Source organism: Bactrocera tryoni, chromosome 4 (assembly GCF_016617805.1).
Source record: "Bactrocera tryoni isolate S06 chromosome 4, CSIRO_BtryS06_freeze2, whole genome shotgun sequence".
Classification (NCBI taxonomy): domain Eukaryota; kingdom Metazoa; phylum Arthropoda; class Insecta; order Diptera; family Tephritidae; genus Bactrocera; species Bactrocera tryoni.
The window spans coordinates 36,718,010-37,006,367 of NC_052502.1; the positions used below are offsets into that span (position 1 = coordinate 36,718,010).

A 288,358-nucleotide genomic window follows, 5' to 3' on the forward strand; every position below is an offset into this window, starting at 1 on the left:
CAATTCCTACTCCATGAGACACCCGGTTTATGCACGTATTTCCCGCACGTTTTAGCTAATTAATAACATAAACTTGTTAAAACCTATAGTCCGCTTTTAATCGACAATCTCCTCACGCCACATTTAGCCAGAAGAGAAGTTGTACAATTGCAATTGCGAAATTTAAATTCTACCAACATGATTGGATCTTCTAGCGTGCACTAATTTTGGAGTTCAATAAAATGTTGTTAAACAAAACACGTTCTAATCATTTTAGCGCATAAAAAGCGTTTAATACGCCAAGATCTAGAGATCGGCGCTGGTTGGTTGTTCACTGCATTTTTTTGTTCGACAATAAATTTTAGCAAAAATTCGCAAAAAAATGTTATTGCGTCATCAGACTGTCTGCCAAGTGTGTAAACACGATACTTGTCGCCGTTTATTGAATGTTTTTAAATTAATTATTTGGGAAATACTAATAAATCGTGTTTGCAGGGCCGTGCGAATGAACCTTCATTTACACTTTCTCCTTGAATTATCGTTCTACGAAGAGCACGTGCCAGCGCATCACACTTATTCTGGTCTAATGATTGAATCTAATTTCCTTGAAAACATTTCACATATTTGTTAATACTTTCGTTTTGTTCTATCGCTGTTCATTAACACCAAAATAAACAGAGTAGTTATTTTATAAATACTCTTGTTTGAAAGTTGGTTTCAGAAATAAATAGAATTAAACATGTAAGGATGGGCTAAGTTCGCGTGCAACCGAACAATTTAACCAACGAGGGGATCGAAATCCAAGCAATTTCGTATATACATACATATACTATGTATTAGATTGTCAAATATCTCCCTTCCGCCTTTTTGTCTTTTGAATTTCGCGGCTATGTATAAAGCGCTACAGAGTTCGTATCTGACAATACTATACATCTTTAAAAGGTCTTGACATAACCTACAAAACGACGCTATGCATGATTAGTTTGGATATTGCGTCAACAGTTATAGACGTGTAAACATGGAGTTCACTAACGCTATTTTCGCGCTATTTTAAAGTTTTCCTACGTTAAAGGCAAATCTGCTAGAGAAACGTTCCGTGAGATTAATGGTGTTTTGGGGGATGCTACTCTATCACTTCGAATTGCGAAGGAATGGTCTCGACGATTCAGAGCGGGTGAAAATGACATCATGGATAAGCCAGCCGGCGATAGACCTGTGACGACGTATACCGATCAAATCATGGAAAACATCGAGTTAGACTGGCATGTGGCATCTCGTGACATTGCCCAGAAGATGAGAGTTAGTCATCAAACCATTTTAAACCATCTGCAGAAGGCTGGATAAACAAAAACGGCTTGATGTTTGGGTGCCGCATGATTTGACGCAAAAAAACCTTCTGGACCGAATCAACGCCTGCAATATGCTGCTGAAATGGAACGAACTAGACCCATTTTTAAAGCGGATGGTGACTGGCGACGACAAAAATTGATCACATACGATAATATCAAGCGAAAACGGTCGTGGTCGAAGGCCGGTGAATCGTCCCAAACAGTGGCCAAGCCGGGATTGACGGCCAGGAAGGTTAGCTGTGTGTTTGGTGGGATTGGAAGGGAATCATCCACTATGAACTGCTCACATATGGCCAGGCGCTTAATTCTACCATCTACTGAGCAACAACTGGACCGCTTGAAGCAGGCGATCGACCAGAAGCGTCCAGAATTCGCCAACGGGAAGGGTGTAGTGTTCCACCAGGATAATGCCAGACCACACACTTCTTTGATGACTCGTCAGAAGCTACGGGGGCTCTGATGGGAGGTTTAATCGCATCCATCATATAGCCCGGATATAGCGCCAAGTGATTACCACCTGTTCCTGTCCATGGCGAACGCCGTTGTTGGTGTAAAGTTGAACTCAAAAAAGGTTTGTGAAAAGTGGCTGTCCGAGTTCTTCGCAAATAAGAAGGCGGACTTTTACGAGGGGGGTATTATGAAGTTGCCGTCTAGATGGAAACAGATTATCGAACGAAAAGGCGCATTTGAACTAAATCCGATCCCTGTAACACTTTTTATAAAGCATTGAATAAAGAGCAAAAAAGCGGAAGGGGGTATTTGATAACCTTATATAACCCATACACTGACCGACATATTCGGCATTAGATTTGTTAGAAAACCGATAATGTTCTACAAGGTGTGTTCCAAAGTAAACTGGACTTTTTAAAGAAAATTAGAACAAATGGCTTTTTTGGCAAAATGAATTTATTTTATTAAAAATAGTCTCCTTCTGCTTCAATACAGCTTTTTTGCACGGTCCAAAAGCATGTTGAAGGAGTGTTTTAGCTCGTTGGCCGGTATGGCCGCCAGTATGCCGGTGCAAGTCTATTGAATGGCCTCTACGTCTGCATAACGCTTTCCTTTCATGGGCAAATGCATTTTTCCGAAAAGGAAGAAGTCGCACGCTGCCATATCAGGTGAGTACGGGGAGTGGTTAATGGTTAATATGTGAATTTTGGTCAAATCATCGTCCTTCGAATGTTGGATTGAGCAATTTTTGATCGTCAGTCAATTTGTGCGGAACAAACCGTGCACGCACTTTTCGTAAGCCCAAATGTTCGGTCAAAATGCGATAAATCGATGTTTTGGAGATGTTCAATTTCATTTTAATGAATTTCAATGATGATTTCGCGTGATTTTTTATGAATTCGCGCACAGTTTCGATGAAATTTCCGGTGATCACGGATTTTGATTGGCCCACATGTCCTCACGATCACTTTGAAAACGTTGAAACCACTCGTGTACTCTGCTACGGAATAGGCAATCATCGCCATAAACTTGTCTCATCAATTGAAACCTTTCGGTAAAAGTTTTACCAATTTTAAAACAAAATTTAATGTTGGCTCTTTTTCGAAGCTCACTTTCGCACCGATAACACAAACATACTGACACTTAAAACGCAATAACTTCACTTCCAATCAATGAAATGTCATGAAATTCTGACTGGATAATTGATAAAGATAAAGATAGCAGATTCTAACGCACCAGTCGACATATAGATGGCGCCACCAGGGGGCGCTAGATTCAAAAAGTCCTGTTTACTTTGGAAAGCACCTTGTATGTGAGCTAGGTCAAAATTGCACCCAATTTAATCTATTTTAGGCACAAAGATACTCTGTTATGAGCAAAACACTCTCTCTCATTTTCATTGAGATAACTCACATTTTGGCCGATATATGCGGTACAAAGTCACCCGGAAGTTCGATTATCTTTATACTAGGTACATGGTATATGAATTACAATTATATGTATATCTCACACATTGACCGATATTTTCGATCAAAAGTCAACCATAGGTACTGGGGTCCAAATACTCGGTACCTAACCTAGGGGCTTGAACAGTTTTTATTGGTTTTTGTATTGGTAAACAATTTTTGTTCATAAGGTGGCATACTTTAAAGGAATTATTAGTGAAAAGTGTTATTCGGTTGTATTAATTGCTTCTTGTTTTGTGTACTGAAAGAATCAATAAGAGTTTAAACAAGTAAGGAAGGGCTAAGTTCGGGTGTCACCGAACATTTTATACTCTCGCATGATAAAGTGATAATAATTTACATATTTTTTTATTTTGCTGTAAAATTAATTAGATTAGATCAATTTGTGTACTTTTAGTATTGAATTGTATTTTAATTTCCTAATGTATGTATATATTATACAGAGAAGGCATCAGATGGAATTCAAAATAGCGTTATATTGGGAGAAGGAGTGGTTCTGAACCGATTTCACCCATATTTCGTACATGTCATCAGGGTGTTAAGAAAATATTATATACCGAATTTCATGGTTTTTGGTCCATAAGTGGGCGGCGCCACGCCCATTTTCAATTTAAAAAAAAAAAATGGGTGCAGCTTCCTTTTGCCACTTCTTCCGTAAAATTTAGTGTTTCTGACGTTTTTTGTTAGTCGGTTAACGCACTTTTAGTGATTTTCAACATAACCTTTGTATGGGAGGTGGGCGTGGTTATTATCCGATTCTTCCATTTTTGAACTGTATATGGAAATGCTTGAAGGAAACGACTCTATAGAGTTTGGTTGACACAGCTATAGTAGTTTCCGAGATATGTACAAAAAACTTAGTAGGGGGAGGGGCCACGCCCACTTTTCCAAAAAAATTGCGTCCAAATATATCCCTCCCTAATGCGATCCTTTGTGCCATATTTCACTATAATATCTTTATTTATGGCTTAGTTATGACAGTTTACAGGTTTTCGGTTTCCGCCATTTTGTGGGCGTGGCAGTAGGCCGATTTTGCCCATCTTCGAACTTAACCTTCTTATGGAGCCAAGAAATACGTGTACCAAGTTTCATCATGATATCTAAATTTTTACTCAAGTTACAGCTTGCACGGACGGACGGACGGACAGACAGACATCCGGATTTCAACTCTACTCGTCACCCTGATCACTTTGGTACCAATATATATAACCCTATATCTGACTCTTTTAGTTTTAGGACTTACAAACAACCGTTATGTGAACAAAACTATAATACTCTCCTTAGCAACTTTGTTGCGAGAATATAAAAAGAAGAATGCTACGTACTTACTTTTGTCGAAAGATATGAGATTTCACAAAAAAACTGAGCGCTGCCATTTCCATCGTTCAATTTTCGCACCTTCTCCCACAAGGCTCGGTGGTAAAATTTAATATTTTTGTCATATTTAGTTATTGATTTATTCGGCTTTTAGTAGTTTTTAACAGGACCTTTATATGGGGAGTTAGCGGTATTATCTTCCGATTTCATCCATTTTCACACTGTCGATAGAAGTTCTTATGATATTTGCGCTCAGCGCTCTTATTAGAGCTAAGACTCGACTTTATAGCTTTTCGGTTATGGAGTTTTATGAGCATGGCAGTGGTCCGATTATGCCCATCTACGAACTCGTAATTTACTTTGTACTGAGAACCCCGCATACCAATTTTCATCATAATATCTCAATTTTTACTCAAGTTACAGTTTGCACGACGGACAGACAGACAGACAGTCATCCAAATTTCAAATATCTATCTTGCTTAGTTTTAGGTGATACGTACAACCGTTAGGTGAACAAAACTATAATACTCTGTAGCAACAGTTTTCAAGAGTATAAAAAAACTTTTAAACACTCGTGGCCACGCAAAGCTTACCACTATACTTTCTTAAATTTTGTTTAGGTCTTTTTGGTTCGTTCGGGAGTTTCTTCAATATTGTTTTTTGTGAAGTTTTTAGTAAGCAGAAGTAAACTAAATTATATTATCTAAATATAATTATAGTTTTTAGTTTATTACGTTTAATGAGAAAAACACAAACTAGCTTTTCTGTGCTTACACAAAAGCGGCCGATTTTATTGTTTTTAAAGTAATACCGCTATTAAACTTCTTGTTTCAACTAAAAAAAAATAAAATAAAACATTAATTTCAGTTATAGTGTAAATGAAATTAAATTAAAAAAAATAAAAAATATCACTTTTTCATCGCATGTCAAACCCTTACATTTCGAGCTCATTTTGTAAAGCTCACTAACTTTCAAATGATTTTGTCTATAGCTGAATGTGTTTTGTTCTTAATTTTTAATATTTATGTTAAAAACATGTCTTTAACTTACATATTTATAAATTTAATTCTAATTCTAATTTAATTCTAATTCTAATTTAATTCTAAGTGCTGTCAAATATGCACAGCACTTGGAAATTTTGAGTGTTAAGCTTTGCGCGGCCACGAATGTAAATACAGTGTATAGATGTACTAATATATATTCCGTATTGTTTGAGCACGCGCCAAAGATGAACACCAGCAAAGGGACAATACGCCATATATGTAGTTTAGATAGATTTAACAAACAATTATCCACAAAACCGGTCTCGTCGATTCCGTTCTGGTAATTTTGATGTCAAAGATGCACCAAGCTTTGGAAGGGCAATTCGGGCGTCCGATCGTCAGATAAGCACAGTTTGTCCAGGAGCTAAACATAGTCTCACAATAAAAAATAAAATAAAAAAATATCTTCGCCCGTTTACTTCTGTTTCTTCCCGGGTTATGTACGGTTTATGTTTGTATGTAGTTATGTAAACAGATTGAAGACTGCTCACTTTAAGCTACAATAACCACATTCGCCCAGCACAAATATTATAAGAATTTCTATGACGGTGTGAAAATGGATAAAATCGGTAGATAACCCTCCTCACTAACCAAATAACGGTACGTTTAAAAATTAATAAAAACGCAACAAATCATCAACTAAATATACCAGAGACATTAAATTTTATCTCCGAGATACTATGACAATTTTAAATTCCACTTGATTCTTTCACTTTTCAGTACACAAATCCAGAAGTTATTATTACAACGATATACAATTTTGCACTAATAATTCCTTTAAAGGGGGGAGATACCTCCAGAATTTTGAAAAAAATAAATTTTTTTTCGCTGTAATCAATTGAAAAACTATTTAAAAATATAGTCCCGAAGTTTCGTTGGTTTACTCCGAATTTTTATACCCTGAACAGGGTATATTAAGTTTGTCACGATGTTTGTAACACCCAGAAAGAAGCGTCAGAGACCCTATAAAGTATATATATAAATGATCAGTATGTTGAGCTGAGTCGATTTAACCATGTCCGTCTGTCTGTCTGTCCGTCCGTCCGTCTGTATATATACGAACTAGTCCCTCACTTTTTAAGGTATCGTTTTGAAATTTTGCAAACGTCATTTTCTCTTCAAGAAGCTGCTCATTTGTCGGAACGGCTGATACCCGAACACTATAACATATAGCTGCCATATAAACTGAACGATCGGAATCAAGTTCTTATATGGAAAACTTTCACATTTGACAATGTAGCTTCACCAAATTTGGTACAGATTATTTTCTAAGGCAACAATATAATCTCCGAAGAAATTGTTCAGATCGGATTACTATGGCATATAGCTTCCATACAAACTGAACACATAGTTACTAAAAGAAATGCACCTGTGAAGGGTATATTAGCTTCGGTGCAGCCGAAGTTGATGTTTTGCCTTGTTTTTTTGAAGAAATAGGCCCTAGAACCATTGCACTTCATGCTGCGATCTACTCGTATACAATCGGAAAACTTTGAGGCTCGCTTCCTCGAAAGTAACTTTTTTTATCCAGCCGTCAAAATTGAGAGCGAATTATTTAACCGATTTACTTGAACTAAAGCGTATTTTATAGACAATTTTATACTCAAGTGCGTGATAGAACGCTTTTCCTAGAAAAATGGCATTTTGACAGTTGTTTAGATAAGAAGCCTAGCCAGGAAGTTGACGGCCGCAAAAAAATATCCATCATTGGGGTCGTCGACATTTCCGCCATTTTGTGTTTTTTTTTTTTGTACATAAAATAATTTTTATTTTGTAGTTCAATAATATCTTAATATATGTGCACAAAAAGCGGATGTGATCGTTTTTATTCTTCCATAAAAAAATTGGAAAAAATTACCTTTTCCGACGGTAGGAGAGGTATCCCCTTACTTAAAGTATACCACCTTATGACCAAAAATTACTCAAATCCAATCAAAACTGTTCAAGCCTCTACATAGGTACCGAATATGTATATATAGTTGAATTTTGACCGAAAATATGGGTCAATGTATGGGATATACAATTGAAATCCAGAGAGAATCTTTTCCTGACAATGGCAACTCTGTGTATCAAAAATGGGTTGAATCGGGCCAATTCCTTCCTTAGCCCCCATTTATCTAAAATAAAGATTTTCGAACTTCCGGGTGACTTTATACTGCATATATCGGCCAATATGTTAGTAAAGTTAATAAAATTCAGAGAGTGTGGGTATCTTTGAGGCTCAAATAGATTAAATTGGGTGAAATCTTGACCTAGCTCACATATAACAAATATCAGGATTATTTAGCGCAGTTTATGTTTATGTAAAGAAAATTTGGTATAGTTATATGTTACATACATGAAATTTGTAATTACTAAAGGTTTGTGTTGCAAACTTATAGTCTGTAGTTTAACTATAAAATTATTGAAGTATTTAGAAAAATGGCAAAGAGGAGAGGATTGGCAGAAATGGAAATTCGCGCAGCTATATCAAATAGTGATGATGAGAGTAGTGATAATAAGGCAGAATGTGCAGTTGATTGTTGATGACTTGGAAGATGTAGTATCTTCTGATAGCGAAGAGGACTGCTGTGAAACTGTTTCTGAAGTGGACGATGAAATGTGTGTATTAGATACTGAAGTAGTGGAATCTCTTGTAAATGTTTTTGTTGGTAAAGACGGGACTGAGTGGAGTGAACTTCCAAATATTACCGGGAAGACACCTTCTCACAACATAGTGACAGGAAGCGTAAACAAAGGAATGTTGCCGCCAGGCAAACACATTCAATCTCCACGTTCTGAAAAATATTGTTGATTGCACAAATATAAATGCTACTGAACAGCTGCAACAAAAATGGAAGCAAACTGATGAAATTGAGATGCGCGACTACATAGGCTTACTGACTGATGCAGGAGTCCGAAAAAATGGAATAAGTGACTACAAAGAGTTTTGGGATCTCTGACTTATCGCGCTACTTACGATTTGATGAAAAAGCAACGAGAAATTCTCGTAGAGCGGGGGATAAATTTGCTGCTATACGAGATATTTGGGACATCATTATAAAAAACTTCAGAAAATATTATATGCCTGGTTTTAATTTGACAATCGATGAACAGCTCGTTCCCTTTCGAGGTCGTGTTTCATTTCGACAATATATGCCTGCAAAGCCAGACAAGTATGGAATGAAAATTTGGTGGATATGTGACAGTGAGACGAGTTATCTATTGCATGGAATACCTTGTTTGGGTAAGGAAGGCGCTAATAGACAGACAAATTTGGCGCAGAATGTTGTCAAACAGCTTTGTGAATTCTATGAGGGTACAAATCGAAACATTACTTTTGACAATTTCTTTACCAGTTTTGATTTATCGCTCGATCTTTTATCAAAGCGTCTAACATGTGTTGGAACTCTTCGAAAGAACAAAACATGTATTCCTTCAAATTTTCTGCCTTCCCGGCAACGAGAAGCAGGAAGCAACCTTTTTGGCTTTCGAAAGATCATGACTCTAGTAAGCTTTGTCCCAAAAAAACAAATAAAGCTGTTCTCTTGCTCTCGTCGATGTACCACACTGCCGATATTGACGCAGAGACAAAAAAATCGGAAATAAATTTGTATTATAATGCCACAAAAGGCGGCGTAGATACGTTTGATCAATTGTGCCATGCTTTTACAAGCAAAAGAAAAACTCGCAGATGGCCTGTAGCTCATTTTTACTATTTGATAGACGCCGCTGGTATAGCAACCAAAGTAATTTGGTTGTCCTTATATCCAAAATGGAATGATTCAAAAAAAGGCACTCGCCGCAAATTATTTTTCAAAGATTTGTTCCGGGAATTAATTATGCCAAACATCAAAAGAAGAAGTTTAAGCCGATTATCAAATGCTAATAAAGCAATTATCACTGACACTACATCAACATCATTATCCCCCAATAAGTGTTTACCGACTCCATCCAAAACAGTTCGCCGCCGATGTCACTTATGCCCCTACAAAAAATGCAGGGTTTCTATGCAATGTTGCCAAATTTGCACCAAAAATGTTTGCAATGAACACTAGCAAAAGGCTATAATATGCGTGAGTTGTGTGCAAAATAATTAGTAGTTTAATATTAATTATGAATTCGTTTCTTTTATATATGTAACGGCCAATTTATTCACTCTCCATTACAACTTAATGCTCCATTAGAGAGAGTGAATAAATTGGCCCTAAATATCTTTGCATTTTATGTTTGTTGTAATGAATTACTTTAACCATTGAAATAAAACCAATTGAATAATACTTAAGCCGCTTTATTTATGTATACGAGTGACTCTAAGTCACTACGTGGTACTCTACGTCCGCACAAGCACGTGGTACGAATAGGGTTAAAGTACAAAATGTGTGAAAATAATCATAAATTAAGGACCAATTCACTTTTGCTCGATATGACCACCTTTTGCCTTAATTATGGCCTTGAGACGGTCAAAAAACGATCGCAAGCTGCCCGAATGTGACTTGCCGGTATTTTGGCCCACTCACGGACAATGGCTTTCTTCAGCATCTCGAGACTGGTGTATTTTTTACTTCGGACTTTGCTCTCCAAAATGGCCCAGAGAGAATAATCCATTGGATTCGCATCTCGTGAATTCGAGAGCCATTGTGTGGTCGTAATGAAGTTCAGAACATTGTTTTTCAGCCATTTTTTGGTTCACTCGCGCTTTGTGTGACGGTGCTGAGTCTTGTTGAAACGTCCATGGTTTGCGACCGAAATGTTTGTTTGCCCACGGCTTCAAAGCAGCCTCCAGAACACTTTCCGGGTAATATGTCGCATTTACTTTGACGCCAGGCTCGATGAAAACAATTGGAGAGCGCCCATCTGCGGTGACAGCGGCCCAAACCATTATTTGTGGCGAGTGCTGCCTCCTGTGGCCAACCGATGACTTAAATTCTCGTATGAACGGTCGGTGAAGTAAACCTTATCGTTTTGAGAGTTTACGAATTGCTCAATTGGAGAAATTTTTTCGTCAGGAAACACAATGTTCGGAATTTGACCGCTTTCGGCCAAGCGAAGCAACTGCTCTCTCGCTCTCTCAAGTCTTACTTGTTGCTGCTTCGGTGTGAGATCATGGGCCTTTTGAAATTTGTAAGGCTTGACATTGAGCTCTTTTTTCAATATATGGATGCTGCGGTCGGATGTTTTCAGTTCTTTAGCCATTTGATTGGCACGTCGTCGTGGATTGTGCTCAAGTCGCTTCTTCACTTTCCGAACCATCTCACGTGATGTTGCAGTCTTTTGATGACCACCTCCATAGCGTTTTGCGATGCTACCAGTATCATTGTAACGAGTGATGGTGCGATAAACAAAAACACACAACAAACCTAATCCGAATATGTCGGTCAGTGTATGAGTTATATATAGTATATGTATAAATAAAATTGCTTGGATTTCGATCCTCTGGTTGAAGTTTTACACCTTAAAGTATTTCCCTGGCTGAGATTCCTGCAAGTTGTAAGAGTATAAAATGTTCGGTTGCACCCGAACTTAGCGCTTCCTTACTAGTTCTTGTTTTTGGTTCATTCTAAAATAGAGCTTGCATCATCGAAGCTATTGTCTAACTGCTGAATAATAGCTGCTACTTTAAAATATTTTATTAATACTTTTGTAATGTGAATAATTGCGCAGTTTAAATTTTCATAGAAAGATTTTTTAGATTATTTGCATTTGCAAGTGATTATATTTCTTTTTTATAAACTTTCCAATTAATAAATGCTTAAGGAAATAATATTTCGTGTTCACATTAAGCTGTTAATAAACTTTCATTTACAACTTCTTAAGCAATTATCATCCTTCAATTCAATTAACAATCCACTCGTTCTTTCCTTTTGCCATTAATGTGGATAGTTTTGTTGTTTTTTAATTAGCACCAATGAATGGAAAAAATAAATTAAAATAAGCCAAAAAACTTGCTTTTAGCCAATATTATATACATCTACAAGCAGGGTTGCGCAGTACTTCAATTCAAAACTTTTGTATTTAAAATTAGAATTTCAATATTTAATCCCAATATGAGAAGTAAAAATTGAAATTTTAAGTTTTACTCTGAGATGTTGAGCTAAAAAATATAATTTTAAAAATTGAAAACCTAATTTTTACAAAAGAAACTTATTTTTATATTCTTTATCCCATTTTATATATATATTTGAATATATATATTTTTTTCAATCCAATAATTGGATTTAAAAAGTTATAATTTTTTTTAATTAAGATTTACCGGATTACAAATGATTTTTTTTATTCATATGGTAATTGAATTTGATTTTCTCAATGCATTCTTTGCAACATTGCTTCAAAGTAATTGTGCATACATACCCTGTTGGAAATTGTACTTCTTCTTAACTGGAGCATTTATTAAAAATCAATATTAGCATCATTCCTCATATTGTGTAGTCGAAAAGGTCGTTTCGTGTTTTTACGCAAACTTCAACTTATTTTATTATATTTATACTAATAAATAGCGTTGTCTTCATAAATTTTATTGGTAGTTTGCGAGGCATTCTTCCCTTTTTTATACAAAAATTTCACAATTTAGCGAATTTCTTCATTATTTTGACTGATTTTTGAACAGCTGTAACTTTTTTTTTTCAAGTTCCCCGAATTAAATATTTTTGGTTAAAAGAAGCTTAATATCTCACCTTTCCAACACTATATGACACAATGTGATTGGTAGCACCGGAGATATACGCCTGCAACTATATTTATTGACAAAATACGAAAAGATTTTTTCGACTACCCAATATAAGAGAAATAGACCAGCAAGTCATTATATCATTTTGATTACAGCATTTTGTTATTCGCTTATTTGTTGAATTAGGCAGAGAAAGAATTATAAGTAGAAATTTAAACAAATAAATTTGGTTCTAGTTGCGGTTATTATTGCACAGCTAATATAACCATAAATTAGCACCTTCTCTAATCAATATCGGACCAACCACGGTCAAAACATACGTTTGTGTTCCGCCTGTTTTCCCTGCAGGGTATGCATGCTCCGAAATTTCTCTAACTGCGCATTTTATCTTATGAGTTGGCTAAGTGTGAAAATCGTTGCAGAAAGATCGGCTATAAAAACGCATATAATACGGCCACAGGTGCTAAAGTTACCCAATTCATTCATTGAGATAAGCGGAAGTGCGCATTCTGTGAATTAAAAAGCGTTTAGTGTGATATTTATAGTCTGACAGTATTCTAATTTTTTAATAAGAGTAAATTTGTGTAATGAAAAAGATCATGTAAGTTCTGGTGGAAAATTAATAAATTTACACACATATATTGTTTACACAAAATGGATTAAAACAAAAAACATTTCAAAAAATGCTATTAAAAAGAACTTAGAATGAAAAGGTTTATGAGTTATTGTGAGTAACGCACTTCAAATGAAGCCGTATTTGAGTCGCAAATTATTTTTCTATAAGAAACTCTTTCATATCTGAAAAACACTCGGATATTTGACCTTGCTTGCCACGGAAACGTGATTAGAAAAATTGTCATCAATTTTAATATGATCTTCGGCGAATAATAGAACTCAAGTTGCACAACAGGATAGTTAGAACTCAAGCGAAACCGCTGCCACCCGCTACTTTAGTTCTATACAAAGCCTAAAAGCTATCAATTGTTGATCTTGGGGCTAAAAATTTAAAATCTGATTTTATTTAAAATACATTTTGGGATACATTGCTTTTTTTAAGTTCAAACTTTGGATTAGAAATTTAAAAAATCAATGTAAATATCTGCGAAATCACTTCAGACACATTAACAAATTCGCTCAGGACAAATCCACCACTACCGACAGTGTGAAAATGGATGAAATCAGTTTATATCTCCGCTTACTCCCCAAAAAACTACTAAAATTGCCATAAATCAATAAATAAAGCCAGAGACCCGAGATTGTAAGGAAGGTTTTTATATGAGCCGGTGTCAAAATAAGAGAAAAAGCGTTGCATCGCCCACATTTAGGTAAAAAGTCATATCTCGGGATTGGGTAGATGACGTTATCCTAACATTCCTTCATTATAGTGCGGAAATGGGAGAAATCTGACAAAAACCACAAATATGTACTTCCCGTATTACAAAATTTTAAATTCCTTCTGATTCCTTCACTTTTCAGTAAAAAAAAGCATGCAATATATGGATAAAACTTTGCACACATAGTGCGCTACAACCTTGTGTCCAAAAATTGTCTAATTGCTGATACTGAATATGTGGACCGCAGTTCCAGGAGAGAATACTTTTCTGATAATAGTATGTCTGTATGTAAAAATTGAATCAATAGTTACCTAATAGAAAGGTTTCCGAACTTCTGGCTGTTGTGTTGAGCGTGTTTGTTTGATAACAATATATTTTTTGTGCCTAACGTGGAAAAAATTGTGTAAAAACTTTCTCTAGACTCCACGTACTTATGCCGAATATGTCGGTTCGTATATGAGTTGTACCAAATATTTATAAAATTGTTTGAAATACAATCCTCTGGTGTCTGGTGTTTTACTTCTTAAAGTATGTTCTTGGTTTTCGGCCTGGCAAGTTGCAACCGCATAAAATGTTCGGTTACACCCAAACTTAGCCCTTCCTTTCTGTTTCCCTGGTAACCAATGCAGACCCATTAATTTTGATTCGAAACTTTTCCCATAACGCCACTTAAAAATGTATATGCATACTTACATATGTATATGTAATTTAAATTAAATGTAGATCTGTTGTTCTTTTTCAACAGGTTCTTCGTGTGCCATTTTAAGGCAACTTTTTTTTTAACTTAAAACAGGATTAAAACTTTCAAGAATAATAACACTAGTTTACAGTATTGAACTTTTTATCCGTTGCCGCGAATTATGCGGTTGATATTGTTCACTTATTACTTGTTTTTGTCAAATCTACCGTCAAAAATTCTTGAGCAGCTCGAGTTACTTTGCTTTTGATTTTTATCATTTAAGCATATACATATATTAATCGAAAACAGGCGTATTTTACTGTGTTAACATTAGTTTCTCAAGTTTTTGCATCATGAGTAGTTCAGGAAGACGTTGTTTAAATAACCCGATCATTTTTGCTACATATGCGGAGAATATGTGTTTAAAAATTGTGGAAAAGTTATATCAGAGTTGGTGAAAAATACCTATTTTGAGTATTTTGGGGTGCTCTTGGATAAAAATAAGAATTCTTGGGCTCCCAATTGTGTTTGTAAATCTTGTGTGGAATATTTGAGATTATGGAAAAGTGGTAAAAGAAGTGCCTTTAAATTTGGAACACCGACTATTTGGTGAGAACCACGAAATAATCTCATAAACTGTTATTTTTGTAGTGTAAACATAAACGGTTTAAACACTAAAAATCGAGCTAAATAGCAGTACCCAAGTACTAGCTGTTTTCAACTTTCAGTGCTGCGTTCACCTAACTCTTCAGAGCCTAAAAAAATATATCTAAACCATTAGAGCAAGACATTGAAGGACCAAGCTCATCACAAAATGATGCTGATTTTGAAGGTATGTCTAATGAGCCAAAACGCTTTTCCCAAAATGAGTTGATTGATCTTGTAAGAGATTTAAATCTTTCTAAACAAGCTTCAGAATTGTTAGCATCAAGACTAAAAGAAAAAACTTGCTATCCTCGGATACTAAAATAAGTTTTTATCGTGAAAGAGATGCAGATATTTTTCCAAAGAAAACGGCATTACCTTTTGTTCAGATATCAAAAAATTGTTGATAAAAATGGGCTTGAGGCGATACGAACCAAACGACTGGCGTTTATTCATTGACAGCTCAAAACGTAGCCTTAAATGTATTCTATTACATAATGGAAATAAATGCGCTGGGGTACCTATTGCCCACAGTACAAAGATAAAGGAGGAATGTTGTAACATTTCGCTAGTCTTGAACAAAATAAAATACAATGACCTTGAGAGGCAAATATCTGCCGATTTAAAAATGGTCAAAATTCTTCTCGGTCAACAAAGTGGTTATACCAAGTTTCCCTGGTTTATATGTCTTTGGGACAGTAGAGCTAAACAAGAGCATTGGGTGAGAAAACTTGTTCCTTGGGAGAAAAAAATGGAGCCTGGAAAGCGCAATACAGTCCACAATTTATTAGTAGCTTGTAACAAAATTATCCTTCCACCATTACATATAAAACTGGGCATCATGAAGCAGTTTGTAAAATCACTAGAACACTAGAATCACTGGGAACTGCTTTTCTTACATTTGCCAAAAATTTCCTCAGCTCCCTATGGAAAAGTTTAAAGCCGGAGTTTTTGATGGACCGCAAACCACCACCACCTTACGAAAGATACTCAATTCTGAAATTCTATGGCTGTGTCAGAACTAAAGGCTTGGACAGCATTCGTATCTGTGATGCAGAATTTTCTCGGAAATAAAAAATCTAAAAATTATATTGAACTTGTAGAAGACCTTCTGCTATAATTAAAAATATGGGATGCAATATGAGTATAAAACTCCACTTCCTCCATAGTCACCTAGAGAGGTTTCCGGAAAATTTAGGAGATATGAGCGAAGAGCAGGGAGAGCGTATGCATCAAGACTTACGCGCCATGGAAGAGCTCTATCAAGGTTTCTGGGATACAATTATGATTGGTCTCTAATACGTCATTTTCCAAAGTCTACACAACGGAGAAGAGCTTTCAAACGAAGTTTTTTAGAACTAATGATTAACTATTTTTGTTAATAAATATATGTTTTTTTCTGTGTAATACCTGCATAGCTGAAACTCTGAAACTAGAGCTGATAAAAATATTTAAATTATATTTTTGGAAATAACATATTATATGTAGCCAGCACCAGCTAAAATTTCTTCGGCAACAAATGTACTGTAAACTAGTGTAATCAGAGGTGGCTGTTCCGTGCTTTGAGAAACATTTTTTTTTTTGGTTGGAGATTTAGTTCAGTGAAGAAGCCTTTGCAAACGATAAAAACTTTAACAAATTCATAGTAGATTAAAACTCATTGGAAGCTTAAGATAATAACAAGAATTAACTCTTAAAACTTCAATCACACTTCTTTCTTTCTTCTTCCCAACTTCATATCGCCTGTAAATTAGTTTTCCTTTAATTTTTGTTTTTCTCTATATTTTGCTTTCAATGGGTTTCAACCTAATATGATTTATTTTTTGTTTTCAAAAGTTATCTACCCTGGTCTACCTCCTTCTTAAAAGTTACCAGTAAACCAATGAAACTTCGGGACTATATTTTTTAATACTTTTTCAATTGGTTAGAGCGAAAACATTGTTTAGTTTGTTGAAAATTCTAAAGGTATCTCCCCCCTTAAGTCGGTACACCTCAGTAGAGCGTAGCGATTTTTACAATGGATACAAATATCAAACAAAGAATTCGTCTCAAATTTTGTATTTCTAACCAAATTCTTTTGCGTAATTGTTGCAAATGTTAGAAAACGCTTACTGTGATTCAGTTTTATCAAAAACAGGAGCCAACGAGTGGTACAAGGCCTTCAAAGACGGTCGAAAGATCGTTAAAGACATGCCTCGTACTGGGCGACCTTCGACCTCTTCAACTGATCAAAATATTAAAAAATGTGAAGGATATGGTGCTTGAAAGTCTTCAGGCAAATGTTAGAGAGATGACAAGAGAGCTCGACATCTCTCGCGAGTCTATTCGAATGATTTTACTGAATATTTTGTGTATGAAACGCGTTCTTGCTCGACTCGTCACGATAAAGCTGAATTTTTTTTCAAAAAGAGTACCGTAAACAGGTCTCTTTGGTCCAAAAACGATATGAATACCAGCGTTCAACCACCGTATTCTTCAGATTTGAATTCGTGTGTTTTTTTCTTGTTCCCCAAACTAAAATTGCCGCTCCGTGGATTCTGTTTTTGGTCGATCGAAGAGATAAAACAAAATTCGCTAAAGGAGCTGAAGGCGATTCCTAAAAGTGCTTATGTAAAGTGTTTCGAGGAATGGAAAAATCGTTGGCTTAAGTGTACTCGTATTACATCTGGTGGGAACTACTTTGAAGGCGACAAAATAAATGTTGATGAATAATAATTTTTTTTTGTTTTTTTTTACAATTTCCGGGTTCTTTTTTGTCTCAATCTATAGTGAAAATTCTGTTTTGTAAATTCCTTAAAAATATTCTTTAAAATCTTTTGATCCAATAAGAGGTTTTAGCTTTTGGTCGTTATAAGGTATTTTTTTTTTCTTTTTTTAATTCTAAAAAATTCATTAAAGTCATTGTATGTACTGGACACGCACGTAAAATTCTGCAATAGAATTTCCTTAATCGTACCACTGTAACTACAGTGCTGGTCTAATAAAACGAATTGCCGGCTACAAATTTCTACAACGTCACTGGACTCTCAAAACACTCACGAGCGGCTAAATAAAAATTCGCAATTTTCACAACATTCGCCCGCTTTTGTTTGCTGACGCTCTCGATTCTCGTGCTCTATAGTCGCAACACATCGACCAACAACAACCAAATGCAAAAACAATTATCAAACCGCTTGTTGTTGTAAACGTTTTAGTGCTTAAAACGAATGTCCATTGTTGTTTTTATTGCCACCACTATTCTAACTACAAACTACCTAATACATGCCTAATCTAAATAGTATACAAATGTTGTTCCTGTTGTTGTTGGGTTTTGAAGTGTGTTTTGATATTGTTTTTTGCATTTGCTCAATTTGTCTTTGCACGTGAATAAAACAAAGTGAAATGTAAAAACAAAACAAAAATCACAAATACATAACAGATCGTGTAGGTGTGTGTGAGTGTGTGTGTGTGCTTATACACTCGCAGCTTTTGTGTTGCGCAGCGTCGCCTTGTGTACACATATACTGTTAAATTAATTTAGCTTATTTGTTGTTATTATAAATTGACTTGAAACAGCGTTTTTGTGTTTAGTTGCATTCCAGCAACGTTTGCGCTCATTTCTCGAAACAGAAGAGTTCTGAAACAAAGAACGCAAACGGTTAATTCTCGTGTCCGCCGCCTACATACATACATATATTTCAAAAGTATCCTACAAGTGTATCCTGCGCCTTTATTTTATCGTCGCTTTCCGGTTATCGTAGCTGATCGTCGTACGCTGATCTCGCGGTTCATTCCAAAAGAAAATACATATATTTTTTCCGAATTTTTAGACTTGTGAATTTATACAAAAACTCAGCAGGTTGGTGTGTTTGAAAACTGATGTGGCTTTTGATTTACAAATGATTGCAGTTTTTTATTATGTGTTAATAAGAATCGAAAGACTAGCTATAGAAATCTTGTTCTGGCATAACCTGTGTTGGAATAGCAACTGAGAAAAATATTGAAGTATTAAAAAATAAAACTTAAAGTTTTTAAATGCACAGCTGTATGGAAACTATTATTCCTTGGCAATATACAAAAATGCATCGAGGAAAATATTTTTTAATTATATATTTTTTTAATTATATATTTTTTTAATTCATTAAAGTGAACTAAAAATATAGATCCTCATAATAAAATAGTTCTTTATGATGTAAAAAAATCGAAGCAGATAATTTTGAAGTATTTTTTTAAGCAATGTTCAGTTCTCATTTCTCTTGTTGTTTCATGTAAAATTATATATGTACATATATGTATGTAGTATAACTCACAAGTGAGCTGTTTTTCCGGTCTGTCTGACAGCTTTATTTACATACGAAATAAAACTTGTAAGATAAAATTAATAAAATTTTGGTAGTCGAAAAAGTCCTTTCGTATTTCTAATAAAATTTTTACTTACTTAAACAAATATGTGCCATTTTGGTCGACCACTTTTTACCATTTTTCCGCTAGAGACATTATTCCTTCAGTGTAAATCGAAATTTCCAGAACGGATACGAAAAGTGTTTTTCGGTTGCCTGATATGTGCATATTAATTAATCAAATATGGACCGCATTTATATTCGATATTACTTCTATTTGTCTGGCTCGTGATTTGAGTTCAAATCTAGTCAAAATCTCAAATTATAAGAAAGTTTATTTTTTTTTTTTATAAATTTTTCCGTTTTCGACAGGCAATCTTATCTCATTAATCCTGTGTATATTTCTAATATGAAAATTGTTATTATAAAAACTTTCCTGTCTGTTAGTCTGTTGCGGCTTAAAACTTATAGATAAAGAAATATTTTTGATAAAAAATAATTAGATCAACGAATTTTGCTAAAATTATTGAAAAACCAAAAATATAACATCAAAATGGGCGGGAAATTATTTTAATGCCTGGATTATTGAGTTTTGGTGTGCTTTGGTAGATTAGTGAGTTTCGCTGTTAGGCTATATAACTCCATATATGTATGCACACTTCAGTTGTTACATAACATTAAAACGCAGAAACGAAGAGAAAGGAAAGAGAAGAAAAAACGTTAAGTTCAGTTGCACCGAAGCTATAATACCATTCACAAATAAAGTCTTTTCTATACAATAATTTCGTTTTGATTGATCAGTTTGTATGGAAGCTAAGTTAATGCTACTGTGGCCTGATCTGAACAAATTTGACATTGCCTCAGACAATAATCCATTAAAAATGTCGTTAAGATATCTTCATAAGTAAAAAGGTTGACCTTGTTTCGGCCAATCAATTTGTATGACAACTATATGCTGCGGTTCGATATAGGCGGCTCCGACAAATGAGCAGCCTCTTGGCGCGAAAAAAACGACTCAGATTAGATTAGATTAGTTAAATAAATGAGGATCTAAGGTCTATTGTGCTCTCTCTCAAGTCACAACGACTCACTTAACCCCAGCATATTGATAAATTCGAAATCCTGCTAGATGCTATTGAAGCAATGTGAGTCCTTTTTGTAGACATGGATCCAAAGACGTTTTATCTACGCCTACAGACTACTATAAAGTCAATTAGCAGGTGTTCTGGAGTTTTAGGGTCCATGTTGCAGAACCGGCAATTCGCACAAGAAGCTAGGCCCATGTTATATGTATAAGTGCTACTTGTGCTTACAATGGTCAGTGTAAACGGCGACAAGTAGCCTGAGTTTGTCCCTTGAGAGGAATCAACTTGTCACGCTGATTATTTATATTATATGTACATATGTTAAATATACGCTTTTCAGGATATAATGAGATTTTTCCGACTACTTTTATTGTTGCTTTCATTTTGGTGATGTTCATAAAAATGAATCTAAATTTAATAGATTTAATATTTTAAGGGATTTGAGATTATTACGAAATGAATAAAATCGATATTTCGACAACGATTGTTCGGGGCCAGCCGCTATTTTATAAGCTTTAAGGGGTTAAGCGGGTACAATAATAAGGTATTTTTACGATTTTTTTTTATGTCAACAATCATATATTTGACCAATATAAATCTCGGTTTTGAACGAAGGAAATAAAAAAAATAAAATTTTCATTTTTTCTCAGACTTTCAACAAAAAATCTAATTTTTTTCTAAAATTTTGGCCATTTATTGGATTAAAAAATAAGATGTAATGAAAAAAAAATTCGTCGTTCAATAACATGATAATGTTATTTTTAAGATGTATACACAATTCGAACTAAATCCATAGCGTTTCAAGAAATCGTGTCCACCGACTTCAAAAATGTAGTTTTGAGAAAAACTCATTATACCAGCGGTGCGCTACACCGATGTAGCCTTCTGAAGGGTTTATCTCTTAGAATTTTGGGAGAATATTTTAAAAATATTGTACTATTTAATAAGACAAAAAAATAAAAATTGTTATTTTTGAAAATTTCAAACCCACCTCACCCATTAAAACAACAACGCCTTAGAGAAGTTATTTTATATGATGAGCCGCAAAAAAATATTGCTAATCAAGACACTTCACTATTGGGTATAAATAACGAACGGTGCGTAATATGTGTTCTCGAAACGTCACCACAATAACAATAAATCAGCAAGAACAACCCACAAACATAAGATGATTGACGAAAGCTATCTAGATGCTGCAAACTTCTGTGTTTCTTTAGAATGATTTAATTACTTCGGTTCTTATTTATATAGTATTGAGATCTCTTAAGCTTGTGGCGATACCAAGAAACCCTGTTTCTTTATTTAACTTTTTGTGAGTTTGACATAAATGAACCGAGCAGTAGGAAACTTCTTAAAGACTTGCCGTAGAGAGCTTTGTATAGTGAATTTATTCATTGAGTTGGGGTCTATATCTCTCACTAAAGTATTAAATATGGACGAGTGCTCATTTCCACCTGATATTTTAGCAATCCATTATTATTAATTCGAAGCGATTTTTATATTAGTTTAACAAATCTGAGATATATTCTTGAATACTTAAGTTTCAGTGTATTGCTAGGATATTGTTAGAAGAGTAAAATTTTTGTGTAGAAACTTTTAGTTTTTTTTTTGCTCCATTATTTCAACTTCAATTATGCTAGATATTAATATCTTGTTGCCTATATTATGTAATTATATTAATATTTATTTATATATATGTATATCTTTTCTTCAATTACAGGATGTCGTCTCGCGTTTTAGAAGATTCACCAAATGCCCAACTCGATAAGACAATTTTGGAGCGTTATCGCAACCTACCATTGAAGGAGAATATTGTGCAAGCCACCTACGTCTGGATCGATGGTACTGGTCAAGATTTGCGTTGCAAGGATCGTACACTAGATTTTATACCCAAAGATCCCAAAGGTAAGTCAATAAAGCAATTTTTCTATGGTTAACACAAAAAAAAATAATAAAAGTGTTATTTTATACAAAAAGCCCGCCTAAATATGGCTTGGGTGTGTGGAAAAATACAGCAAAGTGAAGTTCTAATGCGAAAATACCAAATAGTGAATAGTGTAACAAAAGTGCTTTAAAGATTAACGCTAAAAGTCTGGTTGATTTCATTATATGTATATTTTATGAACTGTGAACAAAACTTAAGTGACTCAATTGCATTTGAATATTTGTGCCTTCAGTGCCTCGATTTGATTTTGCTGAATAATCCAATAGCAGATAAAAGTCCTTAAAAAGTCAAAAGCGCTTACGTTCCATTCGTTTTTGTGTGAAGTATCTCAAATTGAATGGTTCTTGAAAATAAGCATCCGTTAGCCACACAAGTAGAAGTTCGTTCAGGCAGGTTGTGTGTTTCCTTTATGAACTCGTCTTTTCCTCTTACAATCCATAATTAAGCTTTTCTAGTCCAGCGTCACTTCAGATGGCTTATTCAATTCACCTACTGGGTCAGTTGATTGGGTAATCGAATAGCAATCTATTAAATTTTTCAGTTCTTGACTTTCTTAAACGAGTTTTTTCTTAAAATAAAGCAGTACGAAACTTTCTAATGTAGTAGAACCACTTCCAAACAGGTTCATAATAATTATTTTCGTTATATAATTGTCTGTGGCTATAAATTATCAGTAATTTTTCTCAATCGACAGTTTTTTTTATTAAAAATCTATGCGTATGTGGTTGGCTACTTAGCATTTTTTGTTGTTACTCAACATTGGAAGAAAATAATTACATTGCACCGTGCAATTATATTAGGTACACACATCCTACAACCATGCACGAGGCGAAAATCCCCCAAGTATTTGCGGTTGAATTGTATAAATACAAAGTGCTTATGCGAGCTTTCCTCAGTGCTTTTGTTTTATTTTATTTTTTTTTTATAGATTGATAGGAATATAATTGATTAGTCTAGTGAAAACGATATCAGCGACTTCAATAGTTATTTCTATTAGTAATTATATATATACATATTGTATGTGTTTCAGTGCATGTACATAGTTCTATATATATACAAAATATTTACTCCTATAGCTGTCTTACATTTTAATAGCATTTTAATCGTGTAAGAAATATATGGCGTAACACTGCTGTATTCGATCAGATCACTATCTTTAACATAAGTGCATGCTAAGTAGACTGTAGATAGAAAAATATAACGATTTCTTGACGCAGAATTTTTGTTATTATTTACTTTACTTAATGTTTCCAACATAAGTTTATTAACTGAATTTTTCTTACTTTGTATGTTGTTATCTACACAGGCTGTCTTACGAATTGTTTAGAAGCAAAGGTTAGCTTTTAGAAAAAGTTTTTTTTAGAAATGTGATTATATATTAAATAAGCCTGAATCTCTGCTTCCAGACTTAAAAGAAAAAGAAAAAAGTTCTTAAACTTCTTATGAATGTGCTGAAAATCTGATTGGATATTTATGTCCGCAAAGAATTTTGAAACTGTTTACCAATATAACTTTATATAATCAATCATATTTGTTTTTTGATGCTTAGCTTAGTGTCTTCTAAGTAAGAAAAACCTAAAAATTATAGCATTATAAAGACGTTGGCATTGCCTGCTGAAAGATGATCGTCATTAAAAAAAACACTAGATATAGTTTCAGATTCTTCAGATTAGATTTGAAGCCACTATCTAACTACTGATAATTTGACATCCATATAGGTTAGACTTATCTTTCGCCTTATCTGACTAAAATAAATAGTTTGCCTGAAAAAAAGATAACCATAGAAAAAAAAAATACCAGCAGTTTTCAGAGATTCTTTACAGAATCCTCGCATTTCTGGTAATTTTTCTTGCCTTCAGTTTATAAGTTCGGTAGCCGTCATTTAATATCCTCAATTCGATTTACTTTGTGGTACTAACCATTTGTTTAATGATACCATTTCGATTATATAGAGTTTTAGGAAAGACTAACGGAAACACTAAAGCATTCTGTAATTTTAAAAGCTGAGCTCTTATCGCCGTATGCTCTAAAAATTGTTTATTAGCTGCATTCATTAATTTGTTTCGAAAAAGCGTTGGAGAGGTAGGGAAAACGACAGTATGTAATATAGTATGTTCAATAGACTCTTATCTGTGATGTTTCAGAAGCGAGTTCAAAGGCAAGACATTGAACGATTCATTTTACATATCGCGTGATTATTTTATTTATTACAATTTTTAGCATGTTACGTTTCAAACGATATGCTTAATAACTCACTGAAAAGGGATTTGAAATTATTTGTAGCGTAGAGAGTGTTCTACTCAAATGAAGGGGAGAACTACGGCTTGCAAGTTCAACGCTCGCTTAATATGCTTCAGTGAGAAATTTCAAATATTCCACATAAAGCACGTAGCGTATTTGTTAGTAATCATTAAAGTCAACTTATCGTTTATATTTGCCCATAAATGTTTATATTTGATTTGTCAGCAGTGAAAATAAGAATAAATTTCGAAGTAAGTTACTTACTCCAAGAGCATTTATTCGAACATTCAAGTTGCTGAAAATTCTCGAAATATTGTAATAATAGGATGCTTCAGTGGCAGCACTAGTTTACAGCCATTTTGCGTCTGTAATTTTGGGGGCTGTTTCTTTGTAGCTTTGGGTTGCTAAAACCGAAAATGATAGTAAAAATTTCCAAACACGTAGGTTTTTTTATGTTGTAGTCAAGGAGGGTAAGGGTCAAATCGCCACCATTTACAAAAATTACAAAAATAACTATGTGATGGGAATTCGTTTTACTCAAATTCATGATCAAGACACCTCAAATACAACATAGGCATCTCAACACATCAGTAGCAAAATTTTACTTCAGCTTTGTTGAGTAGTGTATGTGAATTCTATCAAATTATCTTATAATCGATTTGAAATTTGGCACACGCCTTTTTTACTCCAAGAAACCAAGGACAGTATGGAAAAATTTTACAATTTGTCTGCATATAGGGTAGTCAATCACTTTGTGTCATTTAACCACAAAATAATTTAATTCGGCGAAGTTGAAAAAAAGTTGTTCAAAAATGAGTGAAAATAATGAAGAAATTCGCTATATTTTGAAATTTTTGTAGTATTTTGAAAAATGCCAGGCAAGCCACCAATGAAATTTGTGAAGTTTACGGAGACGGATGCTATTTCGGTTCGTGTACCACAACAATGGTTCGCTCGCTTCCGTTTTGGTAATCTCGAAATTTCGATTTACACTGTTGTAATAATGTCTCTAGCGGAAAAATGGCAAAAAGTGGTCGACCAAAATGGTACATATTTGTTTATTTATTTATTAATATGTATAAAAAAATTAGATAAAGTTTGACTAGAAATGCGCAAAGACTTTTTCGACTACCAATATTTATATCCTATATACACTCATGGCCACGCAAACCTTTTTCTTAAATTTTTTTTTTGGACTTTTTCGTTCGTTCGGGGTTTTCTTCAATTTTGTTTTTTTATGTTTTTAGTAATCATAAGTAAACTAAATTATATTATCTAATTATAATTATAGTTTTTAATTTATTACGTTTAATTAGTAAAACACAAATTAGTTTTTCTGTTCTTATACAAAAGTGGCCGATTTTATTATTTTTAAAGTGATGCACCTACTAAATTTCGTGTTTCAATAAAAAAAAACAAAAATTAATTTCAAATAAAGTGTAAATGAAATTAAATTAAAAAAATAAAAAATATCATTTTTTCATCGCATGCCAGTCTCTTACAATTCAAGCTCATTTTGTAAAGTTCACTATCTTTCAATTGATTTATCTATAGCTGAATGTGTTTTGTTTTTAATTTATAATATTTTTGATTAATAACATGCCGTTAACTTATTTCTAAATAAAAAAATTATATACCACAAAAAGTACAGCTATAAAATGTGGTCAAATATTCACAATACTTGAAAATTTTGAGTGGTAAGGTTTGCGTGGCCACGAGTGTACATTCTCGAAATTTGAAATGAATCATTGCACAAGGCAACATTACAATCTTCGAACAAATTGGGGGCTATATGGCATATTTTGTATTTGTGAAAGGTATTTAACCGTTTTTTTTTTTCTTTTTTTATTTATCGAATACAAAAAAGCTTTTGTTTTATCCAGCTTGCTCTGCCTTATTATTGACAATTTTTCTGCATATTATCTACTCATTCCTTTACTATTCGTATTCTTGCTTCAGCCTATAAAGACGCCTAACGCTTTTTTAACTATTTATTTTTTTTTGTATTATTCCATATGATCATTCGGATATGTTTATAATATAATTTACACATTTTTATAATGCCTGCAACTTGCGGTTACCGATAAAGCCCCCTTAAAGTACTTTTGCTTTGCATTAACTTGCGTCGCACTATCTTTAGATAAATATCAAATGTATATTATGTTAAGTGTATATAAATATAAATATATTTATGCGAACATATGTAGACACTTAGCGGAAGACAGAAATCTTGAGCACGCTTCGCCAAGTGTCCGCTTAACTGTGAAAAAAAACGTTATCAGCTTCATACTAATTAACAAATTAAACTAAAACTCGTTCACGTCAGCTTTTATGGCCGTAATTCCTAGTCAAGTTAAATGTAGTAGATATTTTAGCGCCTTTACACAGTTCAGTTTTAATTCAGTAATCGCTCAGATTAGCTACGTACAATGTTCAATATTTGCTTTCATGTGTGAACGCGGTTTATTTGTGTTACTTATTAAAGAATTTAACACGTCTAGCGATGAAGTTTTAATTAGTTTTGTATGCACAGAGCATGCGCGTTTATAAAAAATTCGCATGTCTGACCAAAAGCAGCAGAGTTCCTTTGCTTTACTTTGCTATGCTACAATTCGTTTGGGGGGAAGTGATATTATAAAATTCAAATTGTATTTGTTTTCAAGGTTAATCAGGCACTTAAATACAATATGATCGCTTAAAATGCAAAACAGCGTATCATCAAACAATACGAAATTGTGTTGTTCATTGATTACAATACACTAGAGCATATTCTATAGACGCACAAAATTTTCAGTTATAACCAATTTAGCGCCAAAATTCACATTTGGCTTGAATATGAGCAGTATCTGTTTTAGTTCGTTTCTTTGCTTCAACTGTACACTTATGCAAAGTGATGTTATGTTATTTTGCATTTTAAGCGACGACATAAGTTCATTGGAATGCGACTGGTTCATCTCTACCAGTTTTACGTAGTTTAAAACGAACTTAAGCATTTAGGAAAACTGATACTCTATTCCGTATTAAAAACTACCTAAAGATGTAAATTTTAGATCGCAACTGTCACTAATACATCAATGAAAAAGTTGCTTTAGCAGTCGTTTCTTCGCAGGCAATAGCGCACATACACTGTGCGTATTTCTCACACTTTCTTGCTCTGTAAAACCTGACCTTTCTCTCAAAACACTTCAACCGATTAGAGTTCACTTAAAATTGTAGGATACTTCATCTATCGGAAAACATCTGCTGGAGTACTTCAAAAAGTGTGGTTAGCACAGCCAAGCATACAAAAAAATCACACTTTTTTTTATTTTTTGTCATTTGCGTGTTAATTATTCAGTCACATCGCTTTTGTGACGTCAAAACGTGAAATATTTTACTAAATCCAAATCGCATTTTCCAACTAGTTTCCATTGTATTCTTTGTTATTATTTTATTTGCTTTATTTTCGACCTCATTAAACACTAAACGGGGTATATTGAGTTTGCCTCGAAGGTTTTAACACCTAGAAAGCAAGGTCCAGCAAATCCAGAGCAAGTTATTGTGTGGGAAGCTTTTTTATTTTACAAGATATCTTCACAAAATTTGGCATAGAGTATTTTCCAAGGCAACGCTACAATCTCGAAACACATTGTTCAAATCGGATCACTATAGCATATAGCTGCTGTACAAACTGACCGATCAAAATCAAGTTCTTGAACAGAAAACTTTTTTATTTTACAAGATATCTTCGTGAAATTTAGCATAGTGTATTGTCTGAGGCAAGGCTACAATCTCGGAATCTAGTGTTCCGATCGGACCACTATAGCATATAGCTGGCATACAAACTGACCAATCAAAATTAACTCTTTGTATTAAAAACTTTTTAATTTGCCAAGATATCTTCACGAAATTTAGCATAGAATATTGTCTAAAGCAAGGCTACAGTCACGGAAAATATTGTTCAGATCGGCCCCCTATAGCATATAGCTGCCATACAAACTGACTGATCATAATAAAGCCTTTGTGGGCATAATTTTTTTATATGACAACTTAGCTTCACAATATTTAGCATAGATTAATGCCCAATTCACGGTTACAATCTAAGAAAATATTGTTCAGATCGGAAAGAAAAAGAATTTTTTTTAATGTCATTCACCATCATTTTTTAATCCTATCGATTCTACTCTTCCTGCCTGTTGAAAGCGAAATTCCAAAAGTGCATGCTGGTAGCTGGTCTCTTTCGTAGTAATAGTTACTATTAATTGCCCCTATTGCTGCTTGGCTAGCTAACGTTGTTCACTGCTGTTGTTGTCAATTAAATATGCTTCACCTTGTTTTGAAAAAATGCTGTCCACTTGATAGTCCTTTGGTCGATAAAAATCGGGGTCTGTTACGGTTACGTCGACCTGACTCGAGTCAATGACAATTAGAGTTTTCGAAATTGCCGGTGAAAAATTATAAATAATACATTAAAAAATATTAAATTATTAATTTAAATAAATATTTTTCACTTTGTAATTTTGAAAATCTCAATTAAAAATAATTTTCAAATTTCTAAACACAAAAACCGGTTTGAAAAATAAACGGCACGGCGTTATAGCTATCCACTGCATGTATATGAACAACGAGTCTCAAGCATTTTGATCAGATTCGCTTCTAACTAGTATAAATTTCACCGCTAGCTTCTTGGTTAACAGTACCTTTGCTATAGTACACCCTACTGTATTTTTCTTGTGGGTCACCTGTCTACCTTAATAATCCGCTTGCTCCCACTTTATTGTAAAACTTAGTTGCAAAAACATTCTTTTAATATTCCACGTAACAAAAAGTCACCCCTCTGCCATTTTTACAGCGAGTGCCTATAATCATTAGCAGAGACTTTGCTGAGCATATCACCCTAAGCTTAGCGCAAATATTTATGTCTGTGTATGCGCTATATAAGCGCTTGCATTTATCGCTTATAGCAATTTTTTGCACATTTCAAGAGTGCATACAATATTTAGTCACACAATTATGGCAGCAGATGTGATGCGTTAGACAAAAGTCAAACAAGCGCTGCGCCTTTGAATGCACTGCAAATCAGCGTGTTTGTAAAAATTTCTAAGTGCCCTGCCGAATGATTGTCCATGAAAACCGTTATGTGCTAATATGCCAAATCATCTCCATAAATATGCATACAAATGAGTGGGAATGCGCTGGCATGTGTATACGAGTATGTTTATGTGTGTGCATGACAGAACATTCTTAAATGCGCGCAGCTTATGCACCCGTTATATCATTCACAATGTAACCACAAACTAGCAAAACAGCTAATTTTAATTTTGTTTATTTTATACGAAGCGTGATAGTAGTTTATGGGAAGCGTCGTTGCAGTTCTCACTTGTGTCTATGCACAATACTAGAGTATATAGTACATAAATATCGTCGGCTAAAATGCAAAACGACGTATCATAAAAAAAAATCGAAAATCGCTGTCAGATATAATAACCAATATATAACCATTTTATAACCTAAACTCTGATTTTGTGTCAATATGAGTGTAGGATAACCAAAATATAATCATTTTATAACCAAAATTCAAATTTTGTTTCAATATAAGTGGTTTTTATATTAAGGTTTTCCGTCGCCTGTAAACTTATGAAAAGTGATGTTACCTTATTTTACATTTTAGGTGACAATATACATATGTAAGTATGTATTAGACACACCCATAGAGCTACATATACTTAGTTAATAATTCATAGTTGGTGAATTACATTTTTATTTTAGGTTTCTTTATAGTTGTTGAGACATTAGTCTGTTTGATTTTATGCACATAAATTTATTTTATTTTTATAGAATTAATTTGCCGCTTATTACAAAAAAAAATATTTTTCTAGGAAAGTACTAAATAATTATTCATTAATATTTATGAGTTATCTCCCAGTTAGACACATGTACTATATACATACATACATATGTATATACATACTTATATACCCATTTTTTCATACATCTGTGCATTTCAGCATCGTGAATTTGAAGTCTATATTAAAATCATCTTTTTTATTGACGTCACAACGACCTTTGTCTATTAATATTACTACCCGACGATGATTATGCTGATTCTAAAATGTCTAGGCTTTGAAAAAAAAGTGAATTTAATCAGCGGCCCTCGAATTTGTGCACATATCATTTGCTACACGCAATTAACGTGCCGTATGCGTGATCCGTTATCTTCAACAAGATTATTTCGATTATTTGTCAAGCAAGTTTTTGAACTGCTTATAAAACGAGCAATACTAAAGAGGTTTTGAGATTAGCTTCGAAAAATTTGGCGTCGGTTTAAAAGTTAATTTTTATTGCCTTCTTATGTTCGCTTTTAATCTTTTGTGCTATTTTAAGTTTCTTTTCGGCCGCCTGTTATGCCCTTCTGCGTTCACTGAAACTGAATATTGATTTAACTTTAGCAACCTAAATCAATATTTTGACAAGCTAAATATATTTTTGAATAAAGTTAATATTGCTAAACCAGAACTATAAATTTGACCCGGACTGACAACAAAAAAAAAAACAAAATTTGCACGTATTTCCATACAAATCTTTATTAGTGCCTTCAAGATATGCTGCTCAGTCAATACAAACATGCCTACAATTAATCTAATTTCCATACATTTGTTATAAGCTTCGACTAGGATGGCCTTCAGTGCTTTCTGTGAATGTTAGTTTTTTCGATTTCGACTCATTTTTTGAAGCGCTTTTCGCTAAATTATTGTACCGTTTCGACGTCATATTCATAAACCGAAGTTTCAACATCAATAATAATGCATTTGATAAATGTAAGCTCCTCAGCTATGTTGTCAAGCATCACTATTCTTACCGCTAAAAGATTGCTATATTTTGCTATGACAGTAGCATTAATACGCTTCAGACCAAAAACATTAACCAAAAATTTGTTGAGCGCTTCCATAAAAGTTGTTGATATCCTCTACTATCTCTCTGCTGTCAATACTACTATTTTCAAACCCTTTTTCTTTAACTTTGCGCTATAATTCTCATTAACAGAGATGGCTGTGACGCGCTTGAGGCAAGTTTTCGACAACTTCATGAGTTCCACTGAATGTTTCATTTCACTGCACTCAAATACTTGTTTTCCTAACTCCCTAAAATACTTCTGCAACATTTTCAATTATTTCGTAGCCATGATGTATCAGAAACACAAAATTTAAGGCAATTTTGTTGTTAAATTTTTTCTCAATGAAATTTTGCTCATAAATCGCCAGGCAAAGCTTTCGGATTGTCAATAAATACACACGAATTGACACATGGCGATCAAACTTCCTACAAACATAAAAAAAAGTTGTACAAAAAATTAAAGTCCACCAGTCCGAAAATTTGTTTTCACATAAGGCACACTGCGTATGAGTAATTTATTTACTGAAATATATGAATGCCAGCATTTCGTAGCTAAATAACCATATTTATCTGTATGCTTTTGTTTAATGGTTTTTGGTTTTTACTTTATTTTTACTTTTACCACTTTGCAATTTTATCGTCAGAGAAAATATTTTTGTTAAATATTCAAGAAATTGGACTGCTCCCCCTCCTGTATAATCTGTCAACACTGCTCTTCAAAGAGTTACATATTATTAAAACATTCAAAGTACTCTGTTTCATCGGAAAAATTTTGTAATTTTGTCTGTTAAACGTTTTTTATTAGTGTTTCAAAGAGACCGCAAAACAGACAGCGGCTATGGATAAGTGAAGAATATTTTGTGTGGGCAGGGCGTATGAGTGATTTTTCGTCACATTTTTCTTGTCATCATCTTTTCTTTTTTTCAGTGCTAATAAATACAATATTCCATTAATACATTTATACATACATAAGTATAGCCATACCATCAGTAGTGTAATACTTGTTTCACATTGATATGATTTAATATCGGAATATTTATTGTGAGTGCCGTATAATCACACTATCCATACAATTATAAATGTAAATTAGTTCCATTTGATTTTAATCATTTGCCCACATTTATGTATGAATTAATTTGATACTCGTATTTGTTTGTTTTTGCTTAGATAATTTTTCCTCGCTTGTTACAAAGTGATACGAGTATTTACATATATAACTCACGAGCTTCAAAGCTTTACCACATAGACGAACTGAAATATTATAATTTATTAATTATTTTTCGTAATTTCGTAGAACTATACTATATTCACAATGACTTAGCTTAGAGCTGTTTTAATTTATGCACAACTAGACAGGTACTAAGCAATTTCGCCTGATACAAGTTTAACAGATAATGTTCGGAAAATTTCTTATCCTTCAAATGACATTGTATTATAAGCAAATGCTTCACCTCAAATTTGAATTGAAAAAAAAAGAAAAATCCTCATCTTCGGTTCAAGGCTTTGATACACTTTACAAGTGCATTTCCTATAGCATAAACGATTTTTACTTAATTTTGAACGGTCAGTTTGCATGGCAGTTATATGCTATAGTGGTTCGTTCTTAACAAGATGTTTAGAACTTGAGACGTTTCCTTGGACCATAATCGATCAGATAAAAATGTTTTTCTTTCAAGAATTTGATTTTGATCGGTCAGTTTGTATGGCAGCTACAAATACTATGCTATAATGGTTCCGCCAAATGAGGTATTGCTTGGTGGGAAAAGTACGTGTGCGAAATTTCATTTCGCCATCTCAAAAACTGGCTTAGAAACGCTGCGTTGAAAGTAGAAATAGTAAATTAGTTAGTCATTGTAATATGGAAATCCATGGAATATTTCTCCAATGTAAGCCTCATAGGTGTGGTAGATTTTACTTTAAAAGAAATACAAAAATAAATAAAATCAATATACCCCGAATTTCGGGGTATTTACTTTAATAATCGGTGATTGGTTCGAAAAAATCCTCAGTGGGCCTCCGAAAAAAGTGTCTGGGGATGAGACAGTTTTTTTACTTCAAGCTATTTCAAAACCCAAAAATAGTAATATTGTCATAGATGAATTCAGGTAATAATTGAATAATTAGTCATATTTTTGATGCTTGACGAAATGTTGGCTTTTCAAAAAAGTCTAATTTTTGAAAATTTGCAAATTTAAACCGAAATTATTATCAAAAATATTATTGCTTTGATAATTACAAAGAAGATCGGGTTAAATATTTAAGTCGATTGAGCCAGCCGTTTCCAAAAAATTTTCTCATCGACTCTGAAAACAGCGTTTTGAGAAAAAGTTGCTTAAAGGTTTCGGTGTGCCGATTACATTAAGTTACACATTTTTACAATTACGCTCATACCTTCAAAACTATATGCCGTTTCAACTTCTAATTTCCGGAAAATATTATCAAATATATGAACATTCATTATACACATACTTATGTATGTATGCATGTCAAACAAAAAATCGATTTTTTTCAAATTTACAAGTAAATATGTACTTTCAAATTAGCAAATTAATTGTTGAAGTGGAAGGGTTTAATATTCTTAAATTTTTTTAAATAAGTCGTTATTGACGCTAATTAAAAAATAATGAGCTATTTTTTTCTTTATTTATTTCGACTTCATTCGCCAAAATAGTCTCCAAATTATGGCAAACCGACGACACAGCATTAATTTGTGCCACAAATTTTATTATTATTGCCATAAACGAGCGTCCTCAAGTGTTTTTTTTTGTGCGAATGGTGTCATGGAAATTATTCACGAGACAATTGGATACTTGAAATTGATATCGCCGCTATTATTGAAGTAGTTTTTAGTTAAGTAACACAATTCACGCGATAAAAGCCCATTGAAAGCATACTTTATAAACAAGAATGGAATTTTTGATAATTACAACTACAACATATTATATAAATAACTAATTATATATTTATATTAGGGTGGGTCAAAAATAGCGACAATTTTTATTTTCGGTTGGTACTCAGAAAAATAGAACCTATTAATAACTAACTCTTACTGCTCTATAAAAATAGTCTCTTTTTTTATTTTTTTTTTATTATTACATATTATTATTATTTTTTTTATTACAACATATTATTATTTTTATAATGATGTTGCACGCTAAATATCTCGCAAACGATTTATATCACAGGAATGGAATTTTTGATTATTACAGCTATAACATTACATATATAAATAATTATTTATTTATGTTTGTATATTAGGGTGGGTCAAAAATTACGCATATTTTTCGCTTGGTACTCAGAAAAATGAGGTTCTTATAATGCTCTACAAAAATATTTTATTTTTTATATTTTTTTTAAATTTTGTTTATTATATTTATTTTTATTTTTTTTTTATTATTACGTATTATGATTTTTTATTGATGTTGGACGCCAAATATCTCGTAAACGCTTAACTTATTCGAAAAATTATAAGCAATCATTTTTGTGGAGCAGTAAATTTCCTACAAATTTATGAGTTTTCCAATTATAATAGTTTTTTTCGTTTTTTTATACGAAAAAAATGCCGTTAAAATAATTTTCAACCATTAATAACTTTTAAATGGTTAGATTTATGAAAAAATCGTGACAGACCTCTTTCGTAGACCATTAAATTTCTTACAAAATCTAAGAAATGGTTTATTTTTCAAGTAGTTGTAAACGAGATATAAATTTTTCAACTAATAATAAGAAAACTAGAAAACTCGCATCCGGAGGACCTCCCTATTACTATAAAGAGCTGCTATTTGGAGAGATTTTGGCAACGGTGTCTAAGAACCTATTTATCATTGTTCTAAGCAAACAAAAAATTATTTTTTTTTGTACACATCCTAATGTATTAAAAATATATTAAAATTCTATACATCAACACCCTGCCATTAATGGAGAAACGCAAATATTTCATAGCAAATTGACGCACATTTCAAATTGTCCTTATTAATTATGAAAATAGTCAACTAATTGCAATGTCTTTAACGTCATTAATTCCAAGACTCTTTCGCATTTTGTGTTGTTTTGCAAAACACTCTTCCAAAAAGTCAATCGCACATGTACGAGTATTTTCCACTAACGGTTTATAAACGCACTTAATCACAAATTATTTCATGAGAGCCACTCAATTCAGTCGCAATTTACTTAAACGGAAACGAAGGCTTACGAACGCTTCACGCGCCTGCATGGTTGTGTGCATGACAGACGGACGCACGGCCAATCTGACAGGCGATCATTTGCATTGTCAATGAAATATAATTTAACATGAAAGTGCCCAGATAATTTGGAACACTTAAATAAGGTGCTTGCATTCATACACAGCGTGTGTATGTACATAAGTATATAATCAATCAGACGCGTGCAGCTCCATGCCATAGAAAAGGAGCGAGTATAGTAAGCAAATAGCAAAGACATTGATAGTTTGCGATTATTTCCACTTTTATTTAATTTTTCATTATTCTTATTATTTTTTGCATGTAAAACATGTAAGGTAATTGCTACAATTGCGCTATTAAATTACATTTAGGCGCAAATGGCGAATAAAATAATAAAGTTATTCATACGTACTCGTATCTGTGTGTGTGTGTGTGTGTGTGCGTGTTCGTAACTAGACACGCTGTGCATTTTCGCACTGTGGGACGCCACTTTGCTATGAAATTGAATACTATTTAATATTTTAATTAAATACAACACAACAACAAACCGCAAGAACTGTAACCGCCAGAGCACAGCACCGCGCAGTGCAGTAGCTGCTCGATTTCAGTGGCAGTTTTAGACGGCCAATTGACAGCTCACAGCTTAGCCAGGCAGATAGAAAGTTAAGCAGCTAGAAAATGCATTAAATATTCCATATATATGTATGTTTATATATACATTTGTTTGGCATACTAAAGTGTTGTTGTGGGCAGTGCCGAGACTAATTGGAGGCAACCGAGTATAAGCATGAGTGAACCGCATGTTTCTTAGACAAAACTCGGGACTCAAACCATATATAACAGTCAATTTTGTGATATGATTGATGGTGAACCTTAAAATATACAAATGTCAAAGCCTAAGCTGGGCGTATACTAATATACATATGTATGTAAACATGTTCATATAATATGCGATGAACGTACGCCAGCAAAGTCCGCATATGAATTTTTGATTTCATTATCTTTCGCCTTATACTTCGTCTACGCTTTACTGTGCGCCTAGCCTAAGTATTTGAGTATGTATAACGCATATAGTGAGCAGCGTGTAGTAGCTGATAATAAAGTTGCGCATCTCTGCACCTGTTGCAATTAATCAATTCGCCCCGTTTCGCATTATCATTGTCGTCATGTAATGCTTGCGTTAATTGCGTAATCAAGCGATTGCTCGCATTTTAATTAATTAGAATGAGATTCGATTTAATATTGAGTAGGAATTAATAATTTTAAGCGCATTAAGTGAAATAAGGTTTTCTCGAGTTACGCGCGATCTCCGACCGAGTTAAAAAAGTCCTTCCCTGCTGTAATAATTCCGGCTTTCTACCTGGAGAATAAAAACTCTCTCTCTCTCTGGAAGATATTATCCGTAGAATGACATACGGGTGAAAGGAATATCAAAAATTGACAAAATAGCGGCATTTACTAAAAATGCAAAAGCGGAATTTGACCCAAAATGTATGTTGCTCCTTTTCGAGCCGCCGAAATTCGATTTTTGATCAGACGAAAAAACTGGTAGAGCATTGTATGGTAAACTAACTATAACAGTGAAAAAATTTGGCAATGATCGGAAATTCGTAAAATTTTGTTTTTAGAAAAACGCGTTTGTAAATAAAGTTATAGAGCTGACTCAACTGAGCAGCTACACTTTAGAAGGCTCTAACTCAAAAAATATTGCAAATATACTTGTAGATTAAAAATTTTAGTACGTGTATGTTACTTTTGAAGGTATTTATTATTATTTTTAAAGGTATATATTATCAAAATATGAAAAAAACTGTGTTTTTTCATTTTTCAGTCTAGAAGTGCCACCTAAAACGTTTTAAAGTGTTAAAAAAGTTCATTTATCAATACATAGGGAATCTTTTGACGCATAAACTTTAATGAAGTGTTCATAGAAAATTAGCAATTAAGTATCTCATTATCACATTTCCGTACTAATTATTGGTTTATTGACAATGATTTTGCTGCTAATTTAGAGACTTTATTCGGTCCCAATTAGGATTTGTTGTTTGGCTTTGCTTGCTTTGCATATTTGACATCCATCATTATTTTTGTTTTTTGTTTTTTTTTTTTTGCCATCGCTTATACAGATTTTTCCATGTAAAACAATCTCCCTTTTGTTGCGGCAATTAAGGTGCTTGCAGACATAGCATTGAAAAGTACTTTTCCAAATAATTCTGCTTTAAGAAATTGCAGCCCGAAAAGCAAGTCAGAAAGTAGATTTTAATTTGTCAGTCCTAAATATCAAAAGTAAGCAAGCATACTGTTACTACCTTATCTATAAGTATCCAATTGAAAATCAGTTTGCTGATATGGCTCTAGCAAGTATACATTTTCTGCCGCAAAAATTAAACTATTATTGTTTAATATTTTATAATTTGCTATTTTAGGAGATTTTTCCAGGTTTTTAAAGCGTTTGCAAAAAGTTACTTTCACATCCACAGCAGTGCATGTGGCGCCCAATTCTATGCGAGAAAATTTAGGAACTCAAAAGTAAAAAATTTACTTTCTGAAAGCGCTTTAAAAATCTAGGTAATGGGCTGTGGCGCTTTGTAACAAGCAATCATTTTTTTCTTCTTTATTTTACACTTTCTGTTATAGTGTTATTCTGACATTTTGCATTTTGGATAAACGCTGACGATAAGCGGCGGAGATATCTGCAAGTGAATACTGAAAAGTACTTTCGCTAAATGGCAATGCAAGCAACTTTTCGAAAGTGAAGATATACTTTTAGTGTTACTCTTCTGTAATATATGTTCATATATGTTCAATAGGCAAATGACTGCCCATTGCATTTTCTGTAATTTTCGCAATTTTATCAATTTATTGGTTGCATTTTAACACCGCGAGATAAATGCACTTAAGTGATATTATTGACGGAACTGATATGGATACTAGTGTGTGTGTATGTGTGTGTGAACATGCCTTTTACACGCATGCGATCGTGAATTTCAAAATACATACATTGAAACGGCTATCGAATAGATAATACTTTTACTAAGTGTATTTCGTAAGTCATTGTGACTAATGAAGGAAATTGTTATATTGTAACATTTTTAATTTCATTGTGTAATTAATTGATTCTTGAATAGGGCACTTCTATTCTGAAGTGTTTAGTAGTGGTTTAAGTCATGTGATACTTTGTTGCCATAATCTATGTTGCACTTTCATATATACTTATTACAGCAAACCTTGCCAGAGATATGAACACATACTATTAACATGCCACATACTAAGACCCCAATCATAAAGTTAGCTGGATCTTCGAAATTCCTGATATTAGTTATATACATAGAAGCTAGGTCAAGTTTTCGCTCAAATTTAAGTATATATTTTATGCACAAATGAGTGAAACACGCTCTCTTATTTTCATTGGGATAACTCACATATTGGTCGATATACGCAATACAAAGGCACCTGCAAGTTCGAAAATCGCTAATATTAAGTATATGGGAGCTAAGGGAAGTATTGCCCTGATTCAACCTATTTTTGGCATATAGACATACCATTGTCAGAGAATGATTATCCCTAAATTTCAATTATATATCACACACATTGATCGATATTTTCGATCAAAAGTCAACTATAGGTACTGGGGTCCCTAGGATCTTAAACAATTTTTCTTGGATTTGAAGTTTTTGGTCATAAGGTGGCATACTTTAAAGAACTATCAGTGCAAAATTTTATCCTACTATAATAATTGTAAATAAATCTGGTTATATTCATATTTTATACATATACATATCATACATTGTAAATATTCATATTAGCAGGTCCACCAAGTTCCGAGTTAACAAAGTTTAATATTTGTTTTCATGTAGCTAATACCATTTCAAAAAATACATACAAATATGAGTTTTATTCGGAAAATATCAAGAATTTCAAAATTTTAAATTTGGCGGATTTCGAGTGTTTCAAAAATTTTATTGTGTTGATATAATGCCTCTGAAGGACATTAAAAAAAGTAGTCGCTAAGCTAAGACGTAAGTTGTAGGACATTTCGGCTTATTCGAATAAAAGATAGATGAAAATCGCTGAAAGAGCTAAAGGCTAAACCAAAAATCAAGTTAGAGCAGTGTTTCAATAATTGGAAGAAGCTCTAGCATAAGTGCGTAATATCAAATGAGAACTATTTTGAAGGCGGCAACATTAATGTAGAAAAATGAATAGGTATTTCTTACAAACAAAAAAATTGGGGTTGTTTTTTGAACACACTTTGTATACATAATATGCATCCAACACAATTTCAAAAAAAAAATCATATACTATAACACAAAATTGATATAGCAGACTTGAATGAGACTTCGTTTTAAGACGTTAGTTGGGTTTCAGAGGTAAAAAAAAAATTTTGACGATTTTTTTTAATAAAACAATGATATATTTGAAAATGATAATATGGCATATTTGAAAAATGTCTCCTGAAGTTTTGATATAAAAATGTTGCAAATTCAGCCGTTGAGACTTCTGGGTGTCTCACAAAAAAAGTGCTCTTGCTGTGGACAGCATAAGTTATTATTAGTTTATTTAAAATTAAAAAACCAAACTTATTCCGAGAAAATATATTTAAATCTCGATTTTGAACGAAGGAAATAAAAAAAGTTAAAATTTTAATTTTTTCTCAGACCTTGAACAAAAAATCTCAAATTTTGGTAAAATTTTCGCCATTTATTTGTTAAAAAAAAATAAGTTGTAATGAATCAAAAAAAAAATCCTTCTTTCAACAACTAGATAGTGTTATTTTGAAGATGTGTATACAATTTGAACTAAATCGGTCCATAATTTTTCGAGAAATCGTGTCCACCGTTTTCAAAAACACAGTTTCGAGAAAACGCGTTTAAAGACGGCACACTGAGCCTAGGTAGCCTCGATCGCACAAGTTCTCAAAGCTGTATCAACATGAAAATTTATGACAATATACCAGAGGAATATTGAAATTTTATAAGACAAAGAAAAAAAACATTTTTTTTGAAATTTGCAAACCCACCTAACCCCTTAAGATAGAACAATGTTCGTGTTACTGTTTACTTTTAGTGAACAACCATGAACCATTGTAAGCCGTTTTGAATGTTATCAGTTAAGCTATCAACACAATAGACTACTGAAGCAACAACAATGATGTCGGAAGTAAATAATAAGTAATGCTCTTCATATATAAAAACTCGGGTCTAAATTTGAGAATCTCTACGCTACCCGGTTTAGTTTTGTTGCTTCTGTAGCGGCAGAATTCTGCCGAGTTGACAGTTTCGTTTCGGTTACGTAGACTCGACTGTCATGGGAACGGCTAGTTTAGCTTTTTCGCATATAACGGTGGTTATCTTAAAAAAACTATTTCGCTTAGCAGTATATTGTGGTTTTGTATTAAACAAGTTTATTAACAATCCACATCGTAACCCTGTCTCCGTCTTATTTGCTGAATACTCTCATTTCTCTAATTTCGGATGTCTCTTAAACCGGTTTACCTTAAGTAAAGCTTTTCGAATATAAAGCAAGCTGTAGAACAGCAACTAAGTGAACACGTGACATATAGTATAATTAATATAATATAATTGCGTGTGTATCTAAAGTACGGCTGCGATCAAAGAAAGCAATTATCTGCTCCTTTGTTATATTTTCATTATTGTTGTTGTTTTTTTTTAAGCGGAATCCGCTGACTTTTCCGTTGTGAACTGAAATCTTATAATATTCCACTTGTGCACGCGTATTTGCGCTGTATTTAACAAATGGGTGTAAACCAAATGTCACCTCGATCAGCTGTTGAACGTAAACAAACAAATATATATGCACAAGTATGTGGAAATGACACAAAAGATAGCGCGCAAATGTGTGAATATACTATGCACGTATATATGTATATGTATGTACATATGTAAATTTTTATATGTATACTATATAACTATTTATATATGTATATATGTATGTATGTAGGTGTTTAAGCGAATCGCGTAGCAAAACAAATTATCTTAGGTATAAGATGCAAAGAAAGGCAGGCAAATGTGAATTTCGAGCAAAATAGAAAAGAAAGGAAAAACAAAACAAAGCAACATGCAAATATGTGTGGGTGTTTACATGTGTGTGTGTCACGAAATGATATTAACAAGTCAGCAAAAACTAACATAGCTAGACAGTCAGTGATTCATATATGCATTCACAAATTTATGTGCATATATACAAGTGAATACATGCACACACACATGAATGTACATATACGAGTATACATATGCATATATAAGTACAAGGTGCGTTCCAAAGTAAACAGGGCTTTTTGAATCTAACCCCCTGGTGGCGTCATCTATATGTCGACTGGTGCGTTAGAATCTCGATCGATTCTCCAGTCAGAATTTCATGAGATTTCCTCGATTGGAAGTGAAGTTATTGCATTTTAAGTGCCAGTATGTTTGTGTTATCGGTGCGGAAATGAGCATAAAACAAAGAGCCGACATTAAATTTTGTTTTAAAATTGGTAGAAATTTTACCGAAAGGTTTCAATTGATGAAACAAGTTTATGGCGATGATTGCCTATCGCGTAGCAGAGTGAACGGGTGGTTTCAACGTTTTCAAAGTGGTCGTGAGAACATAAATGACGATCAACATTGAAATGAAATTGAACATCTCCAAAACATCGATTTATCGCGTTTTGACCGAATATTTGGGCTTACGAAAGGTGTGCACGGTTTGTTCCGCACAAACTGACTGACGACCAAAAATTGCTCTCATCGATCAATGCTTGTGACTATTTATTTGACCAAAAATCACATTTAAACCATTAACCACTCCCCGTACTCACCTGATATGGCACCGTGCGACTTCTTCCTTTTCGGAAAAATGCATTTGCCCATGAAAGGAAAGCGTTATGCAGACGTAGAGGCCATTCAAAAAGCTTGTCCGTCATACTGGCGGCCATACCGGCCAACGAGCTAAAACACTCGTTCGACATGCTTTTGGACAGTGCAAAAAGCTATATTGAAGCAGAAGGAGACTATTTTGAATAAAACAAATTATTTTTGCCGAAAAAACCATTTGTTCTGTTTTTTTTTTTTAAAGTCCTGTTTACTCTGAAACGCACCTAGTATAAGTATATTCGAATTGCATTCAACAATGTTGTCGTTATTTTTGTTGTTTCATTCACTGATGCCGGTAGTTGCAGTTGGTAGCAAATGTTAAAAGCGAAACAAACCAAGTATTAAATAGCTGGTGGAAGCAGAATGCCGCTTGCATACAAACAAACAAATATATGAATATATATATGTATAATATATATATTGTTAATGTAAATTTATATACATACATATATGCATGTGTTTAAATGTACATGTGTTGCTTTTCCGCCAAGTTTGGCAACCTCAACGACCTTCAGCCACATGCATCTACACAAGCATTCGGATATTTGCACATATGTATGTATGTATGCGCCAGCCGGATCAGGTGGTCTCTAGACAATTTGATGCGCGCCACACTTTACAATGTGTTACACACCCCCGCTTGGTGTCTTACCTAGCCGCTTTTGATATTAGCTGCAATTTAATTAATTTTTGTTCCGCTTGCCGGTAGTAATAATATGTAAAATATGATGTTAATGTACATATGTATATAAAACAAAAAGCGATTTTTGGCAGAAAAAAATACTCTATCAAATTTTTAGTTATATTTATACACATTCTAAGTATAGACAGTCAATTTATTAAAAAACAAAACATTAAATAGTTTTCGAGTTGATAGCCTATTGCGGCAGTGGTTTCGGACTTTTTCATGGATGAAACACAAAAAAAAACTAAATGAACTGAAGATATTGTCCGCAAAAAATCAAAACTTGACTAAACGCTACATTAAAAAAAACAGACAATTTCAAACCTTTTGAGTTTTTTGTTCTGCCAAAACTTGTATGGAGTACTATGGCGTATACAGAACATAGAGAAAAAACTTGATCGTCATCGGATCATTTCGCTCCAGCAAATTTGAAAAATCTTTGAGCTGATTGCACTGAGCGGCTACACTTTAGAACCCTTTAATTCAAAAAACCTATGTGAGACATTGATTTGAATTTTTTGTTTTTTAAACTATAAAAAAAATTATAATGGTCTGAAATAAAAAAAAAATCTTTGTTATTTATTATTATCTTTATCTTAAGTGTACATGGGTTTCCTTGGGTAAAAAACAGCCTTTTTTCAACAAATTTTTTCTCACACAAAAAATTAAATATTTTATTGGATTTTTTTATTGCTACAAATATACACTTATTCAATTCACAACCTGTCGTAAAGCATCGTAAAATCGTAAAGTTATAAATTTTTACACTTGTTTTTTTATAATTTTACGATTTTACGATGCTTTACGAGAGGTTGTGAATTGCTCAACTATGAACAAAAAAATTCTGAAATTTTTGAAAAAAAAACAATAGACAAAAAACTAGAATAATTTAATTTAAGAATTGTATCTTAAAGACTTATGTAAAATTTCATGAAGATCGGTTGAGTAGTTCTCGAGAAATCTTACCAACCAACTTCAAAAACAGAGATTCGAAAACAAGCGCTTAAAGACGGCGCTCTTAGCCTAGTTAGCATCGAGCGCACAAGTTCTCAAGGCTGTATCGCCGAAACTATTACTCGGATCAACTTGAAAATTTAGGACAATATTGTTATATTATATATACATATAGTATATATATGTTTTAGAACCATAAAAAACCGATTTTTTGAAACCCCTAAACCTATGTAACCCCTTGAAGGTGCAATCTTATGAAATATAAAAAAAAAATACTAAAATGGTCCGAAATTTTTCTAAAAAACTATTTTTTTTAATCTTAAATTATGTAGCACCCTAAGGTTTGTTACGGATCTAAATATATCTTGATGTCGAAGAGGATACTTTTAAATAATTGTGCTGAACCTTAATATGTTAATAGATCTTGTAGTCGGTGGCAAAGCTTTTAAGCGATGTCTGTTAACAATCTCTCGTTGCTTTCTTGGTATACATTGAGATATCTGCGATTTATAGAATAACTGCTTCAGACTAGAAAAACAAAGTTGATTCATTGAAATAATTTATTCGACCTTCGCACTTTGCATGCATTTGGGCCTTTTGATGGCTTTAATGCCGGAATCATTTATACTCGTATGACTTCATTTGAAGACATTTATTGAAGTGGAAGTTTGTCTTTGGTGCATAGAAAATACGAACAGTTAGGCAAATCTGGCACATTAGGTCGCTGTGCGATGATTTTTGTTTGGTTGCCGTTGACCACCATCTTTTTTACCACCACTACCTGACAATTCACAGTCTTTAGTCGATCTGTAAGATATGTTGCGAACTTTACGGCAACTCTCTGAGTTCCAGGCGAAATTTCCTTCACTCATTCGATGTAATTTTTAATCGTTACCTATATTCACCATATTCATCTCTGTATAGATGGCCTCAACCAAAAATATTCAACGTCTCAACATCTTTTATAGATGGTCTAAATACCTACCAAGCTTAGAGTTGCAACTTTTATACAGCAGATTCTCGAAACAATTCCAATTTAACACTGAAACAAACGCTAGGAATCTCAAAATCTGTCGAGCTAAAATAGGACTAAAGCAGAGGAACTACTCTAAAATAGTCTAAACTTTTATTTTATAAACTTTTTTTGCAAATCTTGCTATTGAAGTTCTCGCTAGTAATACCAATGTTTTCTTTTCAGAATTGCCTATTTGGAATTACGATGGCAGTTCCTGCTATCAAGCCGAGGGTTCCAACTCGGACACCTACCTGTATCCAGTCGCAATTTATAAGGATCCCTTCCGACGTGGCAATAATATTTTGGTGATGTGCGATACCTACCGTTTCGACGGCGAACCCACCGCCTCCAATAACCGCAAATCGTGTCAGGAAGTAGTGAATAAGTGCAAGGACGAAGAGCCCTGGTTCGGCATTGAGCAAGAGTATACATTCCTCGATTTTGATGGACATCCATTGGGTTGGCCCAAAAATGGCTTCCCCGGACCACAAGGACCCTACTACTGTGGTGTGGGCGCCAATAAAGTAAGATAAAAATAGATGAGCAGCAAAATATATATACTTAATTTTATTTTATTTTTATTTCTAAAGGTCTATGCCCGCGATGTTGTTGATGCACATTACCGCGCCTGCTTGTATGCCGGCATCAAAGTGTCTGGCACCAATGCTGAGGTGATGCCCGCCCAATGGGAATATCAGGTGGGACCCTGTCTCGGTATTTCAGTTGGTGACGATTTGTGGATGTCACGTTTCCTCTTGCATCGCATATCCGAGGAGTTTGGTGTAAGTACTGGCAGCAGCTTATACTACTGGATGTTGTTAAAAGCTAAAGATTATTTACAGATTGTCGCCACTTTGGACCCCAAACCCATGCCGGGCGATTGGAATGGCGCCGGTGCACACACCAACGTTTCCACCAAGAAAATGCGTGAGGATGGCGGCATCAAGTGAGTACACACACACATTCGTATATACTTCCATTAAGTGAGGTTTTATTTTACACTATTTCATTTATTTTCGTATTCGTAGGGAAATCCTCAATGCCGTTGAGAAACTCTCAAAGCATCACGAGCGTCACATTCGCGCCTACGATCCCAAACAGGGTCAGGACAATGCACGTCGTCTTACCGGTCAGCATGAGACGAGCTCGATCAATGATTTCAGCGCCGGCGTTGCCAATCGTGGCTGCTCCATACGTATACCGCGCGGTGTGAACGATGATGGCAAGGGCTATTTCGAAGATCGTCGCCCGAGCTCCAACTGTGATCCTTACTCAGTGGTGGAGGCCATTCTACGCACTATCTGCTTGGATGAGTAGACGCAGTTGCACCCACCCATCCACACACACACACACACATGCACACAGACGGCAAGCGAAAGTACTAGACGAGAGCGTTCTCTAAAGTGCCAATGAGTCGAGTTACTGGAAAAGTGAAACGAAACCAAAGGGAAGCGAATAAAATTGACAATAAAATATTCTTTTAGTTTTAAGCCACACACCGGAGACACTTTATAATTGGGGACAACGAAAAAAACAAAAAGCCAAAACAGCAACAGTTTAGTCAAGGGAAAGGTAGTGTTATATAAGTATTTTAATTTAAACTTTCAATTTGTCATAAGTGAATTTAGTATATATATGTATATATATATGCTTACAAACATACATATACATACATGTGTACTACAAGTTAGCCAATTGTTGGATGGCCAAATGATGACTACTAATCTGCATATGTGTGTGTCAGCCATTGCTGACTCTAACCTTTGAATATCCACATACGCATACCCCATACACACATATGATTGTTATTCTTACATATACACACATATATATAGAGTTAATCTATGTACCAACATTTATTTACAATGCGAAAATGTAATTACACTTCGGCTAATATTGCGGCAAGACAATGCTACGGACGACAATATGAAAAAGACAATTATTTAAGTTTTAGTCAAATAACATTGCATTAGGAATTAAGATGCATTTGTGCATACATCCAGACATTTGTACGAGTATGTAGGAGGCAACGAGATTTCATTTACACATACATATGTATATCAAGTGCAATATTGTAAACGCCAAATATTATCACCTAATACGCGACATTATGATACTGTTGATTAATAAATTCGTATAAGTACTAACACATATGCACAATTACAAAATTAATGATATTTATTTATAATTACTGAATATTTTGTAACAGCGGAAACCCTTAGGTACAACTACGACGCAGTCAATCTGTATATGAAATATCGTCAAAAGAAACATCGCATGTCTCGGAAACAAGTTGAGGAAATATTTCTTGAAAACTTTTATAGCGCTTGTTATCGCTTGGGCTATCTTTCTGCATCAAAAGATTTTACCTAGCCAACAAAAATTAGACAAAAAATTTTATATTTCTCTCTATTTCGACTATTTTTAGCAGATTTACTGAAATAACTCATCAACCGGAAACGGAAATGCGTTTTTGAAAATGGCATAGTGTGCCCCATCACTTGGGCAATATAATAGTATACATTTTTTTTCACATAACTCCTTCCGGCAGTCCACAAATGTCAATTTTCGTCGCGTTTCCGGCGAATTTTTGAATAAATACGCAACTGCCCAGCAACCGGAAATGGAAATATTTTTCTGAGTAGTAGAATTCATGCCCCCTTTCATATGCAACATTTCTGCATTAAAACATTTCACCCATGCTCACCAAGCGCGTCAGAAACATTGAAAATTTGCAGCTAATTCCAGGATTTGTACTAGGCGCCCAGAAGTGCATAGTAGGTAGCCGCGGAAGGGTTTTTGTCGAATATCTCGGAAACGGCTGGAGGAATTCCTTTTCTGTAAATTGTATGGCCAGTGTTATCGCTTGGGGCATCTTTCTGCATCAAAAATTTTGACCTAGGTAAAATAGGTGGCCCAGAAAAAATAAATTTTGGTGTCACATCGACGGTTTTTTCCGATATGCACCCGGTTTTTGTTGAATATCTCGGAAACCGGAGGTCGGAAATTCGATCTGAAAATGGCACTGTTTAGGGCATCGCTAGGGCTATATTTCTGCATCAAAAATTTTGACCTTACTTGCGAAAATGGTTAAAAATTTTTACCATTCTTTCAAAATTTGAGAATTTTTAGCAGTTTTATTGAAATAGCTCTCCAACCGGAAGCGGAAATGAATTTTTGAAAATGGCATAATGTGCCCCATGACTTGGGCAATACAGTGGTATAAATTTTTTTCGTATAGCCCCCACTGGTACTTCAGAAATGTCGATTTTCGTCGTACTTCCTGCAAATTTTACAATACATACGCAATTGGTCTGTAGCCGGAAAAGAAAATAAATTTCCAAGTAGTCCACATCCTGCCCCCTTTGGTATGCAACATTTCTGCATTAAAACATTTCACCCATACTCACCGAGCGCGTCAGAAACATTGAAAATTTGCAGCTAATTCCAGGATTTGTACTAGGCGCCCAGAAGTGCATAGTAGGTAGCCGCGGAAGGGTTTTTGTCGAATATCTCGGAAACGGCTGGAGGAATTACTTTTCTGTAAATTGTATGGCCAGTGTTATCGCCTGGGGCATCTTTCTGCATCAAAAATTTTGACCTAGGTAAAATAGGTGGCCCAGAAAAAATAAATTTTGGTGTCACATCGACGGTTTTTTCCGATATGCACCCGAGTTTTATTGAATATCTCGGAAACCGGAGGTCGGAAATTCGATCTGAGAATGGCACTGTTTAGGGCATCGCTAGGGCTATATTTCTGCATCAAAAATTTTGACCTAGCTAAAATAGGTGTCTAGAGATATTATATTTTGTTGGTAATTCGACGGTTTTTACCTGTTTTTGTTGAATATCTCGAAAACCGGTGGTCGGAAATTTGTTCTGAAAATGGCACTGTGTAGAGCATCGCTTGCGCTATATTTCTGCATTAAAAAATTTCAGTTGGACAACAAAAACAGGATAGAAATTTTAATAATATTCCGTGATTCGACCATTTTTAGTAGAATTGCTTTGGAATGTTGTTATTGCTATTCAATACTCACTATAACGTATTTTTGTGGAGAATAATACAATACTGCTTAATTGATTTCAAGGGTTTTATTTGCAATTTTTATAATTTATGTATTTGTTTTTGTATTTCGTCATCAAAGTACAGTATATTCATTCACTAAATTGTAAGTGGATGACAAACGTTTTTAAGTATATTTCTTTGCATAATTTATTTAATAACACAATTTCTCTTTGTTGTTGTTATTTCATATTTCTAAAATTAATTAAACATTGATTTCGTTTGCAATTTCAAAGTCTTCGCTTACTGGCAATACACAAATAATTCTTCCATAAAATGTTTAGCTTGTCTTCGGTAATATCTGTTTGCTTCGCGTATGCGCTCGTGTTTGTGTGTTGGTTGTGTCTCGTAATATTATTTATGAGAGTGGCTAATATTATGTCGTTTAAAAACGTTGGCTAAAAACAGTTTACAATAAGGAAACATGCCCTAGCGTTCATGCTTTCACTTGTTTGTATGTATGTATGTGGTACTCGTAACAGCTATTCAGCATCGGTTGTGGTAAGTTAAGTTAACTTAAGTTTAGGTCTACAAGTTTCTTCGTACTATTTTTTGAATGTAAGTATGTATATATTAATTATATTAAGTGCTCGAGTACTTGTAAAGTGGCGATGTCTGTCTGTGTGTCAGTGTGGTCAAAGTGGTGTGGTGAGTTGTTCACTGTAAAAAACTGTGGGATATTTTATTGTTATAGAAATGTTAGTCACAGGAGAGTTATTTTTGGCATTTTCACTATTGCGAAATATTGAACATTTATAACGGTTGATTTTCACTGCGAAATATTGTATATTTATGCATACAACGGTAGTACAAAAAATTGCTTTCAGAAAACTGTTGACGAATTATTTTTACAAAATACTAAACAACACTTAAGAACTTTAAATTTATTAAATTAAAATAAAAAATACAACAATTGCAATACCAACAACATTGTGCATGAAATAACAGTTTTTCAAATGCTTATAATAAAATGTATAATTCTCTGCGCTTTTAAAGTTGAAAATTGAACTTGGAAAAAGCTTTGGAAATTTTGAGAATTTTTGGCTTTTCAAATACTCTTTTTTCTAAATCGCTACTAGGAATGTTTTGTAATTTTTTCAATACAGCTTTGAGGCAATTTCTCACAAAGATCTTGTATGCATTCGTATTTTGTATAAATTTTCGTTAACTTTTTTTTTAATTTTAAGTGGTAAGTATTCAGATATGTTATAGTTTTTCTTTTATTTTCTTGTATATATATTTTTTTTTTTGGAGTGACATTTTTTAATTAGTGTAAGTACAATACAAATGTTGACTGAGTAAGAGTATGCACTTATACAGCTAGGTAGCTATTATATATATATATGGCTAAAATATAATAAAAATTAAAAAGTGGACGTATTTTGGGATGTAAATAACAATATTATAAAAAATAATAATATTAGAAAAAATTAAAAACTAAATCAATATAATAATAACGGTTAAATAATAATGAGCAAGGTAACAAAATGATAATAATAAAATATTATATTTTCAAAAGTAGACAAAAATAAGAGTACAATAATAAAAAATAATAATAATAAAAGTATATTAATAAAAAAAGACAAAAATCAAAATAAAAACAAAAACTTACACAAAATAACGGTAATAAAGCATTTGTTTGCTGTCAAAAGAAGAAAACGAAAATTGGAAACCGTGCAACCATGTAAAATGAGTCGCTTAGTCAGCATTTATTTCGATATATCGTATTCAAGATAGCGCTGGTGAACTAACGACGTTTGCAGATTTTCGGTATTAAGGGGTTATATCGACTAGTAAATATCTAAAATCCGATTTTTTCGAAACATTGTATTCAGAGTCAGTGAAAGAAATTTTTCCGTAAAAGGCTGAACCGGTTCACTTCAAACAATTCTAGATACATATATTTAAGTGGTAATCATCGAAGGAATCAGATTTTTGATAAAAATTTCGATTTATCAAGTAACTCTGAAGTGCAAATTTTTTAAGAAAATAACAAAAAAAAAATTTTTTTGGAAGCCGCCATTTTATCAAAAGTCAAAGTCCTTTCATCATTAGATATTTTTATCTATCTATTGTACTAATATTTATGTTTGGTTTTTGGACTTGAGATAATGTTAAGCAAAAAAAGCCTTTTCCTTTTTTCGGAATTCATCCTGATGATCGGTTAAGGGTTCAAAAATTCAAAATTAAAAAAAAAAAAATTATTTAAGTATATGATCTTAGTTAATGTTTGTTTTTGTATTTAGTTGTCAAATACTTCAAATTTCTCTTAAAAACAAAAATTACAAAAAAACGCGTTATTTTTGTTTTGTAAGTGAATATAGCCCCTTAAACGACCAATTTTACACACCTGTGTTTAAATTAAAAAATATTAAAAATTATTTAAAAAAATTAACCGAAAATTGTTAAGAATAAAAAAGAAAGAAAAAAAGAAGAAAAAAATTAAAATTAAAAAAAATTAAAAGAACATCAACCATAAAAAGATTAAATTAAAAAATTTAAAAAAAATATGATATAATAAAAAAATATGAATAAAAAATTGTAAAAGAATATAAAAAATAAAAAACTCAAACACAATAACATTAAAATTAAAAAAATTTTAAAAATTTATCGAAAATCATATAAAAAAGTAAAAAAAAACAAATTAAAAAAATAAAAAATACGTAAATATTAAAATTAAAAAAAATTGAGAAATATATCGAAAACTGTTAACGATAAAAAGGAAGGAAAAGAAGAAGAAAACAGAAAAAAAGTTAAAAAAAACAAGAAATGTAAAAGAATTTATAAAAATTAAAAAAATAGATTAATTGTTAAAGATAAAGAGGAGGAACAGAAAAAAAATACTTAAGAAATTAAAAAAAAATAAAAATAAAAATAAATAAAAGAACGAAAATAATTCAAAAACTAAAAAAAATACATAAAATTTGAAATTCAATTAAAAATAGAAATCATCTAAATAATATTTTAGTATATACATACATAAAATTGTTAAAGATAAAGAGGAGGAACAGAAAAAAAATACTTAAAAATTAAAAAAAAATAAAAATATAAAATAATAAAGAACGAAAATAACTAAAAAATTTAAAAAAAAAAATTAAAAAATACATAAAATTTGAAATTCAAAAAATAGAAATCATCTAAATAATATTTTAGTATATACATACATAAAATTGTTAAAGATAAAAAGGAGGAACAGAAAAAGAAAATAAAAAAATATATAATACTAAACAATGAAAATAACTAAAAAATGAAAAAAAAAATTTAAAAATGCATAAAATTTTAAATTCAAAAAATAGAAATCATCTAATTAATATTTTAGAATATACATACATACATAATATTTATATGGAGTACTTATACACATGCACGCATGAGTTCGTTTTTTTTTTATCTGAATAAACTTCTTTTTTTATAAAATTGTTAATTATATTAAACATAATTGTGCTTTCTCGTTCGCCCAAAGCGCACAGTTGACCTCGCCGCTTTATGCTTTTCGCAAAAGTTTCGCTTTAGTTAAAATTATTTAAATTCTTATGCTTCAATACGCAAACATAAAATACTACTTTTGCGCTAAAATTATAAATATGTACATCCTAATTTCACTGCTTTTATGCAGGCTTATATGCCTTTCAATACTTTATCGCTGTGGCAGTTACTTGCTTCAACAAGTTTATAAAAAAACTAATACTAATAATTACTTAAAACAACAAGAAACTCAAAAATTCGTTAAACTGTGTTTTTGTCACTGACTGATATTGCACATTACACGTATGTATATGAAGTATGTTTGTATATAAGTAAATACAGTATTTTAAAATAACAATAATTATAATAATAATAATAGTAATTATAGTATTTATAATAATAATAGCAATAATAATAATAAAATCGTACAGCTAAAAAATTGTGGAACTGCGGCTTAATATATATATGTACATATGTTTGTATTAATAATAAACATAGTATATAGCTATTGGGCAGGGATTTCTTAGGCTGTTCTCTCAAACCAATTTTTTGAAATATAATAAAAAATAAATTTGAAGTAAACGCGAATTATTGTGTGAAAACAATTTAATAATATTTTTTATTTTTTCGTTAGCAAATTGTTGTTGCATTTGTAGAATTTTAAAAACACTATAAAACATAACTTTAACCAGCGACTTTCTGTATTTAATTGTGTGCATGTAATGGATTTTCATTAAGCCAAGACTTCTTACGGCCACGACAAACTGTTTAAAACTTTTAGGTTAGTTTTTGTTTCACTTCAAATATAACTAGTTTTTACTACAAATAAACCCGCAAATGTGTTTTATAAAAAATCGAATATTTTGCGTGTTTTTGGTCAGTCACTTAATATCATTTGCATGCATTTTTAACAAAAACAATATCGAATTATATGTGGATAGCCCTTTTATAATTAATTATGTGTATGTATTTATATGTATATTGACTGTTGTCTGCCTTTTTTTGCTTAAACTTTTAATATATTCATAATTTCGCGTCTTCTACCAACTTTGTCAAAGAGTATAATTGCCTTTTTATTTGAATTTGTTTAATTTTGGCCACATGTGTTTCAGAAAATACCTGTAATAGTACATATTTATGATTTATGTCTGTTTGTAAAAGTTAATATGGAACAATATTATATTAAAATTTTAATGGCGGTATTCGCTGCATAGAGTTGTGTACTGAAATGTTGAATTTTTTTTTTGTAAGTGAGTAAGAGGATGTTGAGCTCAATTTGGTTTAATTTTAAATTTTAAATTTAAGATGAGTTTTTTAAAAAAATTAAAAAAAAAAATACTAAAATTAAAAAAAATCAAATTTCTGTCTTTAAAACCTGCGAGCATGTAATTGTTATGCGAAAAAGATATACATTTTAGCTCCACTTTCTTTTTCGCTTTATTTCAATTGGCATTCTAAACTTTTCTGCCATATCAACCACTTATTTCAATGTACCTTCTCACTCAACAGTGAATACCCGCCAAAAATATGTTGATTACTTTACGTATTATAAGTTTATGCCTGTATGTGTATGTGTGGTCAAATATTCGTTATGCGCCACCGACATTTCTACTCGTTCAATGCCGTTAGTTTTTAGCTAAGTTTAAGTTATAATCATAGTTGTTGTTGTAGTCTAGTTTTCACACTCTAGTTTTTCATTGCCATAATTTGTTTTAATAATACATAATGCATATTTGTATAAACTAACGCTACATATGTATGTATGTTTGTATGTATTTATGAAAAAGTCATAAATGTACATATGTATAAAAACATTTTCAGTTTGAGACAAATCTTTTTCGCTGCAATTCAGTTTGCGAAATTCCTTTCAGCTACTATTTTACGACAGCTTAGTTAATCGGCAATTAGTGGTTTATATTTTTTGATATCTTTCATAATTATTTATACGCTTCACTTATAATTTGTATATCAATTTTAATGTAAACACACTTTTTTATCTGTATTGTAAATTTAATGTCTGTGTGTGCGGGTTTAATTTTTTTTTAAATTTTTTAAAAAATTTTAATAAAAAAAAAATTAAAAAACATTTTAATTACATTAATTTTTTAACTAATTTTTTTAAACAAAATATATTAATTAAATTAATTTTGTTTTATTAAAACATATAAAAAATATTTTAATTTTAAAAGATATTTTAATTAAAGTAATTTGTTAATTAAAATTTTTTGATTAAAATATTTTTTTATACTTTTTTAATTAAACATATTTTCAAGTAATATAATATTTTAATAAAAAAAGTTTAATTAAAAAATTAATTTAATTAATATATTTTAATTTAAAAACTTTAATTACAAAAATATTTAATTTAAATTAATTTTTTAATTACATTTTTTTAATTAAAATATATTAATTAAAGTAATTTTTTTAATTAAACTTTTTTTTTAACTAAATTTTTTTTAAATTAAAATATATTAATTAAAAATATTTTTAATTAAAAAATATATATTTTAATCCAAAAACTTTTAATTAAAAAATTTATTTAAATAAAATTTCTTTTGAAATTAAAAAAAAATTTTTAATCTAAAAAGTTTTAATTAAAAATATTAATTTAATTAAAATATCTTTTAAAATTAAAATATTTTTATATGTTTTAATAAAAAAAATAATTTAATTAATATATTTTAATTAAAAAAAATGTTAATTAAAAAAATATTTAATAATTAAAACTTTTTTGTTTTTAAATACGCTAGAAAATGTCTTTAGATTTATAACCACAAAAAAATGTTTAAATAATAATTATGTTTGCATACTTTTAAGCGCGCAGTTAAAACGTTTAGTCTTCTGCACTAGCGTATTGCAGACAAATACACTTATTTATATATTTTGCTCTTCAAATTACAACAATTAAATATATTAATAGTTAATAATCATATAATAATCATCAATTGGTATAGACGCTATAACAAATTACTAATAAATTATTAATACATATTATATACTAGACTATATGAATGTTGGCATGCAAGCAGCAAGCAAATTATTTAGAATATTTCAAATAAAAATTATTGATAATTAATTAATAATAATTATTATAGTAATATGGGTTTCAACATAATCGCCGCAAAAGCATAATATACACATGCATAAACTTACTTACATCTAAAGGCATAATAAGCAATTAAATAAAATAATTTATTTTAATTTAAGTTAATTATTAATTTGGAATTTTCTACTTGCGTAATATAATAGCAGTATGTGTGTGTGTGTGTTGTTTTCCTATTCATTATAAATATGCTCGCAATAACTGTCATACATAATATCCACATGAAAAATTAGAATATCAACGGGACAACCGTGCAATGGTGTCTCGCAATTTGTGTGCTAACTCCTCTCTCCGCAGCCGCATTATGTATTATGTGGTTGACAATTCGGCGCTCTCACGTCGCATATTCAATTCGTTGAAGTCGATCTCGTTGGATTCGATCGACTGTATCGATGAGCTGCGCAGTTTATTAATTGGATATTTGCCACGACTTCGAATGGCGGTTAACTGTAAAGTATGTTGAAATAATTTTTCGAAATTAATGCGTGATAAAGTCGAAAATATTTAAGTTCACTATACAACTGTTTGATATATTTATATACATAAAGTTTATAAATATGTATATATATTTAATGCGCATGCATACACGTGGAAATATTAACAAATATATAATTTGAAATAAATTTCATTAACCAATATTACAGAATTCTAATACGAATACGAACCAATTTGAATAACTCTACTGTATGGCAGTGAGTCATGAGGTATGGGGTGAAGGAGCGAAGTACATGTAAATATGTATATATGTAAATATATTTTATTATTTGAAAGATTTGAACAATACAAAATGAAAACACCGATATAACATTGTAACGGTTTTCAAGTAATGCATATAATAATTAAAAAACTAGTTCAAAACATAAAACTTCAGACTGGAGTAAAAATGGTGGGTAAACACTAGTTTGCAACTAAGATTCCTGAACTTAAAATAAAGTAGTCTAAAAAAGACAAGTACTATTATGAGACAATTTATTAATACATTGTGACAAAAAGGAACTCGGAAATTGTATATAAAACGCATAATACACTTATGGCAACGATACTTTTCATAAGCACTTTTCGGGATGGCCTTCGGCTCTTTCAGCGAATTTGGTTTTATCTTTTTGATCGACTGAAAACGGGTTCCACAGATCGATATTTTTATCCATTTTAAAAATCACAACACACTACTGAGTTGCACTGACTTATGCAGCTGCTGTAAGCAAACTGCTTGACAGATCGTAATTAAGGACAGTCCTACCAACTTAGCAAAATACATTTCCTCGCAATATAATTTACCCGGAAAATTAAATTACAATTTCCAGGTCCTTTTTTGTCCCAATGTATATTCTTTTTTGAGGAATTTCACTTTATTTGGCTTACTTCAAAAAACAATAAAAAATAATTATTGTTTTGAAGATAATTTTGCTACCTCCTCGATTTAAAAAAAAAAACCTATTTTTTGTTGGTTACATGTTAGTTTACGGGGTATCGAGCCCCAAATCTGGTCCCCTCTGAATATAAACGCCGCTAAGTCGGGTTTGAACACATTTTACCAAAAGCAGTGCTTTTTTAAGTTTTGTGATGAAGACATGAAAAAAGATATTCGAAACTTTTAAATATCTTGCTATTTATTCAAATAAATTAATTTGAGTCTAGTCAAAATTGGAGTTATAAACATCAGTTATGTAGGTAAAATCTCTTCCTAAGAATTCGACTATGTCGAATTGGGAATTGTATATTCAACCGCGCCCTAAAAATAAAAAAATACTGTTGTCTTTTTAAAGTCAGTGTGGAAATTTTATCCGAAACGGCAGGACGGACCGACTTATAATTTTCACACGACCTTCTTTGATTACTATAAGACATTGCTAGATTGCCTATAAAATAAAGAGATTCCAATTTTTTTCAAAATTAATCACCGATTATTAAAATACATTAAACTCCGTCAATATGCCTTTTTGTATTTATTTGTTAAATAAAATGCCTCTTCAAAAAAGCGCATTTTTCCGACTTGCAAGTGGATATAACGCCATAAAGGTGAGATATAACAAACAAGTGTGTAATAGTAAGAGTATAATGGACTTGGGGGAACTTTGGTTACAGCAAATTTCGCAGTATGTATGACACATAAGCAGGGCGGATTCAGAGTAGAATTTTGAGGGGGGCGGGAGAGTAATATATAATTTTGTACTTGCAATGCCAAGTCCCTTTCTTCGCGGAGTGTCACTTATGATGGAAATAACGTATAAAATTTAACCCTTGGGGGAGAACTCTCCGCAGTTCCACCCCATGGATCCGCCGCTGCACATAACTACAATCGACCTTTTGACGCCAAGTCGGCCATATCGGTAATTTGTCGGTTATGGGAACATCAAAGAGGAATACTCGTTTGAAGAAAATGAAAATTATAATTTAAATCGATTAATATATATTTAAGTACATATGTACGTCACATGTTGAGATATTAATTAAATATTGGAGTAAACTTGAAACTCTTTTAAGGACAGGATTAGTAAATAAAAAATATAAATTATAAGAACAACTGTGGGCAAAAAATAGAAAGTCTTTTTAATATAAATTTTGCTCGAAAAACCCATTCGTCGAAATATGTTTTTCTTAGGTTGGTATAACTGTCAGTGACATCTATGGCAAATGTCACATCAAAATAGTGTTTAATCTACATTTATCTTTCTGAAGTACATAAAGCGTATTCAGCGATCTTTTACGATAAGTGAAATTATTCAACGAAGAAGTGTGTACGGAATCAAACTTCTGGTGCCGAAAGCTCAAAATGTTGGAAAGGGCCTTCGGTGATAAATGTTTGTCGCGAACAAGTGTTTTTGATTGGTATAAATTATTCGCGTTGACGATGAACCACGTCCACGTGATGGAAGGCCATCAAACCGTCAATAAAATAATGGAATTGGTGCTTGAGAATCGAAAATTAACAGTCAGAGATCTTATCGAATATCTTAAGGATCAATGAAAACCATTTTGAAAAATCATTTGGGCTTAAGAAAAGTGAAAACACGATTTGTTCCAAATCACTTAATTTTTTCGAAAAACAGGGTTGCGTTAACGTCTGTGAAACTGTGCTTTCCGACCATCTGGATGTCATGAAACGTATTACTACTTGCAATGAGTCTTAGATTTATGCTTACGACCCGGAAACAAAGATCAATTAATCGTGGGAAAAGGTGACCCGAAACCGAAAAAGCCACGTCAAAGTAGGTCAAATATCAAGGTTATATTGGCAGTTTTCTTCGATTAACGAAGTGTAGTGCACTCCGAATTCCTTCACATCAGCTAAACTGTCAACAAGGAAAACTATTGGGTGTTATGCGTCATTTGAGCGGAGCTATTCGTAAAAGAAGACCGGAATTATGGGTCGACAACTCTTGTTTTTTGCGCCACGATAATGCACCGTCTCATACTGCATTGACTCTTCGTGAGTTTTCGGCAAATTTTCAATCAATATCGTGTCGCAACCACCGTGTGCGCCTGATTTGCTTCCGCGTGATTTCTGGATATTCAGCAACCTCAAACGATCGCCATTTTGAGAAAACGAAACCGTTTTGAGTCAATTGAAGACATGAAATGTTAACCGCTTCGTACATTGAAGGCTATTCCGGAAATTGACATTAACAACTGTTTTAAAAATTGGAAAAAAAATTGACACAAGTTTATTGGGACCAAGGAAAATTACTTTGAGGGGGACGACATAAATTTTAAAGAATAAATTAAGAATTTTAAAATTATGAACAAAGTCTTACTATTTTTTGCGCACAGTAGTATGCCAAATATTATTTTCATCAAAAAAATCATGCATTCTATAAACCTTAGTTCCAATACTTAAATGTATACTGAGTTGCCAATACAAAATATTTTTCAAGTCATGCAAATGCTATTATTTTAGCAAATTAATTAAAGAAACGGCATGCAACGGAATATATGTATGTAGTTATGTGATTAAATTTGTACTACCAGAGTATAATTTTTCAGATTGTTTTTGTTTTTCGATTATTTTTGCGAGACATGATGTTTTTTGTTGTTGATTTCTAATGCGCTTAATGATTAGTTCTCTACAGTTGTATTGTACACATGAGAGTACATTTTCGTAAAATCAGTAAATATTTGAATTATGTAAATTGATTGGTTGGTTGGTTAGTAATGACCTGATTTTTCATTAATATTTTCATTCTTTGTTTATTAAGCTTATCCACTTCCATGGTTCAGTATCGGGGCTTGTTATTGGCGTGGGATACTAAAAAATACATATACAGTGAATAATTGATATTGAAATGTGAGTTATTCAATTTAAGTTTGTATGTAGAGAAATCAAAAAGAAAATTAACCGAAACAAAAGCAACAAAGAATTATTATGAAAAACATTTATTCCATAAACAAAATATATTATTTTGTTTTATATAAAAGAGGGTTCATCAAGAATTTCCTGTAATATATAATGGAATAACAACAAAATAGCGCATACATACATACGAGGTAGCGGAAGAACATGTCAAAAAATGTATTTTTTGGATTAATTTGCATATATATATGTAAGTATGTATGTTTGTATGCAAGTATGAACGCAAAGCTTTTTAAGTAAACTGAATGAAACTGAACAACTGAAAGCGTACATATGTATGTAGATTAGGGTGTTTTTTTTACAAACTTGTAGGAAATTTTATTTGCTACAAAAAAGATCCGAGGTCAAAACCGCTATCATTAATGCTTCCCGAGATATTCGGCTTTTTAAGTAAGGCTTTATAGAATTTTCATAGATGGTACGTAATAAAAGATCTATGAAAATTCCATACAGCCTTACTTAAAAAGCCGAATATCTCGGGAAGCAACTAAAATTTCCTACAAGTTTGTCATGTACATTTTTTCTATAGCTCTTGTCATTTACGAGATATATACAAAAAAATGTGAATTTCTTGGAAAAGTCAGGTTTAGAGCCTTTGTCGCAATGAGCATTTTTGTAGAGTGTTCAATTCTGAGGAATATGCGTCTAAAGTCAAAGCGATGCCATAAAGTGCCACTGAGCTATTGAAATTTAAAGATATAAATTCACGATTGTCCTGTATTTTCAATCAAAAATTTTTACATGCCTTGGTCCAGTCCTTAATGTTAATATTAAGGGCTAAATTTTTCAGGGAATTTTTTTTAGGGTATTTCCAAGGAAATTTCATGATGGGATTGAAAAAAGTGAATGGTTAAAAAAAAACACCCCAATGTACATATTAGGGTGAGCCGAAAAAAAACAATCATAGGAGGATTATCTCCGGATCGAACAGCCACCAAATAGATCGGTCATGCTGTGATGAACGGAAGACACGTCTCCAGTGTTTTAGACGTGCGTATGTTCCGTAGTCTCGTCATTAACTCGGACCACTATCTTGTTGGAGTCAATATACGCACCCGCTTCTGTGCAGCAAAAAATGCACTTCAACCAACACAAGGAAGGTTCAACAGCGAGAAGCTGCAATCACAACAGACAGCCGAACGATTTTCTGCTCGACTTTCACTCCTACTCTCTGAGAGCACTCGTTAGCAAATCGGTATAAGGGAACTGTGGGAGGGCATTTCAAGCTCCTTACATATGTACATCTGCAACCAAAACCACAACAACATTACAATCGACCACAAAACATACGGGATGGGATAGATACCATGAATTGAAGAAGGAATCGAGACGTATTTGCCCAGAGCACACTAAACTTATAGAGGCAACACTTCTCCAACCTGATGAATGGCAGTGAAAGCTTAACACCTGGAGTTGGTAAACCAAAATCGATAACACTGGAGCAGACGTTCCATTACCATGAAGAAGTTCGAAAAGCAATTACCCGTCTGAAGAACAACAAAGCTGTGGGGGCCTGATGGATTGCAGAGCTATTCGAATACGGCGGCGAAGGAGCATGCATCAGCTTTTTTATAGAATATGGGCGGACGAAAGCATGGCCGATGATTGGAATTTAAGTGTGTTCTGCCTAATCTACAAAAAGGGAGACCCCACAATCTGCGCCAACTTCCGAGGAATAAGCTTCCTCAATATCGCATAAAAGGTTCTATCGAGCGTATTGTGTGAAATATTAAAGTCCACTGTCAACAAACAGATTGGACCTTATCAGTGTAGCTTCAGGCCTGGAAAATCAACATCTGACCAGATATTCACCATACATCAATTCTAGGAACACACATCACCCCTTAGTCGATTTCAAAACCGCTTTTGACGGCACGAAAATTAGCTGCCTTCATGCCCCGATATCTGAATTTGGTATCCCCGCAAAACTAATACGGTTGTGCAAAATGACGTTGAGCAAGACCAAAAGCTCTATCAGGATCGGGAAGGACCTCTCCGAGTCGTTCAATGCCAAGCGAAGTTTCAGACTAGGCGACTCCCTATCGTGCAACTTCTTCAATCTAAAGCTTGTGAAAATGATTCGATCTGAATAGAGTAGGTACAATCTTCTATTAGAGTGTACAGCTGGCTGGCTTACCCCGATGACATCGATATTATTGGTCGTAACAACCGCGCTGTTAAGTCTACTTTCTCCAGGTTGGACAAAAAACCGAAGCAAATGGGTTTGATAATGAAGAAGGGCAAGACGAAATATCTCCTGTCGTCAAACAAACAGTCGTCGCATCCGCGACTTGGCTTCCACGTCACTGTTGACAGTCTTAATTTTCAAGTTGGAGATAATTTCGTCTATCTTGGAACCAGCATCAACACCAACAACGTCAGCCACGAAGTCCAACGCTAAATAACTCTTGCCAACAAGCGTTACTTCAGTGGGCAAATTAGAAGTAAAGTCCTCTCTCGACGAACAAAAACCAAACTCTATAAGTCAGTCATTATACCCGTTCTGATACATACGTATATGGTGCAGAGGCATGGACAATGACAAAATTATTTGATGAGTCGACGTTACGAGTTTTCGAGAGAAAGGTTTTGCGGAAGATTTTTGGTCCTTTACGGCAGTCAATTTTCCAAAAAATCTAATTCAGGGGATTTTTTCAACCCAATTTAAGCTATTAAAAATGAAAAACTAAAAATATTAATTCTTTTGGCTCACCCTAATACATACACATGGGCGTTTGTACGCATATAATGTATAATTGTGTGTGTGGCAAAATGTTCTTATGAGCAGCGCTTTGACTGCTCGATAGCAAAAATTCCAATTATGCAAGTATGTGTGTGTATGAGTGTTACAGGCAATTGTTCTCTCTATAAATGGGCGCACAAAGCCAGACAGCATAGGCATAGACATTTTAGATGCTTTTCCCTTCCAAACACATGAGTGTTAATTCGAATAATAAAAAAAAAACACAAAAACAAAAAACAAAAGAAAAATATTTACTTTCGAAAACAATAACGAAAATCCTCACAGCTCACAAACGATAAATCGCACTTTTAGTAGATTATTAGAACCTACAGGGATTATTTCTAGACATTTTTTTAGCACAGAAAATGTTGTATGTATGTAACCATTCTTTAATATTTATTTTGTCTGCTTCGTCACTCTGTGCGTAGTTATGAGCGCGCGCCAATTATGTAAATGATATTAATGTTTGATGAACTTTTCAACAATTTTGAATATTTACAGCAGATTTTTTTGTTAATAAACAAAAAATTAATTAAGAAAAAATATTTACTGCTTTGTTTGCTTCCAATTGATAAGAATAGCAACTTACCTCTGCTTTGAGATCAGCCAGACGATCCTGCAGATCACGCACCTTGTCTGATTCATCCAAATTGGAACGCAGCTCCCCTTCTGCTAAGATTTCCGAATTCTGTAAAAAAAATTATTTTAGTTAAATACGTTCATAAATTACTAGAATGTAATTAGTGGTGAATAGAGTATATATTACATAGTAAAATTCAAATATTAATACCCTCAACAGGGAATATTAAGTTTTCGACACAAGTTCTAACATCCAGAGGCCGTTGCCACAACAGTCGGGTCTGCGTCACCGAACTGAACCAGGATTATTATTGGACAGACGGACGTAGGTAACCAAGGTCTTTAACCGGGCGCTGACCATTCTTCTAACACCCGATTCGTCGAAATTACTTCAGAAATGTTTCCTGCCGCTACAACAACAACACCCAGAAGGAACAAACGGACGGGTCTTCAACCTGTCGCTGACCACACTTCTAATACCCGATATGTGGAAAGTAGTCGCACTACTGAAACCTGGAAAACCATCCAGCCAAAAAATTATCAACTGATAACACTACCCTCCCCAGTAGTGAATACACTTGAGCAGTTCCGCAGGATGGTGTCCTCTCCTCGTTACTGTCTATACTTCGAAACTCCCTTAACCACCAGAGCGAATTTTCATCACCTCATACACAGATTATTGTACGATATTGACGTCAAGCAATGGAGTCGATCGCGTGTGTTCGAAAGTAAAGAGCTATCTCTCCGTTCTTTCTCGCTCCTTCTCTGCAAGGAAATTTCCACTCTCCTCCATAACATTCGACACCCTATGCTCCTTCACTCCTCATACCACCGCGATAACTGTCAAAGTTCAGAGGTGCAACAAAATCATCAAGTCACTAGCCGACAGCACATTGGCAAAGAATAAAGAAAATCTAGAGCCACCCTTGCACAACTTCGTTCTGGATACTGTAGTAGGTTAAAATCCTACTTATTCAGAAACGCCCACGATATACCAATTATATGGATGCTGGACGCATGTAAGGAGTCGTCGCATGACTCTTAACACCTCTTTGTATGCCCCTCTTTTCTACCACTCCTCTTCCTATGACCTAACCCTGCCGAAACAGCATATTCCCTGGGCCTACTGTTTGATGATTTCGATGACAATCAACCTGAACCTTACCACTTAAGCGGGAACTACATAACCGCTACAAAAAAAAACACCACAGACGGACATAGCTCACTCGTCAGGGCTTGTCATCCCGATCGTTAAATATATGCATATACTTTTTAGGGTCTCAAACGTTTCTTCTGGGTGTGACAAACTTAATTACCCTGCTCTGGGAATAAAGATAAACAAAATTTTAAGTACCTTTGTTTCCAACCGCGATATTTCTTGCTTCAGTTCAGCAACAGTTTGACTTTGTTCAGTAAATTTAATCTTCACATTCATCAATTCATCCTTCATGCGAGACTCCAAATCGGAATATCTGTGTAACATTTAAATAATCGTTAAGATGATGATATTATATAAAATGGTTAAAAATAAAAAAAATACCTGTGTTGTTGCTCACGCGCTTTGTTGGCCATTTCTTTCTCGCGACTTACAGCTTGTTCAAGTTGTTCGCGCAATTTTTTATTCTCCTCATCCTGACGACGCAGCTGATTTGTTGATACTTGCACTTGTGTTTCGAGTTCCATAACCTAAAAAAATATAAAGATGAGTAAATGAATTAAAGAAATGCCTGCAAATTAATAACAATTGTGCGTGTAAGCCAACCTTCAAGCGCAACTCCTTCAGCTCTGTGAGCGTTTCCATTTCACGTATGCGTGTTGTCATCAACTCTTCCTCCAAGCGTTGCGTATGCTCATTCGACTTGGAGGTATCGAAGAAATTCGTAAGCAATTTCTTTGGTGTCGAATCAACAGGCTGTTGGCTGTGATCGTTGCGGTTTTCCTGCAATTGGCGTTGCCACTGTGTGCTCAGCTCTTGCACGCGTTGTTTGAGATCCTTCAGTGAGAGACTAGCCTCGGCTTCACGCAATTTACTGGCAATCAGTTCGTCTTGCAAATGTGCAACCGAATTGTCAGGCGTAGTTTCACGTAGTGTCTTTTTGTCCTCTTCGAGTTCCTCGATTTTCGACTTGAGATTGCGTATTTGATCTTCACTCTCGGCCAAACTTTGACGCACTTTGACTAACTCTTCGAGCAGGCATGATACCATCTCATCGCGTTGCTTAAGCGCCTCTTCCTTCATACACAACTCGTCGATGGATGATTGACGTGAATTGTTCTATGATTTTTTGTTAAAAGGGAGGAAGAAGAGAAGCAAAATGCTTGCATTACAAAAATGTGCTTAATCAAATGTTGGATAAATAAACATGCATTAGTTTTTGTATGAAAAACTTCATTACAGTACTAGCTACGCATGCAAGTGTTAGGATTAGAATTAAATTTATAACATTGTAACTTCTAAAAATGAGATTTGATGCCATTTTTGAGACCATAATATGATTTGTTCGCTGTAATGATATGGCATAATGACTATTTTTTACTTTTGGATTATGAAATTTAAAGGTAATGAATTGGTTAAAAAAATGTTTTAATTGAAATTCAAAAGCTCAACATAAATAACATATACTACAAGTAAGTATAGAAAAAAAAATTTCTTTAAAGAAATTTTTGAGATTTTGTTCTGATTAAATAAAAAAGGTGAATAGCAAAAATAATTATAACAAGTAAATACATCGGTTTGCTTCGAAGCTATCGTTTTTTTGACAAATAAAAGATTTTTCCTACAAGGACATGACTTTCATCGCTCACAGTTTGTTAGGCAGCTATATATATTCTAGTGGTTCGATATCAGACATGCTCCGACAAATGGATAACTTCTTATGGCGAAAAGGATGTGTGGAAAATTTCAGAACGTTAACTTAAAAACTGAGGGACTAGTCTACACAGCTCATCAGGCAGAACATGTATATACAAAACTGGGTTTTCCAATATGGACGCTACAAAAGTAGACCGATAGGGACAGCAAACGACGCCATATTTTTGCCGCTCTTTTGACATTTCCATTCAGTAAGGCTTGCCATTTCATCATGGAAAGATATACGATCCAACAACGAGTCGAAATTACTAAAATTTACTACCAAAATTCGGAGTCAGTGGCCTCAACTTTAAGAGCGCTACGTCCAATTTATGACTGTTATGGTACTGTCAGATCAATAATTGAGCGTCTAGTGGAAAAAATTTTAATCCACAGGCACAGTACAAAATGTTACAATGACAGTGAGACAAAGAAGTGCCCGTAGTATCGAGAATATTGCTGCCGCTAGCGCATCAATTGAGAAGACCCAAATCAGTCTCTCACACGTCGTTCTCAATCGTTGGGCATCTCTGTGAAGTCGTTGTGGCGAATTTTACGAAAAGATCTTGGCCTGCATCCTTACAAGAACTGAAGCCGCTTGACCAACAGAATCATCGTATGTTCGTGAATTGGGTTGAGTAACAATTTGAAAACGAGCAGAATTTTTATCAAAAAAATGGCTTCGTCAATAAGCAAAATTTACTCATGAGTCACCATTGCATTCCGAAAAAATGTCGGTTTGGTACGGTTTATAGGCGGGCGGCGCCATGGGGCCGTACTTCTTCCGTGATGATCAAGACTGGCACGTTACTGTAAATGAAAATCGGTACCAGTACAATGATAACCGAATATTTATGGACTTACATAATATGTGGTTTCAACCAGACGGCGCCACAAGCTACACAGCGAATGTCGCAATCAATTTATTAAAAACCAAGTTTGATGAACGTGTTATTTCACGAAATGGCTCAGTCAATTAGTCGCCTCGGTACGATTTGACGCCGTTAGACTATCTCCTGTGGGGTTAAGTCAAGTCAATGGTCTGTCTATTCCAACAAACCAGCGACGATTGATGAACTTCATTCTTTGATATCCCAAACCGTTTTTTTTATAAAAAAAAAAAACTTTTGTAGCGCTCTTATTGAAAAATCCGTTAAATAGTTTATAGGGTCTAACATATTTCCTTTTGGACGTTATAAATTTCGTGGCAAACTAAATATGCCTTATATAGGGTAAAAAATATAATAGAAGTTAATATTTAACTTATCTTCCTTCTGCTGAAACATATATCTTAAATTAAAAAAAAAAAAATTTAAACCTGTGTTAAAAGTTAATAGACATTATAACAACTTATGTTAGTTCTAAAAGAAAATAATTGTTAATTTTTTGTAATTATTACTAGAAGAGACATGCTATAAATTTGATGTTAGCAAGCAAGAGGGATAGAAAAAACATTAACCTTTATTTCCTTCACCGGCGGCTGCGCATTACTTACACTATCGATGGATACATTCTGTTTAGAGGAGGCAAGAATTTATGTGTGAGTTTTGTTGAGTTTATTTTTTTTTATAATTTTTTTTTGTTGATATTTCAGTGAGTGTTTTATTTGTTCGAAAGAGAGTGTAAATTTCAATTTTTGTTAAACACCAAAAAACCGCAATAAGAAAAAAAAATAATATAAGAAATACTTTTTAATTGACAATTTCAGTTTGATTAGCAACATGTTGCATGATTAGGCACAATATATATGATAAATTGAATCATTAATAAAGTGGCAAAACTTACATTTTCCTGTAAACGTAAACTTAAGCCACGCACTTCCTCGTTGGCATTTTCCAACTGATGTGACACTTCGAGATATGAGCGACGCAGTTGCATCAGTTCTGTTTGAATTGCATAACTGAAAAGTAATTCGATGCGTAAAATTAATAACAAATGCGTTGTAAACATTAAAATAAATTTCCATACTCAGCCACATACCTAGTTTCCTCCTCTTCGGCGCGTGAGACCTGCCCGCGCACCAGACGATCGGCCAATTCGGCACTTTCAGCCTCTAATAAATCATTACGCTGTTTCAACAAACGATTCTCACGTCGTAAACGACGCAATTCTACCATTTCCTCTTGCTCCTTCTTCTTCAAGTCTTGATACTCCTTTTCCATTTTCTTCATGCGTTTCGTGTTGATTTTAATGGAGTAAGCTAAATTGAAAAATGCTTCAGGATCGGCTTCGACGCGACCGGGCAGCTCCTTTTGGAAGAACTACAAGATAAAGCAGAGCAAACAGTTTTGAATTAAGCGCTGTGGGTCAAAAGGAATAATATCAAAATGAAAATATACTGTGTTTAGGTAAAAAGTCAACATTTTGGGTTTCTTTGATCCAGTAGTTCATCTCCAAGCGTTTCGGTGAAATTTTCTTCACCGATATTCTACCCTAAACATGTAATATTACTAATACTAACCTTCAACATCGCCTCCATGTCCAAGCACAATAGCGTCTCCTTGCCCAGCAGAAGTAACGCCAGCGCCACTTTGAATATAAACTCCATGCCTTCGCTAAGGAATACATCCATTATGCGGCAACTTAGATTTAGATTGAGTGTAGTGGTGTAAAGTGTAAGGAACCAGCTGGAAGCGTACATGGTTGTTTGGAAACCCTGTAGAAAGATCGAAAGAGATATGAAAAGAAGAAAAAATTATAGATTGAGATATTTACGAAATGCATAACTGTATATCAAAGTAATCGGTTATTTCTTCGTGCTTACCTGCTGTTGAAAGTGTATGTGCATCTCGGGTATCTGCTCCTGCACCAAACTCTCAAGTTGATACATGCACAGACCCAATTCCGACATGGATGGTTTGAACATGTCGCGCATGCGGTGCTGTTGCATGATTTGTACGAGCACAGCGAAAGCTTCCTCCTCGGGCATCTACACAAAAACAAGGTTATAATTAAATATTATATATCTTAAATATATTATATAACATCTAAGTTGTGTTTATGCCAAAACCTCATTACTCTTTTTCTACACACCTGCATCAACAGCAATCCCACAATGAAACCGGAACCCTGACAGTAGCCCACTTCACGATCGTGCAACGAATATGCTTTAATCACATTGAAGAGCGCCTCCTGACCAGGACCATCCTTCTCTTTGAAGAAATCCACCTCCGGATAAGTGCGGGCAATATCACGTCGAATGACTTTCTCGCAGGCCGAGGTAGCCTTAATGTAGTCAGCATACTGTTTTTTGTCCGTATCAGAGGCACCACATAGCTGTTGCCACACAATAGCTCTGCAGAGAAATTAAATATGTATGGATATTAGTACTGAAAGGTTCTGCGGAAGATTTATGGCCCTTTGCCCATTGGCAATGGTGAATACCGTAGTCGTTGGAAGGAAGAGCTGTACGAGATATATGACATAGTTCGGCGAATTAATAGACAGGCGCGACGCTGGCTAGGTCGTGTCGTCCGAATGAATGAAAACACTCCAGCTGTGAGAGTATTCGACACAGCACCCGTCGGGAGAGCAAAGAAAGAGGAAGACCTCCATTCCTTTAGGAAGACCAGGTGGAGAATAGATGTAATTTAGCTGTCAAAGCTTTACCAGGTTCTGGAAGGCTATGTGCCGAAAATAATCGATGAAATAATGGAAATCGCCGAGTCCAACAGTCATGTAAGCACTGTTTCGAAAGCCCAGGTGCTAAACATTGTACACTCCCCCTTCTTGGAACCATTTAAACATAGCTGGAAACAAAACAAGCTCGATGTTCGGGTTTCGCACGAGTTGACGCAAAAAAAAAACAAGAAAAAACGTTAACTTCGGCTTCACCGAAGCTAATATACCCTTCGCAGGTGCATTTCTTTTAGTAACGTTATGTTCAGTTTGTAAGGAAGCTATATGCTATAGTAATCCGATCTGAACAATTTTTTCGGAGATTATATTATTACCTTAAGCAGTAATCCATGCCAAATTTCGTAAAGATACCACGTCAAATGCGAAAGTTTTCCATACAAGAATTTGATTTCGATCGTTAGGTTTGTATGGCAGCTACATGCTATAATGAGCCGATCTGAACAATTTCTTCGGATATTACATTGTTGCCTTAGAAAATAATCTATACCAAATTTCGTGAATATATCTTGTCAAATGCGAAAGTTTTCCATACAAGAACTTGATTCCGATCGTTCAGTTTGTATGGCAGCTATATATTATAGTGGTCCGATATCGGCAGTTCCGACAAATGAGCAGCTTCTTGAAAAGAAAATGACGTTTGCAAAATTTCAAAACGATATCTTAATAAAAACTGAGGGACTAGTTCGTATATATACAGACAGACGGACATGACTAAATCGACTCAGCTTAACATACTGATCATTTATATATGTATATACTTTATAGGGTCTCCGACGCTTCCTTTTGGGTGTTACAAACTTCGTGGCAAACTTAATATACCCTGTTCAGGGTATAACAAGGGTCATGGACCGAATATTTACTTAGGTTACTTGCGCCAACGTCAATTGAAAACGGTCGTGGTCGAATCGCGGCGTGCCGATGCAAATGGTGGTCAATCCAGGATTGACAAGATCATCTAGAATTGATATTGATCAGGAAGATTTTGCTTCAGCCAAAGTCTTAATTCGGATCTATGCTGTTAGCTATTGTTCGAATCTCGCAGTTTAATGCAAAAATAATTTATTTATTTTTACTAGACCTTTTAAATCATGGAGTAGATTGTTACCCGATTTTTATTTCAAAACATTGAATTTGTGGATTTTCACTCCAAATTATAATGAAAGCTCTCATTCAAAAGAGACTTTCAATCATTCATGCGTGGCTACTATTGTAATTATTATTTCGATGGAAACAGACATTAACATTTTGGCCTTCATGTTAGGAGAATTTGAGCTTACTTATTGCCAATTTCAAACACCTAATATTCATATGCATAAATGTATATATACATATTATATATACATATATGTATGTATATATACATATATATGTGTTTAATGTGTGAATATGATGTTTTCGTATTTACCGGAAGTGATGCGGTATGCCGCGACGCACCAGATCGCGTACACATGGATTTTTACGCTTCAGCGCACCCTCCCAATCGCTCAATATGGTCGCCCATTGCGTCCAAATGTCTTCTTCAGCATTCGAGTTGCCAGCTAACATGAAAAAGTTAATAAATCGTTCAAAATCATATAATTTTTGATTTTCGAAATTTTACTTACACTTACTTGAATTCAAACTGATTTGACTGGTGTCGGAATTCTTACGGCTATGCGTCGAATGCAACGAATTCAAACTTTTCGCATCGCTCTCGATGAGCTTGTTGGCGGCCTCCAATTTGGCCAATAGATCCATTTCTGATGATGGCAAATTCTCCTCAGCCGCACACTTGGCATCCATTTTTTTGCTACTCTCCGGCTGTGTAGCAGTGGTTAGGGTCATTGCCGCCGCCACTCTGTCACTTACCGTTTGAAAACGTTGTCGGTGAAAAGCGAAAAGGTGAAGAGGCAAATATGCGGAAGCGAATTATTGCCACAAATGTTGCCCCGTTTCAGCGACTTCGTCCGCGGGTGGCGAAAGTGAATGTGTATGTATGGATGTAAGTGTATGCGCCCGTCGTGACAACCACTTAAGTTGGGCTAATGGCTTCTTTACGCTTTACCGGATTATAATGATGATTAGCGTATTCGCCGATTAAAGATGCTGTTGTTATGCTTCTTGATGATGATGACAATGACGAAGTTTCTGCTGAAGAAGCCGTGGCGTTGGAAGTGGTGCTCGCACGGTCGAGTTGCTGCTGTCGTTGCCGTTCTAGGCCTTTGACACGAGTTGCTGGGCTCAGGTTGTGCCACAACAAGTACACCCAAGTGAGCAGCTGCTGTAGTTGTACGTCCACCGCCGTTTTGCTGAACTTTCTTTTATGCGAGCATTAACGATGACGAATTATATATTCACTGACATGACATAATGCCATTTGGGACATTAAGCAGCTCTGGAATTATGAAAATAGCACGTGCAAGTGGTCATTACAAAATGTTGTGTTAATTCATGTATGATAAGTTGTAGAATTGGTTTAGAGTTGGTAAAATATGGATATTTGGTTATTTTGGACTAAAATTTAGGTTAGATTAGATGTCTGATCTAGAGAGATCGCACATGGACTGCTGAATGTAGTCCTTTCCCCGCCCATAGAAAAAAAGAACTCCGGTTTGCGCAGGCGTTTAATTTTCACTCCCGTCAGTTCGGTGGGATGTCTGAAGGTATGCTCTCCCAAGTGTCTCCAAAACCCGGGATAGTCAAGAATGAAGTTTTGAGTTGTTTCGCCCTCATTTTCTTCCATACAGCTTCTGCAGATGGCGTCTGGTAAGATTTCCAGCCTTACAGCATTGAGGCCAACAGAGAAATGGCCTGTTAAAGATCCACAAGTAGTCACCCTACTAGTCTTAGTGAGGACAAAGAGATCACTATATCACTTGTGATCGATCTTGGGCCAAAAGGCTTTTGCGACAGCGCCGAGCTTCCGCGAAGCCCAGATATCAAGCAGTAGAACACAAGGGGGACCCGCTCCCATTCTACCGATAGCGTTAATGAGAGCTCCTCCCCTAACCTTCCTCCATGCTTTGACCCATTCATAAAAATGGCCCATCCGCAGCTTTATGCTACAGTGGTTTGATTTTTTGGATATTATAACATTGTCTTAGATAATAATCTACACCAAAATACGCCATATTTTATTGTTTTTCTTCGATAAAGGTGAAAAAGCTGGCCAGACGGCTGAAAATATGTTTATGGTCCTGATATTATAGTTTGGATGATTCCGTACGGGTTATTTTGGGTTAAGTAGTAGTGGACAGTCAGACAACTGCGGTATACTTGATGTCAAAGGTTTGAAAGGTCAATTGTCGAAAATATCGATAAAATAAAGGTAATCGTTGAGTCCGACTGTCATGCAAGCACCGATTCTAACGACTAGGAGCTACGCAACGAAACTTCATGGACCGAATTTTTATCTGAGTCACTCACGATAACGTCAAATGAAAACGGGTCGTGTACACGGTGATCCTGTGGAAACGGTATCAAAGCCATTATTGACAGTCAAAAAGGTTTTCTCGTGTGTTTGGTGGGATTGGCAGGGAATCATCTACTGGTAGCTACTTTCCTACAGTCAAACTCTTAATACGCATCTATACTGTCAATGATTGGACTGGCTGAAGGAAACAGTCGCAGAAGTGGCCAACTTTGGCCAGTAGGAAAGGAACTATGTGCCATAAGGTCAACGCCAGAATCACTCGTGCCAACAGGTGCTACTTTGGAATGAGTACGCATTTGAAAAGCTAAGTCCTCTACCGACGAACAAAGACCAAACACTACAAGTCCCTCCTCATTCCCGTCCTGATATATAGTGCAGAGGCATGGACAATGATATCATTTGATGAGTCGGCTTTAGGAATGTTCGAGATACAATTTTTGCGGAAATTTATGGTCCTTTGCGCATCGGCAACGGCCAGTAGCGCAATCGATGGACCGATGAGCCATACGGGATATACGGCGACTAGTTTAGCGAATCAGGAGACAGCGAGTGCGCGGCTAGGCCATATTGTCCGTATCGAAGGGAACACTCCAGCTTTAAGGTTTTCGATTTAGTACCACCCGGTGGAAGCAGTGAAAAAGGGAGACCTCCACTCCATTGGAGAGATCAGGTAGAGAAGGACCTGGCTGCACTAGGTATATCGAATTGGCGCCAAATAGCGAATAGAATAATCGACTGGCGCGCTTTTGTTAACTCGCCTATAAACGCGTGAGCGGTTAAAGAAGTAAAAGAAGAAGGACAACGACTGTCCCAATTTTTGGTCAATTGCCTTTCATTAAAAATGGTATTATAAAATTACTTTCAAAATGCCCACAATTTATCGGTTATTTTATTCTATAATCATAGTCTTATTTTGAGCATTTTATGTTATTATCTGAAAAATTTACGAATTCAAAAATAATATTTTTCCGAAAACAAGGAAAATTAAGACATTCCGCCACAGATTTTCTTACCTAAACCGCGGCAATGAGAAAAAACATACGGCTATAAATGATTACAAATATTATTTAAAGAAGTGCATTGCAATTGTTTTTTTTTCAAATATTTTTTATGATTATTTTTCAAATCATTGATTAAAATCACAAAATATGCAAAACAATTTCACTTAGATTTAAATGCGGATAAATTTTACTTTTACCAAACTATTTCAACACTTTATTTTGACTCAATCACAAGCACTATCTTCTGCACACCAGGCGCCAGTTGCTGTTATAATGACAGCTTCGACATGTTCGACATTATTGCCCTAATTCTTGAGACTCAAAATAAAAAATGCGCCCGCTTAATTTCCAAAAAAGTACACATAGACATATTCGTGTTCACCATTCATCGCGTTATCAGTAACATTTGACCCAAATCGTTAAACAATTTAGGCAATATTTACTTAAAACGCTCGTTAATGCAGCGAATACCTGATGCACGCCTTCTGTCACTGCCCTGCCTAACAAGCAAAGCGGACTGTCTGGTACGTGTGTGTGTGTGTGTGTGCGTGTAACAAATATAGGAAATGTATTTGTTTTAATAAACAATGAAGCCTTGACCATAAAAATAAATTCTACGAAAGAAAGGCAAAGACATAAAACAAAAAGTCAAAGGAAGAAAAACAGTCAAAAGATTACCGGAACAAAAAGGAAATAAATATGAAAAAAATATAAGAAGTAAACAAATATGAAATAACAAAACAACTTAGAATGTGGAATTTCGCGGAGTAAACAAAAATGGTAGGATGGCTTATTTAGGCGATGACGACAAAAATATATTTGCATTAGCCGGCTTTTTATGGACATATGTACATAGACGTGTTATGGAACCGCCAAAATTCACCGCTAATCAATATAATTATACAGTTAACTGTATTTATTTGATGTAGGTCAGGAACACATAGATAGTTATAAAACACTTTTTGTACATATACAATAGAAAGAATACAAGCAGAAGGTGTTTAACAAAGGTCTTCTAGATATAAATACAATTATGCTCCATTTTCGACATCAAAACTAGATTATTATTTTATTATATTATTATTTCTAAGTTCTTAATGGCCAAACGTTACAATTTTCAGCTGTGAGCAACTGATTTGCATTTCATCCAGCAAAAGATTACTTTTTCGACATTTAAGTTATTTTATATTAGAATTACATAGGTACGAAGCTATGTTAAATAACCTTTGTAAATACAAAATATTCCTTACAAGAACTTGATTCCGATTGTTCAGCTCGTATGGCAGCTAATCCATAGCGATCCCATCAGAACAATTTCTTCCGAGATTAGAATATTACCTTAAAATTATGTTCTTTCTAACACAGGATGTAGAAGATGGAGGATGGAAGCCACGTTCATGTAAGTGAGAAAAGTTTTCTGAGCGTTATTCACTTGGGACTAGCCAAAAGACACCCCCAATGAAAAAAACAGCCTCTTTTGATGACAACCGCAAACATATTAAGGATTATAATTTAAGGGCATGCACCTGAAACGTCCTGCTGCTCCACGCCAGCAGTGCAATGTCATTTCCATAGGTTTTCAGAGTCAATCACTGTTGGGTCAGCTGTGTAAAGAATGGAGATCATTGGTGCAAGAAAGCTGTCCTGAGGTGAACCAGTACTTAGGTCTCAGAACCCTCTCAGCATTTCGGCAACTGACATAAAACGTCCGATTATGCAAGTATGTCTTTATCAGCAAATGGTAAGGCATAGCATTAACTTGTATATATAATTGACATAAAGTCCGGACATCAAGGAAAACTGTAGACTTGCGTTTGTTGTAGCGTTTTCATGTGACAAATTAATTTCCCGAAACTTAGAACAATCTCCGAACAAATTGAAGCACTATAGCATATAGATGTGATACAATCTAACGGATCAAAAACAAGTTCTTGTATGAAAACCTTTTTATTTGACAAGGTATACGTATTTTACCAAATTCGGCATAGATTATTCCCCAAGATAATTGTACAATCTCATAAGAAATTGTTCACATTGGACTAATATAGCATGTAACTGCCATTCAAACCGGCTTACTAATACTTTTTTAATACCCTAATACAACATAAGAAACGCGCCTGTAAAAAGTGGCACAGAAATTATGTTTTTCCTTGTTATTATACTCTTGCAACGTGGTCCTTGACAAAAAAAATTGGATCACAGCCATGTCCACAAAAACACCATTAAACGAAAATCTATAAAGTGTCATAAATAAGCAAGTACTAAAAGAAGATATAAAACTGTTGGCTCAGGGCATGGCAGTAGCGAGGGGCCCCTTTGAACTAAAAGTTTTTATAAAATGAGCGTGGCCTCGCTCTCTAAGAGGTTTAATGTACATATCATTCTAAACCACTTAAGTTACAATAACCAAATTCGCTCAGGACAAATTTCTTAAACAACCCTACCGACACCGTAAATATGGATAATATTGGTTAACGGTTCTGTTAAAAACTGTTACACACGCGATATGTACATAGTATATCTATAAATAATTACGCCAAAAACATTAAATTTTACACCCGAGATGATACGTGGGGGCTTCATAACAGCCGATATCAAAATAAGACGTTGAGCATGGCACCGCCCACATTTATGTAAAAACCCTTATCTCGGAACCTACTGAACCGATTTCAACCAAATTCATTAGGTAATATTATCTTGACATTCCTACATTACAGAGTGAATATGGAGAAAGCACGCCTACTTCCCATATAACATAATCTTAATTTTAATCTTATGCTTTTACTTTCCATTATGCAAATCAAGAACCAATGAATTTGTACGAGTAGTGCCTTTGAGGTGTGCCACTTTATGATAAATTACACAAGTCGGATAAAAACTATTCAAATCCGTATACTTGTATGATCACAATCGTTAAGAAACACAACTTTTTAATGCAAAAAATAGCATAATATAACTAGAATAGTCTCATTTTTGGACGAAAACTTAAGGTAGCAAAGCTAGATACCCTAAATGTGAGCACATATGCCATTAATTAGCTAGCTGGGTTTGAGACAACAGTCGATTCTACGTAACCGGAATTATCCGAATTTTATTATTCCAAGGGGCTATTATTTCGATGATCTAACTCAGTTTGAAACGGAATGTAGGAAAAAAGTCAAAACCAAAAGCCATAAAGAGACTGAACAAATCAAGTTTCTTTAAAATTTCTTGTAAAAATTTATGCTAAAAATTTCTTTCTATTGAGAGATTTGCATCTTGAGATTTAATAAATACCTTCCCTATTGGATGCATTTAAGCCTATTTAAGGTTTTTTCTGACATGTGTGCTTTCAGTACAATATTTAATTGTTGTCCCTAATTATTACCGTTTTTTTCGTATGACAAGTTATGAAATTAATGAACTCGGAGAGCGATGTACTTTTGCTTTCATTAAGCACTGTACCGTAATGTCACTGGGTGAAAGGTTTGTAAGTGATTAATAGTGAGATTAATTGTTGTTGTTTTTTTTTTACTTACACTTGAAAGTAATTATTATTACTTTTACGACTAAATGTAGATATTTTCAGCAATTTTGTGAAATGATTATTGCAATCACTAATGTTTTAAGCCGTAACAGCTGTTGCGAGCATGAATATGGCAATTAATTTTTATAAAACTGGTTTTCATTCATTGTTTACTTTGGGTCAAAGAACTTTTAAGCCATAATTAAAACGCAGCACATATTTTCGACTGTTTTTTCATTACGCTTGCGATTATTTTACAGATTTGATGACTAGTACACTTTCACCGCGCACGACCGGAGCAAAAGCAATGAAAACAAAAGAGGAGACGAAGTAAAATTTAATACAAATTAATTACAAAAACAATTGTACTTGATTTTTTTAATGCACATCGACAATCTTCGCGGCTGGTTAAACACAGTTTCTCAGACAAATATCAAGCCAACCACAAAAGCACACAAAACAAAAATTGTGTCAGTACAAAAACAAAGCGCAAAACAAAACACTTGACTGCAGCATTACCAAAGGCCTAATAAATTCACCATTCACCAAAGAGATAGCTTTTTAATTTCATTTTTAACACTCCAATCTTTGATCGAAAGCTGCCACGCAGCGACAGATCGCTGTATTACACTGTCTCTCGTAGCGGCAATAGACCGATTAGTTTGATTTTGCGGGAAAATGCAAATGAAAATTTTGATAATAACAGTTAATTGCAGCAGCGAATGGACGGACTAACAGCCAAGTAGCCAAATGGCCAACTAAACAACTAAGCCAGCAGTCAGCCGATGGAAATAGGCAAAAAGCAAACGGAAAGTCAGTTAGTCAATCAGCAGTGGCGGAGAAAGAGTGGAGCGTCAAGCGGTGTAGCAGAGACGAGCAGAGAGCTTAGACATGTGCAGGTGTACACATACATATATGTATGAATAGGTTTGAGTATGCGTGTGTGCGCAGCTGACTGCCAAACCAAAGTGAATGCCAACACGGCAAAAAACGCGAAAACTCAAACAACAACAAACTTGATGAACAAAGTTAAAATGAAGCGAAAACAGCAAAGAGAAAAAATAACAAAACAAAAAAATTAATAAATAAATGAATATACACACATAGACATATTTGATACATGACTTTGTTAAGCGGAGAGCAAGCAGCGTTGAGAATTTCAAAATACAACGGAGAGTGGAGAAATACCAGTTCTCAACAATAAAAAAAGAGTAAATAGCGCTGCTTATCATTAACAATTGCTGAAATTGACAAATTCAGACGCTATCAGCTTTAACGCAATACATACATACATATATAAGTACATACATACATATGTATATAGTATAGTATACGATACCCGCATGACTGCAATTACACCCATAAATAGCAACAAATCCCATGCAGGGTCTATTAACAACAAAAGCAGCGAGTAATACTCAATAGCAGAGCTGAGGTACTGATCACTCCAAAGCGATAAAAAAAAACAAAGCAAGGCATTGCAACAAGCGCAACAACAAGAGGGTTTCGAAACTGATCTTGTTGGTGTTGGTGCAGTTGTTTATTTGTTGTTATTTGATAATTGCTGGTTTAGCTTTAGCTACTGGCTGTGACGACGTTACCAACTTCGATTATATACACACCGATGAGTATATGAGTGAGGAAGTGAGTAGTTTTTGCAAATAATATAGTACCGATAGCTTCCCTATAATAGAGAAAAGAAATTGAGTATAATAGGAAATATATTTCAACAAAGAAATATTTATAGGGTGTTTTTGTTAGAGGTACAAAATTTATTAGAGGGAAATAGGCAAATCAGCTGTAAAAAAAAATATTTTGACATTTATATATCAGTTGTTCAAACAAGATGGACGCACTTACGCTGCAACCCTGCGCTAACATGCTTCCGACGCCTGAGCTACTGTGTGGCCCCTCATTATTTAAGTGGTATTATGCACTTGCAAGCCAAAAATAGGAGGAAAAAAAGAAAAAAGATGGTGAGCAAGATTTTTCTGCTCAAAATTCAAAGTCCTCAAGCCCAATAACCAAAAAAGTTCAATATCACTATAGATGAATTTTGAATAATCCAGCGTAAAGTCTTGACCGAATGACTTCTTTTTATTCCCTTTTATTCAAAGAGGCGGTTAAAAAGGCATGTTTTGGAGATATCTCAATCAGAGTGACAAAATTGCTGCAAGAATTGATTCAAACGCATGTAAAAGTATATTGTATATGTTTATTAGGGTGTTTTTTTATATCTCGAGAAGTGTTAAAGATAGCGATTTTTACCTTGGACCTTTTTTGTATAAAATAAAATTTCCTACAAATTTGTGATGAACATTTTTTCTATAGCTCTTGTCATTTACGAGATATATACAAAAAAATTGAGTTTCGTGGAAAAGTCAGGTTTAGAGCCCCGTACTACCGGTGTGAGTTACGACTTTGTTGCAATGGGCACTTTTGTAGAGTGAACAATTCTGAGAAATATGCGTCCAAAGTCAAAGCGATGCCATAAAATACCTCTGATCTGTAGGAATTTAAAGATAAAAAATCACGATTGTAGTGTATTTTCTATGGAAAATTTGTACATGCCTTGGTCCAGTTCTTAATGTTAATATTGGGGGCTAAAAATTTTATGGAGTTTTTTTTAGAATATTTCCAAGGAAATTTCGTGACGGGACTGAAAAAAATTAATAGTTAAAAAAAAAACACCCTAATGTATGTATGTATATCTTATTGGGGAATATTTTGTAATTCAATAAAGCGAGTTTCGGTGGTTAATACTTGTTTTTGTTCTCTAATCCCGAATTATAAAAGGCAATCTACGTATGCATAATGATTGGGAGCTCGATCACTTGGAACGAGGGTTCGCTAATTTTAATGTGGGTGATAGAAAGAGTTCAAGCGTCAAACAAGTGCTCATTTTTTTTCGCGAATACTTAAATAAGAGAATATTAAAAACATTTTGAGTGAAATAAAATATTTCTTTTTGAAGTGAAAAAATACAGTTGAAGCAAAAACTTGGCTTGTTGACGAGTTTCTGGTAATTGTCTCAGGAAAATCAATCAAGCTTAGACGTGGTAAAATGAACAATGAAGACGACAAACACCAGAAGCCAGTCCACAAAATAATTTTGGATGACCGCAAAGCAGGCACTCTAAAGATGTCAACAGAACGTGTTTTTTCACGTATATTTGGGTATAAGTAGCTCACTTTTGATCAAAAACAACGACGAGTTGATGATTCAGTTTTGGAGATGTTTTTGCGTCGATATGTGTTAATGTGCAACATGCCTCCATAATTTCACTCTGAAGTCCAATCAACAGTCATCCGAGTGGACTGCACACGATGAATCCTCTCCATAGCATGGGAAATTGGATGGCAAGGTTATGGCTTCTGTATTTTGGGATGCGCATGAAATAATTTTTATTGACTACCTTGAAAAAATAGGGATCATCAACAGCGACTATTACATAGTGTTATTGTACCATTTAAAGAACGAAATCGCCGAAAAACGGTTGCATTTGAAGAAAAAACTGCTGTTTTACCAAAACAATACACCATATCACAAGTCTGTGAAAATGATGACAAAAATCCATAAATTGGTTTTCGAATTTCTTCCGTATCCACCGTATTCTCTGGGTCCCAGCGACTATTTCTATATTCTCAGATCTCTAAAAAAAAAATGCACGCTGGGCAGAAATTTTAGTCGCATGAAGAGGTGATCGTCGAAACTGAGGCATATTTTGAAGCAAAGGACAAATCGTACTATAAGAATTGTATCGAAAAGTTGGAGGATCGCTATTATTAGTGTATCACCCTTGAACGTAACTCTGTTGTATAGAAAAAAAACTACAAATTTGCCTAAAAATGTGTTTTGCTATGGGAGGCTGGGGACTTTTCAATTGACCTGTTCTCTATTATTCAATACTAAACCAGATGTTACTTGCTAATTTATTGTATGTACTGGTAAACTACACCAGGTGTTCAATTTATGATTAATACGTCATTTCATGATGTATACCAACCAATAAACCAACACAACATTTCAATGGTTGGTTTATGTACAATATATTTCTAAGTATTTGAGTTGGTTAAAATATTATGTTTTTATCAGAAATTTAGGGATATACCACAGCTAACAAGTCAAACTTCATACTTGATAAGTGTTCGACTTCAGAACAAAAATATTAGAAACTGCTTTGTAGACCAAAATATCCTATTGATATGTAACTTTTTAGAAGAAAAAGAAGGACTTTACTTACCTCTAGGTTAGATTGTAAGCAATCATAGAACATACATTAAAATGTATGCAAATACTCCAATTTCAGAACTGTCTGAATCCCAAAACTACTCATTTTCATACTCAGCATTTCCAATGTGTGTCTAGGAAAAAAGATATACATTTCATTTCTGAGTTTCAATTCTTTATCAAAGGATTACTAAGTTGACACTTCACATTTTTTAAGAATACTTTATTCACTGTGATTCCGTAGAGTGGACCCTTTCTATCAGATTTCAGACCACACATTACGTACAATTAATAATAAATCTTATTATTAAAATGTGCTCTCTCAAATACAACCACATTGGAAAATGACAGCTCTAATGTGAAAATGATCTATGGGTTCCGGAAACTGAAAGAACACAAAATGTTAACTATTATAAAACTGAGGATTTCTATCTATGGCATCTTGGACCCGAACAGTGTATGCAAACTAATTGAAAGCTGTAACCATTTGCAGTTTGTAAATGTCTATAAAAAGCACGTTTGACCAGGATAACACCCCAAAACATACGACCAAACTAACTTAGGAGTTGTTTGCATAAGAAAAGATCGACGGAATGTCCTGACTTTGGATTGTGGTCAAGGCCGTAAGGGCTCAAATACCTATGAAGCGTTGTAAAAATGGAATCGACTCCATGCGATGTCGATGTAGGGATGGTTTAATAAATAAAGGCTTTACAAGCAAATATTGTGTGGTCGAAACAATATTTTCGTATTTTGACAAAAGAGTCGTACATCTCCAGTCCAACCAATCACATTGTGTCATACCATAAAGTGTTGGAAAGCTGAGATTTTAAGCTTCATTAAAAAAATAAAAAATTAGATTCGGGGAAGTTGAAAAAAAGTTACAGCTGTTCAAAAATGAGTGGAAGTAATAAAGATATTCCCTTTATTTTGAATTTTTTGTACAAAAATGAGAAAAGAGACAACAATGATTCGCTCGCTTCTGTTCTGGTAATTTCGATGTGAAAGACTTACACTGATGGAATAATGTCTCTAACGGAAAAATGGCAAAAAGTGGTCGACCAAAGTGGTAAATATTTGTTTATTTATTTATAATATAAAAAATAAGTGAAAATTTTATTTTCATGGACACAGCTGTACGTACGTACGTATACTCATACAAACATTGTGACTATTTATTTAATAACAACTTAAGTTTCATTCAGAAAATTGTAGGGATTTACACACATATGTATACCCTCACACTTTTACATAGTTGAATATTTGTATACATGCAATATTTTACTTAATCAGTTAGAAACATTGAACTTGAGTGTGTGATGTAAATTGTATAAACATATACTTTTGTATATTTAAGAAATATTTACCCACATACCACACTTAACAAGTGTTTAAGCAAGAGAATTATTTACTCTTTACATATATTTGTTTGATTTCTTGAAACGCCATTTTTATATGCTGACGAAAAAGCCAATTTCCAATTCTAGCTCAAAGTCTTCGTTCCTCTCAAGGTCGAAAAAAATTGATAACAGTAATTTTTTACATTTTCTATATACCGTTAATATGTTATAATATCTATTACTATATTTTTTTAAACTGTTTAAATATTAATTGAATATCTTTTAAAATAAGACATATCATTGATTATCAAACGATTTAAATTAAAATTATTTGCTCGACTATGAGAGAAATATGGCAACTGTGAATACCATGACAACACAATTTTGTATTTTTATTGAATAATAACTAACACTTATTTCCTTGTGGGTTTGGATGAATTGTGAAGGAAACCCAAATGCAAGCATTCATTACCTCTTCAGAAAAATTGATCATCAGCCATGCATTCCTGATCTTCGGGTGGTTAATAAAGTAACTATGATAATTCTAATTTTTTTCCACAAAAATTTTGTTAATATCTTTTTTGAATTCATTTGTGGAGCTTCATTATTTTGCTAAGTCAAATTGTCATGTGATCAAGCAATTGATTGCATAGAGCACACATATTACCAGGGATCAAGAAGAAAGTGAAATGTCATATTATATAAGCCTCTAGTTTACTATATTCATATATGTAAGTCTCTGGGAAAATATTTGTCCAAAAAAATTTATAATAAAACTAGTATGTAGTACTAACAGTAGTAGGCTTGCCGTCCTGCTCGTTTATATACCTAAGTAGCAGGTGATCCAAGCAAAGGTACTTTTTTCAATAGCCTATTTTTAACAGACCACGGGTAAGTCATGTCAAGCTGTCATGCTATTTTTGTTCACTATTGTTTGGCATTTCATCATGAAAATATTTACACCTGAACAACGTTTACACAAATCGTTCAACTTCATTACTAAAACTGTAAAAAAATGTATTTCGCGCGGATCGCTCAATTTATGGTCAACATGATCGGCCTACTGATCGTGCTATTCGCAAACCCAACACCCATTTCGAGACCCAGCATTCATTATTGACAAGCAGCCGTAGGTGAGGTGTACACGAAGACCCTGGAGAGTCGATTCTGCGCTGTTCGCAGCAACTCATGCTGACGTATGGAAGTACTTGGCGCATTTTTCGTAGGAATCTTAAATGAAAAGCGTACAAAATACAGTTTGTGCAAGAACTGAGGCCGTTCGACCTACGCAAGCGACATCGCCTCAATCTATGTGCTCTTGAAAAGTTCCAAGAATATCCGACGCATTCGAGCAAAATTTTGCTCAGCGATGAAGCACATTTTTGGCTCAACTAGCATGTAAACAAGAGAAATTGCGGCATTTGGGACAAAGACCAATGAAGAGATTCCAGCGAAATTATGCCGGTGAGAACGTAACCGTCAATGAAGGTGCCACTTCCCACACATGGCATCAATCAATGGATGTATTGAGATAACACTTCGGTGAGCAGAATATTTCACGTTTTGAGCCGGTCGATTGGCCACCAAGATCGTATGGTATCACACTGTTGAACTTTTTCCTGTGAGAATATGTAAAGTCTAAATAATCCCACTTCATTCAAGCCTTGGAGCAAAACATCACGCCAGTAATCGAAAAATGGAACGGATCAGACCTAGCCGCGGCCAACATTTGAAAGAGATAATCTTCAAAAAATAAATACCAGAGAATGTTCTTTGGAATGATAATAAATATTTTACATAAAATTTGAAGTTTCCGTGTTTTTTCTTTAAAAAAGTAGGGAACCTCGAAATGGATCACTCTATATATGTATGTATATATATCTTGTTTAGTTTTAGGAGATATAAAACTATTATACTCTTTGTTGCAACATGTTGCGAGAATATAAATATAACAACCAATAGATTATCTATTAGTAAAATGCTGCGAAAACAATGATGTGAAAATCAAACATGAATAATAATGGCAATTTGTTTGGATGACGCAATGTCGTTTTACTAAAAATATAGTACATAATTTGCTTAGCAGTGATTAATGTTTATTAACGTCACGGAATTATTTCAAGCACAAAGGAAAGTCGGTTGGATTTTATAGGCATCTGAGGTTCCCATTTGATGGAATCATGTACATAAAAATGTGTTTGTGTCCGGGTTTTATAAACAATCGTGTCTAAAGTTTGTGAAACGTAATTAAATTGTATTTTTTAAGGGTAAATACAAAAAATAAAGTAAAGAGAGATTCCATTAAAAGTTCATTTTTTTACACAATTTTTTTAATTTTTGATTAAATACATTAAATGAACGTAAATTAAAAAAAAAATTATTTTAGTAAAAACTGAATCATATAAAATTTCATTCCACGATCAATAACTTTCTTCGCTCTTTGTTCTTACAGCGCCGAAGTAGTCTAAACAGAATTTTACTCATAATTACACGGTCGCATACATATTTATATACATACATATGTGAGTATTCGAACAGCTTTGTGTATTTATCGGCGACCTTAACCGACAGAACCCATTTAGCCGCGAGTGCCGTCCAATAAGTACATATGTATGTACATATGAATTTCCACTCCGGCACTCGAATTACTATTCCAGCTTAAAGTCAATAAACACAGTACTCAGTACTTGTTGAAAAGTACTCGCGTTTCAAAATTGCACACACACATAGATGCAGCGGTATCTAAATAGAAAATAAGCGACACAGAGACGATCGAGTCATCAAATGATCGTAAACACCTTAACTCAAACGACGAGTAATAACTCAAGTCGATTTTGATGGAGAAAAGTGCCGACAAGTACACATCGGTATATATGAATAAGATCGACAATTTAAGTAACAAATTAACCTCAAAGTCAGAATATTACTTTTTACAAAACACCCTACAATACCCTCCACTTAACTTATGACCTGAAAAAAAAAAATAAAAAAGCTATATCATGAAAACTAGAGTTGATAGAGACAAACTGATTACAGATTTGAATTCAGCGCGCCCAAATTAACTAGAATCAGTTGATAAATTCATAGAAGCAAAAATTTTATGCGACATATTATCGGGAAAGTGTTCCAGAGGCTGCTTTGAAGCCGTGGGCAAACAAACATTTCGGTCGCAAACCATGGACGTTTCAACAAGACTCAGCACCGTCTCACAAAGCGCGAGTGAACCAAAAATGGCTGCAAACAACGTTCCGAACTTCATTACGACCCCACAATGGCTCTCGAATTCACCAGATGCGAATCCAATGGATTATTCTCTCTGAGCCATTTTGGAGAGCAAGGTCCGAAGTAAAAAATACACCAGTCTCGAGATGCTGAAGAAAGCCATTGTCCGTGAGTGGGCCAAAATATCGGCAAGTCACATTGCTTGCAATTCGTTTTTTGACCGTCTCAAGGCCATAATTAAGGCAAAAGGTGGTCATATCGAGCAAAAGTGAATTGGTCCTTAATTTATGATTATTTTCACACAGTTTGTACTTTAAAATAAATAAAAATAATTCACAAACCGAATTTATGGCTTTTATATATATTAAGATGGTAAAACCCAAAAAGAAACATCGGAGAACCAATAATATAATATATAAGTATATTATTACAATATTTATGTAAATTATCAGTGTGACGTTGTTGGGTCGAATTAGCCATGCTCGTCTTTCCGTCCGTCTGTAAACAAACTATGCCCTGAATTTTTGAGATCGAAAAGTTAACACGCGCCCTTTTTCCCCCAAGGGGCTGCTTCTTTCTCGAAACCGCCGATATCGGACAACTATAGCATATACATACATATGTATGTATGTAGCTGCCACACAAACTTTTTCATTTGACAAGATATCTTCTGGAATATTGGCGTGGGTTATTACCTATGGTAGTGGTGTAATCTTCGAAGAAATTCTTCAGTTCCAACCACTATAGCATATAGGTTAGGTTAGGTTAGGTTATACTGGCCGGCTTTCGCGCCATGCATCGACCTAATGGTCCTCAGTAATGCCAGATGGAGGATCAGTTTAATAGGAGGTGAAGAATTCGTCACACAGGACGACTATAGCATATAACTGCCTTGCAAAATGGCCGATGAAAATCATAAAATCTTTTGTATTTGTGAATCGAAGAAGGCTCGAAGGCCATCACGACGGAGGATATTTCCAAGTGCTATGATGACTGGAAAATTCATAATAATGTATTGCAGTGGGAGGGGATTACTTTGAAGGAGATGAAATGGACAAAATTCACCTTTCAATTTGATTACAGTAGTATACTAGAGTTGAGACGAGCTAATAGACTTATTTGTTGAATTTAACTGTCAAAAAAAATTAAAAGTTCGTTGAGAATGTCGGAAATGATTAAAGTTTTGCTTGGTTGTCTGATTCACAAATATCTTACAGATTATTTATAAACCCGTCTTTCATATTTAGTACTGTAACCAAATTCCATGATTATGCTATTCGAAAATACATAATATAATAGTTAATTGATCATGGATCATGAATCAAGCACAAGTAAGTTAAAGTAACTGATCTATAAAACAAACAACACCCATCAAAAGGTATTCTAAAAAGCTTTGCTGAGTCTTTCGCCGCTTCTACTATTGTTTCTAACCATTTGACATGGAGTGTATAACACAATAGCCAACAACCACATAGTATATAGACACGTATACATATACGAAAACGCTTGCGCTCTCCAGTTATGAGTGAACAACAACAGCAGCACAATAAAACTGCGTTGCGATAAACAAAAAGTTAACAACAAAACTACGAGCTTTATATTAGCGTGAAACATTGAACAAATCACACATTGGAAAAAGCTACGCTCCGTGGGTACCGCATTTCGTCTACTGCCGCATAAGATCAGCAACGCTTCATCAGACGAAGGTAAACTGGCTGGCAGGTTGACTGGCTCACAGATAAACGGGTATCATACGGAAATCAAAGGGGATATATAAATGATAAATATAAATGAGCACAAAGTGAAAGAGTAAAAGTTGAAAGGTAGACGAAGATAATGGTGCAGAAGACAGTGTTAAATAGTAAATCAAAGACTAACTATTACTGGCAGCGCAAAGAGCGCAACGAAGTGTGACACAACCAACATACAATTGTATGTATAACAACGGCAAATAGCGGTGAGGAGACGCTTTAAATTCGAGAAGAGTATGTAGCTGGTTTGGTGGTCAAACAACAAAAGTCGACCAACGAAGCAAACAACGAACAGCGAGCCAACTGCCAACTCTTATCGGACTACAGTGCGCCAAGCTGGCGTTAGATAAAGAATACATACATATCTAACGGTTCTGTTTTATTTGATTAGATTTGGAGGTAAAATATCGGGAGTCGTAAGTAAAAATTAACAAACAACAAAACAAAAGTAAAAGAAAACAAACTGATAAAAATATTTCTATCAGGAAATTGTGAACTTTCAGCACAGGTGTTAGTATGTAAAGTAAATCGGTGAATTACGGTGTTGTGCTGTGCGCGAACCACGCAGGTAATAAAGCAGCGAACAAAGTGCAAAGGGAGTGTTGCGCAAATTCGAAAAGGGCACGAAAACAGCGGCTTAGTATTGTGAATAATTAAATGATTTTCCTCTGTTTAAGAAGCGCAAAAGAATCCTCAAAGAAACTAACTAAACGAACTACTTATAGAACCCATTAAGCTGACCACTACGCTGCATGAGCAGAGGAAAAGTTTTAAAAAATCCGTGCAAATCGTTTTGTACCATTATGGATCCTTGCAATATGTCACTCGACTTGCCCGACACGCACTTCGTGTATGACGATACGGCTGCCAGTGCTGTGAGCAGTCCGTTGACACCCACGTCCAGCGTAACGAAAATCTCGCCCACGGGTGTCATCGAGCTCAGCGAACATTTCTACATCAACAATAAGCAGAAAGCACCCATCCCCGTTGAGTTGAAACTAAATGCCGAGGGCATATATTTGCGCCGCGAAACTGGCGAAGTGGATGAAATCAACGAACAGCGCATACGTATGGACGATATTATAGGTAGTAGTTGTGGGCCGAGTTTGAAGAAGAATCTTCGCGTCTCATTGGCCTCCTGCCGTCGCATAGATGAAGAATCCGAAGTTGAGCAGGCGACAAAAAAGGACATTAGCGCTTATTTACATATATATGCGTATATAAAGAACGAGAAGCACTCGATGCGGCGAGAGCGTACCGTGCGCATATTACGTTTTCGTTCCTTCGATACGTATGAGGAGAACTTGAAGGTGGCCGAACGTTGGCATCATGCAATACGCATTAATAAAGCGGCGCTCAAGAATGAATTGGTCGAGAAACAATTGCTGATTTTTCTAAATCCCAAATCCGGTTCGGGTAAGGGACGTGAAATGTTCCATAAACAAATGGCGCCCGTGCTGAAGGAAGCCGATGTGCCGTATGAATTGCACGTGACCGCACATTATAATTTTGCACGTGAATATGTGCGCAAACATAGCGATCTCTTGCGTAGTTATAGTGGCATTGTGGTCGCATCGGGTGATGGACTTTTCTACGAAGTGCTGAACGGAATAATGGAACGTGAGGATTGGCGCGCAATTACACGTCAGTTGCCGCTTGGCATTGTACCCTGCGGTTCGGGTAATGGCCTGGCGCGCAGTATTGCATATCTTTATAAGGAGCCATACGGACCGAAGCCTATATTGTATGCTACATTGACATGCATTGCTGGCAAGTTGGCGCCGATGGATCTGGTGCGTATCGATATTGGCAAAGAGGGTAAAGCCTCCGAGATGTACTCATTTCTATCGGTCGGTTGGGGTTTAATCGTTGACGTTGATATCGAGAGTGAACATTTGCGTTCGATCGGTGCATCACGCTTCACTTTTTGGGCTATACGACGGCTGATTAGCTTGCGCACTTATAAGGGCAGATTGTCCTATATACGCTGTGACCGTAAGGATGGCCGTAAGGCTTTTGGTACTCGCGTTTCCACGGTGTCGAATGAGGAACGTCGTTTGCCACCCGAAGTACAGGAATTCCATGATATACCAAACACGCCGGCGGGCGCCAAAGAAGATGATTTCTACTCAACAAATACTGGCACCAACCGAGACGATGAATTTAATGATGCCATATCGTTGGATCATATGAGCTTCCATTCCAATGCTGATAGCTGGCATTCGGCTGTTTCGAAACGCACAGCTTACTTCTCGCTCACCGACCAAAGCTTACGTTCGCGTCGCAGCGTACTCAGTCGCCTCGAATCGATCAATTTGGAATACGAAAGTCGTCGGCCACCATCCACAATACCGTCATTGGATCTGCCAGTACCTACAGATACTTGGCACACCGAGGAGGGTGAATACATTATGGTGCATGCAGCCTACACCACACATCTGTCCGCAGATTGCTTCTTTGCGCCCGAGTCTCGTCTCAACGATGGCATCATCTATCTAGTTATAGTACGTAGCGGCGTTGGACGTTCGCAGTTGGCGCACTTCCTACTTGGCATGAGTTCAGGCACACACCTGCCAAAGGAGCCGAATAAGTATATTGAAGTGGTGCCGGTACGCGCTTTTCGCATCGAACCGAGTCCCGATAGAGAGGGCATTATGGCGGTGGATGGCGAACGTGTGGACTATGGTCCGCTGCAAGGTGAAGTATTGCCAGGCATGATCAAAGTCATGGTGCCGAATGGAAATGCCATCGACTAGCACACAAATGGCTCCAGTTGACGCCGAAAACACATATACATGCATATGTGTGCGTATTTGGAGAATATATTCAGCAGGTTTTACATGGCAAGTATTTGTTGTTCCCAAGGCCACAACTAGTTCGGTTTGTTTTTAATCGTAATAAGTTTTTTATTGTTAATTATTCTAATATTATTAAGTATGTACGAATGTTGTATGTGGAATCATACATGTAGACATGGAAACATCAAATAAAATACATGAATGTGCTACAACTAACCTAAATGTGTTCGTATGTGTGTGAACTGTATAACAACCGAATAGCCCGTTGTTCCACTTGCTATCGGAGGGTGATAACAGATGGCTGATCGAATCAGCCGAAGTTTATTATTATTGACAAAGATTAGATTGTAGCGATTGATATTTTCAAGATTTTGTGAAAAATTATGCAATTCTACTGTACTGTACTGTAATTGTGAATGTGCAATTTGCTTATCAGAGAGCAAAGCACAATTTTCCAGTAAAATTTTGTTTTTATAATTAGTTGTGGGACGGTTAATTTGTCAGTTTGATTTATTCATTTATTGATTCATATAGTGTAAAAACGCTCATTGATTGTTCAAACCGCCTGCAAGTATGCAAACTTTTTGATATAATTTAAGCATTTTCATTAGAAAAAAAAAACGTGACAGTTATAGAATTTAAAATAAAATTCAAATTTACACAACTGAAGTGTGGTATACCCGCCGCACTTAGCTTAGGACTCCAAATAAAAAGTTTGGTACATAGAGGCATTAATACCGTCTTGGTACGAGAGCGGTTCAATAAACATTTAGGCTACATAGGAAGAAAGAAAGTTTTGGAAAAATGGCGATTTAGTTCTGAACGTAGATCCATTTTAACTCGATATATTTGACGCAGCGATGCTGCATACGACTTCGTTAACCCGTCTGTAACCGTTCGTATACATTTTATGGAAGTCTACAAAAGGACATACATTAGACCTTCTGCCCGGCAAGTGACTTTTTAGCGTTTGGAAATGAAAATAACTAGAATACGGTAGATGGGGCGGCAATTCAACAAATTTGGCAGTAGCAATGGTGCAGCTGCATTGTCATGGTGGAAGAGAACTTTTGCACTTTTTTCTTCGCCTAATAATTGGGCATAATAGAATGTTGTGACAGTTTTTTGCTTATCAATATATCGGTATAGATCACACCTTGTGAATCTCACAAAACAGTGGCTATTCAATTTCCTGCCGAAAAATAAGTATTTCGGAGCAGGTTCGACGCTGTGGTTCACTCTTCTGAATGTTCCTTAGCTTTTTTCAGAGTTTTTTGCAGCTAGAGCTTAAAATTTGTAGCTTTTGTCGTATAAGATCTTGTTACTGTGAATGGCTAAGCAGAGTCTATATGCCGAGTATATCAATGAGATTAAAGGTGCTAAGTCTAATGACTCTAATATCAGCCGACAGGATTGATTTCAAGATGATTATCTTACAATGAATGGTATAGTCTCGACACTAGAAATAAAATTATTCACTGAAACTCATAATCAAAAACAAAACTAAATTCAATTTATGTCATAACGAATATTTAAATGCGGAATATAGTTTCTCCATAAGATAGACATTAACAACAAGAAACAATAAAATCTACTGACCAAGCTGAAGTCTCGAGACTATATTAACTAATTCCTTTGTGAAAAACTATCTACTACTATCTCTACTATATCATCGCCGCTCTCTGGAAAAGTGAGCACATATGTATGTATATATCGCTGAGAGACGTGTCTCGTTCTAGAAGACCTTCGAACTCATGAAAATATTTAAAAATAAATTAAGGATATGCACATTGAAAATCATCAGACAAGTGTTAGAGAGATAGCAAGAGAGCTCAACATCCCAATGAGTGCTTATGAATAGTGTTTCGAGGACTGAAAAAATCATTGATATAATTGTATTACATATGGTGGAGATTACTTTGAAGGCGACAAAATAAATATTTATGAATAATAAATACAGCTATATATTTCTTGTTGGTCAAATTTTCAGTAGATGCGGACACTAAGGTGTGGTTTCACCTGTCAAAATATATTGTGAATTGGGGTTCTGATTCTGTTTTTACAATAAAATCGGTATTAAAGTGAGCTAAAATTAAAACTGTTGGTATTACCTAAGATTAAGTAATTCACATACCATTGCAACGGGAATAAAAATATTCACTTGAAGCTTGAAAGATTAAGGGGGTATTCTTGTCTAGGATTTTGAAAAAATCGATTTTTTTTTAGTTTAGACTTTCAAAAATATGACCTTGGAAGGGTTTTTCAAAATTCGACTTATTTTCGGAGATACAGCCGATTTTGTGACGTGGCGTCCGTGTTCACTGGAATTGTCTCCTAAACTTTAAACGCGTTTTTCTCAAAACTGACTTCTTCGAAACGATACCCACGATTTCTCAGGTTCTACTGGACCGATTTACTTGAAATTTTTATAGAGTCTTCTTTATAGGCTTGTCTGTGGTTGGAACTAGCCCCATCCCCAAATTTTTATTTTTATTATTTTTAAAAAATTCGAAATAGTCAGAAAAAGTGATCCGAAACAACTTTTTTTTTCAGGCAGTCGCCATTTTGTGAAAAAAATTTTTTCCCACTTTTCCGGAGTTTCGGCCATTTCGACATTATTCTAGATTATTCTTTTTTTTTAGGTTTCAGATAACTAGGAGGGTTGAAATTATGGGTATGGTCACGTGGAAATTTTTAGAGACCCCCTACTTCGTCAGCTCATAATTTTTGAAATTTTTTACTTTTTTTAGTTTTTAATTTTTTTCTGTACTCTTCTAAAATTAACAAATAACTAATAAAAAATGGATAGTAAAAGTATTAATTGCCTTTTTTTACGACACTTTAAAAATTACCTGAAATTCATGCTTCTAGACCAGAATACCCACTTAAGCAAAGGGTATGTACTGAACTATACTACATGGATCATATGGACGTCGAGATCAAATTTAGACCAAATTGTTAAGTCAAAGATATTTCAGCCCAAGTACTATACATAAATACATACTTTACTTAATATCCGTATCTGGTATATTCACGTCATATTATTTACAATATATGAAATTTAAAATAAAACACCTTTATTACAGAATTGGATTGATAGATTCTCTTATCCGGAAATGCCTTGGCAAGTGTTCCATAACTGTCAGTTGCATACCGAGGCATTGAAAACGGAAACCGGGGCACTCCTCTTCTATATATACATATTCATACATACCAAACATGATTAAATTTTATCGCAATAGAGAAGTACGTCAACAGACAGGTATGAATCACGTGGGTAACCTAAGAGCAAACCGTTACACCATGAGGATTGCTAATGAAAATTTATGCTATACTATACATTACCCTACGGGGGCAGTGTAAAAAGTCGGTGACTTTTTTACTCTAAATACTATTTTTTCTTCTTTCTTTAAATAACAAATGGCATGAAATGTTCGTAGGCTGACACATACAAAGACTACTAATATTTAATCCATACGATTTTAAGTCAGCCCCTACCAACACGTGTACAAATTTGACAGCTGTCGAACAATTAGTTTATGATGCATAACATTTTGCTTAAGCAACTTAGTTAGTTTAAAATAAATGCATCAAAAGGAATTTCGTGTGTTAACAAAACATTGCTTTTTGGGACAAAAATACTGTTGAAACCAAGGATTGATTGGCAGTGGACGCCGTAAAATGGCTGTTACTGAGGAAAACATCAAAAAAAATCCCAAAACAATTTCGAATGCCGTAAAGTGAAGTTGTTCGCGAGAACTGAGATTCTAAAGATATGAAAGAAACGTATGTATTAAATATTTGGTATATATTGTGAATGAATATTTGGGTATATAAAAGCTCTGTGTAAAGTAGTTGCCGCGCAAGCTCACTATCCAACAAAATCAACAACGAATTGCTGATTTTGGGAAGTGTTTGAAGCTCTTTAATCGTAATAAAACAAATTTTTGTGTGGATAAGCGACAATAGATGAAACATGGCCCCATCATTTCATACTATAGTTCAATCGACAGTCAGCCGAGAAGACTGCACATGATCAACGGACCACAAAGCGTGGAAAATTGTCTTCAAAAGGGAAAACCCATTAACAGCGACTATTACATTGCATTATTGGAGCATTTGTAGGACAAAATCACGAAAAACGGCTCCATTTGAAGAAGGAGAAGAAAGGACTGTTTCATGAAGACAACGCACCATGTCATAAATCAATGAATGCGATGTCAAAATTTCATGAATTGGGGTTCGAATTGCTTCGGCTTCCACCATATTCTCTGGATCTGTTCATATTCTCAGACCTTAAGCGAAAGAAATTCAGCAACAATGAAGGGGTAATTGCAGAAACTGAGGCAAATATATTATAAAAATGTTATTGATAAATTTTTTGACCACTGTAATCGTTATCTGTCCCTCGATGATATCTTCTATTGAATGAAAAAATCAGATTTTATCAAAAAAAAAATCTAAGTTAGCTTGCAAAATTTTCATCCCACCCACCACCTGTTATGTACATGTGAACAATTGACATCACTAGGTCAGACCAGACCGATGGGCGGATCGAGTGAAAAAGCGCCGCAGAAAAGAATAAATTGTATATGAAATGATACATCGCGTTTAACGAATCAAACTGACTAAATTATTGAAAATAACTAAACAAAACTAACTAACGGAAGAACGAAATGTTCGAAAGAGAGATCGTGTAGAAAAGAATGGCTGCGACAATGTCGGTGCATATTTCCAGTCTGATTCATTCATAAGCAACTAATATGAAACCGTGCTGACTAGCTGACGTTTATAAGGTAGGCATACATACATACATACATGTGGTCATGCATACACAGGGGCGTAGCTAGGAAGGGGTACGCCTAAGATGACTATATGTCCACATCACAATTAAAAGTGGAAAAATATTTATTCAAATTGTCTTCGCTAATACATTTGAACCTAACTAAGAATGTAAGGAAAGTGTAAACGAATTTCTTTGTATTGTTGAAATTTTAACTGATTTTTGGTTGTTCAAAAATATATTTTTGGAAAATTGTACACTTATATACACACATGGTCAAAATGATAAGTACGTACGCCCGTGTAACATTCAATGAGTAATAAATTCTCATTTATTCATGTTTAAAGAGAAATAATATCATATTTCATTTCATAAGTATATAACTTAAATAATAAAAATAATGATATTTGTAATAATAGTTGAAATAGGAACTTAAATTTCTAGCAAATAATAAAAAGACTAAAAAAATGGCTGGACAAAATAATAAGTACATCAGGTATTTTTGAATGAAAAAACGTATTAGTTTGAGTTTTGTGTCTCCTATTTAAATTTTTATTTACTTATTTTATCAGTATCTAGTATATCTGCCATTATTTTCATTTTCTTTAGAATCGTTTTGGCATTCTGGAGATAAGTTTGTGGCACGTATCAATTGGAATCTCATACAGGTTTTTCCAACAAAATTCTCTAACTGATCCTTATTTTGGAACGATTGCTTCCCAATCTGTTGCTTTAGCTCACCCAAAGGTTATCACTTGGATTCAAGTCGAAAGATTGACATGGCCATTTAAGAGAACTCACACCATTATCCTGGAACTAATCTTTTACCAACGTCGAAGTATGATTAGGATCATTATCCTGCTGAAATTTCCATATTAGTAGCATACTTTCCTCAGTATATGGCAGCATCAAGTTTTCCAAGATATCTTTATATTGGAACCTATTCATGGTATCTAAAATACGATGTATTGGTCCTACACCATACCATGAAAAGCAGCTCCAGATTATTATGTTGCCGGCACCGTGTTTAACGGTCGTTTTTGTAGACTGTGAATGCAATTCATTGCCTTTCGGACGACTAACATTCCGTCAGGCATCATTTCTGAACAAATTAATTTTTGTTTCGTCGCTCCACAAGATATTGTGCTCACTTTTTCTTACCACTTGGGCCGGACCAATTTGCATGATTTTTCGCGAATTGTAATCTTATCTTAATTATTTTTTTCGCAATAATGGTATTTTTTTTGACTATCCTGCCAGGTAAATTAGCTCGATGTAGCCTTCACAAGGCCATTTGGGAAGATATTATGCTGCAAATATCGGCTGATATTATTCATGAAGATATAAATGGGACATACGTGTACTTCACCAAACATTCAAAATTCAATCATGACTGCAGCCTAAATGAATGTACGTATTATTTTGACCATATGTGTACGTAGTATTAAGTTTACGTGAGCATATTATAGGTGTAAAGAAAAATACCTGAAATATTTATTCTAATACAGATTCAAAGCTGAAAACTTTACTGCGATTGTGTCGATCAACTGGATTCAACTGTATTTTGATTACTTGTCGTAAAAGCTATGAATTTTCATAATGGTACGATATCTTGAAGAGACGAAAACTTAAAATATTTCCCTATATAGAAAAAGATCTCATTAATGTGTTATATTCAGTGTGAATTTCAAAAAATCTATGACATGTACATACATACCTACATATATCGTATGCAGATATATTTGAGCCGGTAAATCTTTTTGAGAACTGAGCGTATTTCTAAGATTTTTTTTACTTACATTGGGACAAAAAGCACACGGAAATTGTAATTAGTTTGCCCTGGTAAACGATATTTCAAAATATGTCTCGTTCTGGACGACCTTTGAACTCTTCAACTGATGAAAATATTAAAGAAGTGAGCGATATAGGTGTTAGGTATATAAGTGTTAGAGAAATGTCAAGAGAGTCCGTCATCTCTCGAGAGTCCGTTCGAATGATATTTGTTGATAAAGCTGAATTCTTTTCAAAAAGAGTACGATTGTGACCGAATTCAAAGCCAAAAACGCAATGAATACCATCAATCAACCATAATCATTAGTAGGGAAACTTGATAAAAAAAATAAATATCAAATATGATAAATAAACATTCCCTGAGCACTCCCACCTTTAAATTTTGAGAAAAGCAGAAAATGTTGCAATTTTCTGGCTAGAAGGCAATATTTTGAGAAAGGAACGAATGAATCTGAAAAAAATGTAGTGTAATTTAATCCCAAAAATATAAACGCTTTTTCTCGACACGCTATTTTCAAGGTCTGTGAGGGAAATTTTCCCACAACAGTTAACCGATTGATTTAAAAATGTTACACGACTTTCTTACATATATTTGTCAGAGTTGATGGAAGAAATAAGGTTTTTAATGACAATTTCGTTTTTTAAGCCACTCTAAAATTTATTTTGTTTCTGGATTTGCGATAATTTAAGACAGAAAAATCTTTCTCATTGTCAGATATCTTTTTTCGAAGCTCCTAATCGAGATCAAGGGAATTAAAAATTTATTTAATAAAATGCTCTTTCACAAAAAAAAACATTTTTTCTGAATAGCAAGTGGGTATAACTCTTAAATCCAGTAGGCATTCGGAAGCCGCATATAATTTTTAGAAAAATTTGGTCCGTCCTCAGAAATTAAGGAAGTAGCTTGGTCATTTGACCTGTACTGTTATGCAATAGAAAAGTGATGATATGAAATGATTATATTTATTTCGGGTGTATCGAAAAAATAATAACCAAGAAAAACGTATTATTATATAATATATATTTTATTATTTACTCACTTAATGCTATGCCAGATGTCGATTTCATTGATTGAATTAAAGAAGAACCTGGAAAGAGACAAAAAATGTGATGAAAATATTTCAAAAACATACATATACCTATGTATAATAAAAATAATATAATTCCTTCATTACTAAGTTAAACTCTACCCCTCCATAATAATTATCTACTAAGCCACTGCACTAAAATAAATATATCAATACGTACATACTCACGCATAAACTCGTTGAAACGAGTTTGATGGTATTTTAGTAATAGCAAATAATAATGCTCAATGAGTACAATAAAGTATTTATGTCTGTGCACTTGTTGAGTAGCAATATATGTATGTATGTATATCTCGTTGTGCATACATGTGGAAAATAAAAATTGGGATCGCGTGCAGGCTTGTTGAGTCGTTGGCCACAACCCAGCCGAAAAACTGACGAAGCAAGTTAACTGTGGAATGAAAGGAAGTGATTCATAGAATGACTCTATGCTCATATAAGAATTGGCCCCACATATTCCGGTGAATGGAAAGGAAAAACATTCCAGTTCATAATAGTTTCCGTCGGTAAATATCTAATCAAATCTGATTTTGGGAAATACCCGAAAAGAAATCGGCGATCGCCATCTACTTGTAGGCTGATTTTGATGGCTACAAATATTGGCAGTAGAATTGGCAAATATCTCTCAAAATATTTCAGGCAGTGCGATTCGCTGCGATATCTTTCCTATTGAAGACACCGTTCAGTTACAATATTTCCTTCGGTCTTTTTTGGGGTAAGTCATATTTTTAAGAAAAGGATTTAAGAGAGGCTTTAGACCTACATACATATGTGTTGATAACAAAAAAATATCGCACAAAATTATACTGCTAATAAACTATTTAAAACCAAACATTTCCAAGGCTCAATATTATTGAATATTGAATATTTTAAACTACTGTAAACAGTATAAATGGCGCTCGTATGTCAAAATGTAAACATCAGAAATGTCACAATAAAGACGTGAGTTGCCAGATTGCAATACTGTGTTGCCACGTCCCAAAAAATAAAGGTATTATTGAGAAAAACCAAATTTGTGCGACAGTTAAATATCAGAAGGTACATACATAAGCCCAATGCTGCTAAATTATCAATCTAATTAAAGAATCTATGTTTGTAGGCTAATAAGAAAAAAATCTACTTAGCTTTGGAAAATCTGAAAGATTTAGAACTGCCGCATTTGTGAAACAGAAAATCTATTCGAGAAACATGAAACGCCACTGTATGACCAAAAAGTGACTGTTTTCGCCAAGTTCCTCGTTGAATCTTAGCTTTATTAACACAACTAAACAGTTAATAGCATGCTATCAAATCTTATTTCCTATTGCGAAAATGGGCTTGAAAGTTATGGGTTTGAATAAGACGGTGTTCCATTAAAAATGTTCAGTTTCTGCAACATAAATTCGCCAGAGCTCCGATGTCACAAGGAGGTCATATTGACTGACGCCCCATATCTCCATACAAGCCAGGCTTTTTATTGTATAATGCAAACTACAGCAATCTTCGTATCTTGGTAAGCTTAGAGCAAACAAAAAAATTATGAAAAAATGGTAATTTTTTATTGGCAAAAAAAAAACTTTTTCTTCTTTACTGGCGTAGACACTGCTTACGCGGTAATAGTAGAGTTTACAACATAGCGCCAGTCGTTTCTTCTTTTCTCTACTTGTAGTCAATTCGATATACCTACATAGTGCAGCCATGCCCTTCTCTGCCTGAACTCTCTAACGGAGTGGAGGTCTTCCTTTTTCACTGCTTCCACCGTCGGAAACTGAATCAAAAAGTTGGAGTGTTCTCTTCTATCCGGACAACATGACCTAGCCAGCGCAACCGCTGTCTTTTCTCTTGATTCGCTTAGCTATGTCAATGGTGCTATATATCTCGTGCAGCTCATCGTTCCATAGAGTGCGGTACTCGCCATTGCCAATGCGAAAAGGTCCATAAGTCTTCCGCCAAACCTTTCTCTCAAACATTCCTAAGGCCGGCTGGATATTGTCATCGTCCATTATACATATAGCAGGACGGTGATGATGAGTAACTTGTAAAGTTTGGTGTTTGTTCGTCGCTAGATGACTTTACTTCTCAATTGCCTACTCAGTCCGAAGTAGTACATGTTCTGCGTTGTTGGTGTTAATACTAGGAGGCTTATCCCACGGTAATTGACGCAGATTGTGGAGCCCACCTTTTTTATGCATTACACACTTATGTTCCAATCGTCGGGCATTATTTCATCCGACCACATCATGCAAAGAAGCTAATGTATGCGCCTTGTGAGTTCTTCGCCGTATCGGGTTCGCTTTCTCCAGATGTTGTACTTTCACTGCTGTTAAGCAGGATGGAGAAGTTTTCCCTCCATAACTTCAGTATGCTCTGAACATCTGCCACTAGATCACCACTTTGGGTCTTACAAGAGTATGCTCCAGTCTTGAAACCTGCCGTTTGTTACCTCATCTTTTCGTAGAATTTGGAGCATTACCCCTGTCGGGCAGCTTCTCAAGTTCTTCATACTTACGTCTTCGTATTGAATAAACAGTCCAAAAGTAGTGTAAAGTCAATTCAAACTAAATTATCTGATAATTCAGGCAGTCTGGCCGCCAGTATGCTGGTGCAATTCTTTTGTATGGCCTCTACGCCTGCATAACGCTTTCCTTTCATTAGCAAATGCATTTTACAAAGTCGCACGGTGCCATATCAGGTGAATACGGGGAGTGGTTATTGGTTAAAATGTGATTTTTGGTCAAATAATCGGTCACGAGATGTCCTTCGAATGTTGGATTCTGAACAATTTTTGGTCGTCAGTCAAAATGCGATAAATCGATGTTTTGGAGTTGTTCAATTCCATTTCCATGAATTTCAATGATGATTTCGGCTGATTTTTGCTGAATTCACGCACAGTTTCGATGGAATTTCTGGTGATCACGGATTTTGATTGGCCCACATGTTGATCGTCATTTATGTCCTCACGACCTCTTTGAAAACGTTGAAACCACTCGTGCACTCTGCTATGGGATAGGCAATCATCGCCATAAACTTGTTTCATCAATTGAAACCTTTCGGTATATTTCTACCAATTTTAAAACAAAATTTAATGCTGACTCTTTGCTCTATGCTCATTTTCGCACCGATAATGCAAACATACTGACACTTAAACGCAATAACTTCACTTCCAATCGATGAAATGTCATGAAATTCTCACTGGACAATCGTTAAAGATAAAGATAGCAGATTCTAACGCACCAGTCGACATATAGATGGCGCCACCAGTAGGCGCTATGTTAAAAAGTCCTGTTTACTTTAGAAAGCACCTTGTATATAAAAATATTATTATTTTTGTGGTAGACGCGGGAGTTATTGCAAGTCTCAATGCAACTTCTTGCACGTTGCATTTAACCTAATTACCCGAAACATTAACGTTTGCGCAATGTGTTTTGAAAGGAATAAAAGGTGAAAGGTAATAATGAAAGCAAAAAATGGAAATATAATATTATATACGATTTTATTACATATGCATACACACTCTATACATATACCATACGTATGTATATAATATACGCCTATTTGGAATGCAAAATATCATTTCTGTACTTACATACAAGCATATACTATATATAGTATACACACACATATATTACTTTACATCGATTGTGTGTACACATTCAGGTAGTTGTACGTAGAAATCAACAGATATTGATTAGTCATAAACCTGCTGGCTGCCCGTGGCATATTAACTGTTTTTTTTTTTTTTTTTTGATTTTTTGCTGCCACTTTTTTGTTCCATATAACGTTTTTGTTGCTGTTGTCATTGTAGCGTTAAGCAATTTGGGCACGAAATTCAATATTCGAAAAGGCAAACTGAACCAAACCAAATTTAAGCCAAAATACCTGTAGACGAACGAACAGAGACAAGGCAGATAAAGTCGGCACGACACATTCACCGCTGCACCGGCAAAGCAATTGAACTGGGTTGTATTGCGAGTTGGCCGAAAAATTCGGTTAAACTCATATACAAGAGTGTAGGCACACATGAAAAAATTAAATATGTGTATATGTATGTGTGAATGTTCTGCAATTTGGTTTGTACCTGTTTTGGATCGACACCGAAATTCCAACACAGAACAGAGCTTTAATTGCCCTTATATTGGCAAATTTCGAATGTGACTTGTGGCTGAACAGTGGGTTATGACGGAAAAATTAATGATAAAATAAAAAAAAAATATGTATGTATGTATATTCGGCATTAGATTTTCGGAAAATTAAAATTTTTTCAATTTGGATCAATTCAGTATATAAAACTTTAAACTCTAGCTTTTCTCGAGACTATTTTTCAAATCAGGCGGCAATGATACTCGGAGGCACTCATACGAATCCACTTGAAGAATGATTTTTGTAGAATTTTTTTATTTTATTGCAGCTTTTTTACAAATATAATTTTCTGTTAATGTTCCCGGAAAATTTACCCTGTTTCTTTCCGGCATTTTTGAAAATTTGATGTAAAGGTATAAACTATATGTTACTCTCTTATGTAGACTCCGTTCGCATTTTTCATTCTTTCTGAGATGACACGATTTTAACGAATAACCGTCAGAAAATCCATTACCCAACACAAGAATTTGAAAGAAGATATGTAGAACCGATTATATTAGTAAGATAATTCACATACCCGATTATACGGAATGAGCTAAAGCGCGACAAATTATGTTTTCTACTCTCAATGTGGGTGCTAGGCAATTATTTATAGTTTACCTGATGACCGAATCATAACATTTGTAATCTATAATATTACTTTTGGACGTTCCTCCGTTTGTAACACCAATCCTCTTCTAAAGATATTTTCAACCCAAAAGATGGGTGCAATTAAATCAGAAATTGAAGTAAAATAGTTTTAGTTTGAACATCACTTGAACTTTTTGATTGTCAATTACTAGAAAAGAAGATTGTCTTCGGCTTGTATGAAAATGTCTATAACATATACATATGTATATGTTATATGTATATGTTATACATTCGATTAAATGTGTAATAAAGCCTCAAAGAAATAAATTTTATTTATTTTTTCTTACTCCGAGAATAATATATCAAATTAGGGTTCTAGACTGGCCTAACTCTTTAAGTAGGTATTCGTTTGTTATCACCCCAAAGAGGTGACTGATGCCCAGAGCACACTAAAATTATGAAAGGAACACTTCTTTAACCTGCTGAGAGGCAGCGAAAGCATAATCGATGACGATGAAGGAAACGTTCCATTGTTAGACCTTGAAGAAGTTCAACTATATCAGTTTCTTTGTAGAATATAGTCGAACAAAAGCATGCCTAACATGGTCTATTTAATTCACAGAGAGGGATACCCCACAATCTGTGTGATAAGCGTTCCCAACATCGCATATAAGGTACTATCGAGCGTACTGTGTGATGACTGAAAATCTACAATCAACTAGATTTTCATCATGTGCCAAATCTTAGAAAAGACTCGTGAAAGGAAAATCGACACACACCACCTTTTCGTCGATTTAAAGCTGGTTTTGACAGCACGGAAAGGAACTGCTTTTATGCCGCTCTGTCTGAATTTGACAAAAATACGGTTGTCTAAACTGACGTTGAGCAACACCAAAAGCTCCGTCAGGATCGGGAAGGACCTCTCCGAGCCGTTCGATACCAAACGAGGTTTCTGACAAGGCGACTCCCTATCGTGCGATTTCTTCAATTCTGGAGAAAGTAATTCGAGATACAGAGCTTAATTAAGAAGGTGCAATTTTCTATAAGAGTGTACAGCAAAGGTCGTCCATATCAACATTCTCCAATTCAGGCACGAAAAAGTCATTAATCATGGCTCTTTAGTTTTTTCTACTAACTGTAACATTACGACCTAAAACTAGATGAACCAAAATATTCCCTTTGCCCATAGATCACACAAAACATTGACATTAAGTGGATGAAACGGCGTCTCAACGATAGCTTGAGGATGAACATCACTTCAAATGCGACAATTCTTTTTATAAACATACCCATCCAACCAAACGTGACTTCCATAGCTCAATATAATTCGCGAAATCGCGTCGCCGAAACCGAACCGTTATTTTGGTAAGAAATTTTTTAGTAAGTCTGATCATTATGAAATCTCCTAACAAACTGAGTATAAATCAAGTGACAGCTGTCAAAAAGAACAACTCCGAAAAAAGTATTGCTTCATTGAAAACCACTTTTTTTGTGATTGTCAAAACTCCTAGATATGGATCACCAGATCGACGAAGCGTATTTAGCCCACCACAATTTTTTTTGGCGTTTAATGTGTATCCTAGCCACTTCGCTAAGTTCGCTGAAGGTGTTTTTACCGAGACGTTTTACTAAAATCTGAATCGTTGAAAAGAAAGTGTTTAGATCATTTTTCTTCGCCTCCTTCCATACAACTTTGACAATTTGCATCCGACAAATTACTATGTACCTTTACCATGTATCACCAGTGCCGTGTCAGAACACGTAAAATGGCAGCGGGTTCAACCTTTCAAACAGAAACTCAGAGAATTTCAGAGGACCTCTTGACGCATTGACTAGAGCTTGCCAAACCCACCGGAGGTCCATAGTTTCAAGGTTAGAACCTTAAGAGGAGAGGGAAGTACCGACTCGCTGCCAATTTTAAGAAATTGGGGTGGCCACCCTAACAAGCCCTTCGGCTTTGCAGTTTCCTGCGATTCCGCTGTGATCCAGCACCCAAAAACAGGTCGGACAACAAAGTACTAATACTGATAAGGATGCCTGGTAATCCGCCATCATATTTTATCCAACTGACTTATCCACTGTGATTAAATGTTGTACAGCATTTTGCTGGTTAAAGTCGAATTTCGGTTGGTTCATTCTAAAGATTTTTTGTATTTTCGATATTTTTACCGTCGTGTTCGATGTCGATGGAGCTCATATTGTTTATGTTATAATTGTAATTGTAATTTAGCATTTTTAGCCAGAATGCTCATTTCGGTTCTGAGCATATGCTCAGATTCGTGCAATTACAGTCATAAGTACACACAAAAATGAATATGTAGGTGACATGGCTGGTCAGCGTTTATTTAAGAGCACATGTGCAAACAGACCTATATACATATATATTTATTTACGTGTATGTGTAGTGTGTCATTTTTTGTTTTGTCGATTTTGTTTTCTCTCCAGTTTCACTATTCTATTTTATATTTACTTGTTTAACTGCCGCTTTCACGGCTACATGCGACTTTACTATAGAACAAATTGCTATTATTATTCCTACTTAAGCATATACTTATGTGTGTACAAGTGTATCGCATGTGCTTTTAGTAAATAAATATGTAATTGAAGGTACTATTTTGCCATTGTGGCACGACAAACATTAGTAGTCTTCAGTTGGGAAGAGTAAATAAGGTTCTACTCTCACAGTACAATGTGTTCTAGTAGTATGGTATTCATCCATTTTCTTATACATAAGTATATAATGGGTGATCCAAGTAGCGGTGCTTTTTAAATAGCAACTCGGATTGACATATGGAACAACTTCACGCATATTACGTCGAGATCTTTGATTGAAAGCATACAAAATAGAGCTTGTGCAAGAGCTGAAGCCATTCGATCTTCCCAAGCTACATCTCTTCGCTCTATAACCTCCTGAAAAGTTCCAAGAAGAGCTGACGCTTTCGAGCAATGAGGCCCATTTCTGGCTCAATGGGTATGTGAAGAAGTGAACTTGCCGCATTTGGGAGGAAGAGCAACCTGATGAGATTTCAGGGCTGCTGTGGGCTCATGGAATCATCGGCGCAATGATAACAAACTAATTGATGTCTGAAATTGAAGCTCGAGATCTCGGCGACCTTTGGTTACAACAAGGACCATCTGTGACGTAGCCGCGCCCAACATTTGAAAGAGATAATCTACAACAAATAAATGTCAAAGAATGTTTTTTCGGATGATAATAAACATTCCCCACTAGATTTGAAATTTTCTATGTTTTTTTTTTTTGAAAAAGGTAGGGAAACTCGAAATGGTTCAACTTTTATTACATATATATGTATGTATCTTTTTCCACGTTGAATGACCGGAATTGTTTATGTTGGCATTTTTGGGTTCTCATATGCCTTAGCACGTCCCGCACAATCCCCAGAATACGAAAGTCATGCCATGAAATAAAGGTGTGTTACAAATACAGATACAACTGCATGTAAACTACATAAATGTGTGCCTGTTGTGGGCAAGAAGCTGTGCGCACATGCTCGTAAAAGCCCAAAGTAGAGCGAAGCACGCGCATTCGGCACACAAATGGCAATGCCTCATTCAATACGTGTTGGTGTAACCAAGTCAAGGATGATGTCAAAAATTATTTATGCCCATGTCACAGTCATAGAAGAATACACACATACATACATATACACAAATGTTGGTATATTTTCGTTAGTTTCCTAGTCGCTTTGTCCTTTTCTCGTTTATTCGCTTTACCTGCCCATATACTTACATATAATTATTCATTTGCGTTGTTTAATGTGCAAGCTCTGTGCCTCCCAGTCGCCGGAATCAGCAAATGACTCCTTTTCGTGAAAGACCTACGCCGCCTTATTTTCCTTATAGTGCAATTCATAGACTTAAGTGGCACTAACATTAACCTGAATGCCGAAAAGGCCGGAAAGTTTCAGTAAGTTTATTATAAATATTTCAGTAAAGGTGAAGTCATTCTGCCAAAGCAACAAAATTAATGTTTGAAATATCTTAGAAAAGAAAAAGAGTTTCAAAAAGCCACCATAAGTAGTTGGGGTGTAACAAGGATTACTTATTCATAATTTTAATGAGCTTCCTACAGTGAAGGGTTGAGTTCCCAACACAAAATTTGGTTCGGTTAAGTTCATCTTCTGTATATCGTTCTTAGGGAAACAAGTTTTTAAGATCTCAGTCGGAGAAATATTAATTAATTAGAATCCTCTAGCATGTGATAATGATTTTATTTCCGGTCGGAATTTGTAAGACTGTATTTCTGTAAAAGAATTACAATATGCTCATAAAAAGGAAAGAAAAATATCGAAAAAATGCGTATGAAAGTTGAATGGGACAGTTAAGTTTATTATGAATTTAAATGACTTAAAAAATTCGCCTATCGGGGAACGTTTATATGAAAATGTCGCGAACTTTTTAGAAAGTTATACGCTAAAATGTCTTTATTTGAAATTATAAGGAATCAAAGTGCTCGAACCTTAAAAGAGATAAAGTCAGTTTCCGAAATTTTATAATCTACTATCTGAGTAAAGCTCTTTAACATCTAGCCAAAAAAGTATACAGCACTAATGTAGCCCCAAAGGCAGTAAAAGAAGAACAACATGTCATACCATGAAATGAAATTTAAGGTTTCATTTAGTTTAAGAAAAGTGAAAGCACGATTTGTTCCAAAATCACTCAATTTTTTTCTAAAAACAGCGTCGTGTTAACGTCTGTGAAGCAATGCTTTACTGGCGATGAGTTTTGGATCTATACTTACGACCAATCAATCGGCCGAATATCTTACCAAAGGTGAGCCGAAGCTGAAAAAACCACGTCAAAGCAAGTCAAAAATCAAGGTTATGTTGACAGTTTCCTTCGATTATCGAGATGTGGTGCACTTCGAATTCCTACCGACCGGCCACACTGTCAATAAGGAATGCTATTTGAGTGTTAGGTATCTTTTGCGTGAAACTATTAGTAAAAAGAGGCCAGCGTTATGGGCCGACAACTCTTGGTCTTTGCACCACGATTATGTACCGTCACATACAGCGGATGGTCATTTGTCTCCGAGCACCTGGAGAGTCAGGACAAACATTTTCGCGCGACGTGTTTTTGTGAGTGGTGCAAGTCGAAAATGCAGCGTTCGTTAGAGCAGAGGTACGCGATTAAATTCTGTGTGAAACTCGGTAAATATGCGACAGAGACGTTGGATATAATCAAGCAGTCTTACCCAGATGTTGTTTTGGCAAGAACAGGTGTGCTTAGGTGGCACCAGGCCTTTTTGGAGGGTCGAGAAGGTGTCGCTGATGAAGACCGGAGAAAATCCAAAGTGGAAGTCTTCAAGAGACTCAAACGAAGGGTCAATCGGATCCGACAAGACATCGCAGCCAATTGAAAGTTGCACCACGACAATGCCCCGGCTCACACCGGCTTTCTTGTGAACAGCTAACCAAGGCAGGCATCTCACCGTTTCCGCAGTCTGCTCTTCAGCCCAGATGTGGTTACCCGGACTGTTTTGTTTCCTTGCCTGAAAAGACCGATGAAAGACAAGCATTTTGCGGCAAAAGAGGGGATCCAAGCAGCATGCATCTCGGCTCACAAGGCTATTCCAGAGAATGCCTTCCGTATATAAGAACTATAAGCATATTTTCAAACGCATGACTTGCCTTTCTGTCTTTATGGAAGAAACTCTGTAAAATATGTTTTTCAAGGTGATCATCTTTGACGCAGGCTCAACAATACTGAGTCAAATTATCTCAAAAATGTCTTAGAAGTTTTAGGAAATCTTATCTTTTTAACGCCATAGAGCGACGAGATACAGATTGCCAAAGTAGTTACACAAAGATAATGGATTTCTTTTTACTATGACTGAGGTTTCTTTTTACTTTCACCTTCCAGGACATAAGAGAAAATTTAGTACTTAGTTTTACCGGATGCATAAAGATGGATTAAATTTTCTCTTTGTGACCTATAAGTATTCGTTACCCGTCGAAAATCGAAATAGATATAAATAAAAAAATAGTAATACAGAAATTTCTATGAGGAATTAAATTTGAGAATGAATCCAAGTAAAATGAAAGTTCGGAAATATTTAGCAAACACTTTAAGCTAAATTGCTAAATGGGTGTGTTTATTTTTCTATGAACCCTTTTGTGCTTTCTACATACTGATTCTCATATACATACATACATATGTATTTGCTCACTTTTGAACTTACATATGTTTACTGTGTACGAGAACAATTTACTATAATTAATTAGTTAATTGTAATAGCATTTTGTTTTTGCTTTCATACATATGTATATGCAAACATATGCATACATGTGTATTATAGTTGCTCTTATATAAAGTTTCTGAGTGATAACAGGCTCCATTGAGCGCTGCTACATACATATGTATATACAAATGTACTCCTTATCGCCCACCCACCGGGCTGTCACTTTTGACGTGAACATTTTGCTCATTTCGATTTTTATTTTCATTGGCTCGTTCGCTTTCTCGCACATCGGCCACTAATTTGCCAAGTAATTTCTCATCTAACTAATTACAATTAGCATTTGTTGTCAGTCTTGATTGTTATACGAAAGGTTTTTCGTGTTTACACATACGATCTGGTATAACAATACAAATATACATACGAATTTGTACATATGTAAGTATGTGGTTGTATGTATGTATTTATTGTTTATGATAATGCTAAAACATCACGCTTTGGTACCATTTCTATACCTATAACTATATTTAAATATATGTCAAGGCATGTTTATTAATTCCATTGTCTACACATAGAATTATTGTAGTTATTATTATCAACGAAATATCTGCTGTTCTGAATATTTTCGCGAGTTTTGGTAATTAACGGATGTTGATACATAATATCCGTATGTAAGTCTGGGTGTAGAATTTCACCATGCCGCTTAATTATACTAGTTTACAGTCATGTTGCGACTGTGATATTATAGGCTGTACTTGCTAATTTTGGGTTGCTAAAACCGAAAATTATAGTAAACATTTGCTAACACGTAGGATTTTTGTGTAGGTGTCAAAGCACCACAATTGACATAAGGGCACCACTAAAATGACATAAGGGAAAATTTTTGAACTCAAATTCGTAATCAGGACAACTCAAATACCTTACAGGCATCTTAGCACATCAGTCGCAAATTTTTCCTTCATATTTGTTGAGTAGTGTTATTTAAGACTTGTACTATTATTATTAACTGAATTTTATTGTGGCCGGAAATTGGTGTGAAATTACCCAACGAGTAATTTCCAAGTTCATTTTAAACATCTGTGTCGGGAATGTTTGAGGTTAGGTTGCTATATGTAACTGATAAATGCTGAACATAGACTTAAGAACTTACATACATGTACATATAGTATTAACATCAAAGCTTTGTAAATCATTTCAGTACTCCCCATCTGGTGTTCAAATTGAAAATTTCTCATGTATTTCAACTAATAAAACTTTTCATTAAAGAGAGAATTTTTCAGATTTACATTGTTGATTTACTGTTATTATTTAGTAATTTCCTAACACGAAAACCAAAATCTAAAAATGATATAAAGGGTGATCCTCTTTGAAGTTTCCTACTTGTTTAAAGAAAAAACACAGAAACTTCAAATTTAATGGGGAATATTTATTATCATTCGAAAGAACATTCTTTGGCATTATTTTTATCTCTTTAAAATGTCGACTGGTAAGTGACGAATGACACGCGTGATATTTTGCTTAAAGGACTAAATCGGAGCGGGATTGTCCGCATAGACTTTAGACTTTACATATCCCCACAGAAAAAAGTCTAACCGTGTGATGTGTTCTTGGTGTCCAATCGACCGGCTCAAAAATTAAAATATCTGCTCAACGAAGTGTTCTCTCAATAAAAACATTGATTGATGCGATGCGTGGGAAGTATCGACGTCTTGTTGAAACCAAATGTCGCCGAGATCACGAGCTTCAATTTCAGACCTACATAAATGGTCGGTTGTCATGGCGCGATAACAGTCGCCATGGACGGTTACATTATCACTGGTATCATTTTTGAAGAAATATGGACCGATGATCCCACCGACCCATAAACCACACCAAACCGTTGTTTTTTCTGAATTTCTTCAGGTTGCTTTTCGTCGCAAAAGCGGCAATTTTGCTTGTTTACATACCAATTGAGCCATTGAATTGACCTCATCGCTGAACAAAATTTGGCTCGAAAACGTCGGATCTTCTTGGTGCTTTTCAAAGGCCCATAGAGCAAAGCGATGTCGATTAAGAAGGTTGCGCCTCTTCAGTTCTTACACAAGCTGTAGTTTGTACGCTTTCAATTTAAGATCTCGACGTAAAATACGTCAAGTCGTTCCATACGTCAGTCTGAGATACTGCGAAAGGCGCCAAATCGACTCTCCACGCTCCTCATGTACACTCTCAGTTACGGCTGCTATATTTTCTTCACTGTCTGCTGGACGTGATCTATTCGGTCGAATACTATTCAATAATGAATACTAGGTCTCAAGAAGGGTGATGGTTTTGCGAATAATACGCTCAGTAGGCCGATTATGTTAACTGTTGAGCGAAGTGCGCGAAACACATTCTTTACAGAACGTTGAACACTTTGTAAACGTTGTTCAGGCGTAAGTCTTTCCATGATGAAATGCCAAACAATACTGAACAAAAATAACATAACAGCTTGACACAACTCATGCGTGATCTGTCAAAAAAAGGGATATTGAAAAAAGTGCCTCTACTTGGATCACCTGTTTTGCACAAAAAGTAAAATATTTTGTCGGAAATATTCGATCACTTTGTTTGTTCAAAAGTTTAAAATTATTATCAAATTTTGCCTGCTCCATGCGGCAAGCTTCACATTCCCCTCTAGTAAATTCCCGAAAACTCTCCATGTAAACCAGTATTATTGATATTGCATTCTGTATACAACCGCGATTATAACCAAGGTATAGTGATACAAAATGGCTCGAAAATGGAGGACGAAATTGGTGCGGGGATATACTGTTAAGAGTTAGGCATAAGACAGCCTTTTAAGCTGCCAGATCACTTCAGTATATTTTAAACAGAGATCTCCAGAGTAAACATCTACGTCGGCGACCAGCAGCAGTCAAGGGTTTAACTTCGTTTCACAAAACGGCCAGATATGCCTTGAAAAACAGGACAACAGTGGCGTTTTGCCAGAAGCAAGCGACTTCATTTCCACGGGGTGGTTGATCACAAAGGCACCGACGGCAATAAAATAGTGGACGACACGATAAAATAGTGGATATACGGCTGTCACCTAAAAATAGGATCAAGATTGAAAAACCTATGCATTGCCTAAACCAGGATCTGTTGGATAGCAGCATGGCAAGGAAAATATTAACATGATGGAACGACCAAGACTGCAAAAAGTCATGTCAAAAGCGGTAGATCGGAAATATATAGTACAAAGTTTCCATTGGCACTCGATCGAAGGGTCTGTAGGAATTGATTGAAATGCCTGGTGGCGGCACCCGCCTGCAGAATGGGGCTGACAGATCAAGAGCAAAGCAACAGGGAAACACAAAACAGAGCGACGTTTCAGCAAACTCCACTTCTTTATGGAGTTGACTTATATTACCATATTTATAACAAATAGTTGTTTTCTAAGTATTACTATCATTAATAACTTTGGACCTCGACTTAAGCAATCTTTCTGATATTTTACACATCAAAATTGGTAATCTGTCAGCCTCATGCATGATGCCGATTGACCATCAAAATTATTTTATAAATTAGACTTCCAAGAGCTTAGGAATCTTGTCAAGATGGGCTACAGCAAAGGGAGCTGTTGACGACACAAGAAGGAAATCGTGTTCTATATATTAAGCATTTTAAATGTTCGAAAATATAATTACAAGTGGTAAATAAATATTTTTTGGAAACTTTAGATAAAATTATCAATTTGAAAAATTTAGAAAGCTTTCACCTTAGTAAATGCTCTACTTAATGAATAGAGCTTTTTTAATATCAAATAATTCACAGTTGTTATGGAAGTTCAACGCTCTTACGAAGACTGTCTTTTATTTAATAATTTAGGACTTACAGCTATTTCTATTTGGCCGAGCTTTCGTTGGAATTTCCTACGCATTGATATGTCTCCATCTAACGACAGATATTCCTTCTCGCAAAACTTAGGTCATTCCAAGGTTTGTATTATTTACTTGCGAATACTAAATTGAGTATTTCAATGACTTTCTTGGGCGGTTTGCGGTACTGCTGCGATGCCTTTGCGGTTATATAGCCAAGTCAACTCATACGGAATATTTAAAAGACAAACATATGTTGGTTCAAAACCCTAAAAAGTGTGGTCTACTGCCGTGTGTGGATAAAGTAAAATACAACAAATTTTATGTGTAGAAAGCACACTATTTCATAATGACTTTTTGAAAGAAATTTAAGCCGTTTAAGTTACAAAAAGGCCTGCATATCTGCAAGCTATGTACATATAGTTTGTATATAGAAATAAGTGGATATCTACAAGTCCAAGTAGTTTGATATTGAATTAGTGTGCCAGCTTATCGCAGCCTTCTTCTCCTGCCAGACGCTTGCCACGAGGGCGGGCCACACTTCATGGGTGATTGCACTTCTGCGCCACTTTAATTAATAAGTAAACGCAGAAACGCGTTAATTCATCGGAGCGAGGCGTAATAATAGAAAGAGAACTTTAATTGCAGTAAGAATGCGTTCAACATAAAGATTTCTTTACACAAGCGGAGCAAAAAACAAAACTAAAAAATGAAATAGAAATAAAAATAAGTTTCGTAAGACTAAAACTGCACTAAAAACAACAAAAAAGTCTGAATAATATTTTACAATAAAATGTAGGAACAAATAAAAGCAATAAGTACTTTTCGAGTGGCCCGCTGACGCCAAAAGCAAAGCTGTTTTTCGAACGAGGGACCTGCGCATACAAAACAAGTGGAGCGATAGTGGCGTGCTAGGCGCAACGTGGAACGTTTTATTCGTTATCTGCGGGAGTGCTGCAGTACCAAAGCTACGGACAACAGCATAGAGAAAATATATATAAAATAAAAACTGCAAGCAAAGAAATCTGTTTTATTTTATTTAAAATAATGAGTGAATCGTTTCCATTGCTGATATCGAAATAGCCAGAGAAGTAGTTGATAAATTTGGCTGGCTGCATTTTATCTCTTTGCTTCAACTATTACAACAACACACATACGTACAACGAGTACAGTGGCTACGTTCTCTAAGGCTTGTCGGCTTGTCGTCCGAATCACAATAAGACATTCAAAGTTTGATACTTGGTGGATTCAAAGTGTTCTACATCGGGATCGTGCCTGCTAGTCTATATATACTTTTCCTGGGCTTATTTAACAAATCCTCAGTTCTTGTATTGTCATTTTTTGGTCATATCTGTTTCGCTATCTTGCATTTGTATGTAGCTTTCCATCTGTTATGAACTATTTGTTCAAATGGCGTATTTAGCTCCCACTTGATCGCTCCTAGCGGACATTGCCGTCTTTCCACCCCAGGCTCGTCAAGAAAGGCTGCTGAGTGGCCAAATCAATCAAATCAATTTGGCTTTGCTGCCGCAAATGTTCCTATGACCGGGAACCCAAATTATGGACAAGTAGAGTTTACCTTCCAGCTTAAATTCTTCCTACATTTAATGACCATGCTCAGTTTATTTTTGGCGACGACCAGCAATGCCGCCTGGCTATCTTTGTATATGACAGCTCTCGGTATCCTCCCGTAGTTATTCAGTAGAACTTCACAGGCCTTCTCAATGCCTCGTACTTCCGCTTAGATCAGGTACCTCGGAGTATACCCCAGTACTTACTCTTTCCATTTTGGAACGTTCATATAGATTGATATAGTATTCTCTCTCCCACACTATAAAGGAGCTGCTCCGCACGCAGGAAAGAGTGGAAAGAGGACAGCATTGTCAGCAGGCAACAGAAATGTGCCATGTCAAGTTACTTCTGGGAGGGTACAACCTTGCAAGGTTTAAGGAAATGATCTACCTCCCACCGAAAAAAATTTCGGCTCCTTGCCACGCAGCGCACTGCAGGCTCAGAAAGCACTTGTCTAACATGGGCATAGTTCTTGGGCAAACAGGCGGTTCTGCGACCCGATTCTGGATTGCCCAGCAATCATCCATCTAGGTCGACAGGGATCACGTCACCTCAGTCGCGACCAGCAGGCTCTTGGAATAGTTTACAATGCTGGAGCTTTGTGACCATATGTGATATAACGGAGGGCAAAGCCTAAATTTTCTTATCTATCTATCTATACCCTTGTCCTCACTCAGCAATCCATTTTGGGCTAATCCATATAGATTTAAATAGTATTCTCTTCTCCTACAAAATCTCTTCCCCATTCACGTCTAGAGAGTATTCTCTCCTGGAAGTATCTATTAAAATCCAACCTTGGGAGGATATAGTCTTATCTATTTAGATTTATTTTGAGCTGATTCAGAATATCGCTATGTCCAAAACTTTGTAAAAAGGATTTCGTAAGTAAGGTTGCATATAAAGAAATGTTAGTGTCTATGTCTGGTTGGGCACCCAATATATCTGCAATCGCCAACAAGCAGTCAGCTTTCTCCAATAGGACAGGAATTTTGTCCCATACGGCATCACCAGGCTACTCACATCGACAGTGACTCACCAGAAGCTTGAATGGGGGGTTTTTACTTACATATTCCAGACCTAGCACCAAGTAATTGTTAGCTGTTCCTGCCTATCGTGAATGAATTTGCTGGTGAAAACTTTGACTCAAGAAAAGCTTGCGGAAATTGGCTCTATCACAAGGGTTTCTATGAGAGTGGCATTAGGGAATTACCTTCAAAATGGTAACAAGTTATCGAACAAAATGGTGCATATTTCACGTAAATGGGATTATTCTAACTATGCTAATTAAATCGTTTAATACGCAAAATTATGCAAATATTTTTACTAGACCTTATAAATCGGGTCCCGAATACTAAGGAAGCTGTCACCAAAATAAGTCGTCGAAAATTTTAAAGGCAACGAGTTAAACAGAGCTTCGTTTTCAATGCTTTCTACGAAAATCGCTGAAGCGGAGAAGTGCAGGTAGTCACGGTTTTTCTAAAATGGTGTACACCTTTAACTGACACCAAATTTTAGACTATAGCTTTAGTGGTAACAATGTAGAGGTCGACTTTGCAACGCGTATTAGTAGTGTTAGAAGGAGATAGACAGTCATCTACATAGACAGAGTGGCCATTGGATTTTGATTCGTTTAACTATTCTTAACAATATTTGCTTTTAAAAATTGATAAGAGTGATTCTGTTCTAGGTACATACCAGCAGGTTGCCGATACGATCCTCATCATCAATTTTTTGTCTTTATAACTTCTCGGAGTAGGGTATCTTGCAGAAATATAATATTTGTTCAACAATTTCTTATTTAACAGCGATATGATGGACATCAATTCTTCAAGCCATATTAAAGTAACGTGTAAGGGGTACTACTTCGCTTATATCAAGATTATATGAGCACATTTAACAGAAATACTGAAAAATACTGATATTTTAACCTGCTAGTGTAATAAGCAATGTAGACTAAAACATTAAGCAAAATTATGGAGCAATGAATTATTTTATTAATGAAGTTCCCAAATGGTTTAATTGAAATTCGAGTTTAGGAGAGCAATTGAGAAATAGGCCAGCAAAGTGGGACAAATAAAATTGAGTTATTAAACTCATCTACTTTAATTATTACTCTCAAGCTTTAATCAGCTTGACACCAAAGTGTTGAGATTATTTTTTGCAATATTTCTCATAAGTTGAAAGAAAAATAGACAGCTTAATATTTTTCTTAGAAAGTCCAAGACACAGATCTGTCAGTTCCACGCCGCTTAATTGTGATAACCAAGAAAGAACCTACAACTTTTTACACATGTGCATATGCACATACATACATGCATATTTATATATATAGACAATTAACTGGTAGCGCACAGTTGGTAAAACAAAAACCAGCAGCTCTGTTGACCAAGTTTGTAGAAAAGCAGATTGCATGCTTACGAATAAGTGGCGAAAAAGTTGAAATTAAACTGTTGAGAAAGGAGGCCATTATTGATGCGGGCAATTTGTTATATTTTACGAATACTTTTACTAACCTCTTTGGAGTTGTTTTTATTATATTTATATATGTATGTATATTAGATGGTAGCTGCGGCGTTCGCGACTATCTTTATAACTACTATAGGTAGTTAAGATGTTTAGTTCTATTTGAATAGCTTAGGAAAACTTAGCTGATTACCATACATATATATGTACTTATATAGCTACATACATACAAAACGTAATGAGGCGAAACTTTCTCAATCGGCCTCATCATCTTACGATCGAATCGTTTGATTTTTTATGTTTGGTTTGTATAAAACTCTGGGAGTGACAACTTGACTTAACTCAATAAAACGAAAAACTCTTCTAGCATTATTTCAAACATTACATGTTCGAAGGAAACGCGTACTGCCGTAATTAGATCGATGCATATACCACTTTGAGCAATATTATGCACCATATTCAACGTGGAGGTGTGGTTTAAAGGTTAACTCTTGCTACTTCGGACTGAGTAGGCAATTGAGAAGCAAAGTCCTCTCTCGACGAACAAAAACCAAACTCTATAAGTCACTCATAATTCCCGTCCTGCTATATGGTGCAGAGGCTTGGACGATGACAGCAACCGATGAGTCGACGTTACGAGTTTTAGAGAGAAAGGTTCTGCGAAAGATTTATGGTACTTTGCGCATTGGCAATGACGAATACCGCAGTCGATGGAACGATGAGCTGTATGAGATATATGACGACATTGACATAGTTCAGCGAATTAAAAGACAGCGGCTACGCTGGCTAGGTCATGTTGTCCGAATGGACGAAAACACTCCAGAACACTCTGAAAGTATTCGACGCTGTATCCGCCGGGGGAAGCAGAGGAAGACGAAGACCTCCACTCTGTTGGAAGGACCAAGGGCAGAAGGACCTGGCTTCGCTTCTAATATCCAATTGGCGCCACGTAGCGCGAAGAAGAAACGACTGGCGCGCTGTTGTTAACTCGGCTATAATCGCGTAAACAGTGTCTACGCCAATTAAGAAGAAGAAGACAATACTACAATATCGGACCGTATTATTCTGCTGGGATCATTATAGTTTATAGCTATCATTCAAAAGATGTTCGTTAAATATATCTTTATGAAGTCGCCTCAACTCGATTTCAAGGTTATACACATTCTGACAAAAAAGCACACGGAAATTATAATTAAATTCCCCGGGTAAATGATATTTCTAAAAATGTATTTTGTTTAATTCGACTATCCTTAATTACTTAATTACTATGCCAAACTTCAGCGCGATCTGTCAACCAGTTTGTTTACATCAGCTGCTTGAGTCGGTACTCCTCAGTAGTGTGTTGCCATTATTACAATGGATAAAAATATCGAACAAAGAATTTGTATCAAATTTTGTATGTCTAACCAAATTTCGTGCGCGAAATTTTTGCGTATGTTGGAAAAGGCTTACGATGAATCAACAACACCAGCCTACGATTGGTACAAAGCCTTCAAAGACGGTCGAGAGATCGTTAAAGACATGGGTCGTTCTGGACGACCTTCGACCTCTTCAACTGATCAAATATTAAAAAAGGATATGGATATGGATAAGGCTTGAAAATCGTCAGGCAAGTATAAGAAAGATGAGCTTGACATCTCTCGCGTTTCTATTTTGCTTTTTTGTTTTTTTTTTTTTGGTGCATATTTTGGCAAACGCGTTCTTGCTCGACTAGTCCCGATAAAGCTGAACTTTTTTTTCAAAGAGAGTACCGTAAAAGTTCTCTTTGGACATACTTGATCATGCGAATTCCGATTCCACATTCATGGAGAGCATTATAACGGCCGATGAGACATGGGTTTATGGGTTTGACATGCAAGCAAGTCAACAATCATCGGAATGGAGGAAAAAAAAAACGAGCCGAAACCAAAAAAAACCACGCCAAAGCCGCTCAAAAATCAAGATAATGCTCATTGCTTTTTCGATATGCGTGGTTTGGTGCACCATGAACTTGTTGCGGAGGGACAGACGGTCAATATGGATTGTGACCGAATTTGAAGCCAAAAACGCAATGAATACAATGCGATTTTTTCTTGTTCCCCAAACTGAAATTGCCGCTTCGTGGAACTCATTTTCAGTCGATTGAAGAGATAACACAAAATTGAAGTAGCTGAAGGCCATCCCAAAAAGTGCTTATGAAAAATGTTTCGAGGAAAAATCTTTGGCATAAGTGTATTACATCTAGTGGGGATTACCTTGAAGGCGACAAAATAATTTATTTACAACTATCTTCAACATCTACTTAATTACTGATGACGAGACAAGAAATTACAAATACAAAGTCGGAATAATAAAACATATAAAAATCGGTCTCAAATCCAGAAAATATTTATTGCTTTATAGAATAATTAAATTGTTCACAAAGAATTTATTCGGGAAGCTTAGACGTCAATAGGCTGTCATGTTAACAATTAACTGTAAGTGGCTGACTTCAAGAATTTTGTTTTCTACCTGAATTTTCAAACAAATTATTGCTCAGATATTTTAATCTTCTCATATTGATTTGCGTTATTTTCTTCTATTCATGATGAAAGTTTCGACGGACATGTCATGAGTCGATGAGTATGAACCCCTCAGAGAAATCACAAAGTAAACAAACTCTTTTAGAAAATATTTTTAGTTTTTTTTCGGTTTAGGCTCATTTTTGGAGTGTTGGACAGTTTCGACGTCATATTCATAAACCCATGTCAAGCAACTTTTTTGCGAACTCTATTTCATATCCAAAGGATTACCTAAAATTGTTAAATCGATCTGTTTCTTTTACCTTTTTGGATGTTACAGTCATTAACAGAGGTGGATGCCTGGCTCGCGTTAGGAAAGCTTTCAACGACTTCACGACCATCACTGAATGCTTCGTGCCATTCGAAAACTTGGGTGTATGATAAAGTAGACTTCCAAAAATACTTCTGCAACATTTTCAATGAATTCGTAGTCGTGATTTCATTGGAAATACAAGATTTCAAGCTAACTTGAAACCAAAAAGCTGCTAAACCCACTAATTAACATATGCAGTACAAACTAAAAGTAATAGCACTGATTTTCTTTCGCCATGACTGTACTTCGGAGCGTACGCGCACCGACTGGATTCGGTAGAAGGCGTTTCTAGCTAACGAACAAGCGGCTGGTCAGTTGTCTCTGAGCACCTGGAGAGTTAGGACAAATATTTTTTCGCGAAGTATTTCTGTCAGTGGTGCAAGCCGAAAATGCAGCGTTCGGTAGAGCAGAGGTACGCGATTAAATTCTGTGTGAAACTCTGTAAATCTGCGACATAGACATTTGATATGATCAAAAAGGCTTACACAGATGTTGCTTTAGCAAGAAGGCCTTTTGAGAGGGCCGGGAAGAGGTCGCTAATGAAGACCGTGCTGGGAGATCTGCGACTTCGACAAACACTGACAATGTATCTCGTGTGCGTGTTTTTGACATCAAAGGAATTGTCCACCATGAATTTGTTCCTCCTGGACAAACTGTCAACGAAAAGTTTTACGTGGAAATCCTCAAGAGACTCAAACGAAGGGTCAATCGGGTCCGACAAGACATCGCAGCCGATTGGAAGTTACACCACGACAACGTCCCGGCTCACACCGCTTTTCTTGTGAACAGTTACCTAACCAAGGCCGGCGCCCCAACGCTTCCGCAGCCGCCCTACAGCCCAGATGTGCGCCCCCGGACTTTTTTGTTTTCTTGCCTGAAAGTGCCGATGAAAGGTAAGCATTTTGAGACAACAGAGGGGATCTAAGCAGCATGCACCTCGGCTCTCAAGGCTATTCCGGAGAATGCTTCCGTGACGCCTTCAATGCTGTAAATCGCGCTGGCAGCGCTGCATCGACGCAGAAGGAGCCTATGTTGATAGCTTTTAAAGAGTTGAAACCACCGCTGTAATAAATTTTTTTAAATCGATTCAGTCCTATTACTTTCCATACAAACCCTGTATTGTTCGACAATATTTAGTGCCTTACAGCTTTAAGCATCACTTGAGGAAGCGAATAAATCACACAAGCGAAAAATGCAAGCAGAAAATTTACTGACATAAAACAAAAAAAGAGATACAATGGTAGATGGAACTATGTTTCTTGATATTTTTTGGAATATTGGTGGCACCTTAACTCATTTCAGTTAATTTCGTTATTGTGCAATTAAGAAAAATGGAAGAAAAACAAAGGAAAAGAGGAAGCAAAGAGCACATAAAGCAGGAGTTGCACAGCAGAGTACAACAAAATATTACAAAAACAACCGTAAATGGCACAGTAAGCAACATTTTGCGCTAATAGCATAAACAATAGTCGATATAACAGCAACAACAACAGCAGGGTGCACAGTAGGCGCAGGTACGAACATGTTACTAGTTTGTATGGGCGTAACTGAACATGTGGAGGAAGGTAGGCATTATTAGAGCAAAAATAACAAAAAAAAAGAAAAGAAGAAATAAAAACTGCTTCACAAACAGCAACAACACCAATAACGGTTAGCAATTGCAGTTAATTTCGTACGCCAGCACCAAGAGTCATAAAATGGCGAAGGAAAAATGAAAGAGTACGAAATAAAATATATGAATACCTCTAACGATGAAAGCCTATGGAGGAGGAAGCAGAAGCAGCCGGAGCGGCAGATGGCAAGCTTCAAATGCACTAAGCTAAATTGTAGTGAGCTTTGGGAATTGGCGCTGACAAGATGCAAGTGTGTGTGTGAGTGACAGCCTGTTGGATTGGACGACCGGCCATGTAAGATGCACATAAGGTACGCTAGATACCAGATACGAGTGAGACGAGCTATGCACGGCATCAGATAGATACATATGTATGTATATATGTACCTCATGCGAGTGCGTGTGTTTGTGCAATATGTAGTAAATTGTGGTTGCATTGTGCTGTTGCAACGGATGGAATTGCACTACCATAAATGGCATTGCAACTTTGTCTGTCTATTTGTCTGTTGGCGGTGGAATTACTACACCAACTTGCTCGCAACATAAATAACTTGGAGAGACAAACAGCGGAGGCAAGAAATAAATATAAATAAACAAGAAGCTAAACAGCAAAGGCTAGAGAAGCTGCTGGAAGAGCCATTTGTATTTGTTATTGCAGCAATAAATAAATAAAGAAAATATGCTCGAGGACTTATATAATTTGAGAAGGTATTTACAAAATTCAACAGCGTGAGATTTTAGGGCGCGAAATTAGATGTTTAGAGAATTTTTTCAAATAATTCTGACTCCAAGGGTTGTCTTATTGCCTATCACATACTTTATCCGCAATATAAGCCTGAGATCGTATCGAAACTATCTTCATCGCGAATTCGAAAGTTATTAAAAAATTGATAACTTAAAATCCAAATTTTCAGGTTATAAGCTAATGAAGCCTTAAACTTCATATCATACACAAACACAATATCATTTCGATAAATTCTTATATTTGATCCAGCGGGCAGTGCAAAATCAACTGTCATTAAAACCACTTAGCGGTAGGTCCAGGATGGGGTCGAGCCAGAGGCAGAGGCTTGTTAAGTAAGTAGGTTTAGCGGAGCGTGCAAAGAGGTAGTGATTGTAATGGGGGTCTGTTTACATGCAGTATACAGATATGCCGAAGTATCTCTTAAAATTAATTTCAAAACAAAAAATTTTTTGAAAATTGGAAGTTGTATATAACGGATGGTCCATTTCAATTTTCCCTACTTAAAAAAAACACAGAAATTTCAAATTTGATGGGGAATGTTTACTATCATTCGAAAGAACATTATTTGGCATTTATTTTATGAAGATTATCTTTTTGAAATGTTGGCCGCGGCTACGTCCCAGATGGTCCATCCGTTGAGTTTAATTTTCGATGACTCGTTCTAGCATTTCGACTGGTAACCTATTGAGCCAGAAATGGGCCTAATCGCTGAACAAAATTTTACTCGAAAACGTCGGATTTTCTTGGTAATTTTTAAGAGGCCATAGAGCGAAGCTTTGTCGCTTGAGAAGGTCCAGCGGCTTCAGTTCTTGCAAAAGCTGTACGCTTTTAATTCAAGATTTCGACTGGTAACCTATTGAGCCAGAAATGGGCCTAATCGCTGAACAAAATTTTACTCGAAAACGTCGGATTTTCTTGGTAATTTTTAAGAGGCCATAGAGCGAAGCTTTGTCGCTTGAGAAGGTCCAGCGGCTTTAGTTCTTGCAAAAGCTGTACGCTTTTAATTCTGTACGCTTCTCCACGTAAATTGGAACGCCAAGTTGTTCTATACGTCATACCGCCGAATCGACTCTCCACGGTCTTCATGTACTCTATCAGCTACGGCTACTATATTTTTGTCACTGCGTACCTGACGTGGTCTATTCGGTCGAATATTATCCAATAAAGATTGCTGGGTCTCAAGATGGGTGATAGTGCTATAGTACCCTAATAGGCCGATTATGTTGAATACTGAACAAAAATAAAATGACAGCATGACACGATTCACGCGTGATCTGTTAAAAGAAATTATTGGAAAAAAAAGCTCTACTTGGAACACCCGTTCGTTTCGGAGTTATACATACATACATATACATACATATGTATACTTATGTATGTATTTGTAGGAATTTTCTAACAACGTTAGTAGTATAATAACTTAGTGTAATCAATCCTAAATTAAAAATACGTTTTCTCGAAACCCTATTTTTAGAGTCGGTGAGCAAAATTTTTCCGAATGGGCTAGACCGATCGACATGAAGTTTTGACACGATTTTTGTCAGATAATGATAGCAATTTTAATCACTTTGTTAGTCACTCGGAAGTACGAATTTGTTGTCAAAAACGGACTGACATTTTGTCGAAAATCAAAATTTTGACTACCCCTTCTATCAGTATCTACATAATATGTTATATTCATCCATAGTAAATTTTTTTTTTTTTGGATTTAGTGCACACATTTTTTGGAGGTCCTTTAGAGATCGGCTATGGAGATATTTTCCATGCTGCAGATATTCTCCACCATTCGTTATTGACCTTCCAAGTGAAGCCTTTCTTACATTTTAAGCTTTAGCTTCGCTCGGTAACATTTTCAAGCTGCAGCTTCTGTGGAGCTGAACTCTGATGTTCGCTAGTGACTGAAGTGAAATTGAGCCCCTTTGACAGCCAGTAAATAGATAATGGGAAAACATCAGCAACACAAAAACAACCAGCAACAACGCCATCAATATATCGCTTGCTAATGTTGCATGCTGAGGAATTGTTCATGCAACAAACAATGCAAAGCAATAAAGGAAGCTGCACGGCGAATTGCTATAGAACGCATGCCAAGTTATTGGACCAGCTACTATGGTGGATATAGCAACAACAACAACGACAAGAAAACTAGCAAGCCAAGCATCTGGTGCGGCATGGTATTTTTATATGCGTTTATGTGTGTGTTTGTGTGTGCCCGCGCACTTTGCAATTGCTATGTCGAAGCCAATCAAGCTGACTGCAGCCACCGGCATCCATTCCCGATTCTGTAGATTGATTTTCATAGCTTTGAGTTGTCGGCGTGCAATGTAAAGTGAGAATAAATTTTAAATTCGATCATTTGGCGGGGCAACAAATCCATTCGATGCGATATCAATTGAAGATATCGAATATAACAGTAAATTGAGTAAGTACGCATATACACACACATACTTACATATGTATATACATACATACAAACATACATATGTATATTGTACACTTAACAATTGGCATTTCGATGGCAAAGTTGCACAGTAGCGAAATTGGAAATTGCAAGAATTCGAAAAAATACAAAAATAATAACAAAAGCAATATAATAGTGTGCATGCATAATAAACGACCAAGAGCGAGCGACTGTTGCCTAATATGGCAACAAAAAACCCGTGTACAAATTAATATTTAAAAGCTATGAAGAAAAGAAATATGTACAAATGTATGAGTGTAGGTAATTAAGTCTCCTCAAAGTTATTTCAATTAAAAATTTCATAAATATTACGAAAAAATAGCTGTAACGAAGCTATATACCCTTCACAGGTGTATTTCGTATAGCATATAAGGGCATAAAAAGGCGTTCATCTTTGTTCGGAGATTATACCGCTGTTTTGAACAATAATACATGCCAAATTTCGTGGAGATATCTTGCCAATTAAAAAGTTTTCTATACAAGGTCATAATTTTCATCAGTCAGTTTGTATGGATGCTATGTATCTATGCTCCAGAGGTTAAGGTTAAGGTTGTCACCTTAATATACTATATAACGGATAATCCAAGTAGAGGTACTTTTCCAATAGCCTTCTTTTGACAGATCACGAGTAAGTCGTGTCAAGCTCTCATGTTATTCTTGTTCAGCGTTGTTTGGCACATTATCATGGAAAGACTGACGCCTAAGCAACGTTTACAAATAGTTCTACTTTATTATATAATAAATTCTATTATAAATATAAAAGCCGAAGCTGAGATTGTAAACGAAGACCGTGCAACTCGGACGGACGTACGGAAGGACTTGGGGCATTTTACGTCGAGATCCTAAATAGAAAGCGTACAAAATAAAGCTTGTGCAAGAACTGAAGCCGTTCGACCTTTTCAAGCGAGATCGCTTCGCTCTATTGGCTCTTGAAAAGATCCAAGAAGATCAGGTGTCTTCGATCCAAGTTTTGTTCAACGATGAGGCCCATTTTTGGCTCAATGGCTATGTAAACAAGGGACGAGCAACCTTGAAGAGATTCAAGAGTTGGAATTTCTTCCAGAAAAAAATACGGTTTGGTGTAGCCGGTGGAATCATCGGCCCATATTTCTTCAAAAATGATGCCGGTGAACACATAATCGTCAATGGCGACCGTTATCGCGACATAGTAACCAATTATTTGATGCCTGGAATTGAAGCTCGTGATCTCGTTGACAAGACGGCGCCACTTCCAACACATCGCATAAATCAATGGATTTATTAGGAGAACACTTCGGTGAGCAGATAATTTCACGTTTTGGGCCGGTCGATTGGCCACTAAGATCGTTTGATATCACACCGTTAGACTTTTTCCTGTAGGGATATATGTATGTATAAAGTCTAAAGTCTACGGGGACAATCCTGCTTCGATTCAGGTCTTGGAAAAAACATCATGCGTGACATTCGCCAGTTTCCAGTCGAAATGCTTGAACGAGTCATCGAAAATTGGACTCAACGGATGAACTATCTGAAACGTAGCCGCGGCCAACATTTGAAAGAGATAATCTTCAAAAAATTTCAAAGAATTTTCCTTAGAATTAAAATAAATATTCCCGATTAAATTTGAAGTTGTTGTGCTTTTTCTTTAAAAAAGGTAGGGAAGCTCGAAATGGATCAACATACATACGTATATGTTACACGATCTGCGACGTTTTCTTTTGGGTGTTAACAACTTCGTGGCAAACTTAATACACCCTATTCAGCGTATGCAAATTACTGCTAAAAACCATAAGGAAAGTAAATAATAATGTCTGCATGTAAGTGCATGAAGCAGGTCCCACCAACATGATAAAAATTGCATAAATATTACGAAATAAATAAAAAATTTAAATAAGCCACAAAAAAAGCAACGAAAAATATCAGATAAAGTAGTGGTTATCAGACACCGTTACAACACAAGCAATCAAAACAGCAACCAAAACGCCAACAACTGCAGTAATCAGTTCCAGCAAGAGTCACCAAATTAAGTTTACAGTAAAATGGGACACATGTTGCTTACACAAACATGCACATACAGACGTACAACAAGTTTTGTCAGCTTGAGAGCAATTTTCACACACTCAAAGCCAGCTTTTGCGCGAATAACTGTCTTTTGGCTTTGTTGAAGGCGTTAACTGATTTCAAGTGCAAATTATGCCACGGGGGCGCGAAATGATTAAAACGAATATTTGGCATAATTTTCGATTTATGTGAAGGTCACCAAACGGTGGCTTTTATTTACCGTTTAAGGCTTACAACAATGTTAAGTACATGCATACGCACTTTACGAGCGCTTCACCATCAAAAAACAATAAAAAAAAGTGAAAAAACGTTTAGGAAGTGTCAAATTCGGGTGCAACCGAATATAAAATACGCTCGCAACTCGTTAATTAAAAACGAAAATTCGTATGAAATTTTCAAATCTTCTATGCAAGGAATGTTAAAAATTAAATTGTATTTAAAACCGGAAATCAACAAGTAAGGAAGTGCTAAGTGCGGGTTTCACCGAACATTTTATACTCTCGCACGATAAAGTGATAATCGAGATTTCATTATCCGTCATTTAGATATTTTAATACCGTATTTGTGTAAAGTTCATCATTGCTTCCTAATGTATATATTATACAGAGAAGTCATCAGATGGAATTCAAAATAGCGTTATATTGGAAGAAGGCGTGGTTGTGAACCGATTTCACCCATATTTCTCACACGTCATCAGGGTGTTAAGAAAATATTATATACCGAATTTCATTGAAATCGGTCTAGTAGTTCCTGAGATATGGTTTTTGATCCATAAGTGGGCGACGCCACGCCCATTTTCAATTTTTAAAAAAAGCCTGAGTGCAGCTTCCTTCTGCCATTTCTTCCGTAAAATTTAGTGTTTCTGACGTTTTTTGTTAGTCGGTTAACGCACTTTTAGTGATTTTCAACATAACCTTTGTATGCGAGGTGGGCGTGGTTATTATCCGATTTCTTCCATTTTTGAACTGTATATGGAAATGCCTGAAGAAAACGACTCTATAGAATTTGGTTGACATAGCTATAGTAATTTCCGAGATACGTACAAAAAACTTAGTAGGGGGCGGGGCCACGCCCACTTTTCCAAAAAAATTACGTCCAAATATGCCCCTACCTAATGCGATCCTTTGTGCCAAATTTCACTTTAATATCTTTATTTATGGCTTAGTTATGACACTTTATAAGTTTTCGGTTTCCGCCATTTTGTGGGCGTGGCAGTGGGCCGACTTTGCCCATCTTCGAACTTAACCTCTTATGGAACCAAGAAATATGTGTACCAAGTTTCATCATGATATCTCAATTTTTACTCAAGTTACAGCTTGCACGGACGGACGGACGGACAGACGGACAGACGGACAGACAACTCTACTCGTCACCCTGATCACTTTGGTATATATAACCCTATATCTGACTCTTTTAGTTTTAGGACTTACAAACAACCGTTATGTGAACAAAACTATAATACTCTCCTTAGCAACTTTTTTGCGAGAGTATAAAAATCGATTACTACATACTTTAAAATTATGTTACACATTACCCAGTAGGAAGTTTTACATCAGGCCCTTCTACGAGCAATCAGTTGGGGGGGGGCCGGCGAAAACCCGCAAGTGTAATGTGGGTAGAGCCATGCTAATACACTCGAGTGAGCCAAGAGGGTACTGAAGGAGAGCGAAGACGATAGGGTAAGACCGGACGCAACTGACGCTAAACCTGCGTATGAGGGAAAAGCCTCCCTTAGTAGAAGACTGCGAGTGGGAGCTGTGCCAACCTTTATTTAAATCGCTATAAATGCTGGCTCAATAGAGCCCGTAAGCATCGTCGGAAGGTGTGTCTTAGAAAGTTGCTAAGAGACTGAGAGTATCTGGATTCTTAAATGAACACGTGTCTGAACACTCGGAAATCCTCTCTCACCTTGTCTTCGTACCGGATCACTTGAATCATGGAGTAGCCGAATTCCGGCGGCTTCTTCTCAACCCATATACCGGCAAGGGAGTTGTGAGTGGGAAGAACCCGTTGAAGGAGAGGAGAAGTGAGCTTTTTTACGAATGGGTCAAAGCTTTTGGAGAAGGTTGGTGGAGGACTTTATTGTCAGAGGCCCTCTAACAAGTCCAGTCTCAGAAGTCCTTCAGAGAAGTGATCATCCACTCAGATAGCAGGGCGGTGATACTAGCCTTGAAATCATTAACAGTGCGTTCGGGGTTTGTCAAGGAGTGCCTAACCTCGTTATCAATGGCTTCGAGTCTTCGTATGGCTGTTAAGTCACCCAAGCAGTTGTAAATCTAATGAGCTAGCAATGGAATACACCCTAGAATCGTTAGAGATTTAGTGATCTCTTTGTAAGACTAGCTTATCCCTAGTTGTGGCGGTTTTAACAGGTCAATGTCCTATTGACGTCCATGCTGTAAGACTGGGAATCTTACCAGATGCCATCTGCAAAAGCTGTATGGAAGAAGACGAGGGTGAAACTACTCAAAACTTCGTTCTTGACTGTCTAGCGTTTGGGATATCAAGGCTTAAATACTTAGGGGCGTATTCCTTCAGATATCCCACTGAACTGACGGTAATGGAAATTAAATGCCTGTGGCTACACAAAGAACTACATATATTAGTCCACGTGTGATCTATCTAGTTCAGCCATCTAACCTAACCTAACCTAACTAAGGATATCTTACACATTGATCAATATATGCGATATATGGTAAAGACAACTCGTAGGTCTGAAATCAGTATATTAGGTATACGGAAGATCGATCTGATTTTATCAACTTTTGGGCATGAAACCTCATTTTGGGCGAGAAAACATAGGCATTTAACTTCATCAAATCTTACTTATTCACTTAAATATGGACCAATTTACCTCGATTCCCCTATGTCAGAAAATCGACAGGCGTAAAAAACTATTTTCTAGACAATTTACGAATTTTATTTATATACATATTTGCGCATTTTCCCAAAATTTAATATTTGCCCTACTCTTCTGTAACCTCTGTTGTCAAAATATTTTTTTGCGATCTTTGTTCACACTTTTAAATAAAGTAAATAAAAAATTTCTCAGCAATATGATTTGCTTTATTCACGGCAATATTTTTTATATATTACTGTTAGTTGTTGGTGTTATTTATTTTGTATCTTTTATATTACTCTCACCTACTGACACATCTTCTAAGATTTGTGTGGCACAAACAGCGCATCGTAGAGGCGTTGAAGCACACTTAAATCAAGGATGACCAGTTTCAGTTGCTTTTGAAGTAACGTGCGCATGCGTGCGCGCGTATATGTGGGATTATGTTTCTATAATTTGCAGTTAAGAAGAAGAAAATTTACTTACTTGTTTATTACTGACATCAGAGGCCACGTTTCAATATACTTAACTCCAACAACTGATACTTAAACAACACATTTTTGGCACCTTATACGATTTATGGCTTTATAAAAAAAATTTTGCTTTTACTATATGCTAGCGATACTGTGAGAACAATGAGATACAATGGAGAGAATAAGCAACGTCTATAGCGTTATAGATCCACTATTAGACTGCCAGAACCGCGGCTTTCGTTCGTTGCACTAATTGAAACAAATACGATCTTCTTCATCACATCACGGGTCTGCGTAACCGGAGCGGACCCGGATTTTTATTCAGGACTTTTAATACGACCACATCCCTCGGACTTATTTGGGGACAACAACAGCTAAAATAAATACGGCATGGTAGAAAATGTCCAAGAAATTATCCTTTCGGTGTCGGCTACAGAGTAATTTTTTCAGCTCATTGCCTTCTAGATGCAACCAAGCAACCGACCGGAAGTAGAAGGAACGTACCCGGATTTTTATCCGGTCAATGACTTCCTAGTCATCACCATGCCGCGAAATTACTTCAGAAATGTTTTCTGCCGCTACAACAACAAATGAAAGCTGGAATACATACATATGTATGTATGTATGTACATACATACATATATACATATGGGGATGTATGTACATACATACATATATACATATGGGGAAATTAGTTTTATAGTTATAATGACACGATTTAGGTCAAATATGCACTGTTTTTCGATAGTTTGTTGTCATTTTGAAGGAAATTCCCTAGTTTGAACTCGAATTAATCCCTCAGATTTTGATACATACTACATATGTATATCGATCCTGAAATTTACACACGTCTTTTCTATTAAATCGATTTTTCAACCACTTCATCGATTTCGGACCACTATAGATTATATGTAGCTGGTATACAAACTGAACGACCAAAATTAAGTCCTTGTATGGAGGACTTTTTTGTTTGACAAGATATCTTCTGGAAATTTGGCATGAATTATTTTTCTAAGCAACGGTACAATCTCCGAAGATATTGTTCCGATTGGAGCACTATAGCATATATGAGCTGTTGTTTTTGTTGTTGTTGTTGTAAAGGCAGAGTTCTGCCGAATTGACAGTCCTTGGCCGGATAAAAATCCGGGTCCGATCCGGTTACGTAGACCCGACTGCCGTGGGAACGGATTGTTGTTGTTGTTTTAACGGCTTATCAGTCCCCGTTAGGATGGTAAGGGTTATCTGTGTTGTCATCGACGTCATCTAACGGGAGGCCCAGGAAACGTGCTGTTTCGACGGGGTCGGACCAAAGGGAAAAGAGTGTTAGATGAGTGGGGTTGGTAGGGCATGCAAAGAGGTGATCAGTGTCATGCGGAGACTCGTTGCATGTATCGTGGGAACGGATCATATACACTGCTCTATCAAAATCGAGATAAAGACCTTTTTACTCTTTTATGCTACAAAAAAACTGTGAAGGGTATTATAGCTTAGATACAATTGAAGTTGAAGTTTTTCTTGTATTTTTTTAGTAAATAATTTACGTCGAGTTCAACGAATTTCTTTGTACCTATTCGCAATTTCAATTATGAACAAATTTGTCATTTAAAGTATGAACGAACTAAATGACACCGAGGTCAATGTGCCAATGTAGACGCAGTTACAAATCAACAAAAATGTGTGTACATATGTAGGCACTTAATTAGGAAATACAGTAAAGAATAAGAGTGCGATGAAAATAACAATGAAATTTCACTTTTCCATTTATCATTTAACTAGAATTGTTGTTGTTTGCAAAAAATCGCTAAAAGTAAGTAAATTTTCTATAATTGCCACACCTTTTTTGTGACAATAGCGGTAAGGCAATGTACGACAGGTGGACTGGCTGACTGCTGCACATTTTTCATTTCAAAAATTTTCCATGTGCAAACGGAATTAACATTTATTTATTTAAGGCAAAGCAAAAGTGAATTCCTAACACAAAGTAGCCAATCCTTTAGGTTTTCATTAATAACTTCTCAATCCACGCCAGCGCGAGGTGCACACACGCTATTCATAGGAGTGTATAACGGTCTTTGTGATGTATAAATATCTACACCCATCCACATACATATACATATGTATGTATGTACATACATACATATATACAAGTATGTATGTATGTATATATAATGATTAAAAGCGGGTGTTCCTACAACCCGTATGGTCAAAGAAGAAGGAGTCAATGGCAGCAAAGTGTCAGCGGTATCTGAAGCAGAAGCGAGTGAAAAAAAATAAATATGAAAACTGAAAAATGACGATGGTGCTAGGACCAGCCAGCAATACGGACAGCTGATAAAATACACTCGAGTTTTATAAGCAAAGGAAGTAATTTGTATCACATCTGTATGGTTTATGGGGAACTAAACGTAAATAAAATGAATTAACATCTACCACGAGTTGTGGACAGAAATTAGATTAGCGCTGTCCCTGGTTGATGCAGTGGCAGGCTCCGAAGTAGCAAATGGAAAAATTAATCGAAAAAATATAACCGCAGGAGCAAATGCCACGCTGTTGTGGCAGAAATAAAGTTGTGTTCACCGAAACATATTTCAGAGTCTTAAATGCCAACAACCCGCAGCAAAAATTCGCAAAACCGTAAAACCGCTGAGAGTAAAACGAGAAGATAAAATTGTTTTCAAACTAAAGCACTGGAAGGTACATAAGTGCCACTGGTGAGGCGCAGGAACATGGTGTGATGACCATAAAAATAACTAGAAGCTCAAATTAAAGTGTCAACTCTTCACTGGCAATTTTCTCTGTAACGAACGACCGCAACGACATATTTAAATACTTTGAATAAGCAGAAATAAAACACATATACGCATACGCATATACAACAAAAACGCAACAGCAAAAAAAAATTAATCAGCAACTTATTTTAATTGAATGAATAATTGAAAAATTTAAGGCAGCAACAAATTAATAACATACTATGCGGCAGAACATAGACTTAGTATGTACATATGTATGTACATACCTATGTCCGAATAAATTGCAGAAAGTAGTAAGTTTTATAAGCATTTTTATGGCAAAATTGTCGAGACTTGAAGTATCAACAAACAAATTTTAAATTTACACACCCTCATTTTGAAAATCACACGAATCTACCTCACTAATATCATAGGAACGACAATAATATCTGAGAAGTGCAAATTTAAGATGTTTCTCAACTCACCTTTTCTAAAGCTGCCGTACACATCGGTCGTTTATAACAGGTGATGCAGAATCTTATTCACTGATTTACCAACAACACCACTGCCTACCTGTTATAAGTACGTAAATCCAATCAGTAATTTTTCTCCAACAAGATATTTCACAGATAAACTAGCAACTTAAGCTTTTTTCGACAGTGCTGATGCTGCTTCTTGATTGGCCTGTATTACCCTTCCCTTTTTTCATGGATTTTTTTGTTTGTTTTTCTCTATTCACTTGCACCGCTCCCAATTGGCGAGAATTACATACATATAGCAATATGCAAAATACAAACACTTTTTTATATAAAAAATACTTTGAAATGCATATAATTTAATTCGGAAGCCAATTTTTTCTGCTACACAAACAACACTTCAGCACAATTCGTTGATGCACCGTAAACTTCAATAAATTTCCTGTATGTATTTTTTGCGTACACTTGCACTCGCGCATTACACACACTCGCTCAATTTCACTAATTTTCTTAATGTGTTACTCTTTGCAAATTCTTAAACACATAATTTTTCTTTTTAGTAAATAACTGCAAGAATTAAATAGTAATAAAATCCTCACAAACTCCGATACGCGTTTCTTTACAAGCGAGACGGTCTGATCTGTTCGTTTTCACCAATTTGTTGTTTTTGACTTTTTCAAACAACAAAATTTTTCTTTTCCCTACATTCATTTTCTGATCAGAGATTTCATTTTGACGTTTTATTTTTCTAATTAGATTCGTTCCATTTTCATTTCGTTTCACACATAATGGCATCATGCGGCAAAAAAACAATGCGAGTGTTACCAGAGACAGAGAACGTATTATATTATACGTTCTCTGGTGTTACCCATCATCATTCATTAGAATTGTTAAAAATATTATAAATAATTTGCATTTAATTAAAAATACAGTTTAAGCTGTTTTTATTGCAACTGTTTTTAAACTATTTTTATATCAATATTCACACAACTTAGTTCATTGCACAGAATTTAGAAATGAGTTGTAGTTGGTTTAAATAAATTTCCTTTGTAATTTTACTTTTACCTATCTTTTAGAACTTTTAAATGTTTTGTAAGTTGCAAATTGTTTTATATTAAAACTTTTTTTAATTATTAAATATATTTGACAATTAAAAGTTAAATAAACGCAACAGCTGTTTTTCACAATAACAAAACAACAGCGTAGCGTCGATGAAATCAGCAAAACACAGTGTAGTCTACACTTTCAATTTTCGGCCGCAGCCCCAACTTTATTCCCCTTTTATATATTATTATAGTTATATATTTTAATGTTTTCGTTAAGATTTAATTTATGTTTAACATATTTTTGGGTTATATATTTTTGGAAAACTTGTTTAGATATGTGTTATAAGTTTTAAGGATCAACTGCAGAAATCCCTTCTGGGAAGTTTTTTTGGCAATTGCAAGTGTGAAAGTACAGCACTGCCAAGGAGGAGTTTTCGGTATTTTGCGGAGGTATCTTTTTATTATTTTGTCCACCCAACGGTAAATAGAATATGTCGAAAAATAAGTTAAATTTAACGCTGCCTCCTGGAGCTGTAGATGCAACAGTAGCCGCGTCACAGGTTGTACCAACACCGCCATTCAAGACACCATCAGGAACAGAGTAAATATGCCAATAAATATTTCTATTGATTTTTTTCATTTCCTGCACTAGCACTTTGTTGATTCCTTCTAATTTGAGCTTTAACTTTTTTGCTGCTTTAAAAAATCTCGACGCCGACTAGCGGTTTTGTGTGATGTTGGCTTTGCTAAAGTTATCTTGTTTCTGTTAAAAATGTTATACATCTCGCTATATGGAGTAATTCAATGAATCGGCCAATTTGGGCTGCTGTACATTGTATTTATTTCCCATGCCTGTCTATCGAACATCTTTTTCTCTTAATTTTTTTGCTTTTCGTTTTGTTGCACAAAAATTCATTAAAAAGTTAAATTAAAGAAAACATAGTTTACTGGGGAAGCCGAAGACGAGCATCGAGGCGCTAACGGAAACACTGGAAGAGTTGGAAATGGATGACTCCGCACGAAATCGCATTAAGGTGTTTCTTAGCCAAAAAGAGAAAATCGGTGAACTTTCTGATGATGATCTCGAAAAGTTGGGTGAACTTGGCTCCGGTAATGGTGGTGTAGTTATGAAAGTGCGTCACATACCCACCGAGTTGATAATGGCACGCAAACTAATACACCTTGAGGTGAAACCGGCAATTAAAAAACAAATAATACGCGAACTGAAAGTGTTACATGAGTGTAACTTCCCGCATATTGTTGGCTTCTATGGCGCCTTCTACAGCGACGGTGAAATCAGTATTTGTATGGAGTATATGGATGGTGGTTCTTTGGATCTGATATTAAAACGTGCCGGTCGCATACCGGAATCAATACTGGGCAAAATAACAGTAGCCGTGTTGAAGGGCCTCAGCTACTTGCGTGATAAGCATGCTATAATGCATAGAGATGTGAAGCCGAGTAATATATTGGTGAACAGCAGTGGCGAGATAAAGATTTGTGATTTTGGCGTGTCCGGGCAGCTAATTGATTCCATGGCCAATTCCTTTGTAGGCACGCGCAGTTATATGTCGGTGAGTAGCGCTGTATTTCTATATTATTTTTAGGCGTTAAAGTTTTCTGTTTTCCACACAGCCGGAGCGTTTACAGGGTACACACTACTCGGTTCAATCGGATATTTGGTCACTCGGTTTGTCACTAGTTGAGATGGCAATTGGCATGTATCCGATACCGCCACCCGACGCCAGTACACTGGAAGCGATCTTCAATGACGATCCAGAGGATGGACAACAAACCGTTGTGGAACCTAAAGTGATGGCGATTTTTGAGCTTCTCGATTATATTGTCAATGAACCACCGCCTAGGTTGGAGCACAAAATATTCACCGACGACTTTAAAAACTTCGTGGACATATGTCTGAAGAAAAATCCCGATGAACGTGCTGATCTTAAAACACTGCTGGTAAACAGATATATAATTAATATTGCTTTTAAAATTTGTATAAATATTAAAATTGATTTTGTTTTGCTAGGATCACGCATGGATACGCAAGGCTGAGGTTGAGGAGGTGGATATTGCCGGTTGGGTGTGCAAAACAATGGATCTGCCACCATCGACACCGAAACGCAACACATCGCCCAATCAATAGAAAAAAATATATAAATACTAATTTTTGATAATTATAATTAATGTGCATTTGCTTTAATTTTTATTTATATATCCTTCCTAATAAATATACTCAATAACGAATCATCTGTGCGAAATCTATCTAAATTTTTTTATATCAAGCAACCGAAGTCCTCGGTATTGGCCATTTCATCAGCTAACTGTAATTATTATACCCTTAACAGGGTATATTAAGTTGTCACGAAGTTCGCTACATCCAGAAGTGTCGAGTCTGTGTGTATATAGTTTTTGAAATATTGAGACGAATTTATGCACACCTCTTCTCTCCACTTAGCTGTTCATTTGTCGTAGCTGCCGATTTCGGACATTGATAAGACTGCCAGATAAACTTATTGATTCCATCAAGTTATTGTACGGGATACTTTTTTATTTGAAGAGATAATTTAAACGGTGCAATATCGGGAAATATTGTAAAGATCGGACCACTATAGCATATAGCTGCCATAGAACGCGTATAATCAAAATCAAGTTTTCTATGGAAATGTTTTTATTTGGGAAGGGTATTATAGCGGCATTGCAACCGAAGTTAAAGTTCTTTCTTGTTATTTGCATGGGTTAACGGAAATACAACGCATTGTTGTTTTATACATGCAAAATATGTATATTTTATTAAAGAAATAAATACTCATATTCGTAAATTCAAAAAAATAGTTTCGAGCACACATAATTCCTATTTATATATAATGTATGTATGTATGTATATGCGTATGTAAAGTAAGAATCCATTACAATAGTAAAATTTGATTTTTTGCTTCTTAAATCTAAATACTCGTTTGGTAAAAAAATATGATAAAAAATGTATTGTTGTATTAATGTATGTATGTAGTTGCTTAAAGGTTGTAATAATCGACAAATTCAACGGTGCGTCTGTAACACATCGGATTCAATCTGACCGGTTTCCATTTCTTCTACAAATTCCAAAGACCAAAAAAGGTATCAGAAAACGTAACAATGTGAGAAAACATAAAGAAAAGATAAAGAAAGAAAAAACGATCAGTGTTTTTAGTTAAAGAAAACAACGAACTTAACTCAAGTATTATATATAAATTGTATATATAATATATATGTATATATATGTGGAATGCATAAATGCGTACGGAATGTTTTGAGCGCAACAGCAGTAACGAAATATGCAAGCTAGAAGGGATGCAGTTAGCGCACTTCTTTCGTATTCACATTAACCAAAAACTTTTTCATTAACTTAACATGCTTCTTTTCAAAACAAAGTTATTTGCCAACTTTCCAAAGCTAAAATACTATATGTATATAAGCCACTTCACATAATAACGCAACAACAAAAGATAGATAGATGAAGGATGAGCAAAAAAAAAAAAAATGTAATATAAAACTAAACTGTTGCGCTGGGTAATGGTGGTGTTGGTGGTATGATATTCGGTATTGCCACAACGCTTGCGCCAGCGCGACTGTATGTCAGCGGTGCAGCTTGAGTCCACTCGTTTGTCTCTGCATTGTATACTTCAACGGTTTTTAAATAATGATTGCCATCATAACCGCCAATTGCCATAAGGCGATCGCCTAGCAAAGCGCAGCCGATAGCATCGCGTCCGACGTTAAGCGAACAGATCTGCAAGTATAATACAGTGACAATCTTTACTTCGCAAAAAAAAAATACTTCAACGCTTACCAAAGTCCAAGAATCTGTTGCGGGGTCGTAGCGCTCCACTGTATCGGTGCGGCAAACAGAGGGATTGCTGGCCGGACAATCGTGGCCACCCAGCGCGTATAGGAATCCATTTGCCACAGCAACCTGCGAGAAAACTTGTAAACTTTGTCTTAACATACATTCAAGTGTTTGCACTTACGCCTACGCCACCGCGTCGTTTATTCATTGGCGCGCGCATGGTCCATTTATTGGTGTGTGGATCGTAACATTCGATCGAACGATGACACACCGAACCATCTCGACCGCCTACCACAAACAAGCGACCACCAAGCACTGCCACGCCAGCGGTCGAACGCATCGAGGACATCGAAGCCACGTAACTCCATGTACGTGTGCTTGGGTCCCAACTGTGGACAAAATTATAAGATTTATATAATAAAAAAAATTGTTTGCTAATTTTTGCAGCACCTACCGTTCAACAGTGGACAAATAGCTCCAGCCATCATGACCACCGACCGCATAGAGTGGACCTTCCAATACCGCCACGCCCAAGCCATGGCGGTGCGTGCCCATCGGATTCAGCGCTGTCCACACCATCGTATTCAAGTCTAAACTCTCTACTGTATTGAGCGTTTTTAAGCCATCGCGACCGCCCACTATAACTAACTTATCATCCATCACAGCAACACCGAATTGTAAACGACGTGCGGACATATTCTTCCACACCGACCACTTGTCCGCATACGGACAGTAGCTTTCAATACTTATAGCGCCCTGTAAAATTATTATTTTATTTTTAAATATTATTTTGTGCTTGCATATATTTTACGGGTACCTTGTGCGCATCCATGCCGCCCACCGCCAACAAACGACCTACCGTCGATTTACGCGGCTTTGTGCGCTCTGAAGCTATTAAAGCTAACAAATTGCGTCGTTCGGGCAATAAATGCCACTTAAGCGCTTCCATCACAAGCTGTTGACATTCATTGGAACTGCACAGCGTTTCCACATGATCCATAATAAATGAGGGTTTCAGCAGCGGCAAGCGTACTAACGCCAACAATTCAGGAATGTGCTTTTCACGGCTGGCGGGATCGTGTTGCACCCACATCTTGAGACTGTGCACTACGTCCTCCTCGGTGGGCACATTGAGATCATCACTAGAAATTAGCTTACCCAGCTGCTCGGAGTCGAGTTGCAGGAATTCTTGATTTTTGCAAACCTGTATAAAAATAAAAACAAAATTTTTATTGAAGGTAAAATGGATAAGAAAATCGGCGCATTTTACCTGCATGAAATGCTGGCATGTGTAGGATTTGGCCAGACGTAGTAGCGTTGTGCAGCTTTGTCGTTCCGCAAAGAAGGCAAAGCCCAGGCAGTTTGATGGGTGTAACTGGCGCGCAAGGAAGTTGCAACAGGCAGTGACTACAGAGTTCAACTGTAGCAGACAGGCAGTGGCTAGGAGCGTTTCTACAGTATCTTCGCGCAGCTCAATATAACCCGTATAACAGTATTGTATTAGTATTTGTAATGCATCGCCATGCACCTCGCCGAGGGTGACTTCCTGCTCTTTGGTCTCACGCAATGAACCGGTGAACATGGCGGCAAAGTAGGCGCTCGATGCTGACAATACTACACGATGGGCTGGCACTCTATGCCAATTTAGGGAAATAAAGAAGGTTTTATTTTAATATATACACAGTTGGTGTTTAGATCTTATCCTTACATGGCAGCTATAAAAGCAGAACGATCAAAACAAAGTTATTGCAAGAAAAAAATTTTATTAGGGAATTTTAGCTTCGGTGCAATCGAAGTTAAAGTATTTGCTTGTTTTAGAAATATTTCTATATTCATAGCACCTGACGAAATTCTTCGCGCTATAAACATATCGGCAACACGTCAACAACCTAATTTATATATAATTATATAAACATATTAGCCCTAGTATATATTCCTATGAACTTTTGAGTCCCCATGCACTAATTAATGATTCATATAAACAAAGTCAACCAGGCATAACTTTCCAGGTGTATGCAATTTTGAATTGAAGAAGTTGATTACAGGGAAATTGCTAAACGTCAGCAATTTTTCGACTTTACTTGATATTCATATCTTCGTATTAGTTTAAATTTTGTTTATTTATTTTATTATCACAGTACTTTTTACGTTATCGCACCATTATTTTATCAATGTGGGGGAGAAACTTTAGTTTAGTCATAGTGCTATTAATTTTTTGACGAGTTTAAGCATTACGATGTGTACATATTGGTTGGTATCATATGTGTTCATACCATATGGTATATATACATATAATATATGTATACTTATGCCTTTGTATTTACACAAGTTATCGGGTAATAGCAACAGTTAATTCAAAACAAAACAGAAACCAAACGCTTGTCCGTTTCCGTACGACTCCTTCACCTTCATCCAACCAACGCACAGCTGTAGCGACATTACACACACATATATTTATAACATACATATTTATAATTTACAAGAGTCGGCATCTATATATCACATAGAGTAGCAGCTCGCTGTCATTTCACATGGAACGGGTAGTAAAATGTGCAAAAGGGGAGACAAGTGTATAGCAATGCGGCTATGCAATTGTCGTACTAGCTAGCACTTCTTTGTTTGGTGCGGCTTTTCCTACAGCACAGCAGTTTGCAGACAAAGAACGAGGCGCACTACGATTAGTGTAAAAAAAACTGCACATACTCGCATATTTATATGTATATATTTAAACGGGAAGATGATAGACAAACAGCATTCGGCGCAAAGTGAATGTATACGGTTTACTGGCAATTTGTTTGTGACGCAGTATTCAGTACTCAACTCTTTATGCACATAAACATTCCCCCTCGACTGTTGCTTTTGTTTGCTGCATGCAAAATGCGACCTGACCTTAGCTGTCTATTTCGCGTGGCACTTTTTATAATATACAGACTCTTATAATTGAAATGTCTTTGTTTCTGGCGCCGGAAATGCACTTCATTGACAATGATCTGTAGTTTTATTTTAGAGATACATAAGTAAATATGTATGTAAGTACACACTTACCGCTTGCCGTCGATTCCAGCAATTAATACTACATCGCAGAGCTGATGACTGTCCAAGTATAACTGCAAGCGCTTTAATACACTTTCCGCATGGTCACGACAGCGGAAATATTCATCTTGACTTACGGCAGACGTAAGGCTGCCTAAACTATAGTCTCGGGTTAGGGAATCACCATCAGCCAGTAGAGATATGGGCGCAGATGAGGATGTCATGGAATCACGACTAGGGCTATCTTTATTAGTAGACATATTCACGACGCTGTAGAGCAAAACAATTGTATATCCGTATGTTTAATTGTAGTAAAATCGCAGTTTCTCAATTAAATTAAATGCAAAAATTGTGCTTAAGAAGTTTTGCGTTTCTCGATTTAATAGTTGCTTTACGGGTTATGGTATTTTGCGTTTTTAATTTTATTATGTACTTTATTCCGGATTGCACTCCAGTAGGGTAAACAAAAAGAGCACCAACACTTTGAAACTGCAGCAGCGGAATGGCAACGAATCGTTTATTGCCAATTAAATGCACTTAACAAAGCGTTGGAGTTAATCAAATAAACGGTCCACCTCTTTGTTGCGCGTATTTATTTTGGACGTACGTTGCTTTTGAGGCAACTAAACCTATTGAAACTGCTACTCCTGCTTCCATAAATATGGACTAAAATCTTTTAATTGCATTTGTTGCAGGAAGAATGTAAGAAGATAAAAATGGCGTACGAAAACCAGCACAAAATACGATCAGGTGCAAAAATAATGAATTCGACGTTGCCAAACCATTACAAGCGTATAAATAAGAAATGTTTTTATAAATACAGAATCATTAAAAAAGCTTAAAATGAAGTGAACATTTTTAGATTGTTTTCTGAATTTTAATATGCTGAAATTAACGTAAAATAAAAAAAATTTTCTTAGAATAGCGTTGATTAAAATCAAAACTATTTTATTGCAAAGATTGGGCAACTACTCTTCTAGTAAACACCCGACCAAGAATGATAGAATACTTGCACCCGACGAAAATAAAAGTTCTCAAAGGGTGGTGCCACCATTGCGGAAAAACGAAGCACTTTGGCAACACATGTACTTCCGAGAAAAATACATATCCGGCGCAGCTAGTCTTACAAAATATTTCTGAAAAGTTAAAACTACAAAATTGTAAAACTAATTTTCAAAACAAAAAAAAAAAAAAATACAAAATAAATACCGTTGCCGAACCATATAATTCACTAAGTAATTCAATTGTTGTTAACATATTTAATAAAAAAAAATCACGGTTTTTAAAAAATAAATAATTATTACGTTTGTAATGGATTGGTATTTCTTCTAAATGGATGATTTTGCTAGAATTCAAATAATTCATCTTCATTTCTGTCTATAGCAAAATGAATTAAGTAACGTTAATCCATAACACTATGGCATCTTGATTAACGTAACATAATCCAGCAATAAAGTTCAGTGGCTGACAATTTCCCAATCGGAGTGTTACCGGCTTGAATAACTTCACTAACTCTTACAATATAACTAGTTTTTATATAAATTATTTAAGCATAGATTGTTCTATATACAACAAACGCCATACGAAACTTATTCAAAACGCATAAACACATATTTATAAAGATTAATTTTAGCTGAGCATATGCTCTGTTTCAGAATTTAATATGTGGATTTAATAAGCTGTGTTATATTTCTGAAATAACTTCATCTGGCAGTACTACAAACGAATACGACGAACGGACGAGGCTGGCCAGAAGCGCACTGTGCTTATAAAATTTTTTCGCAGCTAAAAATAAATAGAAATTCGAATATTCCTTCCCAGAGTTAGTGCAATTAGACAAGTGAGTGAAATCAAGTTTAAAGTGTTGAAATATTAACATTGAAGTGTATTTTAATAACTATTACTACTGGAGTAATCGATCGATGCAACGCCGTCAATTGTCGTCGGTAGAAAAAAGTCAAAGTCAAAAATGCTAGTAGGAGGCGTTGCGACCTCGTTTCCTAACGTGAGCCCAAATCCCATTACCTCCACCTTAAATGTCGTATTTCCAAGAGCACACATAACCAATCAAACCAAGTAAATAATTTTTTTTTGGTTAGCTGGATGTAGCCAACTATTGATACCATAGCAGCCAATCTTATTGACGCTAACAAAATCTCGTTAACACAACCACTGTCACAGGCATTGTCGTCGTCGTTGTCGCCACATTTCCACTTTCCATTTTGAGGAAAATATTTTACTTTGCGTAATATTTATGTAGTTTATTTTATGTATGAGTCGCATTGCTGTTGGCTGACTGGTCGATTTGTTGGTTGGTGTATTCAGCGCTTTTAAAAATAGAATTTTTTAATGATGATTTGACTTTCGACGCTGTTGTGTTTGTGTTTTTCGAGACATTTTTTCTCGTGCGCGTTTTGTGCATTTATATCTTAAATAGAGGCGCATTTTCACGGCAATACACGACGAAATAATATATATTCAAGGAATAAAAAAGTGTGTCGACGCCAAGGCGGCTGGGATAGTTGGGAGTTGTAACGTGATAATAGTGGTAGTGGGACGAAGTGGTGTTGTACACGGACAAGTGTAAAATTGTTGGGCTGGAGCATAGAAAATGAATAAGAGTTAACGTTCAACTCGTATCATTGTGTTCGTATGTACATATGTGCGTATACAAGTCTCAATTGTGATCAGCTGGCTATCCGTTCGTGGAAGAAAGGTGGAGGTGTGAGGCGAGTTTCGTAAAATGTGGGTGGTGCTGGCCCCGAAGCACTTTTACGATAAGGAGGCGACGACGAGGTCAACGGAGTAATCGCTGTTGTTGACGACGATTGGCGAAATGCTGCAAATGTTGTTGTCGTATGCGTCAACGTCGTCGTTGATATTTTCATTGCTCCCTACTGCGCTGCTATCGTTGCGGTTGTCATTGACGTTTACTCTGCTTATAGTTTTACATATTCTTATTCTGCGGGCTTGGGGTATGCGAACATGCCGACCATGACTTTGTTGTTGAGTGAAAATAAATGGTGTAAACTAAAAAGAAACTAAAATTAACAAAGTGTTTTATGATATGAACTGATATAACTGACTATGAAAAGCGTTTGTGCACGTGAAAATCGTAGTATCTTTTAAATATGTAGTTAGCGCCAATTACCGCAGCAACGGTGGCAGTATCAGTCACATTATGCTTTTGTTTTTTTTTTCACAATTACTATAATACGAGAGCAACCCTGATTTCTACCACTTATCGATTACTACTTGGCACTCGTCCCTAAGCCAAATTGCTGAGATCAAAAACATGAAATTAGACAATGGGGTTAGGATGGCACTAAGTCAATCAACTACTTGCTCTCTTAAATTTCCGCGTATCTATGAAAAAAAGATGATCCATTAATTACTTACTTTTTATTTCTTTTCGAATAGTTGAACGTTGGTAAAGCGAAAGAGAAAAATACAAAAAATTATACGGCAGCTGCTAACTTTTTAACTTATCTGTGACATTGCAGTTGAGATAGCTTTTGTTTAGCTAGTACCAATTATGTAAGGTAATGGATGCGCGCATAGAACTGATGGCAATAATCTGGACAACAAGTGTACCAACCACTTAGGTAAGTGTCTTCGGATTATCTAATTAAAAAATTAACTTATTGTATTTTTTTGTATATTTTACAGTCGATCAGCATTAATGATTCAATATTTTCCACAACCAAATTAACGTAAATAATCACAAAACCGCAAATAGTTTTACAATAATAGAACAAAAGCTAAGAACAGCGTAGCAATAAAAACGAGCAACACAGTGTGTGCACGGTCGGAGCCTTCTTTATACATCTACTAATATGCCTGTGATTTCGCCACGCAGATCATCGACATCGAACAGTGGCAGTCTATACGGCACCTCGTCGTCCGGAACTGGCAGTACAGGCACTAGTACCGCCAGTGCATATAGTAGTGCATCGTCGTATTTGAACCGTGCGAATAGCTTGTCGAAACCCACAACGCCAAGCAGTTCATTGTGGTCGTCATCGTCGTCAGGAGCATCGAAATATACACCCAACTATTATAGCTCTTATTTGGGTTCGAATTCGTCATCGTATTCGCCACGTACAGCATCGCAACGTAACTCTTTGTCGTCTTTGTACCTGAGCGGCGGCTCCTCTGGATTAGGAACCTATCGCAGTAGTTCATCTTATTTGTCAGCCGGCAGCAATGATCCAATTACATCCAGTAGATATGGAGTGAGTAGATAAACAAACAAACAACCACTACTACATAAAAGCACACAACATGTGTGTTATTCAAATGCTTTTGCTAAACCATATAAATACATGCATTGAGTATGTATATAGTGTCTAGGGCATTTTTGGACATTTGTGTAATGTCTAATTTAGTAGTGTTATTAGCAAACAAAAACAATAGTGTAGCTGTGAGTGTTATCTGCTGAATTGCATTATACGCATGTAACATATGCATACATGTACATATATCTATATGTAAACATTGCGTGAACCTTTTACCAATTACTCATTTGCAGCACACCCACTCGTGCACACACACACATCTGTACAAGCGCACAAACCCTTGGGACTGTCGTGTGGTATTTACATTGGGTTATGCGTTTGCTTAATAACCCCACTGCTCTACTTACACCTTTAGGCGGGATTCTTGTTTTGTGTTTTTAGAGTAGTTGGTTAACAAGTCAAGTTGTGACTTTAAATTGCAATGTAAATTTTTATACCATACTGCTGCTATCCAAAGTATACAGTATATATTTTATAAAATATGTTTAGCACACATAAAAGTTTGGTGTTAACTGTGTACGTGTGTGACAATCATAATCACATCTTATCTATGTTAGATTTCAATTGTAAAATTTCTATTAGTTTGCCGAGCGCTTTAAGTGCTTAATACTATGGTCACTCATACAGTTTGGTTGTTAAATTCATAATCGTTCACATTCCAAGTCACACGTTTTTATTTGAACGCTTAAGCGGAACGTTTAGGTTAGGTAGTGTAAAAGCGTATACTTTTATTTTCGAAACAAAACGACAAAGAGTACTGTGAAATTAAATAATATAATAAAGTTAATTGTGTATTATTATTATTGCGAAAATATTTAATTGTGATTTAATTTTGCCAGTGTTAATTAATAGTGGAATTGTGTTATACCTTAATTCCAATAAACTTTACGTGTCCTTAAATGATAAAAACTAAGTGAACCATCATCGGTATGTGTAGGTGGGGAATGTTGCTTAAAGTTCAAATGATTACATAAAGAACATTATCTGTAGTTCTAACACCTCAAAAACCTCAAATGAGCTCGCACACACTTCCTTATGGGCAATACTAGTAAATATGGTTGATAATAAAACGAAAAAATAAATTATTGTGATTTATAAACTACTGATTACCAAAGGTCTGAAAAAGTTTAATGCACTATTTCACTTTGTACATATGTATATGAGGCTTATAAAGCTAAAATTTAATACTACATAAGGTTAATCAATTATACACTCCACTAGCTATTAACGCTCATATGGTGATAATTGTTACGCTCGTTCTAACCTTTCGTTAAATAAACCAAATCATGCATATGTACATAGATGCAAACATATGTTCCATGCCAAAAAGGCAAATATTTCATTAATTTGGCGCCCATATGCTTATGTGGCTACAAATTACCTGCAAAGATACACACATACATATTTACATGTAGATATAATATATAAGTAATCACACCTTAGCTTTTGCTTTAACTATGTACACTGGCTGCAAAAACAACACCTGTACACACATACATATGTACGTCTGTTTGTACATACGTGACTCATATTTTTCTTTTCTGTATTTATGTTATATTTATTCGTTTGTTTTTGTCACAACAACCAATGCACATGTGAACGTGTAAAAACAAAATTATAACGACAACAACAACAACACCGCTATCAAATCAACCATCACAACAACAATCAACAACAATATCTGTCCAATTGCCATGGTCATTGTCATACTCATATTTCTATTTGCATCATAAATCACTTATCTAATGGGGCAAACCGTTACAAATTCAATGCATCTGTAAATGTTGAACATAAACAAAATTGGTAAAATCTCCACAAAAATTTAAAAAATATAAAACGAAAATTCGTGTAAAAAACATACGCGCCTCAGTTACCTAAATCACCCAAGACATCATCCGATACATTGCGCAAGCGTAAGGACAGAGATACGAACAACAGCAATGATAGCAGCGATGTGAACGGTGGTGGCGCTAAGAAGCCGCCCTCGGGTTCGGATGGGGGCAACAAGCGCTTGTCAGGCTCATATTCATCCTCATCCCTAGCACGTTTAGTAGCGACATCTGGTCTGGAAATCTATGAAAAATACAGTCCCGCTAATTATAAACCCAATTGTGAACTTCCACGTTCCAGCTCAGCGCTTACTGAGGCTGAGGTAGACGCAGTTTCATCCACCATCGGCGGCACAACAACGACGACAACGAACAATGACGATTTACGCAACGAGACTACGACAAACATAACGTTGGACCGACCACGCAGTCGCTATAGTCGCTTGTATAGCGCCGGTGATGAGTCTTCCAGCTATAGCAACAGCAAATATAGTGACAGCAGCAGCAGCAATAAAAATGATAACGACTTAACCAGCACTACAGCAACCAAGCCGCACCGTTCCAGTTACCGCGAACGTGCGGCAGCCGCCGCCGCAGCGTCAGCAAAACAACAGGCCAACGTCCTCGCGCCCTCCACATCGGCCTCATCTGTGCTGAGTCATAGCAGTAGCAGCGGCGATGTGCCGACCGCAACATTTACTTTGCGCAGTAATCGCACACCCAGAACCACAGTGACAAAGGCAGAGGAAGGCGTAACACTCAACAATGGCGACAAGGCCAGCAGCAGCAGCAGCAAGGGTGACAGCATCAGCCGACAAGGCAGCAAAACGAACCTAAACAGCAGCAACAACAACAGTTACACCAATGACCTTGAAAACAACTTGAGGGAGCTAAAGTTGTCCAACTCCGGCAGCGGCAGCGGCCTATATAAGGATAGCAGTAGCGGCAGCATAACCACTTTCACGATGCCGCTGCAGGCGAAGAAATCGCTCAGCACCAGCAATAGCAGCGGTCATCTCAGCGCTTTGACTACCTCAAACAACGACAACGATAGCGAACTGAAGCGCAATCACAGCGCCAACAATTTGGATGTGGTCGATCATAGCGCCCCAACATACGAACTTAAATCGAACAGTGCGGCAGCTGGCGGCGCTGAGGTGTGCTCCAGTGCAACGCTCCAAATGGTGGACACACCGATCACGGCGAAGAAGGTAAATCGCAGGCGACAAACGCCACGCGCCGTATTGTGCGCGGTCGCTTCTAAGATGTCTGTGCTTTTGTGTTGAACGCGTTTATTCCTCACATTATCCGCTGCGTTGCACACTAACTTTGCCTTGTTCAGCTTGTGCTGCTCCTGCTAAGGGCAGCGCGCACTTTGCTAATGCATGTGTCTAATACTAACCACAATGTTTGGCTAAACTGAATACTTGTTTAATCGGTTATATTTAACTGTTTCCGATTGGCGGGAAGAACTGCAGTCCACTTGATATTTTTGCTTCTAGTTTAAGGTATTTAAGGTTTGTTTTTCGAATAGCAAGCACCGCGCTTATAGTACACATTATCCCGTTAGGAAATGCATGCACTCCACCACCACGTGACATCCACGCACAATCAGTTCATCGGACATTGACGCTAGTCAATGGCTCGCTATTTGCTGCAGTGTGTTTCGAGGAATTGAAAAAAAGTTTTATCGGTGAGGTCGATACTATTTTTTAGGAAGATGCAGTATCAAGTTTAATATTGAACTGCAAAATTGGAATTTCCGGGAGATTGATAAAAAATATGAGTTATTTTGAATATAAGAAATTTTTACTCCTTAAAAAATATTTTAAAATTCATTGAAATAATTTTTTTTTTTTATCAAAGATTGCGTTGGAATTTTAAGCATTGCTTTTGTTTCAATCAAAGTGGACTTACATATCATATACTTTCATTAAAAAATCATAAACATCATTTAACATTCATGATGTCATAAAATTGTCATATTTTCAATATAAACAAATAAAATTTGGTACTCAAATTTTTTTAAAATTAATTTGTGTTATTAAATTTGGAATCACATTTCACATAGAACTTTTGTAGTTAAAACAACTAGTTAGGAGACCTTCAAACGTAGGTTTTACTCTGTCATAGAATTGTCAGGAGGACTATCGTGTCGACCAAAAATGGTTGTAATATTGTAATATTTGTTCCGTGCTGTTTAAAATATGTATGTATGTAGCACATTTTATTATATACAATAACAACAAAGCATTATGAAATACTTGTTGCGAACTTCAAATACATACATATTTTCTCGTTTAAAAAATGGTTTTAAAAACACATAATAAAAATAGGCCATAAATTCTTAAGAATTTTATTACCGAAAAAAACTTGAGTTGAGGGTGTTTGTACGAATTTTCCAAAAATATTTTTTTTTTATTTTTATCAATAATTTTTTTTTTAATTATTTTTTAAAATTCAATATTCTTCGAGAAAAGAAATTCTTTATCATAATTAACTCAGTTTTTTAGCCTAAAACTTATTTTTTGGTTGAGTAGCTCTGTTTATTCTTTAATAAAACATATGATTGATTGGAAAATAAACATATGAGCATACAGGGTTGCAAATAATGCATTAAAAATAATTGAATCAATATTTGAATTTTTATATTTTGTAATCCCGAAAATCGTTAAATAGAAAATTTTCAATTTTTTATCCCAAATACCGATTTGAAAAATGTTTCTATCCCAAATGTTTGATTAAAAAAATAATAATATTATTTGAGGTTTGAAAATAAAAATTTAATCCCAAATACCAAATTGAAAATTAAAAAAACTCAATCTCAAATACCTGGTTGAAAAAATATATTTGGGGCTAATATTAAAAATAAAATAAAAAAATTAATAAAAAATAAAATAAAAAAAATTAAAAAAAAATAAAAAAAAAAAAAATAAAGAAATAAAATAAAAGTAAATTTAAAAAAAATAAAATAAATCGATTAAAATAATAATAATTAAAAATAAAGTAAAACAATAAAAAAAAAAATAAAGTAAAAAATAAAATTAAAAAAAGAAAAAAAAAATAAAGAAAAAATTAAAAAATAAAATATAAAATTAAATAAAAAATAAATAAAAATGTTTCCAATTACCTGATTGAAATCAAATTAATCCCAAACACCAAATGGAAAACTAAAAAAGTGTTTTTGGGGTAACCGGATTAAAAAATTAGAAAATAAAAAATAATTCTAAATACCAGGTTTAAATAATAGAATCCCAAGTGGCGGTTTGAAGAAAAAGCTTTAATTCAAAATTTGTTACTTTGTCTACTGTACAACAAAAAACAACAACTTAACATTATAGACAACAATTTTAATTCAAATTTATAGCCTCGCCTCCACACAGACATACATATGTACATATGTATGCATGTAGTTAATCTTAAATAGGTCTTAGTGCGGAATGTACATACATACATACCTACTCATAAATATAGATAGATACATATACATACATGTATATAGTATAGTTTATCTGAATGTAACCAAATCTCTAAACAAATTAGCCGACACTGCGACGCCCACATTATGTCGAAGTACATAGATAGGCATGTATGGATGTACCTATACATGTGTAAATAAGTGTATAAATAAAGTTGAATGTTCGGTAAAGGCAACGCGCCACAAGCAATGAACGGTAGCATCATCGACAGCGTCATCATGCCATTCTCAGTATTATGATCAACCTTTACCCACCTTCGAACAAACTAAATACAATACTAATGCATACATACATAGTCATATTCATATACATACATACGCATTACTAACCAAAAGCATCGTCATGTAACTTGTTTGTGTTTCCTCTTCTGTGTATTTTCTAGATGAATATTCGCAGGCCTTGTTGCTGTCACTGAATAGAACGCCTATGTATTTTTGAACTCCTCTCCTCACCCCCCACAAAAAAAAACAAACAAACAAAAGAAAAAGCGAAACAAAAACAAAACCAAAAATAATTACTAACCAATAATCAAGAGCAGCAACAAAAAAAATATATAGAATAAAAAATAAAAACTAAAAGAAAGCAGCAGGAAAAGTATAGAAAAATATACAAAAACAAGATGTGTGCAACAACAAGTTTAACGCGAAAATTTCGGCAAAAATTCACAGTGAAAGCAAAAGAATTTATGATATTTCGAAATAATTAGTAGTGTGCGCAAAAACGCGGCGAACAGCGACGAAAAAATAATAGATTGAACAAAAGGCTGACGAGCAAAAACAAATAAATAAACTAACAATAATAAAAGGAACAAAAAGTGACAAAACACTTTCAAAATACGGCAATTTGCCAAAAACAAAAAAAAAAATCAAGAAAATAAACTCAAAAACCCACAAACGACAAAGCAAATTAACGAGGCTTATAATTAATTGAATACCTTCCACATTCCACAGCGGCTGTATGTCATACATAGCGCGTAAGGAAACATAAATATAAAACATATTTGCAGATATACGCATAAAATACATACAAACATACATAAATCAAGCCGACAAAGTGATAAAAGTGTAAATAGAAAGAAAGTCAATAAAAAGTATACAGAAAAAACAGTAAACAAGAAGTGTAACGGCGCAGAAAAAACATTTGAATCCCCGAATATTCGTAAAGTATAATGATAGACATTAAAAAAGGCCGCAATAGTTTTGAAAAATTTCCAACATTACAAGAAAAATGTGATAACACCGTCATATTAGCGCAGCGTCAACAACAGCAGCCGACCAATTCCAGCTTGAATAACTATACGAGCGTACACAAGCCAAGAACAACAACTACAACAGCAACCGTGTTTACTACCACAACAAAAACGCGGCCACATACAACAACAAATCCATTAAGTGTCAACGGCAAAGCGGAAACAAAATTGCACAACGGCGTTGGTAGGCGTGCTGCATCGGTGGGCAGCACGCGCAACACCAAACACAGCGACAACGCCAGAAGCAACAATAACAACAACAACAACAGTAAGGCGCACAGCAGCGACGACACGAATCCGGTGCGCGCCGCCAATAAGCCATTCTTTCTCGTACCGCAATTTCAGGATCAAAACTTTCTGAAGGAGGAATGTGAATTGGCGCATGCGCAAGTGGCACCGAAACAGCAACAACAACAACAACAAGTTGCCACAGCCAATGGTGACGGTGGTAAGAATAGTGCGAACAACACCAACAACAATAACACAAAAACTAACCAACAATCGAGTGGCAACCACAGGCGCAACAGCGGAGACTCAAGCAAAAGCAATAACAATACCAGCAACAGCAACAATCACAGCCAAAAAACCAACAACAACGCGTACGCCATCATTAACAGCATACACGCGAGCATTAGTAGTAGGCGAACAGCAACAGCAACAGCAACAACAGCGCCAGCAACAGCAACAGTGGCGGCGGTAACAGCGAATGGTGTGCGACGCAGCGGCGGCGGTAGCGCCAACGCCAGCGTCAATATCAATCAACATCATCACCATCATCACGTCAGTACAACAGCGGCAGCTGTGGCGACGACGAGTACAAACGGCAGCGCTGCCAACGCCGCCAGCGTCTCGGCGAAGAACGCCACAACCGGTACCACCGTCCACAAAGTCGACATTGTCTTCAATAATCGCGCGCAAACGCAAGCCAGCTGTGGTGGGCGTTTCGTGACGTCGTCAAAAAGTGCGAAACCAACACAGCCACATAATACATACAACGTGACGCGTCCGCTCACCGGCACCACAACAACCACGGGCGCGCCAACAACGAGCAGCACTGCAACGTTTGGCGGCGGTGTCAACGCGGCAGCCACAGCGACTAAGTTGAGCAACGGTCAAAGCAAATTGGTGCGTCCGCTGGTGCATCGCACCATATCATCGACTGCGGTGGCGGCGGCGAATGCGGCCGCTGCGCGCGACAACGTGAACGCCTACTCCAATAAACTATTCAACAGCTACGGCAGCAATAGCAATCGGCTTAGCAATAATAACAACAATAATATTAACAATAACGGTGTGAATATTGTGTGTAATATCAACAATAGCAGCAATAGCAACAACAATATCACGAGCAATAACACCAACGGCGGCAGTGGCGCGAACGGTATGCAACATACGCTCGATCACGACGATATCAAGTACATCGATAGTGATGACGCGCCGACAACGGCAGCGATAGCGGCGGCGCACGCCAGCGCTACTACGGTCACCACACCGTCGCGTGGCGGCGCGCAGTTGGAGCGGAAAACGCAGTTGCGCTGTGAGCAGCTCTGTTGTCCGCATACCAATTGCGCGACGTCTACAACGGCAACGCTGACAGGTGCTGCTGCTGGCGGCGGTGGCGTTGGCGTTGGCAGCGCGTCGCTCAAAACACGCATGCGTCCCAAATCGACGATCATCTGTTCCACCAGCAATCTCGTCTTCGAGAAGATCAACAATTATAAGTATGCCAACGGTAGCGCCGGTGGCGGTAGCAGCGCTGCTAAATTTGCCGCCGAAGCAGCGGCCGCGCGTCGCAACGAACTGCGGCACAGCATTGACTCGAATAGCATAAGAGCGTCCATTGAGAAGTTCGATAGTTTCAGCGAGCAGAAGCGTGGCGCGCAGGTGACGCTACGTTCGCACGGCGGCGGCAGCGGTAGTACAAACAATTTGCAACATCATCGTCATAGTGGCAGTGAATTTGATCACGCCACCGGTAGCAGTAGTCTCTTGCGACTGGCGCAAAGCGGTGGCGGCTCTTTGACGCGTGCACCCTACCGCACAGTGTCGCCCGCACCGGCTACCGCCTGCAAAGTTACTGCCACAATGCATGCACCGACCTTGACGACCGGTTCGACTGGTGCGTCGGCGTCGTCCATACGCAGCGGCGCATGCAGTACAAATAGTTTGCCAACGAAAAGTCTTGGCAGCGTTTTGGCTGCCACAACCAATACAACTACCGTTACCGCCGTCAATCGTCATCAGGAGGCAACAGCTTTGCGTGCTACTGAGCGTGCTTCACCCAGCGCGCTGCTGCATAAAGATGCGGCGTCAACACCGTCATCGTCCTCATCATCGCCACTGCTAAAGCAAGCCGAAATGAAATTGCCGAATGGCGATGTAAAGAAATGCGCGAACGCGGAAACGAACGGCGTTTGTGATGGCGCCGCCGCGGATGTTGAAACTGTAAGTTGCACTCACCAAACACATAGCGAAAAACAAATGTACAAAATGCTACAATTTATCAGTCACCAAAAAAAAAAAAACACACGTTCACCAGCATTTAATCACTCCCACCACACCAAAACCTACACAATTAGCACCGTCAAGCTCACCAATTGCTCATGCCTCGCCCAAGAAGCGACGTGAATTCTCATCAATTTGGCAATTCTTCAGTTCCTCTCAGTTAATCTGTCTCTCAGTTAGCTATCTTAAGGGTTTCTATGTTTCTATGTTTGTTTTTTTTGTTTGAATATCAGTTTTCACTCATCATCAATCAGCTTCGAGTTTAGCTGAGTGAAAGGATTTAACAGGTTTTACATTTTACGTTTTAATGCTTTTATTACATAACAAGACCTTATTTTTTAAATATATGTACTGTACGCACGTTGCAATAATCACGCTGCCATTTTATAACCTAATCTAATTTTATTTTGATTTTCAACTAACTTCTGATCCTATTGTCTTTAACAGTATTTTATATATGAATTCTTGGACGAATTTATTTATTTTTTCTTTTTTGTAAGTCGCAAACTTTCTTTCAATTTTATAATAATTTTTGCTCAAGCGCAGTTCCCAGCAACCATTAACCACTTATTAACCCCCAAAAATTATAAAAAAATATAAATCCTTCACTTGTGTCCGACAAAAATCTTTGTACTTTACTCACAGTTTTTTTTTGTTGTTTCTAAGCGTTTTGCTTTTTTCACAATACTTTTACTAAAACAGCTCTTGTGTAGCTTTTTATTTTAAACATATTTAAAAAATAATTATATTTATTATTTGTTTTTTTTTTTCCTTCCTGCGCCGTCTCACAGATCCGCAGCACAGCACTACGGAGTATCCCGGCAGCACCGCCATCGCCGACCGCATCACGTTACCGGGATCGTGATAGCCGTTTAACGTCGTCATCGGTGCTATCCTCATCGCTGTCTAATAACATAGACGATGCCAGCAAATCGAAGGATGAGAACGCAGAAGGTATGTGTGTGTCTTTCATATTGTAAAAATCTAAAGTTTGAAAGCCAAACGAGGAAGATAATTGTGGCTAGTCAAATGGGGTTTTGGTATTGAATGCGGTTTTATGATGAAGAATAAACCCTAACCTAAAATAACCCATTCATCGGTTATCTGATTATTCATAAATGCAACAATTTCCATAGAAAGTTTGCAAAAGCTTTCGAAGCTTTACATACAAATCTCCTATTTTAAATATAATAAAGATTATACTTCTTGCAAAAGAAGTAGAACTGTAATATTCCCTTGTTCCCGTAGCTGATCCAAAAACGTTTCTGGCGGCGAGGAAGATTTTTCTACTTAAAATTCTCTTAGAATTCAAAAACAAAAAAAAAATGAATGTAACAATAGATGAATACAGGTAATGATCGTAGGACTTGTGTAAATTATGATTTTGACATTTTGGACGGCTTCTAAAAAAAAAGTGGTTTTTGAGAAAAATTTGCTCTTCAGAATGATTTAAAAAATAAAAAAAAACGTATTCCTTCGCTTATTCCCTGACCAATATATCAAGAAGGTCGTGGGAAAATTCCTAGTCAATCGGTCCTGCTGTTTCCAAGAAATTTTCTTCATCGACTCTGAAAACAGCGTCCCGAATAAACGCGTTTAAAGTTTCGAAAACCGAATACATTTAGTTAAAAAATAATAATATAAGCTTATTTATATCTCCTATGCTATTTGCTGGTTCAACTTCAAAATTTCGAAGAATATGTATAGACATATATTCAAAACCGATTTTTTTGAAATTTACAAGTGCATATAACTCCTTAGGAAATTATGTTCCATTTATATAAAAAATTAATGATTTTGAAGTTTTTCAAATTTAACCTCAAACATTTTTTTCCAAATTTCGGATTTTTGAATTTCACAAGTGCATATAACTCCTTAGGAAAATATATTCCATATATATACATACATATACATAAAAAAGATTAACGATTTTGAATTTTTTAAAACTTAACCTCACAATTTTTTTTTCCCGAAATTAGAATTTGTTGCAAATAAGTATTTTATTACATGTGTTTACAATATTTCAGAATAAAAATAAACTTTTGAAACACGCTTTAAAGGTCTTTAATTTTCCCATAATCACTTTGTGAACACCCCTAGCCTGCTATAAAAGTATTGGAATTATTTGAATTTTGTATTTTCCTTTTCTTTGTGCTTGTCATACACTTAAAAAAATCCGAAATGTTGGCAGTCATTAAATTTGTCGGATAGTTTGTCAAAATATATCACTTTTGTCGCGTCATTAGTACAAATTCTTGTTTACCTCTGAATGTTATTTCGGGCCGAACCTGGTGTGCTGTCTATCTGCTTAAAATTTCAACTTTCTTGCAATTAATTTAAAAAAAATATATATAATTTTTTAACAGAAAACAATTTTTCAAAAAAACATAGAGCTAATTAAATTTTCTTGCACGTCTTCACAACAGGTCTATGTGGGCTAAGAAATATCGGAAATACTTGTTTTATGAACTCGGTCATTCAGTGCCTGAGTCACACGAGCGAATTGACAAAATTCTTGCGTACACACAATGGCATACGCTCAACATCGTCGAAGGATCAACAAATCCTACAAGGTGAGTGAAATCTAAAAAGAGAGATGATAAAAGTTTAACTGTTCTTAATTTAACGCTACAGAGTTTGCCAAGTTGATACGCGAGATGTGGACTAGCAATGTACACAGCGTCACGCCGATGGACCTGAAGCGCGCCTTTTCCTCCAAACATCGCATGTATAGTGATTACAACCAACAGGATGCACAAGAGTTTCTGCGCTTCTTCCTCGATTCGCTGCACAGTGCACTAAATACGGGCGTGAAGGGGGAACACTTGAAAATCGACGATAACCTTAGGTGAGTGCGCAATGGGATTTTGGATTTCTGTATAATAATATATACTTCCGCCTGTTTAGCGACAATAAAAAAGCCGATCTAACGTGGGAATGGTACACACGACACGAGAACTCACTCATACGCGATCTCTTCGTCGGCCAATTGAAGAGCACACTACGTTGTACCACTTGTGGCAATACGAGCGTCACATTCGATCCGTTTTGGGATTTGAGCGTCTCGTTGCCATCGTCATCGCGCTGCAAGCTAGAATCTTGCCTCGATCTATTCATACGCGAAGAGGTGTTGGATGGCGATGAGATGCCGACCTGTGCGAAATGTCGCCAAAGGAGAAGGTGCACGAAAAGCTTCACTATACAACGATTTCCCAAATATTTGGTTATACGTAAGCGTTGACGTTGGTGCATAATCATTTTTTTTAAATAATTTATATAATTTTTGGTTAAAGATTTGAAGCGTTTCTCGGAGACTCGTTGGAGCAAGTTGTCGAACATTGTCGAATTTCCGACTGGTGAGCGCGAATTGAATATGGGTCCATACGGTTCGAACCCTGGCACGAGCATATATTATTCGCTGTATGCGATTTCGAATCATATGGGTGAGTGAAGAGAACTTATATTTTTGTTCGAAACGATACTTTTTGGTGAGGCAATGTATTACAGATTGCATACTAAAATATATGTATATGCTCGTTACTAGTTTCGTTTTTTTAAGCAAAAGCTTGCAACGGGGACTAAATCAGTATAGGAGACAAAAGTGGCAGAGAGAGAGATAGGGAAAAGAGAGCAATTTATTTGAATAAATTAAGCATATTATAACATATTTCTCTCGTAAACATGCCAGTTATAATTTAATTTGAGATAATTTTATAACTTTGTTTATACTGTCGTGTTGTTCTTCCTTGGAAAATCTCATTTTTTGAAATTCTCTCTCTTTTGCAATTCTGTTTTGAGTTGGAAAAGCAACTAAAAAATATAAAATTTGAAAACATTCTTATGTATCGGTCAATGATTTCAATGTTAGTCATTTTATGAATCCCGAAATTTCGGGATTGATTTTAAACTTTTCGGGATTGCTTTGAGAAATTTTTTACATCAGTTCAAGGCGTATTTATTTTGAATTATATTAATCAATGTATTAAATTCTAAAAATAAACATTGACTCCCGAAATTTCGGTATTATCTTTTAAACTTTTCGGGATCACTTGAGATTTTTAAATCAATTTATTTTGAATTATATTATTAAATTCTTGAATAATAAATTAGACATACATATTTTTTGTCAAAGAGAAAGAGAGTAAGAGGGGAGAGCTTTTTATAGTATTAGTATTTATTAGTATTAGTATTCGTATTCGGTATTAGTTTCAAAATTTCCTGAATCATCAAAAATTATATTTTTATTGTATCCATTTAAGTAATATCTATTTTTGATTATATTAATAAATTTATTTATTTTTAAATAACAAACTAGTATTCTTTGTTGTAAAAAGAGAGAGAGAGAGATTTTTATGTTAATATGATTTATAATACACATATACAGTAAATTGAAAAGTAATTTCCATGTATAATATATGTATATTGTATATACATACAATAAGCATCTCTTTCATTATCGCGTTCTCGGGATCCCGTTCTGGTACCGAAATTTAAGAATATGAAAATAAAATGCCGAAAACTTTGTAAATTTTCGGAATCCCTAAAAAATCCCGAGCTGGTCCCGAAATTTAAGAATATGAAAAGAAAATATCAAAGGTATAAATATTCGGTTCTGGAAATAATCCCAAGCTAGTTCTGAATTTTTAGAACATGAAAAAATGTCAAAACTTTACTTTATGTTTTTGGAGTTGTTGTTGTTGCAACGGTTATTAAGTCCCCGCTGGGACCTTAGGGAAAGAGGTGTCTTATGTCGTCGGTATATTTGAGGAGGGACCTCTTGATGTTCCTAGGAGGCGGTTCCGCTTCAAGTAGGTGACTGCGGGGATAATTTCTACGAAAAAGCCCTGTTGTAGTTAATAGTTTTTCGAGTGACTGACTCCCTATGCATAAATTTCAACTCTATGTTATGTTGGAAAATGTATATTACTATAGTATTATTATACAAATTAATAACGGTTTAATAAAAATTCAAAACTCTCTTGCCCACAGGTTCCACAGCTGGTGGTCATTATGTGGCGTTGTGTAAACATCCGGTCTCGAAAAAATGGCATGAATTCAACGATAATGTGTATGTATTTACAACAAATTTCAAAATTTTTGATTTTAATCAATCCTTTATTTACAGTGTAAGCGACACGCTCTCCGAAAATAATCTAGTTTCATCCAGTGCCTATATACTGTTCTATGAGCGAGCGTAAGAACTAACTCACGCGTGTAAAGAAATTAAATGCAAACATACTCACATTAACACGCTTACACACACACACTCATAGCCAAACTTGCAACTTAAGTCTTATGTACAAAAAAATCAAAACAAAAAACCAACAAAAAAAGGATACACCTACTAACAACAAAATCTGTAACCTGTAGAAAAATGGAGCTGGCTATGATGACAACTGCAACAAAGCTGCATAAGACCACCAACATGCCCGGCAACGGCAACGGCCATGGCAAACCAAATGCGAAATTCTATCGAAATTATGCGAACCAGTTCGGTTGAAGTGAAGTGTGACAAATTGAGCAAGACACGTGATTCAGCCATTAATTCGCATTGTTTATGCAACACGCTACCCACACGCTACTGCTACTTAACCCTAATATGACTACTCTCTTATTTTTTACCTTATACTAATGGCCATATACGCATACATACATACATACCCAAATTATGATTACTAAACCCAAAAACTCACATAGTTACATACATACATATAGTAAATTTCTAAAACTATTTATGCTGCTACCTAAAACTCTTGCTAATTAACTACTAGCAAACACAAGAAACCAACTAAAATAGCAAATTAAAAAAAAACAATAAAAAAATGTATCGAAAGAACAGTTAACGCCGTCTCCTACTACTACAACTACACACACTTGCAACTCCTATTATGCAGCGTGCAGCATGCAACTTGCAACATGTTTAGAAAGTGAGCAAAACAAAACAAAAGATGCAATTCACAATAAGTCTATTGGCGCACAACAACAACAATGTGACGCTGATTATTTTTACACGCCAAATTCTGTAAATCTCTACATGTAAAAATGTACAATTTTCGACCGAGTCCAAAGATATGTACCAATATGTATATATATGTGTGTATATATTTGCATACATGCATAATATAGATACTGTACTGCTTGTATAAATGTAAAAAGAGCCGAAAGCAACAAAAATTTTATGCCGTTGTATTTAAAAGATACATATGTATATATTTAAAAGATATGTTGAAGCAAGTGATTAAATCGAATAACAGTGTGTATAAGCGATTTTTTCCAAAACGAATCGTTTTGCTATATATATTTACATGTATAAATATAAATTTGTTATCATTTTGCACGATTTGTATGTGTAAGTTAAGTGAGTGGGCGTTAAAGCCGCGAGTCGGGAGCCGAGAGCCGAGCGAGACGCTTAAGTTATGTTATTGGCTATTTAAAAGAAGAATTATATACATATATGTATATATATTTTAAAGCCGACTCCTTCCTTTATCATACGAAATGGAAGCATACATATATGTGTATGTAGCTGTTTTATTTATTATTTTATGTAATGTTTGGCTTAATATTTGCGTAAAGAAAAATTGCAAAAAGTAAACGCTGCTAACACTTGAGTGCGCTTGTTTTAAATACTAACTATTAAGTAAAAAAAAAAATAAGCAACTAACAAGCGAATATTTTAATATTTATTAAACGCATACATACATACAGACATATATGCGAATGTTGCAATAGCACTTAGCACACCGGCGGACCTTAAAATGTATAAACAACTACTTACATACCTTAACTACTAACTAAACATGCGCGCATATACATATGTATTACATAATATACACAAGTATATGTATATACATACATATATTTTATATACATATGTATATGGATATGTGCAGTGAAAACCATATTGCTATTAAAAATAAGTTTTTATTGTATGCTAACGCGTTAAAAACAAGAGCATAACACAAAGTAAGAGATAAAGCTAGTCCTAAAACAACAACACAATAAAATTAGAGTAAATAAAAATGAAAAAAAAAAATGTAAAAATCTATTTATTATTGCTAAAGAAATTTATTATGGCAGACAAGAGTAGCTAAACAAATAAATATGCGGCACGCAGATGAGCTGCAAAGCTGCGAAAGTGAAAAAATAAACAAAATATAAAAGAACAAAAAAAAAAACAAATTTTTTAGGTTAAGTGCAGAAGCTAATAGCAAAATAGTTTTACAAAACGTAAAACAAAAAATTAATAAATTTAATTTAACAAAAACAAAGCAAGCATGGCTGCGAATAGTGTAGTGTAACAGTGGAGAGAGCAGATATAACGGGATTTTGTACTAAATGAATGAGCAACAACACTAAAAATACTACACACAAATAATAAACCAACAACACTAGGCGCTTATATGCTTATGTATGTAAGCCAACACACGCATATACAGTTAGCTGCATATGTAATTAACTAATAATACAACAACAACAAGAAACAATAAAATAATATAATTATTCAAAAAAAAAAACGGTATTAGCAAGAACAAGCGAAGCTGCTGGTCAAGCAATAATGAGCGGAAGAAGTTGATGCAACCAAAAACAACAATAACAAGAGCAACAAAAAATTAGTGGACCAGCAAAAGCGAAAAGAGCTTTTACCGTGCAACTAAAAGCGTTACACATACATACATACATACATCACAAACAACACTTATATACATGTAAATTTCAACTACACAAACAATAAAAAAAAAAAATAAAAAGAAATAAAAAAAAATATTTAAGAAATATTGAAAAAAATATTTTATAATAAAAATGCTGCTTATTATTATAATATTCATGTAACTTATGAGATGCGAAAATGTATAGAAAACTTTGTAAAACAACAACAATTAAAATCGTTATTAAAGTGCGTGTCACAAGCAAAAATTTTGTTATTTATTTTATGCTGCTGTTAATTTACTTTTAAATACATACATACATATGTTATACAGTTATACGCTTGTATATATACACAAAACGCATGCACATACACACACTAACATACAAATATGTAAATGTAGATTATTTATTTTGTTAAACGCTAAATTATGTGTAAGTGTGTATATGTGCTTTGTGTCAACTTTATTTATTTGTAAAATGCAACTTTTCTTTTATTTGTTTTAAATATGTATATGTAAACATTTTTATTTGTTTGAAAAATCTGAAATGCAAATTTAAAAAAAATTTACAACAATTAAAACTATTAAAACTATTTGTTACTTGTTTTCAATAATTTATTATGTTTTATTTATTTTTATATGTGTGTTATAGTGTGCGTAGGCGGGCAAATTGCAGCTAAAAATTAGATAGTGAGTGTATAAAAAATTAACAAGTGATAAAAAAATATATATTTGATTAAAAAACTATAAATATAAAAAATAAAATTAATAAAAAAATTAAAATAATTTCAGAAATTATTAAAACATATGCTAAAAAACTAAAAAAGAATTATTTTCAAAATAAAAAACAAAGAATCTTAAAACATAATGAACAAGTATTTTCAAAATACAAAAAAAAATTTAACCAATAAAAAACAAATGTTTTCAAAGTAAAAAAATATATACCAAATGCAAAGAAATACAACACAAAATATGTATTTATGTATAATATTATTGATTTCTCATACTAACAGCGTGTTGCTAGAAATGCATAATGCATATTTAATAAATACAAAATCCGAAGCGAGAACAACAACATTAGCAAATAAAAGTAAAATATAAAATTAGTAAAAAAAAAGTAAATAAAAGGCCTGCAACAATAGTTAAAAATTAAAATTATTTAATTAACGCAATTGAAATGGAAAATATTTGAAAAAAATAATTTCTAGTGTTTTAAGGAAATTGCTACTTAGATCAGAAAAGAAATACTATAAAAAAAAAAACTAAATGAAGAAAAAATGGTCTTCATTTCATTGAAAAATCAAATATATATTTAAAATACTAAAGAATAATACGTTTGGAGAATTTTATTTCTGTCTAAACACAATAGTGCATAATGAACCAGATTTTTATAAAAAAAGAGATTTTTTTCAAAAATACAAAAGATTCCTTACAAGAACTTGATCCCGTTCGATTAGGGTTAAGGCTCCATGGAATTTTCATAGCTTTTTTATTACATACCATCTATAAAAAATCCATACAGCCTTACTTAAAAAGCCGAATATTTCGAGAAATATTAATGATAGCCGTTTTGACCTCGGATCTTTTTTGTAGCAAATAAAATTTCCTACAAGTGTGTCAGGTATATTTTCTCTATAGCTCTTGACATTTACGAGATATACTCGTATACAAAAAAATGTGAATTTCATGGAAAAATCTGGTTTAGAGCCCCGTACTACCTCGCTGGTGTGAGTTTCGACTATGTCGCAATGGGCACTTTTGTAGAGTGTTCAATTCTGAGGAATGTCTTAAAGTCAAAGCGATGCCATAAAATGCCTTTGAGCTATAGAAATTTAAGGATAAAAAATCACGATTGCCCCGTATTTTCAATGGAACATTTTTACATACCTTGGTCCAGTCCTTAATGTTAATATTAAGGCCTCAAATTTTCAGGGATTTTTTTTAAGGTATTTCCAAGGAAATTTCATGATGGGATTGAAAAAGATGAATAGTTCAAAAAAAAAAAATTAAATTTTACATCAGCGACACCTAGCGGATGTTGCGTTTTTGCAACGGCAGCTCTCTGCCTATTGATAATAATATGATACTAATATAGAAATAATAATAAAAAAGAGCCAAGTCAGCGAAGACATGCTCTTGGTAAAAACTTGACTGTAGCGCCACCTGTTGGGGAATTTTTTGCTGAAATATTTTTGACTGACCTCTGTATATTTAGTTTATATGTCATATTGAACAGTAAGAGACTTATTCCATTGAGTTCGGAACTTAAGGGGTTACATGGGTTTATGGCTTTCAAAAAATCAAATTTTGTCTTATTATAACACGCCGTCTTTAAAAACGTTTTTCTCGAAAATGTGTTTTTGAAGTTGGTTGGCAAGATTTCTCGAGAACTACTCAACCGATCTTCATGAAATTTTACACAGGTCTTTGAGCTACAATTTTTAAAGACTTGGACTAAGATTTTTTTTCGATTACAACTATTTGAAAAAAAAAGTTGTGAAATTTTAATTTTTTTGTTAAATCTAATTTTCAGCTTTTCCCTTCATCCAAGTTTTAAATTAAGGTTTTAACTAAAACACGTATTTTTTTCACCTTAGATGATCTTGTATGTAGGTAACCTGCCAACGTAGGGCGCATCTTTTTTCCGAGGGCTCATCGGAAATGGAGGTACAATGGCCGAGTTTAAAATATTTTTTTTCCAAAAATTTCAGAATTTTTTTTGTTAATCGTAAAACAATAAAATATTTCATTTTTTATATGAGAAAAAGTTCTTGAAAAAATACTTTTTTTTACCCGACGAAGCCCATGTAACCCCTTAATGTAAATTTCCAGTAGGAAGATCCAAAAGTCATTACCATTTGAGGTGCCTTGATTACGAATTTGAGTTCAAAAATTTTCCACACGGGACAGCTATTTTTGGTCAAGTGGTTCGGTTTGACCCCTTCACTCCTTGACTACAATGAAAAAGCCTATGAGTTAGGAAAATTTTCTTATCATTTTCGATTGTAGCAATCCAAAATTAGCAAGAAACGGCCCCTAACATCACTGTCGCAGATGACATATGACATAAAACTTGGACCTTGGAGATAGTTTAGCTGTAAATTGATCATATAATATACCTAAATATATACTGTTAAATTCGGGGTAATAGAAAAAATATTCACTGTAAGTAACTTTATAAGAATGATGAATGAAACCAAAGGGAAACGTTGGGGCAAAGAAGAATTCTGTTATTTTGACGCACAAAAGAAACTGAAAAATAACAATGTATCAACAATCCGGGAAAGTCGGGGGAAAAGATCGCAACTTTAGCTAATGAAGTTCGAAATGGTTTAAGGTTAAAAATGGTAAATGAATGTATAAGTATATGGGTGCAATATCATGAAAATCATACCGAGACTTCTTGAAAAAAGTGGATATATGTATGATATAGCAAACTTCATCGAAGCTAGTATGTAGAATTTATTAAAACCCCGGAACCACAAAGTTCAGGTTACACACAAAATATAAAGACATATGCAAAAAGCAGGTCGACAGTAGGACCTAGAAAATGAGAAGTATATCCCAACTGATTATAACCGCTTTACAATTCATCTCGTAATTTCTTCTCCCGTTGTTCCGCTGGAATATGAGCTTGGAGTTGTCGCCAGAAATTTGTACGATCACCATAGATATCACGTTCCATTTGTAGCACCGTAAATTCATCGGGTGTCTTGTGACCCAAACGTGCATAATTAACGGGATAGCCCGTGACGGGTGCCCAGGGTGTTAAGTTCGAGCCTGCAGGCGTTGGATTACTGTGAATATTAATTAAATAATTTAATAAATTATAAAAAAAAAATTGTTAACCACTCAAGGCTCTGACCCACCCCTCACTAGCGAAGTTCACCCACATTTTCAGTATGGCCTCGCGTAATTCAATATCGTTCTCGGTGGGGGATGAGCTTACGAAGAGACTAAGACCCAAGGGAAAGAGGTATTGCAATTCCTCGGCATGACAGACGCCTAGAACAAAAAACATTTTGCCAATTACTTTTAGGCACTACATATTTTGAGAGAAAGTTTTTACCGAAGAAATCTTCAGGATCTCCACCGAAAAGTTCGGAGAAACTGGCTGGACTACGATGCTCAAAGAGATATACGTAAAAGGGCGGTAACTGTTTTGAGTTTTGAGCTTCAACGCGCTGCTTGATGTACTCATCGATACCAGCAATAAACCAGCCATCAGAGTAAAGCTGTCAGAAGATCATACAATATAGCGGAGCTTATTAAGATTTTCGATTTGTGTGCGCACTTACGTCCGTGAAATTGTGATGATTGTGTTTGTCATAGTTATGTCCCTCTTTGAGGTAGAACTGTTCTATTTGCTGTGTAATCTCATCTCGCACTTCCGGTCTGTGATGGTCGTATTGCAGAGAAATTGGTAGAATCTTTTGAAATTGGTTTTTGAAATCAGCCAAAAGCCCAGGTATGGTAAGTAAGGGCACACTTCTCAGTAGACCTTCCTCCGAGGTAGCACCAATTATAAGTGGTAAGGAGAAGCCGTGTGGCATGCCACCATCACGTGGTAAGACGGTAAGGAAGGCACCCTCATGTGGAGGCTCAACAACAGGTTGGAATGGCATCATGGGATCAAAGTCCCATTCCTAAACATAGTAACACACAGAGTCACACAAAGTTTTGTTGTTCACAATATATAAGTTTAACTAAAACTCACGAAGAACTCGTAGAGCGTAGCAACGACATCGCTGGCTTCTTTAGTGCGTAAGCAGCGCAATATGTTTTGCCAATTTTCCTCAGGATTACACCCAACTAATTCTGCGACCTTCCGTGCACGCTTTGCGGGTGTGCCTTTATGCTCTGGTTGTGCCCAGGGATTGTAGTATGAACCGGACTGTACTATGGCTTTATGGAAGAGTCCTGCAGTTAAATAAAATTCCGTTGTATAATATTTGATGTGCAGAAATTGCATGCTAATTTGTATACTACCTTCCGATAAGCTCGATACCAATTGATACGTAACACTAGCGCCACCTGCACTATTGCCGAAAATCGTAACACTGTTCGGATCGCCACCGAATGCGGCAATATTTTGCTGTATCCAACGTAAAATGAGCGACTGATCTTTTAAACCGAAATTGCCGGGGCAATCTAAAGTCTCAGTGCTTAGGAAGCCGAGTGTACCCAAGCGGTAGTTGCCGGAAACCAATATAACATCGTGATCTAGTAAAAAATCGGGCGCATAGTAGCTACTCACGCCAGAGCCACTAATAAAACCACCACCATGAATATTAACCATAACCGGTAAAGGTTTCGATGTTCGTGGTTTCTTCGTAGACAAATAATAAAAATATGGAATTGTGTAGATTATACGTAATGCGTGACGATTGAACCTACCTCTGGCGTGTAGACATTCAGATAAAGACAGTCTTCACTGCCGACGATTTGTGTTTGGCGTGTGAATGGATCGCGATGTATGCATACTTCTGAATCTCTTATCGCGAGACGCTCGCCCGACCAAGAGCCATACGGTACTGGTGGCTAAGCAATAAAGAAATATGCTACATAAATGGTAAATCAGTAACCAAGAGAGGAAGAGCTAGGGAAGGTATGCGCCAAATAAATGCAGTCTATTTAAAGACACTGATTTGTTGTTATCATGGCATATCGTGCGGTATTTGTTTAGAAAGTTGATAAAGGAATTCTCATAAACTTAAGGGTCAAATGTATGAAGGTCATGTTCAAAGTTTTAGTTGTTCAAGCTATGAAGTCTTCAAATAGCTTTATGAGGGGGAGAGAGCGCGAGATACGCGACGTATTTGCCAAAAGAAGGTGAGCGAAATATAAGAACAAGCATGTTGTAATTGTCAAGTAGGGAGGCTATATAGGTAAATGGAGAGTGAAAAATAGATCTTAAGCGCTTTTGGAACCATTAGTAATGTGTTGCTAAGAATTTTCATCGTATACTACGATTTATTTATCTTGCCAAATATAAATCACTTTTCTATAAAATCTCTGGAGGGGACACAAGCCCGCAGAATGAGGCTGCCAGATCGAAAAGACTGCAGGATATGTCTGGAGGAAGACACCAGGGAAATAATGGAGCACTTGTCCCGCATTGGCAAGTCTACGCCGTAAGCATCAGGGATCCGCACGGTGTAATAAACTGAAGGAGGTACCGACAGTCAGGCCGCAGAGTCTGTTAAAATTCGCAGTAAGCGCAAGCATCCTAAAGGATAACTTATCCTAATGGACTTAGAATCGAGCTCCATCTGGATCGCAAAGAACCAAAACTGGTCGATGCGTGGCGGCTTATTGGCCTACCAGATTAACCTAACCCAACTTTTGCTAAATAATCTGGCTTAAGGGCAGTGAGTCTATTAAAGATCGAGCTCTACTTTTAAAAGCTTGAAGACTTAAATAAGGATACGTCCTGAATTTTCCGCACATGCGACCGGATTACATTACATATAATATATTGGTGTGTTGTTAGAACAAGAAATAATGAATGTCCAAATTTAGCTTGACCTTTAACTAAATTTTCTTAAATATTCATTAGATGTGGGCACATAATTATTTGCATAAATTGGCATATAAGAGCGCTTTAACTTGATTCACAAAACTGTAAGGACAAGAACTGTCAGGACGTGTTTTACGGCTTCTGGTCCAGTCGGGTAGGTGGGATATCGGTGAAATCATTAGATGTGCTAAGTGACAGTTTAAGGAGTCACAATATTATGGAACGCTACACATCTCAAAAATGGAGATCTTTTTAAGTCGACTCTCGTCTAGATTTCTTTTTTCACAATAAATTTGGTGGCCTGGAAGCACCAAATAAATAGCGATCGCTATTCGAATTTTTTCAACACTTAACTTTTCGCCTACACTTTACACTAGTGACTTCTGATAATTTTCTATTTACATACACTTTACAGCACCATTATTTGAGGCAGAATACTTTCACTCACTTTAAACCTCAAATCGCCCACAGGCGGCAGCGCATACGGCACACCCATAAAGGCGCGTACATGTCGCCCTTTATGTGAGGTCCAATGGCGTCCCACCAGCACACCGCCATGCGGTAAACGGACTTTTAACTTCTCCGATGTACGCGCCGCGATCAATACGTATAATTCACTCAAAGCGAGCAGAAAAATTATAGCAAATACTGAATATTTCAAAGCCATTTTTTATTTTATAGTCATACACTGAATCAACGTTTCTAACACTTTGGTGGTCGGATAGCGACTGACACTTGTTGGGGCTCTTGAAACGCTTTTAAGATAACACTGCTGTTTGCCAAATTCGGCCTCCGTTGATCCGCTATCATCATCATCATAGCTGAGAGCGGTGTGAAGTAGACACTCAATGAGCCGTGTGCTCAGTAATTACCCTGTAGGGCGAAATCAAGGTAAGAAGACATCGTTTTGGTTGAGAACTAGTAGAATTTAGACACATAGTTAGCACTGCTAAGTCGATCAGTTTATGTGTTTTGAAGTGCGCGTTAGTGTCAAGACTGCTTCCGTACATGTAAAGCAACTGTGATCCTCTCATTACAGACGATTTCTTAAAATACATGGATCTACAGATCGTACCGGTTCTAACTGTACAATTTTGTATTACTTTTTCTACTGGTTTGGTTGTAATGAAAAAGGAATGCAATGTAGTCAGTCGACTCTGGATTATATTCCTTGTTGTAGAATATGTTACTCTTACCTTGCATGGCACACTTCACAGGGTATTTCATCATACAAAATTATAGATTCAAACTTACTTAATCACATATGATTGAATAATCTTCTCAGTTGATTGTTGTTACCTACCTGAGGGTAGTGAACAAACATGCTTGTAATTTGAGAATTCTGTTTTAAGTAAAACTGTGCCTGACAGCGATTATTGTTATTATATTTAATTACACTACAGATCAAAAAAGGAGGATCCACTGACCTTGATAATGAATTAAGTGAGTAATTTTGACAGTAATTACTAAATTTTGGCATTTGGTTAATAAAAAAGTTAATTTTTTCTCTGATTTGATTGTTTGGCTAGTAAATGACAGAGGTTTTAGTGTCTGTGTGCTCAGAATTTGGTGTAAAAATGTTAATTTAGGTGTACATCACTGACTCGCTTGAAATTATCTTGAAATTATGCATAATCATTGATAAATGACAAGTAAATATTATCCCTTCACATTTAAAAAATTAACATATTTACTTGAGAGAACGCAAAGCGTTTCTTACTCAGTTATTTTATAAACAAATTTATGCAAAAGAACCCTCTATGGAGAGGTACAAATACCGAGTTTTGTAAGCCATAAGCACGTTCATAATACGTTGTCGTCGCTTAAGACATATGTTAAGACTTAATTTTGTATTTGAATGGAGTTAAACTGGTAGATGATACATCCAAGTTCAGGAGACCAATTTGCAGACAAAGGTCGCGCGAAACTTTTTGTTACAAGATAAAAGTTTGAAAGAGAAATCTAGAAATCAAATTAAAAAAATTTTTTGCTAATAAACCATCTGATCAAGTTTTACTCAGACGGGTTTTTTTTTTTAAACTAAGTTAGTCCTTTGTTAAGCCTACGCTGTAAGGTGTCAGTAAGTATGTTGCTTCGGAGTGCAGACTCCTTCAGAAAAGTGACCATTTCCTCAGATAGCAGAGCGGCGATACTAGTCTTGTACTTGAGTGCGAATAGCATCGAGTGTCTTCGTAATAAGACAGGTATGGGTGTCGGGCCAAAGCGGAATTGCAGGAAATTGCAAAATTGATGAGCTAGAGAGGAAAGGCACTCTAAAATCGCGATCGGTAGAATGGTAGCGGATTAGTGTTCCCGTATACTCTTGTGTTCTAATACTATATAGCTAGGCTTCGCGGAAGCTAGGCCAGCGCTGCGCCACCATCGGTATATTCGCTGTCGCAAAATCCTTTTGGTTCAAGATCGATCGCCGGAGATCTGGTGATATCTTTGCCCTAAGTAAGGTAGTTATGGGGCTTTAACAAGACATTGCCCAATTAGCCAGGCCAATGAGTCGAATCAATATGAGGGATGTGAACTTGAACAATGGATTAGAGACTCTGCATGCAGGTTTTGAGCTATGATAACCTCTCTACGCATGTATAAACTTGGAGCTAAAATTATGAAATACCAGATCGCGGTACTCTTTCTTAAAGGCTCTTATGATTATAAGTTTATAATTATTATATATAATATATATATTTTATAATTATCAATCGCAATAAAACGTAATTTATTAGCACAAATAAATTTAATACATATGCTCGTATATATTATATATAAATTCAATTAAACTACACTAGATTAAGCTATAAAGTAGAATAAATGCAAATTCACTCTCTCCTTATCAGTCATTTGTAAAGCTGAGAGCGCATTTTAACTGGGTTACATATCAGGTGTTAATCTTGTTATGATAATGGATGTATCTATATATTAATATGTACAACGATATATATTCTAGCATTATATGATTAACTCGTATTAGTTACCACAACGTTATCACATTTGGAATGCACTTGTGAATCAAAGGCAACCGACGAAGGGGATACGAAGTATGCACTTCACGCTAAAAAATTACAGCTTATTTATAGTTATCTTTATTATCTTTTGTAAGATTCATAACAGGCGAATTGAAAAGTTCCCGGCCTACTATAGTAAAACAATTTTTTTGGCAAATTTTATTTTTTTTATTCAACATCGTTTGCTACAAGGGTGAAATGCTGATTATAGCGACTCAACCACTTTTCGAAACCATTTTTGGCATAAAATAGGCCTCAGCTTCGCCGATCGCTTTTTCATTCGACGATAATTTCTTCGCATTGCCAGAGCATGCTTTTGAGATCTGAGAATAGGAAATAGTCGGTGAGCGGTAGATCTGCAGAATACAGTAGATGCTGAGGCAATTTGATTTTGGACATCGCATTCACTAACTTGTGACACGGTGCATTGTCTTGGTGAAACAGCGAATTCGAATGCGACCGTTTTCCGGCGATTTCATTCTTAAAACAGTCCAGTGACGCTATATCGCTAGTCGCTGTTGAAGGTCCTTCCTCTTTCAAGGTAGTCAATAAAAATTGTTCCACGCGCATCCCCAAATACAGACACCACAACCTTGCCAGCCGAGGGTTGCGTTTCTCCACGCTTTGGAGCGGGTTCATTGTGTGCTGCCCATTCGGTTGACCGTCGTTTGGACTCCGGAGTAAAACGATGTGGCTATGATTCATTTATTGTCACATATCGACGAATAAATTCGGGTTTATTACACTGGAACATCTCCAAACACTGTTCCGAGTCATTAACTCGTCTTTATTTTTAGTCGAAAGTGAGCTCGCGCGGCACTCACGTTGCATAGAGAGAGCTTTCTCATACCAAAATATACGGAATGCATGATGTACACATTGTTTTGATATCTCTAGAGTGTCCGCTATCTTGAACAACTGCACTTTACGGTCATCCAAAATTATTTTGTGGGTTTTTTTGATGTTTTCGTCGGTAACAGACTCTTCAGTCGTCCCTCAGCGTTTTCGGTGCTCATTTCACCACGTCTAAACTTAGCATACCAAGTCGTGATGGTTGATTTTCCCGAGGCAATGCCCGCAAACTCGTCATCAAGCCAAGGTTATGCTTCAACTGTAGTTTTTTTCCTTCTAAAATTACCATATTTTATCAACATGCGAAATACCTTTTAATCAATTTTTTTCACAGTAACAAAAGCGGCTGCACTCAAAATCATATAATTCACAAACTAATGATTCGACAAATCTATAAACGTGTCTTTTGAAGGTTAGGACTAACTAAAAATACCATGCATTTAATTCTAATATCGCGATATATCGATGTGTCGAGCTGGGGACTCTTCAATCGACATGTTATTTGTAGGTGTAAAAGTATGTACAAGTATGTAAGTATTAAGGGGTCAGTAGGGTAATCTGGCCTGTTTTTTTGACTTTTTTTCATAGACATTTTTATTCTACAATATAGTACATATATGTATGAAGAAATTTTTTCGGAATTTTTTGATGACATCTGTCGGAGATATGGCTGGGTGAATGAGATGCGTTTTTTTACTGGCGGACACGATTTCTCATGTTTGGATCATCTAAAACACGAAAACCCAATTTATTCTTAAAAAGTACGTGAATGGTTATCGTCCGTACTAGAATCATGTAAAAATGTTGATAAATAAAAAAGTAATTAACGTTTTTTTTTTTTAATTTTTCCCCATGTTTTTCTACATAAATTTTGTCATAACATTGTCAATAAATTATAAAAAATTACGAATCTGGTAGGGACGATAGCCAGGCGTTTTGTGAACATTAAAAAAAAATTAAGCAAATCGGTTGAGTAGTTCGACAGGAATTATGTCCGCCAGTTTAAAAAAGTGTGTTTTGAGAAAACGCGTTTAAAGTTTGAGGTGTGCACTCCGAGCGCTCCGAACGTCGCGCGGTATTATTCTTTTTGGGCCTTTTTCGAAACCTTCCAATGGTAAAGTGGGTTTCCACATTAATTTTAAGTGTATAAGGGAACAGAAAATGCAAAAAACAATTTTTTTTTGAAAAAAGATTACCCTACTTACCCTTTAATAAAAGCCAATCTACTTAGCTATCTTATATGGTAAGACGTTTGTTGTGATAGTTAAAGTGCAAATGCGGCTCGTTGCAAAAATTACGGTAATAAATATACATATAATAATATGTATCAAGCCCCTTTATTTATATGCATGCGGATGTACTAGTAAGCTCTCTATTGATAAAGAACAGTCAACAATAGAATAAATGACAAAGCAAATACTGCTTGTGTAGCGAATTATTGAAGATAAGTACTTATACGTACACATGTTCAAATATACATACATATATACAATTAAGTGCTTATACGTAAATAATTATAAACAAGTAAGGAAAAACGGAGTATGTAACATATTTTGCAACTGACATTTTTTTTACTAATATGTTGTCATGAATCCATGACCTACTTATGTATATAATGAAGTAATATTATATAGGTCATGAACTCATTGCCCATGCTAATTTTTCTTGCAGATATCTCGTCAAATAAAAAAATATTTCCCCGCAAGCACTTGATTCCGATCGCTTAGTTTGTATGGCAGCTACTATATGCTATAGTGGTCCGACATCGACATTGCCGATAAATGAGCAACTTCTGGGGGAGAGAAGGACGTGAGCAGAATTTCAGATCGATAACTCAAAAACTGAGGAACAAGTTCGCGTATATTTGTACATATATAGAGACAGACAAATAGACGGATATGGCTAAATCGACTCAGTGGTATTTTTTTGAGTGTTAGAAACTTCGTGGCAAACTGTTCAGGGTATAAAATATAAATCTGTATATATTCCAGTCTTGTCAAAAATTCGCTTATTTAAGAATTAGTCTTTACCTTTCAAAAATAGGTGTACAAATTTGACAGCTTTCGAACTTTAACTTATGAAATATAGCGTTATGGGAAAAGCAACTTCGACTACTAAAAAACCGGGAGTAAACGGCCCCATTTGAAGGAGAAGAAAGTTCTGTTTCATTAAGACAACGTACCATGTCACAAATTAAGAAATACGATGCCAAATATCATGAATTGGGCTTCGAATTGCTTCTAGATTCATCGTATTCTCTAAATGTGGCTCCCAGTGACTATTTCCCGTCCTCAGATCTCAAGAGATTGCTTGGTAGTTGTAGAAACTGGGCTTAAGGCAAATGCTTTATAAAAATGATATCCAGGGGTGTTGTGGAATCCAAGACAGAATTGTTTAGCTGTCAGAATTGCAAACCAATTCTGATTTTCAATGGTGTCACAAAATCTGTTTGGACTTTCGTTTTTTCGAACGAACCAATATTCGAATCAGCTGTTTACTAATGTGACAAAACTTGCAAATGAATACATTTGGAAGCAATCCGATTAAAGTTTTTAATGAGTTCCAAAGATTTTAAGAGATAACATCTATCGAATGTTTTGCTTCTGATAGCAAAACCGATAAAATTGGTTTCCGTGACACCCAAAACCGATACAAATTCTGTTTCGAACATCAAACCAATAATAACTGAATTTATGACACCTACTACTTTTTTTGTTCGGTTTCAATTCTGATTCCGACAACCATCCACAACAAAATTTTTGACCGCTGTTATTGTTGTATCTGTTAGGTCGAAATTCGCGACAATTGAGGCCCCTATTACAATTTTCAACCCAACTGCATTTTGGTTGGTGTTTTGAAACTCGGCATTAAGGGTTTTCAACTCTACACGTCAAAAAAAAAATTCTGTTGAAATGTGTTCAAAATTCAACTTCGGTCTATGGGCTCTTGAAAAGTTCCAAGAAGATCCGACGTTTACGAGCCAAATTTTGTTCAGCGATGAGGCCCACTTCTGGCTCAATGGGTATGTAAACAAGCACAATTGCCCCATTTGGGACGAAAAGCAAACTGAAGAGATTCAGGAGCTGTCATTTCATCCAGAAAAAAATAATGGTTCGGTGTGGTTTGTGGGGTGGTGGAATCATCGGTCCCTATTTCTTTAAAAATGATACCGGTGAGAACGTAACCGTCAATGGTGACCGTTATCGCTCCATGATAACCGACTATTTGATATCTGAAATTGAAGGGCGTGATATCGGCGACATTTGCTATCAACAAGTCGGTGCCATTTCCCATAAATCGCATCAATCTATGGATTTATTAAGAAAATACTTCGGTGAGCAAATAATTTCACGCTTTGGGCCGGTCGATTGGCCACCAAGATCATGTAATATCACACCGCTAGACTTTTTCCTGATATGTAAAACCAAAAGTCTATGCGGATTCAAAAAATAAATGCCAAAGAATGTTATTACGAGTGATAATAAACATTCCCCATTAAATTTGAAGTTTCAATGTTTTTTTCTTTAAAAAATTAGGGAACCTCGAAAAGGATCACTTTTTATATTCAATATCAAACTTCTAGTCTGGGATCTCTGTTCTAAACCCCCTAAAACAGTGGAAATACAGACACAGATATCAGTAAAAGTGATAATAATCCTTGGAGATATTTTCTTTTAAAAATTAAAGTAGTGAATTAATAATTTAATATACCTACATACATAAAAATACATTCCTAAACTCGGGATAATAGATAAAAAAGTCATTATTGTGAGTGATTTAATTGAAAGTGAGTTTAAAGGAATCTATCAAGGGAGGATAAGAATGATGAATGAGACCAAAGGGAAATGTAGAAAAACTGTGACATTATGACACACAAAACGAAATGACAAATAGCAGTTCCTCAACAACTCGATCATAAAAACTTATAATAGAGCGAAGTCGGGCCAAAAGATCGCAACTTCAGCTCATGAAGTCCGAAATGGTTTAAGGTTAAAAATGGTAAATGAATGTATAAGTATATGGGTGCAATATCATGAAAATCATACCGAGACTTCTTGAAAAAAGTGGATATATGTATGTATGACATAGCAAACTAGCTAGTATATAGAATTTATTAAAACCACGGAACCACGAAGTTCAGGTTACATACAAATTATAAAGACATATGCAAAAAGCAAGTCGACAGTAGGACCTAGAAAAAGAGAAGTATATCCCAAATGATTATAACCGCTTTACAATTCATCTCGTAATTTCTTCTCCCGTTGTTCCGCCGGAATATGAGCTTGGAGTTGTCGCCAGAAATTTGTACGATCGCCATAGATATCACGCTCCATTTGTAGCACCGTAAATTCATCGGGTTTCTTGTGACCCAAACGTGCATAATTAACGGGATAGCCCGTGACGGGTGCCCAGGGTGTTAAGTTCGAGCCTGCAGGCGTTGGATTACTGTGAATATTAATTAAATAATTTAATAAATTATAAAAAAAAAAATTGTTGACCACTCAAGGTTCTGACCCACCCCTCACTAGCGAAGTTCACCCACATTTTCAGTATGGCCTCGCGTAGTTCAATATCGTTCTCAGTGGGGGATGAGCTTACGAAGAGACTAAGACCTACGGGAAAGAGATATTGCAGTTCCTCGGCATGACTAACGCCTAGTACAGAATAGAATTTGTCAATTGCTTTAAGACACTACATATTTTGAGAATAGAATTTTACCGAAGAAATCATCAGGGTCTCCACCAAAAAGTTCGGAGTAACTGGCTGAACCGCGATGCTCAAGGAGATATACGTAAAAGGGCGGTAACTGTTTTGATTTTTGAGCTTCAACGCGCTGTTTGATGTACTCATCGATACCAGCAACAAACCAGCCATCAGAGTAAAGCTGTCAGAAGATCATACAATATAGTGGAGCTAATTTAGATTTTCGACTTGTGTGCGCACTTACGTCCGTGAAATTTTGATGATTCTCTTTGTCATAGTTATGTCCTTCTTTGAAGTAGAACTGTTCTATTTGATGTGTAATCTCATCTCGCACTTCCGGTTTGTGATGGTCGTAGTGCAGAGAAATTGGTAGAATCTTTTGAAACTGGTTTTTGTAATCAGTCAAAAGCCCAGGTACGGTAAGTAAGGGCACAGTTCTGATTAGACCTTCCTCCGAGGTAATACCAATTATAAGTGGTAAGGAGAAACCGTGTGGCATGCCACCATCACGTGGTAAGACGGTAAGGAAGGCACCTTCATGTGGAGGCTCAACAACAGGATGGAATGGCATCATGGGATCAAAGTCCCATTCCTAAAGGTAGCCACACAAAAGTTTTGTTGTTCACAATATATAAGTTTAACTAAAACTCACGAAGAAATCGTAGAGCGTAGCAACGACATCGCTGGCTTCTTTAGTGCGTAAGCAGCGCAATATATATTGCCAATTTTCCTCAGGATTACAACCAACTAATTCTGCGACCTTCCGTGCACGCTTTGCGGGTGTACCTTTATGCTCTGGCTGCGCCCAGGGATTGTAGTACGCACCAGAATGTGCTATGGCTTTATGGAAGAGTCCTGCAGTTAAATAAAATTCCGTTGTATAATATTTGATATGCAGAAATTGCATGCTAATTTATATACTACCTTTCGATAAGCTCGATACCAAATGATACGTAACGCTAGCGCCACCCGCACTAGTACCGAAAATCGTAACACTATTCGGATCGCCACCGAATGCGGCAATATTTTGCTGTATCCAACGTAAAATGAGCGACTGATCTTTTAAACCGAAATTGCCGGGGCAATCTAAAGTCTCAGTGCTTAGGAAGCCGAGCGTGCCCAAGCGGTAGTTGCCGGAAACCAATATAACATCGTGATCTAGTAAAAAATCGGGCGCATAGTAGCTACTCACGCCAGAGCCGCTAATAAAACCACCACCATGAATATTAACCATAACCGGTAAAGGTTTCGATGTTCGTGGTTTCTTCGAAGTCAAACAATAAAAATGTGGATTTGTGTTGATTATACGTAATGCGTGAAGATTAAACCTACCTCTGGCGTGTAGACATTCAGATAAAGGCAGTCTTCACTGCCGACGACTTGTGTTTGGCGTGTGAATGGATCGCGATGTATGCATACTTCTGAATCTCTTATCGCTAGCCGCTCGCCCGACCAAGAGCCATACGGTACTGGTGGCTAAGCAATAAAGAAATATACTACATAATTGGCAAATCAGTAAACAAGAGAGGAGGAGCTACGGAAGGTATGCGCCAAATAAATGCAGTCTATTTAAAGACACTGATTTGTTGTTATCATGGCATTTCGAGAGGTATTTGTTTAGCAAGTTGATAAAGGAATTAGCAAACAACTTAAGCGTCAAATGGATGAAGGTCAGTGTTGCAAATGACATGCACGTATATATGCATACATCTAGGTATATAGAGAGTGAAAAATAGATCTTGAGCTCTTTTGGAACCAATAGTAATGTGATGTCTAGACTTTTTATCGTATACTACAATTTATTTAAATTTTAATCACTTTTTTATAAAATGTCTGGTGGCGACACACTCCCGCAGAATGGGGCTGACAGATGGAGAAGATTGCAGGAAATGTCTAAGAGGAAGGCATCAGGGAAACAATGGGGCCTCTCTTGTGCGCTTGTCCCGCGTTGTCAAGACTACGCTGTAAGCATCTGGGATTCCCACGGTATAATACACTGAAGAATGTATCGATAGTGAGGCCGCAGAGTCTGTTACAATTCGCATCCTAAAGGATGACTACTCCTCAAAGACTTAATAACTGAACTCCATTTGGTATCGCAAAGGACCAAACTTTGTGTATCGGTGGCTTATTGGCCTACCAAATTAACCTAAACTAACCTTTATAAAATTTTGCTACATACTCGGGCTAAAGGACAGTGAGTATAAAAACTATTAAAGTTCGAGCTCTACTCTTGAAAGCTAGAACACTTAAACAAGAATACATCCTGAATTTTCCTTATTTGTGGTCGGATTATTTTATACAACGTTGGTGTTAGGACAAGAAATAATGAATGTCCAAATTTAGCTTGACCTTAAACGAACATTTCTTAAATATTAATTAGATGTGGACAGTTCTAGTCCTACAGGTCCTTGTATTTGCAAGGATAGGCGCATAAGAGCGCTTTAACTCTATTTGCAAAACTAGAAGGACAAGAATTGGCAGGACGTTTTTAAAGTCCTTCTGGTCCAGTGGGGTCGGTAAGAGATCGGTGATAACAATACGTGTGTTAAGCGACATTTTACGGTGGCACAATGTTATGAAACGTTATACATCTGGGGAATGGAGATCTTTTTAAGTTGACTCTCGTCTGGATCGCTATTAGAATCTCTTCAACACTCAACCTTTCTGCACACATCACGGCTATTTTTTAAACTGGTGACCTCTGATAATTTCCTATTTACATACACTTTACAGCACCACTATTTGAGGCAGAATATTTTCACTCACTTTAAACCTCAAATCGCCCAAAGGCGGCAGCGCATACGGCACACCCATAAAGGCGCGTACATGTCGCCCTTTATGTGAGATCCAATGGCGTCCCACTAGCACACCGCCATGTGGCAAACGGACTTTTAACTTCTCCGATGTACGCGCCGCGATCAATACGTATAACTCACTCAAAGCGAGCAGAAAAATTACAGCAAACACTGAAAATTTCAAAGCCATTTTATTTTATAGTCACTAGTATACTGAATCAAACGTTTCTAACACTTTGGTGATCGGGTAGCGACTGACACTTGTTGGGGCTCTTGAAAGGCTTTTAAAATAACAGTGCTGTTTTCCAAATTCGCCGTCCCTAGATCCGCTATCATCATCATAGTATAGCTGAGAGCGATGTGAAGTAGACACTCAATGAGCCGTGTTAGTGTTAGTGTTAAGATTTCTTCCGTACATGTAAAGCAACTGTGATGTGCTCATTACAAACAATTTCTTGAAATGTGTACATGGATCCACAGATCGTACTGGTACTAGCTGTAAAATTCGTATTAATTTTTCTACTAGTTTGATTGTAATGGAATGCAACGCAGTCAGGCGACTTCTACGTGGGTATTCGATTTGGACAATATGTATTCCTTAGTTGCTTAGATCTTTATAGAATATTCTTAGTCTCAACTTATATGGCATGCTTCACTACAGGGTACATATTTCTTCATACAAAAAAATCAGTTTTAAGTAAAACTGTGCCTGACAGCGATTATTATTATTGTATTTAATTGCACTACAGATCAAAAAAGGAGGATCCGCTGATCTTGATAATGAATTAAATATTTTTACAGTAATTATTAAATTTTGATAATTTTGTTATTAAAAAAGTTAATAATGCGGTAGGACTGTCCTTAATTAAAACATATGAGCGTGATCTGTCAAGTAGTTTGTTTACAGTGGCTGCTTAATTCCTTAGTGCGTTGCGGTATTTACAACGGATAAAAATGTAGAACAAAGAATTTGTATTCCTAACCAAATTTCGTGTGCGGAATCGTTGCGAATGTTGGAAAAGGAAAGAAAATTTCATCAAAAACACAAGCCTACAATTGGATCAAAGCCTTCAAAGAGATTGTTGAGGACATGCCTCGTTCTGGACGACCGTCGACCTCTTCAGCTGATGAAAATATTAAAAAAGTGGAGGATATGGTGCTTGAAATAATCAGGCAACTGTTAGAGAGATGACATGAGAGCTCGACATCCGTTGCGAGTCCGTTCGAATGATTTTGGTGGATATTTTGGGTATGAAGCGCGTTCTTGCTCGACCTGTTCCAATGAAGCTAATTTTTTTCAAAAAGAGCACCATAAACAGACTTTGGGAGTTCCGATTTCACATTCATGGAGAGCAATGAGACATGGGCCTATGAGTTTGACATGCAAACAAGTCAACAATCATCGGAATGGAGGGAAAAACTGAGCCCAAAGCAAACAAAAAAAAAAAAAACACGCCAAAGCTGCTTAAAAATCATGATGATGCTCATTGGTTTTTCGATATTCGCGGGTTGAGGAGTTCTATTTTGCCGTATTGAGGCGTTTGAGTGAGAACATCCTTCGAAAATGACCGGAATTGTGGAAGAACAATTAATGGATTTTACACGATGATGCACCATTGCATCGAGCCACGATTGTGACCGAACTTAAAGCCAAAAACACAATGTATTCATCGATCAACCACCGTATTCACCAGATTTGGCTCCGTGTGTTTTTTTCTTGTTAACCAAACTAAAATTGCCGCTCCATGGAGCTCGTTTTCAGTCGATCGAAGAGTGAAGGTTGTGAAGCCATCGATTGCTTGCCTCATGCGTGTGTTGCATCCACCGCTGTTAAGGACTATAAGATTGAAAATGAAAGAAAAGGTGTTTGAAAATCATAGTGTTGGATTTAAAGAACTAAAAGAAAATCACAATATCTCTTGCGGAACGAATATGGTTAATCTTTTGGTTATGAAGTGTGCCAGTGCAGAAGATCTGAATGTTTTGCAATTATGACCGCAATGAGAGGTTGCTAAAGAGATGTTTGACAACGTAACTAGAGACCATTTATCAAACGCCTCATTACTGGTGACAAGAGGTGAATTTATGAATGTGACATCGAAGCCGTTCAACAATCAAAACTCGAAAAAAAAAAACAAAATTCGTTGAAGACACTAAAGTTCATCCCAGCCGAGGGTTATAATAAGTGTATTGAGAATTTTATTAAGCGTTGGCAGGCTTGTATTGCCTTAGAACCGTATTTTGAAGGCGTTAATATGCATTAAAAAACGTGAATATGTAGTTTTTTGAGCTGAAAATTTAAATTAAATTTACATTAATGTCAATTTCAAATTAGTAAGGTCAATAAGTCGAATAATTCTGAGGAATGTGAAGTTTAATAATGGATTAGAGAATTTGCATGCAAGATTAAATTGTGATAACCCCTCTACGCTAACGTATGAACTTGGAACTAAAATTCTGAAATGCCAGATCGCAGTACGCTTTCTTAAAGGCTCTTATGATTATGGGTTTATGATTATCAATCGCAATAAAACGTAACTTATTAGCAAAAACAAATTAAACATACTCGTATATATTATATGTGAGTAAATATATTAATTCAATTAAGCTTAAGCTATAAAATAGAATAAATGCAAATTTAGTGATAAAGAGAGCCATTTGAGAAGCTGAGAGCGCATTTCATCTGGGTTACATGTCAGGTGTTAATATTGTTACGATAATGGATATATGTATGTATCTGTATACTATTTATATGTACTATCATATACAAGTAGATGGCGCCACCAGGGGCGCTAGATTCAAAAAGTTTACTTGTATATTCTAGCATTATATGGTTATATAGTATAATAAAAATACGTGAATATAATCTTTAATGAGTATATTGAGTTAGCAAATATCGTATTATTTACCATATCGTTATCACATTTGAAATGCACTTGTGAATCAAAGGCAACCGACGAAGGGGATACAAAGAATGCACTTAACGGCAGTAAATTACAGATTATTTATAGTTATCTTTATTATCTTTTGTAAGATACATAACAGTTCAATTAGACCTACTATAGTAAAGCAATTTGTTTGGCAAATTTGTTGTTTTTATTGAACACAGTTCCCTTCAAGGGTGTTACGATTATAGCGATGCTCCAACTTTTCGATACCAATTTTGGAGTAAAATTGGCTTCAGTTTAGCCAATCACTTTTTCATTCGCCGAAATTTTTTTTCCATTCCCCGAGCACTCTTTTTAGGACTGTGAACAAAAAAAATCAGCTGATGGCCAGATCTGCAGAAAAGGGTGAGTGCTGAGGCAACTCGAAGCCCAATTGATGGATTTTTGCCATCGTATACACTTACTAGTAAAACGGTGCATTGTCTGCGTGAAACCGCACTCTCTTTTTCTTCTATTGCGGTCTCTTTGGCTACTTCGTCTTTCAAACGGTCCAATAACGCTATGTAATAATCGCTGTTGATAGTTCTTTCTATTTCAAGGTAGTCAATAAAAAGTATTCCATGAGTATTCCACAATACAGAAACCATAAACTTGCCAGCCGAGGGTTGCGTTTCTCCACGCTTTGGAGCGGGGTCATCGTGTACTGTCCATTCGTCGTTTGGACTCCGGAGTAAAACGATGTGGCTATGATTCATTTATTGTCCCATATCGACGCAAAAGATCGGCTTTATTACGCTTGAATATTTTCGAAAATTGCTCCGAGTCATCAACTCGTCGTTATTTTTAGTCAAAAGTGAGCTCGCGCGGTCCCCACTTTGCACAGGGCTTTCTCATATCCCAAATATTACTGAATCACATGATGTACACGTTCCGTTGATGTTTCTAGAGTGTCTGCTATCTTGAATAACTTCACTTTACGGTCATCCAAAATTATTTTGTGGACTTTTTTGATGTTTTCGTCGGTAACGGCCTTTTTAGGGCGCCCACTGTCCTCAGCGTCTTCGGTGCTCATTTCACCACGTGATGATTGATTTTCCCTGGGCGTTGTCCGCAAACTCGTCATCAAACCAAGGTTTTGCTTCAACTGTAGTTTTTTCCTTCTGAAATTACCATATTTTATCAACATGCGAAATTTCTTTTAATAAATTTTTTTCGCAGTAACAAAAGCGGCTTCACTCAAAATCATATAATTCACAAACTAATGATCCGACAAATTTATAAACGCACCTTTTGAAGGTTGGTGCTAACTAAAAATCATATTGATTTAATTCTAGTATCGCTATTTATCGATGTGTCAATCTGGGAACTTTTTAAGGGGTCAGTAGGGTAATCTTTTTTCCATTTTTATACCCTGAACAGGGTATATTAAGTTTGTCACAAAGTTTGTAACACCCAGAAGGAATCGTCGGAGACCCTATAAATTATAGTCGATTGAGTCGATTTAGCTATGTCCGTCTGTCTGTCTGTCTGTATATATACGAACTAGTCCCTCAGTTTTTAAGATATCGTTTTGAAATTTTGCAAACGTCATTTTCTCTTCAAGAAGATGCTCATTTGTCGAAACGGCCGATATCGGACCACTATAATATATAGCTGCCATACAAACTGAACGATCGGAATCAAATGCTTGTATGGAAAACTTTCACATTTGACAAGATATATTCACGAAATTTGGTATGTATTATTTTCAAAGGCAACAATGTAATCTCCGAAGAAATGGTTCAGATCGGTTGACTATAGCATATAGCTCCGATACAAACTGAACGATCGGAATCAAGTTCTTGTATGGACAACTTTCACATTTCAAAAGATATATTCACGAAATTTGGTATAGATTATTTTCTAAGGCAACAATGTAATCTCCGAAGAAATTGTTCAGATCGGTTGACTATAGCATATAGCTTCCATACAAACTGAACACATAGTTACTAACAGAAATGCACCTGTGAAGGGTATTTAGGTTCGGTGCAACCGAAGCTAACGTTTTCTCTTGTTTTTTTTCGCATTTTCTGTTCCATTATAACCTTAGAATTAATATAGCAACCCACCTTATCATTTTAATGTTTCGAAAAAGGCCCAAAAATAATAACACCGCTCGACGTTCGGAGCGCTCTGAGTGCCCATCTTTGTATGCTTTTTCAGTACCTCAAGCTTTAAACGCGTTTTTCTCAAAACACACTTTTTTAAACTGGCAGATATGATTCCCGTCGAACAACTCAACCGATTTTCTTAATTTTTTTAAATGTTCATGAAATGCCTGGCTATCGTCCCTACAAGATTCGTAATTTTTTATAATTTATTGACAATGTTATGACAAAATTTATATAAAAAAAACATGGGGAAAAATTAAAAAAAAAAAAACGTAAATCACTTTTTTATTCATGAATATTTTTTCATGATTCTAGTAGGGACTATAACAATTCACGTACTTTTTAAGAATAAATTGGGTTTCTGTGTTTCAGATGATCCAGACATGAGAAATCGTGTCCGCCAGTGAAAAAAACCCATCTCATTCATACAGCCATTTCTCCGACAGATGTCATAAAAAAATTCCGAAAAAACTTGTTTGTACATATACTATATTGTAGCATAAAAATTTCTATGAGAAATAATGTCAAAAAAACAGACCAGATTACCCTACTGACCCCTTAATTAACATGTTAGTTGTAGGTGTAAAAGTATGTATGTAAGCATTAATAAACAACTAATAAAAGCTAAACACATTCTATATGATAGTATATGTATGTAGTATATGTACATATAATAATATACATATCAATCGCCTTGACAAAGCAAATATTGCTTTGTAGCGAATTATTGCAAATAAGTACTTACTTACCTACAAATAACCAAATGTATGTACAATTAAGCGCTTATACGTATATAATTATAAACAAGTGGAGAAGGGCTGAGTTCTAGTACAACCGAACATTGTATACAACTTGCAAGCGTCAAAACCAGAGAAATACTTTAAGGAGAAAAACGTCAAATGGATGATCGGGATCTAAGCAATTTTATATACACAGTCAATATGTAAGTTATATATTGACTGATTTTATCTTTTAACTATTATCATGCCACATATTTAACATAAATTCCCTGGGTTTTATTAAGCCACCTTACATACAATCACCAATCATAAGGAGTAAAGTCAGCCGGATGTGCGAAAATCCTGATATTAGTTATATGTGGGCTAGGTCAAGTTTTACTCCAATTTTATCTATTTTAGGCACACAGATACACTGTTGTGAGTAAAACACGTTCTCTCATTTTCATTGAGATAGTTCAAATATTGGCTGATATATGGAGAATAAAGTCACCCGGAACTTCGAAAATCTTTATACTAGGTATAGAGGTTCAGGAAAGTATTGACCTTAATCTATTTTTACACAGATTGTCAGGAAAAGATGCTCTTAGAATTTCAATTGTATATCATGTACACTGAAAAAAGTCAACTATGGGCACTGTGGTCCACATATTCGGTACCTAGGGGCTAAAACAGTTTTGGTTGGATTTGGGCAATTTTAAAGATAAAGTAATTCAAATGGAATTTAAAATTTTGCTACATGGGAAGTAGGCATGGTTTCGCCCGTCGTTACGAGCTAAATTCACACAGGCTCCCATAAAGCCCTATCATACCATCTCAGAGGTTAAATTTAATGTCTCTGGCTACTTACTTGTATTTAATATTTTATTGCGCTTTTAGTAGTTTTTAACAGTACCGTTATATTGGGAGTGAGCGGGGTTATCTTTCGATTTCATACAATTCTACACTGTTGGAGTTCTTACAATATTTGTGGTTTAGGAGATATGTACATTAAGCTAATTAGAGGGCGGGGTCACGGTCAATTTTTCAAAAATTTTTGTTTGTGCCAAATTACAGTTCTATATGTTAACTTAGTGCTTAGTTATGGCACTTTATATGTTTTCGCTTAATGACGATTTGTGGGCGTGGCAGTGGTCTGATTACGAGCTACGAACTGGAAATTTTTTTCTACTAAGAATCATTTATATATACATATATAACCCTATTTCTATCTCGATTAGCTTATTAGGTGATATCGTCTGGTGAACAAAACTATTACTATATTCTGTAGCGACATGTTGGAAGAGTAAAAAAAGTAAGGAAAGACGGGGAATTTTTAAAGCAGCTAGCCAATCTTTTTATCATTCTCGGCTATAACAGCGTATATGGTGTCTAGAAGATAAGTTAGGGTGTAATAAAATCTGATATCTTATCATAGCCACCGGGTTGCTGAATAGCTTCATTAAACTACTTGGGAGCAGAATAGGCCAGCTAATTGCTTAAGTTCGACCTCCCTCTACAACAAACCAATCATTTTCTTTAAGTTATCTTATTCCTGTAGTTTTGATAAAGCGTCAACCATAAGGAGTAAGGGCCTCAAAAACGCCATCTGTTCTTGAAAAGATATATTCCGATCTCAATATTTTTAAGCAGACATTTTGCACTTTGTTCCGGAATCTTTATTGATGTCTTATTTACTTATTGTAAAGTGAAAGCCTTTTATAGAAGTTGAAATTATATTACTTGTATGTATATGTGAATAAGGCGTGGTTTTAATCCGAAGTCGCGCCTATGCCAACATTAGATTGCCAATGCTAGTTCAATTTGAACGAGTTTTTGCTGATATATGATATTTCGACTAAAAGTCTCACGTGAAATTGCTGTAGGCAGGCCACGGGTTGGGTTTTTAAAACAAAGTTTTCTTATCAAGACAAGAAATCTGACTTATATACGACTGCTCAAAGTACAAAAATTTTCAAAGTTGATGTTGATTGATCGGTTGTAACTGTGACAATCAAAGTTGATGTTCAATGTGTTTTTCCACTTCTGGTCTAAAAATGAATTTTTTTGCAAATAATTATCAGTGTTTTTGTTTTACTTGAGTTTTTTTTATATTTGAGAATAGATTAGTCAATGTTCCTATATTTGTAGGTAATATTTTAGTTATGTTTAGTTTATTCTATACGAAGGAATCTTTTACTAAAGTAGTCGCTGAGTTTTCTGTGTGTACGAAGTTATCACAATTTCCCAAAAGGAAACAGACATGTAGATTTGTTTAGAATAGCAGCATCATCAGTTTAATTTTTTAGTGAAAGAAAGGTCTAATAGCAATTTTTTCTAAATTACTTCTAAAGTAAAGTTCTACTTTCTCTAAAGTTTATAGTAAACAAAAAGAGTTATAATAGCATTTGGCGGACTCCTTTTCTAAAAAAAAATAAACCAAAAATGTGCATTCGCTATATTTATAGATATTTCGGTGAATCTATCACACGACCGTACTGTTACTAAGGAAGACTGAAACCGTTAATTAAAGTACCGTGGATATTACATTAATCTCTTTAGGATTTATAATAAAACACGAAAAGAGTATATACCACTATAAAAACTAACACACTTTACTGTTGATTTACAAAATTATAAAAAAAGTTATTAATCTCATTTACATTAAAATATGTACATAGTAATGAATATTGGTTTTACACATTTCGAAATTATCTTATACGAAGACTTTTCGCTGCTATATTTACACTTAATTATTATTATTTATTTCTTAGTAGAAATTTTACTTCACAATTCATCTCTTAGGTTTTCCTTGCGCTCCTCGGCTGGAATGTGGGCTTTAAGTTTATGCCAGAACTCCACGCGATCGGCATAAATGTCACGTTCCATTTGTAGGATGGTGAACTCCTCGGGTGTTTTGTGACCCAAGCGGGCATAGTTTACCGGATAGCCAGTTGTCGGGTCCCAGTGTGTGAGTTTTGAGTGAGCAGGAGTTGGATTGCTGTTTCAGGTCGTAAGCAAGAATTTGAATATGTTTATTGAATGAAAGTTTATAAAATTTATAGTACTAATTACGGAGTGATGCACGAATCGTACTACAAAAACAAATCGTAATTTTTTGGCAGGTTATTGTTCAAAATTAAACAAAAAATGAGTGCTTGGGTTACCAAACAGAGGGTTTGGACAGTGTTGCGTTATCATGTTTTGCAGTCCGTCAATTCCGTACAAAAGGAATTCTGACGGGATTTTTGCGGCTCTTCCCCGAGCAGATGGGCCATTAAGAGGTTGGTAAACATGTTTACCGAATCTGGAAGTATCACAAGAAGATCATCGAGGTATCATCGATGTCCGTATATTCGTATTCAAGAAACAATTGCGGCTATTGCATCATCAATTCAGGCAAATCCAAGAGTTTCGACTCGCAACTTGTCAGCGCAATTGGAGTTAGCAGACGGTCATTACAACGAATAATTCATGACGACTTAAACCTGTTTACGTACAAAGTTTAAAGAACAGGCAGGATAAACTCTCTAGATTTGCCTATTCGCCAAAAAAAAGATTGAAATGACCGAAGAAGACAATAGCTTGATAAATTGCCTGTTTATGTCTGGCCTCATTAGACATTTTGATCTAAACGGTAATGTCAACAAGCAAAATTGCCATATATTAAGTGAATTAAATCCATAAATAATTCACGAGACGCAACTTCATCCAGAACAAGTCACTAGGTGGTGCACAGTTTCGTCAAGGTATATTGTCGGGCCATAGTTCTTTGAAGAAAACAATGTAACAGTAACTGGTAATGGGCACCACTATTTAAAGATGTTGAAAGAGTTTTTTTACCCAAAACTGTGCCGAAGACGTATACCTTTCAATAGCGTTTGGCTCCAGCAAGATGAAGCAACTGCATACATAGCCAGACCGGTTATTGCTGAGCTCCAACAAAAATTTGAAAACAAATTATGGTAATATCAAACTCTACTTTTCGCTGGCCCACAAAGGTTATGTCAAGCAAGGGGTGAACAAAACAAAACCCAGAAATCTGAGGTAAAGGACATTGACAATCGTAATCTTAAAGCTTCAATAGATTTGTAGGAGTAGAGGACCCTATCGATGTTGTACTATCTATTGACATTGAATCGGCATCGGTAAGGTTTTTTTCTACAATAGTAATAATTAGAATAATAATAATTAGTAATAACAGATGTTGAGATAATGATAAAGTGAAGTACTGAGATCAGAACAACTAGGAAGAAAGTGAGAGATCGGCGACCGTCTTAATCTTCTTGGCAGCATATCTCCATCTTCGAAAGTATTCGATGCAGTAGCTGCAAGTAGTAACTGGAAAAGATACACCAGACTAGGCAACCACCAACGAAAATGGTCTATAGAACCGAATTATCAATATAGGGTTCCGAACGGTTGTTATGACGAGGAAAAATAATCTTCGAGCTTAAGCAATACTCGTATGAATGGAAGAGGCAGGTGCAACTCATTTATATAAGTATATGACGATAACTTCTGGAAACCCTCAACCTGTAAACTCACCCTTCTTTAGCGAAATTAACCCACATATCGAGCATGGCTTCGCGCAGATCTCTATCAGATTTTGTCGGTGACGCACTGACAAATAACTCTAGAGCTACAGGGAATAGGTATTGTAGCTCTTCAGCGTGACAAGCACCTAGAGAGAAAATAAAATTTAACTTTTTTAAATTAACAGTACTTTTAATGACATAAAAAAGTCCTTTCATCGCATTATTACCATAATAATCCTCTCTGCCGCCTTTGAAGAGCTCAGAGAAACTTGCTGGACTGCGATGTTCGAAAAGATACACATAGAAGGGAGGCATTTTCATAGATTTTTCGGCTAGCACGCGCTGGCGTAAGTACTCATCGATACCCGCAATGAACCAGCCATCTGAGATGAGCTAACAAATAACAAATATTCGAGGAGATTACATAAGCATGTAATCATTGAGATAATGGCTTACATCAGTTATATTTTGGTGATTGTATTTGTCATAGTTATGTCCTTCTTTGAAGTAGAACTCTACGATTTTACGCGTCATCTCTTTACGTACTTCTGGTGCATGGTGATCGTATTGCAGTTGAATTGGTAGTATCCAATCGAAATTTTGCTTGTAGTCATCTAAAACGCCAGGCACATTAAGCAGCGGAGCAGTCTTAAGTAGACCTTCCTCGGATGTGGCGCCAATCATTATAGGTAGCGAGAAGCCGTGCGGTATTTCAACTTCGCGTGGTGAAATAGTGAGAAAAGCGCCCTCATGTGGTGGCTCCACAACCGGTTGATATGGCACCATGGGATCAAAGTCCCATTCCTTAGAATTTAAGTGGATGAATCGTAATTCAAATACGGTTATGTTATTTTAATGGAATGCGCAAACTCACGAACAACTGGTAGACGGTAGCAACTACTTTTTCGGCGCTTGCGTCACGCAAGCACTTCAATAGTTCCGGCCACTTTGCTTGATCATCACAACCCACTAATTGTGCGGCTTGCCGTGTGCGCCTCGCTGAAATACCTTTGTACTGTGGTTGCGCCCACGGGTTGTAGTAAGTGCCCGATTGTATAATGGCTTTGTGGAAGAGACCTATAAAATATAAAGTCCAAAATTTCTCTAATGATATGTTCACATAAGTTTATCAAGTTAGCATTACCCTTAGAAGAGTTCGAGAGCATATGGTATGTAACACTGGCGCCACCTGCGCTATTACCAAATATCGTTACACTTTGTGGATCGCCACCAAAGGCTGCGATATTTGTCTGTACCCAACGTAAAATCTCCACTTGATCTTTCAAACCGAAATTACCGGGACAATCGAGCGTTTCAGTACTCAGAAAACCGAGTGGGCCGACACGATAGTTGCCGATCACCAAAATAACATCGCGATCGAGTAAAAATTCCGGTCCATAAAAGCTGCTAACGCCGGAACCACATTGAAAACCGCCACCGTGAAAATAGATCATGACAGGCAAGAGACCCGTCTGATTGTGTTCCTGTGAAGAGTACGAAGTTCTCTCAGTAACGCACATATAAAGTGTTAAGTTTATAGCTTACCTCCGGCGTATACACATTTAGATACAGACAATCCTCACTACCTTCGATTTCCATATCACGACGATAAGGATCACGCTGCATACAAATTGGTGAATCCTTAATGACATGTTTCTCTCCAGCCCATGCGCCATACGGTACAGGTGGCTGTGTTAAATTGTTTCAAATTTATTGTTATATTTAATTATTTAAGTGTTTTGTGTGTTTTGCGAGAGGAAACAAACGGCTTAAACGTTTCGCGCTTGTCACGGTTCACTTCACGAATACTAATGAAGTGGAATTATTATATTATTTATTTTTAATACGGCGCTTTAGAAGCTCAAGCACAGTAAATAATGCCGGCTCGTATTTGATCCATAAATATATGGATATTACGGAAACTGATCGGAATTAACACTCGCCCCAATACAAGTACATAGAATTGGTACCACTTGATCTGTCACTCTTATTTCTAGGGTTCTTTTCAATCAACTAATAATATTCATTCATAATATTCTCAATTTTTGATTTTATAACGGTCTTAGACAGTAGTTCAAATATATAACGGGTGATCCAAGTAGAGGTACTTTTTTCAATAGCCCTTTTTTGACAAATCGCGCCTCAGTCGTATCAAGCTGTCATGTTGTCTTTGTTCGGTATTGTTCGGAATTTCATCGTGGAAAGTCTTACGCCTGAACAACGTTAAGAAATCGTTCAAATTTATTACGAAAAATCACATTCTGTAAAGAATATGTTTCGCGCCACTGAGCGTATTATTCGCAACCCATCTTGAGACCCAGCATTCCAGAAAATATAGCAGCCGTAGCTGAGAGTGTTCACAAACACCATCGAGAGTCGATTCCGCGCCGTTCGCTGCAACTCGGACTGACGCATGGAACGACGTGGCGCATTTTACATTGAGACCTTAAATTGACAGCGTACAAAATACAGTTTCAGCAAGAACTGAAGCAGCTCGATCTTCCCAAACGACAACGCTTCGCTCTATGGGCTCTTGAAAAGTTCCAAGAAGATCCAATATTTTCGAGCAAAATTTTGTTCAGTGATGGGACCCTTGTCTTGTTCAAAGAGTATGTCAACAAGTAAAATTGCTATATTTGGGACGAAGAGCAATCTGAAGAGATTCAAGAGAGCCATTTCATTTAAAAAAAAATAACGGTTTGGTGTGGCTTGTAGGTCAGTGGAATCATCGGTCCATATTTCTTCAAAAATGATGCCGGTGAGAGCGTAACCGTCAATGGCGACCATTATCGCGCTAGGATGCCTGAAATTGAAGCTCGTCATTTCGGGGACATTTGGTTTCACAAGACGTGGCACCTTCCCACACATCGCATCAATCAATGGTTTATTGAGAGAACACTTCGGTTAGCAGATCATTTCACGTTTCACTTTTGTTCTACCCTTGGAAATTGTCCAAGATTATTAAGCAAATTCATATTCTTAGAAAAATTCACAAATTCACGTTCATCAAAAAATCATCTTCTTAGATGAGACTCATTTCTGGCTTAATGGCTTCGCCAACAAATGAAATTGTTGTTAAAATTGGGGTGAGTGAATTAATCGTGAGATACAGAAAACGCAATTGCATCCCCAAAAATGTACCATTTGGTTCGAATTGTGGTATCAACAGCAAGCGTTATAACACGATATTGGCAGACCCTAGTTTGGGTATTAGCGGCAATAAGACATCCTTCCAGAAAGCTGCTTTCTAACGTATAAATTTACAGTAATGAAGCATTGCTAAAGACTTTTTTTTACCTCAAAATTGTCCTTTAGTGGATATTTAGTTGAATTTTCTAACTGGCACAAAAAGTATTCGGATTGGCAAATAACTGGAGCACATGTATTAAATTATATATAAATGGGTTATTTTATAATCTCGGAACGATATCGTAAATAAGAGTCTATCATTTACATAATAGGTTCACTTATTTACATATTGACAGCGGTATTGACATTTCATTTCGAAAAAAACAAAGTTAAAAGCCTCACTAATTGGCATAACGAATAATTTTGCATACATTAACATTGAATAAACTTCGCAGAATTAACTAGAACGAAATATATTGACAAACAATAATAAAGAGCTATTAGAGAAATTTTGGTGCGATTGAGTAACTGAAAAATTCTTAGCGATTTTTACATTTTTTTTAATTAATTCGAACAAAAATTAAAAAAACTGAAATCGTAGCCAGAATTTTTTGCATTCCGCTTGGTAACACCAGTTATGTAGATTTAACTTTTTCTATTGCTATAATGTGGTGTTAATTAGCATTAACAAGTATACTTGATCTAGCTGCTTTCATAATTTGCTTTCGTTTTTTGAATATAATGCGTTTGTGCGTTCAGGAATTATGTAATGTATTAACTGTAAATGTATTAATCGTAATCAGTCTGCTTTCATTTTCATTCTAAAGAGAAGTGCGGAACGAAAAAGATATTAGTTGCTCAATGTGTTCAGGAAATAAATTATCTAAATTGTATTTGAAAATGAGAAATCTATCTCAAATATGCGTAAAACAAATGTGGATCTTGTGTGGAACGAAAAAGATATTGGCCTTAATGTGCTCAGGAAATAAATTATATAGAATATTTAATTAGAAATAAGAAATCTCTCTGAAATATACGTGAAACATATGTATGAGGATCGTGTGTTAAACGATTTTGAACAAATTGCTTTTTGAAAAAAATATTGCTGAATTTAAGATGTGGATCGTGTGTAGAACGTATGTTGAGCAAATTAATATTCGACAAAATTATAACTGAACTCAAGATGTCTTATCACTGCAGAAAATCCATAAACGTGTGGAACATATTTAATACGTGGATCGCATGTGGAACAAATTCATATGTTACAAATATATAGAAATTATGTAGAATAATTTATTAGAAATGTAAAATCGCCAAGAAACATGTACAAAACATATGTGGATTGTATGTGGAATGTATGTAAAACAAGTTGGTACTTTACAAAATAAAAATAAACACAAACTTTAAGTGTGTTGTACCACTATAAAAAATTTACGCAGCTGTGGAACATATATCACATGTGTATCGCTTGTGGAATGTAATGATATTTTACAAAATGTAGAAATTATGTTGAATAATTAATTAGAAACATAAAATCTGCAAGAAATATATGCAAGTCTTATGTGTATTGTATGTGGAACGTATGTAAGACAATATGATACTTAAAAAAAATAAACTAGGTGTCTTGTAACACTACAAAATATTTGCATAGTTGTAGAAATTCAAAATATGTGCTGCAAAACCAAGTAGAAAATAAAGCCAATATATGTATGTATATGCATATTTAGATGTGTAGAGGAAATAGAGAAATAGGCGTGTCGCGTAATACTCGTATTAATAAGTGTAATTAAACGTAAGAATACTAATGAATGAAATCTGCACTTCACCTCTTTACTGTTCCAATGTATCAACAGTAATATCGTACCAAAACAGTCTCTTTCTCAATTAGTTATTACCTCATTTTAAGATTACTTGCATCATTTGATTTTGACCATGCATATGCCCGTACAATATGTGTTACATGAATGAGTGTCGGAATCACGTGGCTAATGCTTACAGGCGCATTGAGTAAAAAAAAATAGTGTCCCATAAATTACATAAATATGTAAATTTGAATGAAATGTGACTCTTTACAGGAATTGTTTACCATTTTATCGGCCACGCCTTTATAAAGAGTAAATTTTCCATTGAAAGGGAAAATAAAAAGTACCGTCATTCGATGTAAACATTACAAGATATTATTCAAACGACACTGTACCGGAAATGCTGTTTTTCTGGACTGACGTTTGCGTATATCTGTATTTATATACTAATGCTGATGCCACGACGAGCCTTCACAATAATTCCCAGTTAGTAATCGAATGCAAAATTATTCAATATAATTGCATTTAGCAAAACAAGGGAATTACACTAATCGAAACGAAATGCAAAAGTGAAAGTCGTAATTCCTCTCAACCTCATAACTGAACGGAACGAACTCATTATTTTACGCAGTAATTATTCTGACTGGTGTTACAGAAAACACAGCATAGGCGATTAAAAAAATTGTAAAAAACTTGAACCCGCCAAAATTCGTTTTCCTCAAAAAGATAAGGAACTTTCCGAGGCTCAATAAAATGTATAAATCTATACATAAACTTCGAGAGGAGCTGTGTCGATTTAGCCTGGTCCGTATATCTATCCGTCAATCTGTCTGTGAAGTCGTCCCTAAACTTTTGGGATATCGATTTGAAATATTACACACATACTTTTCCCCAAGAAGTTGCTCTTTTGTTCGAACCACCGATATGTTACCACTATAGAATATGTATGCATATTTGCCGTACAAACTGACCGATTATAATCAAGTTCTAATATGGAAAACTTTTTTATTTCACTAGATATCTACACGAAGTTTGGTATAGGTTATTGTCTAAGGCAGTATCTTTTGTTATAATCTCGCAAGTGATATGCAGTAATAACTAGTAAACCCGCAGAAGGAAATAATCCAATATGATTATGTCTTTCCTAAGTATTAAGGTATCGAAACTCACCATGGGCTCTTTATATTGAGTATATAGTATCTGCTATATTCGAGAGAAAGGTTCTGCGGAAGCTTTATGGTCCTTTCCGCATTGACAACGGCGAATATCGCAGTCGATGGAACGATAAGCTTCACTAGATTTACGACAACATTCACATAGTTCAGGGAATTAAGAGACAACGGCTACGCTGGCTAGGTCATGTCATACGAATAGATTTTAACTCTGATAGTATTCGATGCAGTATCCGCCGGGGGAAGCAGACCTAACTACATTTGGAGTCTCCAATTTTCGCCAAACAGCAAAAAGGAGGAACGACTGGCGCGCTGTTGTAAACTCAGCTATAACCGCGTAAGCAGTGTCTACGCCAATAAAGAAGAAGGAGTATGTTAAACCGAATTTAAATATTCAACCTTTGAGAGTCATATAGTGTTATAAGACCATACGTTACGAAATTAAAGAGTCCTTGGAAGCAAACAATTTGAAATGTATTTTATTATTTTAAGATATTAAAAAAATGAATTACTCAGGCTTCCATCCATTACAGCTTTATTTATGTTTCAGATAAACTTTTCAAAACAACAAAAGTATATGTAGGTTCTAGGAAACCAGAAACGACTGGATCAAGTTATTATGCGACCTGTGCCGAAGATCAACCTGGATGAGGGTCCTTAAATAGCCTAGTCTTAAATAGACCTTAATAAGATGCTCTTACTTGCGTAACGTGAGCTATGTGTAAGCGGAAATATTCGCCCATATACCCGTGGGTCTCAAAGCTTGAGCCGTACTAAAAACAACACAAATTTAAAGAATTTAAAAGAGTCCGGATCTCCTGTAAAAAAGCCAGATGGAGCTACGTTGGTTGTTCCCAGAAGAGGGCAGCGTTTGTAGGGAGCTCGACAGCTCGACAACAGCCAGTGGCAAGGTAGTTCAAGTGAAGGCTGGCTACAGGAAGGCAACAATACAATTGACAGCCGAAACCAAATCCTGTAGCCAAAGCGTGGCTCCTCTAGTGCGTCTGCCAGGAAAGTAAGGTATGCGGTGAAGCGACGTGCTGCCTACCTGCTGGAAAGGGTTCAGCTGCAATCGCCAATCAATGAGGAGCTTACAAAGAAGCTCCTAGAATCCATTGAAAGCGGTGAAATAGTCTTGCCACGCTTTAAGCTTGAACTGCCAGCAGGTAGCAGCCAAGCGACATAGTTCAGCTGAAGAGACTGCTTAGTAGCAGTCAGTCAACAGACCGAAGACAATTTACTAATGTGGACCGAGACCGTATTATATTGGTGTGCTGGATGAGGTAGACTCCGAAGCAAAATTCCAGAGTCCAATGGAAATGGGTGCAAGTTGCGCTGACAAATGTGGCGCTGGAACATTGGCAAATAAGTCTAAATGCAGATTTTGCTCTTTAGTAATATCGATATTTGTATGTGAATATACGCGTACTATATATTGGGTAGTCTTTTCGTATTTCTAATCAAACTTGAACTTAGTTTTTTATTTATAATGAACTTTAACTTTAACCAAATATATATGTATCATTTTAGTCAACCACTTTTTGCCATTTCTCTGCTAGAAACATTATTACATCAGTGTAAAACTTTTCTGGTTTCGCGGCGAAAAACTGCGACAAGTAATTTTCACAGGCTTCTCTTGAAGCCAACTTCACTCCATTAAGGAAGTTCTGCATTGACCGAAACAAATGATAATCTGATGGTGCAAGGTCAGGGCTATATGGTGGATGCATCAAAACTTCCCAGCCGTGCTCTTCCAGTTTTTGCCTAGTCATCAATGATGTTTGTGGTCTAGCGTTGTCCTGATGGGAGACAAAGTCCTTTCTGTTGATCAGTTCTGGCCGTTTTTTTCGATTGCTTGCTTCAATCTCATCAGCTGTTGACAGTAAAATGTAGAATCAATCGTTCGACTTGGTTGGAGGAGCTCGTAGTGGATGATTTCTTTCCAATCCAACCAAACATTCAGCATAACCTTTCGAGGTGTCAATCCTGGCTTTGCGACCATTTGTTGACCTTCACTACGCTTGGACCATGATCTTTTTCGCACATTATTGTCGTATTTGATCCACTTTTCGTATCCTGTTACCATTCGGTTCAAAAATGGTTCGATTTAATTTCGTTTCAGTAAAGAATCGTAGATGTTAATTCGGTCCATTAAATTTTTCACAGGCAATTCATGTGGTAACCAAACATCGAGCTTTTTTTTGTAGCCAGCCTTTTTTAAATGGTTCAAAACCGTTTGATGATGAATTTTAAGTTCCTTAGCGATGGCTGTTGAGGTGACTTTCTTGTTCAATCTTTTCCATAATTTCATCGACTTTTTCAACGATAGGTCGACCAGAGCGAGGTGCACCTTTCATACCGAAATTTCCAGAATGGAAGCGAGGGAACCATTGTTGTGCTATACGAACTGATACAGCATCCTCTCCCTAAACTTCACAAATTTTATTGGCATTCTTCCCTTTTTTATACAAAAATTTTAAATTTGATCGAATTTCTTCATTATTTTCACTTATTTTTGAACAGCTGTAACTTTTTTTTTTCAACTTCCCCGAATTTAATTTTCTTTGGTTAAATGAAGCTTAAAATCTCACCTTTCCAACACTATATGGTATGACGCAATGTGATTGGTAGCACTGGAGATATACGACTGCAACGACATCTACATATTGGCAAAATACGAAAAGACTTTTTCGACTACCCAATATTAATCTTTGAAATTATTAATATTTTTATTAAAAATCATAAATTTTAATTTTTATAAAAATTTTAACATTTTTATGGAGTTTAAAAACATCACAAGAAAAAAATCGTAAAATTTTGGTTCATTACAGTTAAGCTTCTGCAGTGATCGTCATTACACATCGAATCATTCCATTGAAAACTAGAAATCAAAACTTTCATTCTCTATCTACATATGTACATACATATGTATGTTTATATTCATATATAAGCATATGCAAATGAGGACCACCCCACGGCGCTGGCACGTGCTTATATTACTCACTAGGCCGTAGTTTTGCACTTGTTTGTTTTTGCTGCAACAGCGCAAATTGACAACACAAGCTTTGGACTGTCGAATATGCAAATTTGTATATATGTATGTTTTATGCTTTTTTTGTTAAATCCGCTAATTAAATACTAACCGCTTGCTAAATCAATTTATGTATTCCATATTTGCGCATGCCTATCGTTCAACGAACTGTGTAAGTAAGAAAAAAATATTACAATTACTAGCAAATGTTGTAGTTATTGCTATTGTTGTTGTTGTGCTTTCCTAATGCAATGAGATAGCAGAAAATATGTATATCTCTGGCACATGCTTGGGAGGCCCTTAAACGTCCCAGCATCTATTTGCTGTGGGCAATTTTTTTGGGCAGACCGTTATTAAAGTGCCCTGTCAAGCGTAACAATACGACAACAACATAAAAACAGCGCGTGTGCGCAACTCACTGATCGAAGCATTCGAAAAAACCGGACTGCAAATTTCTAACAAAATTTTATGGCACAAAATACAACAAAAATTAATAAAAAATATTTCGCCACTTCATTAGCATTTGGAAATCGACGCAAAAGTTCGCAATTTGCATTAAACTTTTGTTTTAATTAGGTAATTAATTAATTAGTTTTGTTTTGTCGCCTTCTTTATTTCACTACCACATATACACACACACACACACAAAATGTGCTGAAACACACCTTAAAGCGCAATTCGCCCACTGGCGGCAGCGCATACGGCACGCCCATAAAGGCGCGCATGTGTCGGCCACTGTGCGAGGTGCGATGGCGGCCGACCAGGACTCCGCCATGTGGCAGCTCCACCTTCAACACATCCGCCGTGCGCGCCGCGCTCGTGTCGAAACGAAGACAGAGCGTAAATAGAAATAACGCGACGGTTAAAGTTGCGACGCCGAATAAACCGTTGACGCATGTGCGATGCTGTCGCCGCGTTCGCAGCTCTTTTGCCAATTGACGATCGTTTGTATCGGACATTTCTGCGCGTACTGAAACGATCGAGACGATTGTTGCCGATTTTAAGCATTTCTCAAGTTTGGTTAAAAGTCACTACAGCGACGATATCAAAGCTGTATGTGTGTTGTGTGTGAATGCGTGCATAGATACAGTCGTACTCGGTTTGGAATAACTGAGATTTTTCGGTCGCCGGTTTTTAGGGTGACCAGATTAAGGTAACCCTCAGGTAAAAAACCATTATTTTTTTCAACAATTTTCTCTGATAGAAAAATTGAAATATTCTATTAGAATTTTTTAATGTTACAAACATAAACTATTAACAAAGAAATTCTGAAATTTTTCGAAAAAAAATATTTTAAACTCGGCCATTGCGACGCCATTTCCGTTGACCCCTCGTAAAAAAGATGCGCCCACGTTGGCAGTATAACCCCTTACAGTATCATCCAAAGTCAAAAATACGTGTTTTAGTTAAAATCTTAAGTTAGAACTTGGACCAAAGAAAAAAGACTGAAATTTGGATTTGTGCAGACATTTTTACAAAAAAAAAGGAAAATTTCAGTGGTAACTTCGCGACATTCTTTTTCAAAAAGTTGTAATCGAAAAAAAATCTTTCGTTCAAACCTTTAAGAATTATATCTAAAATACCTGTGCAAAATTTCACGAAAATCGGTTAAGTAGTTCTCGAGAAATCTTGCAAACCAGCTTTAAAAACACAGTTTCGAGAAAAATGCGTTTAAAGACGGCGCACTTAGCCTAGCTAGCCTCGAGCGCACAAGTTTTCTAGGCTGTATCTCTTAAACTTACTCGGATCAACTTGAAAATTTAGGACTCGGTTTTCGATCGTTCAGTTTGTACGACAACTACTACATGTATGCTTCGTTCTAAACAATTTCGCCGGAGATGGCTTTGTTGTCTTAAAAAAATATTCCATGCCAAATTTCGTAAAGATATTTCCTTAAATGAAAAGGTTTTCCAAATAAGCGTTTAATTTCGATCGCTCCGTCCATCAGCGGTTTCGATAAATTAACAGCTTCTTGGGAAGAAAAGAACGGATACAAAATTTCAGAACGATATCTCAAAAATGACAGGAATTTCCGCGTATATGCAGACAGACTGAGAGACGGATATGACTAAACTGACTCAGCTCGCCTCTCTGATCATTTGTATATATATTTTATAGGGTCTTCGACGTTTACTTCTGGGTGTTACATTTCGGATTTAGGTCTGAATTAAAGTGGGTATCAATACTTGAGTTGCAATTTCACAACTTTGAAAACTGATTTGTGGTAACCCTAATCCGTTAATAATTAAGAGGGGGCAGGGCAAAAAATTTGAAGAATCTACTTGTGTAATTTTTTATTAGTATTATAAGTATTTGTAGAATTTACATACAAAAAGGAAAGTAAGAAAACGGGCGATCAATAATCGTGCTTCACATTTTATTAAAATGAGGTGCACTGACATCCGATTGATTTATACTAATGAGTATATTTATCATATGATACTCTGAGATTGTAGGCTTTTTACATATATTATATGAAATTCCGGTTTTCTGTGCTTTTTTCTGATAAAAAAAAACATTTTTAAATTGCTATTTATGCAAGCCTGGCATGCTAAATTCTATTAAACGTCATTACCTATTGAGAATCATTTTATAGTCTGGTGTTAAATGGTGATACGTGCTGTGAGTTCGTAATAATTATTTATCGAAAATTTTTAAATATAATAATTATTATAATTATAATTTTAAATCAATGGTTTATTATTACGAAACTGGCATATAATGGATAACAGTATTTAATGTTATGCAATAAATTGATATGAAAATGACATCCAAGAATGAGTCTATTGATATACAAGTACGAGATAGGATTTTTCTGCTAATATAGTTAAGGCTGTATATGACTAATTTGGTGAGACGAGTTGAAATCCGAGTGACTGTCTATCTGTCCGTACGTGCAAGCTGTAACTTGAGTAAAAATTGAGATATCTGGATGAGACTTGGTATGCGGGGTCCTTAGTCGACTTCGTAGATGATAATTAATTTAAAGCATGCCACCTTATTACCAAAAATTGCTCAAATCCAACCAAAACTATCCAAGCCCTTAGGTACAGCATGTGTGGATCCCAGTATCTATTGTTGACAAGCATGAATATTGAATGGGTACGTAAATAAACAAATTCGCAGCATTTAGAGTGATCATAATGCACTTGTCATTACTGAGAAGCCGTTACAGCTTCGAAAGGTAAATTTTTGTGCGCTCTGTGGCCAGAGAAGATCATTGGTACATACAATACATCTTGAAAAATGAAGCCGGTGATAATGTTACAGTCAATGGAGTGCGGTATTAGATCATGTTTAGTGACTACTTTTTTGCCTCAAATGGAGGATGTGAACGGCATTTGGCTCCAACAAGACGGCGCTACATTCCAAACAGCCAATGAAACACACTATTTATTAAATGAAACCTTTGCTGGTTCCTTTTTACTTTCCTTTATTATGATTTCAAAGACTTCCAAAACACTCCAGATTAATGACGAAATAATCACAGTTTTATTCTTCTACCGTCATGAGATATCAGAAAGCAGTACACATATTGCACTTAATTTCTCTACTGAAACTTATAGATATAACACACAGTCCATCCATTCTTTTCTTGCGCAGTGTTCCTCTTTTTAGTTGCAATTACGAAATTGCAGGTTTTGTTTGACATTTTCTTAGTTTCTTAGTATTCTTTCAATTGCGCTAATAATTTCAAAGGAAAACGAAAATATAAAATTTGAGAAATAGGAATAAGCGAACCAAACAAAATTTCATAAAACACAAGTGGTTATATGTTTGTAAAACTTTGAAGCTTTTTATGCGGTTAAGTAGTGGAAAAAAGTAACGGTAGATGGTACAGCTGCAATAAGAGTTGGCGACGTCTCTTTGCTAGCTTACCTAGACATACTTGGCTTCCGACCAATAAGGCATTGCAAAAGTCAACTTGAGAGGCTAAAATTAATTTCATACTGTATGAATACCTAATTCAAAATATTTTTAGAAAAAAACTAAAAAAATGGTATGCGACGACTGTGCCCACAATAAATTAAAATAAAAATGGCAGAAGATTTTTTTGCCACAACTTTTGGTTTATATTTGTAGAGTGACCTTATGTGTGTTAAAGCTGCAGTTTGACAATTTTTGTACAGAGATAGTAATTTTATTTTTTAGAGTAGGACCTTATTTACTTCTAACTCATATCTCTCTCAAGGAACCACCGGATTAAATATTACTTCATGGCAGAGAGAAAGACTTTAACCATCTTTATCTATCATACGGACAAACTGACGGCTAATAAGCTGATATATAAGCTGACGTTTCGCTAACAGCTTTCCATCTACCAGAGGCCCGACACATGTGTGTTTTCAAACTTTCCATCGAAAAAAGAAAATGTGTCTACTTTAAACTTTTTGTTCTGGGAGTTATTTACTACAGAGTACTAGCCTGAAGTTTTTTTTCTTACCTTGTACATTTTTATGCAGCATCGATTAAATTAGCTCAATATTAAAATGTTTAGACTACCATAAAGATTTCAAAGATTGAGCTTGCGACCTTAACAAAAATTAAGTAAGAATAATCCAAGAGTCTACAATTTGCTTGATACCGTATCGAATGTTATTTTTTAAGGCGTCAATCGTCGCGTAGACAAGCTGCGTTGGCAAGCGATTTCTTATAACTCCACAAATAATAGTCCAGCGCTTTAAACTCACATGATTTTGGAGGCCAGGCCCACGACGCGACAAAATTCCCTTCAATAGATTGATTGTTTCGTTGGCTGTATGGCATGTAGCGACCGTTAGGATCACAAAAACATCCTCCAATCCAGTTAAAAAGTCATTCATCTATAGTGTTCCCTATTAACTGATGCTGTACGGCTTCATATTTGAAGAAATGTGGACCAATGAATGTCTCTGCCCATGCACACACCAGAAAGTAACTTTTCGAGGATGTAACGTCGTATTAATATGGGCAAGTCTATTATAATTACTTCAAATGCGACAATTTTTTACGCTCGATGTTCATTCAACCAAAAGTGAGCTTCATCGGGAAGTAAAATTTTCTTGTAAATCCCGTGATCGGTGCTTATCTCGTTTTGGCTCTATTCATCGAACGTGCGGTGCGCTTGATGGCCGTTTGGATTTAATTCTTGCGCGTATTGTACTTTATATGCTCACAAATCAAGATCCTTCCACAAAATCTCCCATAAAGTGGATGGGCACAACTACAACTGTTCCGCGATGGCGGATGGACTCATTCGGATCTTTTTCGATATTCTGCTCCGCAACAACACTGTGCGTGCACACTGAATAGCAGCTCTGGATGCTCATTATCCACTAGAGTTAACGTGGTGCGTAACCGATCCATGGTTGCTCGAATTACCGACACTGCAGGGCGATTATGTCAATCAGACACGTCGTAAAACCCGCAGGTCCAGATCCATTCATAACCTGAGAGGCTATTTGAAGCTATTTACCGCCACCTTTAGGATTCATAAATTAGATTTTTCGGCTAGGTGTGAGGACCTCAACTCTAACTAAGTTCTATGTGAAGATATTAGCGAGCTAAGCAGCTATCTAATATACCAAATACTGAATGCGACAAGAATTAGGAATGAATTTAATGCACAGGAAGCTGAGAGTGGTTACCAAATATTACAAAAAACATCAGTTCATAACATATTATATTCTTCGAAGAGTACACTCACAAGTTTTGAATATTTTTTGTAATAAAAATAGAATATTGCCGCCAATCAACATAGTCGTGTAGTCAAGACGCATACCATAAAGTGGGAGAGGAACTCGGCTGAACACCTGCAGTTTTTATTGCACAATAATTACGAGGTTATTATGGCAAGCTATATTAATAGCTCACAAAACATGGCAAAGACTTTTTCACAGTGAACAAAAAAGGTAATTATGTGTGCTTGTACAAGAACAAATATTTGAAAAATTCACTGCCATAGTTTTCGAAATCAATTTGAGTTGACTGCTAATTGCAATGCATAATTACCGCAAGAAAATTGAAAACTCTATTACTATTAGGCATTATTGACACTTTTAATGCCCGCCTAAAGAAGAAAAAACACGTTTTCCAAGACTTTACGTTTGTGGCAGACACAACACCTACTTGCGTACAGACATTAGCGAGTATGGTCGTAAACGTTGGCAACCGCACGATGACCTAGTGTTGCATGGAAAGCCATCGGCGAAACTTCAATGTTAATGACGTTCACCGGTGGACCGTTAACTGTGAAACCGAAAATGGTCAAAAGCAACAGTGTCTTGACAGCATAAACTTAATTTAACAACATGTTTTAGGTGCAAAATTTTTACACAGCCACACATACACATAATATACGTATGTTGTTATCAACGCGTATATTACCAAAAACGCCGTTCTAATGACAGCGGTTCGCTGTTCGTGCCCAAAAACACATTGTTGCATTGCCACTTGCATTTGTTGCACAGAGATTGAGAGATTGTTTTGATCAGCGAAATCATTGTATTGCACCCGGTTCATTATAAATTGTGTAGATGTCGGCGATTGAGTCGGTGCTGCATGCTGTTATGCTGTGCCATGCCATGCCGCGCTCCGTAGTACGTGTTGGTCTGAATTGTCAGCCAATAATTATCAAATAATCGGTGTGTTTCATAATGCGTATTACACATTGGTGTGCGGAGGTCAAGTTGATTCGAAAAACACTAAAACTACTTTCAGAATCAACGGTAATGTGTGATGCATTGATCTATGTTAGAGATAATCTTTTTGATATGATATAACGGGTGATCCTAGTACAGGTACTTTTTCAATAGCCTTTTTTAAAAGATCACGTGTGAGTCGTGTCAAGCTGTCATGTTATTTTTGTTCAGTATTGTTCGTCATTCGGCCTACTGAGCGTACTATTAGCGACACCATCACCCAACTTAAACTTGAGATCCAACATTCATTATTGGATAATATTCGATCGAATAGATCACGTCCGGCACACAGTGATGAAAACATAGCAGCAAAAGCTGAGAGTGTACACGAAGACCGTGGAGAGTCGATTCGGCGCCGTTCGCAGTAATTCGGACTGTCGTGTAGAACGACGAGTGACATTGTCTCTCGGAAGTACATAGAGTGCATTCGGCGATTTTTACGACAAAAGAAATTATTCAATACGAATAAATCCGTAAAAAAGTTCCAATTTTGTGTGCGGAATCAAATTTCTTGTATAGAAAGCGTCAAAGTGTTGGAAAAGAGGTTCGGTGATAATTGTTTGCCAAGCAGCAAGTGTTCTTGATTAGTGGAAATTATTCAAAGAAGGGTCGAGAACGTGATGATGACGAACCACGTCCAGAGCGGACATCAACATCAACTGATGATCCATATGTCAATACAATAAAGGATTTGGTGCTTGAGAATCATCAAGCGAAAGCATGATTTGTTCCAAAATCACTGAATCACCCTGAAAAAATGCTTTCCCATTACCAGAATGTCAAAAAATAACTTCAAGACAGGTCAAAATTAAAGCTTATATTGACAGTTTTCTTCGATTACCGAGTTGTGGTGCCCTTCGAATTCCTTCCGATCGGCTAAACTGTTAACAATGACTACTAATTGAGTGTTATGCGTCGTTTGCCGGAAGCTATTAGTAAAAAGAGGTCGGAATTATGCGTCGACCATTCTTGGTTTTTGCACCACGATAAAGCACCGTCGCATACTGCATTGATTCTTCATGAGTTTTTCGCCAATTTTTCAACCAATATCGTACCGCAACCACCGTATTCTCCTGAATTAGATTCGTGTGATTTCTGGCTATTCAGCAAAATCAACCACGCTTCGAAGAAACCGTTTTGATTGAATTGAAGACATTAAATGTGAATCGCTACCCCCATTGAAGGCTATTTCGGAAATTGATTTTAACAACTGTTTCGAGGATTGAAAAAAGCTTCGATAAAATTATATTGGGGGCAAGGGGAATTACTTTAAAGAAAAGACGTAGATTTTGAAGAATAAATTAAGATATTTAGTGTGAACAAAGTCTCAATATTTTTTGCTCATAGTAGTACTTAAAATAAATACAATGCATAGTCTTCATTTATAGTGAGAACACCTCTGTCGGGACTTATGTGCCCCAATAGGTCCGAAATAATTAAAATCCTCGACAATCTTTCAGTTTATATGGGTAATATAACAGCAGTGGTACACATTCTCATAGAACAAAATTTATTTTATCTCTGTACCTACCACCTTTTATTCAGACTCTATTCTACCTGAATTATAATTAATTTTTTATAAACAAATATTCACAAATTCCCAATTAAGTTGGGGCGCGTCTTTTTACTATCGCTATTGACAACTTTATCGATATTTTTTCAATACATGCAAAGATTAGATTTTGATAATTGTCACATGTTCGTGTGGCAACGATTGAATTAATCATTATACTAGTATCAGAAAGACCCATTAAAAACTAATTAACAATTTATTGAATATCTAATATCGGCTTAAACAGGTAAACACATTTTAAAGGTGTGTTATATACTTATTATATATGTACATACCCACAAGTGATTAATTCGTTAAGTTAACAATGTTGCAAGTAAATAAATAAATTATTTCAACATTTCTTGCTGGCTAACGAGGGTGACAAATTAGTAACATTAAAAAATTATTTTTTCAGAGTTTATTCATAGCGTAATATATTTATCTAACTTTTTTTTTCTAAGTTTTATGAACTTACTTTCTAAATTACATTTTTTGGACATTATATGGATTTTGTCTTTCTTCTAAAATCTATGCTCTCCATAAAAAATGGCTAATAAACTAGATTTCCTTAAAGAGAGTAGCTTCAAGTGTTTAGTAAAAGAAAGCCATCCGTATCCCCGTTGCTTTAAAAATTATCGCAATTATGGTTTGCACACACACATCCGAAAGTCTATTTGATTTCAAGTAATTTGATGATTTTGAACCGCTTTTGCGGTGCCAAAAAGGTTTTTCATCTAAAAAATAATATACTCGCGCAGTGAACATTCCCATAACATTGGGTAATTACAGTTAATATTACGATAAACACCTACCAACCCACTGACAGATTTATGTTTATTTATATATATGGTATACACTCAGTAGCGGATTCAGGGGAAAATCCAAGGGTTAAATGGCTAATAAGTAATTTTACTACACTGAAAAAATATAAAGTAACAGAAATACAAGGTGCGTTCCAATGCAACAGGACTTTTTGACTCTAGCGTCATCTATATGTCGACTCGTGCGTTAGAATCTGCTATCTTTATCGATTGTTCAGTGAGAATTTCATGACATTTCATTGATTGAAAGTGAAGTAATTGCGTTTTAAGTGTCAGTATGTTTGTGTTATCGGTGCGAAAAAGAGCTTCGAACAAAGAGCCAACATTAAGTTTTGTTTTAAAATTGGTAAAACTTTTACCGAAACGTTTCAATTGTTGAAACAAAATTATGGCGATGATTGCCAATCCCGTAGCAGAGTGCATGAGTGGTTTCAACGTTTTCAAAGTGGTCGTGATGACATAAATGACGATCAACATCTGGGCCAATCAAAATCCGTTATCACCGGAAATTCCATCGAAACTGTGCGTGAATTCATCAAAAATCAGCCGAAATCATTATTGAAATTCATGGAAATGGAATTGAACATCTCCAAAATATGAATTTATCGCATTTTGATCGAACATAATTGGCTTTCGAAAGGTGTGTGCACGGTTTGTACCGCACAAATTGTATGACGACCAAATATTGCTCTCATCGATCGACGCTTGTGACCGATTATTTGACCAAAAATCACATTTGAAACATTAACCACTCCCCGTATTCACCTGATATGGCACCGTGCGACTTCTTCCTTTTCAGAAAAATGCATTTGTCCATGTAAGGAATGCGTTATGCAGACGTAGAGGCCATTCAAAAGGCTTGCACCGGCATAAAAGCGGCCATACCGGCGGCCATACCGGCCAACGAGCTAAAACACTCGTTCGACATGCTTTTGGACCGTGCAAAAAGCTATATTGAAGCAGAAGGAGACTATTTTGAGTAAAATAAATTGATTTTGCCGAAAAAACCATTTGTGCTGTTTTTTTTTAATTCTGTTTAATTTGGAACGCACCTTGTATAATCCAGAAATTTCCCATTTTATTTCAGAAAAAAATTAAAGACTGTCTCCATTTTTAATAAATAATGCTATGATACGAGTACCACTGAAGTTATAAAGTGTATTGGGATTTTTTGCCTATGTGATATTCTATCTCTAACAGCGTGTTTCTTCCGAAAGAACCAATCGATCTGGTAAAGGCATCAAATATGATTGATAAGGAGGATAAATCTGAGGAACATTTTCCATACATTTATTCAGACCCGAAAAAAAGAAAGTTGACGAAGAGTACCCAAGCAATTCCGGCCGACAAAAAAAACGCGAAAAGTTTTGCGTGAGAACTTGAGAAGAATACTACATGGTCTCAGTGTACACTTCTCTGTTGGATACAATCGGCGAAGATTTGAAGATGCGCTTTTCAAGAGAAGTATTGGATGGATTTCAACTAAGTTTGATGCTTCCAGAAAAATTATGTGCTTTGAAAACCAATGAAATGGAGAATCTCATTGACTGCTTGATAGATAAATACAAAGGCCTTTTGGATAGTGATAACGTCATGCGACGTTTGAAGCTCTAAGGTGAACTTGGCTGTGCCATTGGGAGCAGAAGCAAACGTTAAAAGACAACAAGTTACCGACTACTGCATTTGAAACGTTGAAGGACTGCGTCGTAGACCTATACCCCATAATTCATAGTTTTCTTCGCATCTACTACACACTTCCTGTGACGAATGCGAGCTCTGAATGCACTTTTTCCTCATTTCGCCGCATTAAAACGTGTTCGTCAAGATAGATTGATCGGCCTGGCGAAAGATTTTGAAAACTTGGCCCACATCGTTTTGTTTTGTGAAGTTTTTGTATTTAATATACGAACTGACTATAGTATTATACATTGCCATAAAGTATGCCACCTGCCCGTCTACAAGTAAATGTTTATTTCCCCTCCCAAAACCTATTTCTGAATCCGCTCCTAATATACTGAAGGGTCAAATAAACTACAAGTATATCCAGCATGAGCTTGATCCCATGAAAAGTGTAACTTTTATGAATACAATGATCTATTTCTGACAAGAAAAATCGTTAGCTTCGGTTGCACTGAAGTTTTAATACACAACCTTCATAAATAAAAAAAAACTTGAGTTTGATCGATCAACTTTTTTGAGGGAAAAGTGCGTATACAAAGTTCCAGATCGATACCTTAAAAACTGAAGGACTAGTTCACGACATGGTAAATCTACTAGGCTCGTCACACCGAGCATTTCGATGTATATTTTAGAAGCTCTCCGAAGTTTCCTTCTGGGTATTACAAACATCGTGGTAAACTTAATATAGTCTGTTTAGAACTTTAAGAACTTCAAATATAATAAATGCACTGGAAAGGTAGAAAGAATATTGAAATTTATTTGATTTTATAAAGGGTGAGCAAAAAGGCGTAAATACATTATACGAGTATCGACAGAGGAATTTAGTGAGCGACGTTTGCTTGTGGTCGTGCCCATCCCTACAAATGAGAGAGCGACAGATAAATGCTAAGAGACAAAGGAGTGAAAGGGGAGAAATTATGTGTGATCTTGGTTGTGAGAGATAAAGAGGAAGTGAGAGAAAGCGTGTTCTGCTAATAATAAGCGTCTCTTAATTGTGGCAAAACCGACGAGTTCCAGCAATATCGTTGAAAACTAATGCATATATCTTAAAATAGAGTATATCGTCAACTAAAATGCAAAATAACGTAACATCACTTTTCATAAGTTTACAGACGAAGGAAAAACGATATAATAGAAACCGCTCATATGGAAAAAAAATTTGAGTTTTCGTTATAAAAGGGTTATATATCGGTTATACGAGTATCTGTCGGCGGAAGCCGAATAATATGATGTAGTGAGTCGCAGGCAACAAAAAACGCAATTTCGATTTTTTTTTGAAGATACGTTGTTTTGCATTTTAGGTGACGATATATAGTTTTTTCGATAATGTATGCATTTCTAAATTAATAAGGGGTGTGTGCAAATAATATTATCAATTGTCAATTACGCTACGCTTGTAATATATCATAAATATAACAGAGCAGTCTCTTTGCCGCTGGACTTTTGCAGCGCAGCGATAAAATATTGACAAGCGAGAGGATTTATGGCGCTGGCCGTAAACGGAATAATAACCAAGCGCTTCTTACTTAATAAAACATTCAACGTTGATTTATGCGCCACCAGTTAGGCTACCCCGCCAAATGTGTGCCCCGCATGGGCTGGCTGTCCAGTAGAACTTTTATATTTCAATTAATTGGACGGCAGACATACGAGTGCATATATAAATGAAAAATGGCGCTGGCAGTGGGAGGAGAGCAACTACCGATATTTATGTGTGTAATATATCAACAACGTATGAAAATGTAGTGGCTATATGGATATGTGAAGCTGTGGGTGTGTGTGTGTTGGATGTAACGCGTTTGATTTAGGGCTTTCATATCAGTTTGCTAGTTTTTAATTCAGTTGAGTGGCGATTTGTCCACACATGCCACGTCCACAAATTGATATGTCACACACATACACACATGCATACATATACATATAAATGTACACGCGTAGAGCAATTGACCGCGCGTTGGTTGGTCACTTCAGGCGAAGGCTAGTTAACACAAGCTACTATTTGACTTTATTAGCTTAGCTTTGGCGCGCAAGTGGGCGTGCGGCTGCTGCTGGGTGTGTTCGATGGGTGTGGCACGTACGAGGCTTGCATACATGCGCGCTTATGTGTGTGTGTTGTGAAAAGCTTGTCAGCGAAACTTTTCGCAATAATTTATGCGTTTCGTATTCATTTTTTATTGGTTACGAAAATATTTGCACAGATTTCGCTGCACGAAGTTGCTGATTTGTAATTATAATTCGAATTTTCACAAATTTCCCAAAGCTAATATTACTTTAAAAAATCCATTTCACTTTACCGGCGAATGTTTCGAAATTACATATTAAAAATAACATAAATCAGCGGCGCTTGCGACAGCAAATTTAACCCTTTTCACGGCAAGTGGCCTTCTGAACACACAGAAATGCCGAGGAGTGGAGCCAACAGGCGCTTCAATGGCGCTCAACCGTCTTGAAAGCAGCCACTATTATTATTGTTGTTTTTTTTCGTGCATTTACCGTTACGCGCATTGTTTTCGAATTTCGCGCTTTTTTATTTTTGTTTTTTATGGGCGAAAAACATGATTTATTGACGGCCCAAATATTTATTGTGCTTTCATATAAACAAATTTTCTCGCTAAAATTTTGTGTGTGTGTGTGTACAATAATAACAATAACAAAACAATGGGAAAAGTCGTAAAAACAATGGGTATAACTGTAAACAGCAGGCAGAAATACACACACAAATGCATATACATGAAATATACGAAATTCCAGCAAAAGTCTTTTGAGCTCACGCGGCCTTCCGCCGTTTGGTCTTTCGACATATTTTTCTACAGTAAAATTCCAAATTTCGCCGCTACCACTGACCCCGCTCTCTCCATCTTCAGGCTGAAAAATCAAAAATAAGGCTTGCTTATGGCTGCTTCACTTTCCCAAATTCCGCGCTTTTGCCCATATTTCCGTGCTCCTTAGCGCTCAACTCAACGCTCCCCTGCCACCCCGGCCACAGCATCGCTTTTCGCTGCCTTGCCGCCGTCCGCTTATTTATTTAGCGCAAAATTCATCGTTAGACTTCCTTCGGGTCAATTCTTTTGGTTTCATTTAATTAAAAAAATATTTCCATGTCCCTTTTTGGTTTGTTGAATTTTTCTGATACTCTTGCCATTGTTGTTGTTGTTTGGTTTTTGCATTTTCCGCGACTTCTTCGCGTTTATTTGCCCGTATTTACTTAGGATCAGGTGAATATCATAACAAAATCACAAATATTTTTGTAAAGCGAGCAGGGTATAGGCAATAAACACGCATACCCGTATACATATATACATGTATACAAAAATACACTCAAATATATGCACATTCATAAGCGAATTTATATTCGCGGTTTAAATTTCCAGTCAGTTGGCCGACTGATTAGCGGAAATTTGGGTTGGCAATGTTGAAAGTGATCAGCCTTCGTGTGCTGGGGGTAGCAGACGGGCGTGCTGTCTATCGCTTGTGGTCGGGGTCGGTCTGTTATGTCAGACAGCCAATTGTGGCATTTGGGTAATGAATTTTAAACGAATTGTTTGCCACATTTTTGTATTAAAAATTATTTTTATTTCGTTGATTGTAAGTGCAAACATTTTTAGGCATTTTTTGCCGCAAAATTAAACTGGAGTTTTTATTTAAAGTTTAATGTTTCACAGTTTGCGGTGAGCGCTTCTAAAAGCGTTTGATGTACTTATGTTCAACTCTGTGAGAGAATTTTTGATGAAATTCTTATTATACATATAAATAATTTAAAAACCGCTTTTAAAGGCGTTTATGTTTATGGACCGAAGTATATTTGAACATAACGACTTGAATGCAATATCTGATGCATTCCTCCATCTACCATATGCTGATGACGGAATGGATCTTCTTCCTCTTTATTGGCGTAGACACCGCCTACGCGGTTATAGTCCAGTTTACAACAGTGCGCCGGTCGTTTATGCTTTTTGCTATGTGCCGCCAGTTGGAGATTCCAAGTGTAGGCAAGTCCTTCTCTACCTGGTATTTCCAATGGAGTGAAGGTCTTCTTCTTCCTCTGCTTCCCCCGGGTGTTACGTTGAATACTCTCAGAGCTGGAAGATTTTCATCCATTCGGACGACATGACCTAACCATATATCTCGTTTCTTAATTCGTCAATGTCGTCATATAACTCGCACAGCTCATCGTTCCATCGACTCCGGTATTCGTCGTTGCCAATGCGCAAAGGATCTGCAGAACCTTTCTCTCGAAAACTTGTAACTCGCCGATGTTGACATCGTCCATGACTCTGCACCATATAGCAGGACGGGAATAATGAGTGACTGTAGACTGTTCGTCGAGAGAGCACTTTAATTCTCAATTGCCTACTCAGTCCGAAGTAGCACCTGCTGGCAAGAATTGTTATGCGTTGGATTTCGAGGACGAAATTATCTATCCCCTCAAAGTTTTGAATGTCAACAGTGACGTGGGAGCCAAGTCACGAATACCACGCCTATGTGACATTTTTAATCTGTATATACGACCTGTATACCATTCACCCAACACAAAAACATTTTCATTAAATAAATACGCCGTACAAGTATATATGGCTTCACAAAGCTTTATCTGAATTTGATTATATGAAATTTTGTTAGTTTTTTATAGTTAGGTCATTGTATAGAAAATACATATCTTTAAGTTTTATAAACTTTTTGAAGGTTTTGTCGTCTGTAAAGCGGAGTCTGTAACAAAAACCTCGTCCTTCATATACTCAATGACTCACTGGCTGATATTTGTGGAGATACGAATAATCTTTTTTAGAGATCTAGAGATGCCTTTCCGTTGTGTTACTCCTAAGTATGGATCAAAAAGGGTATAGATTGATACAATTTGATTTGAGCCTGACTAAAATTTCTTGAGGTGGCTGAGATTGCCGAGATGCTTCAAACGTGGATTGGCGGAAGTTGAATAGTAGATGAGAAAGTATCTAGATTTTTCCTCCCCATCTTTCTCCAAGGAATTGAGGGCCCTTGGATCCATGTTTCCATATAGGGATCACATCGCTTCGCTAGCAACCAGCAGAATATTGGACTCTATCAATATGTTAGGGGTAGGTGATTCTTCGTGATATAGGCTCCAGAAATTTCACTGCAAACTCGCTGATACTTTGAAAGTATAACTTATTAGTGCTATGAAGAAGTAATGATTTTTAGCCCGATCGCGATTCAAGACCTTAGTCTGACTTGTGAACTACAAATATTTTAAGCTTTCAGTTAATTTTTGTGCAAAATTGAGAACGAAATACAAAGTTTTCATTATACGCAGGAAATTTTTTTGCCAAAGAAGACACAAATGGAGCCACTGCTCCAGAAATTTCACAGCAAACTCGCAGATGTTGCAGTTCCTTTGTGCCTTAGAGGCGCACCCATCAAATAATTTTTTATTGGGCCTTTTTGCCGTTTCACGCTTCAGTGCACCATAAGCACGCTAGAAGAGCTACCTGTGCGCTCTTTACTTTTTGCAATACGCGAATTCTGCAATTCGCCGTTCCTTGGGCGTTGCATTGCGTTTTGGCGTGCCGCCCACTGCTCGGCGGTGCGCTACTTACTACTTGTCTACGAAGCGGAAGCACTTAGTTTGTCATTCATATGCAACCGAGCGGATGTGGAGAACTGTCGATTGCGCTTTTTGTGCCCATATTTCCATGCTCAGAGGGCTCATTATGACTGCATGGCAGGGCGATGGTTAAGTTGATTTTTTTTTGCGCTCAGATCGGGGTTCGTAATTGGAGAAGCCACTTGAGCACTTCAAGTGCTTGTGTGTGGGTCGAGTATTTGTGGCGGTATAGGTAATTATGGAAAAGCGAAAAAATTGCAAAAAATGTAATTAGCAAAATAAATTCAAACAGAAAATAATATTTTCGATGAAGAAGTACTATATTCGAAATTTTCAGTCAGTTAATTAAATTTCTGACAAAATTGGGCGTTTTAAGAGAGACAGAAATGCGGAGCAGCGAATGAGAAAGTGCTTCCAGTTTTTTGTTTCATTCGTCTTCGAAGTTTTTGTAAGTTTTCTAAAGTTATTCTTTCAGGTCTATTAAAATTTTCTGGGGACTTTAGCGTATTCAAATGGAATCCAAACGTATTCCACAGAAATTCATAACAGGGGAACTTCTCCAACGAACTAGATTGCCTTATGGGTATGGATTTTTGACAATGAGTCAGTCAGCTTAATCGAATCGTTTAATATTCCACTTAACTATTTCACTGCCTACTGCATCTATCCACATTCTTATTACATAAATTCCTTATTTAGTATACTACATTTACATACAAAGATTAATGTTGTTGGGACTGAACAGCTGTCGTTTAAATCATCAGGGTTGTGTCTTCACCTCGCATTACTAATTGCCGTGATTTGCCGCATTTGTGCGTTGACATTTGATGTAATGAAGCGCAAAATTAGTTAATTTCCGGTTGTAACGGCACCCCTTTTTAGGTAACATTGTATATGTCATTGCCTGCGGCCCTATTACTTTGGCGAAGAAGCTTCGGCAATCTGCATAGTTATGTTGTAGATAAAGGTATAGTGTGGCTTAGAAACAAACTTTGGTCTTCTATCGGCATTTACGCTTCTTCCTAGACATGAGTATGTAGCTTATTGAGAGGTGTGTAATCCGCTAGTTGGAGCAACTATAGCGTAATCAGTTCATTATGTTGGCTTAACAAGCTACTAAAGTCTTTAGACCGAATTAAAATGCACTGTACAGTATTTAAAATTGTGTCCTATGGATTTTATGATCAAGGATCACCAAATTCAATGAAAAATCGCTCAAATCTTGATTGCTATTTATGTTGTCGACCGAGGGAATAATTGACCTGACTTGAGCTTTCGTAGCAATCTCCAGAACAATAGCAACAGTGAATCGGTCTAGTGATGCAAGAGTACAAGCAAATTATTTTCTTTCACAAATGAACAAGGTTACAAGGGTCATACCCTTTAAATCAGTCTGTGTTAGAAGTAAGTAGCATGATCATTGCATATCTGTTTTAAAATCCGACGTAGAATAATCTTATCACTAGCTGATAGATATGGTGGAACGAAGATAATGTTGATTGATAAAGGTTTGAATCATAAAAGAGGAAATTGTTTGGTATACTAAAATATAACGGGTATTTTTTAACGTATGAATATGTTACTCGATTCATACTCAGTTTGATTGTTTTTTCTTAATAAACAGACTTAGATACTAAAGAACAACATTTGCAAATCGTGCAAATCTAATACCATAATAATGTTTCTTTACGTGCGACGCATCGCGAGCTGAGTGCATATTCGGTCGACATCATCGTCTAGCAAGGATGGTAATTCGAGCAACCATGGATCGGTTTCGCACCACCTTTACTATAATACACATCGAAGACTCTATTGCTAATGTGGAGTAGGACGACCTGAATGAGTCCATCACACGCAACAATTGGAGCTTTGCCTATCCACTTTATGAATGACTTTGCGGAAAGATCTTCTTTTCGTGGCTTACAAAATTCAGCTCGTGCAAGAACAGAAGCCGGTTTGGTTAAATTCGGTGTATAGGTCCAAAACGAGATTGCAACCGATCCCGATTTTCACATATCAATTTTGTTTGAAGATGAAGCTCACTTTTGGTTGAGTGGGAGTAATCATAATCCTCAAGTCATTGTTAAGACACCGTCACATGCCCAGAAAGTTACTCTTTGCTGACCTTTATGGATAGATTATTGGTACATATTTCTTTAAAAATGAAGCCGTTCATAACGATACCTTCAATGGGCTACACTATAGAGCCATGAATAATATTTTTTTCTTGCCGGAATTGAATTATTATATTAATTATGTTGGTGGCCTTTGGTTACAGTCAGACAGCGTACATGCCATACAGCCAACGAACTAATTTATTAAAGTAATCTTTTGGTGAAGACATTATCTTGTTTCTTCCGCCTGGACTCCCAAATCAAGCAATTTAGGATTGCTAGACTATTTTTTGAGGACTTAAGTGAAGTCTCTTGTCGATGCATATAAGCCGGATGTGAAAGACGTCTTGGAAAATAATATTCAGTGTATTATTGATGAAAAATGGCCACCATTACTGCAAAGGTAGCTGAAAATTGGACCTCTCGGCTGGAATTTAATCAAGCCAGTCGCGGGATTTTGATTTCTTCTTGAAAACAGCCGTTTCCTTTCAGGTGGTACAAACGTATATATGCCCTATTCAAGGTGCAAGCCTATCTAAGTGTTGAACTATTCACAGTGTGCTGCGAAATTTCATAGATTTAACAGATTACAAAATCTGGTAAGACAGTTTATGCTAAAAAGAATAGATTTAATTCGGTAAGTCAAAAATAACCGAGAGACATAATAATAGCAATTGGGTTATCTTCCGTTGAGATTAAGCTGCAATCGACATTGAATTAATCTTGCCTAAAAGACGAGGTCAGAGACAGATTAGAGAACCTTAAAACCTTAGCGATTTCAGTCCTATCATTTCTGTAAACTTAACCGATATTGAAAGTCTTTAAATGCCTTTCAAACTGATTTGCCTTCATCTAAATATACCAAAATTCTTTCCTGCAAAATGGTTGCTCATATTTGGCAAGCACTCAAAACGGTGCATTTGGGCGGTCATGACTCTGGTTACTGCTTAATTTGTTATTGACAGCACGTGCGTTTGAGGTTCCTGATACACAAAAACGCACAGACAAACTTAGACGTTTTACTTGGCTCGCACTTAACGCAAACTAATCTCAGTAATACCCAAACGCTCTTTTTGCGCGTCGTGTCCGCTTAACGCTCGTGACCTCGTAATGAAAATCAGCTGAAGGGAAAATTTCCATTTCCGTTTGCGTTAAATCTTAGATGGCATCAGCCAACGGTAACCAAATAACCATGCCGTGCCAACCAATCAAGTGTGTTAATCCTTCGTGTACAACGCGCATCTCGGCTAATCCTGACGTCACACAGTGTACGCAATAAAGCTTGTCGAACTAGAGTTGCTGGAACGATTGACAGGAATATACTTGCTTGTGATTTTGCTGTTGTTGCTGTTGCTGGGTTTGTTACCACTTAACACCCCACTGCCGGCACTTTCATTAAAACCCAATATACAAGCCAATTACTACAGCTGCTGCATATCAATTTGTTTTTTGCAAAGCTTTCGGTCCGTCACCGTTTGCTTGAATTATATATGTACTACATAAAAGTAACGGTAGCTTTAATCTAATAAGTATAGAGCAGGATATGCACAGCTTGTTATATTAAATAGTTGATGACCGAATCCGATTTGGTGTTAAATAGAACTTAATATACATATGTATGTTTTGCGGAGAAATTTAAGGATATAATGAAAATAAGGAATGTATAGTTGAAAAAATAGTCGCATAATTTGACGGCTATTCGGCGGACTCTGAGCTCGGTTTTGAAAAAAAAAGAATAAAAAACTACAAAAGAAGCTTTTTGCGTTGAGAAAACTGACACAAAGATTGTCTCTCCTTTTGTGGGTGGCGAATGTAAAGAAGCGACTGTAGGCAACCGTTGGCAAAATACGACGCATTTTGACGAGCGATCGGGGTCTCGGACGTCGCGCTGTCCGCACCATATAACGTGGCTTGTTTTTGGCCTGTGCCACTTACATATGTAGCTGCTGTATGGTGGGAAGCAGCCATGACAGTCTTGGGATCCCAAAAACTCCTCTCAATTCAGCGTTATATGATGTTTGCCTGTATGTCGCACCGACTCAACAGATGCTACGCAGGTTCTGTTAGGAGCACCCCCTGATTGTCATACAGCGTGCTGTTGCAATCAGATTAAGAAGGGGCTAGAGTCTTAACGACCGAGTGACTTATGAGTACATTCGGGACGTTGGCTTTGTTGAGGATAACCCAGACTTCAAATTTTGTTTGAGTCTGGGTTTTGCAGAATGCCCGACGTACTCGGACATTAGGGATCTGGACTGATGGACGGTTAGCTGTTAGTGATGTGATCTCCACTAGTCGAAATACCCACAGTTAGGGTCGTTTGCGCGTGAGTTGTTAAAGCGGCGAAGGCGTTTAGCTGAGAATTAGGGTCAGCGTTTGTATGAGTGGTGTGTGTATGTGATTTGTTTAAGGGGTCCAACCCCTGACCACCAGTTCAGAGCTGTATGGAAGCTCAACTGGTAGTAGTTTCGGCTACGAGGTTGAATGTGGAGTTGCATTCGGACCCAAAGTACGGCAAAGGTTTTAGATGGGCGTCGAACCTTACCAATGAGGTAAATGTGTCCATTACACACTGCTAATTGGTACTGTCCGTGGGGTAAGGCTGACGGCAGCAGTTACCCACGTTAAACACACCGGACGTTGTGCTTTTGTGGGATTTCGTTCAAACAAACTGTGATAGTGGAAGCATGACGCTTTCATTATTTTAATTTTTTTTTTTTTTAATTTTAAAAGTTGTTTGTAGCGCTTCAGCGATACTGACGCCTCTACATTTTTTCAATACGTAATATACTTTTCAATACGCCCCAAATACTTGAACTGCAGCTTAACAACAGCTGATGGCCTCGAGCTAGTGCTGCTAATTTTGCTATTTTCTGTATATTTATATGCTTAAAATAAATATGAATCTGAATCTGAACTGCAGCTTCACAAACTAGATAGTTCTACATTAACAATTTTCTCCTAAACCCTCACGAATGGACATACTTGTATAGCACTCGTGATTTAGAGGCTTTCAATGATATGAGGTTGTAGAGCAAGAAGAAAGCACATTCTGCGCTGGAGAGGATAAGGACGCGGTGCCTGGTCCTCTTTGTTATTTTTAATTGGCGGACATTTGCAAAGGAAAGGAATTATTAGAAGAAGAAGTGTATTTTGGTAAAATATTTGAAATCCTGGATTTATATTCTATAAAGCAGGTGGGAAATAAGTAAAGTAATCAGTTGAGTATAACTCTAACTTTTAGGACCAGATAATGACACTTGATGATACTGGCATAGTAGTAAATGAAAAGGTCGAGTTAGCCTGTTCTGGCGCGGTCGGTAACACAGTCCCCAAACCGTTCAGCTCCATTAAATGTTGAAGCGATGTGTACGCGTATTTGAGGAATAACTTAGCTTTTGAAACGTAACCAATGCAGAGTGTCCCATAATTATTTCTGGCTAGATGAAAACGCATCCTTTTAAGAAGGAAAAATTACTGCGTTATATGACAGGATGATTGTAAAGCGCCGTTAGTTTTGCTTTCTCCAGACTGGACAAGGAAGCAAAGCAAATGGGTCTGGCAGTGAACGAGGGCAAGACGAAATATCTCCTGTCATCAAACAAACAGTCGTCGCAGTCGCGACTTGGCTCCCACGCCATTGTTGACAGTCATAACTTTGAAGTTGTAGATAGTTTCGTATATTTGGGAACCAGCGTAAACACCACCAACAATGTCAGCCTGGAAATCCAACGCACGATAACTCTTGCCAACATGTGCTACTTCGGACTGAGTAGGCAATTGAGAAGCAAAGTCCTCTCTCGACGAATAAAAACCAAACTCTATAAGTCACTAATATTTCCCGTCCTGCTATATGGTGCAGAGGCTTGGACGATGACAACAACTGATGAGTTGACGTTGCGAGTTTTAGAGAGAAAAATTTTGCGAAAGATTTATGGCCACGGCGAATATCGCATTCGATGGAACGATGAGCTGTGTGAGATATATGACGACATTGGCATAGTTCAGCAAATTCTCTGAAAGGATTCGACGCAGTACCCGCCGGGGGAAGCAGAGGAAGAGGAAGACCTCCACGCCGTTGGAAGGACCAGGTGGAGAAGGACCTGGCTACGCTTAGAATATCCAATTGGCGCCACGTAGCGAAAAGAAGAAACGACTGGCGCGCTGTTGTTAACTCGGCTATAATCGCTTATGCGGTGTCTACGCCAATTAAGAAGAAAAAGATTGTAAAGCACGTACTAATGAGAACTCAGCCCAGAAACTGAAGTTGAAATTGATAGAATGTCTAGCATGCACTGAGGTTGATAGAACTTTAGAACAATGCCCAGCCTTCACCCAGTTGAGGAAATCCGGAATATCCTCCTCCCTGAATATCTATTCCTCAGTCGGAAAGATGGAATTAACTTAGAAATATGTTATATAATCCAGCGAGTTGTTGAGTAATGTTTGGTTTAAGTTCGGCTGGATCATAATGAGCATGGTGATGTAAGTACCCAACTTACTTTTCAAACTCCCCTTTCAGCCAATCAATTAAGCATTAATTGGCGGGATTTTAGAGAAGGTTCTTTGAATTTTAGTTTGGATCTCACAGGAAACGAACAGATGCTTAGCTTTTTTTGACTTATTTCATCCTCACAGTACTAATTTCTATTGCCGTTCGCTTTATATGAAAGTTTTGGACTCTTATAAAATTTTTTAAGTAGCCTCATATGGATTTTAGAGAAGCTCCGTTTTTAAAAGGTTCCACAGATTGACTTTGCCTTATGCCGCGCATAAAACATTTCTTTAGACACTTGGAAAGATGGCCAGCCACAGTTATCTTGCACTACATTTGTGGACGACATATATTGTTTGAAGAACACGTTTTCATGTGATTATTAAGCTAATTAGTGGGCGTCCAATGTCAAATTAATGCCTTCATTCGTCTTCAATTCAAAGTTAAGGAAGTTTAATTCATAAATATGAATAAGTCTAATTTATCGCCTCACGTCTGCGGAGCTCATAAACTAAATAAAAATGCATTAATTTCATCAACAGCCACACATGCTCGGGCGTTTAGACAGTCCACATCGTCTACTTCGCCTGACAATGCCAATCATATATTAAGCGATGACATTTCGCTCTCCGCCTTCCTTCCGATGTTGAGTTAGACACATATCCCCCCCAGCCTTCATATGCACATATTGCGCATTTGTCATAATTGCTACTCATCAGCGCAGCGTCTCCGAAAACCGGCAACAACAGTGGTCTGAGTAAGACTGACAGCGCGATAATAGTTGCTCCGTAGCTCGCGCCGAGTACGCTGAATGGATTGAAACAGCTGCCGCCATAATGAATAAATAGTTTTCGAGAGGGCAAAAAGACAAAAACTTTAGGTGTTGCTGTTGTATGGTTATGTTTTTGTTATTGTTGTGCGGCGCGCGTTTATTGCTGCTAATTTTGTTTATCACAGGACAATTATCCAAACGAATGGGCTGACAAATGAGCCGCACACACATAAAGGCTATGTACGACATGAGGACTCACGTGGTGAAGGGAAGATTGGCGAAAAAGGATGAGAGGAAAGAGCAGAAAATCGACGCGCCAACTGTCATCACTGATTTGACTTCGTCTCTACTCATTAGAATAGAATGTGGAATGTGTGTTTGAGTTTACACTGTTCTGGATGTATGAGAGACAATGCTCTAGGAACCCACATCTAAACATTGGGGTTATGAATAAATGCCAAAATTGAAATGTCTGAATGTATGAATACATACATACACATATACCATATACTCGCATGCGCTTGTAGGACTAGCGCGAAAAGACAAAGAACTCACAAATTTCGCTTGAAAAGGACGCTTTCGCGTCACATGCCCAGGAGAAGTGTTGTCAGGCTAGAGGGGTTGAAGAAATAGTCGAAGGGTTCTGTGCGTTTGGTTGGGTGGTGTTTTTACAAGATTATTTCGTTAAAGCATTGTGTTGTCACTGCTTCCCGCCGCACTTTCTCCTTTACAACTGATATGAATGAGGCGAGCAAGTCAATGTGCTTCAAAGCACGAGTATTTAAGATTTAATGGGGTTGTTGGCTGCCTCTCAGCTCAGCTAGAGCTGTGGGTGTGGGGTTGCAGGATTATTGCTAATCGGAAGATGAGCTGAATCTACTGAGTAGTTGGTTAGTGCTTTCAGTGTTTGTCTGGTGATTGCAATATTGATGAGATTTGCAGCTGTGCGGGCAATTTTAATGAGCAGTTTGCTAAACCCTGAAGAAGCAGTATTTTTAGGGAGAAAAATTGCAAAATTTAGCAAAACTTTAAGAACCTATTTATCTTAAGTGAAGATATCGAAAAAGTATGGAATGGAGTTGTACCCCGAGAGAGAGGCCGTATGAGTCATTGCCGTTTTAGAGACATTTTAGACACAAGTTTATTGATAGAATATACATACATATGTATGTATGTCAGAGAAGGGAATATGCAAAAGCGTCCAACAGGAACAGTATGAAATTGAAATTCTTTCCTTCTTGGATTGCATATCTGGAAAATTAGTTCGCTGTTCTCAGAAACCACTCCAGCTCGCTTTTTTTTGCTCACCTACCGATAAGGGATTTGAGCTGGATCTCCGCTGACCCCTTGCGTTCTAGCACCAATCCATTGAACCTTACGTGAGCTTAGCAGACGCTGAGCAATGACTAGCTCCTAGCAACTGCGAATTCCTTTTGTAATATAGTATAACGCAGGAAATCCACTGAACTACTTGCTCTTTAGCAAATCTTACCATGCCGCAATCGTGGGAGTTCCTATTAGACATTGTCCAAACGGTAAGGCTAAACATCTTTTCGGATGCAAGTCCATAATTCGGATGCAAAACATCCACTTTCTCCTCCATTATCAAACTTTTTCAAGACAGTCACTTCAGATTGTTTCGAATGCAGCGCTGGGTACCTGAGATGGAGCTCAGTACGAGTTGAGGTACAAAATCTAAGTAGAGAAGAAGTCAGTACTTTTGCGTCCTTGCGTGAAATTTCCGAAAGGGCTGACAAACGGAGGACGGGTGAGATGGAATGCTTTATGGGGATGCAGGATCGCCAAGATCATGTGCAAAGGAAGGCAGAAAAGCTGGACGGTTTTTGGTCTAGTCACGGGTCATAAGTGGTAAGGGCATTATTAACGATGATACGTATAGAAAGTTCAAGTAGGCATGAGAGAGATGCTGGAACATCTCCTCTGCTTATGTCCGGCCTTACTAAGAACCCGGCTTAGCTTTTTAAAAGCTTTGCACTTCAAAGAACCGGGTTAAGTAGAATTATATGAATTAGATATCAAGTTTCTATTAAACTTAAACACAAAATCATCATCTTCATATGGCATTATGAAGAACCTGTAAAAATGGTGTAACAACCAGCTAAAACCAGCCCTAACCTAAACTAGATCAATATATGTAACCTGGTCTACGAAAAGGGAGCTAACGTGCGAAAACTAGTTTTCTGGAAAAAGCTGTTAAAAACAATCGTCAGTTTCTCGTTATCTCATTAGTTGTTCTCCTTTTTTTTGACACTTAAGCCCCCTTTCCGTAGACCAGGTCACATATATGTATGTATACTGAAGGAAGTCAGTCGGAAGTTCGATTCCACCATGTTTTGGTCTATAGAAATATTATCATCATTAAAGAATTTTCTCAGAATTTAAAATATATATCTGACACATTGATCGATATTTTCGGTAAAAAGTCAACTATAGGCACTGTGGCCCACATATTCGATGTCTGGGCGCTTTAACAGTTATGGTCCGATTTATTGGAATACTGGATTTGTATACCGGAAAGTGGCAAAATCAGATTGCATTTTAAAGTTGTTTTGTGGGAAGTAGGCGTGGATGAGGACGACCTATGAGGATATCGCTAAGTACCGAATTTGGTTGAAATTGGTCAAGTAGGTCTGGAAATACATATGTGATTTCACCTAAAGGTGTATTCATTTAAGGGGTTACATGGATTTGCGGGTTTCGAAAAATTGATATTGCCTTATTAAATTCCATATCAACTATAGAATATTGTCCTAAATTCAAATTCAAGTTGATCCGAGTATTAGTTTCGGAGGTACAGCCTTGAGAACTTGTGCGCTTAAGGCTAGCAAAGCTAACTGCGCCGTCTTTAAACGCGTTTTTCTCGAAACTGTGTTTTTGAAGTTGGTTGGTAAGATTTCTCGAGAGCTGCTCAACCAATCGTTTTGAAATTTGAAAAAAATGTTGCAAAAATTTCACTGAAATTTTCGTTTTGTTTTATTATCTGCCGAAAATGCAATTTTCAGTTCAAGTTCGAAGTAAGGTTTAAATAAGACATGTATTTTTCACTTTAGCTGATTCTGTAAGCAGTTATTCTGCCAACGCGAGCGCATCTTTTTTCCGGGAGTCATCGGAAATGGCGTCGCAATCGCCGAGATAAAATTTTTTTTTTCAAAAATTTAAAAATTTCAGAATTTTTTTTGTTAAAAGTGTATGTTTGTAACAATAAAAAATTCTAATAAAATATTTTATTTTTTTATATGAGAAAAACATTGTTATAAAAGGCTGTTAGAAAGCTGTCCTAGAAAACCCATGTAACACCTTAAATACATTAAATTCGGATGCTTACGATAGCTTCTTTTGCAATAGCACTACAGTTGTTGTAGACTTGTACTTAAAACATTTTGTTCGGAAATCCCTCACGACATAATCTCATTTATAAAAATCTCTTGCATATTTTTAGGCATACAATTTATTTTTATTACCAGATTTTTTGAAACATTTTGCATTTTAAATTTTATGCATTTTCTTCCAAAAAGAAACATACGAAACATTGTCTATAATATTTCTTTGTTTTTGTAACGGACGTCACAACTCTCCACCGAGTCTCATAATAATTTGCATTCAAAATTTTATTTGCAATTTCATTACAGCGCGCATTATTTCCGAGCAATTCTTTCAGACTTTTTCATTATCATGCGCTTAGTTTAGTCCAACTCGGCTAACGGTGCGTCTGGCTGGCCGTTTGAATGTTGCATTCTAATTTAAATGTTATTGCCACGCGAGCCGAGCCACTTGAGCGCCACTTTAAGCCACTTTCGGGACAGGATTCGCCGCTGAGCACTTGGAATTTATGTGCCTTAGACTTATTATTGTAAAAAATTTTTCCTGAATTTTGTTGTCGTGCACTTGTTGTTGTTGCAATCGTATAGTATAATATGTTTCATTAGCGGCAGAGAAACGCCTGCGCGCATTCCCCGTGGGAGCATATTTTACCTTAAATGTGCCGTTTGAATTTTTGAAAGTACAAGCAAAACAACAACAACAACTGCCAATAACTTGAGAGTAAGAGGAATTTCAAAAAATAAAAAAAAAATTATAATCGCCAAAGTCGAGTGCTTCGAGACGCACGCTAGTGGTTAGCAACACGTTCGCTCGCAACAATGCGCAGCATCGCGTCTTTATCCAATTATGAATACAGTTGGTGTTTGTTTGGCTGTCATTACGGCGACAACAAAAACAACAACAACAACACTAATAAGTTTATAGAGAATTCTGAAAAAAACTGGGAAATAAATATGGAAAACAAATGAAAATATGCTCGGAAAAAATGAAGGTGGCAAAGAGGAAAGGCAAATTTAAACACACCATCCGGTCGCAGCACACCAAAAACAACACTAACAACATAACGCGTGCACTCACACCATCGGCGCTACGCAATCTTGGCTGTGGCAATCTCATTACGATTTCATTTCGCGCACCACACGGCGACATCTGTCCGCGGCGACAACCCCCCCGCAAGAAAAAGCGGCCTCTCACCACCACAGTGTCCCACTCAAATTGGTCGCTCACCTGCCAAACATTTACATGCACTTTGCGTTACCCCCCACCATCGCTTTCCAACTACTCAAGCACCCCACGACTTTTGTCCGATTTAAGCTCTTCCTTCCTTGTGTCACGTGACCCCGGCGGCATTGTCGCCAGCGCCACGAAACATGGCAAAGGCGATAAATTTATTTACCTTGGCAAAATGGTGAACAAAATAACTGAAAATTACAAAAAAAAATTTTTTTTCTGTAATATCCATAAATACGTATGTGTGTGTGTGTGTGCGTACTTGAAATGAAAATTGTAGAAAATCGCATTTACTTCTTTGGTGTAATAACACAATAATAATGGAGAAAAATGGCGCATGCCCTCGGTGAGCTCGGTGCGGCCCAGCCGCGCCTCCTCCCATACCGCTAAGTCCACAAGCAGCGAGCGCTTAGTTGCAGGCCAATGGAGTTGACAGTGCGCACATACTGACGCCTGTTGTTATTGTATTGTGTTCGCTGCTGCTTCTTCTTCTTCTTTTGTTGCCTGCTGCATTCAAATTAAATTTTTATTTATGTCGCAATATTTTGATTTTATTTTATATTTTTATCTCTCATCTTTGCTGTGAATTAAGTTGCTTGCTTGGAGCCGTTCTTGGTGGGGGGGTTACAATCTTCAAAAACAAGGAATGCTGTGCGTTTGCTTGAGTATTCGCTGGTTGCAAGGTGTAGCTAGACAATCGGCTTAGAAAGTTTTTAAGCGCCAACAAGCTGGACGCTCAGTCAAGTTGTCAAGCTGTTGTAACAAAACCTTTAAGATTTCTAACGATAAATAAGAAAACGAGGAGAACAAGTGTGCTAAGTGTTACGAGAGCAGTATGAGTGAATGTAGAGCATATTGATTTGAATTGAGGAGACAAACATTACTTAAGGGGTCTGAGTTTCTTGAAGTCGCATGGAAGAACTTTGCTTGCCTACAATGTTGTTGAGACTATCCAATAAGATTTTGCGATGGATCTCCAAGCTCTCGCAGCAAATATCTTATTCGATTCGGATATCTTTTTTGTAGAGCAGTGGATTAGAATTAGAGAGATATTGACGTATTGTGTTCATTTCGTTTAGGGTCTGGAAAAAATCAAGTCAGCGGAGCAGAGTTTTTCTTTAACAACAAAAGAAGGGAGATTTTTTATGAAGGCTAAGGTAAACTTCGAATAGATCGAATAAATGTGTGTATATACCATCAAATCAAATTTGAGTGATCCACTTTAACAGCCGTTTGTTTACGACGGAAAAATTTTGTATTGCGATTTTTGCCCTGAAGAAAAAAAATTACAACGAGTTTGCTCTAAATATTGTATTTCCAATGGAATTATGGATACCGAACCGTTGACCCGGTAGCACCGCTGCCGCAAATAGGAAACATCCGTCTGAAATCGGCAGATACAGGGATAGGAAGCTTTCGTGTATGCCGAATATCGAAGAGAGATATAAAAAGTAGAGGAGCCATTGGCAAAAGGTGAGGTCTCTCACCGAAAGTGGTTCTCTGGCTCTTGAAGCCCATTATGTTCGATGGAGTCTTAATGGGATGAAGGGCTCTAGAAAATACCATACTTGAAAGAAAATCGAAAGTGTTCAATAGGCGGCAATCATCAGCATATGTGGTAGATATTGTGCCCTCTTCGATATCACATGTCTTTCCAGAGTCCCAGCAGCCTGAATAGCTCTAGGAGTTTGCCGGGCGCTACTGAGGTGATGTGATCCCTGCTGATATAAATGGCATCCAGGGCCTTAAGCCTTTTTCCACAGATTGCTGTGCAATCCAGGATTAGGTGTGCTGGTGTTTCCTGTTTCAGGTCGCAGAACCGGCAGTTAGCACAGGAGACTATGCCCATGTTGGACAAGTGCTTTCTGAGCCTGCAGTGTCCTGTGTAAATTGCGACGAGGAGACGGAATTTGTCACGGGGGAGGTGAATAAGTTCCTTGAACCTGGAGAGATTGTACCCTCTTATTAGCAGTTTGGCGTGGCGCATGCCTGATGCCTGTGGCCAATGCCGTTCTCTTTCCATTCTTTCCTCCGTGCGGAGCAGCTCCTTAAAAGTGTGGGATCCTACCGCTATGCATGGTTCTGATGCCATCACCTTGGACGCTGCCGCAGCGCGGGCCAGTTCCTCGGCCTTCTCGTTTCCTTCTATTCCTTTGTGCCCTGGCACCCAAATTAGGTGCACCCGGTTGCACAAGGACAGGCGGTTTAGCCTTTCTATGCATTCCTCGACTAAATGTGATTTGGTCTCATATGATGAAATCGCCAGCGCACTGACATATAGCAAAAACTTTAGCCTGGAAGATACTTGGGAAGCATCCCATTGGTATTAGGTTTACTCCAATATATAATCTCGCTATCTTAGTGACATATTGCCCGTAGACATCGTCGGAAGTTGTATGGCTGAGAAAGTTGCTATCAGAGTCAGAGAACCTAGGTACCTGTAAGAACACGTGTCTGAACACTCGGATATCCTCACACATTTTGACTTCATACCGGATCGCTGGGATCGTGGAGTCGCCAAACCGAACTCTGGCGGCTCCTTTTCTGCGCAGTTTCAGACCTCCTGACTATTTCATGGTCTTTCAAGCTGAGGTTGCAGTCCCTAAGGTAGCAGCAGATTTACAGCTCCGGGGTGCAGCCTCATTCAGAAAAGTGACCATTCACACAGATAGCAGAGCGACGATACTAGCCTTGAACTCATTAACAGTGCGTTCAGGGTTGGACGAGGAGTGCCTAACCTCGCCATCAATAGCATCGAGTGTCTTTGTGATAAAACTTTTATGGGTGCCAGGGCCTAGCGGAGTCGCAGGAAATTACTAATGAGCTAGCAAGGAGCAATGGTTTCACAAAGGACTATATACAACAGGCCACATGCGATCTTTGATCAGCCATTTAACCTAACATACCTTAAAGATTATAGGAAAATTAAATAGAGATTTTTCTTTAACAACAAAAGGAGGAGATTCGTTTCTAACTGAAATATCTGCTAAATTAATCCGGAAACTCTTTTTTTCCAATCTAAACTTGATAATTGTGGACGATTTTTACTAAAACAATTTTTTGCAGATTTAGCTCCCTGCGAATATTTGTTGTATAGATATTATAAGAGACTTGGAATGAAGGAAGAGTAGAGATGTTGGGCTTGGGAGGCTTCCTTGTATATTTTCTACAAAAACGTTATGATTTGTTTTGAAATTCGATACACATTTTACTAGTAAATTTTCGTAGGAGGCGGGGCACTACCTACCCAGTCAAACTTATGAAAACAACCAAAAAAAAAAAAAACAAGTTCCAGTAATCAGCAGCATTTATATAGAATTTTTTTTTACCAGCATTCTTATGTTTATGCAACAAGGTCATAAAATTAAGGGCAAATAATAGAATTCATCACGAACAAAAGCAACAATGAGAAAAAATCAACAACAATAATCATGAGAGGGCATAAAAATCAACACTTGAGCTGTTGACAAAACTCCCAACACATTTCACACCGCGTTAGCGGCTACAACAATAAAAAAAAAAACAAAAAAATCAGAAAAAAATAAGCACAAAAAAACCGTTATTTAAATAAAAAACTGTAGATTCACATCAAAAGATGAGGGCTGTTAACAGACACTTGACACTTGGTTGAAGGACCATCAGCGACAGCGACACTGACACACCCACACACGCGCTCCGGCAATAGACCTTACAGCCCTGAGCAACAACAACCACTACCAACGCATATGCGGACGTGTGAATAAAAGAGTCGCCGACGACAGGCGACAGTAGCGACACTTCCTGATATCGAGCCACAAGCATTGGGTGTGTTGGTGGGTGTGCTCCCGTCTGTGGTAGAGCACAGGGTGGCTGTTAAGGGGTGTTAAGGAAATTATGCAGATTAAATGGGTCCACTCGAGTGTTGATGGCTGTTGGCTCTTGGCTGCTGCCTCAGTGAGCAATAACACGCGGTGAATTCACACGTCTCTGCGCGAACAAATGCGACAAAGCTTGAAGAACCCCAACCCTAACACCACGTTGCATTTGCAAATTTCATTGAGTGTCAACTAGTCACATTTTTCGGTTTATGGCCGACTGTTGTTGTTGTTGTTTATTTGTTTTCGCAAAGGATTTTTATGACTTTATGGTGTATGTGCGGCAGATGGAGTTTTCCGACTTTTGAGGGAAACTAAAATCTTTTTTTGCCTTCATATGAAAGGTAATGTTTATGAATGCAACAAGGATATTGCGAAACGGTGTGTAGTAGTCGGTAACTTATCTGATTTTAATTGCTGCCAAGCGTACACAGGCAGTGGCCATCACATATCGCCGCCTCCAAATTTTTGTAGGTATACTATTTTATTAAGGACATTCTTTTATTACCGGGAACAGGGTATACTAAGTTTGCCACGATGTTTGTAACACCCAAAGAAGACCCTATAAAATAGATATCTAAATCGGTGTTACGAACCTAGTCGATTTAGCCATGTTCGTCTCTCTTTCTGACTGTACAGGGTTTGTCCGGAAAGTAATAGAAAATTCGGTAGAGGGCGTTCCTACCTAACGAACGAGTGGCTGGTCAGTTGGCTGAAGAGTCAGGACAAACATTTTCGCTCGACGTGCTTCTGCGAGTGGTGCAAGCCGAAAATGTAGTTTTCGTTAGAGCAGAGGTACGCGGTTAAATTCTGTGTGAAATTCGGTAAATCTGCCACGGAGACGTTTGATATGATCAAGTAGGCTTACCCCGATGTCGCCCTAGAGCCCAGATGTGGCCCCGGTCTGTTTTTTTTGTTTCCTTGCTTGAAAGGCCGATGAAAGGCTAATATTTTGCGACGACAGAGGGGATCCAAGCAGCATGCACCTTGGCCCTCAAGGCTATTCCGGAGAATGCCTTCCGTTATGCCCTCAATGCTTGGAAATAAGATATCGACCTGATATTTTGCACACGTTTTTTTACCCAAGAAGCTGCTTATTTGTCGGAATCACCGATGACGAACCACTATGGCATATAGCTGTGATACAAACTGATTGATCGAGTGCTTGTAAGATTTTTTTTGTATTTGGGAAGGGTATTATAGCTTTGGTGATTTTTACACTGAGATGGAGAGTTGTCAGAAATGCCTTATTACGTTCTTGCTTACGAGTATCTGTGAGTTCTTCAAATTCTTCACTAACTTCTAAAGGCGGGCCTTGATACTTCAGGAGTGTAAAGTTGTGGTTAAAGTAATATGTTATAGAACAGAGAGAACTCCATTTGAAGTTTTAGCAACGTTCAGTGTCACTCTTGTTCGCAATTCAATCGATATTTGAGAGAGAATCGCTGATGAATATGAGATATGAACATCTACAAGAATATTAGCAAACAGATCTGAGCACTCTCTGAAAACAACCAAGTTAGGTTAGGTTAACATAATATCAAAAACTTGGCTTTACCAAGGAGATTTCCGGATTGATTAACACAGATTGACACTGTCGTTGCGACTCGCGATTTTAAAAACGTTTTTAAGGAGTGTCTACAGAAAAGTATGATCACTTGCTTCGGGTATCCTATTTTTTTGTGAAAGTTGATGTTGCTCGGCAGGTAGATAATCATGTAGAAACAATAACAGCTTTCGCTGGAAATTACAAAACCAAGAATGACCGCCTCTTATGTCGGTGGATGGAAAAGTTCCATGATGAGATTAGCGAAACCATTGTTTGTCTAATCGTTATTATAAACACTTGAACTGTATCGCGCTTCTTTACTATATCCTTCATCCGTTTCGAAGACCAAGAGCTTATTGGATTTCTGTAGGTCGAAAAAGTAATCGGTGGGACAAAGAATTTCCCGACACAGATGAAAAAGATGCTGTCTATAATGATAAACCATACTGGGAAGCAACACCTTGTAATACGAATGAGTTCCGACTCGCGAAGTGGGACTTGAGATTATATTTTCTTGTTACGACTATGACTCATGGAAGTCTTTTAACTATGGAAAGTTCACATAGAAAGAGTATAGAGTACTTTCACTAATATAGTACGAAGACATATTAAAAAAAAAATTTAAGGACATTCCTAAGTTCTAGATATAAAATGATATATTACTTATATGTGCATACATATGTATGTGTCGAGTAACAAAACGTGCAATTCGCCTTTCATTGCTGCTTGATTGTCTGCTAACTACTGTCAGTCTTTGTCACCAGGATACCGGAGTAGGGATTTCATATCCTTTTTAGCTGTCAACATGTTTCATTCGCGCTTTCATTGCTCACCACGTCATGCGTGTTGACAGTTCGCTGTAAAAGGCGCACATATATAGACATAGCTACAACTACTAGCATACATATGTATATGTATGAGTAAATTTACGCAATGAGTGCACTATTAAGGTCCTGTAAGACTTCTGTGCCAACAGAAGATTTTGCCGTTTTCTTCCGATTTTAATCTGGTTTGTTCAGAAGGTACGTCTCAAGTTGTCCTTCTCTCAAAATTCCACTTTTTTCATAGGAAAACTGCTCTATCTGATTAGGAAAATCCAATGCATTCTTCGATAGTGAGATGATTGGCATTTCCAGATATCAAAGCCTTGATATAGAATTTTCGTAACTGAAATTATAACTCGACAGTTCCCAAGAAGAACACTGTACTATATGACTTCGACGATACAATTTTTGATAAAAACTGAACTCAAACCTGAACTTTTCCAACACTACTGCTTATAATTGTCTTGAACTTGAAGAAACTAATATTTAATAAAAAATGTGGTTTTAAGTGGCTGTGGACGCTTACAAAGAACACGGCAAATTCACTTTAGCTCCTCCCACAAGCCAGAATCCAGGATCAAATGAGATTTTTCGAATTTGCAGACGTCGGTACAATGAATTTTAGAAACACATCGGAGTCATTTAATGGTTCCTAATGAATACAGAAATAGGAAGGTAGAGGCACTATTGCTTTTAGCAATCTGAACCTATACAAATTTCAAATACAAATTACGAAGAACGAAGGCAAGGAAAATACCTTCACAGTCTACCTTCATACAAACTACTGGTCTCTAGGCATGTTATGGTTTTTCCTACATGATCTATAATAGATACTTATCTCCACATCCGCCTGTGAATGCATTCATGTGTGCGTTGTAATAAGATGCAACCAATTAGTTGGCACATAGCATGAGTTACGCCACTTCCACTTCAACCTCGCCTCCCACACTCACTCACTCCGAACATCTCCACAGTTAGTCACTGCGAATGCCGAAAGATATCTCAGCGTTTTACTACTGCAATTTCGCTTTCACTCGCATTATTATTATATTTATTTTCAGCCACTGCATTTGCGCTTCATGGCATAGTGGCTGATGTTAATTACCCTGTAACGTCTCGCTTTTATTATAAGCTGCGATATGCGCGCACGAACATGACGCTCCCACACACGGTGGCTCGCTACTCCTGCCAAGCGCTGACTTCTGCTGCTGCATGAGTGTCCTGCTGACGCACCAGTAATCACTTTGTAAACAAAGAACGTTGAGAACAAAACACACACACACACACAAACTAATACATACAGGACATACTAGCTTGTGAGCATTCATGTTTTTCATATCCGCTTGCCGCTTTTGACGTCACACACGAAACGACAAAGTAGATTATCTCCGAGGACCTATAAATCCAGTAATTAAAGTCAAAGTCACAAGACGTTCCATTTCGCCACCGCTACCCCCGCTGCTGGCCGCCAGAAAGCTCTGCTTGTTTGCATCCTTATCAGTTGTCAGAGTGTGTATGTGTGTGTGTGTGCCTGGCTGTATATTGCTTAGTGCACGTTTATGGCCCTGTCTGGTTGACTTCCCACTCCACTGAATTTAGGCTAGCATTTTCTTATTTTGCCGTCTATGTTGTTAAGCTGTGGCACTGCTTGCCTTATCTTCTACATATACCAAATAGTTTTTTTTTGTGTTTCTACTGACTTTTGCACATTTTCCTGCGCGTCAAATTAAGTAATGCTCACATCCTGTGCGCGTGAATGAGAATGTATAGTTTTTGGTATCCTTTGACGCCTTCCGCTTGGAATTTATTGCTACATTTGCACGTTTTAAATTCCTTTGGCGGAAGCAATGCCAAAGGAATAACTTTCTTTGAGGTAGTAGCGAATTTTTCGAAGCATACTTTTAGGTGTGTGGAAATATTTTACCAAAATAGAACATTTTTACAAATGAATCATATATTACAGATTTAGTGTGAGGTATTTTTGTTTTTAAACCGAATTATGATAATTATATATATGTAGGTATACTTTTAGGCGCTTAAAAATATTTAAAAAATATGTTATATTAGGTTTTATATAATTATAATTGCAAATTGTATCTAAATGTGTAGATTAAAAGTGTATACGAGTTTTAAATTCTTTTGGCGGACGCTATGCCAAAGGAATAACTTTCTTTGTGGTAGTAACAAATTCTTTAAAGCATACATTTAGGCGTTGGGAAGTATTTTATGACAGATAGCACATTTAAAACAATAGGAAATAAATATTTGAGATTTAGTGGAAATAATTCATATTTTTAACTCAAATATATAAACGTATACTTTTGGACGCTAAACAATATTTAAAATTATATTGGAGACGAATGCAAAATCCAGTTTTGTATAGCTATATTTGATCAAAATGGTAGATTAACAGTGTACTACAGTTTTTTGGCGCATGCCAGGCCAATGGAATAACTTTCTTTGTGGTAGTAGCGAGTTTTTAAAGCCTACCTTTAGGCGTGTGAAACTACTTTATGGAAGGTAGAACATTTAAACCAACAAAAAATATAAATGAACATTTAAACCAACAAAAAATATAAATTATTGAATTAGTGAAAATTATTTTTATTTTTAAACCGAATTTATATGGAGGTATACTTTGAGGCGTTCAGAAATGATTAAAGAATATATCACAGGCGAATGTTATCTTCAGTTTTAAGTAATTATAATTGCATGACATGTCCAATTTCGCTCAAAATATCCAGATGATAGTATACTCCAGAAAGTTTCAGAATTTTATAAACTTACATACTTTAAGGCGCCGAAAGTTTTTCCTCTATAATAGACCTAATAATTAACGACAAAGCATATTTTTGAAAGGCTGATGAATCGCAAATTATTACATTATCTAGAAAACTATAACCGATAACTGTTTGGCTTTACTTAGACATCAAGTTGTTATATAAGATTTCTTCCGTCTATAATTTCAAATCACCAAAATTATACAAAAATTTTTCAGAAAATTTAGCATACTAGAGTGAGTTAGAAACTATTAAAGTTATACATTTGTTTAAACTTTCGAAAAAAATATTCTTTGCCTCAATTTTTACAAATTCCGTCACCTTCTTACATTGCTCTTATGCACTCCGCAACGATACCATTAGTAATGCCCTTGGATTATCAGCACTTACTCGCATAGACGCCCAAAATCCACACTTCATCTTTAAGCCATAAATCAAGTTAAAAGTCGCTGCCGGCAAAAAGAATTGGCTGGCAGGTAGAAAAGGAAGCCAGCGAGTGGCTTAGAGGTTAAGTATGTGTAAGGGATAATCAGTAAGTAACGTTCAGCTTGCGTTCATGCGTCTAGCATGTGTGGTATAGTTATACTACATAGACATAAGCATATGAGGGGACAGCAGCGTTGTTGCTTATCGCTTATCTTGCATGCATAAGAAAATTGCTCGCCGTCATGTGTGAATATTATGTGTCCTTTTTTGGTAAGCAGTAAATCCGCTGGCAGGTATTGGTACATGTAAATATATATTTATATATGTTTGCTTGAGTCAAATGTTTGACTTAATTCCAATGGTGGTGTACTTTTTTGTGCTCTAGGTATCGTTTGCCACCCATAATGTCCGCAGGCAGCCGTTAGAAAATCTGCTTATTTGCAGCCCATAAATAACTTATGTAATACAGCATTTTTTGATAGTTCGATTACGATCCCAATCAGCTGTTCCAATTCACATGACAACCTTTTACAATCGTGTTTATTTGTATGCATAAAAAGGTACATTTATGCCTTCTTAAAGTGGACAGTTCAATTACACAAGGATAACTGGACAAACAAGCAAGGACATGCGAGCTTACAAGACCGTCTGACAGCTCTGATAATCTAAGGAGATAAATATTTTGCAATTTTTTCTTAGCGAAATTGGTCAACCTTTAGCCTTCATTGGTGTAACCTGAAACTAAGTTTTGGAGGTGTTGCTGAAAAGAGCAGTCAAAAAGGATATGTCTGAATTTGATATTCCCGAAAAACTAATATGGCTGCGTAAGCTGACGTTGAGCAACACTAAAAGCTCCGTCAGAATCAGACAGGGCCTCTCCGAGTTCGATACCAAACGAGGTTTCAGAAAACGTGACTCCCTATCGTACGACTTCTTCAATCTAGTCTTGGAGAAAATAATTCGAGCTGCAGAGCCTAATCAAGAAGATATAATCCTCTATGAGAGTTAGTCTTGAAATTTAACGCAGAATCACTCTTGCCAACAGGTGCCACTTTGGATTAAGTAGGCAATTGAAAAGTAAAGTCCTCCGACGAACAAAGATTAAACTCTACAAATCCCTCAACATTCCTGTCCTGCTATACAAGTGCATTTGTGCGCATGTGGACATCTTCTGATGAGTCAGCCTTAGCAATGTTTGAGAGAAAAGTTTTGGGGGAGATTTATGGCATTGGCAACAGCGTGTACCGCAGTTTTTCTGTTTGGTCAGTTCGTATTTGATATTGGATGCAGATAGCTTGAACGCAGAATGATCCAATTTAGGACTTTATTCTATAACTTGCTGTCGTTTACAGGTAATCTTATAACTTATCTTAAAGTCCTTTGTGAAAAAAGCTGGGACAGTCGACTTTCACAAGCTTTCGAACAACAAAGCTTTAACTAACATAATAATTCGGCATAGATAGAAATAGTAGACTAGATTCGAAGCAAAACTTACAAATTAATTCCCAACTAACATTTTGTCCTTAGAAGAGCAGCTCATTGATGACTTAGCTAACCACGATTCGAGTACGACCGTCTCTCTTTTGATTGTCAGCAATCATACGTTTCAGAAAAGCATCGATTTTTTTGCCATTCAGCAGCAAATGAAAATTCAATCCAGTTTTTTGCGAAAACATCGACCTTTGTTCTGTATCCAATCTGATTTACGTGGTTCCATCATTTCCAGTTCCCATACAGCCTACTTCAGAGCGGTGACTATGCACTGTGATAACGATATTTAGTCTTCTAAGTGTGCGCTCAAAACTAGTGAGAGGATGACTATACTTGTACTTCTTTATTATAGTATCGAGTTCTTTTACGATTCGACGGATTTGGGTGCTTGTTAGAACAGGTAATTCAATCTAAATAATTGCGGAATGGAAACGGGTAGGTAGATCGTTGGCTCGTATTAGATTCAGGGAACTCCGCTCTCTGCAAGATCCACCTTTCAATGGTTGTAAGAGTTATGACTGAACACTGTCCAATCGGATCGGCATCAGCTGTTCGAAAGATGATGAAATAGAATTAGCTCAACACTTCCATCTCGAATGTCCCGCTTATGCCAGATCAAGACAAAAACATATCGGATCCGATAGTTTAAGAATTAGAATTAAAACACTTAAGCAGAGGAATTTTTATGCTGATATTCAACTGCAGGAATTTTTCGTTTGACATAAGAGAAGTACTGAACCCGCAATGCTGAGGAATCAGCCATCTAAGCTAACCGACATGGTTCCAAACGATTTTTTGTGCAATTTTTCTCCCTCCTTGGTAATCGAATTAGTGCTTACACGATGGTTGGAAGCGACAATTTCCTTTACTTTATCGATATTTTGGACAATTGGTTTTCCTAAAGACTGCCGAAACATTAAGGATTCTGAATGATTACTTGCTGATTATGGCCTTCATAAGTTTTAAGATGGACCGTTGCCACTTAAGAGGATGTGAGTAGGTCTTCCGTATTATCACATTCACGTACAAGATTGTTTGAGCAATGATGGAGAAGAAGAAGAATAATGTTTTTTAAAGTTTTGTTACTATTTACTCTCTAACATATGTTTCAATTTACTCGCCTTACACGTGCGTCCAATATGGGCTAGTCAAATACTCTAAAAGACCGCAGCAAATATGTGTTGAGGTGACTAAGCTTGTGACATATCCAAATTGTGAAACAATGGTGCATCAAAAAAACAACAACAACAACAAAGAAATATACCAGAAAGCAAAGACAAATAAAAAAGTGGCAAGTGACAGTTAAAGCCATCAATTGATACCGTATGGCATTACAGCGCTTATTTACCCAACAAACACCCAGATCTCGGATGAAATCAAACAAACAGACAGGCAAGCAAATACAAAGACAACAAATTGACAAGTGTAACGCCTGCGGTATGTTTGCATAACGGTTGTTTCGATAGCTATTCAATCGCTGAATTGCGACAAGAGAGAAAGAGGTTGGACAATGCGTGGATGAAGCCTGTTCTGTGGAAATAAAGAGTTGCTCGCGCGATTGATATTAAAGTGGAAGGGAACAAATCAATAATGATAGATTTCATACTGCGACGTGCTGCGTCATGAGCGGAAGAATGAGCAGATCCTACCTAACAGTGAAATGCTCGATTTAGATAGTAAGTGGGTCGTTTTATACCTTGAAAAGGGTAGATAGAGTTTGTCATGAAATTTGTAAAACTCAGAAGAAAACATCGAAGACCATCTTATATACGTATATTGTGCATTTGTATATAAATGATCCGCGTGGCAAGCTGAGTCCATTTAGCCATGCTCGTCTGTATATAAGGGAACCGGTCCGAAATTTTGCGCATCATCTGCCTTACCTGTATAGCGAAATCTTGCTCCATCTGACTACCATTGTATCCCGGTCTATGCAGAATGCCCTCATTGGAATACAGCTGACATTTGAATATGGTATCAAAGATTGATTTGATTCATTCTTTACTGCAAGTCGGCACTGTATTTTCAGATGGAGTCCACAAATTAGCAGAAAGATGGTAAAAGGTTACAGTTTCAGATGAGAAATACTTTGAATAATACCTAATAATACTATTGTACATGTTTTTTGGTAAATAAACGTTCAAATTTCGAAAAAAGCGCACGAATATAGTTATAGATCCAATATATACCGAATCCGATACTTATCAAACGTAGTGATAATACTCATATGCGGTTGACAGATCAAGTCAGACAGATCTAGCAGCGCAGTCGATAGGTTTTTTTGTGTTTATATGAGATGTGTCAAGGTAACAATTCTCTCTAAAGATGTTGCCAAAATGTACACGAAATTTATTGATTTGGCTCTTGACCCATCGCTAAACCTGCCACTTATAGAATTCTTCACTGAAAACTGCGAGACAAAATCGGCGGATGACTACTGCTGGCTGCAGTAGAATTTACATATAGAACCTTCGGGCATAGCTCAGTGGGTAACAACAGTTTGGAGAGCACGGAACATATGATTTCACTTTTCAATTGGGAAAGAAGGTTTGAAGTAACTATAGTAGAGATGATTGGTGTAAAGGAATGTTAGCTACGCGCGACACATAAAACATTTTTACGGATGGCTTGAAAATGGAGGACTGAGTTGGTGAAGGCATATACTGTTCAGAGCTAGGCATAAGGCAAGCATTTCAGCTGCTGGACCATTGCTACATATTTTAAGCAGATTTCTTTGCTATTTGGAAAGCCGCGGAGCTAGCTAGACAGGCAAGTAGCAAGCATGGTAGTAACTTCAGTTCGCATATCGGACAGAAGGGTCCTATGAAACAGGGCAGAGGTAAAGAGTCTCGTCAGGAACAAGTGATTTCACTTCTACTGGGTACCAGGTCAGAAAGGCATCAATGGTAATGAGATGCTGGACGGGATTGTCAAGAGTGGTGTATGGCGTCATCCAATAACGTGACCCACATTGACAAACCCAAATGCTCACTGGTCACAGTTTGAGTCAAAAGGGAGGTAACAGGGAAACAATGGGACATCGCTTATGCATTTGTCCCGAACTAATAAGGCTACGCTTCCGACATTTGGGGCTCCGTATGAGACTAAGGAAGAGGTATAAATAGTGAAACCACAGAAGTCAAGCGCTGGCATCCAGAGAGATGATTACTTTTCGTGAACTAAGTAACGGCTCGCCATCTGACATCGCTAAGGAATAAAATTGGTACGTGGGTGGCTCACGAGCTACTAGAGTAATCTAACCTCAACTAATCTAATACTTTCTGGTACTACTTATCGAAACCTACAAACAAGTCGTTTAGAAATATGAACCGACGAATATTAAATGTTTAGCGGAAATGATGCGCGGTTAAGTGTGAGACATGATGTCATTTTTGAACGCATCAAATCAGGCTTTTATACACATTTTTGTTACCGTCCCAGTGCATGCGCTTTAAATTTCTTCCAGCAAACTCTTTGAGCATCTCTTTAAGCTGGAAAGTGAAGTTCAACGAACTAGTGTCTCCTAAAGTTTTCACACTTTTTCCCCAACCGTTAGCGAACTTTGTTCTGGTACAAAGAAACTTTGATTCGAAATTAGGTTGTCCGGGTTGCCAAAGTAACGGTAAAGTGCGTGTGCTTGTGCATCATGCGGGTCGTGTGACGTCATGCGGTACGGTTATGTTTTTTGCGTTGCGGCAGCAAATGATTTTTAAAATTTCTAACTTGTCTAGCAGCCGATTGTCTGGCGGTATGGTTGCCAACTTTGCAGCCTGCTAACCAATTTTCCAGACTCTTTAAGTGTGTTGGCGAGTGTGTGCGTCTTTAAAGACACAAATAGAATTTGTGCAACAAAAGTTATAAAATAAACTTTCATAAGCGCGCTACAAACACTAAAGGGTGAGCTATATTGCGTCTCGTGCCCCCACCAACCGGGGCGAAAAGTTAGTTTCGAAATTACGCATGGAGTTTTCGGCGACAACGGCACTGCTGCCTCTATCTAATGGTGTAGTGGCGCTACTGACTTTAGCTGTGGCCATAAATCGGTTAACATATATATGTATATTTATAGATGTAGATGATATTATCCAAGACTTCAGTCAAACAATTAAAAAATATTAGGGCGGCATCTTGAATATTTGCCAGCTAAAAGTTACGTAATGAATTAGCGGTGGTTTCCGCGCTGTCGAATTCGCAGACTTTGACTCTGGCTCAGCGATTCTGCCAAGGTCGCTGCCGCTGTTGTTGCAACTGTTGCTTCTTCTTCGTGACTTTGAAAACTAAACTTTTTTCTGAGTTTTAATTTTTGGTTTCTGGGAAAAATTTTATAAATTCTATTGTTTCTTTAATGTGTGTGTCTTGCTTCCAAATTTTGTTGAGGCAGTCGTTGAGCTGGTTTGACCTACGGTCGCGGTGCAATCCTCGTCTATTTATCTTTTAATAGCCAATAACATGTCTCATTAGAAAATATTAGTAGTATTTATACGAATCTTTATATCCCAGTAAAAATTATGGAGAATCTCACAATACTTGGAAAAATAATTGAGCTTATGATATTATAAGCATTTGTCTTTTTTTAACGAGTGCTCTTTTACCGCTTAGAGCAAAGAGAGCTTATGCACGTATACATATTTGCGTTGGTGTTACATAACAGAGAGCCAACTATATTACTAACGAGGTTTAAAAGCGTTTATGGATTATATACCAGATATGTATGGTATAGTATTTTCTTTAACACCGATTAGAGCGTGCGGCGAAAAGGGTACAATGATCCTGAGAGCAATGTCGGCGGTAGCTTAGCCTCTGGCAGGGAGTGCCAAATCTGTAAATGTGGGTTGGTGAGTACCGAAGCTAAAGTATTCACATAAGACAATCCTTCTGCGAAGGAGGTCATAGCGTGTGTTCACATGGTAGTGACAGCTACAGCGGGCGTCTGTCTTTTTATATTTTTAAGGGGGTATTCTAGTCTAGAAATTTAAAAAAATCGATTTTTTTTTTATATTTTCAAATTTTAACTATTCAAGAATATGTGTACAAGAGGAATTTTGCCAAATTCAAATTATTTTCAGAGATATAGGCATTTTTCTGATCCGGCATTCAAACTGGTTCGGCTGGAACTAATCGAACAAAAGACTTTACGCGAAACTTTAAACGCGTTTTTCTCAAAACTGACTTTTTCGGAACGATACCCATGATTTCTCAGGTTCTACTGGACCGATCTACTTGAAATTTTTACAGAGTCTTATTTTTTGGCTTGTCTATGGTTGGAACTAGCCCCATCCCCAAATTTTTATTTTTATTATTTTTAAAAAATTCGAAATAGTCAGAAAAAGTGATCCAAAAAAACTTTTTTTTTCAGGCAGTCGCCATTTTGTGAAAAAAAAATTTTCCCGCTTTTCCATAGTCCCGGCCATTGCGACATTATTCTAGAATCTAGATTAATAATCTTTTTTTTTATTCGTTTCAGATAACTAGGAGGGTTGAAATCATGGGTATGGTCACGTGGAAATTTTTAGAGACCAACCACTTCGTCAGCTCATAATTTTTGAATTTTTGAATTTTTTTACTTTTTTTAGTTTTTAATTTTTTTCTATACTCTTCAAAAATTAACAAATAACTAATAAAAAAATGGATCCTAAAAATATTAATTGCCTTTTTTTTACGACACTTTAAAAATTACCTGAAATTCATGCTTCTAGACTAGAATACCCCCTTAAGACAGGTCCGTAGGCCAAAGGACCTAGTCCAACCAATAAACTAGGTAACTTGCTACTCGCATCTCTATGAAATTTTCCTTAATAGTTATGATTCTTTGTTTTGTAATACTTCGAATCTAAAATTAATGAAGTGGTTGTTAATACGAAAGAAGAAAAATCAGCTGTCGGTTTTTTTTATTTTCCTAGTCGACAACGTCTACGTCTACGAATTTTATTTTTAAGGAAAAAGGATTTCGCAGGCCAAAAATTAAGACTTCGTATTAAAATGGAATAGGTTTCAGGCTTCAGAGACGCGGGAGTATCAAATATTTGCTTTCTAGCAGACATTGATGTTATTGTGTAAAGGGAGTTTTTTTGAGACATGTGGTTTTCATGAAGAAATAAAGTGCATGTAATTTAATGTTAAGGTCAAGAATTTAACTTTATTAAAAATATAACAGTTACTATATTGTTTTAAAAATGACATTTCAGTAACAAAGTGTCGAATATTCTTTTAATAAGTCTCAAACATCTCGGGCTTATCTGCATAGACAAGAGACTTCACATAACCCCACAAAAAAAAGTACAGTGGTCCGACAGAAAACAGTTAAATCGCACATTATTCTAGGTAACGCCATAGGTCCACGAGAAGAGGTAATGCGCTCTGTAAAAGTTTCCTTCATTAAATTAATTGTTTCGTTGGCTATATAGCATGTATAATGTATAAATATGGACCAATGATTCCCTCTGACTTTTGCGAATGAAAAGGCGACGAATATTGTACACAGAGCGTGATGTATCGCGCGAACCGAACTAACATACAAGGTCTGTCGCAAAAGAAACAGGACTGTTAAAAAAAAACAACAAAAAATTAATATTTTTCAAAATTTATATTTTTTTTTATTCAAAGTAGTTTCCTTGTGCTTCGATACAGCGTTTAGCCCGGTCAATTAGCATTTCAAGTGAGCGTTTAAGGTCATTTTTCGGAATGCTCTTGAGAATATCGATCGTCGCCTTTTGGATAGCTGAAATGTCCTGAAACCAGTGTCCTTTCATGAGCAAATGAAGTTTTCCAAATAGGTAAAAATCACAGGGTGCCAGATCAGGTGAGTAGGGTGAGTGATTAATGGTTAATATGGAGTTTTTTGTCAAAAAATCAGTGACAATCGTCGACCGATGACACGGCGCATTATCGCGCAACAAGCGCCAGGACCCTACCTCACGGTATTATGGTCGAGCACGTGACAAAAGACGCTTCATAACACCAAGGTAAAACCCAGCATTAATCGTTTGGCCCGGTGGGACGAACTCTCGGTGTACAATACCTTCGGAATCGTAAAAACAAATCAGCATTGTCTTTATTTTTGACTTCTGAAGACGACCGACTTCTGATCGTCACAGAGGTCCTCACGACCTTCTTGGAATCGCTTAAACCACTCATGCACATTACTACGGCATAGGCACTGATCACCGTAAACTTTTTTCATCATCTGAAATGTTTCAGTAAACGTTTTCCCGAGTTTAAAACAAAATTTAATATTTGCTGTTTGTTCAAAATGCATTTTACGACCGATGACCAAAAACTACTGCTGTCACTTTTTAATCGATAACATCGATCGTAGTTATCCAATTATCTTAAAATTTTTACGAAATGTCAACAAGTGATCAAACTTTTTATTTCAAATACGCACCAATAGATGGCGCTACCAGAAACAGTTATATTTAAAAAGTTCTGTTTCTTTTGCGACAGATCTTGTATTATGTTGCTAATAAATTTTGCACAATTAACTCATCGGATTCAATCTAATCGGATAATGTCCACCTAGAAAGTATTTTAGAAATCCTAAGAACATAAACTGGGAAATGTACCGCAATTGGCTCTGGCAACTCTTCCACTCGTGCCGGGGGAGACTTATTTATCACCACCGACATGTAGGACGGGTTGGTCGAAGCCTTCAGTTCGGCATGCAAAACTGCACTGGAGAGCTCCTGTCCATTGAATGCACCGCAAATCAGAGAGAAACCTCTCTGGTAGGCTATAGGACTGTCGGAAATCAAACGTTTATTCAACAAAGCCCGTAGCAGTGAGTCTATTGACGACTGGGCGTCGTATAAAACGGGACTTGCAATATATGTTCAAGTGCAAGTTAAGGAAAGCAAAGAGAACTTCATGCAAAAGCTTCTGTGTAAAAGTGGAGGCCTGCCATGAGTGCTCTAGGTTCAGGCGTATTTTCGCAAGGAACCGCGCATCTCCGGCTTATCATAAAGACGCAAATAGGAAGTAGGCCCCGAGCATCAAGAATACCCTTCGGATGCTCCTTGATGCTCACTTCCCGAACAACGCGTCCTCAAGAGGGATATCTCGCGGAGCGCTGCAAGACGATTGTGCGGCCTTTGTCGGCCTTCTGGAAGAACGGCATTTGACTTGGGCGATCAATTCGAAAAGACCAACTCTGAAAAAAATATTGACCCATTAAACAACCAACGCCTGAAAAGATATTTTCATAAAAATTTTATTTTTCATAAAAAAATTTAATTTTTCAAGGTATGTATTTGGAGTATCATCCTCAAATGGAATTCGCCATTGGATACAATTACTGTTGAAATTTTGTTTCATAGTTTGTTAAATTTAGTATTTCATAGATATCTAAGATTAAGGTTCTCCCCTTTCACTGTCTCTGTCTCTCTCCCTCTCCATTCTCTCCTTTTTTCTATCTCTCTCTTTTTGTCACTTTGTGTAATCTCTGTCGAGATTACATGGATCACGTGTTTTACCAAATTATTACGCGCTATGTTTGAGATTATCGCGCAAGAGCAGTTATTGATTAATGCCAATTAATTTTTAGAAGCAATTATAAAATATATTAATGGGGCTCTAGCTAAGAGCTGGATTTCTATCTATCTATATGTATGTACATATGTATATCTAGATATTGCAATATTGTAATTAAATTAAAATTCGAAATTCTTTTAACTTTTTTTTAGCGCTTTGTGAGTTTGTATGTACATAACACACGAATAAGCATAGGATCCTCTGGAGGGCATGTACACACCGAAATTCTCTATCAGCATCTACATATAGCCGCTCATACGGATGTGGGTGCTGTCAGTTGTTACTTGCCACACATATGTACATAGTCCAAGTAGACTCATGTATATTTATATACACCTTATATAAATATAAAAGTTTTTCTTTCCCTTTTCTGTGATTTTCTTTTATTAGTTCTTTTTCTCCAATTCGCACGTTCGTCTTATATGTTTCACGCTTCACTTGTTGTATATATTATAGGTATATTCGAATTTTTCTCGCTTGTAAATGTCACTTATATACCAAATATAGTATGTATATGATATGATACAGCATGTGTACTCCCACATGAGTTGCCGAGTAGGGAGCGTTTGCCGGGATGGGTCGGCGAAAGTGTGTCGCTTGCTGCGTGTGTACAACTTCGATTCTGATTGGACGCTACATTTGCTGCCCCACCGGGTGTATGCGTCACAAATACACGCATATAAATGACTTCACACATACATATATACGTGGAGCTCACGCACACATACAGCGATGTGTGGATACATAAGCGCCTACACATTGGCGCTGGCGATGTTGCGCATATGCGTAAATACGAACGTGTCCAAATACACATGCATATGCATTTGTATATGTGTGTGTATTTTAATATATATGTATGTATGTACATATGTGTGCATACAAAGCTTTTATGGGTGTATTGTGGACATTGGAAAACTCCACCCACCGAGTTGAGGCGATTTGGTGGGAGTACTAAATCGATTATTCTAACGTGTCATGTTGTTGTAGTTGTTTTTTTTTTATTTTATTGGCAAGTTTGGCTATATACATATAACATTTGAAGTATGCAGTGTATACATACATATGTATGTATGTATGTACACGTGCCGTGTATTTCAGTTGCTTATATGTGTACTTATGTATGTATGTATGCTTGTTAGTGCATTTTCCATTAGCAGCTTCTTTTTTTGGACCGAGTCAACGGTACAGACGTCATAGCAAATTGGAAAAACTTTTTTCTTTCACTGTAGAAGCCGAATGCTTATTATGAAATTAATTTCAAATAATCGTAAATCTATTAAAAAATAAAATTACCAACAACCAAACGTACGAAGTGAGATTAGTCTACTTGAAGAGCAGATCTCTTAAAACGAAAGTTGAAATACTTGAGCACATCATTTTTGTTGATTTTATTTAGTTGTACTAAAACAAAAGAAAACGTTAACTTCGCTTGCACTGCAGGTCTAATACCCTTCACGAACACAAAAGCTTCCTTACAAGAACTTTGATCGGCCAGTTTGTATGGCAGCTAAATGTTGTAGTGACTCGATCTGAACGATTTCTTCGGATATTGCATTGCTTGTTGGGAAAATAATCCTCGTGAAGTTTCAGGAAAATGTCTCGTTAAATGAAAAAGTTTTCCATAACAGTATTTTTGTCCGATCATTTAGTTTGTATGACAGCTATATGTTATAGTGGTGCGATATCGGCCATTCCGACAAATGAGCAGCTTTTGGGTGAGAACATGGCGAGCTAAAAATTTCAAAACAAAATCTCTAAAACTGAACGACGAATTCGCACACATACACACGGGCATTGTTAAATCGTCGCAGCTCGTTATAACGGTCTTTTATACATATGTACCACTGTGACCAAAAATAAGGTGACATTTGAATTTAAACTGCGCGCGTCGAAGGATTTGGAGAATTATTTTTTTTTTTTAGATTAGTAGTACTGTCAGTCACATTTATGTCAAATTTCATGTCAAAATATTCATTAGTGTTTGAGATACGTGTCGTTTTGTGAGCTGCTAAAAGTGAGTTTTTCGTTTTTTGCGATGTCGAAATTTGTTGAGTAAAGAATTTGCATTAAATTTTGTTTACGGAATCAATTTGCTGCTGCGGATACGTTGAGGATGGTGCAGAAAGCCTTTGGTGATGAGGCTATGTCTAAAAAAAATGTTTACAAGTTGTATTGTGAGTTCCAAGCCGGCCGTGAACGTGTCGAAGGCGAAGAGCGTCCAGGGCGACCATCAACCTCAACCGACGAAACTCACGTTCAACAAATCACAGATTTGGTGTTGAAAAACCGTCGATTAACGATTAGAGACCTTGCTGACGAAGTTGGCCTTTCGAAAGGCTCAGCCAATACCATTTTGAAGGATGTTTTGGCGTCAAATCTCGACTGGTACCGAAAACATTGAATTTTTTGGAAAAAAAGGCGTCGCGTTGAAGTGTGTGAAACGATGCTTTCCGACTACCAGGGTGTCATGAAACGCATTATAACTGGCGATGAGACTTGGATCTATGCTTACGACCACGAAACAACCGATCAATCGAGCGAATATCGTGCCAAAAGAGAGCCGAGACCAAAAAAATCGCGCCAAAGTCGCTCAAAAATCAAGGTCATGTTGAGTATTTTCTTCGATTATGGTGGTGTTGTGCATTATGAATTCCTTCCAACCGCTCAAGCAGTCAACAAGGAATATTATTTGAACGTTATGCGTCGTTTGCGTAACGCTATCCGCCTAAAAAGGCCGGAATTGTGGAAAGACAATTATTGGTTTTTACACCACGATAATGCCAAAAACTCAACCCATATCGTTCCGCAACCACCGTATTCACCTGATCTGATGCCGTGGGACTTCTGGCTGTTCACCAATCTCAAAAGACCGCTCCGGGGACACCGTTTTTATACGATAGAGGAGATTCAAGCCGCAGCGAAAACGGAACTGAAGGCCATCCCGGAAAGTGACTATAACCAGTGTTTCGAAGATTGGAAAATCCGTTGGCATAAGTGCATTGCATCGGGAGGGGATTACTTTGAAGGGGATGAAATTGATTTGGAAGAATAAATAAAGAATTTTCAAAATAAATACAATCTCACCTTATTTTTTGGGCACAGTAGTATATGTACTCTATAGGGTCTCTGACTTTCCTGTTTTTTACAAACATAGTGGCAAACTTAATACGCCCCGTTCAGGTTATAAAAATTGGAAAAAATTCTAACGCTTAAATGAGGCAACTGGCATATCTCAAAAGATGGGAAAACCCCATCAACGCTGTTTCATGTTTTATATGTTTTAGTTTTTAGCAAAGTAGGGTCTTAGTACAGACTCCGAAAGCAAGAATTCCAATTCTCCAATTCTCGTAATACTGTCAAACATGGGTCCATGGCTCCGAGTAGACCCAGGTATCCGCAGTATATTTCATAGCTAAATCGCTTTTGTATCATAATCGTCCATCCTGCATTCCTAATTACATATTTGGTACTTTCGAGTCAGACGAATTTGCATCGATATCTCGAGATCCATACTTTATTGTCACCTTCCTTTGAATCTAATTTAATATTACCACTATCATATGAATCATCGTCCCCATTAGCAAAAAAGCATACAGTTAATTTTTCAGAGTTTTTCTTGAGCCGCATTTTTCACTGACAAAACCATTCACGATAGACAGGAACAATTAGCAATCACTTGGTGCTAGTCCAACTAAGCTCCCGGCGCTTCTGTAGAATTAGTACCGATATGTGTGGCCTGGCGTACAATTCTTCTTCTATAGGCTAAAGTGTTCCTCTTCTGAGCAGTTACTTGCTTCAGACGATTCAATTGTTGACAGCACGGGTCTGAGTGTCATAGGAAAGGCTTTGTACGGACGGTTGCCGATGTAAGGGTTATTTAAAATAAAAAGGTTAAAAAAAGTTAAGAGTTTAACCACAGGGAAGCATCTTATGGTGGATGTTGCTCTGTTGGACCCATCAAACACATAGCAAAAACTTCATGACCGGCGATCTTGTACATTAAAGAGTCCGTAGGGTAAGCTGGCCTGTTCTTTTTTGACATTTTATTTTCATAGAAATTTTTATTCCACAATAGAACACGATGTCTCATGTTTGGATCATCTAAAACACAAAAACCCAATTTATTCTTAAAAAGTACGTGAATGTTTATCGTCCCTACTAGAATAATGAAAATATCTTGATAAATAAAAAAGTAATTAACGTTTTTTTTTTTAATTTTTCGCCATCTTTTTTTTACATCAATTTTGTTATAACATTGTCAATAAATTATAAAAAATTATGAGTCTAGTAGGGACGATAGCCAGGCGTCTTATGAACATTAAAAAAAAAATTGAGCAAATCGGTTGAGTAGTTCGATCGGAATCATGTCCGCCAGTTTAAAAAAGTGTGTTTTGAGTTTGAGGTACTGAAAAAGCATACAAAGATATGCACTCCGAGCGCTCCGAACGTCGAGCGGTATTATTATTTTTGGGCCTTTTCCGAAACCTTCCAATGATAAAGTGGGTGTCCACATTAATTCTAAGGGTATAAGGGAACAGAAAATGTAAAAAAAAAAAATTTTAAAAAGATTACCCTACTGACCCCTCAAATATTCTTGAACGGAAGCGACGAAACAGAAATTGCGAGCAATTTGTGGTTACAGTATTAGATCCCTAAACACTATTCTCATTTTCAGCCGCAGTCTTGAGTTCTCGCCTTTATTGAAAAAAAAACAGAGTGAAAACGATGGTGTATTTTCCCTTTGCTGGTGTCCAAATTTTAATCGTGATCAAGCATGGATGAGTTAAGCAGTCATAAAACCGTCAGAGATGTTTTTCTTTGTACGGAAATTTTTCTTTCTATCGTCATATAGCTTGGATGGAGATGGCTTTGGTATATATCGCATTACACAAGGCAAGCTACACATTACTAAGGCAATCTGTTGGAAATATAAGGGATTTCTCTTTTCTTCTATACTAGGCCTTATTTATTAATTTTAAATTGAATGATAATCTGTACATTGAGTTGATTTGCACAACTTACGCGATTTCAGCACAAGAAAATTTGGAATCGACATTTGATAATATTCCTTTATATTTCAGGGATTGGAACACAAAGATATAATCCGTCCATAATCCGTCTACAATTTTCTCGTTTCGAAAGATTTGGAGCTTAGTTCCACAAAAATGGTAATGTTCGAGGACAATTATTTTGAAGAAAAGAGATATAGAAATATCTATCAAAAAATCTACATCTAAACGTCAGAGCTTATTTAAAGACTTCCTTTACAAAACAACGGCCGCTCGGAAGTAAGGTTGAACTCATACCTAAGACTTCACTTTTTCAAATTTACTGAACTTTTGTCCATTCGGAAAGTGCGCAATAGATATAATATATAGACCTAAACCCAGTAAACTCTAGATATAGTGAAAAATTAAGTTTTATAGCTATTAAACATTCATCGACGATTCCGTTTAATATTAAGTAGCTTCAACTTTCAGGCAATTTAAAAAGATTTTAAAATTTACAAACTCAAGATAATATGAGAAGTTCCACTGTTACGAATCCGCAGCTTTCACCGATCATAAAAGATGCTTTCGCTGTGAGTACACCTTGCAGGGTTTCTCAAAATTCATATTGATAATAACGGTAAGGTACAGACATACGCTTAGTCTGATCTTGGAAAGTGCAATAAATGTTCTCATTTCACGCAAATCATAAGATAACCGAATCTTTTACATAAGATGATATCGGAAGGACCTGCAGTATCTTTACTTAGATACTGCAATTAAAGCTATAGGTAATCAAATATTTTATAAAACATGCTATCGGAAAGACCCACAGAAGATCTTCGTTTAGATACAGCTTGGAGTCAAATTGAAGAAGCAAAAGAAGGAGACTTTGATATTTTTTGTGTATGTATATATGTATATATGTATTTTGCATATTGTATTTAATTAAAAAAAAAAACTTTTCTTAAGCCACTCCCATTATTTTATGTCTAACCGCGCCTCGATTTGCGTACTTTACGTCCACCTCTACGACCACGGCGTCTGCCACGACCACGGCCGCGACGACGACGACCTCTACCACGACCTCTTCTACGGCGACGTGCGCGGCCACCATCATCGGCGCCATCCCCCGAGTTGGCGAGTTCACCTTCAGTCGCCTCGACTTCGGTTTGTTCATGTGCTTGTGCAGCATTCTCCGCGTTCACGTTCCTTAAAGCCGAATTGGCAGTGTCATCTTCATCGACGGCAAAGCCACCATCTACCGCAGCATCATCATCATTATCATCATCAGTTTCGTCCTCATTGTTTTGGTTGTTGTATTGATTATTATTCAATCGATTGATGTGGGTATTCTGTTGCAGTTGCTTACGTGCTGCAAGCGTGTCACGCGAAAAGGCGCGTCTGAGCTGTGTGTTGGCGGCTGCAGTACTCTCAAATTGTTGCAGCAAGCAAAGGATCGCCAGCAACGCTGCCAAGAAGTATACAATCTTTGAAGACATTTCGGAAAAAAACAGCTGCTTCGGTCTGTTTTTGGTGATCGCTCGTCAGTTGATCGGAGCGTTTGATGCTGCATTCGGTTCGTCTTGTAGCTTTTATAGCTAAGTGGCAAGCGCGTTTTGTCGCGAAGTGCCCCGTCCACACTTGTTCAAACACAAATGGGTCGCTGAGAGTTTCTGCTTCTTCAGCAGTTTTTATGAATGAAATTTAGTTATTAGAAATATTGGAGCATTTACATTTGTATGTATTTAGTAGATATAGTATATGTATTAAATATATATGCATATATAATATTTCACAATGCACCACACTATATTCGAACCAAGGAGATCAATAGTATCTCGCTACGAAACAAACTACTATCATCGAATAATCCAGCGATTTTGCTCTTTGCCAACTTAAGTTTTACTCCAGCTCACCAGTATAAATACTAGTGCAAGACATGGTTTGCTCTTATAGCCACTCGTCTTGCATGACAATCGAGTTATAATCTACAAATACAGGGGAATAGTAAACAATTTATCAAAAATGACTTTGAAAGTCTTACTGTTGCTCCTTGTAGCAACACAAATGCATTCTTCTGACGCTTTTGGCTTGCAAAAGGTGTGTAACTTACTTGGTCATTGTACAACTACAACGGTGGCGCCGATAGTAACACCGACCGGACCCGTCACTTATACAGTAACGGTAAGCCCTACTAGTCCAACTACACCAACTACTCCACCGACACCGCCATCGCCAACATCTACTTCACCTTCGCCGACATCACCAACAACGGCGGCATCACCAACAGCGACAGCAACGACTGCAACTGGTTAGATCGCAATAATGCGATCATCAGCCTATTAATCGATACGAATATAAACATTGTAATAAATATTTGCTGACGAAAAAAAAATCTAAATCATTAATTATATGTATATTAGAAATATTGGTTGGGTTTTCCGAACGCTTAAAAAAAAATACTTTTTCGAAATAAATACAAGATTGCTGGCTTCACAGGTGCATTTCTTGTAGATCTTGGTCTTAATACTGTTCGAAAATTACAGACGGACAATAATCTTTGTCAGATTTCACAAAGAGCACTTGTCAAATAAATGACATGACATGAATGTTCGTATAAGAGCTTGATTGTGATCGGTTTGTTTGTATTACAGATATATGCTATAGGGAATCAATTTCAGCCATTCCGACAAAGAAGCAGCTTCTTAGTGAGAAGAGGATACTCGTACGTGCAAAATTTCAGTTCAGTATTTCGCTAAGAGAACGATTTTCGCGCAGATTTAGATGGTTAGACCTACATGGCAAATCGACGTAGCTCGTGCCGATAATCATTTTTATTTGTATATGTATGTTCTCCGACATTTCCTTTTTGGGAAGACTTTGTGGGAAGCTAATATGCCCTGTTCAGAGGTTAAATCTTAAGCATACTGTTTGGTTTGGCAGAAACACTCTTTTTTCACGACTTGATTGTATAGCTTTAAAGCCATAGGATTCATAAACATGAGATACGAGTCCAGTACCTCTCTTGCTCAAGTAAATTCTCTGACAGACCATACTAAAAACCATTAAAGTAATCTTGATGTCCGAAGCAATGGTTAAAAACGCTTTATATTCTCAAAAAAAGGCAGCGTATGCTAAATTTCATGAAGATAATTTTTCAAATAAATTAATTTGCAATACAATTGCTTGATCAGCTTTTATGGCAATTATAACCGATAATAGTTCAGACAAATGCGTATCTCCTTGTAGGGAAACTCTTTGTAGAGAAAAGAACTTGTCCAAATTTCAGAACGATCTCTCAAAAAACGAGGAATTAGGTGTATATACAGACAAACGGAAAGAAGTACCGGCATGGCTAAATCAGTTTTGGTCGTTAAGCTGATCATTTCTGTATATAATTCACAGAATCATCGAGGTGTCCTTCAAAGCGTTATTAATTTTGAGACAAACTTAAGGGTATAACAGCCTCATAGGCTCTTCAACATAACATAAAGGTTTCTATGGGGCCTATTGTGTGAAAGATTGGAGTCTATCGTCAACAAACTGATTAGATAGACCAGATATTCACCATGCGCTAAATCTTGGAAAAGACCCGAGCAAAGAGAATCGATACGCATCACCTCTTCGTCGATTTCAAAGCTGCTTTTGACGGCACGAAAAGGAGCTGCCTTTATACCGCGATGTCTGAATTTGGTATCTCCGCAAAACTAATACGGTTGTGTAAACTGACGTTGAGCAACACCAAAAGCTCCGTCAGGATCACAAAGGATCTCTCCGAGCCGTTCGATACCAAACGAGGTTTCAGACAAGGCGACTCCCTTTCGTGTGACTTCTTCAACCTAGTTTTTGGAGAAAATAATTCGAGCTGCAGAACTAAACAGAGAAGGTACCATCTGCTATAAGAGTGTACAGATATAGATGATATCATTGGCCTTAACAACCGCACCGTTAGTTTTGCTTTTTCCAGAATAGATAAGGCAGCGAAGCAAATGGGTCTGGTGGTGAACGAAGGCAAGACAAAATATCTTCTATCATCAAAAAAACAGTCGTCGCACTCGCGACTAGGCACCCACGTCACTGTTGACAGTCATAACTTTGAAGTCGTAGAAAATTTCGTCTATCCTGAAAACAGCATCAACACAAATAACAACGTCAGCCTCAAAATAAAACGCAGAATATCTCTTACCAACAGGTGCTACTTCGGATTAAATAGGCAATTGAGAAGCAAAGTCCTCTCTGGACGAACAAAAACCAAACTCTATAAGTCACTCATAATTCTCGTCCTGCTATATGGTGCAGAGAATTGAACGATGACAACAACTGATGAGTCGACGTTGTGAGTTTTCGAGAGAAAAGTTCTGCAACAGATGTATGGTCCTTTGCGCATTGGCCACGGCAAATATCGATGGAACGGGAGCTGTATGAGATATACGACGAGATTGACATAGTCCAGCGAATTAAAAGACAGCGGCTACGCTGGCTAGGTCATGTCGTCCGAATGGATGAAACCAGCAATGAAAGTATTTGACTCAATTCACGCCAGGAAAGCAGAGGAAGACCTCCACTACGTTGGAAAGACCAGGCGCATAAGGACCTGGCTACACTTGGAACTTGGAATCTCCAATTGGCGCCACGTAGCGAAAAGGAAGCACGACTGGCGCGCTGTTGTAAACTGGACTATAACCGCGTAAGCGGTCTCTACGCCAATAGAGAAGAATATATCAGTTTACAGATCCATTCTATCAGAAAGTAATCCTTGTTTATTTTTGTTCGGTACTAATTATAATTATTTTTTCTGTATGAATGGGGAGATAAGTGTTGGCGATGAGTTTAAATCGTTTAGTGCGAATATAGACGGCTCTACGTAACCGACATTCGCCTGAGCTGAGTAAGATATTGAACTTGGCTTTATCGGCCAAACACTATAACCAAAAGTTTTACTCGGTTTCACAAAAAAACAACATTTTCCCGTATTCTAATACAAATTAATCTATCTATACAAATATATCTATCGCTTTCAAACTAGGCTTTTGAGCTAATAAAAGCATTTTATCGCTTTATCCAAGCTTCCAAATATTCGTTGTTTTTTTTTGTTTTTACTATTGATAATTTTCGAGCAACATTCGCTAGATTATTCGACAGTTTCTATGTGATATTTATAAACCCACGGCTCCGGACCAGTTTTGTGCGTTTCGTAAATGTAGAGGTCTCAGCTACGTTCCAATATTTCTTTTGCAACCTCAACTCGACGTTGTTTATGCAACAGTTTTAGCTCTTTTGATACGAATCTAACATTGACAGTCTTCATAAGAAATGTCGATATTCACTCTTGTCTCTCCGATGACCAACACGAGAATTTTTAGGCATTGTTTATTTAACCTTTTCGATGTTATCCTTATTAATAGAGTTGGACGGACGTCTCACATGAAACAATACTTCTATGACTTCACGACCTACGCTTAATGCTTTCTGGCACTCAAATACTTGTGTTCGTGATAAAGTCGACACTCCAACAAAATATGTTTGATTTCGTAAGCTCAGCGACGTTAACGAATTATATGTTTACAGCTCTCGTGTGTTTGCACAGTCTTGAAGTGAGTTTTGTTTCATTGGAAAAGGCATTAATGAAATTGGGTCAACATTAAGCCATCTCACCGAGTATTTTTTTTCGATATTTATACATCTGAATAAATATTGGTGTAACCATTGCTAATCAAATATGAATGCGACACCACCTTATTTCGCCATTCGTTATTCAAAATGTGTATAAAAGCTGTGGAGAGTCGTTGTAACTGCATCATTTAGGGCACAAAAGACCCTAGGTCGCGGTGCATTACCTCGTTAATAATCTAATCTAACTGCATCATAAAAATTCGTTAACATGGCGATCAAATTGTTTTTACTGGTTTTCGCTTTGAGTTGCCTGTCCCAGGGTAACGCTTTCAATTTCAAGAAACTGCTAAATCTTCAAAGCTCAACACCAGCTCCGGTTGTGATATCAACTGCCCCAAGTACCTATACGATTACACTTAGCCCAACGAATACCGCACCTACAACGACAACGGCTACACCAACATCGCCGACGACGACAACTCCTACGACATCGCCTACCTCGCCTACAGCAACAACAGCAACAACAGCTGGTTAATCCGTTAATGCTTGGTAATGAGAAAAATTGATAATGATTGCAAATAAATTACAAATCCTTAATTACAACTAAATTAGTTTCTATGTTAATGCAAAAATAGGTAGGTGGGGCCACAAGGAACACTTTTCTGTTAATTCCTTGTTTTTAAAGGTGCTTTGGATCTTTGTATATTGAATTCGATTTGTCGGTCTAGTTAGCTTTTATTATGGTTTAATATTTTATTTTTACGGCAAGTCAATTAAAAACGTTACACCGATTTTACCAATCCTTTATTTCATGCTAAATTTTTGGTAGTCACATCCCTAAAACTTATTTGTCCGTGACACTAAACTCAGATAAGTTATGTTATCAGGCAGGTGTATCTGAAGCTAGTCAAGAGTATCTGGGAAGACATAGTGGAATTATCTGAAATAACGTTTGGCGTTCATGCAGCTGCCAGCAAAACAAGAACAATGAGCCTTTACAGATTCAATCATGTTATGGAAAATGGTAAATCGCTTTAAAACTGAGTATATTTCTAATGCCAAGAAAGCCATTTTGGGAATTATATCCACTTGTGTATCGAATTTTGTTTTTGCATATAACGAATGTACTTCCAACTACGTAGACAATTGAGAAATAAATTCCTCTCTCGACGAACAAAGACCAAATTCTGCAAGTCACTCATCATCCCCGCTATATGGTGCAGAGGCATGAACGATGAGATCTGATGAGTTGGAGTTAGAAGTTTTCGAGAGAAAGGAATTGCGGAAGATTAGTGGCAACGCCAAATACCGCAGTCGATGAAACGATGAGCGGTAAGAGTTATACTACGACATTGACATAATTCAGCGATCATGGCGACACTTGGAATTTCCAATAAAGTAGAAGATATAAATATGAGAAAATTCTCCGAAAATATGAAAGTCATCTGGCAAATAGTTTCGGAGATTTTAACGTATTTTTAAGAGTTTTTAATTAAGGGTAATCGGTTTCCAAAACTGTAAACGCGAAGGCTGTATTTGGGGGCGGTGAAAAAATTTTCTGCGAACGACTGAAAAGATTGACTTGAAATGTTCACACGGCCTTCTCAAATATATTTGCTAAGAAATGATAGAAGGAATAAAAATTTTGATAAAATTTTCGAATTTTCTCTATTTTTCCAATCTGAAATTAAGATTTTCTCACGATAAATAACGGTTTTCCTTAGGAAGACTCCATTAGGTAAAAATTTAAAATCTTACAAGGTTCACGATAATTACATGTATTTATCTGTAGTAATGCTAAACTTTTTTGGTTTTTGGATTTGAGCTAAATTTAGGAGAAAAGTATTTCTCACCCTCGGACAACTTTTTCGAAGGTCCTCCTAACAACCGATTAAGCGATCAAGAGAATCACAATTTTTGTCGAAATAATTTGCAATTATTTAAGAACAATAAATTCTCTAAGTGTATTTTTCTTTACTTTATTATTAAAAAAAAATTTCTCTTAGAAAAATTCACAAAATAATGTGCTTTTTCTGGCTTATAAGTGCATATAAGCCCTTAAGTATCTATAACACAATATTTGGGTAAGGGCAACCAGTTTCATATAACAAATCTTATTATTAGTCTCCAATTAATACTTAATCCAGTGATTTCATGCAAAAGTTGTGTCAGTTGAGGGTAGGTTGGGTTCTCAGGAAGAAATATGTCAGTTGAGAGTAAGGATGGTTATTTTCTTCAAGCAAAAACTCAAAAAGTGAAAACAATACAAAGTGCCGTAACTACTTTACTTAGGTTTGAATATTTAAGAAGCTGATGACCTTAGTCGCTATGCTGTAAAATTTTTAGAATGTTAAGGTGTAATTGTATTATCCTTTTCAATAAAATAATAATAATAATACTTCGATCGAACTTTCTTAGTGGTATGTCTAGTTTTTCTCGACAGAAATATATTTTCATTATAAAGTTTGACGTCTTTATAGATATAAAAGGTGTCTAATGATCAGCTGATTTCTCTTTGAAAGCTCTACATACACACATCAAATATTAGACAAAACTTTTTACATTTTTTCGTAAATTTTTTTATTTATTTTTTTTTTCTATCTATGTATATCGCTACCAAGTATGTTTTCAATCATGTTTTCTAATTTAGGTCTCATACAGTTTAGCCTCGTCTGCGATTTCTTCTTCTTCTGCCACCTCTGCGTCCACGACGTCTTCTACCACCGCGACGTCCCCTTCTCCTGCCACGTCCACGACGTCTTCTATTGCGGCGCCTACCACGTCTACCGCGGCGACGACGGGTGCCATCAACATCATCTTTATCTTCAGCATCATCGTCATCCTTGTCTTGAGTTCCCTTCCTCAGCACTGTTTCAATCTTCGACTGTTCCCCAATATGGTTTGCAGCTTCATTGTTCGTTTCCGTAAGTTGGTTTTCGGTATTTTTAATGCTGGTACTTTCTAAAGCGCCTTGTGCTTGTTCTTGCCTATCCCTTAGCTGCTGTCTGGCGAATGCGCCTTGCGTGTAGCAGCATAGAACTGCTAAGAGCACTATGCAAATGCTCAGCTTAATCGACATCTCTGTGTTTGTACTTGATTGTTGTACCAATGAAGCTTACAAATCAATTGATAACTTTGGTCTGTGTGGTAGCGCTTTTATAACGGTTCTTTGTGTCGCTTTAAACACACTAAATGACGAGTGATGGCATATTGAATGCATTTTACTGCAGCTGTGTAAATTTTGGGCTCAAGCTTAGTCTTCGTTATAATGTTCAATTGATCTCTGCAGCTGAGCTAATATGGCCTGATTAAGTAACCAGTAGATGGGACTTGTGAAATTTTTTGGGTAGAACTAATAGGAAGGGCATAGAATAATGATTTACCATATGTAGCTCAATTTATGTTATGGAATGCATGTGATGAAATATTTATCATCTCCAAAATTCCAATCTGCGGTGTCATGAGTTTTGACTCAAGTAAACTCATGTTTCCTAGGAAGTTTGTACCAACCAGAAGGAAACGTTGGACACTCTATAATATATTTGTATAAATGATCAGGAAAACGAGATTTGTCGATATAATCATTTCAGCCTATCTGCATATACGCAAACTCAGTTCTTGAGATATCGATCTCAAATTTCGTCCAAGAGGTTGCTCGTTTGTTGGAACCGCCGTTATCAGATAACTATAGCGTATGGTTGCCATACAAACAGAACGATCAAAATCAAGTTCTCCCATGGAAAGCATTTTTATTTCACGAGATACTTTCAAGAATTTTTGCATGAATTTTTGTCAAAGGCAATGGTCCAATCCCCGAAAAAACTTTTTGGATCAAGCTGAACTGATCGATTAAAATAAAGTTCTTGTAAGTTCTTTTGTCACCTTTTTTCTTCTTTTATGTGAACATTTTGCAAAAGTCAATCGATCGTGAAGGATAGTTTTCGCTAACTGCCTATCGGAATACAAAAAATATGGCTTTAAGACAACATTGTATGGAAAAGAGAAAAGGATCTGGAGCATTTCCCAAAACACATGATTTACAGAATGAGTCCTGTTTTGAGGAGGCTGCAGGAGATTGACATTGATTCCCAGAGCTTTGATCAAATTCAAAATTTATGTCAGCTGATGCACATTTACTATGGTAAAGCTATGTGCCACATGAGTTAATAGAAATTGCACTCAAAATTATTTTTTCAGTTCTCATTGGGTATACGCTTTACTCTCTCTGGTGTATAATCGCCTGACAGTACTATATACATATACTGAAATAGGTTCATCGGTTCAAGTACGGAAAGTGCAGTTCAGGTAACAGCGGAATATACTCGTATAAAGTGCTGTAGTCAAGGAGACTTCTCGAAATATCAAAAATAAAAATAAATAGGTTTTTTGAAAGCTTTTGGTGTTTGGTACGTTTTCAAATCGTGGAAGGTTGACCGACCATTCTAATAGCTTTTGGAATTTCTGTGTTAGAAAATTAATTTGTTGGTATTTCCGCTCCGGATTCCGGATTATGTCCAGACTACTGACAAAGCGAAAAACATTATTTCATCGGCTTTTAATTTTTTTTTTTTACATAAACCAGCTTATCAAAACTCGACAGGATCTTATGTCTAATGTAACTATGTTATATGTATGAAATCAGCATATTTTAGGCTGGAAAATAAATATTAATCAACTTGAGCAATAAAATACTTTTGGTTAAGTAACCAGCCTTTTTTAGTGCGAGGTTTTTCTGATAAGCTTCTATTTTATTAGTTCGGTAGTATACATTTTTGGCATTCAAAAATTTGGCTGGCCAAGGCCTGACAAATTTGGCTTCGAAATTATTGGTTGTTCGAGGTTGCGTCTAACGGCATAGCAACCCAATCTAATCCAGTACACTTCTCTCATTCACTCTATCATGACAAAATATCATCAAAAATGGCAAATTCTCAGCAATAATGACCGTGCACCATAAGTATTACAGCTGAGGTCTACAATAATCTTGCGATTTTCCAGATAAGGCGTAACTTACTATTCAATTGTTCCAATCTATCTTTTTATACTCTTGCAACATGTTTCTACAGAGTACATATAATAGTTTTATTCACCTAACATTTGTTTGTTTTACCTAAAGCGAATCGAGATCGATATACGACTATGTACACCATGTCGGGAATTCTTTATTTAAATCTCCCGGTTTTGTGGAAGACAGGTAAATTTTTTTCCTAGGGTAATACAACTGTCCTTAATTATGTTGCCTGAAATTAGCGATCTTTCAACCAGTGTGTTTACAGCAGCTGTTTATGTCAGTCGACTTCAGTCGTGTTTGTCGAATTTTAAAATGATCAAAAATATTGATCAACGTATTTGTGTTGAATTTTGTGTTGCGAACGAATTTGCGCATGCCGATACATTGAAAATGTTGCAGAATAGTACAGAGCATTCAAGGAGGGTCGGAGAGAGACCGTCGAAGACATGCCTCGTTTTGGACGGCCTTCAACGAGTGTTACCGACGATAACGTTGAAAACAAGAAGGATATTTTTGCCGAAAATAGCCATGTGAGCTTGCCCATAAATTGGAGATGTGACATGAGAGCGTACGTACGATTATGCACGAAAAATTAGGCATGCAAGACTTGTTCCGATAGAGCTGAATTTCCTTAAAAAAGGTATCGAGAACAGGTAGCTGCAGACATGCTGGATCGAGCCAATTCGGATCCCACCTTCATGGAATGCATAATTACTGGTGACGAGACATGGGTATACGAATATGACACACTTGCGAACCAGCAATCATCTGAATTGCGGCCCAAAGGTGCGCCAAAGCTGAAAAAATCACGCCAAAGCCGATCGAAAGTGAAGGGTGCTCATTGTTTTCTTCGATATTCGTAGTGTCGTCCACTATGAATACGTTACAACTGGTTAAACCGTCAACAAAGAATCCGTCCTACATGTCCGAGTGTGTGGACCGACAATTCTTCATCATAATAACGCACCATCGCATAAAGCCTTCATGGTGACTTTTTCTTATTCTCCACACTGAAATATCCACTTCGGGGAACATGATGTCAATTGAAGACATCAAAACAAATCCGACGCGAGAGCTGAAGGCAATCGCGGAAAGTGCCTATAAAAAATGTTTTGACGATTGGAAGAAGCCTTGGCATATGTGCATCGATTCAAATGGATGTTACTTTGAAGGCGATAAAATAAATTTGGATGATCATTGAAAAATTTTCGTTTTATTTATAAATTCCCGATACTTTCTTGACAGGGTGTAAAATATATAAATGATCAGGATAACGAGACTAGTTGAATTTTGGATGTCTGCCTGTCTGTCAGTCTGTGCAAGCTGTAAGTTGATTATTGATTGAGATATTCTAATAAAACATGTAGATACACGTACACATCGTAGATGTGATTAAACGCCACACAAAAATAATTTTCATACCCCTAATATACAAGATTTTGATATAAGAGTGATATATGTACCTTTCTAAAAAAAACACACGTATGTCACTTTGAATTTTGACTTCCAAAGCTTGAGGAGAGTCTGGTTTATTGCTAAACTCAAAATCAATGTCAATTTAGGTGAGTGTAATGATTGATTGTTCATTAATAATTTGTGGATTTTTTTCGCTCCAGCATCGACAGTTTGGTTTATTTACCGCACCCCTCAGAATAAAGTGAGCCTCATCGCAGAATATTATTTTTTTAATTATTTATTATTATTTTGATAACAAAATTAAATAATTTTTAAACCGTGTTTTATGCCGAAATTGTAAACATTACTGAATACAATGAAAAAAAATTACAAAACCTGGCATATTAATAATGGCCGAAACAACACTTAGATATCATAACATTCCTATTGGAAAGCCCGATAGTCTTCTCTCTCGAAAAAGTATTGTACAATGGCCATCTATCCGTCGAGGAATAGAGTTCGTCAATGGATTAATTTGCAAACAAAGATGATATAACTAAGTTTGACTTTGATCTTGCATAATTTAGAGAGAATATAACATGGGAGGATACTCATACCTCGCTAGATAGGGTTTGGTTTAATGACGCTCAACTCATTTATGAAACGAAACTTTCATCATTGCCAGCATCAGAAAATTGAAATGAAGGAGATTATGTCAGATTTTTGACTGTTTCAGTCTTAAATTACCAGCGCCATTCACTTGGGAGTGGCCAGAAACGATTACACCGGTCAACAAAAAAAATATTTTTTTTTGGGTTTCTGTTCTCATGCTTTGATTCTGATTCTAGACATTGAAAAACACTTAAATATTAATCTTTAGTTCTTTAAGTTTGCTTTTGGCTGATCTACATCGATAAGTATATTTGGGGTTTAATACGAGAGAGCTCATATGAACATAAAAAAAATACAAAAAATATTCACTTTTAGACAGTAATTCCTTGTTATTTTACATTTATATATTATTGTTTATCACACATGTTGAATAAAAACGACTCTTGTTTCTAAAAAAAAGTTTTCTAATTATAATCTATAGTGAAATTGTAGAAAAAATATAAAAATCAGTCATTTCTACTTAAAAGTCGAAAAATTGCTCTAATTTCTACGAAAGCAAACTTTAACGGGAAAAAAAATGTTTTTCCTTACTTTTGTCATAGGAGAAACTAAAATTTAACATGTAGATGTCAGACCCAAAAATCGTGTTGACCTGTGTTATTTTACATGTGGCTCAAGCAACTCACGGCTGCCAGTCTTAGGACCAGTATCCTTTGAGTAGCCAAAGGGTTTGAAGGCGAGTCAGAAAGTCAGAAAGCGAATCATCCTGCTCAGGGTTGTGCGCTTTATTTGAGGCTAGCCACTTAAAAAATGCCCCAACGAAAAGAAGAAAAAAGCCTGCTGTTGTTAACTCGGCAATAACCGCGTAAGCGGTGTCTACGCCAATAAAGAAGAAGAAGAAGAAGAAAAGTATTAAAGCGTGACCTAATAACACCTTTAAAACTTCATGCAAGTATGCATATTAAAACACAATTTCATTTTAATTTTGGCTAATATATTGTAAATCTATATTTAACACTTCAAAGCTTTATTTTTTCTAAGCATCTTTGCATTATTTGAGTCATTCATGTTTTATACCTTCCTCGTTAAATACGATTTTACCTAACCGCGTCGTCTTCTGTTACCCGCCCTGCGCTTGGTCAACCGCCGTTGGCGTCTCGGGAATACACGTTGTACTCTACGCCTGCTGCCATCAGTTTTGTCATCCACAGCATCGGCCATCGCTCGTGACGCCGTAGTAGTATTTGTAGTCGCTGGCACTGGAACTGGTGTGGGTACCGGTGTCGGTGTATAGTACACGAGCGGTGAAGTGGTATAAGTTTGGGTTGGTGATGTCACTGGTGAGATTGTGATTGTGCTCGTCGGAGGTGCCAGTGTGTAAGTCGTTGTTACCGCTTGCGGCTGATTGCCAAGGAGGGCACTCAATTTCGATGAAAAATCGAAGCCGTGAATGGCAGGCAATGCCACAGCCAAAAGGAAAATTGCAGTTTTCAACAACATTGTCTAAAGTGACACGAAGAACTGTTACTCTGTTCGAGATATCTGTTGGCTTTTATAGTAAAAAGTATTGAAATTTGTGGCTTAATCGTAGATAATGTTATTTGTTTGAGGAGTACATACATACATATGTCTTTGCTTAAGCCAATTATTTGTCAAGAAAATTGTATACATTCGATTGGGCGGTGGCCCACTGCTTGGTGGTAAATATTTGTTATTAAGTTTGTTTTGTATGTGTTTTTAATGTTTGGACAAATGTAAGAATTGTTTACAAAGTTTGATGAAATTTGGTTGCCACATTTTTTAAACTTCTCACTAAGCTAAGCCAGTTGTAAAGTTCCATTATCGAACTTATGCTTGTTGTTTTCTTTTAGCCTAATTGCTTAATTTCTAATGATGATTGGTTCTTCAAGTAGAAGCTGCCGCACTCCCTACTTTCAGCAATAACGAAGTGGCCCTGATGTCTATGAAAAAAGTACTGAAAACTCGAAACTAAACTCGATTAAGATTTCATTTACTGCGTTGGCCCAGAAAGCGTCGATTTAGTGGTGAAGTCTGGTACAGATTTTAGTGAGTAGAGACTTCTCCACTGTACTAACAGCACCTCAATATCAAATCAGTAATAGCGCCGAACCGAACGAAATCATATTCGATCCACTACCACTACCACAAAACATATTAAAAATGAGTTTATAAGCCCATCAAGATTTTCCTTACCATTAATCACTGTCTTACGACTCCCAACGAAAACGTGCTGTAATTTCAAAACTCAGACTGAACCGACTATGTGATTATTAAGAGAAGCTTTACTGCAATATATGCACTAACTGTTTCTTCTCAAGCAGTGAAAAATGAACTGATGGTATGAAAGATGTGCCACATTATGTAAGGAGTAAAAAAAAATACGCCAGTGGGAAACTTTTTGGAACAGCAGGTTGAGTTAGACGCCTGCACTCAGACGAATTATTTCTCGATCTAAGATTGGTATCATTAGCTGAGAGAGGTGCAAAATATTGTATATAATACGAGTATCCTATACTATCTTTAAGCAAAAATGTAGGAATCCCTTTCGTATGATTGTGGGGTATAAATCATTATCCCATCGGTAGAATTTTGAAGAGGCAAGCAATATTAATAATATGGATAACTGGAAGAATGTTGATCGGATATTTGTGTCTAGGGCAAAAATAGGTATTGAGTGTAATAAAAAAGACTTCATTTAAATTTATCAAAGAGCCGATAAAAACCCTGATAGCAGACAAATGAAAAAAATTTTTGGTAACTAGCCGAATCACAATGGGCAGCACAGAGCTACCTTAATACATCGAGTTTTAAATTGAACGGAGAGGTTGAGGAAGAAGGTTCTAGTAATCTTTCGGTTGGTCGAAAAAAATGTCCAACAAATATGGTAATACTAATTGATTTATACAAGCGAATCTCATAGGTATATAATACATACCAAATTTCTTTAAGTAGTTGGAGAGTTGGCGATAGTTGAGTTATTTGACAAAAACTCTACACTAACGGGTGATCCAACAAGAGATACTTTTTTAAATAGCAGATCACGCGTGAATGTCAAGCAGTCATATTGCTTTTCCTATTCGCAACCCCTCGCATTCATTACTGGATATGATTCGACCAAATAGACCACGTTCAGCACGCCGTGAAGATAATATAGAAGTCGTAGCTAAGAGTGTACACGAAGAACGTGGAGAATCGATTCGGCGACGTTTGCAGCAACACGGACTGACTTATGGAACGACGTGGTGCATTTTACATCGAAACCTTAAACTGAAAGCGTACAAAATACAGCTTATGCAAGAACTGAAACCGTTCCGTTCGAAAAGTTCCAAGAAGATCTGACGTTTTCGAGCCAAATTTTGTTCAGCGATGAGGCTCATTTCTGGCTCAATGGGTTTGTAAATAAACCAAATTGCTGCATTTGGAACGCAGAGCAACCTCAAGCGGTTCAAGATCTGTCATTACTCCACAAAAAATAACGTTTTGATGTGGTTTGTGGGTCGGTGGAATCATCGGTCCATATTGCGTCAAAAATTATGCCGGTGAGAACTTAACCGTAAATGGTGAGCGTTATCGTGTCATGATAACCGACTATTTGATGCCTGAAATTGAAACTTGTAATCTCGGCGTCATTTGGTTTCAAAAAGACGGCGCCACTTTCCACACATCGCGTCAATCAATGGATTTATTAAGAGAACACTTCGGTGAGCAGATAACTACACGTTTTGGGTCGGTCGATTTGCCACTAAGATCATGTGATAACACAAAGTTAGACTTTTTTCTGTGGCGATATGTAAAGTCTAAAGCCAATGCGGACAATCTAGCTTCGATCCAGGCCTTGGAGAAAAACATCACGAGTGTCATTCGCCAGTTACCAGTCGAAATGCTCAAAGGAGTCATCGAAAATTGAACTCACGGATGGACCGTCTGAATCGTAGCAGCGGCCAACATTTGAAAGAGATAATCTCCAAAAAATAAATGTCAAATAATGTTCTTTCGAATCATAATAAACATTCTCCGTTAAATTTGAAGTTTCTGTGATTTTCTTTAAAAAAGTAGGGAATCTCATAATCGATTTAAAATTTTGGTATATGATTTAAAAATGTGCTGTCTATCGAAGAATAAAAAAATCGTTTCTTTTTTAAAGAGCGCCCTTAAGGTCTTGTTGTTTTCGAGCATTTCTTCGATGTAGTTTTTTACTGCCATTTATGCAAGACAAGATTTAAGACTTCAGATTTCGTTTGTAAAATGGTTTGTTCTTTGCTGTTAGGAGTTTCCTTGCGCTAAATAAACGAAACTCCCATATGCTGGCTCTCCTGCCAAAGGGTTTGAGTCACAAGACAACGGGCTGGTGAGCGACGCATAAAAGTACGCTGTTGTCTTCTTTGTTGCTGGCTCGGTGCTACGAAGACACCGCCAATGCTGTGCGCCTTTCAGAGTTAATTGTAATTGTTATTGTAATTACCTGGTTATGGCGGCGCATTGCGTGTCGCCAAAATTTGTAACAAACTGCTTTTTATGTGCTCTTCAGTCGCCTTAATATCCTTACTCCCAGCTAAACTCACCCTCTACAGGTACATTAGTTGCGCTTAGACGCTAAGCTCGTTTCAAGCAGCACATATTCACGCGCATTTTAATCGTATATCATACACATGTATAATATAAGAAAGTCTCTGTGTGTGTGTGTGTGTGCATCTTTAGACTTGGCACTATAATACATTATCTTTGGCGTTTTCAGCGAGACATGACAAATGCGCTGCAACAACAATTTGCTTAATTGCTGGCAATTATCTTAATGAGTGCAGGCAAGAATGGATCCTGCTCGGCAGCATTCCTCATAGGCTGTGTGCACGCGTGTGTCTGTATGTGTGTGCTGTTATAATTTTTGATATTTTTGTGCATGTTGTTGTCTTTCGCGTTGTTGCCGTCCGTAAGAATATCGTAAACGTTTATTTTTATTATTTACGAGCTTAATTTGGCAAAGGGGTAAGTATACGCCGTGGCTTCCTTTGAACATGGCGTAAGAGACAAGGCATTTAAAGCGGAAGTGAGCGAGAAGTGTGAGGAATATTTTCAGAGCTTAATAACTTTTTAAACTATCATTGATCATTTAAAAGAAAAGTCAAATAATTTAATAAATAAAATCGCGGCATTTTTGTACAAAATTTGTGGTTATAAAATAAATTGTTTGTATAAATTTTAAGTTTTACTTGCAAAATTCAAAATCATTCAAATAGTTGAAAACGAGAAAATCTTCTGCATACATGTTTCAGGTCTTGGTCGACACTTTCTTTGATTCTCTTTAGCATACTATGTACTTATGACGTCAATGGCCTAATGGCGAGTTACAACAAACTTAAAATCCACGTGAAGCTAAATCTGACAAAAAAGATCACCCTTTATTTGAATTGGTGTAAAAATTTAGATGAAATCAGTTTGGTTTGTGAACCCTCATCATTATAGTGAAAACTCATGAATCATTTGTCCACAGAAGCAAACCACGACGGCAAGATACTAAACCCAGATGCTCCAAAACTGTTTAGTAATATTCCTTATAAACTATTTAGCTCTACAAGAGCGTTAAGTTGAAATTTTCTAAACTTTTTAGATAATTTTGTCGTTTCATGTCATTTAAAAATTTATGAACCAGCAAGTGTTAAGACAAAATAAGAGAGGTTACTTCGAGAGGTTTGCAATTGGTTCTCAAGTTAATAATTTTTATGTTATCGAAGCAAACCGACATACGGATTGGGAGTATTTCAAAGTTATACTCGACAAAAATATTGATTTTAAAGTAAATATAATAACTCAAGATATTTAAGAAGAAGAAATTCATACATTTACGAAAGCTATTAAGGAATCGGCTTGAAAAAGTATTCCTGTTCCTGAACAAACAAACTTTTATACTAAATATCTATCAGACACTTTAGATCTCAAAAAGAAAAAGAGAAAACTACGTAAAAAATGGCAAATTATGCGATTTCCCCAATATAACACAGAAATAACAATTTAACTAAGCTTCTCAGCACCAAAATAAAGTTATTTACAAATCAAAACATTTCTAATTATTTTGAGAAATAAACGCCAAACAATAATCTATATTTTTGCATTTTTCTTTTTTCCCTTTGAAAAGTTGTAAAAAATGTTAGGAATGCAATATTGTCGAATGCACCCCTCAGAAAGCCAAACGGATCCGGAGCGAAGAAGAAAAAGCCGAAGTTTTTTCAGAGAAACGTTTAGTCCTTTTGTGTTCTATGGTACTTTACCGCAGCTGAAAGGATCACAGTTCATCTACGTACTCCAACCAGTAACAATTAAAGAAGTGGAAAATATCATTAAAACTAGATTTAAACCAAAAAAGGCTCCCGGCTTCGACTTGGTGATTGCTGATGAACTAAAAAATCTAACACGAAAAGCATTCGAAAAGCTATCAGCGATAATAACTACATTCCTAAATCTCAGATACGTTCCGTTGTCATGGAAGGTATTTCAAATCATTATGGTGCAAAAACCTTGCAAAAGTGCACAGAAGGTCTCATCACATCGTTCAATCTCACTGCTGCCTAGTTTGTCCAAACTACTTTTAATCATAAGAAGACTCCAGAACATAATTGAAGAAAAGGGCCTTATATCAATTCATCAATTTGGATTTAGATCGCAACAGTTCATAATCGATCCAGTTCATTGAATAACGAGTATACTCGAAGATGCGATGGAAAAAAAGCAAAACTGCACAGCTGTTTTTCTTGACGTATCCCACGCGTTCGACAAAGTTCAGCACTATGGCCTGCTTAATAAATTAAGACTTTTCTTTCCCCAATATCTAACCGACCTAGTTGACTTTTACTTGAGCAACCGCTACTTCAGAATCAAGCAGGGACAATCACATACAGTTATAGCCAATAAAAATAGCTGTGGTGTACCCCAAAGGAAGTGTTCTGGGACCACTCTTACCACACTTCAAACTGCACATTCGCTACATTTATATACATATGTATTTAGAATAAAGTAATATCGTACACCATCTCGGCGAAATATCCTCGTATGACGCTGGATTCAAAGTTGAAGTGGAAGGAGCGTATACACAAAAAAAAGGCTATGGACCGTCTCTTCATCGTATTTTTTAATGAAGTGACTGTCTAATTACGCCTTAAAATGTTCAAACTCAATACCTTAAATCACTTAAAATCGCAAAATCTATTTTTAAACTATTTCTCAATCGACAATGGGCCCCATATAACAAAAAAAAACAAAAAAAACATATTCAACAACAAAATAGCAGATCAGTTGCATTGCTTTTTCGCACGCACACTGCCTCACGTTCCACACGTACACTTTCGACTTCTGTTTGCTCTACGCGTTAATCCCGCTGGCAACATTAGATACCTGCGTATCGAACACACACACAAACACCATTACAACTACATAACATCGAGGTGTAGCTTGAACATTTGATTTGAGTGCGGCTGCCATTTGCTCTGTTGAAAATTAGTAATCAGCAGCTGTAGCAGTAGCCAGATGGCTTAATAAAAGCGTGTACGTGACCATTGCCTAGGAGTTCGGGGCAATAAGCTGCTTTGTGGTCGCCTAACGAGAGTCCGTCGAGTCTTGTATTGTGCTATGATGAGCGGTGAGCCGCCGTCCAATGGTTTCGTATTCCGCATTAGGCATTTGGACGTGTGCGCATCAAAGTTTTGTTCCAAAACGTGCCAGGAGATCGGACATCATTTAAGCGTGTTAATGCGGGTATATCAGTGAGCGTATCAGCAACAGTAGAATAATTAACGACATTGAGTGGATAGCCATTAAATACCTGTTCAAGCGATGCTTATTTGATATGTTGTGGTCTGTTGGTCTTGAGCAAGTCCACGTATGGACTTTGTAAGAGATTGGGTTAATAAAGTCAAGTGTCTTTATGGATTTATTCTTCCTGTTCAAAGCGGAAATCACTCATAAGTGAAGGTCCAGTACAAAACACTTCATTTTAAAATCAGTCGAAGTTGCTAAAGTTACTTAAGAGCGTTTTTATGTCAAGTATAATCATTAAAAGCCTTTCGAGAAAAATCGAGTTCAGAGTTTCAAAATTCTTTTTTGTATATTCTCATAACAGTAGTTTAGTTATGCCTATCGGATATGTGGATTACTATAGATGCCCAAAGAAAAAGATAAAAATTTCAGTTCAGTTTTCTTAAGTCTCAAACTCAAGCATGGTAAAAAGCAGGTCTGCAGTGTCCTTGTAAAAGTTATGGTTAGATACAAAGCCATAGTTCTAAGATCAAAATGAAATTTTATATATGTACATAGTATAGTGTCCTTTTTTTAACTATTTATTTTTTACAATTCCATTATGAAATTTCCTTGGAAATACCCTAAAAAAATTCAAAGAAAATTAGAGCCCTTAATATTCACATTAAGGACTGGACCAAGGCATGTAAAAAATTTTCCATTGAAAATACACGACAATCATGACTTTCTATCTTTAAATTTCTATAGCTCAAAGGCATTTTATTGCATCGCTTTGATTTTAGACACAAATTCCTTAGAATTTAACACTCTACAAAGTGCCCATTGCGACAAAGTCGAAACTCACACCGCCGAAGTCGTACGGGGCTCTAAACCTGATTTTTCCACGAAATTCGCATTCTTTGTGTACATATATTTCGTTAAATTTTCTGAACGCTTCAACCGCCTCTTTGGGAGTCCAAAAACATTGACCTCGTAATTTATTCTTTATGAACGGGAATAAAAAAAAAGTAATTCGGTGCCAAGTCGGGAGTATACGATGGATGACTTATCAAACCGATGTACTGAATGCTCAAAAATGCAAGTGTTTCAGTCCATGTGTGAGAGTTCGCTTTGTCGTGGTGAAGAGTGACCCATTTTCAGCGGTTGGTTTTAATAATTTCTTGAAAAACATTTAGTATACAAATGGTTGTGTACCACTTAGTATTTCTGCATCGATCCGGTGCTATGTTTGCGACATGTTCATGTTTTTCCAAAAAAAAATCTGATTGACAAATAAGGTGGGATCCAGTTTTAGTTTAGGTTAGATGAATTATATAGAGAGAAATTTGGGATCCAACATGAACAAATTTTTATTAGAGTTGACTTATAGTTATCTCAATCTTGCAATATTAATTTGCGCACAGTATCAATAGGTTCCGGAACAACAACTAATTTTGGACGACCTTCACCAAGTTAGTCTTGGAGTGATCAGCGCACTCGATTGAATTCACAATAGCATCGATAAGCACCAGTTCTTCATTGTCAAGATTGAATGAAGTTCTTCAATGAACTTTTGATGAGTTAACCCACGTCGAAAGTTGTAAAAATCATTCACGCGAAATGGTCGTGATACCATTGAGAATGCCGAGAAGAATATTTTAAGTTACTGTAAACAACACAAATAGCGGTCGTATGTCAAAACGTTCTGAATATATGTGACCTGGTCTACGAAAAGGGAGCTAACGTGCGAAAACTAGTTTTCTGGGAAAAGCTGTTAAAAATAATCGTCAGTTTCTCGTTATCTCATTAATTGTTCTCCTTTTTTTGACACCTAAGCCCCCTTTCCGTAGACCAGCTCACATATATAATAACAAAAATGTCAAACTTTACGTTGAAGTTGTGAGTTGCCAGATTGCAATACTTAGATTACCATATCCCAAAATATAAAAGGAGCCTACGTATATTATATACAGTAAATTTAGTTTGGACCTAACATCAAACTCAAACATCGAACATTTTTTATATTCAAACACAATACGAGGTTGTTCTACTTCAAAGACCTAATTTCCACGTTTTGCACTGATTATTTTCCCGCTCATTAAAATAAGTAAGTTCAGAGGACGATGTCGTGATCTCTTGAGGTATAAAAACAAATAAAAAGCAAAATCGAAATCGAAGAAGAAAATTATATAGAAAGAGGTTTTTCAAAGTAACTGTAAAAATACTGGTTAGATGAAAACAATTCTGCTCTGACAGTATTAGATTTCCGCCGGTGGAAGAAGAGGAAGATATCCACTCCGTTGAAAAGACCAGATGGAAAAAGACCTGGCTGCACTTGGTATCTCGAATTGGCGCCAAACAGCGAAAAGAAAGACCGACTGGCGGGCTGTTGTAAACTCGGCTATAATCGCGTAAGCGGTGTCTATGTCAATAAAGAAGAAGTGGTAGAAGATTTTCGTAGGAACAAATTATTCTTATATCATTTTGTAAGTTCAATGTTGTGATGAAAAAATTTTAAAGAAAGCTTTTATTAAAAGATATACATATGTATGTAAATATACATGTTTAATTTAAACAACCGTTATTTCAAAGCCATTCCTTTCGGCACATATTGACGGCACAACCGCTTTGATCATTTAGCCGCTAAGTTAATATAAAAATATTTTTCGTGCAATTATATGCAAGCAATGAAATTTAAATTCGTGCGGTCCCACACCGCACCCCTCTAACTGGCCTTGCGCAAATTTTTTCTTACTTTTTTAACGCGCCGCGCTGTTTGTGGCACAATTTTGTGAGATGCCTTAAGAATGCAGAAGTTCAACCACTACCAAAATAACAACAACAATGCGATAGAGACAACACAGCAGCAGCAGCTGCGTCCAAGAGGCGGCAAAGTCTGTTTATTTGCATAATGCGGTCGTACACGGCACAGATTGTGTCTGAAATTCTACAGAGATGCTGAATACCTATACATATACATATACATACATACATACATATTTATTAATTTGTTCTTAAGGAAAGCGTAAAGTTTTGTATGTGTGTGTTGGATGTTGCGAAGTAAGCTAGATTGCATTGGCTTCACAGGACCGCTTAACAAGCCGCACTTCCTTTCTACGTGCACCATAACGGTGATTTTTTTTACTAATTTCATTTTCGCGACGCTTTTAACAAGAAACAGCCTCGCCAGAATTTGTGGTCGTCGGCAGTGGCTTTCTACTTCACTTAGTTATTTATTTTGTAGTAAAAAGTGTGCGTACTTACTTTGTAAATATATAGGTGAGAGTGTATGTGTTCTTGTGTTTGAGAAGACAGCGATTCGGTCTCTCTTAAATTCATTGGCGTTGCAGATTACACGTTTCTCTTGTTATTTTGTCATTAACGCGCACTTGTTGTTGCTTTATGTGAGTTTATATTGTTGCTGTTGTTGCAACACGCCTATTTGCATGATTTCCCCAAATTGCCAGTATTGTTATTATGCTTTTGGTGTAAAATTACGCGCAAGTCCCTCATGTTTGCATATTTGCATTCAATATTTTCGCTGGAAAGAGTGAAAGAAGAACGGAAAAAAATAATTTTTATTTAGATTTAATAACGTTTTGGATTTACTGCATAATAAAGTATAAGTTAAGTAGCTTAGAGTACAATATTTGTGGCTAAGCTTAAAATTGGAACAGCCTCCATTGCCGGAACCGGAACTTTAAGTGACGAACCGGTTGAGTTTTGCCAATGAAATGAAAAACCTAATCATTGTTATAAGTCAAGCCTTGCTGATGATAATTATGAGTACTTGATTTATTTTCCAAAATTTCTTAAAAATTGCAATTCAATTTATTTGAAGCTAGAAATTCGATTTGTTCTTAGGAACTTGATTACTTCGTTTCTTCTTTAACATTGCGCCTCCGTGTATTGGCTGCTCTCCGTCGTCTTTCTACACCTTGCTAGCAGACCGGCTGTTCCGAAACCAGTCTCAACCGCAGAAGCCTGAGCTGCTACTTATCTTAGGTTAGTCGATCCCAAAGAGGGGAAAGTTTATAACGCCGGTGCGTTTAAAAATTTTTTATAAAGAACCTCAAAAATCAAAAAGCGCTTTAAGGCGGACTGGTTTTGAGTGGATTCTTAGCCTTACAGCACAATGCCCAGTAAAAACTCCTACGATTGTTTATAAATAAACTTTTCTAAGGGTAATCAGCTTAGTAGATCTTCTACGTTCTACTTTAGACTATAAGTACCTCGCAGACACTCATGAGGTATATAAGTTCAGTGCTAGAGAGTACGATGATCCGACTCGTCTCTGCTCCGATGGGAGCGTGGTACGGGAGCCCCGTCTTGCTAGGTCATCGATTCCGCTGTGACCATGTACCCAAACGAGTCTGCTGATAAATTATGATGCTATCTTTCTGAAAAATTTTGAGCGCAGAGCTTGCCAGCTCAAGCCTAATAAGGCCGGTGTGAATGCTCACCTTCCCGAAAGAAGCTGCACTCCAGAGCAGTAAATCTACTGTTACTTTAACGGCAGCCACTTCTGCCTGAAAAACACTACAGTACTCCGATAGCCTAAGAATAAGTATGAGGGAGAGCTCTTTACAAAGGTTTATCCCTTCAACTTTCTCTTCTAGTTTTGTACCTTCTGTGAAAAAGCTCACTGCTCCTCTTCTCTAGCGATTTCTCCCAGCCTGCATATTCCTTATGGGTATGTGGGCGGACAAGCAGCTGCCACGAGTATCTTCGTTTTAAAGGTAAACAAAGACGTTAACCTGCTCAGAGACAAATTCTGACTACTCGTGGCTTTTTGCACTGGAAACTTTGCACTCCTACACCTGTTTAATGTGAGTATATTGTCTTATAAAAATCGACAGTTTTACGATATGGATCCAGAAACTCCCGAGCACCTCATTCTAGACTGTACTGCAGTCTGGAGATGCATAGTTCTTGGGTCTACATATATTTCCGATTAGAAATCATTTCTGCTTAATAGCAACCCGCAGCATCCTGAAATTTATCAGACTGCTGGGCTGATGTGAGCTTGTGTGACAGAGGGAACAGCATAATAGGCTTTAGGTGCAAGTGCCAACATAAATTTATCTATCCTTCCAAAACAAAAAAAGTACTAGTTGCTGTGAATCATAGGTTTATTGTGAAGATTCAAGCTTCGATCCGATACATTACAGAATTTTCACATTATGCACCTTTAATCTCCAATTAGAACCTAAATTTCAATATATTCGACGACATGGTGTTTTCAGTCTTATTTCACTGGAGAGAGAAAGAGAGCAAGGAGGAGGTCGCCTTTGAGTTATACACCAATCCTAAGTAACCACCATATCTAAGATATCATCACTGACAACTTCTTAAAATGCACCAAAGGAAGCCTTGGTGGATCCTTTAGTCTCTCGCTTTCAAAGGCCAAGAAAGTTAAAATATTGAGTAGAGATAATTTAATTGTTAAATTAACTAATACGTCTAACCCATGGGACATGATTCACTCTTCGATTGCTATGTATAAACTTGTCCCTTGTGGAAACTCATGTAGTTTGAAGTCATGTGTCCACAAAGTGTCTTGAACTCGTCAACCAACGAAGTGGCTGGTTATAAGAAATTTTGGTCGAATGAAGTGTTCAACTCTAAATACAAATTCTTATTTGATAATATTATGAAAACGGATGTACTTGAGTTCAGAGAAAAAACTCGTGTATTCGGCTGATGAAATATTAAAAACGATACTAAGGGCTGCAATATACTCAAACAGCTGTCAAATCTGTAAACGAGACATGTTTGATATTACCAAAAGATGGTTTTGAGGATTAATGGGGTTCCGAAGGAGTTTTTAGATAACAACTCTTTTTTATAACAAAAATTCTTTAATAAGGTTAAGAATATTTGCGGCTTGAAAGTGGCAAAAGAACTTTCGAGAATGACCGTGTTGAAAAAGGAGGTTCTTGACTCTAGTGGGAGAAGGTATTAAGGAGGATTTATCAATCAATCTGGCTGTATTCTAGATATATGAAAATTGAAGCTCTTCGACCACAAAGATATGTATTACAGAGCCCACAACCATCTCCCTCACAAGCATTAAGAGCACATTTGCTTTACTTGACATAAACACATTATAAATCGGAGCGAATTTATAAAAATTAAAAGCTTACTAAGTAAAAAAAAAATATGAAAATATGAAATTCGAAGCACTTTACTTCCGTCTCGGTGAATATGTAAATGCCAAGTATCTGAATTATTCAAAAGCTTTACGCATAAAGAACTCAGCGCACACAGTGGAAACACCATTTGCCGGGAATGGGTACAAATGACAAATGATCGCGGCGAAAAATTTGCCAAATCCGCCACAACAACTGTGGATTTGAAAGCCATAAAGCAAAAACAATTGCCGGCGCACACGCACACGTGGGTAGCACAGTCAAGATGTGATATTTCTTGAGCATTTGTGTCACCACCTTTGACGGTGGCGGGCAACGGCGCGGCAGTGGCGGCAAATGTGTAATGTGCGGCATTTATCGCGTCAGTTATGGCGAAAAACACTTTACGCACACGTTAACAGCGGCGTCACTGTCGCTGGCGAGGACTACGCCGGCTTGGATGGGGCAGGTCGTTGAGGTCGTTAGCGGTACAAACGCCCACCGTGAAGGCTTTACCCAAGTCTCCATGCGCCACATAACTCTAAATATAATGTGTTCGCGGCACAATTGTTTACCGTTAGCGCGCATAAATAATGTGTGTGGCATGACAAAGCGGAAGCGGCAGCTGTGCGACATTATTTTTTTTGGGTTTGTTCTCTGTGGCAGTCTCCTTACAGCTGCAGTTGGTACAGTGTATGATAGAGCTTCTATCGGGTGATTTTTTAAGAGCTTGATAACTTTTTTTAAAAAAAAAAACGCATAAAATTTGCAAAATCTCATCGGTTCTTTATTTGAAACGTTAGATTGGTTCATGACATTAACTTTTTGAAGATAATTTCATTTAAATGTTGACCGCGGCTGCGTCTTAGGTGGTCCATTCGGAAAGTCCAATTTTGGGCAACTTTTTCGAGCATTTCGGCCGGAATAGCCCGAATTTCTTCGGAAATGTTGTCTTCCAAAGCTGGAATAGTTGCTGGCTTATTTCTGTAGACTTTAGACTTGACGTAGCCCCACAAAAAATAGTCTAAAGGCGTTAAATCGCATGATCTTGGTGGCCAACTGACGGGTCCATTTCTTGAGATGAATTGTTCTCCGAAGTTTTCCCTCAAAATGGCCATAGAATCGCGAGCTGTGTGGCATGTAGCGCCATCTTGTTGAAACCACATGTCAACCAAGTTCAGTTCTTCCATTTTTGGCAACAAAAAGTTTGTTAGCATCGAACGATAGCGATCGCCATTCACCGTAACGTTGCGTCCAACAGCATCTTTGAAAAAATACGGTCCAATGATTCCACCAGCGTACAAACCACACCAAACAGTGCATTTTTCGGGATGCATGGGCAGTTCTTGAACGGCTTCTGGTTGCTTTTCACCCCAAATGCGGCAATTTTGCTTATTTACGTAGCCATTCAACCAGAAATGAGCCTCATCGCTGAACAAAATTTGTCGATAAAATATTCCGGCCGAAATGCTCGAAAAAGTTGCCCAAAATTGGACTTTCCGAATGGACCACCTAAGACGCAACCGCGGTCAACATTTAAATGAAATTATCTTCAAAAAGTAAATGTCATGAACCAATCTAACGTTTCAAATAAAGAACCGATGAGATTTTGCAAATTTTATGCGTTTTTTTTTTTAAAAAGTTATCAAGCTCTTAAAAAATCACCCGATATAAGTATGCGCGTATTTTTTTCTGTCGGTTGCTAGTGGATTTCCCGTTTTGTTTCGGCGACATTGTTGTGTTGCGCCAAAAATATTCATAACCGTTTCTTGGTGATGTAACGGTAAAACAGTGGAATGCATTAGAGCTTAAGACATTAAATGGCATGTCATTTGCGTCGACACTCGGTAAATTCATCGTGTTTTTTCGTCTAACGTGCTTTTCCTTTATAAGTTTATATTTATGTACTCTCTGTATTTCCTTAGCTTTTGATTCTTAAGTCTCTTCAAAGACATTTTTAACACGTGTTTATTTCAAGGTAATGTTAGCTCTCCTGTGTGCTTTACACTCGGTCGCATATGTGCTTGTGGTGATTGACATAACCTTAATGTTCCGTTACGGAATAAACACGCTGTTTCTTATAAAAAAAAAATATTTTTAAAGCGTTACTTAAGTAATGAAACGCTATTAAAGTGTGCTCTTGGGAAATTTTTTTTCGAAATCATGGACAAAATATGTAAAGCTAACATAGAAATGGGTCAATGGTTGAGAAGCTGTCCGATTGAGATAATGCTAAAAAATTCCACGAAAAGATGCGGCGACTAAAGGAAGGTTTCAAGACCGGAGTATTCTTTTATAGGACCCAAAGAGGTGATCTCAGAGCTGATATCCAGAGCATACTGAATTTATGGAGTGAATACTTCTCCAGCCTGCTGAATGGCAGGGAAATTGTGACATCAAGACCGGACATCAACCGGATTTCCAAATCGAGGACGATAAAACCGACTACGAAGAGGATCAAATAGCAATGACCGGCTTGAGGAATAACAAAGCGGCGTGGACCGTTAGATTGCCGGATGAGACATGCAAATACGAAGGCGAAGATCTGTCAAGGTGCACCAATTAGCTTCTTTGCAGGATATGGTCGATTAAAAGCATGCCCGATGATTGGCACCTAAGTATGCTCCGCCCAAACTACAAAAAGGAGGACTCCACAATCCGCGCCAAGTTAATGTGGGACAAGTCTACTTAATATCGTCTAAGCGTAGTGTGGGAAAGACTGACGCTCACCATTAACAAACTGATTGGATTTCGTTAGTGTGAGTATGGAAAATCTACAATCGACCAGACTTTCACATTTCCCCACATAGTGCAAAGAAGATCGACACACACTACTTATTTCTCGATTTTAAAGCGGCCTTGAAGAGCACGAAAAGAAACTGCCTTTATGATGCTATGTGTGAACTTGGCAACCCCGCAAAAGTAATAGACTATGTAAACTGACATTGTATCGGGGAGGACCACTCCGAGCCGTTCGATATCAAGCAAGATTAAGACAAGTCTTTCGTTTGACTTCTTCTATTGCTGGAGAAAATAAAAGGAGCTAAATAGAGAAGGTAAGTAAGTCTTCCCAGCACTTTTCCAGGTACTGGAAGGAGACTGGTGACCCAATAAGAACGAGGATTGCTTCTGATCTTATATGGGGACTTCAGGAGAAGAATAACCCTAGCGCTTACCCACTCGCATAGAAAATATCCCTCCCAAACACACTTATTATAAGTGACCTCCAGGTATTCCGGAATTAACTTCCACAGCTTATGCAAATCACTCCGTTCACACCATCAAAACCTGGGAACCGTTTAGGTCTAACCAGACCAAATGCATACCCCAACTATCCATAATCTAATGGAGGGACAGGTACCTTTTGTGTCTCAGGCACAAGAGGCACCTGTGACTGCGACCCAAAAAAGAACTCACTTAACAGAACCTCCGAATACTCTCTCCACCGCAAGAACAGAGTGTCACCGACGCAAAGAGAGGTGATATCCTCTCTCCTACCATCCGGCAGATTCTACAGACTTGACCCTCTTCGTTCCCATTTTTCCTCACAAAACTCGTTCACTCCTCTTCTTTTATTATACCCTGAACAGGGTATATTAAGTTTGTCACGAAGTTTGTAACACCCAGAAGGAATCGTCGGAGACCCTATAAAGTATATATATAAATGATCAGTATGTCGAGCTGAGTCGATTTAGCCATGCCCTTCTGTCTGTCCGTCTGTCTGTCTGTATATATACGAACTAGTCCCTCAGTTTTTAAGATATCGTTTTGAAGTTTTGCAAACGGCATTTTCTCATCAAGAAGCTGCTCATTTGCCGGAACGGCCGATATCGGACCACTATAACATATAGCTGCCATACAAACTGAACGATCGGAATCAAATGCTTGTATGGAAAACTTTCACATTTGACAAGATACATTGACGAAATTTGGTATATATTATTTTCAAAGGCAACAATGTAATCTCCGAAGAAATTGATCAGATCCGTTAACTATAGCATATAGTTTCCATACAAACTGAACACATAGTTACTTACAGAAATGCACCTGTGAAGGGGATTTAGCTTCGGTGCAACCGAAGTTAACGTTTTTTCTTGTTTTTAGTAACATTTGAAATCCAATAGACTAGATAGCTTAAGCGGTGTCTAAGCCAGTAAAAAAGAAGACTTTGCATTCTGGAATCAAAAGTGACAGATGCGTTGGATTTTTCTAATGATATTGGCAAATTTGAAAACAGTGTTTAGATACAGTGCTCCAACAATCAACAATGAGAAATTCTAGTATCTCTTACTCTCTCGGTTTTATTCAATGGCACATACTGTCCCATCCGAAGCCCCCAAAAACACTGTGTAAGTGCATTAAAGCTGTGACTGCAACATTCTTACACTCGAGAATATTAAATTTGAGTATGAATTCACGAATGAATACAAAAATTAACCTAACTTTAGTTAGCAAATTTTGGTGGAAAACTTTTTACTCTAACCGAGTTCGTTCACATTTCGGGTGTCATTGACTTTCCAACTATATAACACTCGGCGTTCTGGTTTCTGTTGTTGCGCTTGTTGTTTTCAACGAAAAGTGGTTTTGAACTTCCGCCTACCGAACGCAATTTTATCGCAAATGTCTCAACAAAGTTCCGAAGTTTTCATTAACTTTTACATATACATACATACAAGTATGTAGACATTTGTAGATATGCATGTAGTCGGTGATATTTATGTTCGGACTTGAACGACCTTGACATTGAGGAACCGGGTAAAGCTGAAAACGAAATTCAAACTGCAAAATTGAAAGCACCAAAAGGCGTGAGTGCGAGAATCTCATATGAAAACGCTGAGAAAATACGAAACTTCATTCATTTCTCATCAGCGGAAGTGTGGAGACTTTCAAACAATCGCCAAACTTTCCGCCATTTTATATTAAATTATTTGTTTATGTGTGTGTTCTATCTCTCATGTTTGTGTTCGTGTGTATGTGCGCTCTTGTTGTGGTGGTGAAGTGGCGAAGTTATTGGCTCGGAACCCTTTCGGAGGAATCGTAAGCACACAAACATGCATGTTACTTAACAGTTGGGGAGAGTATTCTTAGAAGAAGTCATCAACAAGTTGGTCCAACAAAATCGTGGCTACAAAAGTTATTAAAAGTCAACTTTTTTAACCGAAATATACTATATCCTTTGTATACTTTCGTATTTTGTGTTATATAATGCGAATGCACTTTATTGTGGTAGAATGAGTGAGTTTGAGGGCAAGGTTATTGTAGAGATGCCCAATTAGAAAAGGTTATTAAATGTTTGTAGAGAGAAAGTTTTTCTTATGGATCCAAAAGCGAACGAATAGGATAGTAGCACTACTGTGGGAACTGGACAAAAGCATCTAAGAAATATATTTCCAGAAAGGCAAAATAAAAGCCCGATTATACAAAAGAATTAAAAATTGTCCTGTGTATGAGTGTCTTGAATACTCTCTGTCGGAAATATATTTGTTCCAGCACGGGAACTCATTACCTGATTATCCAGCGCAGGACGGTTATCCATGTAGGAGAAATATACTTCAAATCTTCAAATCAAATCCTTAAAATACTTGTAGTAATTTTCGATTTCGAAAAATTCTTCACTTAATATAAGGTTGGGCCTTAGGGTTTATTCAAAATCGATGAATCTCACTTGGACAGATATTCGTCCTTTGTGTTACCCATAAACTCCTATAAGGTGAATCACCAGATCCTAATGGTTCAAAAAACGAAGCGTTTGGAGCTTCACAAAAAGTGGTTAATATCAATTCCATTAACTTCACTGGGTTCGTCGAAGGTGTGTCTACCGAGACATTTTAATCTCAGTCTTGCAAAAGTCGGGCAATAGAGAAAAACGTGCAAGATGATGCCACACCACCTTCCTAAAGACCGTTCGACAGACCTGTAAACCTATTGGACAGTGTCCACTTAGAACACCTATTATTGTGGCTAGACTGAATTTGCTAAGAGTCCGTAGTTCGGATTTTTTCTTACGGTTCCCTTTGTGCGAGAAGAACTCGTAGTCGCACAAGTTCCGATTGTTGATCAATGTCTACTGAGCTCACTGGAAGTCCAAAGGGTCAAGGCCGGAGTGTAAGAAGGCATCGGAGAACTCGAATTAAATCGGATGAAATTGGGGAAACGAAGCGCTTCTTAGCCAGCTCATCGGCTTTGCAGTTCGCAGCGATATCGCTGTGACCGGCAACCCATAATATAGAAAGAGCTTGAAGCTATTGCTAATGAGATCATGCACTCCTTGACTAGTTCAAAACCAGTATAACCCTCGGTTGTCGGATTGAATGCACATCTCTTTGAAGGAAGCTGCACTTCGAAGCAGTTCCTCATCCACCGCTGTCTTGACGTCAGCCATATCCGTGTTCTCTGGTAATCTAATGGAGAGCCCCCGATAGAAGACTCTAGCATATTCTCTTCCTCTTAACTTCGAACCTTCTGTGAAAACGCTCACTGAAACCCTTTTTCCAACGGCTTCGCTCCGTCCACAAAATCCGCGCAGGTGCGGGAGCTGAGAAGGAAACGTTAGGAGAAGGTTCTGTGGTTCAGTGATTTAGGTTGGAAGGAATGCAATAGGAGCGGGGAACCATTTCCTAATGTCGCTGCCTGGGGCAGCTCTATACCTAGCTCCCCTAAGTCGCCAAGCACCTACCAACTATGTATGTCTACAGGAGCCACGTCTATAATGGAATTGAGTACCATTGTTGAAGTAATCCTTAGAGCAAGATGGGTGCCGATGCTGGCCGTTTTTTGAACACACCCTAGCTGCTTAGCTCGTATGATTTTTCCAAGTGGTCTCTAATAGAAAAGGACCCCAAAACACATTACTGGCATAACTACCATAACGTTTAATTGAGAAAGAGTATCACTTTTGGGAGAGTAATATAAACGAATTCGTATCTTCTAGTAAATAAAACTAACTCAGATTTATTTGAATTTATGACTAACATATTCCTCTCTGCCCTCTTGGTAACCATATCTAGATACCCTTGGGTTAGATCGTAAACGGTGTTCAGCAATTTTCCTTTTACCAAAGAAGCTCTATCGTCTGCATTGGCAACCACCAGGCCACATCTAGCCTCAAATTCCCACAAAAAGCTGTTGTATTACGATCAGCTTTTCCTACTGGGTAAATTACTAGAAAGATATAAAAAGTGTGATAGCAACAGAGCGCACTTTTAAAATAGGTATTCAGAGGCAACGCTTCGCCAAGCACAAGACGTTTGCGATTCTGCAAGTTCAAACTAACTTCTTTGTCTGAGCGTTGTCTCCCGAAAGATAAAATTCGACGCAGCGTTTTTACCTTTTTTCTGTTTGAAAAAAATGTAAGGGGCACGACGGCAGTCAAAGTAAGAAACCAGAAAAAGTTGCTTAATGAAAAACTCAAAATTAATGCAGGAAACCAAAGTTTCCATGAAACCCTCTCCGTTTCTCAGCCCATCTAATACACCCTACAACACTTGTGTGAATGTGTTAAACGCACCGTCGAGCGGCCATCTTTTGTCTGCCTCAACACTGTTGCCTGGAATGACGCTGGAAAGCGCTGGAAACCTCTACAACTTTTATGGCATTTAATTGCAAACTTTGTTTCGCCCCAATACCCGCCGGATTTTAGCTTGCCCCACCACGGCCGTCGCGCCTCGTGTGTAGCTACGCAGCTAGTCTGCCACTTTTGGGTTTTGGTATGCATACGCATATGCGCAATCGGAGTTTGGCCCAGTTTTCGTCGCCTACGACAACAACCTCTGTGAGCAGATAGATAAAGAGACAGAGTGAGAGAGAGAGAGATGGCGTCGGCTGTGGCGGTGGCGGCAAGTGCGTAGTCGCTCCGTGTTTAGTCGCAAAAGTTTATACTGCATTTTTATGGGCCTGTTTTTCTGTACGCTCCACGAAGTTTTCGAAAGTTTTGTTTGTTTTCAAACTTTGTTTAATGGGTTTTTAACCGGAAGAAACTTTTACAAAAATCGATAATTTCTAACTGCCACCGTCACTGCTTCGCGCCTGCCGTCTTCTACCGAAGCATTTAATATCTTAAATTTTTGCCAACAATAATTTTATCAGCTGCGATAATTTTCTGTATTTACATCGCAAATGCTTTATTGGCCTAGTTTTGGCGGCAAAGAAAACATTGAAATGAGGAGCTTTAAGGAGCATTGTCTTCATATATCTATGTATGTATGTTGAGAACACGCTTATCCTAGCCATACTATTTTCGTTGCTAATGTGAAGAGATAACAATAAAAATTCATAACAGTATATTTATAGTCCTATATCGAAATTATGATTATTATTATTGTCATATAAAGTGGGGAAATTTATTTGCCAAATATCGCTGCGACGAGACGCTGAAATGCCGATACTACACATGTACTTGTCTTCAATGCTTGTGTAGACAGTTCTTTTACAGTACCAATGAAAGCTAATCGTTTGTAGGCAGTAGCGTGAAAAATATTTGTAATGAACAAATCTTTAAGAGGCAGAAGTCAATAGATACGTTACGGTTATTTAAGTAAAGCTAAGCGAAGTTAAGTTAAGTTAAGCTAAGTTAAGTTAAGTTAAGCTAATTAAGTTAAGTTAAGTTAATTAAGTTAAGTTACGTTGAGTTAAGTTAAGTTATGTTAAGTTAAGTTAAGTTACGTTAAGTTAAGTTAAGTTACGTTAAGTTAAGTTAAGTTAACTTACGTTAAGTTAAGTTAAGTTAAGTTAAATGAAGTTAAGTTAAGTTTAGTTATGTTAAATGAAGTTAAGTTAAGCTAAGTTAAGTTAAGTTAAGTTCAGTTAAGTTAAATGAAGTTAAGTTAAGTTAAGTTAAGCTAAGTCCAGTTCAGTTAAGTTAAGTTAAGTTAAGCTTTTACAGTACCAATGAAAGCTAATCGTTCGTAGACAGTAACGTGTATAATATTTGTAATGAACTATTCTTTTAGAGGCAGAAGTCAATAGTTACGTTACGGTTATTTAAGTAAAGCTAAGCTAAATTAAGTTAAGTTAAGTTAAGTTAAGTTAAGTTAAGTTAAGTTCAGCTAAGTTAAGTTAAGTTAAGTTAAGTCAAGTTAAGTCAAGTTAAGTTAAGTTAAGTTAAGCTTTTATAGTACCAATGAAAGCT

The 288,358-nt window shown here is 36.4% G+C and overlaps 11 protein-coding genes across 24 annotated transcripts; 4 read left to right on the plus strand and 7 right to left on the minus strand.

Moving 5' to 3' along the window:
- Nucleotides 1-18,467: 18,467 nt before the first annotated feature.
- On the plus strand, nt 18,468-47,253 carry LOC120773729 (glutamine synthetase 2 cytoplasmic). Its single transcript, XM_040102785.1, has 6 exons — nt 18,468-18,746; nt 22,033-22,217; nt 45,265-45,605; nt 45,672-45,863; nt 45,924-46,027; nt 46,110-47,253. The coding sequence occupies exons 2-6, from the start codon at nt 22,034-22,036 to the stop codon at nt 46,396-46,398; spliced, it is 1,110 nt and encodes a 369-aa protein (XP_039958719.1). The 5' UTR covers nt 18,468-18,746; nt 22,033; the 3' UTR covers nt 46,399-47,253.
- Nucleotides 47,254-55,362: 8,109 nt separating this feature from the next.
- On the minus strand, nt 55,363-134,451 carry LOC120773853 (ecotropic viral integration site 5 ortholog). 7 transcript variants are annotated; one of them, XM_040102993.1, is made up of 15 exons: nt 133,794-134,450; nt 98,753-98,800; nt 71,489-72,252; nt 71,284-71,416; nt 69,273-69,534; nt 69,004-69,168; nt 68,701-68,895; nt 68,220-68,500; nt 68,025-68,139; nt 67,699-67,752; nt 65,151-65,663; nt 64,929-65,074; nt 64,743-64,860; nt 63,399-63,497; nt 55,363-56,162 (listed from the first exon to the last, which is right to left on the minus strand). In XM_040102993.1, exons 3-15 carry the CDS (start codon nt 71,700-71,702, stop codon nt 56,025-56,027), a joined length of 2,433 nt encoding a protein of 810 aa, XP_039958927.1. In that variant the 5' UTR covers nt 71,703-72,252; nt 98,753-98,800; nt 133,794-134,450; the 3' UTR covers nt 55,363-56,024. The 7 variants fall into 7 exon arrangements, with proteins under 7 accessions (XP_039958927.1, XP_039958925.1, XP_039958929.1 ...); XM_040102991.1 differs by having other exon boundaries at nt 71,483-72,252; XM_040102996.1 differs by lacking the exon at nt 55,363-56,162 and adding an exon at nt 59,858-59,961 and having other exon boundaries at nt 71,483-72,252; nt 133,794-134,451.
- On the plus strand, nt 88,178-91,360 carry LOC120773854 (sphingosine kinase 2). 2 transcript variants are annotated; one of them, XM_040102998.1, is made up of 2 exons: nt 88,178-88,756; nt 88,826-91,360. In XM_040102998.1, the coding sequence occupies exon 2, from the start codon at nt 89,093-89,095 to the stop codon at nt 91,094-91,096; it is 2,004 nt and encodes a 667-aa protein (XP_039958932.1). In that variant the 5' UTR covers nt 88,178-88,756; nt 88,826-89,092; the 3' UTR covers nt 91,097-91,360. The 2 variants fall into 2 exon arrangements, with proteins under 2 accessions (XP_039958932.1, XP_039958933.1); XM_040102999.1 differs by having other exon boundaries at nt 88,178-88,739.
- Nucleotides 134,452-135,255: 804 nt separating the features above from the next.
- Nucleotides 135,256-137,098, plus strand: LOC120775398 (dual specificity mitogen-activated protein kinase kinase dSOR1). 3 transcript variants are annotated; one of them, XM_040105559.1, is made up of 4 exons: nt 135,256-135,431; nt 135,774-136,404; nt 136,466-136,792; nt 136,863-137,098. In XM_040105559.1, the coding sequence occupies exons 1-4, from the start codon at nt 135,322-135,324 to the stop codon at nt 136,977-136,979; spliced, it is 1,185 nt and encodes a 394-aa protein (XP_039961493.1). In that variant the 5' UTR covers nt 135,256-135,321; the 3' UTR covers nt 136,980-137,098. The 3 variants fall into 3 exon arrangements, with proteins under 3 accessions (XP_039961493.1, XP_039961492.1, XP_039961494.1); XM_040105558.1 differs by having other exon boundaries at nt 135,258-135,431; nt 135,765-136,404; XM_040105560.1 differs by having other exon boundaries at nt 135,359-135,431; nt 135,754-136,404.
- A 611-nt stretch (nt 137,099-137,709) lies between these two features.
- LOC120774521 (kelch-like protein 5) lies at nt 137,710-142,441 on the minus strand. Of its 2 annotated transcripts, none has more exons than XM_040104216.1 (8): nt 141,705-142,441; nt 139,930-140,293; nt 139,477-139,863; nt 139,114-139,415; nt 138,841-139,048; nt 138,663-138,785; nt 138,372-138,602; nt 137,710-137,925 (listed from the first exon to the last, which is right to left on the minus strand). In XM_040104216.1, the coding sequence occupies exons 1-8, from the start codon at nt 141,950-141,952 to the stop codon at nt 137,848-137,850; spliced, it is 1,941 nt and encodes a 646-aa protein (XP_039960150.1). In that variant the 5' UTR covers nt 141,953-142,441; the 3' UTR covers nt 137,710-137,847. The 2 variants fall into 2 exon arrangements, with proteins under 2 accessions (XP_039960150.1, XP_039960151.1); XM_040104217.1 differs by lacking the exon at nt 141,705-142,441 and adding an exon at nt 140,368-141,669.
- A 969-nt stretch (nt 142,442-143,410) lies between these two features.
- LOC120775613 (ubiquitin carboxyl-terminal hydrolase Usp2) lies at nt 143,411-162,649 on the plus strand. 4 transcript variants are annotated; one of them, XM_040105856.1, is made up of 10 exons: nt 143,411-143,532; nt 145,113-145,297; nt 145,362-145,927; nt 155,844-156,006; nt 157,479-157,625; nt 157,687-157,900; nt 157,960-158,282; nt 158,346-158,495; nt 160,042-160,120; nt 160,178-162,649. In XM_040105856.1, exons 3-10 carry the CDS (start codon nt 145,529-145,531, stop codon nt 160,248-160,250), a joined length of 1,548 nt encoding a protein of 515 aa, XP_039961790.1. In that variant the 5' UTR covers nt 143,411-143,532; nt 145,113-145,297; nt 145,362-145,528; the 3' UTR covers nt 160,251-162,649. The 4 variants fall into 4 exon arrangements, with proteins under 4 accessions (XP_039961790.1, XP_039961791.1, XP_039961792.1 ...); XM_040105857.1 differs by lacking the exon at nt 143,411-143,532 and adding an exon at nt 143,611-143,697; XM_040105858.1 differs by lacking the exon at nt 143,411-143,532 and adding an exon at nt 144,986-145,005.
- A 3,471-nt stretch (nt 162,650-166,120) lies between these two features.
- Nucleotides 166,121-169,963, minus strand: LOC120774515 (esterase FE4-like). Its single transcript, XM_040104210.1, has 8 exons — nt 169,670-169,963; nt 168,099-168,242; nt 167,691-168,030; nt 167,419-167,621; nt 167,000-167,347; nt 166,771-166,936; nt 166,571-166,706; nt 166,121-166,498 (listed from the first exon to the last, which is right to left on the minus strand). Exons 1-8 carry the CDS (start codon nt 169,886-169,888, stop codon nt 166,285-166,287), a joined length of 1,770 nt encoding a protein of 589 aa, XP_039960144.1. The 5' UTR covers nt 169,889-169,963; the 3' UTR covers nt 166,121-166,284.
- A 7,202-nt stretch (nt 169,964-177,165) lies between these two features.
- Nucleotides 177,166-180,850, minus strand: LOC120776147 (esterase FE4-like). Its single transcript, XM_040106688.1, has 8 exons — nt 180,564-180,850; nt 179,127-179,270; nt 178,719-179,058; nt 178,447-178,649; nt 178,039-178,386; nt 177,810-177,975; nt 177,610-177,745; nt 177,166-177,536 (listed from the first exon to the last, which is right to left on the minus strand). The coding sequence occupies exons 1-8, from the start codon at nt 180,780-180,782 to the stop codon at nt 177,323-177,325; spliced, it is 1,770 nt and encodes a 589-aa protein (XP_039962622.1). The 5' UTR covers nt 180,783-180,850; the 3' UTR covers nt 177,166-177,322.
- An 8,083-nt stretch (nt 180,851-188,933) lies between these two features.
- Nucleotides 188,934-200,993, minus strand: LOC120776146 (venom carboxylesterase-6). Its single transcript, XM_040106686.1, has 8 exons — nt 200,684-200,993; nt 192,430-192,573; nt 192,029-192,368; nt 191,759-191,961; nt 191,341-191,688; nt 191,112-191,277; nt 190,895-191,030; nt 188,934-189,347 (listed from the first exon to the last, which is right to left on the minus strand). The coding sequence occupies exons 1-8, from the start codon at nt 200,975-200,977 to the stop codon at nt 189,134-189,136; spliced, it is 1,845 nt and encodes a 614-aa protein (XP_039962620.1). The 5' UTR covers nt 200,978-200,993; the 3' UTR covers nt 188,934-189,133.
- A 52,722-nt stretch (nt 200,994-253,715) lies between these two features.
- On the minus strand, nt 253,716-254,225 carry LOC120773820 (sperm protamine P1). The gene has a single exon (XM_040102927.1). The coding sequence runs from the start codon at nt 254,223-254,225 to the stop codon at nt 253,716-253,718; it is 510 nt and encodes a 169-aa protein (XP_039958861.1).
- A 6,776-nt stretch (nt 254,226-261,001) lies between these two features.
- Nucleotides 261,002-261,418, minus strand: LOC120773822 (protamine). The gene has a single exon (XM_040102932.1). The coding sequence runs from the start codon at nt 261,416-261,418 to the stop codon at nt 261,002-261,004; it is 417 nt and encodes a 138-aa protein (XP_039958866.1).
- Between the last annotated feature and the right edge of the window lie 26,940 nt (nt 261,419-288,358).

What these genes read in the sequence shown, in the direction of transcription:
- LOC120773729 (XM_040102785.1), top strand. Translation starts at nt 22,034, where the DNA reads ATGTCGTCTCGCGTTTTAGAAGATTCACCAAATGCCCAACTCGATAAG. An exon ending in TATACCCAAAGATCCCAAAG is followed by an intron (nt 22,218 to 45,264) that starts GTAAGTCAATAA and finishes TTTTCTTTTCAG; the next exon opens with AATTGCCTATTTGGAATTAC. An exon ending in CGTGAGGATGGCGGCATCAA is followed by an intron (nt 46,028 to 46,109) that starts GTGAGTACACAC and finishes TCGTATTCGTAG; the next exon opens with GGAAATCCTCAATGCCGTTG.
- LOC120773853 (XM_040102991.1), bottom strand. Translation starts at nt 71,702, where the DNA reads ATGACCCTAACCACTGCTACACAGCCGGAGAGTAGCAAAAAAATGGAT. An exon ending in CAGTTTGAATTCAAGTAAGT is followed by an intron (nt 71,417 to 71,482) that starts GTAAGTAAAATT and finishes TTTTCATGTTAG; the next exon opens with CTGGCAACTCGAATGCTGAA. An exon ending in TGGGATTGCTGTTGATGCAG is followed by an intron (nt 69,169 to 69,272) that starts GTGTGTAGAAAA and finishes GTTTTTGTGTAG; the next exon opens with ATGCCCGAGGAGGAAGCTTT.
- LOC120773854 (XM_040102998.1), top strand. Translation starts at nt 89,093, where the DNA reads ATGAGCAGAGGAAAAGTTTTAAAAAATCCGTGCAAATCGTTTTGTACC.
- LOC120775398 (XM_040105558.1), top strand. Translation starts at nt 135,322, where the DNA reads ATGTCGAAAAATAAGTTAAATTTAACGCTGCCTCCTGGAGCTGTAGAT. An exon ending in GCACGCGCAGTTATATGTCG is followed by an intron (nt 136,405 to 136,465) that starts GTGAGTAGCGCT and finishes TTTTCCACACAG; the next exon opens with CCGGAGCGTTTACAGGGTAC. An exon ending in CTGATCTTAAAACACTGCTG is followed by an intron (nt 136,793 to 136,862) that starts GTAAACAGATAT and finishes TTGTTTTGCTAG; the next exon opens with GATCACGCATGGATACGCAA.
- LOC120774521 (XM_040104216.1), bottom strand. Translation starts at nt 141,952, where the DNA reads ATGTCTACTAATAAAGATAGCCCTAGTCGTGATTCCATGACATCCTCA. An exon ending in GCGGCATGGATGCGCACAAG is followed by an intron (nt 139,416 to 139,476) that starts GTACCCGTAAAA and finishes ATAATTTTACAG; the next exon opens with GGCGCTATAAGTATTGAAAG. An exon ending in AACGACGCGGTGGCGTAGGC is followed by an intron (nt 138,786 to 138,840) that starts GTAAGTGCAAAC and finishes GTTTTCTCGCAG; the next exon opens with GTTGCTGTGGCAAATGGATT.
- LOC120775613 (XM_040105855.1), top strand. Translation starts at nt 152,467, where the DNA reads ATGATAGACATTAAAAAAGGCCGCAATAGTTTTGAAAAATTTCCAACA. An exon ending in GGATCAACAAATCCTACAAG is followed by an intron (nt 157,626 to 157,686) that starts GTGAGTGAAATC and finishes TTAACGCTACAG; the next exon opens with AGTTTGCCAAGTTGATACGC. An exon ending in AAAATCGACGATAACCTTAG is followed by an intron (nt 157,901 to 157,959) that starts GTGAGTGCGCAA and finishes CCGCCTGTTTAG; the next exon opens with CGACAATAAAAAAGCCGATC.
- LOC120774515 (XM_040104210.1), bottom strand. Translation starts at nt 169,888, where the DNA reads ATGGCTTTGAAATATTCAGTATTTGCTATAATTTTTCTGCTCGCTTTG. An exon ending in GGTATCGAGCTTATCGGAAG is followed by an intron (nt 167,622 to 167,690) that starts GTAGTATACAAA and finishes ATTTAACTGCAG; the next exon opens with GACTCTTCCATAAAGCCATA. An exon ending in CTACGCTCTACGAGTTCTTC is followed by an intron (nt 167,348 to 167,418) that starts GTGAGTTTTAGT and finishes TACTATGTTTAG; the next exon opens with GAATGGGACTTTGATCCCAT.
- LOC120776147 (XM_040106688.1), bottom strand. Translation starts at nt 180,782, where the DNA reads ATGGCTTTGAAATTTTCAGTGTTTGCTGTAATTTTTCTGCTCGCTTTG. An exon ending in GGTATCGAGCTTATCGAAAG is followed by an intron (nt 178,650 to 178,718) that starts GTAGTATATAAA and finishes ATTTAACTGCAG; the next exon opens with GACTCTTCCATAAAGCCATA. An exon ending in CTACGCTCTACGATTTCTTC is followed by an intron (nt 178,387 to 178,446) that starts GTGAGTTTTAGT and finishes GGCTACCTTTAG; the next exon opens with GAATGGGACTTTGATCCCAT.
- LOC120776146 (XM_040106686.1), bottom strand. Translation starts at nt 200,977, where the DNA reads ATGTCCGATACAAACGATCGTCAATTGGCAAAAGAGCTGCGAACGCGG. An exon ending in CTACCGTCTACCAGTTGTTC is followed by an intron (nt 191,689 to 191,758) that starts GTGAGTTTGCGC and finishes TTAAATTCTAAG; the next exon opens with GAATGGGACTTTGATCCCAT. An exon ending in CGGCAGAGAGGATTATTATG is followed by an intron (nt 191,031 to 191,111) that starts GTAATAATGCGA and finishes TTTTCTCTCTAG; the next exon opens with GTGCTTGTCACGCTGAAGAG.
- LOC120773820 (XM_040102927.1), bottom strand. Translation starts at nt 254,225, where the DNA reads ATGTCTTCAAAGATTGTATACTTCTTGGCAGCGTTGCTGGCGATCCTT.
- LOC120773822 (XM_040102932.1), bottom strand. Translation starts at nt 261,418, where the DNA reads ATGTCGATTAAGCTGAGCATTTGCATAGTGCTCTTAGCAGTTCTATGC.